The sequence below is a fragment of the Pezoporus flaviventris genome, unplaced genomic scaffold (assembly GCF_033815535.1).
Source record: "Pezoporus flaviventris isolate CSIRO_AGI_PZ_B2104156 unplaced genomic scaffold, CSIRO_AGI_Pfla_v1 ptg000188l, whole genome shotgun sequence".
NCBI classification, from domain to species: domain Eukaryota; kingdom Metazoa; phylum Chordata; class Aves; order Psittaciformes; family Psittacidae; genus Pezoporus; species Pezoporus flaviventris.
This window is the reverse complement of record NW_026892736.1, coordinates 975,605-1,263,962: the sequence shown is the minus strand read 5'-3', so window position 1 is coordinate 1,263,962 and position 288,358 is coordinate 975,605. Positions and strand designations below refer to the sequence as shown.

Sequence of the window (288,358 nt, the reverse complement as noted above, 5' to 3'; positions counted from 1 at the left end):
ACCAAGGCTGGGGTGATGCACCAGCCAGTGGGAGCATGGGGAGAGGGAGGGTAGATATCATACATGTAAAAAATGGAAAGAGCAGGTTTGGAAATGCTGCTTTCTTGCTTTCCTTAGAATAGAATCATAGAATAGTTAGGGTTGGAAAGGACCTTAAGATCATCCAGTTCCGACACCCTGCCGTGGGCAGGGACACCTCACACTAAAAGGCTTGATTTCCTGTTTCCCTGCTTCCCTTCCTTCCTGCTTCCCTTCCTTCCTGCTTCCCTTCCTTCCTCCTTCCCTTCCTTCTTGCTTCCCTTGTTTCTTGCTTCCCTTCCTTCTTGCTTCCCTTCCTTCCTGTTTCCCTTCCTTCCTGCTTCCCTTCCTTCTTGCTTCCCTTCCTTCCTGCTTCCCTTCCTTTCTCCTTCCCTTCTTTCTGCTTCCCTTCCTTCTTGCTTCCCTTCTTTCTTGCTTCCCTTCCTTCCTGCTTCCCTTCCTTTCTGCTTCCCTTCTTTCTTGCTTCCCTTCCTTTCTGCTTCCCTTCCTTTCTGCTTCCCTTCTTTCTTGCTTCCCTTCCTTTCTGCTTCCCTTCCTTTCTGCTTCCCTTTTTTCTTGCTTCCCTTCCTTTCTGTTTCCCTTCCTTCCTGCTTCCCTTCCTTCTTGCTTCCCTTCTTTCTTGCTTCCCTTCCTTCTTGCTTCCCTTCCTTCTTGCTTCCCTTCCTTCCTGCTTCCCTTCCTTCCTGCTTCCCTTCTTTCTTGCTTTCCCTCTTTCTTGCTTCCCTTCCTTCTTGCTTCCCTTCCTTCCTGCTTCCCTTCCTTCCTGCTTCCCTTCTTTCTTGCTTTCCCTCTTTCTTGCTTCCCTTCCTTCTTGCTTCCCTTCCTTCCTGCTTCCCTTCCTTCCTGCTTCCCTTCTTTCTTGCTTTCCCTCTTTCTTGCTTCCCTTCCTTCTTGCTTCCCTTCTTACTTTTACGTTTCTCTTGCACTTTTGCTCTTTGTCTCTCACTTTGTTCCTCTCTCCCCTCCCTTCCCCTCTTCCAGGAGAAAACTGTGGGAAAGAGAACGACGAGGAACATCCAGAAAACACAAACATGTAACTGCTTCTCACCGTCCCTGGCCAAGTGTCTCTGATGTGTGTGAGCTGGTTTTGCTCACTCCCCTGGATGATCATGGAGAGCAGGTGCCAAGGACCAACATTCTATAAGCAGTAGTGAAAAGGGGTTTAGGGTCCAAAGGCCACCGGGTTGGAGGAGTTGTAGTGTGGGGGAAACCCCAGAGGTCCCCACAGCTCAGCACATCAGTGATTTCATCAAGTCCACCTGCCTGGACCTGTCTCATCAACCATAAATGTGGAAACACTGCTGAGGACCACCTCATCCTCCCTCCCCGCTGCGCCTGCAGCCCCTCCAGCAGCGCAGGCGTTTCCCTCTGCTCATGCATTCCCTTTTACCCTGCTGAATTTTTCTTCATTAAATCAGCCTTTGGGAGCAAAACCAAACACAACATCCTGACACGGCAGCCCATCACTCCTCGGGAACGCACTTACCACAGGCAGCCCCGGCTGCTCTGCTTTCCCCATTAGCATCGGAGCTGCTGAAGACATCCTCCTCCAGTTTCTATAACATGCAAATCCCAGTCCCCCACTGCTCCCTCCGCTTCACTCACCCCTCAGGCAAACAGCTTGGCTGGAAAAATGATCCAAGACACAGAGATCCTGGAGCTGTGGTAGCCCTCAAGGGACCACTCCTCTGCTCCTGACCTGGACTCCCATGCCTCATGTAGCATCTTAGGGAGGGAACCCCACACAAGTGATGGAGGAAAGGCAAGAGGCTGAGGGGATGCAGATGTGAATCCCCCCATGCTTCCACTTTGCACTTGCTTTCTTAATCAAATTCCAGGAGTGTTTAGAGACCACCACCGAGATCAAAGCCTTGTTAGGCTGAAAAAATAGGCAGATCCTACCCCTCAGAAAATGCTGAACTGAGCTGGGAAAAGGATAGAGGAAGGGGGCTTCAGGGACAAACTCTCTGGTCCTGCTTTTATAGGCTGGGGTACAGCCAGAATTGCATCTCCCATCCCTTCTTGTGAATCATCATCCCTGGTTCCTCCGAAGGCATGTGTCAAATTTGCTGGCAAAATAGGAGGTGACAGAAAGAGATTTAGAAGATGTGGCATGGAGAAACCATATCTGTTGCTCTTTCTCTGCTGCTTGCCCTGATAAGATTTTGCTGGATGCTTTCAAGGCTTGGGCTTGAATTGGTTTCTGTGTTTTAATGTGTGGAGCTGCGAGAGTCAATGCGTCAGACAGTGCTATAAGGAGAGCATCAGCTGCTAGCAGAGTCACCATGAAGGGTGGTGGAGCTGTGATGAATAGGTGACGTCCCCAGACCTGAAACAGGCTGGAAATGGGTCTGATGGAAGCACAAACCTCCCAAAGACTATTTTGTGCAGCATCCTGTGTTGTTACAGGCCTTTTCTAAGATGTTTTGTCTTCCCCATAGATTTACAGAGTCCTTTTTTTCTGCTCCTCCTTTTTCCCATCTCAACGTTACTTTCTCATCACAGCCTAACGGAGACCCCAAAGGGAAACAGCTCAACTAATAAACACTTGACCACTTGCCATGGGTTGGCTAATTCACCCACAAAAAGCCTTTTTGGTATATCCAGAATGGGCCAGAACAGATATCTACGCAGCATTTTGGTTCAGAGTGCTTAGAATAAAAGAGATGTAAATACTGATAAATGATTTGCTTCATTTTTTCCTTCTCTCTCACAAAGAAGAAAATAAATGGCATAGACTCAATTTCTGTAATATTCTGTTTTCACCTGTAAGAAGAAAATTTTCAAGCTTAGGTGCCAAAAGCAGGAAAATTAAATCTCTGTTTAGACAGTTAAATAAGAGGCTCAGTTTTCAAAGGTACCAATACCCTGTATGCCTAATTGCTAGCAGAAGAGGCTGAAACCTTTACTTTTAAAAGGATATTTTCCAACTCCATAAAAAAACCACTTCTTTACTTGCAAAGCAATTTCACAGAAAATGTCCATTAGGGAATGAGGAACAAAAGTCCACTGAGAAACAGCATCCGTGTTGTTTCCTTATAGAGTTCAACAGCTGGTGCTAGGCAACTCAGATGGATTCAGTAGCAACAGAATTACAGTGATAAAGGTCCCATGCTCAGCTCTTCTTCCATTCCTCTGAACTGAAGGGTTGAATCCAAACTACTGCCAGTGGAAATTATGGGATTCTCAATGTTGATCTCCTATGAGAAGATGACCTGCTGAGTGGATGAGGGAAACACTATGGATGTTATCTACCTAGAGACCATTTCCCACAGTATTCTCCTGGAGAAACTGATTGCTTGTGGCTTGGATGGGTGTTCTCTGGGTAAAAACTGGCTGCAAGGTTGAGCTCAAAGAGCGATGGTGAATGGAGTTTTGTGGGTCCTCTTCTTGAGCTTAGTGCGTCCCTACCTGCTCCATGTGTTGAAAGTACAAATCCATTATTATACAGCCTTTGTTATACGGGTGTTTGATTTAGTCCTCAGCACAGACAGGGAGCTTTCTAAGCAGATGGGAATGTCATCAAAGTAGGAGCTTCAGGATTTGACCTTGACCAAATCGTGAGAGATCTTGGATTACATCAAGCAGTAAGAACTTCCTATCATTTCTCCTCAAAATGCCAAGACCCTAGATGGACACTGGTGGAAGATTAGATGCTCTTAGATAACTTAATGGGCGGTGGAATGGCTATGAGTGTCAGAAAACAGATTAAATACGACCCAAAAGTGTCATGAACTGAAAAACAGCCTGGTGCTGAAATGAAGAATAACGTGGTTTGGAGAAGAGCTGTCATCTAAAGATGGGTGAATTTCATCCTCGTGTGCTTCTGAGAAAGCTCTGACACATGTTAGCAAAGCCATGTGGGAAATGCAGCATCAACCCTCCATGCCAGTGGATAAAGAGAGGACTTTGGTCCCCAAGGGCTGTCCATCACCTTTGAGGCTATTCCACCAGATTTGCTCAAAGAAAAACAAGCTTGGAAGGCAAAGGCATAGACTTTACAAGAAGGCCTCCGACCACAGGGAAAAGGATTCTTTGCCCCAGGTGCTATTTTGTTCTATTTAGAATCACAGAATAGTTAGGGTTGGAAAGGACCTTAAGATCATCCAGTTCCAACCCCACTGCCATGGGCAGGGACACCTCACACTAAACCATGGCACCCAAGGCTCTGTCAAACCTGGCCTTGAACACTGCCAGGGATGGAGCATTCACAGCTTCCCTGGGCAACCCATTCCAGTGCCTCACCAGTAAAGAACTTCTGCCCTATATCCAATCTAAACTTCCCCTGTTTAAGTCTGAACCCATTACCCCTTGTCCTGTCACTACAGTCCCTAATGAAGAGTCCCTCCCCACCATCCCTATAGGCCCCCTTCAGATACTGGAAGCTGCTTTGAGGTCTCCACGCAGCCTTCTCTTCTCCAGGCTGAACAGCCCCAACTTCCTCAGCCTGTCTTCATACAGGAGGTGCTCCAGCCCCTGATCATCCTCGTGGCCTCCTCTGGACTTGTTCCAACAGTTCCATGTCCTTTTTATGTTGAGGACCCCAGAACTGCACACAATGCTCCAGGTGAGGTCTCACAAGAGCAGAGCAGAGGGGCAGGATCACCTCCTTCGACCTGCTGGTCATGCTCATGCTGACTCCGAGTGGACACCCTCAATGTGTGTGATGTCACACACATGCTGAAGAAGAGAAATTCCTTTCTCCAAAAGGAGGGGTAGCTGGATCAAGGCACCAAATCCACTTTGCAGGGTGAAAGTTATTGAGGCAGCTGCTGTTTCTGGATATGCAAACAAATTGGCATTGGTATATAGCTGGTTTCATAGCACTGTGGTTGTTCTCTAGTATCTGGTCCCTAATAACCTCATGGGATGAACCATAGGTCATTTGGTGCAGTGAACATTGAAGGGGCTAAGGTGGCATTCAGGACATATGAATGATGTTTGCCATCAGAGACCCTCTTGCACTACACAAGGCAGTGACAGCGTAGCTCAGTTATTAAACATGGTCACCTTGATAATGCATCAAGACACTGGCTATTAGATGTTTAGCAATGAGCACAATATCCTCATGCTCTGAAGAAAAGGAGGAGGGGAGGAAAGCCTTTCAGCCATAAAAATGTCAATCTCTGGTTTACTTCAAAAAAACACTAAAGCAATGAGCTGAAAACGGGAAATCCAGAAAGCTCCTTCAATAAATGTCAGTACTTTTAAATTAGGACAAAGGAATTAGAAAAATGGAGGCTTATGTTTAATTCACTTGAAAGCAAATTAAAGGGTTCGTCTTAGGGATGAAAGAGAAAATTAGGTTATTTTTTTTCTCTCGGAGAGTTACCAAGGCTACTGCAGCCCAGAGGAAGCCACAGTTCAGCACACAGCTTTGGAGAGCTGCTATTGACAGGGCTGTTTGCACATCTTAAGTGGATTTAGGAGAAGTGGCTCCATCTCGGAAGCTGGACCAGACACTGTGTCACATCCCAGCAGGGGCAGCACTCGGCTGGGTCTAACCCAGGCATTTTTCCCACTATGGGGATGAAGCCTCCAGCTGCAGGTTATTTGAGTTTCGAGATACTCATGTGCCAGTCAAAGTCACCTTCTGACCCATAGTGTGGTACCTCCAGCATTTTCACATGGGCTAAATACCTGCTTTTAATCAAATACACCAAAATGTGCCCCTCAGTCTATATGTGTGGGTTCATTACCCATTTATACTGCCATGGCTCAAGCTGGGAGTGATTTAACAGAAGAAACAGGTTTATCAAGTGCTCTGCTTAAGGAAACCTTTATTTTCAGGTTCTGAGTTTACATTTTGTACTATTTCATCCTGTTTCTGCTCATTCTCAAGGTCTTCTTTTATTCAGCTCCTCCTACATTTCAGGGAGGTTTCTCAGCTTTGTTCCACCAAAAAGCTTCATTAGCACTTCTTTTCCACCTTAGGGTCCAAAATTGCTATAGGAAACCTTAAACAATTCAATTGCAAGAGGGACCCAGGAGATGCTCCACTACTAGATGAGCTCCCCAGACCAGCACTGTTCAATATCACTTCTCCATTAGCCACTACCTTACTTTTGGCCTTGTTCCCTCATCAAAAGCTGTGTTTTCTTGCTAGAGTAACAAGGTTACCCCATGGCACTGCATCAATTTTCCATTTAAAATCCAAAGAAAGGAGGTTTTCTTTCTCATGTCCATTTATCTGTTCCTAAACAAATGCATTTTATCCAGGAAAATACCAGGTTTGCATGCTGTGATCTCTTGGCCATTCCCCACGTCTTCAGTTCCCCATTCCCCTCATATTGTTATAAAGCCCAGTGAAGCTTTGAGCAGAGATTTGCATCTCTGATGTCTCTTGGATTACTTCTGTCTTTCTGATGTAAGCACTGCTTTTGCTGGTCCCCAGTCCAGAGGCTGCCCCTTGACTGGATAGTTTCTGGTTTGCATCCTTGTCTCCAAATACAAGTTTGCACATGTTGATCTGTGGAGCTATGGTGATGGAGAGTATGCAGTCCTTCTGATATGATGTTTTGGGGATTGGAGCTTCCCTGTAGTTCCCATTTCTCAATGCATTTCCTTTCTCAGTGCACCTTGCTTTTGCCACCCTCTTCAACAGTTCATCTTAACTGAAAGCAAAGGTGAAATCCTTATTGTTTCCCAAGGGATACCTACATTATGACAAGACATACAACTGGATATCAGCCATAATCTCTTCCTTCATTTCACTGTATAATGTATGCCCATCTTCTCTGTTTTCTTTTCAGTGTATCTTATGAATAGATATACGAAGAGTACAGGCAGGTTTGGGGTCACTACAACACCCAGATTCCTTTTCCCCTTTGTTTGCCTCCACATAACTACAAACCATGGAAGATGAACCCTGCTGTATCCCACCTAAGGGATGGCTGCGGTCCAGCAAAGTGAGGAGTGTGATGTGCTGCATTTATTGATGGTGTAACTCTGCAAGGTAATGTGGTCCTCCAACTGACCTGGCTGGGAGCTCAAGCTTCCCAAGATCTCAGGCTTCCCAGGATTTCACCAAAGGAACAGAGTTCCTAAAACCTTCAAGGATTCCCAAAGTCTTTGCATTTTCCTGGGAAGCCAAACCTACTAAACTAAGCAATGAGTTTGGACACCCTACAGGTGCTGAGACACTCTGGAGTCCTTGGAATGGAACAATGAATGTCTTCCGAGAGAGGTTTCACAGCAGCCACAATTAATTGCTTTGGGTGGTTTTGTTTGTTCCTTATTTGCTCCTAAATGGTAGCAAGAAACTCTCCTTCCCTCGTGGCAGCCTGATTTAATAGGTTTGTAGGACATTATCCCAGAAGTTCAGCAACCAGAGTCCATAACAACACATCTGCAAGCAATAAAGAGGAGCAAACCCCCTAAACTAGCAAAACCCAGATATGTTTCCAATTCACAGCCCTTACAATCTCACAAACAGCTGATAAGCCAGAACCTAGACCCTCCCCCTGCCCTCTCCTTAAAGCCAGCACCAACACCACCTGATTAAGAAGGGGATGTAGAGAATGCAAGTTGGTGGTCAAGCACAGCAGGTAAGGATGAACATCACAGCAGCTCTTCCAGCTCAGGACAAGGTTATAGGATCACAGAATCATAGAAGAATAGTTAGGCTTGGAAAGGACCTTTAGATCATCCAGTTCCAACCCCCTGCCATGGGCAGGGACACCTCACACTAAACCATGGCACCCAAGGCTCTGTCCCACCTGGCCTTGAGCACTGCCAGGGATGGAGCATTCACAACCTCCCTGGGCAACCCATTCCAGTGCCTCACCACCCTCACAGGAAAGAATTTCCTCCTTAGATCCAATCTAAACTTCCCCTGTTTCAGTTTGAACCCGTTACCCCTTGTCCTGTCACTACAGTCCCTAATGAAGAGTCCTTCCCCAGCATCCTTCAGATACTGGAAGGCTGCTATGAGGTCTCCATGCAGCCTTAGGTTAATCTGTTTCTGACAGTGGCCAGTATTGGTAAGAAGACAATAATAATGGGAATAGCTTGGGCCAAAACCTTTACAAAATACTCCCTTAACCTCCAAACTTGCAGCTCTGGGAGCTCCTGAGCTACAGGTAAGGTTTCTGTACTTAATGTACCCTGACTGGAAAAAGGTTACTCCTTACTTGCTACTGGAGTCCTTACTGTGAAGTAATCTGGTTTAGTTTTTTGGAGCTATGTTAGCTTCTAACACTTACAAAGTCCTATGTGAAGGCAGCAACACACCAAAGATCCACTTTTTGCAATCAGTTTTGGATCTGTTTCCTTTTACTTCAATTTCTTGGCCCTCACTCTGGTATGAGATGAGGCAGAAGACAGATGATGGCCATCCACCTTGTCCAAATAGATCTGTACTCTCTACCACCTGCATCTTCTCCAGGCTGAAGAGAAGATGTAATCAAGCTAAAGTTACTCTTTAGAGCTACAGAAGCTGATCCACATCTTAGATCCTGTGGTATAGATGAAGCAGGGGAGAACAACCTCTCACCTGGCTCTGCAGGTTGAAATGGCTTTTGAGGGGGGTGTTTGGAAAAGATCTAGCAGCTCCAAAATCCTAGTGGCAAGCGTGGTATTGACTTCCATTGAAAACTGCTCCCCCTGCTCCATGCTGTCATCAGGGAGGGCATCAAATGAGCATCCTACAGGTAGGTGTGTATGTACCAATAACCATCCTACTGCACCTCGTTTGGGTGACCTCCTCCTTTTCGCTCATATAGAATGAGTTTTCCTGCCTTCACCTCTCTCTTTGATGCCCATCACTCCCTCCTCCTTCCTAGGGTTTTCCAACTGGATTTTCCTCCACTGGGTTTTCTTCCTGGGCTAGACAGCCAAATATTTCATGTGAAGGGGAGACAGTTTGTCCTTTTTCCTCCTGTTTGTGAACGTTCTCAGCACAGCAGGGAGTGTATTCCTGTTTTATTGCTTTGGTAAATATTCCTCTTTGCAATCAAACTTTTGCTTAGGACCCACATATTTTGAGCTTGACAGGCAAAACAGGATCCAGCTTGGGCACTCAGATTATTGCTGGAGTGAAGAAGGACTGGGTTTCTGCAATCATTTGGTTTATGCACAGCTGGTGTGAGGCTGGATGGGTTTCAGAAGTTTTGAGCAGTTACAACACAATCTTACCAACCATATCACCATCATCATCATCATCAGTGTTTTTTGAAGCCACATCAAGGAAGCTTGTAGGGCTGACCTGAAAGCGTGGTGTCTTTTTTTGACCTTTCTTGGTACGAATTTTGAGGTTTTCCAAATGGTTCCAAACAGTGAAGTCTAGAAATGTTTGGGGCAGGGAGTATTCTGGTGTTTCCCACTTTTGGAGGTCAAGATAGTCAGTGCATGGAGCTTCTATCCCACCTCTGCTGCCTGATGCATCCTCCCCATGTCTGCCTGGCTTTGTCTGCCCCCCCAGCAGCAGGTTTCCATAGATTCTTACTGTTCCCATCCTACTTTTCTAGACAGCTTCATGTCTCCTGACCAGCATTGATTTATCTTGTCTCGTGTGTTACAGCCCAAGAGCCCACCACCATTTCCATTAGAGGTGTTGTGAAGCAAGGGATGTTTGTGCATGAGTGCTGTCCATGGATGGAGGGATGCTTTGAATGGTCCTGACTGTTTTCCAGCTTCCCTGTGTTGCATGAATCCCTTAATCTCTCAGTCACCGCTTCACTGTTCATAAAAAGAGACAGCTACAGCTCTCTTGCCTTGTTTCTATGACTATTTTGGGATGAGGATACCATCTATTATCAAGGGAGTGTGCATGGTTGGGTCCTCCACAGCAGCCTTAAGGAAGACAAACCAACCTTGTGTTTCAGTTTCCATTGTAACCTGTTTCAGGCTCACAACTGGGTTTCTTTTAATCAGCATAGTGCATGTGCCTTCCCTGCCCAGTGATTTCTCCATGGACCTGCACGAACAATCCTTTCTTTCATTGCCTTTGCTGAATCTGTTGTCTGGGGCTCTGGGGAGCAGCTCATTGGGATAGGTCTAATATGAGCAACAATACTTTGATCAATACCTCGATTCATTTGTAAGGAAAGGTAGCAGGTAATTTCAGGAGAGGGGTGTGTATGTGTGTACAAGGAGTGGTTTTCTTCCTTAACTCTATTCATCTCAGCATCTACCCAGCAATTAGGAGAAAGACCAGATCCGATAAATAAAGCAGCAAGGAACAATGATCCCTCTTTCTTCATGGTATTTGCAGCATGTCTCTTCTGGGTGGCTTTTTCCAGTGCACGAGTCCTTCCCCTAAAGAAAAGGCAGGAAATGCCTCCCTGTTGGGATGGGTGGTAAGGGGTTGTCTATGCCTGGACTTTCGCCATCTCCCAACCCCCTGCTATTGTCTATTTTCATCAAACTTGGGATGAAGTGTTGCTTTCATCGCACTGATTCACTGATGACTTCCCCTTGTACGGAGGGGGAGGTTGTAGCTTGTCCTTAGCCCAAGAGGGGACAGCAAGGCTACTTTCACATTGCCTCCCCCAGCTCTACATGTGTGGGTGGAGGGGCTTGATGCTGCTTCACTGATTGGACCAAAAGGAATGTTTTCCTGCAGCTCAGACCTCACCAGGGGGACAAGACACAGTGCTAGGGAAAGCATCACAGAATCCCACATTGGTTTGTGTGGAAAGGGAGCTTAAAGCTCCCCCAGTTCCAACCCCTGCCACGGGCAGGGACCCCTTCCACTAGAGCAGCTTGCTCCAAGCCCCTGGGTCCAACCTGGCCTTGAACACTGCCAGGGATGGAGCAGCCACAGCTTCTCTAGGCACCCGGGGCCAGCGCCTCAGCACCCTCCCAGGGAAGAGCTTCTGCCTAAGAGCTCATCTCAGTCTCCCCTCGGGCAGGTTCAAGCCATTCCCCTTGGCCTGTCCCTACATCCCTTGTCCCAAGCCCCTCTCCAGCTTTCCTGCAGCCCCTTCAGGCACTGGAGCTGCTCTCAGGTCTCCCCTTCAGGAGTCTTCTCTTCTCCAGGCTGAACAAACCCAGCTCTCCCATCCCTGCTACCAGCACCCCTGTGGGAGGTGGGACACTGAGCCAAACCCATCCCTTCTTAATGAGTGGGGTGATGAGGCTTAGGTCAGCTGCTGTGGTCCAAGGGCATCAGAGCATCTCATTCCTGAGGGGAGGGCAAACGTTTTCCAAGGAAAATATTTTTATTTGCTTGTTAAAAAAGCCTACAAACCCTCCCATATGTTCCAGCACTATTCTTTTTCCTGGGCAAACAGCTCCTTCAAAAATAGAACACTAAAAAAGAATCTGCAAAATAATTAAAAATAATAATAAGCAGAAAAATCCAATAATTCCCCCAGTTTCCCAGCTGGATGTTTCAATTGCGTCTCATTGCCGTTGCAGTTGGAAATTTGCTTAAACACAATCGTACTCTTCTTAAGAAGTCAAAAATACCCCAGCTCCACAGTGATGCTTTTTTACTCCGAATGAGGTTTTCTTAACACTTTCTTTTCCTCCACTGAGTAGCTGAGGAAATGTTCCTTTGGGATGTGAATACAGTTGTTAAAGGCACTGATTTATTTACAGCTTTTCAATGCTGACAGAGGACTAGGAAACTTGCTAAAGGAGGAGCTCCAGCCTGGAACATGGAAGAAGCTTTCCAAAGGAGAGGAATGCCAAGGATCACACTTTCATTTTTCATTTTCCAAGAGGAAAAGGGAAATCAAAAGGAAAATCTCAAGTAGCGTTTTCTCCACTTCTTTATGCTAGACACAGAACACCTACATGTGGCCGGAGGAATGACTTCCCTTCTCTGCTTTGCTCATTGGAAACACAGATGTGCAATTCCTCCTTTTTTTCCTAGGAGAACTTGCAGGAGGATTAACGTGGTGATGCCACGAGGAAACCAAGTTAAGAACCCTGAACAGCTCCAGCACAAAAACCTTCCCGGGGCATTTAAATACCTGCTCAGCTGAAATCCCTGACCCAGCAGTTGGGAAAAGCTCTGGCTGCAGATGTTCAAAAGCATTGCCTGAGCTTTTGGCATGGAAAAAGTGCTCCAGTGCTGCTCTGAATCATTGGAGGAGCGTCTGTGTTAGGGAGATGGACAGGGAGGAAGGAGGGAAGGAAAGAGAGGAGAAAGGAAAAAGAAGGGATAGGCATTGAGAAGGGAAAAGCAAGGAAAAGAAGGGAATGGAAGGGAAGAAAGGGAAAGGAAGGAGAAGAGAAAGAGGGAAAATAAAGGAGAAGGGAGGGAAAGGAAAGGAGAAGAAAAGGAAAAGAGAAGAGAAGGAGGGAAAGGAAGGGAAAGATAAGACCTTTGGAAGGTCAAGCCTGCATTAGGAGGAGGACCAGAGGGGCAGTGTTTACAGAGTACTGCCTTGGGAATGAGGCTTCTTCCTCTGTCGGTCAGTTAATTACTGGGTGAACCTGAAGCCATCACTCCACATTTTGTGTCTCAGCTACTCCATGCATGAAATGGAGGTAGTGGAAAACGATGCTCACTCATCATAAAGATTAAGGAGCCAGGCTCTGCTGCTTGGCTTCCTCAGTGTGGGTCACATGTTGGGACATGGAGATGGCGGGGGGGAGATGCTGGGGGGTGAGAGAAGCACCAGGGGACCACAGTGAAGGGTCTCTTGCAGGAGCAGGATAGGGTCAGGGCACCGTGGAGAAGGAGGTGTGGGGACATGGATGGAGGTTTATGGACCTGAATTTACAGAGGTGTTTTCTTGGAGGAGCTTTGGAAGGTGAACGTGTTATAGGGGATTAATGGAAGGTGTCATGGGAGGACGTGGCCCAAGACTTCAGGGCTGGGTCTCTGCCAGCAAACAGTCAAGACCAGGACACAGGTCCTAAGGGGATGGGGCTGTCGGAGGCTGCAAAGAGATGAGGGTTTGGGGGTGTGGGATGTGCTGCCACCCTCCAGGAGGTCACCGGGTGCTGAAGAAGACATCGCGGGGCTCGAAGGGACCATGCCCCGGGAGTACCTGGGGGGCTCCAACACAGCGGTCTAGGACCTGCTCCGGGTTGGAGGAGGCTCCACATCCCCTCCTCGCCCCGGGGAGGCGGGGAGGAGCGGGGCCGGGCTGCCAGGCCCCTCCCCACGGGGCCGGGGCGAAGCGGCGGCAGCCCGGGGAAGGCGGCGAGGGCTGCGGACAGAAGTTTGCTGCTGAAAGAGAGGGGAGAATTAATTATTTAATAAGAATAATACAACTGAACCTTCGAGGAAGCGCCCGCCCCCTCCCCATCCTTCTTCATCCCTGCGGGGATGCGGCGGCGCTCGGCCGGCGGCAGCCCGCGGTACCCAGCCCGGCTGCGGGCATGACCCGGGTCCGGAGCGGGGCTGGGCCGGCCGCGGTGTGAGCGATCGCCCCGGGGGCCGGGCTGGGGCGGCGGGGACGCCTCTCGCCCTGCCCAGCCTCCGCGCATCCTCCGCGGTGCCGAGCCGAGCCGAGCCGGGCCGGTGGGTCCGAGCCGTGCCGAGTGAGTCGGTGTGATCCGCGCCGTGCCGAGCGGTAGGATGAGGGGCATCTTCTACTTCTGCACGCTGATCCTCCTGGGTGAGTAGCACGGAGGGGAGAACTTTCTGCTGGGGGTTGTTTCGGATACCCCCGGCCGGGGAAGGGGGCTTCCCTCTTCATCCCCCTTGGAGCAGTGTCAAGCCCCCGGGGCAGCATCGCCCATCTCTCTGCTGTGGACCGAAGCGCTGGGATGTTTCATATTGTCACTCCGGATAGTCCTGTTTGTCGTGGAAATGGATAAATGTGTCCCGGGAATTGAGGCTGGGGCAAGAGGAACGCGGAGGGGTTGTGTTAGGGGGCACGGACACGGAATTTGCACAGAACCGGGAGCCCCACGGTGGTGATGGAGATGGAATATGTCGGGGTTTTGGGCTTTGGGTTACGGGGTTGGCAGCCCCTGCTCCGTGCTGCGCTGTGCAGCGTCGTGCACAGTGTCCGGAGCACCGACCTGACCCCAGTCTGTGTCTGTGTGTGTGTGCTATGAGGTTCCTGCTGCAGATTTCTTCTTGTCCTCCCCCCAAAATGGGCTTTTTTATTGCATCGGAGCGAGGGGTCCAGGACCCCCGATGTCCTCCCTATCCCTTCAAGGGCTCCAAGACAGCCTTCCTCCATTCTCGTGGCTGGGAGATGCTGTTCCCCGTGGGGTGCTGCCATATCCGAGCATATGTGGTCTGCAGCACCCTTGCTTTGAGCATCCCGCTCGTATCCTGCTTCTCCTCAGCTCGGAGCGGACGGTTCTCCCGCTTGCAATTCCCAGGGCTTCCTTATCGGTTTGCGGCTGCAGCCCGGCTGGGAGCCGTCTCTTTTGCCTGGTTGTAACCCCGACGGCTCCCTTAGGGTATTATTTTCCCCTTTCCCTGTGCTTCTTGGAGGTAGCAAACCCAGAACGACTTTGTGCTGAAATAAACCAGGGAAAGCAGTGGGCAGGCAAAGGGGAGGATGCGCCCGTCCTCTTCGGTGATAAGGTCTTGGGACGTATTGAAGTGGCTGGGACATCCCGGGCCGCTTCCTCCGCCCCATGAGCATCCCTGCTGGGAGCCCACCTCCTTGGGAAGACCCCGGCAAGATTCTTCCCTCGGTGGGGAAAGCTTTGTCAAGGCTCCAGGTAACCCCTCTTGCCGGCTCTGCCTGTCACTAGATGTCAGCATCAGCAACTCTTGCAAGTCCCAAAGGCGGGTGTTGTGTGTGTGTGTGTGTGTGTGTGTTGTGATTTCGATCCCTCCAGAGGGACCATCTCCAGTCAGGGAGTGCTTTGCTCCAGGATGCTTTTGCAGCCAACGTGCCCCATGCTGGGATGGCTGCTGCCTGGCCAGGTCTGGAGCTGTGCCTTGGGCTGGGGAAGGTCCCAGCATCCCTCAGAGCTGGAGATTTTTCCTGCTCACGGGGCTTTTGGGTGGGAGCCCAGGTCTCTGCAGGACCCATTTTCCAAGTGGTTCAGATTGACTGCCTCACTGATTGACTGCCTGATTGACTGCCTGCTGCACTGATTGATTTTCTCTAGAGAAAGCGGACTTAAAGAGCAAATGGGCAGCTCTCCATTGTCAGCAATGCAATTGGGATTAGTGGGCAGGTGTTAAGGATACACTCATCACTAGAGCCAGAGTAAAGCCGTCAGCTGGTATTCACCCTTTGGCCTTCTGATCCTTGGGTATCCAAAAGGACCTTTTCATCTCTGAACTGGCATTTGATCCCCACAGGCTCAGCACCCTCTCAGCAGATGCCATTCAGTGCCCTCAGCCTGCTCCCTAGGTGTTTTCTAGATGTCTGTGTTATGGATGGGTGAGGGCTGCTCATTTAGATGTGCCTGAGGAGATCCCCTGCAGGGACTGGGGGTGCTGGGCTGGAGATGACAACCTCTGCAGCTGCAGACGTGGCAATTCCCAGCTTCTCCATCACTGGCTGCACAGCAGAGTGAGAGCCTTGCTTTGTGTGTGTGTCCCCTGCCATTTTTGGGATGATCCTGGCTGGATAAGGCAAGGCTTGGAGAAATCAGGGCTCTCCAAGATGAGATTAGGCAGCATCGCCATCATCCAGCCTGGATGGAGAGCTCCTGCTGCCACTTCATACCCAGCAAACTGGGTGGTACAGGGTGACCCAGCCCAGGCAACATCCATAGTTGAACACAACAGCCACTTTTCATGTAGACCAGGTCCCTGGCTTGTCCCACCAGCAGCCACAGGAGTGTCAGCAGCAAGGACAGAACAGAGTCACACAGCTGGGGACAGGGACATGGCTTTGGGGAAGTTCATAGTAGCGTCCTCTGATATTTGCTTGCATGTGTGGTATTGGGTAGAAATCCCACCCAGAGGACAGTGGTGAGGCATCCAGGAAGACTCGATGGAAAATCAGTGCTCTGGAAAGCACTTCTATGATGAAATACAAAGAATATAATGAATTTTACAAGGACACTGTGTTCCACCTGCAACCAAAGCTTTGCCCATCCCTCATGCAGCTTTCAGAGGACACATCAGTCCCTGCACTAACATCATAATAATGAAAGGATGAGAATGAAAATCTGGGCTTGAGTTTAAGCAGCAGTGAAGTCCCCAGTGGGACCAAGAGTCATTTCTGGACCATTGCAATGGAGAGCAGGATCCCAAAATGACATCTGGGCTGTCTCCTGCTGACAACTGCTGCCTTTACCTGGCAGGTTTTACTGCGCTCCGTCGTTAGCATAATTCCTGGCATATGTTTCCCACAGGCTCTTCACAGATGCAATCAAACCCAAGGGATCGTCTGGCGGATTTTCACCTGGTTTTTGGGAACTCGCATTCCAAGGGGGAGAGCAAGGAAAAAAAAACCTCTCTTGAAAAACGCATCTGTGTGCATGAGAGAGGGAAACGCTCCTTAAATTAGCGCCTTTGTCAGTTCTGACAGGAGCAATCCGTTACGTGCATCAATAAGAGTGGGATATTTCTGTCTCTCCGTATTGGTGTGGAGGAGAAATAAAACCTCTCCCTTAACAGGCTGCCCTCAAACACTGTGCAAATCCCTCTGCACGGATGTCGCTGCATCCAGAAAGTCGTTTTTCCAGAGCTCTGGAGCCTTAAATAGTAATTACTGCTGGGTAAAAATTAGTACTAGTTAAGAGGAATCATTATGACGAATTACTGTGGATGGGGTTTTATTTTGCTTTTGGAGACAGAAATGTCTTCTCTGCTCTCTCAGCAATTTTCACAGATGACTTCTATTGTGCCTGCAATTCCCCTCATTGTTTTCACACAAGACTTGTTCGTTTTTATAACTTTCCACTCGGTCATTTTCAAGCAGGGCTTTTAATGTCGCTCAACTTTCCCACCTTCCGATCAAAATCCTCTCCTACCCATGAGTTCTTTTTCCTTCCATTGGCCTTTATATTCCTTTGGCTTCCTTAGAATAAATGACCTCTTTCTTCTCAACCCCGAAGTGGGAAAGGACAGATTCAAAGGCAGTTCTCCTGCTAAAACAGCGTTTTCAGAAGGACACAATTCACTGAAAAAAGAAAAAGGAACCCAACTATAAAAAGCTTGTTCCTGTCAATCTTCAGTTCAGAACAGCTCCCTTGTTTCAAGTGCATCTGTCAAAGTCCCCTCTGGCAACACCCACTGGCAGTGAACTTCAAGCCTGGATGGACTGATGGTGGGAGCCTCGTGATAGCGGATGCAGGAGTAGGGCTGGGGAGGCATTTCCATCACCTTGTGTGGTCTGCCTTCATCTCTTTGGGTATCACGGCTTTAAAGGTTCAAATATGGGCATGTTGGGGATGGAGTCCTGGTGAAAGCTGAGTGGAAAACAGTGGCTGAGAGGATGAGTTTGAAGAGGTGGATGGGATGTGGAGCTCTGGATGGGAAGTAGAGCCATGGATGAGCATTAGGTCCTGGAGATGGAAAAGGAGGAAGAAAGAAGTTGGGTGGGTAATCGTGTCCTGGAGGGTGTTGTGGTGTTCAAGGTGATGGAGGACAAGGACCCAGGAGAGCAGGGAAGGTTTCCAGAAGGTGAAGCCACCATTTGTCCTGAGTAAGGAGAACCTGGGACTGCCATAGGGTAGAAAAATGGGTGTGCAGGAAGGATAAGTATCTTCTAAGGTCACATCACATTAAAATCACCCACAACTCCTCCAGGATTTGGGTCTAATAACAAGTGATGTCACAGCTGACTATTGGTAAGCTGTAGTGAGCTTGATAGGTGTTAAGAAAGGTTGAATATGCCCAGGCATCCCCCTGCACCTTACTGGAGCTGAGGTGGTAAGAAGCTCTACTCTAGCTCAGATCTACCTTAACGGACCCCCAGAGATAGAGACCAAATCTCTCTGGGATGCTGGTCCACTGCTTGACTGCCCCCATGGGGGGAAAACAAGTGCTTCCCTGTATCCCATTGGATAAGATATATATTCCCCAGCTCTAAAGTGCCCTGGCCATACCCTTGGATCTCATCTTGTCACCTGCCTCCATGCAAATCTCTCTTCTTCCTTCACAGGTAGCTCCCCAGGCGTTCCTCCTTCTGTCCAAAGCCATCTGGAAAGCAACTTTGCCTGAAAGATACAGTAAAAATAGTTGTGCTGTGGTTTTGATTTATTGAATCCAACTGGAAAACCCTGTCTGCAATACCTGCCCTCACTGAGTGCTTTGACAGAGCTATTAGCAGCACTCCCCACGCTACTGCTGACATATGGGCTGGGGTGTTGTTTGCACACACACAAGTGCAGGCATCTGGCTTCAAGTTCACGGGTCCAGTTTATTGAGGAGAAAGGACTGGGGCAGTTTTTCTGGTGTTTCTTCCAAAAGCAGGATCAAATGGCTCATCTTTCATACATCGCCAGGCTAAGCCATCTATTCTTTGTGCCCAAGGGATGGCAGTTCACTTTGGGATGGGATTTTAAACAGGTCCAGATGTTACAGGGCTGTGAGTTCAGACCTGAGAAACTGGTGAGTTTGGCTTTCCTCCTCTCTTCCCCTTACTTGTACAATGAAAATAAAGGCCAAGCACATAAGCTGAGTCAAGACTCAGCTTTAACGTTCCTGTCTGAACTGCAGGTCTTTAGCTGTAAGTGCTCCTTGCTCTATGGATGGAGGCATCATACACGTGATTCAGATCTCATCTAGTGGAAGGAGTCCCTGCTCATTACAGGGGGGTTGGACTAGGTGACCTTTGAAGGTCCCTTCCAACCAGACTGTTCTATGGTTCTATGATCTCTCCTGCCTTAAGGGAGTTTAGCCGCTAAACCCATCAGGAGCAGAGGTACCCATGAGAAGTGCTTGTTTCTCCAGACAGGCAGCAACAGGAGCGTTTTTGGGAGTCTCTGTCTGTGTGATTTGATGTCTCTGGAGGCTCAGAGCTCAACTAGACCCAACAAATGCTCCGGCCAGGTCTTGGGAGGGCTCCAGGGTGCCTTCAAAGATGGCAAGTTGAACATAATCTCTGCAAAACAATCAGGCTTCGCTTCAAGCCTTGCATCAAACGGGGCCTGCTGATGTCTCTGCAGCAGCCACCTGGGAAATCCCATCATTCTTGATTAATCAGAGCAAAGGAAACACAGGGCAGCTACAGCCTCGTGGGAAGGCAGCCTTCACTTGCATGACAGCTGTGCAGCTTTTGGAGCAAACCTGGTGTCTGGGCCGCTCGTACAGGGTTCATGTGGTCCTGGCCGTGAGGATTTTTCATAAGCACTCAAATCAATCATAAAGGGGTTTGGATTTCTCAATCCATCTTCTTTTACAGCCTTTATTGAATGCTTTGCTCTATCGTTTTTAACTCCTGCTGCCTATACTGAACCCTCCATAAGTATCAGCTCCATCATGCTTAGGACTTGAATTTCTTCCTGTCCAGTGCTCATCTGCATCACCCATAACTAGCGTCCAGGTCCTACAAACTGGCTCCCAAGGTGTTGTCTGGAGATGCAATGATTTGGCTTGCAGCCGACCTGGCCCCTTCAGACTTCTCCCAAAGGAAAAACCAGGAGGAAACTCATAGCTTCTCAGAGCTACCTGTCTCTGTGACTTCGGATAAACAAGCCTTAATAACACACTAGCTATTTCTTCTGAGATTATAACTGCCATGCATGTGAAGATAAATGCATCTCCCATGACAGCCTTCCCAGCAATATCTCTTAGATATTGTACAGCCGACTCGGTTACCTGCAGCCTGGAAATAGGGAGCAGATGTCTCCTGTAGCACCAGGCATTTTCCCCTTTGTTGCTGTCTGTGTTCTCTTTTGATGTTCAGCATGTACAGCAGAAGGCACCTTAAAAAGATGTCACGAGGCACAGGGCAACATAAATCCATGCACACTGAATCTTCTGTAACACAGGCTGCAGGTTCGGATGGTGTGTTTGCTATCTGCTAATGGAGAGGAGAGCAAACCAGCACACTGAATTATGAGACAGGGCTTGGAATTAATCAAAGCTGTTTGACCTGTTTGTGTAAAGCCCCAGACAAGGCTGAGTGGCCTAAGTGTTTCCTCTGCATGGTGAGGCATTGCACTCCTCCTTGCCGGGGTTAGTTGATTTGACACAAGAGTTAGAGCAATTTCATGTAGATCTCTTCTTTCTTCTTCCCTTTTTTGCCCCTTCCAATCTGTTTTGTTTCTTTCTCTTGGTAAGAGAACATAACCCAGAGAGGCAGCTTGAGGCCTTGGTCACAGCCACATCATCTTTCAGAGAAAGAGCATGGGCAGAGGCATCTCAGCTGAGCTTTCCTTCCAGTGTGGGGGGGAAAAAGGGGTTCATGGTGCTCACAGCCTATAAATATACTCAAGGTAATGCAAGGGCACTGTTCTCCACCTCACAAAGAGCTGAAGTGAGAAGGAACCTGAGCTGTGTGTTAGGAATAAAAGCTTTGATTTTCAACCAGGACAATATCTGATTACTTAAAAGAAGGGAGAAGAGCAGGTTTCCCTTTGGGAAGATGATGGGATCGCCTGGGGGCTTGTCAGGGTTTTTAGGTTTTAGTAAAACCTGAAGCCATAAGCTATGCTGCCCCAAGGAATTCCTGAATGGTGGTTGGGTGCCCCGTTCCAGAGAATTTAATGAAGTCATAAACACTTTGGGTTGGAAGGGACCTTAAAGCTCATCTGGTTTCAACTCCCTGCCACAGGCAGGGACACCTTCCACTAGAGCGGGTTGCTCCAAGCCCCATCCAACCTGGTGTTGGTTTTCTCTATTCCATAAGAATGAGCATGTTTTTATGATGATTTAGGATGTTAATTGCAGGGAAAAATCTGAGACCCAGATGAGGAACTTCCTCTAGGATCCAGACTTAGGAAGCTCTCCCTGTGTTTTGGGGAAAAGATCAGGAGCTGCATTAAACTAGACTTCTCTGTCCGGGCCAGAAGGTATGGGAAGAGAATAGAAAGGAAGGTCTTCAGCTAATTCTGGTCTGGATATGGGAAGCAAAGGAGAGGCTGGATGGAAGACGCAGATGAAACTTAATAGGGAATCCAGGATCTGGGAGTAGGAAAAGTGTAGGATTGTGAAGGTCTCAGAGCCATTCTGAAGCTGGGGAAGCCCTAAGGGTTGGATTCCCCCGTTTGCAAAAGGTGATGCGAGTCTCCTCAGGCAAAGTGCGTATGAAGTGAGAGCTCAGGGACCCATCCATCAGTGTGGAGGCACATGCTCCAGGTCCGGCAGCTTCGGAGTTACCACCCTCCTGGGACTAATGCAAGGAAATTTATCTCCTTCTCCTGCTATGGCTTCATTCTTCCTCCCTACAGATGCAGCCAGACCAATCCTTAATGTGGGCTGGAAAGCCTGTTAGAAATTAAGTACTTGACTAGAGGGGAGCCAGATCTCTGGCTGAGTTTGTTATATGTTATCACATTACCAATAAGTTTTAATTAGAATCTGAAGGAGTAGAGCAAAAACTAAAATGAACAAATAAACCCTTAATTAACGAAAAGAAATCCCATGACCTCCCCCAGAAGTGCTTAACCTGCAGGTTGAATGCTGTGCAAAGGGGAGGAATTAGGGCATCTCTTTCTGGGTGTCTCTCAGGTTGTGGAAAATGATGCACACTCACTGCATCATCCTGTAACATAAGGCTGTTTTTAAGGTAAGGAAGTGATGGTGAGGCAGAACCAGGTGAGAGTGCAGAGTCTGATCTGAGATAGTTGTGTTTGTGGGAAGCAGCTGACTACAAGCTGGGATCAGAGTTTCTCATCAGTGTATCGGGAGCAGTGTGACTTTTAGCAGTACCCGCTGTGCACGTAATCTATTCAGCTCTTATTTTGCTGGGCAAGAAACTGAATTCAAGTGCAGTAGCTGACTAATCTGCTCTGAAAATCTCCCCATATCCCCAACATGGGGATCAGGGATCCTGCTTTGTGCCGGGATTAGTGCTGTGGGCTGCTAAAGAGAAAGGGTTGAATTCAGCGGTGTGGCACAGAGATGGGAGCAGCCGTGGGGTGCAGAAAAGAAAAGCCTCTGGTAGGAGAGGAGGCTGGAAAACAGCAACTCATTCTGCCAGAAAAATACTGGTCTTTTGGTACAATTTGGCTCCTGAACAACAGTGACAAATCAGGAATAGTAAATATTGCAATAAAAGATAGCGAGAGGGAAATAAAAGGCTCATTGAGGATAATTTCAGGGAAAGGAAAATGAGGACTAAAATAAAGCCCCAGATGTTTCTGTTCTGTTTTACCTGCTTTTATTGAGAAATCAGAAAACGGTCTTCCTGGAGGGAAGCTGGACAGGAAAAGAAATGGACCCGGTTTCCCACTCCCCATACACTAGAGAGGTCCCAGCAGGCTGCAGGAGATGGATTTCACCCCACTTGGTTTTCCCCTGGTATTCTCAACTTTAAATCAGGGGAGAGAGGCTGACAGGTCCAGAGGGACATTTGCCCCCTCTACAGATTGCTGTTATGGCCAAGGACTACAAAACAAATCAAGGTGGCAGTTTTAGGCCTTTCCTACATTTTGCTTGAAGCTCAGTAAGATGAACCCATCTAAGACACCAAGGTTTCTTAGCCTACAAGCGATGGAAGGAGCAGTCAGGGAGCCCTCCTTTCAGTTTCAAAGCCAATTAAAATGAAAAGAAAGATGAAGAATGTAGTGTTAAAACATTGCTGAACGTTTTGTTTTTCGACTTACAGCTCCCAAATTTTCCCAGAGAAAACATTTTCCCATGGTAAAAATGGAAAGAAAGAAATCCAATGGGGAATTTCCAACTGTTTCACAGACCTGATGCTGGCTCCAGTTGCAGTGATGATTGGGAACACCTGGAGCTGGTGACACTGTTGGGGGTCATGGGGGCCACTCATAAATCACACAGTGCCCAGGAGCCTTTGGGGGTGTTTGAATCTGGTGGTCACATCTATTAGAATCCCTGAACTGGTTTTGGCCATGGCCAACTACCCATCTTCTGGATGTTGATAGCCCATCCCCAGTTGTTTTGCAAGTGGTTGCTGTGTTTTGAAGGGGAGGAGAGTTTAATAGCATAAATGAGGCAGTTCTGGGTCACTGGGACCAGAACCTTGAGTTTCTTTAGTTAACTAAGTACAAAACCCACCCTTTCCCTTTCAGATGTTGTCGACAAACGTGTTTCATCTTAATCTCTTTCACCGCCCTGCATTCATCTTGCTTTTTTGCTGCTTCCAGCTCAGAAGGCAGAGCACGAACAATGACATGAGATAACACAAAATAACTGATAACACTGGCTAATTTGTTCAGGAAGAGATAAATCCCCCCTGTTCCCAATGCACTCAGGTGTGTGCAAGCCCTGTTTGCGCAGACCCAACAAGAGGCCAGGGATGTGCATACGCAAAACGAGTCCATCAGAAGTTTCTTGCAGAGCCTGTGTAATGGCTGTATCAGCTTTGAAAGTGTCCCCTCCAACAGGCAAAGCCTTTCTTGCCTTGCCATCACAGTTAGCATGACCTCGTGAAAGATAAGACACATGAGAGAAGTCTGAGGAAGCTTGATTTATCTCGAGTTGAAAAGGGAAGAAAGACACAGGAGAGAACACGATCACACTCTATAAATACCTTCAAGGTAAGAGTGCAAGGGAAGGAAGAGGATTAGTCACACTTCTGTAAGACAGGGAGGGGAGGAGAGAGAGCAACAGCATGAGGCAAAGAAAGAAAAAGTTTTAAGTATTAGGAGCAAAATGTTCAAGCTATTTTTCTGTCTCATTTTTATTGGAAAAAAGGAATTGAAGGTCTTGGTTTGGGCTTGAGGCTTAATGAAGTCCTTCTTCAGGAGAGTTGTGGGTCATGTGCATGAGGATTAAATGATGCATCCATGTGTAGGATCTGCAGGTCCTGGGTAAATCGTGAGCTAAATAAAGGGCCCATGTAGCCTCCACAGCAGCATCAGTGTCACAAGACACAGGGTTACCAAGCTTCCTGGTGCACTTGGAGTTGAGGGTTGGCCGAAGTTGTTTCACTCCCCCCTTTTCCCTGCACTCCGTATATCCCACACTGATGTGGAAGGTACCGTGGAGAGATGGTGCTGCTCAACCAAGGGTCCTAATGGTAGAGCTGCGAGGTGGCTCAATGATGGATGATGAGTCTGGGTCAGCCAAGAGGCTTGGCTGGCCCTGGGCTCTGCCTGTTGGTAATAGGTGATGAGGTTTCTCTTCTCTTTAGTAAAATAGCCTTGAACTTGGTGCCTTAGACCTCACCTCACCCTTTCCACCTCCCAGATCATAAACCCATACAACCATAGAATAGTTTGGGTTGGAAGGGACATTAAAGATCATCTAGTTCCAGCCCTGCTGCCATGGGCAGGGACATCTTCCACTAGACCAGGTTGCACTCAAGACATGAGGCCTCCTGCCCTCAGACTTGGCCCCATCCTCCCTGGGAATGGAGGTGAGGAAGGCAGGAGCTTTGATGCAGCCACCCTGAGGGATTAGCTCCAAGTCAGGCCTGGACAATCATTGTTATTGTCACCTTCTATCATGCTGGGACTCAAAAGTAAACCTTTTCCCAAAACTGTGGGTAGCTGCTGCCAAGATGCAGCAAGTGCCAAGAACTCTTTCTTCTCATAACAAATCTACTATCCAAATATAGGTGTCCCTGGAGGAAACCCTTCAGGCTGGTAGGAATGAATGTGTTGATTCAAGTAAAGGTAAACAAGCTGTTCTTCATCTGTGGTTTCCAGAGAAAATGGATCTCGTGTATGTGTGTCCTTCTGTCTGACCTGCATGACTTTTGAGTCCCCTGGCCAGGTTACATAGGTTTGATAGAAGCCTTTGAAGATGTTTAGATCCCATAGGTTGACGTGAAATTGGCTGTGGAAAAGGGAATGAGCATTTAGTTTTGTTAAGACTTACTGAAGTTCATAGCAGAAAAGGTGCCTGTGGAAGGAGATGTAGAAATCCAGGCTTCTTTCATAGCTTTTTCCTAGCTAAGCAGTAAAGTGTCTGATGCAGATCAGTGTAGAGCTAAAGAAGCATCTTCCTAGGACCACAAAAGCAGTCCATGAAACTTGCACGTCCAGGGAGAAAAGGTAAAGTGAGAACTTTATGTGGGTTCAGAACTGCTCTGAAGATAGAAGCAGCTGAGTATGGTACTGTGGATGTTAATCATTGCAATGTAATATGGCTATGGACACTAATGCAACGTGCCACCTCTCAGGTGATGCCTGGGACATTGGTCCTGTGCCATCCGCACCTTCCAAGGAAGGCTATGTATTCCAGAGGGATATCTGTGGAAATCTGTAGGAACTTCCCAAGGTCGTTTTCACCTTGAACATGCCAGGGATGTAGGAAAATTGCTCCCAGGGCATTGGATAACTGATGGTGATGAAGGGAAGTGGGTAAAGCATAGGCTGGTATTCAGAGGGTCCATAGGGCCAGAGCCTCCCAAGATGAAGTTCACACTGTTGGACAAAGCATGGACAACAGGGAATGCCTGGTTATAGTAAGACTTTCATCAGCTTCAGTGTGTGCTGCAGCTCTGCTTACACCTCCTCTGCTGCTTGGCTCAGACGTGACACACAGCTCTCTCCATCTCTGTCATCTGATGTGTTGGGTGGCAAAGGTTAATGGCATGGCATGCAATGGTCGATAGCTGTCGACTACAATGGATATTGTGACAGCTTCCAGTGAGGAAGGGACAGGGATTAAGTGAATTGGCTGGTGCTGTCTCTGCTTCTGTGCATACGCTTTGTGTGTGCACCCATCTGAACCTCACTGTTTGTTCTTGCTGTCTCTTGTCCTGCTGCCCCACAAATTCAGGGGCTGGTCCAGAGGTGCAGAGCATCAAATCTGCCCATAGTATATTATCAGAGGTAAAATCACAAGGTAAAAGATGAGAAGGGAAAAAAGGTGGAAGAGAGGGAGGGGAGAAAATGTTCCTTCATGGTGCTTTTGTTTTCTAACAGTGTTGACATTATGTGGAGTAACCAAGTATAAAATCTGCCTATCGTTTGAGAGCTGGTGTGCAGAAAAGATGCTATTATCTGAGCCTTTTATGCCTCTTTACCCTGTCTGGATCAGAGGAGATAAATGCGTAGATAGGAGCTGAGGCTCCTATCTTTATATAAGCTGTCAGGTACCGCTACGTTATTTTATGCTGATTGTTATAGAAAGCCTCCACAAAGAGATATATGTTTCTATATTCCCCCCACGTTTCCTATTTTAATCTATAATTTAATAATAAAAGAGATGTATTTGCCTATATTATTTTTATTTGTAGTGTCAGTGCTTCTCTTTCACTCTTATTTTTTCATATAAACATTCACAGACACAAAGCACTTAAAATATGCACATAATCAATCTTCCCTGTTCTCATTTGGGTTCCCTTTTGACTATTATTGCAGTTCTACTTTAATTTACACACTAATTCAAAAACATCTTTGGTATAAAGCAGGTTCCCTGTGGGGATGGCAAACTGAGCACACACACATGAATGCATGGCCATAATTACATTCAAGCACGTTCCCACATCCACATGGCTCACAGGTCTAAAGTTAAGCACATATACACATGAAATGATGCAAAAGCCATATCTGTTGATGTCAAATAGTCAATAGTGCTGGGAAGAGAACAGATTGGCCAGAGATGTTTTAGATGCCCCATCCCTGGCAGTGTTCCAGGCCTTGTTGGATGGGGCTTGGAGCAACCTGGTCTAGTTGAAGATGTCCCTGCTTATTGCAAGAGGTTTGGATTTAGATGAGCTTTGAAGATCCCATCCAACCCTGTGATTCTATGATTCTGAGCATCCTTAATCCCTGTCCTATTGCTGTCCAACCTCGTTATCTATCATCTCACTGATACTGTTTTGGCTTCTCTTGACCAAACAGTACGTTGGCACACACAGGAGGTGTTGTAGACCCAGGATGAAGGTGTCTGTACTGGTGGAGGAAGGTTTAAGCATGTGGACACAGGCAAGACAGAATGTCCCTTTTGACCCCAGGGTCAAAGATTTTCTCCAGCCTTGTTTTTACATGGTAGTACAGTTAAAACTCAAGATGCCTTCAGAAGCATGGGGCTGACCTCAGTTTCCAAAGGAATGTTTCCCACCAGGAGTTAGCCATTTCTCAGCTATTCCTCAGTGCAATACGGATGCTTTGAGGCCAAGTTACAACTGGGTCAGCAGCCAACAGATGTGAATAGGAAATATATGGGGCACAGAGTTTTGCTAAAGTGAGTCCATTTTTGACCTCCTGATTCTTCACAAGCACTTTCAAGGACAGGGTCTTTCTCTTCCTTTCTTCTAGCTGTACTGGTTTTACCTGTGCATACCCCATGCAGCCAACTATCCAATAAGGCCAACAGTTGTAAAAGTGCCTGCTGGAAAAGCAAGTGATTGACATATCAAAGGATAGGGAGAACACTGATGCCCAAGACTGAAATGTGCGAGCCAGGAGGGACAATGGAGATGTCATTGTGAGTAACTAGCCGAAAGTGCTCCATTTCTCATCACAGAGCTTTCAGAGGTAAATCAATCACTTTGCTGTTACATCTGTTAACAGATGCTGGGGTTGACTTACCCATCAGGGCTTGGACAACGTTGAGATGCCTTTGTCATATTAGGACATTGAGCTTCCTGTAGGTTTTGGATAGAGTTAGGTACCTTAGGAGGAGGTATGTCATGAATGCCTATGGGTCTGGACCCAGCCATCTAACATACATTTAGATCTTGGGTGAGTTTGCTTGAGTTGAGCCCATAACCATGATTGCTCTGCAGCTTAGACTCTCTAAGGTTTGTGACCTTACCTGCTTGAGACATCAATGTAGATAGCAGACAAATTGCTCCAGACAACGCTGTAGGAACCACTGGTGGTTGAAGCAAGCAAAGGGCTTGTGAACTGTCTTTCTCTTGAGTTTAACAGACATTTCACCTCACTTCTTCCTGTGCAGAAATAGTCTTTCAATCATCTGAAGCCACTTAGAATCATCTCTGTTTTGGGAGGAAGTATCTGCCTTCTGCTTTGGCTTTATTTTGAGGCTTAAAAGAAGGTAATAGCCCTTCCTGTCCTCAGAATTTCCAATGGGCAGCACTTGGGAACAACAGTTTGATGGATTTGAGGCTGTAGTTGGGCTGGGCTGTGTCACCAGACTATATCTCCTAAGGTGCAGGATGAGTGCCTGGTGTGCAACTGTCCTGCTATGGAGAGAAGGGTAACTAAAGCTGTTTGAACTATTCCCAAGCAGCAGCTTGGCAGCATTTCAGCTTTTCAAAGTGACACAATTACTGGAAGTGGTTTCAGTCTTGATTATTTCCCTCTCATGGCAGAAAAACAATCTGTGCAAAACTGGGACAGTTTCTTTCCAAGTCTGTTGAAATTGTATCCAAAGGGAAAAGGAGGGAATCCCAATGTTGGCCCAACATCTTTTGCTACTACACATCTGAACCTTGTGCCATCTAGTACCCAATTCTGTCCGGCGTCTCCTCATAGGCCTGGCTGTAGAGCTACAGTACTACAGAACTACAGTAGGAGTTACAAGATAGGAATTACAAGCAGGAGTTTCAGTTTATCTAGTTTAAACCCAGCCCCTAATATCCAAGCCATAGGATTTCTTTAGGAAAAAAGAACGGCTGTATAAAGGATTCCTTCTGCTCCCATTAAAAAACTCACAAGAGGAAAAAATTACATGACAAAGCAACCAGGAGCCACTAATACAGACACCTCTATTGTAGTGATTTCATTTGGATTAATACGATTGTGTTTAAACCTCAGACCTGCTGTCAGGTCATCAGAGCTGCAGGTTGTTTCTTGACCTCCATCACATCTCACGGTGGCAGTAGGAAGGCTGTTATTGGAGATATACAGAACTCTGGATTCACAGAGAGACCATGAGCACAAAGACTGCCTGTTGATTCCTCCACACTGCGTTCAAAGCCAGGAGCAAAGTTTCTCTGCATCACAAAAGAGCCAAGTTGGAAAGGACCATTCTGACCTTTCCCTGCCAGTTCATAACTGGCCTTTAGATCGGAAAGATGCACAGACCATCTTTTCCAGCACATTTCCCAAAACCCGGGAAAACTGCAGTGCACACTATTAACACATGCTCCCTGTGCCTCCTGACATGTGGTGACTGTTCCTGCACATGCTGTGCATCCCCTGGGATATGAGCTCGGCCACATATACCCAACCATGCACACTGATGCTCCGTGTCCTCCAAGGACACAGCCATGATTCAAAGTGCAAGAGAGGCTTGAGAACAGACTGAATCAATTTCCCCCCTGGGGACCTTGCACCCATGTTGCCCACACTGCTGCCCAGAACCCAGTTGGAGCACAGCAATATCTACACATACATCTATGATCCAGCTCAGCTGGAGCACAGCAATATCTACACATACATCTATGATCCAGCTCAGCTGGAGCACAGCAATATCTACACATACATCTATGATCCAGCTCAGTTGGAGCACAGCAATATCTACACATACGTCTATGATCCAGCTCAGTTGGAGCACAGCAGTATCTACATGGTTTTTTGGATGTCCTTTTCTGAGAGCAGGAGGTCATCTTTTGTGGTCCTGGTCCATCCAGCCCACTGATGGTTCTGCCTTCCAGAGAGGTCTATGTGGGAGTTGCTATTGGGACTGGCAGAATGGACAATGGGTAAGGGCTTAAGAGTAGTCTTAGTCCTACCAATACATGCTGAATTACATATATCTTTATTTATGGTTTTCTTCCTACACAGACAGGGAGAATATATTTGTTGTGGCTTCAGGTAGGAACTGAATCAAAAGCTTATGCAAAGGAATGACCCAGCTTGGTCTTACTAGAAGTCTTTGTTCTTCTCCAGCCCTGGCCACCTCCCTTGGCAGTTCATGACAACCAATTTCTACCTGTGGCCGTGTCACAGGCCATGAAAGGCTGCCCATCTCCCCAAAGCCTGCTACAGGAACCTCAGAGATCTGGTTTAATCAGCAGGTTTGCAGAGAAAATGAGATTTGTTTTTCCTGGCTGACTTCCACCAGCAGCAGCTCCATCTCTCCAAGGCACATCTCAATTAATTAATACAGTCAAACCTTATTAGAGACAATCGCTGGCCAGGAATTACCCAGTCCTGAGTTCTCTTTGCTTCTCTCCTTGTTGTTTCTCTCTGTTGCTTTCCTCCCCAGTGCCTTTCTCAACAACAAGGGGCAAAGCCTGATGTGAAGTGGGAGCTTCTTCAGTGTGCAGTGGAAGTTCAGCCCTTCTCTAGCCCAAAGCCCTGCTGCAGCTGAGGTTCCCAAGCAGATCTCAGAACAGCCTGGCCAGAAACCATGCAGCCAGCCCAGGCAGGTTACAGCATTTGGGGTCCCAGGGGCTCTTCTGTCACTGCAAACTTGGTGTTGGAGGAAGAGCAGTGAGCTTCTTCTGTGAGAAAAGTGAGAAAGTGACCCAGGAAGCCCCTGTGATGGGGGCTAAAAGCACTCCAGGCAGGTTGAGGTTTGACCTGAGAGCCTCTGAGTCTTCTAGGCAAGAGAGGTTGGAAGGAAGGAAGGCTGGATAGATGATAGAAAGATGGAAGGAAAGAAGGGAGGAAAGGAGAAAGGAAGAAGGAAGGAAAGAAGGAAAGACAAAAACTAAACCCAGTACATTCCAAACCAAAGCACACATCAGCACATGCAAAAGGTGTTTGGTTCTGTATCACCAGCCACAGCTGCTGCAGAATTCCTCACCTAGCTGTTTTGGCACTTTAGTAAATACTAAAGTGCAAGGAGGACAAAGGATAGTCCTTGGAAACAATACGTGATGCCGAGGGAGGAAGGGCTAGGGCAATGCCATGAAGATGAAGGTGGCAAGATCCCCTGCCTGCCCTGCCTGTGGTGAGAGCCTTCTTAAATGAAATCAAGCACTGGGGGTGGGGTTTGCTCCTCTACTTAGCAGGAAGATTCCGGGATACCCCAAGATGGATGCTCCATCCCTGGCAGTGTTCAAGGCCAGGTTGGACGGGGCTTGGAGCAAGCTGCTCTAGTGGAAGGTGTCCCTGCCCATGGCAGGGGGTTGGAACTGAATGTGCTTTGAGGTCTTTTCCAACCCAAATCATCCCGGGATTCTATGAAGACCAGGAGGGTCCCTTTACCTCAGCTCCCCCCCTACAGCTGTGTGAGCCATGGTCATGAGTTGGTGGTGTAACGATGTCCTGGCATGCAGCTTGCAAGAGCCCCAGAGCCTGGGAGATGGAGTTTTAGGTGACAGAGACATGGTTTGGAGGGTGGCCTGGGGTCCACAGAACAGCCATGTCCAAAACTAGGCTCTCAAAACAGTGGTGACAGAGCAGCAGAGACTGCTTTGTGTCTGCGGGTAAATGAGAGGCATTGTCCAGGGCTGTCAGAGCAGCACTTTTCATCAGCCTTGGATTATTATTACTTTCTTTTAACATGAATGCAAACACATCAACCTTTCTAGATGGCTTCATTAACCAGCCAGCACGTCACACAGAGCCTCACAACTCTTGTCAGGAACTGACGTCCCTGTCCCATGTTCATTGCAGGGGCTGAATTCCTCTAACTCCATCTCATGATGGAAAACAGGCTCAGGGTAGGATTGAAAACAAAGCTAATAGCAATTGTTCTTCCTCCTTACAGTCTCTAAATAACAGGGTAGATACCTGACAGCCACTGAAGCTTACATCCAGACTAACTCAATGCTGTATCACAGTGATACAAGCAAAAACTGAGTCTCATCCTGGGTTTTAGTGGATCTAAGTTGAAAAGCAGAGCAATGCCTTATCCTGTGTGTGTGGGGGAAGAAGAAATCTCTATCTATCTTCCTCATTTTGCTTCTTCTGATTGATTAAACAGGAGGGAAACAAGAAAAGAGCTGCAGGGTCGTTATTAAATCTGATCAAACTTCAATTGACTAAAACCAGAAAAATCCTTTTATTACATACAGGTCTTGATTTGCCTATTTTAATCAATGCATCAAGGTGTTTCTTTAAGCCTCAACACATGCCATTCCATTTCCCAGGAACCTTACCCCCCTTTTTCCCCAAAACATTGTCAAATAGAGGATGTGCATCACTTTACCATGTATCTCATGGTCGGACACCACTGCAAGCCTTACCTATGCCTGCTGCACTCTTTGTTGGGCTGCCCCAGTGTCTTGTTGTGTTCCTCCTTCTCAAGTCTGGCTTTGAGACTCAGCATTCCTCCGTCAAAGCTTCAGTTGCTAGAACCAGGTGCTTATGGGAGAATCTCATTTCTTTTCCCTGAACAGACATTCATCATGCACAGAGAGACATGTCAGAAAGCAAAACGTACAAGGCTCTGTCCTCCCATTCCTTCTGGGATGCAAACCCTTGTGCTGATCCCTTCCAAGGCATGTTCAGGCTGACCCTCTTTCTCCCACTGCATCTCTGCTGTCCTATAAGCAGACCCTTCTCCTCTCAGTCACGTACCATCGAGAGGTCTTTCCTTCGAAGCCCTCAGAAGAAGGGACAGCTCAATATATCTCCTAAATAAATGAAGCATGGAGAGGTGGTTTCTACACCTCTTTTGAGGTTGGGGAGCTCTTCAATAGACTGTAAGAAAACACAGTTGAAGAGGTAATTTGGAGGAAGGGAATATTGTGCTGCATTTCAAAATCAGTCAAGAAAAGCATGTGTAGAGGATTTCAACAGAAGGCACAACACATGGACTGGCTCAGAGATGTTGAGAGAGGATCAAAACCATTGCTTCAGATGTGAATGGAGAAGACTCTGTTGGCTGATGTGCAGGAAGGCGGTTTTAAGTATGTTTTAGCTGCAGTATGTTTAAAATGCTTGAGCTTTGATCCTCAAAGAAAGGAGCTGCAGGCTCCAAAGTCTTTGAGATTTCGTTTTAATCAAGGATAGGTACTCCAAAAACTACAGACTGAACTGGCAAGAGAAATGAAGGAAGTCTGAGGCGCTAATTAAAACACCACAGTCACTGTTTGGTTACTCATAGAGCCGTGAAAGCTGTTAGAAAGCTCAAACCAAGCTTTACATTTGATGATGCAGTGGTAATTTTGTAGCTGAAGCAACTTTGGCTGCACTGGCTTATTATCAGCCTCTGCAGAACCATACCTGTGAACCCTCCTGGTCCCTGGAGAGACAGAGGGCTATTGCTGGTGACCCTTTTCAAATCAAAGGTGCTCTTGCACAGAGGAGGTATCAGGGTGTCTGAAAGCAAAGGCATCTTTGGAGAGGTGCAGGGTACATGTTTACCGATGAATTTCCTCAGTGCAGTCGTGGGGAGCAGGGGAATGGGATTGCCAGCCTTTGAAAAGCAAGGCTGGGAGCTGTAAAACCAGCTGTGTATGGAAAAGCAAGCAGAAGTCAAGGAGGAAGAAAGAGCAGTCTCCTGAGGTTAAACTCTTTCAACTTGAACCAGGGCAACATTCAATACTTACAACTTTCAGCACTTACAACTTTCAACACTTACAACTTTCAATACTTAAAGGGGCTTATGAGAAAGATGGGGACAGGCTTTTTAGTAGGGCCTGTAGGGGAAAGGACAAGGATAATGGTTTTACATTGAAAGAGGGTAGATTCAGACTAGATATAATGAAGACATTTTTTACAATGAGGATGCTGAGGCGCTGGCACAGGGTGCCCATAGAGCTGGTAGATGCCCCATGCAGTGTTCGAGGCCAGGCTGGATGGGGCTATGAGCAATGTGATCAAGTGGAAGGTGTCCCTGCTCATTGCAGGGGAGTTCGGGCTACATGAACTTTAACATCCTGTCCAACCCAAACCATTCTATGATTATAAGCATCCTTAAGCCATGTCTTAGTGTTGCCTAATCTGGTTATTTATCAGGTCACTGGCATAGTTTTGGCTCCTCCTGACCCAACGGTGCGTCTATGAGTCTATGTTTCTGTAACATCCATTTGGTTGCACCAGGCTCTGGGGAAAGCAATCCCCTGGCAAGCTTCTGCAGCCAGGCTCGGAGAGGGCACCTGCAAGCAGATCCTGGTGGCTGCCATGAGGGCTATGGTGGCTGTTCATGAGGGCTACTCATGAAGGCTGTTCTCACCCTGCGGAGAAGGACTTGGGGGTGTTGGTCGATGAGAAAATGAACATGAGCCGGCTGCAGTGTGCGCTCACAGCCCAGAAAGCAACCGTATCCTGGGCTGCATCCAAAGGAGCGTGACCAGCAGGGCGAAGGAGGTGATCCTGCCCCTCTGCTCTGCTCTTGTGAGACCTCACCTGGAGCATTGTGTGCAGTTCTGGGGTCCTCAACATAAAAAGGACATGGAACTGTTGGAACAAGTCCAGAGGAGGCCGCGAGGATGATCAGGGGCTGGAGCACCTCCTGTATGAAGACAGGATGAGAAAGTTGGGGCTGTTCTGCCTGGAGAAGAGAAGGCTGCGTGGAGACCTCAGAGCAGCTTCCAGTATCTGAAGGGGGCTATAGGGATGGTGGGGATGGACTCTTCATTAGGGACTGTAGTGACAGGACAAGGGGTGACGGGTTAAAACTGAAACAGAGGAAGTTTAGATTGGATCTAAGGAAGAAGTTCTTTACTGTAAGTGCGGTGAGGCACTGGAATGGGTTGCCCAGGGAGGTTGTGAATGCTCCATCCCTGGCAGTGTTCAAGACCAGGTTGGACAGAGCCTTGGGTGCCATGGTTTAGTGTGAGGTGTCCCTGCCCACGGCAGGGGGGGTTGGAACTGGATGATCTTAAGCTCCTTTTCAACCCTAACTATTCTATGGTTCTATGATTCTATGATGAAGACAGCAAAATGCAGGTTCTGCTCACTAATCACCATGAGTTTACTTGGGGATAGGTGCTGTTTGCTTGTGGCTAAGCCCTACTTTGGGCTTTGAACTGGAGGAGAAACGGGCATTGGAAGGGTTGGCCACACTGTTGATGTGCCTGAGTGTGGAGGTGTTGACAGGGCTGTGGGGAGGAGCAGAGGAAGGTTTTACTGCTCCTCTCCAGTGCTCACACAGAGGTAAGAGCTCAGCCACAGTGTCTGCAGAAGCATTCAGCAAAGGTGATGCCAGGATGGGAAGAGAGGAGGAACACAACCCAGCACAAATTGGGGTGTTACAGAAAGTCTTTAATGCTTCCCAGCCCTCTTGCCACAAAATCCATGTACTGCTTGAACAGAACCTACAGAACCTGTTTTGGGACACCAATGCTCACGCTGCCTGTATAAGACCCTTCATTTTCATCAATCTGAAAGGAACCAAAGATTTTTTCCTTTTAGAACCATTTTTGGTTTAAATTTATTAATACTCAGGAGTGCTTCTGCTGTCACTATCACACTAAAGATGAATTACTCCAAATCAATTAAAATGACCATGTAGATTGTCAGCATAAAGTGTGATGAAGTCATGTTTTCCTTTAAAATACACGGCTCCTTCCCATCAAACAGCAGAGGAAACCCTGCACACTCCTAGCTCACCTGGTACAAACACCCGTGTGTGTTTGTAGAACTCTATTAATGCAGGATCCAAGGCAGGTGGCCTTTGGCTTTGTGGGTTTCATTTAGACCTCAATGTGCAAATACATCATTCTTTGGGTTTGGAATAGTTTGCAATACTCCTTGTATGACCCTATAATGCTTTACTTGAGAAATGCTGCCATGCAGAATTCCTTGCAAACTACTGCTGAAGGAGGTTTTTGTCTGCTCTGTAAGCAAAGATAGGGACTTTGGTTAGCAGAGGCAATCCATGAAAACCCAAGTGCTGTGTGTGCAAACTGAGTTATAATGATGGTTATAGTTATTCCAGGGCTGTAGTAGGAACAGCTACTCCCTCTGGGAGGTCTGGGTTTGAGCAGAGAAGCAAATGAGTTGAAAGCAGGGATTTTAAGCTCAGCAACTAAACTAAGTTGAAAACCCAAGTCAAGCTAATGCACAGCAGTTAACAGGCAAAAATGGGCATGGGCTGTGTGGACGCACGTGGCTCTTGGGGGACACCTCAGAGACCCCTCATCTTCCAACTATTTCTTAGCATCTGGGAAAGCACCACCTTCTTGGATTGAGAAAGTGAACTCTTCACACTCCTTTAATAGCACATAAATGCTGGGGAGAAGCCAGTGTTTTCAAGGTTATACCCAGAGGGCCTGTCAGATTGTATTTAATGCAGATTTTCTCAGCCATCCTGAGACTAGAAACTTAATGAAGTTTGAAAGGAAAAGGAACATCCCTAGGATTCAGCAAAAGGAAAACCCTTTTAAATACTGCTGGTCCCCCTGCACTGGGGAGCAGGGCAGTGAAGTCAGCAGCCACTGGTATTTCTGACCTCAGTGAACGCAGTGTATGGGGTGGGATGGGTGAAGGACTCTTATGGTTCCACAGTTAAGGGTTTGAATCTGATGTCTCCTGTGCCAGTGACTGCTCCCAGCTTTCTTTGGGGGTTGGAGTTTGCTCTCTAGGTTGTTTTCTTGTCTGTTTGTCCCCAGGTGTCCACTCCTGATGGGAAGCAGAGGCTGCCCTGGGCCAGTCCCTCCTCAAATCTAAAAGCAAGCAGCTAAAAAACCAGGATGTGTTTTACATATTTGCAATGTATTCCCTCATATTTGCACTCTAGCTTTCACTTCTTTTCATAGAATCATAGAATCATGGAGTGGTTTGGGTTAAAGGACCTTAAAGCTGATCCAGTTCCACCCCCCTGCCATGAGCAGAGAGAGCTTCCACAGGAGCAGCTTGCTCCAAGCCCCTGTGTCCAACCTGGCCTTGAACACTGCCAGGGATGGGTTCAGCCACAGCTTCTCTGGGCACCCTGTGCCAGCGCCTCAGCAGCCTCACAGGGAAGAATAAGATCTGATCTTAGGATGGAGGGAGTGACACTGAACATTTTACTCATGGTTACAGTCGTGATGTGGCCCAGGGCTGTTGTTATTTGGTCACTCCAAATATCTTGATTCTTTCCCCTCTAAGTGTGAATTTTTTCCAGGATTTTGCAGACAAGATCCAGTAGCCAGAGCCAAGCAATTAAATCATCCATCTCCTTTTCCCCCAACTTTTCCTCTTGTTTGCACTGGACAAGTCCGTTGGCATCACAAAATGTTATTTCCTTTTTCACATTTTCCACCATTTTTAGCTTGTTTAAAATCTCATAAGGAAGCTTTTTTACTCTCCACCACACAGTGTTTCAAACACCTGTCAGTGTCATATACGCATTACTTAAGAAGTCAGGGAACTTCCATCCTCCTGAACCTTTCAATAGGGGCAGCCTCGAGGCTGGCCAATTTTGAGTTTAGCTAACAGTGTGTTGTGTATCTGAAAGCGTCAGTGGTGTTGATGAGGCTGAGCACGCTTTCTGCCCATATACATACATATATATACTGGTCATATTCATCATATACATACATATTCTGATATAAAGTTCTGCTTTATACTTGTGTTTTTCCATGTCACGCAACCATGTTTGTCCTCGTTGGAGTCTCCTAAAGACCTTACTTTCACCTAGAAGTGAAGGACACTACTAGAAGATACCTCAGACTGCAAATCATAGAATCCTAGAATCATTAGGGCTGGAAAGGACCTTAAGAGCATCCATTCCAACCCCACTGCCATGGGCAGGGACACCTTATGCTAAATCATATCACCCAAGGCCTCATCCAACCTGGTCTTGAGCACTGCCAGGGATGGAGCATTCACAACCTCCCTGGGCAACCCATTCCAGTGCCTCACCACCCTCACAGGAAAGAATTTCCTCCTTATATCCAATCTAAACTTCCCCTGTTTCAGTTTGAACCCGTTACCCCTTGTCCTGTCACTACAGTCCCTAATGAAGAGTCCATCCCCACCATCCCTATAGCCCCCTTCAGACACTGGAAGCTGCTCTGAGGTCTCCACGCAGCCTTCTCTTCTCCAGGCTGAACAGCCCCAACTTTCTCAGCCTGTCTTCATACAGGAGGTGCTCCAGCCCCTGATCATCCTCGTGGCCTCCTCTGGACTTGTTCCAACAGTTCCATGTCCTTTTTATGTTGAGGACCCCAGAACTGCACACAATGCTCCAGGTGAGGTCTCACAAGAGCAGAGCAGAGGGGCAGGATCACCTCCTTCGCCCTGCTGGTCACGCTCCTTTTGATGCAGCCCAGGATACGGTTGGTTTCTGGTCTGTGAGCACACACTGCAGCCGGCTCATGTTCATTTTCTCATCAATCAACACCCCCAAGTCCTTCTCCTTGGGCTGCTCTGAATCTCTTCTCTGCCCAACCTGTAGCTGTGCCTGGGATTGCTCCACCCCTGGTGCAGGACCTTGCACTTGGCATGGTTATACTCCATGAGGTTGGCATCAGCCCACCTCACAAGCGTGTCCAGGTCCCTCTGGATGGCATTCCTTCCCTCCAGGGTATCAACCGAACCACACAGCTCGGTGTCATCGGCAAACTTGCTGAGGGCGCACTCAATCCCACTGTCCATGTCAGCGACAAAGATGTTGAACAAGACCGGTCCCAACACCGATCCCTGAGGGACACCACTCGTTACTGGTTTCCAGCCGGACACTGAGCCATTGACCACAACTCTTTGTGTGCGGCCATCCAGCCAGTTCTTTATCCACCGAGTGGTCCATCCATCAAATTGATGTCTCTCCAATTTAGAGACAAGGATGTCGTGTGGGACAGTGTCGAATGCTTTGCACAAGTCCAGGTGGATGACATCAACTGCTCTACCCCTGCCCATTAGTTCTGTAGCCCCATCATAGAAGGCCATCAAATTGGTCAGGCAGGAATTCCCCCTTAGTGAAGCCATGCTGGCTGTCACCAAGCACCTTGTTGATTTTCATGTGCCTTAGCATGCCTTCCAGGAGAATCTGCTCCAAGATGTTGCCAGGCACAGAGGTGAGACTGACTGCTCTGTAATTCCCTGGGTCATCCATTTCCCCCTTCTTGAAAATGGGGGTTATATTTCCCTTTTTCAAGTCATTGGGAACTTCACCTGACTGCCATGATTTCTCAAATATGATGGCCAGCGGCTCAGCAACTTCATTCACCAGCTCCTTCAGGACCCGCACATGGATTTCATCAGGACCCATGGACTTGTGAACATTCAGATTTTTAAGATGGTCTCGAACCAGTTCCTCTCCTACAGTGGGTGCAAGGTCTTCATTCTCACAGTCCCTGCATCTGCCTTCCAAGACTTGGGTGGTTTGGTCAGAGCCTTTGCCAGTGAAGACAGAGGCAACACCTATGGAGAGAGGGGCAGAGGCTCTATCAGTGTTCCTGCAACCGAAAACCCCTCTTTATTTAACCCCTACCCAGGAAGAAGGTTTGCAGGCTGGTAGGCATCCCTTTGGGTGGCACAGGACCGACAGAAGAGGGACATGGCTGAAATCCTGATGCAATAACAGGAACCCAGGGTAGAAGCTCCCTGCTGTGAATTTCAGCATAGAACATGGGTGAAAAGTGGGGATGGGATCCCCCTCCTCTGTGTTTAATTGATGCTGATCCTCTTTATTACTCTATGGACGATCACTTTCTAAATGTACTAAGGGTGCTGGCTCTTCTGGCACCCATGACATCATGCAGATACCAGGTAGACAGCCCAAGGGATTTCTCATGGCAGGACATTGTGGATGTGTACGTGGGTCTGTAGGGAAGCTGGAGAGGTTCCCCAAAGAGAAATCTGCTCAGAGTCAATGCAATGTGCAGAAACAACATTTAGTCAGGATGTCAGATATCGTGTAGGTGAGGCCCTTAGTGACACGGTTTATTGGTGGTCCTGACAGTGCTGGGGAGCAGTTGGACCTGATGACCTTGATGGTCTTTTTCAACCTTGTTGATTCTATGTTTCTATGTCCACATGATGAAGGCTGGAAAGGTTTCAGGGGGTAGCATCATGTGCTGATCCCATTTTTGCAGTCTTCCCCAGGCATTTTCTGTCGGTCACTGCATCCAGACCCCCTGGAGCAGATGATGGAGAAGAGGGGCTCGGTGATGCTGAGCATAAACCTGGTCTTGTGCCGCAACCTTACAGCATCTTCCCAGCTCGGCAGGCAGGGAAAGCAGATGGAGAGATGAACCCAGCAGGAGGAGAAAATGTTTTGAGAAGAGGGAGGAGGAAGGGAGAGGAAAAATACGAACAAGGGGGACGGTGTCAGCATATTAGAAGAAATCAGTGTTTGCCAAGATTTGTCCTTGGGAGTGTTCATGCCCAGGGTGCTTTCTGGTGCTAATCGAGCAGGTGACGGAAGGAAGATGATATAAGCCTCTCTCCCAGGGTAAGAAGAGATGTGATATCTTTGCCAAGTGAGGAGGGAATAAAAACACTGCTACCTGAAGCCCAAAGCAGCGTTAGCAGCATGGAGGCCTGAGTCAATAACTCAGGGCAGGAGGGATGGAGGGGCAGGTTTTACGAAGCTCATTTATATACCTGGAGTAAAAATGCTACTTACTCATTCTGGTCAAAGTTAAGGGAGGGCTTTTCACCCATCCCACTGGGGCAAAGCTGATGACTTGTCTCTGAATCCATCAGCTCCATGCTGTTCCCCTCTCACCCCGGGCTACACCAATGTGAACAGACCGGTCCTTGCTGGTCTGTCTCAGCTTTGTGCAAGGATGGAGGTCAAATGATGGAGGAATCTGACTTTGCAGCCACGCTAGAGTGGGAGATGACCCAGGACAGCATGATAGCACTGGGAAGGACTCCTAAAGCGTGTGCAGGATGGATGCGATGGTGCTTGAATGGCTGAGACTAGGGTGGATGTAAAGGGGTCTCTATGAACTTCTGTAGAGTTCTTTGGTTGGCCTTGGTTTAAATTTAGTCCCAGGGTATGCAAGATTAGTATTTAGTTCCTCAAAAAAGCTTTGTTAACCCATCTCTGAAGCCTTTGAAATCCAACAGGGAGCAAGTGCATCATGGCAGGTTACCCCTGGTTTCTTCTACAGTGTCCAAAGTAATTCCAAGTCTTGCAGGAGGTCAAAAGCACCAGCTCCTGCCCCCAAATAACTGATACTTTGTGGACCCAAACATCATCTGCATTTGCCAACTCAAACAGGGGAAATGGCAGCAGCTTCGCAGGACCCCAGCTTTGCTAGGCTGCCTCATGTAGTGCTTTATGTTTGACAAGTTTTCCTTTAGGGATTGAAGATGCAGGGAAGTAACCCATCTCAAGGTGACACCATGGACCTCAAACAGGTCCCACGGCTGAGACCCAGTTGTGAGATAACAGAATAAGGAAGGGTGAGAGGGAAAGCAGGCAAAGGAGGAGGTCTGGAAAGCCTAACTGAGCACAGAGAAGAGAAATAAAGCTTAGGTTTGTGAGTCTGGAGTTTGTGCTTGTGCAAAGAGCAGTAGTGCAGGACCTATGCACCCTTGGCAAGGGTGGGAGAAGGAGTGTGTGCTGTCCTGGGATTAATTTAACTCCTAGGAATGTGTTCCCAAGCAACCAGTCGATTTCCAATGTCCAGGGGATAAGAAAGGAGAAAAAGGGGAAGAGTCCAAACCTTAAATACACCCACTAAAGAGAATTGCAGTGATATAGAATCATAGGATGGTTTGGGTTGGAAAGCACCTCAAATCACCTAGTTCCAACCCCTGCTATATGTAACTAAGCAGGCGTATCTACACCCAAGCTCCCAGATTCCCAGCTAAATTCTTGGCCCTTCATCCCCCTATTTATGAAGGATCTCTGCTGATTCATGTCTGCTGAAGCTCTGGCTTGACACTTTTAAAAGGCCAGCGCTCCTTTAGAAGGTAATCAGCACCTCCAAAGGCTTTTCTTCCTCCTTTCCACCTTCCCACCAGGATAAAAGATTTCCCCGCATACTAATTGGCCAGAATGGAAATTGCACATGTTCTTCCCTAAGGTATGCACAGCCGAGCATCTGCGGGCTCAGCTGGGAAGTTCGATTTTATTCAGCCATTCAGCCCGGGTGCTCAATAAGAAATGCAAGCGTGACCCAAATCAAAGGGCAAAGGAAGGTAATATTGCTGCCAGCTAAACGGCTCCTTTTAATCTGGGCTCTGTCTCCCTCCTTCTGATGGGGGGGAATGGTGTTGTTATTAAAGTCAGATGAGAGGGAGAGGTGGGATCCTGGGTGTGCGGAGCTGGAGTGGTTTCAGGAGATAACATTTAATTTTCAGAGGCAGAAGCTGGAGCTTTGTTGTTGCAGAAGGTGTGTGGATGCGTCGGGGGAGTCTATGGAGAGCAGATGATGTTTAAACTTCACTCAGTATCAGTGCAGAGCGGTACGGGGCTGGATGTGTGTGGTCGGCCAGAGGCAGAGCAAGTGGAGAACAAGAGAGCTATTTATGTGGGATTTCAGCTGGTGTTTTGGTCTGAAAGCTTCTTTCCCTTATTGGGATGAGGTGGGAGCTCCTAATGATACAGTTCCTACATCCTGGGCTGCATCCAAAGGAGCGTGACCAGCAGGGCGAAGGAGGTGATCCTGCCCCTCTGCTCTCGTGAGACCTCACCTGGAGCATTGTGTGCAGTTCTGGGGTCCTCAACATAAAAAGGACATGGAACTGTTGGAACAAGTCCAGAGGAGGCCACGAGGATGCTCAGGGGCTGGAGCACCTCCTGTATGAAGACAGGCTGAGGAAGTTGGGGCTGTTCAGCCTGGAGAAGAGAAGGCTGCGTGGAGACCTCAGAGCAGCTTCCAGTATCTGAAGGGGGGCTATAGGGATGGTGGGGAGGGACTCTTCATTAGGGACTGCAGTGACAGGACAAGGGGTAATGGGTTCAAACTGAAACAGGGGAAGTTTAGATTGGATCTAAGGAGGAAATTCTTTCCTGTGAGGGTGGTGAGGCACTGGAATGGGTTGCCCAGGGAGGTTGTGAATGCTCCATCCCTGGCAGTGTTCAGGGCCAGGTTGGACAGAGCCTTGGGTGCCATGGTTTAGTGTGAGGTGTCCCTGCCCACGGCAGGGGGTTTGGAACTGGATGATCTTAAGGTCCTTTCCAACCCTAACTACTCTATGATTCTATGATCCTTTGTGGCATTCCAAGGCATCCAAAGGGCATGGAGCCATTCTGTATGGGTATGTGGATCCCGCCCAGTCTCTCCACTGGCTGCAATGGGAGCTGAGGAAGCTGCCAGCCCCCTTACTGTCTTATGGATCAACTCGGTGACATGGAGCTCTGTGCTCCGACCCCAAATTGGTTTAAGTCTCTTCTTGTTTGTGACGCTAGGATTTCCCTCCCCTGGTCCCTGTGGCTGGTGGTAGCTGGAAGGACCTTCTGCCGTGGATTAAATGCTCAAGGATGTTTGTGCAGTTAGCCAGTTTTGGATAACAGTTGGAGACATACAGTGCAATGCAAACCCAACTTTTCCAGGTGCAGCAGCCCAGATGTGTCCATGGACACCCAATAATCAGCCTAACTTGGAGAGGTGCTGACTTGCTTTTATTGAAGGCCAAGCTGGATGGGGTTTGGAGCAAGCTGCTCTAGTGGAAGGTGTCCCTGCCTGTGGCAGGAGGTTGGAACTGGATGAGCTTTAAGGTCCCTTCCCACCCAAACCGGTCTGGGATTCTATGATTCTATGGTTTTGAAGGAATAAGGATAATGTTTGGCACCTCTGACAGGCAGACCACTGTTATGCCTGGAGTAGTTGCAGGCAGCCATGTTTAGGAAGCCAGATATCCTGGAGTTACAAGAGAACCTGTGTAGCTCCTTCATGGAGCTACAAAGTCTGCTCAGAGCCTGCATTTTCCAGCCCAGTCTGGGTAATTCTCCATTCTCATTACAGATACTGCTATGGCACTGCACAGAATCATTGAGGTTGGAAAGGACCTCTGGAGATCATCTGGTCTAACCCCTATTCTCAAGCATGGTCACATAAAGCCAGTTGCCTGGGACCGTGTCCAGTTGGGTTTTGAGTATCTACAAGGATGGAGACTCCACAACCTCTTCAGTCACCCTCACAATATAAACCACTTGGTTTTCTGTTTAGTGGCAATTCCTGTGTTCCATTTCTTGCCCGTGGCCTCCATTCCTGTCACTGGGCACCACTGGGAAGAATCTGTGTCTGCCTTCCTTACTCCTCCCAACAGGTATCTATGTGAAGGCAGAGCTGCAGCCACAAAGCAGAGGCAGACTGGATCCAAGCTCAGCTGAACTTCTCAGGTCAGGAGTATGTGAAAACTTGGAGCTGGGGCTCAGGGGACTTTGGGCTGTCCCTTTTCTGCCACTGACTTTTTGTGTTCCATGGGGAAGCCACCTCACTCTATCAGGTTTATGCTTTTTCTTCATTAAAACCCCACAGAGATGGATGAATGGATCCTCCTTATTGTCTTAAAAAGGCTTTAGAGTACAGTAACTACCCTCAGTGCAAGGAATTCCACTTTTTAGCACTGAAGTGGACCAAAATGTCATCATCTTGATGAGAACTGAGTGTTTTCCTGTGTTCCAAAAAGCCTATTTTTTGTCTCAAGGTGCTCGTGTGGTGCTGGGAAAAGAAACTGTATGGAATATGAATATGTAAGTGTGTGTACATCATGACTGCTGAGGAAGAAAGAGGAAAAGCATCAGTCAGGCATGGGTTTGCCACTGAGCCTGCTCTTACAGTCACAGCTTAAAGATCCAACAGGAGTAAGTTCAGGCCCTCCTTTTGTAACTCACCCCCATGCAGCATCAGGAACATGGGGGTTTGGGCTATGCCCATATAACCCCAACTCAAACCTCTTTAAAGAGCTACTCCAAATGCCTGTTGGTGGTCAGAGAGAAGGAGCCAACAATGTTAGTGAGGGCAGGTGGGGATGGAGGGCGTGTTTGCTGGTGCTCAGCAGTCAGATGTTGGCACAGCTGTTTCCCTATCCTCAGCTTTATCTTAGTTGGGATTGCTCTGGGATTGCTGTGTGATGGGCACCAGAAAAGTCCCATGATCGCCTGCTGTTGGCTGAGGTCAAGGATTAGGTGTGAGTGGTCTGCAATTCTGAACCGTGGCTCAGAACACCCATGTCTTAATGTCAGCTTTCGAATCATCCTTTTTTTTGCTAGGATCAGGGCTTTCTGCCTTGGTCTTGAAGACCTCTGTGGCAGGGACCATATGCTTTAGAGAGGTGGTGACATGCAGGGGGACTTCACAGTCTCCTGTGCTACAAAAATGGCCATGGACCACTATTAGAGCCAGAGTGAAATAATAGAGAAGTAACTTGCCCTGAACTGTGCCAGGAGCCGGTTCCAGGAGTGGGAACAACCCTGAGGGATTCCCAGTTGCATTTGATGCTTATCAACATGCCAGCAGGCTTTTCAATGAGAAACTCAGCCTTAATCCTCACTATCTTGATGGACCTTTGTGTGTGTGGTAATCGCTGCCAACGATGCCAAACAGTCAGGAAAGTGTCTCCGAGCTTTAAGGGAGTGAGAATAAACCCCCACGCTTTCACATGAAGGTAGGGATGTGAGCTCCCAGAGCAGCCACTGGTGTGAGACAGTGAGAACCCTCTGGGTACCTGAGTGAGTAACATTCAGACATCTTCCTGCATTCATAAAATTGGGGTCAATAACACCATTACTGATTCTAACTATGGCAGCCCCATCTCCCAGAGTGTCAGCTGTAATAAAGGAGCTCCCCAAATGTCAGGCTGAACATAAAGGATATTAGAAGCCTAATGGAGCACATTCATACTCCTAATTGTGAGTAAAACATCAGCAAATGACTGAATACTTCGACAGGGTTGTTTAATAATTAGGCCAGGATGCAAGAGATGGGATTGAGCTTGCTGCTGAAAATGAGGCAGGGCTCATGATGAGGGGAATAAAGAAAGCCATTTCCAAAGGCAATTTGAGACGAAATATTGCTGGAAGAGGGCTGTAAAAAATGTCATGGGTATGGTCTCAGCATGCATAGTCAATGGGAGGGTGAGCTCGCTGCACTGATTGCCCAGGGAGGAGACTGCCAGAGCTAGATGTGGGTGAATAAGCAAAGTTTAAAGAGCAACTTTGTCGTGTTTGCTTCCATTTGGGTTTTTACATCAAAGACCTCATTTATCCTCTCCTCCAAGCAAAAGGCTACAAGAGGCAGAGCCATCCTGCTACCTGAGCAGTAATGAAAACCCAACGGCTTTGAGCTAGAAACATGAAAGACCTTCTTTGCGACCCTGCTTTGACTTTGACTCTGGAGGTCCTCCCCATCCCTTGGTTACTGCACTTCCCTGAATGATGCCATCCCTTCGTGTAACTGCCCTGAACTGGTGGCAAGATGGTTGGTGTTGTAGATACGGGAAGTATCTTCTCCTTTTCCTTCATGGGGATGTGGCACTTCGACCACCTCCTCTCACCACTGTGTAGGAGAGCCGTTACCATTGGTGACTCTTATACCAGACTACATCCATCAATGTCACCTTGATGGGAAGAGTGTGGACGTAAAGGGTGCAGCAGATCTACTCAGAGCAAAGAGGGGTGTGAAGATAGATATGGGGAGTACAATGAGTGAATTGAATACTGCTGTGATAGGGGTTGATGAATGCCTGTGACACATAGATAGGAGATCTTTGAGGAGATACCAGTGGATTTTAGGGTACTAGTTTCCAACCAGAGCAGTGTTGGCTGGATTTTGGGACAGGAGAACACATAGAATCATAGACTAGTTTGGGTTGGAAAGAACCTTCAGATCAACCAGTTCCAACCCTTGCCACAGGCAGGGACCCCTTCCACTAGAGCAGCTTGCTCCAAGCCCCATCCAATCTGGCCTTGAACACTGCCTGGGATGGAGCATTCACAGCTTCCTTGAACATCCTGTTCCAGGGCCTCACCACCCTCACAGTAAAGAACATAGAATCATAGAATCACAGAACGGTTCTTCTATAACATCCTTATATCCAACCTAAATCTCCCCTGTTTAAGTCTGAACCCAGATGAAATGATCTTCTCTTGCCTCCACCAGTTGTGCTTTACACCTCTCATGGCATTTTCAGCACAATCAGCAGAGAGTGATCACTGGCATCCCTGCCCTGTTCCAGCAGTAACTTATACTCTGCCTCCCTAAACCCCTGCTATCCTCTCAATTAGAAACAATTTTCTTTCTCACTTCATGACCCAAGCAGTCGCCTCGATTAGTGGTGCAATGTTGATTAAACAAGCCAGTCCTATAGATGGTTAGGAAGGAGTCCATAGGGATTCAAGCACTGATGGAATGCACAATATTAATAGAAATCAATCGAATTAATGGGTTAATTCCTTGCTAATACATAGGGCTGGAGGAGAAGTTAAGCTAATGAAAATGCATGTATTCCCTAAACCATTCCGTTTGCATCAAATGATTCATCCACCAGTGCTTCTTTCAAACATTATGATATTAAAAGCGCATTTACTAAGTGTGCATGACCAAGGGGAAGGGAGCACAAAGTTGCTTTCAGCAAGCTCTGCTTTATCAAATTCCCTGTGTAAGGCGCTCTCTCTGTACCTGTTGTTTTGCAGGTTGGCTGGGGAGCAGAGAAAATCAGGGATGTGTTGTGAAAAGGGGATTTTCCTTTGAAGCAAGCAGTTCTTCTCTAGTGATTGCAGGATAATTTGTCTAGATATATATTAAACATACCCTGGGCTAGCTAAAAGGGTGGTAAAGAGTGAGAAGCTGTAGCTATTCTGATGCCACACTAAACCTTGCCTTCTACTGGCTTTGTTTTGCTTGTGCTGGATAGACCCACCAAGCCCCAGCTCCTGGGTTTTTCCTTCTGCTGGTGCTGGTTTGTGACTGGAAATGGGTCTCAGTGGGACCACTAAAATGGGGTAATAATTGCAAATATCTGGGTCTGCAAAAACAAATGCACATTTTTAATATGCTTGGACATCAGTGGGCACCAGCCCTTGTCAAAGGTCAAGAGAGCCTGGAGAATATATGCAGGGGGATACGGTGTTGAGCAGCAGAGGAGATAATACACCTCTTGCATCCTTTTATAAGGGGCAAGAAGTCATGGGTTTAACACGAGGGAAGATCAGGAGTTAGAAAACACTTTCTGAGCACTGGCAAACAGAAACACAGGCGCTGCAGACATCATGGATGTCTGTAAAACATAGAATCAGAGCATGGTTTGGGTGGGAAGGAGCCTTAAAGCTCATTCAGTTCCAACCCCCTGCCACAGGCAGGGACACCTTCCACTAGAGCAGCTTGCTCCAAGCTCTTGTGTGCAACCTGGCCTTGAAGCCACAGCTTCTCTAACTCACTAACTGCACAGGGAAGAACTTCTGCCTTATATCCAACTTAAATCTTCCCTATTAAAGTTTGAACCCATCACCTCTTGTCCTGCAGCTACAGTCCCTGATGAAGAGTCCCTCTCCAGCATCCTTGCAGACCCCTTCAAACACTGGAAGCTGCTCTGAGGTCTCCACACAGCCTTCTCTTCTCCAGGCTGAACAGCCCCAACTTTCTCAGCCTGTTTCCATATGGGAGGTTCTCCAGCCCCTGATCATCCTCCTGGTCATGCACCACCAAAGAACATTACAACCGTGACCCTGTGTAGTCGGTGTGATAAAAGAGCCCTTTGTAGGCTTCATCCAAAGACCACCCGGGCAGCTTATGACTCACTTCAAAACCAAGGCAGGAGCTTGCTGTGGGGCAACCCGCCACTGTCCATGGGCAGCCTCAGCCTTAAAACAAGCCCCACTGAGCAGGCGGTTATTCTAACCGAGCAGAGCAGGTTGCAAACCCTTTGGAGTTTGTTTCCCCTCTGTGGGAAGTATTGACAAAACCAGAGGCAAGAAAAACGATCCAGGCAGCCCCCGAAGTCCTGGCAAAAGAGAAGATGCTTTTGGCTGAAAAGTAGGTGATTTGGATCATGCATCTGTACTGCGTGCTGGGTGATGAACTCCAGCTGCACAACCCAAAGCAGAGCTGAGCCAGACTGCGGGACTCACCATGGCCACTGCTCAGAGGCCACATTTGTCTTAGTTTGGGGACATTAGTTTTTCTTTTGATTTAAAGGCAAAACATATCTATCATCTTCTCCTTGTCGTTTCGCTTTGGGTAGGTGAAAAGAAGTATTTGATCCCACAGCAGTTTGGGAAACAGTGCTTGGAGAGATCGCTCCAAAGCTGGGAAAGGAAAACATTTCAACCAGCCAGACAAAAAGCTTTGTGGCAAACAAGCAGCAACAGCCACTGAGTTTCCCACGTTATAGCAAGGCTGATATGGAAACTGATGGTCATGCATGTCCCACCGCTGTTTCTGTGTCTCCTGAGCTGAAGGACTCCCTCTGCCAAAATCCCTGTGCTGCTCTTGTGTTTGAGTTTGTGCAGCGCGGGTGTGCTGATAAAAGAAGACACCTTTTAAGTGATGGGTAGTCCTTGGTCCCCAGGAATGCTGGAGCTGGTTGTTCTTGGCATCCCACTACCCCCACTTTTCCATAAACAACCATCTGAAGAAGTCTTGTTATCTCCAGAGTACTTTCACTCTCCATCAAAAGACGTCTCTTTTTTGGCCCTGGAATATCCCAATCCATGCTTAGGAAATAATTCAGTGGTCAGAGCTTCTGTCAATATGTGGATTAGCTTGGTTTAATGATAATAGATTTTATTTTAAACATTGTCATTTGGGACAACTTTAGGCCTTGCCCAAAGTAAAATGTAGTGAAAAGGTTTCTTCATTTGGGGGAGGGAAGGTTTAGCTAGATAATTTGAGGCAAAGCCTTCCTTTTTGATTTAAACAGGGTTTCTAACTAATTCTGCTTTGTAGAGTGATTCCAAAGCTAAGCCTGGGACTAACCCCCAAACTCACCGCTTGCTCTGTGCCACAAAAAACAAGATTTCTCCTAACAAGGGGGCTTTTATTGTCTCCGTGGGTAGCCCTGAGGCAGCGCCTTTCCCCAGCCACGCACATACAACGTCAATACAATATTTTCTTTAATTTACCAAAAGTGGCATTGATTTCCCACTTGATCTATCAGCCTTCTGGACCTGAGTGCCGCTGTGATTTTCACATAATGAGCTCTGTATTCAAAAGCACTTTGGTGATGTGGGAACCTCATTTCCAGAAGTGGTTTGCAATTTTATGAGCATGTCTCCCGGATTACAAGAGCAGGAGAAATGTCTCATTCCTGTGCCCACTGGTGTGCCTTGGCCCTGGCCCAAGGGTCCAGCACACAGCAGGCTCTACTTTGACCTATACTTTGGTATCCATAGGAAGGAAACCTGGACGCACAGCCTGGAAGGACTCAGGGAGCATGCAAGCCATGACTGCTCATCTCTGTGACTCTTCTCCTCTCTTGATGAAGTAGGAGCTAGCTAGCAGTGTAGAAGTGTATGCGTCTGTCTTCATTGGGGCTACCTTTAATGGTGGCTGCTGGGACTAGTCATGGGTGTGAGCAACCATGGTACAAATTCATTCCTGATGTGTGTGCACATCTGGAATTGTTCAAGGCTGGCTTGGACAGGGCTTGGAGCAAGCTGCTCTAGTGGAAGGTGTCCCTGCCCATGGCAGGGGTTGGAACTGGATGAGCTTTAAGGTCCCTTCCAACCTAAACCATTCTATGATTCTATGGAAACCTCTCCAGTATAAATGTTTGCATGCCCAGAAGAGGAAGCAGGGATAACGGGGCACATCAGCAAATTGTCCAGCTCATGAAACTTCCCTTTAATCTCACACTTTTACACACCACTGCCTTCACTGCAGAACTGACACCGCCAAAAATAAGACCAAGGCCTTTTCCTTGTCCACTAGAGGCACCTGTGATATTAGCAAAAACCCAGAGTCACCAGACTGAGCTCCACAGAATTACTGTGGCTTCAGTGTTGTGTAACTGTGATTAAAACCTCGTCCATACATTAATTCATATTTCACAGGCCTTTTTGTGGATGTTCCACACTGTGAGTCCGCTGGGGAAATCCCAGCTGCCTGTTCTAGATTCATGATCTGCTTTATTTTGCCATCTATTCAGCTTGTCACTGTGGCTACTCAGTCAAAGGACAGCGAAATTGTTGTGGCTTCCCCCCAGGCCGGTGTAAATCAGCGCAGCTTCAGTACAGTCATCTTTGTCAGCTGTGCCTCGGGTGTGCCAGCTTCTAACATGGTGAAATTGGGGATTTCTCCAGAGAGAATGGCATTGCAGCGAGCTGGGAATATGCAGAACAAGAGTAGTGCAAAATTCCCAGCTCGCAAAAGCAACCTAAAGAGGGACAGTCTGAAAAGGGGGTGAATGGGGAGGAATGGAGCTTGGTTCATGACTTAGAGCCAGTAGACAACCAAGTCTGAAACCAGTATCACTAAGTTTGTCTAGTTCAATACGTGGGCCCAACCATCAGCCTAGACTCAGGAGATATAGGAGGCTTGAGGGCATGCTTGATGGACCCAGATGAGCTCAACCCACCTCAAATCTGTTCCCATTATGTTTGTCCTTGACAAATACCCCACAAAAGCTTCAAGAAAACTGGAATTGGGTTAAAGTGTGAAGGTAGAAAGGCCAAGCAGTCAAAAGACAGATCCAAGGCTGTCTGTGCAATTTAACTCCTTTCCCCTGGTGTACATCCGTTCTGATATGGTCTTTAATTGCATGGTTAAAAATATTGATGCTGTTCTTGGACAAGATAACAATGTGTAGTGCGGAGGTACTGAGTAACTGAGGACCCAAATCCTCGTCACGGATACATAAGCGACGCAGATGCAATGAGCTTTTTCTTCGTCTGAATGCAGTGTCCAGGTTAACCAGGATGGGAGGGAAAACTCAATCCCTTATCACAGAATGATGACATTTTGGCAGGGAGAGGAGGCAGGGGCCATGGTGAATAGGCAATCCTGATGATCTGCTGAGAAGATGTGGTCTGCAGGACTCAAACCCTCCATGGACACAGAAATGAAAGCTCCGTGCTGGAGCCAAAACACTGGTGATGGGCCCCTTCCCATTGCCTGGAAAGTCAGATTTGGAGCCATTGGATCAGTGGATGAAAGAACTGCAGGAGTAATATGTTATTCTGCAAAGACCTTCCAGGGTCAGAGATTTTAAGGAATGCAGTTGTTGAGGAAGGGAAAGGAGTGGTGCAGTGATTCTGTTATCACAGTGTTTTCAGGAGGAGGAGAAATATTAAACCCCAAAGGGAAACCAGTAACAAGAGGCAGGGGAAGAAGTTGGGCCAGATACAACCCAAAGAACCACAAGAAGCATATTTTGGCAAGCAGGGTGATTAACTGATGGAGCAAACTACTCAGGATGATAACAGATTTCTTTCTCTCTTGAGGTCTTCTAACCAATGGGGGTTCTTCTCTGGAAAATACACTTGAGCCAAAGACAAATTATAAGGGCCATTCCCACTGTAAGTAGATGCAATCCTTTAGCCTGTGTAAAGGAGGAGGGCAGCTTTGACCTCCTGGTCTCTGAACTTGTGAATCATCTAGTCTTTTGGCTTTCTGAAGGACCCCTGCCTCGCTCATGCAGACAGCACTGAGGGATTTAATCAACTACTTGCTGACCACAGCAGAATGGTGATGCTCGTTCACCCCAGCTGTAAATGCAGGTCACGATAGAGAAACAGCCAAGCGCTTCAGACCTTTCCCCTCTTCCACCCATGGGTGGTTTTTGCTCTGAATAACCTTACACTGACCCACTTCTTGACTATGCATATTAGCTCTGTTCTGATCAACAACCACATCCGCCCTCTGTTCATCCAACACAAACCCTTTGTTCCTACAATCCCAACGCCTACCCTAATGTGCTGCCTCTCCTTGATCTCATTTACTCCGTAACAGCTGCTAACAGCTCGCTATGAGCCCACACAAGCAAGGGAGCTTGCACTCACACCAGCACCCTGGCAGTTCCCATCATCTGCCTTTCCTCCTCTGAGATGGTACCAACCTTCTTCAGTGGGCCTGGTCTGAAGACAGGCTCATGCCCATTCCCTCCTGGCTGTCATTTCTCCCTTGTGGTTTCTGTAGTTTCAAATGGGTGTAGAAGTCTTCTTTTCCCAAGGGCACTGAGGTCTCCATCCCATTTGATGGTTCCCAGCCTTCTTCTGCATCAGGTCCTTTCTGCTATAGAGCAGGGCGCCGCGGGGAAATAATGCAGGAGTTTAATTCTTCTTTGGGCACTGGGAACCTCAAGTTCATCACACAGCTGAAAAAACACTTTGAAGATGAAAAGCAGCCACTGCAGCCCTTTGCTTTATTGTTTATCTCTGCACACAGCCAGGAACGCTGGCCCCTGACTGCAAGAGCAATTGTGAACAGAAGTATGACTCTATAAGGTGAAAGGCAGCAGAGGAACTGGACTTGACTGGTAGTATTGTCCCTGGCCAGGTTCCGAGCAGCTCTGAATTACTTTTCATCATGTGATGGAGGAAGGGGGTCCTCACAGTCAGCTGCTGGCACAGTTCTGTGTTGACTGAGAACAACCTTAATGCACCATGTGGGGGGGGGAAAGGGTTATTGAAATAACAAATGCCATTCAAGGAGGGCTGCGATTAGCTGGACTTTATACAGACAGTTAGGAGGAAAGCTCAACTTTATTGCTTCTGGCTTTTTCAGCTGCCTCTGGTCTATTCAAACTCCATGACACTTAATATCAGATTAAACATTAAACTTCTCTGAAGTGGGAAACCAAAGTCAACAGGGAGCAGGGAAGAGACCTGACACACTGCTACCTACATTGATTAGGTGATAGAAAATGTGATTTTTCTTTAAAGGTCCTGTCGATTTAAGTGCTTGAAATCTAGTGATGTGCAATAGAGTTTCTAATAGTCCACATGTTCCTGGTAAACCTTCATAATCAATTTCCTTCATGCTGCTCTCTCGTATTATCCATCATAATCATCTTCCCCCAGCTCTCCTCAGCAAGTAATTCTAAATTTCAGGCTTGTTTGCAACCTGGTGACCTTACCCCCTGTCCCCAGTATGAAACCTATGAATAATCATGGGAAGTGTGTTATAAATAATTGCATGCGTATTGCAGCCAGTAATTAAATATTAGGATTCTCCTCCTGTGTGGATTTTCTCTTTGCCAGGGTAAGAGAAGCCTTTGAGCAAGACTCTAGACCTTTGTATGGATTAAGTTGTCCTGGATTGCAAGGTCATTCCTTGTGGCAAAATTCTTCTTTGCTTATTTGAGCTGAGGCTGAAAACTGGTTTCCAGGACAGAAAGAGGGAGGGCGTAAGGAGAAAGTTCAGCTGAATAACTCATTATTATTTAATTTCCCTCCTTCCCCTGGGATCTCCCGGAGGGATGGAACACGTAATTGCCATAAACGCAGGTCTAACGCAGGTGAAGACATAGTGATTTCAGGATGCTCTTTCCTTCCGCGGTGTTTCAGCAGTGCTGCTTTCCAGGGAACCTGGTGTTTACAGCCGATGACACCGCTGGCACTCTGCTCTGCTGTGAAAGCTCATCCCACCTTAAACAAGCCCTGGCTCTGGATGGTTTATTTAATCCCTGACACAAACCACAGGTCTTCTCTTTAATCAGCTCCTGCTTTCCTTGACAATGAAGTTAATGATCCCTGCTGTGTCCACATTTGACACCAGGGGCTTACGTTTTCACTATCATCTCTCTTTGTTTCAATGCACCTTCAGCGAACAGTTTGTTTCTATGTGACCAGGATTAAGCTCTAAGGGTTGTATCCCTCTGAATTAATACCAGTGTCTCCCTGCAGCTGGGTTGGTTGCCCTGCCTAATGTTCTGCTTGGTTTCCAGCTGCTGCTGTGTATATGTGCAGTCTTCCCATGCGACTGTGTCACATCTGCAGTCCCTTTCATGTCTCGGGTACCCGAGGGCATTTGGAACGGCACCAAGCACCTACAGATGGACAATCAGCTTCTCTAGTGGTACAGAAATACCTAGCTCAGATGGGGTCAACTAAATGAATGCTGATGATTTCCCATCTCTCTTCCTCTGTTCAACCTTTCTGTGACAAATAATCAAGTATTCACTTTTTATGCTGTATTTTCCATTTATTTTCTAACACACTGCCCTCATCCTTCATTATCTGCCCATTTCTTCCTGCCTCCTGCCCAATGCCTCAACTCAGCATCTCTAGGGGAAACCAATCTGTCATCTTGGGTTTGGAACAGCCCCAAGACATGGTCAACTTTTCTTCTCTCTTTCTTTCTTTCTCTCATATTGTTTCCAGTGTGTTCCCCTGTTCTGTGGCCTCCACATTGGTTTTATGCCTTTTATTGCTAACAGTTAGCTGGATGAAATACCTCTTTCACTCTCTCTTTTATAACACACATTTGGAAAGAGTTGCCAAGTCTGCTTAGATCTTGCAGTGCTGCTTCTTACTGCTCTGTGTAGCACTCAAAATATTACACAAGGTACAAACATGAGGCTTACATCGCTTCCAAAGGCAGATATTTAATGTGAGTTTGGTGATTAAAATAACACCTCTGGGTCTAACTTGCAGTCAGCCCCTGATGTTCTGGGCAATGTAGATACACATAGTAAGAAACACTCCTGTGTGTAAAGTTATATTGATGCATAGACTGGAGTTGTTTTGTGATTGTGTTTGTATATGGCTATGCCATCATGCTGGTTTGGGATGAGGAAGGGAGATTTCGGCTCCTTCTGTATTACTCATGACGTGTCCCAGCTTGTGAATCCTTGCATTTACAACCTCAATGTCCTTTTAATGTGGAGTTTTGTTTATTTCAGGATAACTTCTCATGGGTTTGTCTTTTTGCTCTTCCAACGCAGCCTGCCTTTTCCTTTCCATGACCTCCCACCCCATGCTTATTATCTGCCTCCCCCCATCAGCCTTGTTGGCTATGGGGTTAATCACAGCTAAGTGAGGCTCCCTGCTGTCTCCTGTAGTTGCTGAAGGCATGAAGTGTTTCCAGAGAGTAACTGAAAGCACTTGATTTAGCTTTCTCTTTGGATTGCATACCTCTTAATCAGCTCTATGTTGACTAACTCTCTGCGGTGATGCAATATATTTTACCTACATTTAAAATACATACTTACATATATGTAAATACATATATATATCTGCATACCTCAAATCCATCTGTCTTGCACCAATACTCATTTCTCTTCCTCTCTTCTTCAACTAGAAGCTTCTTCGTTTTTCCAACTTGGCTTTCTCCTCTAATCTCAGTTTCTGCCTTATTCATCCTCACTTATGCTTTAGGCTCTCGAACTCCAGCCTTCATATTTAATATCTGGTGTCAGAAGCAAAAAGAGGTTGGCATGAGAAGAAGGGATGATAGATAGATGCAATGACCTGGGCTGGTACAGACATGTACACAAATTTGTCTTTGAACCCAAGGTTGCCTGGAAAAGTGCCACTGGAGAACATATATTGGAACCCTGTGGCTTGGTAAAGTCAGGAGAAGGATCTCTGTTCTTTGATTTTAATCATCATTCATCTTCATAAAACTTCAGGGGGGTTTAGCTTTTGTTTGAATGAATTTTGTGACTTCCAGAGAAAACAGAGGCGGGGGAGTATAATTGAGAGCTTGTTTAGTGCCAAATTCATCTTAAAGCAAGGAATGCAAATCGCATAGCAAGTGTGGAATTATATATGATTAAAACTGCTTCAGCCCTTGCAAAGAAAAATAGAAAAGAGCCTTTATATTCACCAGTTAATCATGTTCAAAAAACCCCCAAACCCTAGATGGAACAAAAATGAACTTAATCACAGAAAAAGGGGTCACAGGTCCTGTTTAACATATGGGTTCTCTATCATAACAGTGCAGTGCAGACTGCAATGTCATTGAAGTGGTTTAAAGAGGTACATTAAGAAGAGAGTTCATTGATAAATGAACCTTTAAAACTGTGTGAGATTCTCTCTTTAGCAATGAATGCTCAAGGTCTGCACAGTTGTCTTGGACTGTCTTGCACGCTCTTGCGTTCTGCAGGCAGAGCTGGAAGGTTTTCAGTGCTTAGTTCTATGTAATGACGTATAGATAAGAGCGTGTTGGATCCACTGAAGGCATGATCCAAATAGTGTCCATTTTTTGCTAGCAATTGCTAGCCTGGCAGTGGTTCAAACTCAGCACCTTTTGAGGTGGAATTTCCTGATCCACGGAGCGCCAGAGATCAAACAAAGAGAATGTAATTTTCTCCTTGCTTCTCTCCAGTGAGAATGGTAATCTGAAAATGAACCCCGGACCCTGCTGAACCAACGACGTTAGCATGCTCTCAGGACTGTTTGATGCAGTGGGCATCACAGCTTCCTCACAGAGCTTGCTGAGCTTCATGTACGGAGTGGTCTGTCTTTGAAGGCATTGCACTTATCTTGCTATTGGCAGGAGTGGACAAGAGGATGCTACGTGCTCTGCCTTATGATCAAGCCTGCAGAGATGGTGTTGAGACAAAGGCGGGTGTGGAGTGAACAAATGGGACAGCAGTTTCCTTCAGCTCTCTGGCAGGGATGCAAAGGAGGAAACAGACCCTCAGTGGGTGCTGAAAAGTGCTTACCCCCCCCCAGCCACCTTTTTGCTGCTTTGGTAGTGGAGTTGTCAGCATTTGATTTTAGCCAGTGGATAGATAAGGAGATTCAGTAGCTGTGTTAGAGCCTGGTGAAGCAAGGAAGAGCTATTTGAGGAGTGCTGGCCAGATCTATTTGCTGGACAAAGCAGAGGCATTCATGTATCTGAAAGTTAAATACAATGGGAAAACATCCTACCACCTCTCCTGGGAACTGGATGTCCCTCGGTCAACCTGCCCAACGCTGGGCTCTCTACCATCCCCAGCAGAGCCCTGTGTTGAGCCAGTAGGCACCTACTTTCCCTATATTTCATTTCCAGGGTAATACAAATAGCTGAATTTCCCCATTACCATGCTCAGCACATGCCCAAATCTGTATTCACTCTCAAACAGCTTGTCTTTTGTGGGTTAGTGTTGCGGTTGCAGCTCTTCCCTGATGGGAGGGATTCCAAATACATTGCCTTTGCTTCCCAAGAATGTCCCTAAACACCAGCCTGCATAATCATCCTCAGAGGCAGAAATGATGCTTCTTATTTTCCCAACAGGCTTACAGGCTTCCTTCTTCTCTGCTTTGTTTTTACACACCTTCATGTTGAACACTCCAGTGAAGTCAGTGCTGATTAACATCAACTTAACTATGAGATGCCTTCTTCTGGGAGAGCCAGGCTTCACATGGACTTCATTCGCTTTTCATTTGTGTCTGATTCCAGTGTAACTCCTTTGATTTTGTGGCACTAACTCCCACTTTACAAGTCCACACCAGCCACAAGGTCTTCAGTGGACAGTGTCACATGTATGGAGAACGGGAAGGGACCGCATGGATAAAGCCCACTGTTCCAGCAGAGAAGGGAGGATGCAGGAGCTGCTTCTGACAGATGCTTCTGCAAATGATTCTACTGCTGGGGATTAAAGAGACCCTCTGGAATCTGTTCCACTTCTAAACTTCCATGTAATATTTTTCTTAATATCTAACTAAATCTCCCTTGCTGTGCATTTACTCAGAATTATTCTCATCTTCCATCCCACGATGGTGGAGGGTTATCTGTCACTGTCCTTCTGAACTGTCTTGTTTACGTATCCAATGCTCTGGTTTTGCTGCTTCAAAGCCTTCATTCTAAACTACACAAACACTATTCTTTCAGCCTTTCCTCAGCAAAACCACTTATAAATTTAATAGAATTCCTCTGGGATGTTGTCATCTTCTTTAGCACATTTTTCCCCCCAAAAAGTTGGACCCAAACTCCACTTAACTCCTCAATGGAGCTGAGAAGCGCAGGATAATTGCTTCTTGAGATAAATATGGACCACTCATGTCCCAGAACCTTGTGTTTTCTGGTTTGCATCCTGTTGCTTTTTCTTGCTCAGCCCATGGTCATGTCTCCCATGCTGTTGGCAAGCCACCCATTCCCTAGGGTCTGCTTTTCCCTCCTGTTCTTTTGCACCCACACCGCCCAGTACCACTTTTGCTTCAGTGTCATCCTGCTGATTGCAGACACTGCCTTTAGCAGACTAAGGTAACTTTGAGTTCCAGCCTGGTCCTGCACATTGCTTGTGACCCCCTCCTCATCTTCTGTCAGCCACAAATTACAGAAACCTATTCTCTATTCCATCATCCAAGTCATTATGTGAATATTTGTCGTGGTTTAAACCCAGTCAGGTAACTTGTTCACTCACTCCCAGTGAGTGGTGCCAAGCTGACAACAATCAAGGTCCGTGTTCGTCTCCCCCCCCCCTCCCTGCACCGGGGCTCTCCCTTTCCCCGCTCCCGGAGGAACGGGGAGGAGGATCGAGAGAGTGCAACTCCTACGGGTTGAGACAAGAACAGTCCAGCAACAAATCACCACCGCTACTATCAGCTAAAACAATGATAAGGGAAAATAACAAGGGAAGAGAATACGATACCACCGGCCAAGAAAACGAGTTCCACCCGGAAGCTCCTGTCCTTCCGGGTCACTCCCAGTTACCCCCCACCCCGGGCATGACGTGCTGTGGTATGGAATACCTCCCCGGCTAGCCCGGGTCAGGCGCCCCGTCTCTGCTTCCTCACAGCTTCCCCTCCTCCCTGGCAGAGCATGAGCCTCACAGAGTCCTTGGTCAGGGTAAACATCACTTAGCAACAACCGAAAACATCGGCTTCACCAACGCTGTTCTCAAAACTAGAAGTCAAAACACAGCACTGCACCAGTTAACACAAAGGAAAAAACATGACTGCTACTGCTGAACCCAGGACATTATCCACCCCTTATTCCATACCATTCACGTCGTGCTCAGATCCCACATTTTCAATACACCATCGCTCTCCCACATATATACATCCATATACATACAGACCAAGAGGAAAAAAAAATCATTTTCTTAGTGCATGGACCAATCCCTATAATGCTGCCGAGTCCATTCGGTCCATGATGTTCCAAGTTCATTCTCTGTTGGGATGATGGCTGGAGGGAAGTCAGGGCCAGTCGCTGGTGACCTGGAGACATCTAGTTGATGGGCTATAAAAGCATTACACAGCAGGCAACAGCATACAATTGAGTTCACTGGCTGTTTTCCCCTAAAATCAAATCCCCTTGAGGTATACATCGGACTTCCCCATCTTCCCGCATTACCCACCAAGTATATCCAGGTCCCTGAGCAAAAGCAATCCCACGAGTGGGTTTGCCTTTACCTGAAGCAGGAATAACCCAGACTGTCTTCCCCAGCAAATTCTTCATATGCACCACGGGAACTTTGTCCCCCTCTACAATATGTAAAAGTTCTGACTGGGCTGGGCCAGCCCTGTTGGCAGATCCTCTGGTGTTGACCAACCAGGTGGCCTTTGGTAAATGTGTATCCCAATGCTTGAAAGTTCCCCCACCCATCGCTCTCAGTGTAGTTTTTAACAGCCCATTGTACCGTTCGATTTTCCCAGAGGCTGGTGCATGGTAGGGGATGTGATATACCCACTCAATGCCATGCTCTTTGGCCCAAATATCTATAAGGTTATTCCGGAAATGAGTCCCATTGTCTGACTCAATTCTCTCTGGGGTGCCGTGTCGCCACAAAATCTGTTTCTCAAGGCCCAGGATGGTGTTCCGGGCAGTGGCATGGGGCACAGCGTATGTTTCCAGCCACCCGGTGGTTGCTTCCACCATGGTAAGCACATGGCGCTTGCCTTGGCGGGTTGGTGGCAGTGTGATATAGTCAATCTGCCAGGCCTCCCCATATTTATACTTCAACCATCGTCCTCCATACCAAAGAGGCTTTAACCGCTTGGCTTGTTTAATTGCAGCACATGTTTCACACTCATGAATAACCTGGACAATAGTGTCCATTGTTAAGTCCACCCCTCGGTCACGGGCCCATCTATATGTTGCATCTCTGCCCTGATGGCCTGAAGTGTCATGGGCCCACCGGGCCAAAAATAATTCACCTTTATGTTGCCAATCTAAGTCCATCTGAGCCACTTCAATCTTAGCCGCTTTATCCACTTGTTGGTTGTTCTGGTGTTCCTCAGTGGCCCGACTCTTGGGTACATGGGCATCTACATGACGTACCTTCACCACCAGGTTCTGCACCCGGGCAGCAATATCTTTCCACAGTGCAGCAGCCCAGATGGGTTTACCTCTGCGTTGCCAGTTGCTCTGCTTCCATTGCTTCAACCACCCCCACAGGGCATTTGCCACCATCCATGAGTCAGTATAGAGATAAAGTACTGGCCACTTTTCTCGTTCAGCAATGTCCAGGGCCAGCTGGATGGCTTTCACCTCGGCAAATTGACTCGATTCACCCTCTCCTTCAGCAGTTTCTGCAACTTGTCGTCCAGGACTCCATACAGCTGCCTTCCATCTCCGATGCTTTCCCACAATACGGCAAGAGCCATCAGTAAACAAGGCATACTGCTTTTCACTTTCTGACAGTTTATTATATGGTGGGGCCTCTTCAGCACGCACCACCTCCTCCTCTGGTGACATTCCGAAATCTTTGCCCTCTGGCCAGTCCATGATGACTTCTAGAATGCCTGGACGACTGGGATTTCCTATTCGAGTTCGTTGTGTAATTAGTGCAGCCCATTTACTCCATGTAGCATCAGTTGCATGATGTGTAGAGGAGACCCTGCCTTTGAACATCCAGCCCAGCACGGGCAGCCGGGGTGCCAGGAGGAGCTGTGCTTCAGTGCCAATCACTTCCGAAGCAGCTCGAACCCCTTCATACGCTGCCAGTATCTCTTTCTCAGTTGGGGTATAGCTGGCCTCAGATCCTTTGTATCCCCGACTCCAAAAGCCGAGGGGTCGACCTCGAGTCTCCCCTGGAGCTTTCTGCCAGAGGCTCCAGGTAGGACCGTTCTCCCCAGCTGCAGTGTACAGCACATTTTTTACATCTGGTCCGGTTCGGACTGGTCCAAGGGCTACTGCATGAACTATCTCGCGTTTAATTTGCTCAAAGGCTTGTTGCTGCTCAGGGCCCCATTTAAAATCATTCTTCTTCCGGGTCACATGATAGAGAGGGCTTACAATCGAACTGTAATTTGGGATGTGCATTCTCCAGAACCCCACTGCACCCAAGAAAGCTTGCGTTTCTTTCTTATTAGTTGGTGGAGACATTGCTGTTATCTTGTTGATCACATCTGTGGGGATCTGTCTACGTCCATCTTGCCATTTTATTCCCAAAAATTGAATCTCCTGTGCAGGTCCCTTGACCTTACTCCGTTTTATGGCAAAACCGGCTTTCAGCAGGATTTGGATTATTTTCCTCCCTTTCTCAAAGACTTCTTCCGCTGTATCGCCCCACACAATAATGTCATCAATGTATTGCAGGTGTTCTGGAGCTTGCCCCTGTTCCAGTGCAGTCTGGATCAGTCCATGGCAAATGGTAGGGCTGTGTTTCCACCCCTGGGGCAGTCAGTTCCAAGTGAACTGGACACCCCTCCAAGTAAAAGCAAACTGTGGCCTGCACTCTGCTGCCAAAGGAATAGAGAAAAATGCATTGGCAATATCAATCGTGGCATACCACTTGGCTGCTTTTGACTCTAGTTCATACTGAAGTTCTAGCATGTCCGGTACGGCAGCACTCAATGGTGGTGTGACTTCATTCAGGCCACGATAGTCTACTGTTAGTCTCCATTCTCCATTAGACTTTCGCACTGGCCATATGGGGCTATTGAAGGGTGAGCGGGTCCTGCTGATCACCCCCTGACTCTCCAGTCTACGGATCAGCTGATGGATGGGAATCAGGGAGTCTCGGTTGGTGCGATATTGCCGCCGGTGCACTGTTGTGGTCGCAATTGGCACTTGTTGTTCTTCAACTTTCAGCAACCCCACAGCAGAGGGATCTTCTGAGAGACCAGGCAAGGTGGACAGCTGCTCAATTTCCTCAGTCTCCAAAGCAGCAATACCAAAAGCCCACCGGTACCCTTTTGGGTCTTTGAAGTACCCTCTCTTGAGGTAGTCTATGCCGAGGATGCATGGAGCCTCTGGACCAGTCACAATAGGGTGCTTTTGCCACTCCCTCCCAGTCAGGCTGATTTCAGCCTCCAGCACAGTCAACTCTTGGGATCCTCCTGTTACTCCAGAAATATAGATGGGTTCCACCCCTTGACAGCTTGATGGCATCAGGGTACACTGTGCACCGGTATCTACTAGAGCCTTATACTTCTGTGGGACTGATGTGCCAGGCCATCTGATCCACACAGTCCAGTAAATCCGATTGTCCCCTACCTCCACCTGGCTGGAGGCAGGGCCCCTCTAATGGTCGTCACAGCATTGGACACTTAAGTCGTGTTGAAAGGGATTATTCTTCGTTATCACAGGAGCTGGAGTAAAATCAGCTCTTCCACTCCATCTGGGAAACTGCTCACCAGAAACTGAAGCCGTAGCTCTCATGGGACGATCAGTCTTGGCCCTTGCTCCCCTCTTCAGTTCACTCACCCGTTCCTCCAAAGCTGAAGTAGGTTTTCCATCCCACTTTGTCATGTCTTCTCCGTGATCCAGCAGGTAAAACCATAGGGTACCCCGTGGCGTATACCTTCTGTATCTCCTCTCTTGAACAATAGGACGTCTTTTGTTAATAGCTGAGACGCGTGTTGGTACACGTGAGGAGCTGGATAAATCAGATACATCGTCCCTCAATTTGTCGAGGTCCTGGGACAGTTTTTTCACAGCTGAGATGATGGAAGGAGTGAGATTGTCTTCGAACTCTCGGAGTTTATGAACCATTTCATCCACTGTTAGTGGTACTATGTCATTCCAGGTCACTGTTGCCAATGAATGGGCATATGATGACGGTGCATTCCGTGTAAGTTTTCGCCACATGGGTCGTGTACATTCAACTTCATCTGGATCTATAGGTGTATCCCCGTTATTCGGCTTGATGTGATAGATCATCTCTACGATGGCCGATTCCCTCAGAGACTGGATGCCTTTGTCTATAGTAGTCCACTTGGCCGAACGACTCGTAACATCGTCCTTGTACGGAAACCTTTCTTTCACAGCTGCCAAGAGCCTCCTCCAAAGGCTGAGGGACTTTTTCTCTCTTGCAATTGCTTTGTCAATTCCCCCTTCTCTAGCAAGTGAACCCAGCTGCTTGGCTTCTGTACCTTCTAGTTCGTGACCATCGGCCCCATTGTCCCAGCATCGGAGTAACCAGGTGATGATGTGCTCCCCTGGTTGACGGGTAAAATCTTTTCGCATATTCCGCAGCTCGGTTGAGGTCCGAGGTCGAGAAGTTACCTCTTCTTCTTCTTCTTCGTCATGTGAGGATGACTCCTGATCAGATTCTGGACCGGGTGGTGAATTCATTGGTTCTTCATCTCGCTTCACCCTTTTTGCCTCCTTTTTGCTTGTTCTCTTGCGTACAGGGGCAACTGATATTGGTACGAATTGGTCCTCTGGTTTGGCTGCAGTGATTATCACTGTGGTTTGAGTAGCGACTGTACTTGTTGCTGGGGGTGGTGTAGCTACCGTGCTTGGAGCTGGGGTAACCGCGCTGTCTGTTGCAGTTGAAGTTTGAGCAGCTGCTGTACTTGCCACTGGGGTAGCTGCGCAGTTCATTGCAGCCAAAGTTTGAGTAGCGACTGTCACTTTGCCCTCAAATCCGCCGACATTCTTTTCCTTTTGAAGGTGCTGGATAGTGTTGAACAAGGCCCTGTAAGCATAGGCCAAGCCCCAGCACGTTGCCGTGATTTGTCCATCTCTGGTATGGCCAGAATGACCACACACCTCATTTAAGTGTTTTACTAATTCTTCTGGATTTTGCAGTTGTTCGGTAGTGAAATTCCAAAATACTGGGGGGGCCCACTGACCTAGATACTTGCCCATACTATCCCACACACCCTGCCACTCATGGCTGTCCAGCCTCTGGGAAAATCTCTCGGTCCTCCTACATCGTCGTTTGACCCCAGACAAGACCCAAACCTGAATCTGCTTAACTCTTGAAATCAGTAGTGGGCAAAACACACTCTGTATGCGTGTTAGCATGGTGATTCCCATCACCATCAGCAAACAAGTCTCAAGAGCATTAAAAGGCCATTTAAAAAATTCGAAACTCTCAAATGTAAATGGTCTGGGGGGACGACTAGGAGGGTAAAAGGATGTCTCCTTCACAGGTTGAGCACCTGAGAAGGAGAAAAAAGATGTGTAATTGCTAAGCACCTCCATCATATACCTCCCAAAGTATAAAGGTGGTGACCACACTGGGAACATAAGCCAGATCAGTTTCATGATCAATGATTCTATTGTATTACAAGTCATTACCATAAAGTACAATGGGATAAAAACCTTAGCCCAAGCCCCACACTTGAAAAACACTAATACAGCCAATACCGGATGGACGTAAGATATGGTATACTGAAACTGTGAGATCAAGAGGAAAAACCTTGAGAGCCAATAAATCAGCATTGTGACGAGTGACTATCAATCCAGTCAGATCTGTTCTTATCTCAACCCCTCGTGCCCCACGTTGGGCGCCAAAAAGAACTGTCGTGGTTTAAACCCAGTCAGGTAACTTGTTCACTCACTCCCAGTGAGTGGTGCCAAGCTGACAACAATCAAGGTCCGTGTTCGTCTCCCCCCCCCCCCTCCCTGCACCGGGGCTCTCCCTTTCCCCGCTCCCGGAGGAACGGGGAGGAGGATCGAGAGAGTGCAACTCCTACGGGTTGAGACAAGAACAGTCCAGCAACAAATCACCACCGCTACTATCAGCTAAAACAATGATAAGGGAAAATAACAAGGGAAGAGAATACGATACCACCGGCCAAGAAAACGAGTTCCACCCGGAAGCTCCTGTCCTTCCGGGTCACTCCCAGTTACCCCCCACCCCGGGCATGACGTGCTGTGGTATGGAATACCTCCCCGGCTAGCCCGGGTCAGGCGCCCCGTCTCTGCTTCCTCACAGCTTCCCCTCCTCCCTGGCAGAGCATGAGCCTCACAGAGTCCTTGGTCAGGGTAAACATCACTTAGCAACAACCGAAAACATCGGCTTCACCAACGCTGTTCTCAAAACTAGAAGTCAAAACACAGCACTGCACCAGTTAACACAAAGGAAAAAACATGACTGCTACTGCTGAACCCAGGACAATATTGAACAGCACCAGACTCAGGACAGACTCCTGAAGACCTTCTTAGTCTGAAAATCTGCCTTTCCTACTCTTCTTGGAGCACAGTATTCATGAGCACACACTTTACCATGATTGCTCTGAGGCCATTCTTAAGAGCACATCATACGGAGCTGTGCCAAATAGCTTGGAAAGGTAAAATCATACCATGTTACCCCTTACTTTCCTGGCCAGCCTCATCCACATGATTGGTCTATAATTCATTTGGTTCCTTCTTCTGCTTCTTTAAAAAGGGATTTCTTTTTTGCCTTTGTTCGCTCCTTTGGGTTCTTATTCTTGGTGGGGATTGGGAAGATAAAGACGTTACTTTCCTACCATTTCTTGTCATTGATGTTCACGGGTGCCAGCAACCCCTGGGAGAACATATTTCTATATAAGTAGTTGTGTGGCATGAAGGGTGGTGGTGATCTAGAACAGTATTTGAAAGGGAAATCTCTTATTCTATGAAGAATGTGAAGGAACATGGCAAAAAGCAGCCTGGATGTTGTTCTGAAGGTCTTGGCCAAAATGGTCCTCAAAGTGCTTGACCTTCTTGGAACTGCTTCACCTACCACCTGTCTAGCCTTGCACAACAGCAGAAATTCAGGGTCTTACATTTCATTTTCTCAGAGAAGGAAAAGCCCATGACATGCATACCAGACACATTTCTGTTCCTGATTTATGAGTGTGCACCTGTCCATCAGTGGATCACTATCACTAACACCGTCTCTGCATCCTCAGCCTCACTCCATCAGCTGCTGCTTGGGTAACAGCTCCTCTGTAGGAACTGATTGCCATCAGAGACCAAAGCAGATGAAAAGCTTTCTCACTGCTTTCATTTTTTTCCCCAGTGTAAATCCTTTTTTTAGGTTTATGTCTTTAAAGATTCTGAAACACTGGATGGTATCGGGAGCAGGAAAGTGATACACAGCAAAGAAGTGTTGACCAGGAAAGAGAAGTGCTGGGATTATTTGGGGTTAAGTTAAGCTAAAACTTATCAACTGAAAAAGAACATTCATCAGCAGTGTGTGTGGGTGGATCACAGTCAAGAGAAGGGTGAGGTTCTGACTTGTCATAAAAGAAAGAATCTGGTTAAAAATAAGAAAAATAAAAGAAAGAATATGGTTAAAAATGAGAAAACAGGGAAAATAAAATAGCATTAAGATGTCTTTAATGGCACTGGTGAACAAGGCATAGGAATCTGTGCAGTCAGATCCAAATCACTCAGTGCTTCAGCCTCCAGAAATGCTTCTCTCTGTTCACAAGACACAAATTAAGGGAAGGATTTGGGCTATCTACTAACATTGGAAATAACTTTGAAAAGTAGAAGCCACTGCAATGTGCCAGCCCCCAGGAACAGCAGGAATGAAGGACAAGTCCCTTGGACTGAGATTAGATCCCAAAGAACTCAACAGGAATATCCAGAGACAATATTTTCCTTTGCCTGCCAAGGGAGATGTTTCCAATACAATGGCTGGAGATGTGTTTCCTTTTATGCTGTTAGCTGCTCCTCTTGTGTCCTTGCAAATTGCCCTGAGATGACATTGGAAGTCTGCATTTTCAATCCCCCTGAAGGGAGATACTGCTTGTACAGATTTTCCCCTAGGGCTTTAACTTGTTCCTAAGGCTTTTGACAGAAAAGTGCAAGAATTACTTAAAGGAAATGAGGGCATTGCAATACACATAGATAATATCCTCAAAGATTGAGGTGGGAACAGCAAAAGAGGAAGAAGGCAACAAAAGGTTGCAGAAATAGGTCAGGAAATGGGGCATGGCAAGAGAAGTCTAATTTAAAATGAGAAGCATGATCTATATGGGAGAAAGCATAACTGAAGTGACATATACACAGACTATGGCCAAAGCCGGGTGATTACAGAGATGCTGTTTTGACAGATAAGAAAGATTTGCAGAGGTTGGTTCCTGGAATAAAACAAGGTGGCAATTCTTCTTGATGGGTTGTAATGCATAAGGACTCAAAATGAAACAGAACTGTCAACCTGGGCTGGGAGTTTTGAAAGTCAAAGAAAGTAAGCACTTGAGTTCTGGCTAGAAGTCACCCAAAGATGCACTTCCTGGCCAGCAAATCCCTCTCTAAATGATTTAGGACACTGTGACAACACTCTTGTGCAGTTTGCAAGCTGTTGGCATTGGTTTTTAGAGATACTCTGGGAGAAACAGCATCTTAATGGCTTCTTGGCTTCCCAGGGAAGTGGTGGAATCACCGTCCCTTGGAAGTGTTCAGAAACCATGTAGATGAGGGCCTTAGTGACATGGTTCAGTGGTGGACATGGAATCATAGAATCATAAAAGAGTTAGGGTTGGAAAGGACCTTAAGATCATCCAGTTCCAACCCCCCTGCAATGGGCAGGGACACCTCACACTAAACCATGTCACCATCTCTTGGAGTAAGGGTTGGACTTGATGACCTTAAAGGTCCTTTCCAACCTTGTTGATGCTATGGTTTTATGATTTAATGTAGAGGGATGTCTTTGCTGCATGTTAAAGAAAAACACCCAGGTAGGGAAGATGGATTCCAACAAAAAAATGGGCCCTAAATTCCGTGTTTCCAAAGCAAAAAGCTCATTCACCTGCCAGAAAGCAGGAGGGTGCTTAGCTTTCCATGAAGCCTGAGTAGTGTGCAAGCCAGGAAAACGAGAGCTGAGAGCAGGCACAGTCCCTAGACTGTTTGAGGAGCCTGTTCTTGAAGACTATGTGGAGAACAACATAACACATGCAAATCTGTGGGAAGAGATTTCTCTCATCGCAAACGCAGTAGGGAATAAACTTCTGGAGGCCACAGCCAAAGACATGACATTGCAGAAAGCTATTAACAGTGTCACTGAAAGAAGGCTTGGGACTTAGATGTCAATTCAGATCGGAGCTTTCTGTAATTGATAGGATAGCACACAGATGCCGAAAGTTAGCAGTGCCAAAAAATACTACAGCCCTGAGGTATTCCATAGAATCTGTGAGGTCTTGAAGAATGTGTTGCAGTGGTCACAAATGGACACAGAGGAGAAGAAAAATGATAAGTGGATATGCACATGGAATGTGTCAATGGTTCTGCCTTAGAAAGAAAAGCCGGTGATGATGGGTCTGATACGGTGGGCCTGTTGGATTATCCAGGTACACTAAGAATGCATCATTAGAGACTCTTCTACTAAGGTATTTTGTAGGGAACAGTAAACCCTTGTTTGGCAGATATAGGCTTCTAGAAATACCATGTTTTAGATCATTCCATGCTTAACTGACAGGACTTGGCAAGATTTTGAGGAGTTAGTGAGCACCAGAATTCTGCAGTCAAATGATTCAAAGTAAAAGTGAAGTTAAGGGAGTTAAGAACATTTCATTATATATTTTTATATCTGTATAAAACCATTACAGGCTCTGAAAAAGATCGGTATCTCGCTCTGCTGGACTTAAGAACCTGCCTTTGAGGCACTGATTGTTGTTAGCTGGAACTTTGATCAGAAGGCTGAGAATTAGACTGTCTTGCTTAGTCAAATCTGGGCTGGGAAGCTGAGCTTATCTTGAGGCACAGATAGGTAGAGAGATATATAAAAATACAGGCACAAAATAGACTGATTGATGAGAAACTCAGTGTGTGGGAGGTGTCCCTGCCCATGGTAGGGGGTTGGAACTGGATGATCTTAAGGTCCTTTCCAACCCTAACCATTCTATGATTCTATGAGACTCAGTTGCTGCAGGCTCAGTGGCTGATGACCCCTGACTGCTGTTTTAGTGACAGCTGGACGTAAGCTGTGATGCGAGAACTTCTGTTTGCAAAACAGATGTAAAGGGACCACACTTAGGTTAATCGAGGAAATAGAGAGCAAGGAACGCATTCTCCAATCTCTAGGCTCAACATAGGCCTGAGAAGCATTTCTTTTCAATAAGTCTTCCTATTTATTCCTTAAATTTCCTGTATTTTCAATATAAATATTCCTATAAGGTGTGGATTGTTGAGGAAACCCGAACAGCACAGCACTAAGCTCTTTGGGGATCTCGCAGCTCAGTGACTATAGCTAAGGAGCATACACTTATCACTGCTCTGCTTGAGAAAGGAAAATGTAGTCATTAGCATTGGAGCCTGTACTAATGGTTGGAGCATGTAGCACTCTCTTTCCTCTAAAGACTGGAAAATTGGCCCTAAGGCAACTGATAATGAATTTGAGGGTGCTGAGGCGCTGGCACAGGGTGCCCAGAGAAGCTGTGGCTGCCCCATCCCTGGCAATGTTCAAGGGCAGGCTGGACACAGGGGCTTGGAGCAAGCTGCTCTAGTGGAAGGGGTCCCTGCCCGTGGCAGGGGTTGGAGCTGGAGGAGCTTTAAGTTCCCTTCCAATTCAAACCATTCTATCATTCTATGATCTGTTTGAAGGCACTGGATTCCCATTTAAAATTGCCCCTTTTCGCCACAGTTTAGGCTGGCCACATGCTTAAAAGCATCCTTTTTCCCCTTCAGTGGGGGATGGACTTCTAACTTTGGGGCTGCTGTATCCAGATCATGCTTAGAAAAAGACCTCGTCAAGACTGCTGCTTTCACCATTGCAATGAAGAGCTCTGATATGTCTCAGCCTTCTCAAGGACATCACAGAGGAAATGTCAGAGCCCTGGATGGCAAACAGAAGCCACCCATGTGTGAAGCATTACTGATGATTGCTCTCCTTTTCAGATCGGTTCACCCGAATGAGGCACCAATTGAAGGGATAATGACTCCTCTTTCAATGGCAGCTTTCATTCCAAGTATTTTGATATGCCAGTAAGAGTTGCTTTAAAATGCTAGCAATAAATACACATTCAAAGCAATACATTCAGTGCCTCCGCTGTAAAGTCCATGTATGTTGCCATCAGCTGTATTTTTGATGGAATAAATGCTAGGCAGGAACAATACTCACTGCATTTTCCACAGCCCTTCCTCCACACGCACACACACAGAGTCACTTGACCATGCACATACACACACACATTCTCTCTTCCCTGTTTTCTGGAGAGATCCCAATGAGGTTTTCCAGGAGATGCAGGTGACTTGTATGCTTCCCACTTTGCAGCCACGGTCAGTTACAGCACCTTGCTGTGCTATGCCTCTCCAAGAAAACACATAATGGATTCCTCTCTTAGGGACAGGATGCCCACAATGTCTTCTTGGGATCAGCCTAATAGGAATAGCAAAGATCATTCTGAATATAAGGGAACTTTGGTATTCTTATCGAGTCACCTTCCTTAGGATGTGCTTTCTAAAGTGTATGAAAGTCAAATACCAGACTTGAAGCCACAGGAAGTCATGCAATCAAAGCTCTTGCTCATCATCATCTTTTGGGTGAATAGGGGAATGTCTGAGCCTTGTCCAACACATAAGTTGATCTCTGGACTAGGAATATGAGATGTCAGAAAGGGGAAGAAGACAAGGTGGTATGATTGAATAGACCCAGCCAGAGTTAAACCCAAAAAGGACACATCTTGGGTCTAAATTTGCTTTGCTGTGCCTCAGAAGAGAATATTTAATTCTCTATCATGTGGCCAGGACATTTTAAATTCAAACTTAATTGGAGTTCATGGTCTTGTATATATTCACTTGAAGTATTTAAAGATCTCCTCTAGCACTTTAGACCTTACAGTCTTTAATGCAGTTGTCCTTACAGCTCTCTGATAAATGTGCTGTTATCTTCACAGACAAGGAGAGCATATCCAAAGACCCTCAGTTATCCCACCGCATACTCATTTTTTGGCACCTATGTTAAGATCCTAGTGATCACACGGCTCCTTTACTCCCATCTCCTGTTGGTGGTATAATTGGTTAGCACTGGGATGGGGGAAGCACCTCTGTTATAGCAGAAATCAGGGATTGAAGCCCCCCAGTACAAGATCAAGGTGTCCCCAAGTTTTGGCAAGCAATGAACATGACGTGGATCGTGTTCACTGCCAAAACTTGTGTCTTGTTTTATGATACGGGCTCAGAGTTCACATCTCAGAAGAGCATGTACCCAGTTTGAGACCTGATGGATGCTCACAAATTTCAAGCTCTCTTTCTGATCAAATGGATTAATCTTATTTGGAATAGATACAGAACTCTTTGCAACCAGATCATGCACTGAGTGCAATGGTCTGATTTGCATCTTCCTTTCTCATAAGGGTATTGTTGATAGCTGATCTTGGTGGTTGTTCTGGCTCAGTCAGTCCAGCAGGACAGGGCATTCCAGAGGCATCTTTAGAAAACAAAGGCTGAAGCCTTGTCAAAAAGGATGCGTTACTGCAGGAGAGTAATGATCTCTAGGGAGACTTCATCCCAAGTTATAGCGAGAGCTTTCATGAAGAATTCTTTTCTCCTTCGGGGTAATGGAGGCACGATGTAACTTCACTTGACCACAGACACCCAGAAGGCTCTGGATTTTCTTCCAACTTGAAAGTTTGCAAACACAATCCAACAACTAATGCCTCAGCAATGGTTTTTAGTATTTTCTTCCAGTCAGGCTCTAGTCATTGACTTGGTGGGGGTGAAATAAATCGCTTCATCTATTTGGGCTTCATCAGAGTCAGAGTGACACTTGCCTCCTTGGCAAATGGCTTAGAGAGAAGGGCTGCCAAAGACGAAGGGGAGATTATGGAGTTCATCTCATCAGATGTCTAAAACCCAGCTCACTGAGCCCTCTTTGGCTTGCCTTTAACACTTGCAGCCATGCCACTCCACTCTTTGCATTGGAAGTCCTCACAGGGCAGAGAACTGGACATCATCTGACTTGCTCAGATCCATCATGCTGAAGGGCAGGTAGGACAGTTTGTCTAATAAAATTAGGCAGGGGTCTTGACCCACGGGACATCTCAAGTTTTCAGGCTTCTCTGAAGACATCTAGGTGTCATGTATGATAAGCAGGATTGCAGATCAGAGGTATGGGGCTTCTTCTGGTTCTAATTCTATACAATGAGTAAATTATCTTCTATGTGGATCAGCTATTAGAGGAGAAGAAAACATGTAGTGAATGTTACTGTGTTTATTTGTAGTTCCCCAGTGCCTGTGAAGTCCTGCTTGAAGGCACTGAGCAAATACAGACATCAGATTGCTTATAACCTGAAAGCAAGGTGAGAAAGATCAGAGCTGTAGTTATGGTCAGGAAGCACATTTTCAATACCCACTCCAGACCTGCAGTATGTTGTTGGCCTGAACTCTCTAGTATTGCTTTGACACCCTCAGACATCACATTCCTGAGGTGTTCTCAGCAAATTCCACCACCCCAGTGCTGGCAGGGGAGAATCACTGGCAAAAAGAGATCAGTTTGCACCATGGGATCTCACTGTGTGGGTGTTATGTCTGTAAAACCATCTAAGTCCCCAGAGGACTGCGGGCAGTGGCAGCAGTGAGTAGTGTCATCCTCCTCACATGAGCTGCTGGTTTAATCCAGCAGAACAGTGAGCCAGCCCTCAAAGTGTCCATGGTATTGGAGCACTGAGCGTGCACTAAGCTCAGGGCAAGAAGGATGAAAGGGAAGGAAACCTTTTCTTGCCTAGAGAGCAGCATCCCAAAAGGTATCAACCTGGTGTAGTGGAAGGTGGCAGGGGATTGGAACTGGGTGAGCTTTAAGGTCCCTCCAACCCAAACCAGGCTGGGATTCTGAGTCAGTTGCTGGGCACTATGATATCAAGGTGATAACTGCGAGCTCTGGACAAGGTGTATGGGATCCCCTGGGAGGGCTGTTCTCAAGCAGGTTTGGGGGAAGAACCATTGATACAGCAAATGTGTTCACTCTGAAGCTATGTCAGAAACGAAGCTTGAGCTCTTTCCTTAGGTGAGTACTTGACTGTAAAATCATGACGTGAGAACGTAGTCTAAAAGAGGTTTAGCAGTGACCACCTGCAGTAGCCACCTGGCCCCATCCATGCATCACTGCTGGTTTATGGATAGTTGGGAAATACTAGGAATATTTCTTCCAGAATCTCTTTCCCATCATTTTTCACTCAGGACAACAGTGGGCAACAACTTGTTTCTGACAGCTCTGGGTAAGCTGAAAGGTTCTGGATATCAGGCAATTGCCTATCAGCAAGCACCAGCATCTGTCCTGCAGATTTAATGTGACCCAGCCTATAAGGGTTGCCCAATGATGGCCGTTTCTCCCAGCTGAACACAGAGGCATGGTCCGGTGCCCACCTCAGGCTTAGACCCTGTTTCTATAGGTGTCTGTCACATTAGTACAGGATACAAGTGCACTTTGCAATGTCCTTTCGCAGCCATTTACATGTGAGAGTGACTGGCATGAAGACATCCACCCTTGCAGGCAAAACAAGGCTTGTAGAGGGACAGCCCCTCACACACCATGACATGTTGGATGGGGTATGTTTGGTCAACAAAAGACCTCTGAAGTGGAGCAGGTACAGGAGGTGGCAGAGCAGAAGGGATCCCAGACCAGGGAGGATGCACGTGCACAGGAGATCCAGCCTGAGCACAAGGGCAGTGAAAGGCAGGAGCCTTCTGCATCATTCATTGTGCAAGATTTGACAGGCCTGATTTAGGATGAATTACGTAAAATGTGTCCAAATAACCTACAGCGGTTAGGTGATGCTTTGTTGGAGATTTTGGGTGGTTATTTCCCTCTTTGCAGCAAATACTATAAAAGCAAACACCAAATGTTCTGGAGTCAACAGCTCATCATGGAAATAACAGTGTTCATCATTCCCTAGGACTGTGTGTGAATCAGGGATGTCAAGGGCTTCAGACCTAATACACACAGAACTGGAGGGGAAGGGGATGCATCCCAGAGCACCAGGTCGAACAGCACCAAGAGAAACTGGTTCCTCCTTAAACACCCAAAGCACAAGTGTTGGTTGGATCAGGAAGGCAAAGTGATGGGGTCCTGTGCTGGTACTCTCCAGGCATTTTATTCACTCTTTCCAGACCACATGGGGGTCATCTTTAATGTGAGGGTGCTGAGGCGCTGGCACAGGGTGCCCAGAGAAGCTGTGGCTGCCCCATCCCTGGCAGTGTTCAAGGCCAGGTTGGACACAGGGGCTTGGAGCAAGCTGCTCTAGTGGAAGGTGTCCCTGCCCATGGCAGGGGTTGGAGCTGGAGGAGCTTTAAGGTCCCTTCCAACACAAACCATTCCTTGATCCTACGATTCTACCTTCATACTTCTGTACCCCAGCACAGCCGCCTTCCCTTGGTGCAGGAAATGGTCTCCTTGGAGGAGAGTCAGACCTCCTCATTAAACAAAATGCACTTTGAGATACCTGTGTAAGAACCGAGGGTCTGTTAAGAGACAGATTTTTCTCTTACGCCTGTGCATTAGGAGTAACTTCATGTAAGTGTCACTGAGGTAAGCAAGAGCAGAAACAGATGTGGAGCACAGCTACAAACAGGATGTGAAAATAAGCTCATTACTCCATCTGCCCACCGTAAACAGCGTGAAATTAGCAGCAAGCGAGGAATAAAAATGCAGACAAATAGCCTTTTAAAGAGAGCAGAGGGAGCTGGAAGGTCTGCTATTAGGAAAGCAGAGGCATTGAAAGCCCTTAACTACTCACAGACCAGTTCACACTCTGAGTCCCTGGTCAGTCAAGGGGTAAAGGTGGAGGAAAATCCCTCAGCAAGGGATAAGGTGCTATATGTTTGAAGGCAAAACCGGAAAGAACGCTCCCCCTTTAGGAGAGGAGACCTGATTTTGCTTCTGTCCCTGCCTGTTAGGAAGCACCATCTATTTCATAAGTCACAGAGATTTATTATCTTTTTCCCCCTAAGAGGCACTCTCTTAATGTTGCATAAAATTACTCTCAGAGGGGTAGTGTGCAGACGGAAACGTGGTGTTATGTTGTCTCAGTTGCAAAGACATCGCCAACAATAAAAGCCCTTGACTGATTTGGGTTTTAGGTGATGTGATTATGGAACGGGTCATTCGTGACGCTCCAAGTTGCTTCAGACACCTCTGGCATTAAGTCTGAATGGAGGTGTTTTATGCTTTGGGTTTAGGCTTTAAATATTCGCCCCTGGACTTTGTTCTATGGGGCAAGTCTCAGCTTGAGGATATATTTACTTAGAATTTCACAGGGAAATCTCTCAGATGGTCGATGTGCTTGATTCATTTAGAGTGGGATCCCAAAGTGGTTTACAGCTTTTACAGGCTGGCTGCGTTTATAACCATCCTGGGGAGTATCTTCCACAATTCATGGAGCAGAGAGGGGCAAGGAGGGTCATAATTTCTCTTTCAACCTACTTTTCTAGCAGCTGACATGACAGTGGCAAAGTCACCTCTTTAGAATGAAACCTGCCATGTGTTACCCTTGTCCAGAGGAGACCCTTTGGAGAAAGCCAGGGTAAAATAAGTCAAGGACTTGCTTTCTTTTCTCTATGGGTTCAGATATGTGCATGGAACATTCAGTGGTGTCTGAAAGCAGAGGCTGTGAGCAGCTCCAGTTCATTTTATGGATCTCAGTGAAATTGCAGAGACCAAATGATATTTCAAGGAAACTGGTTCCTTGCGTTCAGAGTTCTTCAAGATACGACAGCCCAAGGCAGAGTTTGTTACACGTTGGAAATAATTTTTCTCTCCACATTTGGCAGATCCAAACAAGCCTTGAGTGCTAAATAAACCAGGTCTATGAATAAATCAGGGGTAGAAGAACTCAAATTGGAGGTGATGTGAGATTGAAATAACTGAAAGCTCGAAGTTGGCCACAAGGCACTTCGAAATAGTCTGGAGTTTGATGAAAGGTTTTGCATTTGAGATGCTATTGGGATATTTCAGGAGGAAACCTCCTGGTGGGTTCACCCAAAGTCTGTAATAAACGTAATTGAAATATCTGAACTCCAGCTGCTGCCTTCTATTCTAATCAAGAGCAATAGAAGCAGCTCCTTCTTAGCAAACACCCTGTGACTGCTGAGGGATGGGGAATGGCCATACTGGGCTCAACGCCTTCCAACTAGGAAGGCAGCAGAGGCAGACACAGATATTAAGGGCAGGAGAGGTAGCAAGTGGAAATAGGGAAAAGGGCTTTATGGAAAAATCAATAGAGTCTTGGAGAAAAGGGAGATCTGATGAACCCCCAGAAATGGAAATCAGGGCCCCTGATTTTCTAATATTGTCCAATTTGGATCTCATGAGGAACAGATTCTGGAAAGGCTCAGAAACCAGAAGATGCCCCCAGCTTATCTACCCCATGAAGGGTGAGGTATCCTTACCCTTCTGGTTCCTATCCAAAGGGAAGACAAGTTAAGCTAGAGACAAGGAGTTCCTTTGAGAAGTGTTTGAGAAGTCCTCCTTCAAGGTCACGACAGCAGTTTCTGGTTTTATAGTACAGCAGAATCTGAAATTACATTATAGGCACAGGGACTGATTCTCTCCTTCCATAAACCAGGTTCCCTTCTTCATCACACCCCCAAGCCATGGTGCAGTCATGCCCCATCTATGTCAGCATGGTCCAGAGCATCACACCATCTAGGAGCGTGATTTGCCTTGCTCTGGTCCTCATCTCCTCTGGGTGCCACCATGCTCTACTGAGTACAGCTGAGCCCCTGGCATTGCCATTGCTGGGGTGGAACAATACAACCATGAGCCTCGGAATGAGAACATCCCCTGGAGTCAGTCTGGATGTGGCCAGCCTGCTTTAGAAAGGAAGCACGTTTAATAGCAGGGAATTGGTCTGCTCCAGGCCATGGGGACACAGCATCATTGAGCCCCGCTGAATTAATTTGTTGGTGTATGAGTAGCAATAATGTCTTCCTCCCATGCTTTCATCTCTCTTCTCAGTATGTGGAAGAGAGCGCTTTGTGTTTTTACAATAAACTCTGAAGAGAACTTAGAGAAGCTTGGAAAAAGCCAGGACAGAGCAGTGAGAACCCTGGGGAGGTGGTGACAGCAAACATGGGCCAACTGCTGGGACACATGTGAGATGACTCCATGTCAAATCACCCCACACAGAGCCATCCATAGCTGCAGTGAGGTGTAGGCAGGGTTAAGCCATGTCCAAGGGGGAAAGGCTGGGATCTCCATAGCATTTGGGATGCTGTCAACTTTGGAGGGCAAAACGAGGGAGAGCTGGGGGAGCAATGGGTTTGGAGAGCTTTTTGTGCACCAAGAAAGAGCAAGCACAGGAACTGGCCATGTTTCTGCCATATATAATCTGGCTTCCAGGTGACCTTGTCCAGGGTTTCTTTCTCAAATGAGGAAGAACCCGGTCTCCAGGAGAGAGGTGACCTCTCCTTCTGGGTCCTCAGCAGGATGCCACATTGCTACTGGTGGCCTATCTATATGAGAGAGAGGGTTGGGTTGAGGTGTTGAGTCTCAGGTTGTGTCTTGTCCCCTTAACATCCTTCCAACTTCCTTTTACCCACTCCTGTTCCTCTGCCATGCTGCTGTGCAGTGCTGCAACCAGTGCTCCCCATCCATGAGCAGGGGTGCTAAGACTGAGCATTTAAACCCTCCAGTTGACCTGCTGGGGAGGGATCTGCCCACTTACAGATCTTAAAAGCAAGGTCATTGCTTGTAGAGAGGATGATGGTTAGAGGGATTTCCATCTCTGCATATGAAGTTCTGGAGACCTCATAGCAGTCTTCCAGTATCTGAAGGGTGCCCACAGGGATGCGGAAGAGGGACTCTTCATCAGAGACTGCAGTGACAGGACAAGGGAGGATGAGTTTAAATTTAAACAGGGGAAGTGCAGGTCAGATATAAGAAGAAATTCTTTATAGTGAGGGTGCTGAGGCGCTGGCGCAGGGTGCCCAGAGAAGCTGTGGCTGCCCCATCCCTGGCAGTGTTCAAGGCCAGGTTGGACACAGGGGCTTGGAGCAAGCTGCTCCAGTGGAAGGGGTCCCTGCCCGTGGCAGGGGGTGGAACTGGATAGGATTTAAGGTCCTTTCCAAATGAAATCATGCTATGATTCTTAGATGGGCATCCCAGCCAGGTCATGGGAAACACAATTCTTTTCCCTCCTGAGGTTGCTCCACCACCCTTAAACCACTTGTCTGGTTTTGTTGCAGAAGGCATGGCGGAAGCTGTCAGCTCGAGCAGGGACTGCCTTCAAGCAGGCGAGTCCTGTACCAACGACCCCATCTGCAGTGCCAAATTCAGGACCCTCCGGCAATGCATTGCAGGCAATGGAGCCAACAAGCTGGGCCCCGATGCCAAGAACCAGTGCAGGAGCACCGTGACGGCCCTGCTCTCCAGCCAACTGTATGGCTGCAAGTGCAAGCGTGGCATGAAAAAGGAGAAGCACTGCTTGAGTGTCTACTGGAGCATCCACCACACGTTGATGGAAGGTCAGTCAAGCAGGGTGCTCATTTCTCGATGGTTTTCCTCAAAGGGAATTATTGCTAGGGCTTTCTACAGAGCTCCCCAAAAGTGGCCGCAAAGAAGGCCATCCCTGCAGCATCACATTCCCTCTCATGACCTACTGATCCCTATTGCTTTTGGGGAAAGCAATCCCTCCTTCCTCTGTTTTTTTAACCTGGCCTCTTTTCTATGGTGTTCCCAGTATACCTTGATGTCCTCTCCTGCAGAAATACATGCTATGTTTTCCATCTACCTATGTTAGCCAAGACCACTAAAGCCATGGATATAGTACACGAAGCATGGGCACTGAGCTAAAAAAACAGCATGAACTTAAAAAATATCACTCTCTTGGAGGCTTTCAAGTGCACCAATGTCTTTGGGTTAGTGAAGATTTGGGGCTGGTGACATCAGTTGGAATTTAAAGTGTTCCCAGAGCCAGTATTTAGTAAGTTTGGATTTTGATGGTTTTTAAGAGTTATCATAAAAGCACACCTCAGTGGCCATAACTCTTCCCTGTCAGGCTGGTGAGTATTTTATGCACCATGAAAATTAAAATGGGGAATAAAACAGAACCTTCCACCCATGGGCTGCGATATAGATTAATAAAACACTGCTGGCTGAACACTGAAGGGAAAGGTGCAGGGTGATAACACAGGCCAAAAGGCCAAGCAAAACGAAGAGGATGCAGGCTCTAATGCACAGGCTTTGCCAGAATAGAAACTGCTTGATCAAGTTCCCAGAAAGCTGTCAGGTGCTACAGCTTGGAGGGAGCAGAGCATGGGGCTACAAAGTGACTGGGGAAATAAGAAGCCTCAGCACCATCCAGGATCAAATCTTTCCCATAATTATATGCCTAGATATATAACTATGCTAGGAGAGTTTTGTTTGTGTTGAAGCAAATTCTTTACAAGGGACAGGCCAAGGGGAATGGCTTTAACCTGCAAGAGGGGAGACTGAGATGAGCTCTTAGGCAGAAGCTCTTCCCTGTGAGGGTGCTGAGGCACTGGCACAGGGTGCCCAGAGAAGCTGTGGCTGCCCCATCCCTGGCAGTGTTCAAGGCCAGGTTGGACACAGGGGCTTGGAGCAAGCTGCTCTAGTGGAAGGTGTTGGAGTTGGAGCTGGATGAGCTTTAAAGTCCCTTCCAAACCAAACCAGGCTGGGATCCTATCGTTCTATGAAGAGAAGCCTGGGGAAGAGGTGGGCTCTCCATTCATCAGAACAGGCCAACGTTCATGCTCTGAATCTTCGGACACACCTCATCTGCACCATGGCTGTGCGGGACAGTGGTGCCAGGAGGACTTTCAGGTCTGGGAAGAGCAGTGTGAGAACAGCAGGGAGTGCTGGGAGCAGGCAGGGGCCAGGTGTGGGTCTGCAGATGCAGGGTAGGAGATGCTGAATGGCCAGAATGGATGCACTTCCTGCCCAGCAGCCTGGGTCCTCCATCTAGAGAATGACTGTAAGAAAGCTGGTATCAGAGACTGCCCAGACTCTGCCCTACTTGTCCTCTGCTGCCATGTCCTGAGCCCCTCATCTTTTCAAGCTCAGAGCTCACTTGCAATGCAGATTCACACTCCCAACCCTTTGATTCCCTTACCTTAATTTCCCCAGGGAAATATACTTCAGAACAGCCCCAGGTTTCAGAGTCCTTACACATGTTTAATTGACTGAGAAAGGAAGCCAATCCACATGCTCCGTGTAGAGCTTTGTCTCTCAGACCTCCATACCCACGAGGCTGTAAAAAGCATCCTAGAAGCCCTCTTATAAAATCAATTGTGGAAGTGTGCGTTCAGGGAATTTGCAAAGCATACTATTTACTCAGCTTCTCTTGAGCGCGCCTGTGTTCAGCCACCTTCCCATTTGGAGACACAATAACACGATGACAACCCGATAACAATTCTCTGATAAGGTGCTATATCATCAGGACATAAAACTGCTACGCTGGAACATACAAATGGGCCCCTTTCCAGTCAGTAACGATGCAAGATATTTCAATGAAGGTGTAAAGCTGCCTTGTAAATGCACCTGTAGTAATTGCATGGGGCTCTGTACCCTGGGAGCTATTTCTTCCTGACCGCAGCTGGTGATCAGCATATGCCCGGAGCATGAGGTTTGATAGTCCTTTTATCCCAGCCAGTACATCTGCTGCTGCTGTCCATATCCATCTAAATGTCTAATAAAGGAAAAAATGATACTGAGTTGTTTGCCTCAATAATATTCTGTGGTATCCATCAGGGTGACGGGGCATTGCAGAACATTGAGCGCAGGAAAGGGAAGCACCAAGTGAATAAAACTAGCTTCCCAACAACTTAAAAATGAAGTTGCTGCGGGAGCTGTGGGTCATTAGCTCCATGCCAAGTAAGAAAGAGCTGCTGGTAAGGAGAAAGGAAGAGGTGTAATAAATAGGAAAGCATGTGCTGCTGCACATACAACCCTGTCCAGGTGAGGACCATTGACCCAGGGAGAAACACAGGGAATAGCGAGAATGGTGATGGAAACCCCATGTATATAGGGAGCTGGTGGTTTGAACCCTGCCCATGAGCCTGTACTACAGTTTGGTGTCCTCAGTGGCAAGCCCTATAAGGGGGCCCAAGACTTGAGTTATAGAGTTGCAACCCAGCAGTGCCCTGAAAAGCTTTCCAAAGCTGTGATGTACTTTTAAAAGCCAGTTATATCCTATTCCCCTCTCTAAGCATACGGCCACGCATCAGTTCCTGTGACTCTGAGCATCCATTTACTTATGGCCTTTAGGGCGCACCCCCTTGGACCCATCAAGCAAACCTGCACTGCAGATGTTGAATCTTGTACGTCCCAGACATCCCTCAGGAGCTCAGCTGCCTTCTCACCACCTTCTCTTCTCACCACAGGCATGAACGTACTGGAGAGTTCCCCTTACGAGCCATTCATCAGGGGCTTTGATTATGTCCGGCTGGCATCCATCACTGCAGGTAGGTGGTGGGAAGATGCTCTTCCATTCACTGGTTCACGCTGGGGGGAGCTGGCTGTGGGATCAAGTGCTACAGACAGGGTAGACCTTTGTGCTCTCTTATGGTCCATTCATACAGCATTGCATGGTTCAGGACTAGAAATCACTTTTCCAAGGAGCTGCTTATGATTCCTGGGTTAAACTCTTACATGTCCTAGGAAAAACACTTGTGATTTTCCTAATTTGGCTTTTCCACATCCATGCCGTGAATGGCTGGGATTGAGGAATGTGGTAGGAAGATCTTTTCTAATGAGCCATGATGATGGGTGGCCTGATTCTCCATAGCAGGTGGATGGCCTGTGTCATGCAGATGCCCTGCTGGGGTATCCTTAGGTATGAGAAGGTGTTTCCACATCATTCACAGGACCAAACTCTGCAGGCAAAAAGGTTGATAACCCGACTTGTGGGTTGATCCCAGCCACAGCCTCTAACCCCATGCCCTGAGGGCAACCTCAGGACTCAGACCCATGTTCTGCTCTGTGTCATGTAATCCACTTAACAATGTTAGCAGAGCTGCCCAACACCTTTTAACCCCCTTGAGGACACGAACCCCAGCTCAGCAGTTAAAAGGTCAGTGTGGTGGCTGTTAAGCCATCCATCACCAACATCACAGCTGCCACCACAATCACTGTCCGACTCTGCTTATGCACCACAGACATGGGGAAGCTTAACCAGCAGTGATTTTTCTTACCAAATAACCAATATGGGAGCACATAATGTTCTCGTGTGCCTCTGGCAGCGGTACCAAAACAGCAGCCCTGCTGCAGCTCACCCCAAATGTGCACCGGACTCCAGGGTGGCATCCGCAGATGGAGTGCACCCAAGCGAGTAAGGAGCAGCAGGTCCCTGCAGCCGATGGATGTCTGCAGTCCCTGAGATGGAGGGACACTTGTTAGGTGAAAATGCCCAGGAGCAAATTAACCCATCAGCCCTCAACAGTCTGAGCAGAGAGGGGAAAGGGGGTGCTCCTTGACCTCACGTTTTCTTATTGACTCCACTTGACTGATTTGAGAGTGGAAAGTGAAGCATACACAGAGCTGTTTGCAGGGTCATGCCCTTCTTTACCAGAGTTTTTTCCCCTTTGCTGAGAGTCCTACAGGGCTCTTCAGAGCACGGCAGAATCTATGGATGGGGATTTTTATGCATGGTTAACACATTGCAGGCTTTTAAAGCAGACTGAAACCGGTTGGGCAGCGAAGCACGAATGGGCCCAGAGCAGCAAGGGTATGTGCCAAAGGACTCAGCATCCATCTAGGGATGTGAAGTTTCTTGGTTTAACCTGGTTTTCCCCTACTTATACCCAACACCTCCAATAACATAATTTATGACCTACTAACCAGTGCCCAGATCATACAGTCAGCACTGCCAAAGAACCCCTTTTAAACCTCCCAAATACAAAAATTCCCGAGAGCTTATTGAAACATAAGACATCCTCATGACCATGTGTCAAGTCAGAGCAACAGATATTTTGAACCCAATTTTACATCAACAATATATATCAATTATTCAAGCTGTGCAAATGGAATTCTACCTCTCTGCTCTAATTGTAAAAACCATGCAAATGGAATTCTATCTCTCTGCTCTAATTGTAGCAGTGATTTAAAAAAGCACATCCTGTTATTGCGTGGGAAGAGGAGACAAACGAGTGTGTTCCTTGTGATTCATTAGCTGGATGGGTAATGAAACCCTTCCAAATAACTTTGTGCTGACAGCTCCCCTGTGTAAACTGGTTCTCTCACAATATTCACCCCTGGCCATATTAAAGGGAAGGAATTCTGTGGTGGGAACACACTAAGCAAGTTTCACCCGTCATAAAGTAACTTCAAAACTTGGGATGTGACTTCCAGCTCATTATATGCAGAGGGGACAACAGGAAGGGAAAAATAAGTGCTAGGATAAGGAGGATCTGCTAATAGCAGTGAAAATGAAGAAGGGCAGCCAGTTCTGAAGTGCTCAGAGAGACTGTCAATGTTATAACACTTGTTCAGCACTGGCTGGCTGATTTTAACTCCCAACCAAAGACAAGGCTTGACTCTGCATTGGAAATTTATCTTTCGGGGGATTTTTCCTCTCTGAAAAGTCCTTCTGTGCTGGGGACAAAGCCCTTCTAATGTGCTTCAGGTCATGGGCTTCATTCAGAGAGGTGAAAAATGGCTTCAAATTCCTTTTCCCTCTTATGCTTGGAGGATCTTCATCTTATCGGTCTGATCAGAGAGAGCCTGATGTCTCAATCGAGTCCTACCTGTAGCATTTCCCCTCCTATAAAACAGAGATCAACTCACTTTTGAAGGACCCCTAAAACCACTGTTAGACAAATACCTTTCCCTCTTACCTATTTCCCACATTTGTAGAGGAGGCTGTTGGCATATAAACTCATGAGAGATCTATTTGCTTACTGAAGACGGTGTGTTTCTCATCTGTCACTGTAGTTTTTGTTTCATTTCCCTGATTGTTCCCCTGATGCAAGTTTTCCTCCACCTTCCCTGCATCCCAATGGCACACCATTGCTCTCCCACCCAGGTTAACCTGGGGCTTCCTTTCCCCTCTTGTTCAAGAGGACGGAAACGCAGAGTGATCTTGTTGAAGCCAGTGATCCATCCATAGGGAGAGACCCACATGTGCTCACATGCAGGCAGCATCAAGGTCCCAGGGACATCACGTTGGATGGTAGCTCTGATTCCCATCCCAAAAGGCACTGTTGTGACTTAGGACATGGCCATACTGGGCAGGACTGGTTTGAATTGGGAAAACCAGTGCGCTGTTGTGATGCTTTGAGACCCAGACAGCTCTCACTTAGCTGGGCATGAACATAGCACAGCTGCTACCAAAGCCAGACTTGGCCTTACACAGGCCTGAAGAAACTCATTGTACAGCATATGGGTGCAAGTCTGGGGTGCAAGGGTTAACACCAACCACCCATGTATCATTGCCACTAACTCAGTGTTTGATCCTGAGCAGAGTCTGGGGAAAAAGGGGCCGTTAGAAGAGATCCCATCACATTGGTGAATCCAGTCATGGCCAGAAGCAGATGCACTTTCTAATGACTGCTGTCTTCCCAGGCCTCAAGTTGGTTAATTCATGTTGGGAAAGTGTTATGAGATAACCAGGGTACTGCAAGTCTTCATTTTATTACATCATAGAATCACAGAATGGTTTGGGTTGGAAAGGACCTTAAGGTTCATCCAGCTCCAACCCCCTGCCACGGGCAGGGACACCTTCCACTTGAGCAGGTTCCTCCAAGCCCCATCCAACCTGGCCTTGAACCCTTTCCAGGGATGGAGCATGTAAATATAGGAGCTTGGAGGAGCAGTCTCTGGGGTGTAAGCTTTGTTGTGTGGCCACGGAACCTCTTGGTAAAGGTGAGTAAGGAAAGTGGATTTGGTCCTGCCATGGCACAGTGAGCAAGTGTGGACCTCACCCTGGTCACTGCCTTCCTGAGCAGGCAATGGTCTCACCAAGGATGAGAGCAGGATGGGGATGAAGGTACCTGCACAGGGTGGTGCCGCTGGGTGGGGAGATGAGCACAAACCCCCCATCCCCATCTCCCACAGGCTCTGAGAACGAGGTGACCCAGGTGAACCGGTGCCTGGATGCCGCCAAAGCCTGCAACGTGGACGAGATGTGCCAGCGCCTGCGGACCGAGTACGTGTCCTTCTGCATCCGGCGCCTGGCGCGGGCTGACACCTGCAACCGCTCCAAGTGCCACAAGGCTCTGCGCAAGTTCTTCGACCGCGTGCCGCCGGAGTACACCCATGAGCTGCTCTTCTGCCCCTGCGAAGACACGGCCTGCGCCGAGCGCCGCCGGCAGACCATCGTTCCTGCCTGCTCCTACGAGTCCAAGGAGAAGCCCAACTGCCTGGCGCCTCTGGACTCCTGCCGGGAGAACTACGTCTGCAGGTAAAGCTCGCTTACACCGGGGTGGCCAACACAGAGAGCTGTGCCTTGGACAAGCCTTGGGTTCATCCACTGGTGACAGCCCAGAGCCAATGCACTCATCTAAAGGATGCTGACTGGAGGCACCCATCCCACCACAACCCATTGACTGATGGCCTGAGCGCCTCCTTCCCATGACCCATGTCCTTGTCTTACATTTCTATATAGAAAGTGCTAACAGACAGAAGAAGATTTGAGATGTTCGTGTTGGAGTTTTTTAGATCTTTTCTATGGGTTTTTGGCTTTTGTCCTAAAAAAGATGTAGTGTAGTGTAGTATACTGTAGCGTAGCGTAGTATATTGCAGTGTAGTGTAGTATAGTACAGTAGCAGTATAGTATAAGTATATAGTATATAGTTTATAGTACATATAGTACATATATATACTATATATATATACTATTTCCAGGTCTACTATGCTATGCTATGTTGCTATGCTATGCTGCTATGCTATGCCATCCCATTCCATCCAATACTAATACCATACTATGCCAATATATATTATATAGTACCTATATAGCATAGCATAGTAGACCTGGAAATAGTTCCAGGAAGGTACAAGCTAGGTGGGGATGTGATATGGGGTGCTTGCAGTCACTTTAACCAATCTGCCTCCCCACTGCCTATCTCCCCTAGTCCAGAGCATCCTGCAGGTGCACCCAAGCTATCCCGACAGCCACAGGCACTTGCAGATACCTTAAAAATCCATTTTTCTTCTTTTTTATTAGAAAACTTAATGATGTGCATAAAAACACTCCTTTCTGCTGCAAGGCTGCATGTTCTAGTGATCGTGATAGAGGTCTCAGCATCGCAGTTGTCACTCCACATCCACCATGTAGTATGTGGCCAGGGTGGCTTGCTTCTCTGTTTCCATTTAAACTGCATGCATGCACACATACACACACCCATCCCAATGTGCACACCCACAGGAATACCCCTTAAGTGTTTTTCCCTCAGCTGTATCATTTTCACCCCTCTATTTCTCCAAAGGTTTACCCATACAGCTCTCAGGAGCCCATCTGTCAGTAGGAGATGTAAGACTATAACAGAAGCCTTACTGCACTATGGTGGTCCCAGCCCAGCATCTTGTGTGCAGCTGTGGCCAGGAGCAGACACCTGAGGAAGAGCACAAGAGCAAGTGTAGGACACATGTCCCACTATTGTCCTAGTCTCTAATTAGAGGTGGGGTTTGGGACTTCCTGAGCCGAGCTTCCAGGAGCCATCTGCTACCAGCACATCATCTTTAAATATCTTTTCACAAAGGGAGGTGATAACAGCAGCATCCTCTTGGAAGTGTGGACTGATGTTCATATTCTCAACCCCAGGAATGTGGATGAAGGAGGACAACTGAGCTATACATCTGAAGCTCATCCTGAAAGATGCAAAGCCCCTGAGCCACACCAGCTTTCCCCCAGCTACCCAGGGAGTCCAAAATGGATGGGTACTGCCCTCTCCCTAACAAAACATCAGGCCCAGAGGGAATGAAGAGGTTTAAAGGGATTTCCAGGAGGGTGGGAACCATTTCCTGCAAGCAGCACAGCTGTTCATTATCTGGTTCCTTGGTCTCTGGATATATAATATATAATATATAACATCCTCTAAAGACACAACAGGAGCACGGGGTTGACGTGTGACCTGGTCAAAGCTAGTGGTGCAGAAACCACAAGGGAAGCCAGGCACAAATCATGGCACTTGAAAGGAAGAGAGTAAAATACCCCAGGGCTAACCCAGCCTGCACTGCTTAATCCTCCTGCAGCTTCTTCCCAGCTGTAACCCCTTGCGTGTCCCAGCTTGGAGGGATGGGGTCTAATAGTGTGAATGATACAAACCTGCAATCAGTACCTCCCTCCCCTAAATAATGCAGCAAAAATTGGGGCAGGAAGGGTTTGCCTGGCCATGGCTTAGGGGAAAAGGGTTGGTGTGGGGTAAACATGAGAACAAAGAAGAGTTAAAAGGGAGGAAAGTAGGGGGGAAAGAAGAGGGCAGGAAATACAAGTTGGAGTGCTGATACTGACCAGGAGCACTGGCAAAATGTCTGGAAAAGAGAGGTTTTCTGGGGGATCAACATGTTTGACATACTAGGTTCATAGTTCAAACCCTACAGGTTGTCATCTAAGGGCCCTATCTTCAAGTGCTGGCAATGCTAGTGCTTGCTCGGGTTTCCTAAGCAGCTCGAAATCCATGTGAGGTGCCTTCTTGCCTGGCCACAGGATGCTTGTTTAGATGGATCTGGACCTTCAGCATGTCCTGTGTCCTACCTGAAAGCCTCATGTGAATGACTCAGATATCCCACAGTGTCAATTTAAAGTCATTCCCCTTGGCCTGTCCCTACATCCCTTGTCCCAAGCCCCTCTCCAGCTTTCCTGCAGCCCCTTTAGGCACTGGAGCTGCTCTCAGGTCTCCCCTTCAGGAGCCTTCTGTTCTCCAGGCTGCCCCAGCCCAGCTCTCTCAGCCTGGCTCCAGAGCAGAGCTGCTCCAGCCCTCGCAGCATCTTTGCAGTCCATTACTTGCAGCCCCATAGGGACCCTGCAAAACATTCACTACAACACCTACTTGTGTCTCACCTCAAAGGGATAAAACCTACTTCTGGGTTTGTTGGAGTGAGGCGGGGCAGGAGAGTATAAAATGATATTCATTCAACCCAGTTTAGTAACACCTACAGCAGCAAAGGACTTTGCAAATGTGTCCCCTTCTGTAAACACCACCAGTGTGCCACTATGTGCCTTCTAGCCCCGGACAGATGTGCTGATATGTCCCTTTTGCTCTCTTGCTCCATCAGGTCTCGCTACGCAGAGTTCCAGTTTAATTGCCAGCCATCACTGCAGACTGCGAGCGGCTGCCGGAGGGAGAGCTACGCTGCCTGTCTGCTGGCCTATACGGGGATCATAGGTAGGAGCTGTGCCCTGCAGCTGGTTCCCTCTCTAGGTGGGAAATACCATAGAATCCCAGCCTGGTTTGGGTTTGAAGGGACCTTAAAGCTCCTCCAGCTCCAACCCCTTCCACTAGAGCAGCTTGCTCCAAGCCCCTGTGTCCAACCTGGCCTTGAACACTGCCAGGGATGGGGCAGCCACAGTTTCTCTGGGCACCCTGTGCCTCAGCACCCTCCCAGGGAAGAGCTTCTTCCAAATGTCTTACCTAAATCTCCCCTTTCAGCTTAAAGCCATGAAAACGGGGCAATTTAGGATAGCTGCAGCATACGGATAAAAACCATGCTGCAAAATCCCAGCTTCTCTCTCAGGTGGAAACAGATGGGCCATCCCAGGGTGTCTGCCCTGCGAGGGGTTCCCTGATGCCATCACTAGTGATGCCACTGGAAATCACCATCCGCTGCCATCTTGCTGTCTTCAGAGGCTGTCAGATTGGGTTTTCAGATACTCCAGAGACCCAGCTGGTAGCAGTTAGCACATACAGTGTCCCAAAAGAAGTGCCAATGACCATTGGACTTGGTCCATCCTGACGGATGGGACAGATTGTCAGCTATTCAGGTCAAGATTTCATTCTGGTTTAATCCTTCTTTTGTTTTCCCTGACCATTCTCGAGCTTGATTTTGGCTCTTCTATTGACAACATGGAAACCTTTATGCACATTCACATATGGTTTTTGAATGTCATTAGGGAACCTGAGATCCCCGGAGCTGCCCATTCCTTGGGCCAAAAGCACTTTTTAATTGACTGAAGGCTCTGCTGGTGGTGGGGTGAACAGAAGGGTTGTGACTGACCCTTTTCTCCTCCCGGGGACCCCAACAAAGCAGCACGTGGGGAAACCATCGTCCCTTATGATGTACCAGCCTTGCCGTAACACTTCTCCGTCCTTCCCGGCAGGCAGCCCCATCACACCCAACTACATTGACAACTCCACTTCCAGCATAGCTCCCTGGTGCACGTGCAACGCCAGTGGCAACCGGCAGGAAGAGTGTGAGAGCTTCCTGCATCTCTTCACCGACAACATTTGTCTCCGTGAGTATCACCCCTGGTACATCGCTGCTCCTGCAGCGTCACCTGCAAGCTGGTCAGGCTGCTTGTGCTGAGAACATGAACGATAGAACCCCAGCCTGGTTTGGGTTGAAGGGACCTCAAAGCTCATTCAGTTCCAACCCCTGCCACAGGCAGGGACACCTTCCACTAGAGCAGCTTGCTCCAAGCCCCTGTGTCCAACCTGGCCTTGAGCACTGCCAGGGATGGAGCATTCACAGCTTCCCTGGGCAACCCATTCCAGTGCCTCAGCACCCTTACAGTAAAGAACTTCTTCCTTATACCCAATCTAAACTTCCCCTGTTTCAGTTTGAACCCATTACCCCTTGTCCTGTCACTACAGTCCCTAATGAAGAGTCCCTCCCCAGCATCCCTATAGGCCCCCTTCAGACACTGGAAGCTGCTATGAGGTCTCCACGCAGCCTTCTCTTCTCCAGGCTGAACAGCCCCAACTTTCTCAGCCTGTCTTCATACAGGAGGTGCTCCAGCCCCCGATCATCCTCGTGTCCTCCTCTCGACTCCCTCCAATACTTCCATGTCCTTCTTTTGTTGGGAAGGATGAAAACGCCTTGGTCCTCAAGTTGATAGGTGTTCAGCTCCCTGTTCTTTCAACAAAGCAGCTCTTAAGACAAGGCATGCATTTGGCTGATGCAGCCAGAGGAGGGTGGAGAAGGGATATGTGCGCTTCTCCTTGGAAACATTGCCCTGACAAGACTTTTCTCCATCTCTTCCTCACACAAAGAAAACGCCATTCTGGCCTTTGGCAATGGGACCTACCTGAACGCAGCCATGGCCCCATCCATCCCCCCCACCACACAGATGTACAAGCAGGAGCAAAATGCCAACAGAGCCGTGGCCACCCTCAGAGAGAATATCTTCGACCACCTCCAGCCCACCAAGGTAGGAGAGGGCATGGCCCTAAGACCTGCTTGGCTGTGTCTATACCTCCTCCATGCCCTCCAGCCATCCTCAGCTCTGTCTTCCACCTGTATCATACCAGTTATGTGCAGACATTCACCTCCTGAAGTCCTTGATTCACCCTCTTCTTCATACCCTCACATATTCTTCCCCAACATCAAGCACAGGGCAACATGTTCGTATCCCTGACTCTGCCCTCCTGCCTGTTGGTCACCTTCTCTTTTCTTTTATAGATGCTACAGAGAGATATATTGAGTTTTGCTTATAAGTACTGGGACATCCATGGGCTTTTCAGGAGTGTAGAAGGGAGCCAGGACCACTCCACTCATTTGGCTCCTCACCTTCCTGCAGGGCTTCAGATAAGCATTTCAGCTGCCTGGGACACAGGTTCCTCCCTTGTTAGATGAGGATCCTGGAGGTCATAATGTAGAGGTTTAACTGCCTGAGGCTTGCAGATGAAATATTCTGGCCATCAGCAAATTGTTCATATCAAAATGATATGAAATTTAAATTATTTCAAACCAAATGACAGATGAATTTACTGACGGTGGCAGCAGTAGGCATTAAATACCTCATTTTTGAATAAAATCACACCGACCTTGGTTTGTCACCCACCAGAGTGATTTTCAGATTGAATTATTTCACTGTTGAATAATTACCAGTGACCCTGATTTGCTGAACCTTCAGGTAACAGAAGCTGTCAGGTAACTAGACTCCAAGGGCTGAGCATGGACCTTGTGCTGGGCTTAGTGGATCCCTTCAGACAGCTTCCACACACAGGGCTTTTGAATCCCATTCCCTGTTTCTTTTGCTGGGAAATCCCTCGATTCATGTCCCACCAGTCTGTTTTCATGGAGCGTAAAAATGTGGCATCAGCTTCCTTCCTTTGCTAATTTTCAGGGCATTGGTGGCCATGCGCAGCACAGGCAGACTTTCACCAGGTTATACGTATATCCGATACAAACATGTCTCTTCCCCTTTCCCTTCCCCTTTCCCTTCCCCTTTCCCTTCCCCTTCCCTTTCCTTCCTTCCCTTTCCTTCCTTCCTTCCTCCCTTCCTCTTCCATTTCCTCTTTCTCTTCCTCTTCCTCTTTTTCTTTCTCTTTCTCTTCTCTTTCTCTTTCTTTCTCTCTTTTTCTCTTTCTCTTTCTCTTCCTCTTCCTCTCTTTCTTTCTCTTTTTCTCCTTCTTTCTCTTCTCTTTTTCTTTCTCTCTTTCTCTTTCTCTTTCTCTTCCTCTTCCTCTTCCTCTCTTTCTTTCTCTTTTTCTCCTTCTCTTTCTCTTTCTTCTCTTTCTCTTTCTCTTTCTTTCTCTTTCTTTTTCTCTTCCTCTTCCTCTTCCTCTTTCTCTTTTCCATTCTCTTCCTTTTCCTCTTTCTCTTCATCTTTCTCTTTTTCTTTCTCTTCCTCTTCCTCTTTCTCTCTTTCTTTCTCTTTTTCTCCTTCTCTTTCTCTCTCTTTCTCTTTCTCTTTCTCTTTCTCTCTTTTTCTTCCTCTTCCTCTTCCTCTCTTTCTTTCTCTTTCTTTTTCTCCTTCTCTTTCTTCTCTTTCTCTTTCTTTCTCTTTCTTTTTTCTCTTCCTCTTCCTTTTCCTCTTTCTCTTTTCTGTTCTCTTCCTTTTCCTCTTTCTCTTCATCTTTCTCTCTTTCTTTCTCTTTTCCTCTCTTTTTCTCCTTCTCTTTTCCTCTCTTTCTCTTCCTCTTCCTCTTTTCCCCTTCCTCCTCCTCTTCCTTCTCCTTCTCTTCCTCTTTCAGGTGGCTGGAGAGGAGAGGCTCCTGCGGGGCTCCACTCGTCTGTCATCAGGGACCTCCAGCGCAGCAGCTCCCTCCCTCTGGGCAGCCTCTCCACTGCAGATGTGGCTTCTCCTGGCTCTCGCCGAGCTGAGCCTCTTTGCAATGTGAAGCAGGGCGGGCACACGCCAGGCACAGACTCGCTTTGTGTTGGTTTCTTTACAAAACAACCAGAAACTCGTTTGGGGAGAGGGGGTGGGAGGAGGGAGGGGATGGGAAGGAGACGTGAGCGTGTGGGCATCCCTTCCTCCTCCTCATCCGTCTGCCACTTGATTTGGTTTTATACAATCAGCATCGTCGACAGCCAGCTCATGCTTGGGCCTGGCCACCTTTCCACCCCATGGCTTGGTGGTCTCTCCAGCTCTCTGTGCATGGGGTTGGAGCCATGGACAATTAATTCCCTTGGAAAAGGTGAAGGAGAGAGTTGAGCCAAGAAATGAGATCTGCAAAGGAAATGCTTTTGCCTGCCCCAGCCAAGGGGGGAAAGACACTTGATGGATGAGCTGTCAGGAGGTTTCCTGTAGCCCTGACTCACACTGGGGGGCCCTTGACAGCACACGTCAAGCAACGTGGAGTTCAGACTGTCTCCAGGGTTGCTCAGGACACAAAGGGCATCCCAACTGGTTCAGACTGAAACCAGAGCACCAGCGTTGGTTGGTTCTGTTGACCAGAGAGGATCCTGAAGCACCGTTGGGTTGGACCAAGAAACCACACCAAGAACTGGCTTGAAACCATGGCCAGAGTGCAACCAGCATGCACCTCCAAGCTGTCACCTACCCCTTGGGCCCTCCTTTTTAGAGAAACATGTGTCATGTATTGGTGGTGTTCAGGAAGAAACACGTGTGTTGCGTTGCGTTCGCGGCTGGCTTCCCTCGCGCCCCAACCCTCGCATCGCTGCTCACTGGTCCTGTAAAGTGTCTGGGGGAGGTATTTTTCTGTCACATCCAAACAATCAGAGGCCAATGTTGTCCCACTCCGAGCTAACCTTTCTCCACGAGGGATGGATTCGTGAGCCCATGGGCAGGACTCGATGTGAGCCCAATGCAAACCAACCTGAGCATCCTCCAGTCCTGCCGAGACAGAGGTTCCTAAGTCAGGATTTTATTAGTTCTCCTAGGAAGAGATAGGATGGAAAAGGTTTGCCAGATAGCACCCAGGGGACGTAAATACCCAGCCAGTTTGTGAGAAGGCCAAGTCATGAATCATTTCATGGGTAGAGAGTGGATTTCTACAGTTCTCCTCCTTTCATTGCTGGCAGAGGCAATCACTTGTATCCAGGTTATCAGGTGAAGGACATTGCCTCTTGACAAGTCGTATTTACTAAGCGGAGAGGCCATTTAAGTAAAGGTTGATGAAGCAACCCATTCCACTGAGCTGCAGCCAGAGCCCAGCTGGAGGGTGAGGACAAGCATCCCCCTGGTCTCTCAGGGCACAGGGAGGCAGATACATGATTTTGGGCTACCTGAACACTGGGGTCTTCTGTCTAGGAGATGAGCTGAGGACCCCCAGTGCCTTCTTGCAGGGGTTAACCCCTCACGAGATCAAGCCAAGAAAGAAGATGGTAAGGAAGGGTGAGAAGGTTTTCCAGGATAAAAGCTTACCCAGGCTGACCACCATGGAAGGCACAGGAATAGCTTGAGATTTATCCAGAGTATTTGGGCCTGGACTTTGAAGGAGCCTGTTTATTCCTTGATTTGCATTCCTCAAGGAACATCATTAGTTCCTTAGCATTTGGATCCACAGAAAGGCTTAGAGCAGCTGATGCAGCAACATCCAGCACTTCTTATTCCCATTCGCTGCAGAACACTTTCCATCATTTATTGCTTCTGCTTTTGCTGAGAAACTGCAGCAGCTTTCTTGGGTTTTGGTCACTTGGTTTTGAACACTTGTGGATGTGTGAAACATGCCCAGAAATCCTTCTGGCTGCATCCTACCCAAAGTTCTGCTCCTCAACGTCCTATGGGCTGTAGGACCCGGTTGTCTTAATCCAGGGCTGTGCAAAGGAACCTCAGTTCCTAGATTCATGGAATTGTTTAGGTTGGAAAACACCTTTAAGATCACTGAGTCCAACAGTTGACCTGCCATGATCCAAGTCTTGTGCGCAGGGTGCCAAGTCACACTCTGAACTGAAACCTGGATGTGAGATCTCCGCTGCCAAGAGGCTCACCCAGAGCAGAAACGCAGGCAGGGAGGCAGTGCTGCAGGCAGGAGAGCCCCTCACTTCCCTTCCCAGTGCCATAGCCGTGCTCTGAGTGTGAACATCTCCCTTTTATCCAGGACATCAGTGTCCTCTGTTAGACCACGGAGCCATTTCTGCTCCAAGTGACACAACTACAAGCTGCAGCTCTGCAAAGCTGGTGTCTGCTGAGCCACAGGTGAGAAAGGGGTTAAACCCTGATGCTCAGCCCTTCAAAGGCAAGGAACTACCTCAACATCACGAGGTCATGCTGTGAATTGCCTTCTCCTGCCTCTTTCCTTCCAAGCCCTGTGGTCATGCCCTGCTCTTCTACACATCCATCTCCACCAGCCTTGAATGTCTCTGTGTAGGATGGGCATGAAGTGTCAGCTGCTTTCCAGGAGTACCCACTCAGAGCTCCACTCCTGTGCCTCTCGTAACTCACTGCTGGTGATGCTGAAATGACACTTGGCCATTTCCTTCTCCGACTGATTGGCACCCAGCAGAGACAGACTTCTTGAGGGTGGCCAGGATGACAACCCCACTTCAGGTCTCTCTTAGGACTGTGAAAAATACACGTGGGGAATCATACTCAGAGACTAGAGAGGATGGAGGAGACCTCCAGAGGTTACCTGGTCCATTACCATGTCCCACATCAGGACCAACGGTCTGTTGATGTTTTATGGCAGATTTATCTTAACTGATTTTTAACAATGTCAATGAAACACATCATCCTCATCATCATCTTCCCCTTAGGAAGACTCCTTAGGATATTAGTTGTCTCCAAGCATCACAGGCTAACGAGCCCCTCAGTTCCCATAGTGGTGTCTTCTCAAGCCCTCGGTTATGGTAGGATGGCAAACCAACAGCTAAAAGTGACAGCCAGCTGCCATGGATCGTATCAGAGCTATTGCATGAGAAACTCAAACCCCACAGCAGGGATCTACTGGGATCCCTGCACAAACTGTAGTGAGTTAATGTCAATAGGTGTCTGTGAGAGGGGTTTCCTCCTTATGCCCTTGGTTGAGGGACCTCAAATCATCTGTAGAGGTGAGGGTGTAGGTCTCAAAGTGTCCTCAGCCTTTGCCCCGTGCTGTGATTTGGACACAGCATCCTTCAAGCACTGTCTTAGGCCAAGTCCTGCACACTGGGCTCTGGGGATGCTCTGAGGTGAAGTAGGGCACAGAGTACTGAGCCTCTCATCCAGCAGGAAGGAGCCAGGGGGTTGGGATGGGCACTCACATCACACAGAATTAAAGCCAGCGATAATCCCCAAGCCTGCATGACTTTTTATGGGTCATTTCACCCCTTTTGCCACCATTTAACGTCAATTCCCCCTCCAGGCCCAGTCATGAATCACACTCTGTGACAGAAGGATGGCTTTCGAGCAGTCCCGTTGGAGGAAGGAAACCCGAGTACATTCCTCCCCATTTCAGACACGTGCGTGCACGGGTCCCTTCTTTTCCCTGGTGAAAAGTCAGTCATTTTCTGGGATGAAATTCCATCTCTGCTGAACCCTGTGACATGAACCACGGATCTTCATTTTGAAGTCTCCTGAGTCACCACCAACGTCAGAGCAGCTGCTCGTAAAGGCAAAGGATTGGGAAAGCCGAAAGAGAGGAAAGGACACAATACTTTTAGGGATTACTCCGTACCTGGGGACTTCCATAAGCACAAAGAAGAGTCACGTGGGACAAGTAATAAGAACCAAACCAGCCACCAGACTCTGGGTTTTTTTTGGCTGCTCAGCACCGTTCCCAATGGCTTGGCATCCCCAAAGCCCGTGGAATGTTGTGTGCGTGTACAAATACCACATCATCATCAAAGCCAGAGCATGAGCAGGGAGGGAGACACCGTGGTGGGGAGCTGGTTTCGGAGCAATAACCCCATGGGTACCAGGGTGATGCTGAAGGCTGCGTGTGTGTGTGTATACACATGCACATAGGGAGGGTGGTTGATGTCTGCCTGTACTACTGGGGTATAACTTGTACTTATCTCTTCTGTACATGTCAATATTCAAATATATCCATGAATAAAGCACACATGCATTTTCCTGAGCCCTTTGCTCCTGTCTGTGATGCTGGGATGTCCCTGTATGCATGTCCCGGTCTCATGCTGTAAGGGTAGCTGGAAGGAATAAGGGGATGTCCTGGGCTGGGTAGCAGAGCTGTGGGATTCAAATGCCCTGTGCTTGGCTAGAAACCCAGCTCTGATGCGATGCCTCCTGGCAATAAGGGGCAGCAGGGGAAAACCCAACTGTTCTCAGATGGACAGACATCAGTGCCACCTGGGAATGGGACATGGACCCTTGTGAGTCCTGGGGGTGCTGAGGCGCTGGCACAGGGTGCCCAGAGAAGCTGTGGCTGCCCCATCCCTGGCAGTGTTCAAGGCCAGGTTGGACACAGGGGCTTGGAGCAAGCTGCTCTAGTGGAAGGGGTCCCTGCCCGTGGCAGGGGTTGGAGCTGGAGGAGCTTTAAGGTCCCTTCTAACACAAACCAGTCTGGGGTTCTGTGTAGCAGGGATGGCAATAATTGCACCCACAATTAGGGGCACTTGGACCTCTAGTGCTGAGACACCATCATACGCCCTGGGTGGGTGGCAATAACTGGGGTGGCTGGTGCTGCATCCTCCTGCAGGGCGCAGGAGGAGGGAGCTGGAGGAGGAGGGAGGTGATGGTTGATGCCAGCTGGGGAGGCTTCTGCTCGTGCCATGCACATCTGTGAGTTATTTTTGGCAACTCAGAAAAACCCCATAAAATCACAGGCAAATTGATTAGAGGCAAATTGAATGTTTTCCTGCCAATTTTGGGTGGGGGGAAAAAAAAAGAATCTAGAAAGCAAATGTATATAAAATTTATATTAAAAAAAGCAATTGAAATTCAAGTTGTTTCCTAAACACAAAGTGAGCTCAAGGTCAAACCCAGCAACGTTGCACCCATGTTTGTCTCTATACCTGCATGAAGCACCTGATGGGGGCAAAGCCTGAGGGTTACGGCCAGCGCTGGGACCTCGTCAAAGCCAGTTCCTTCCCCACAGTTCTTGGGCTGTTTCGGTGGATGGGGTTTTGCTGACACAATGGAGAATTCCCTGGGAAATTCCAGCTGGTTGGACCTGGAATACGCTGTGGGAATGCTGCAGGTCTGATGGGTTTTCCCTGCTTCCTGGCAGGCGGCTGCTCAACCAAGGTCAGCACCCGGAAAGCTGCTGTGGGATGGTCCAGGGCCTGATGGAGAAGGGGTTGACAGCAGCTCATGGGTTGCAGGGGGGAACCTGGCCTTGAAGGAGACCTTGGGACTCTCATGGTTGTAGAGCCTGTCCTGGCTCCTGCAGGCCTTGTATGCTGGTTTGATGGACACAGGGCAAAGCTGGTTAGAGCATCCCTGCTCTGGGTCATCTCAACTGGATTTATGCAAGCCTGGCATCACCCTAAAGATAGGGTGAAGAGATTTTGGACCAGGAGCACCACCAATAGCTAAAGGGAGCTTTCCCTGACCCCCACTTCTATCACATCTCTGAGTATGGTTTTTGAGGGCGCTGCCTGTGCCCACAAGAAAACTGAGCCCCGCTCCCTCTTCCAACCAGACATCGTACAGGTGAGGTCCTCAGTGCCATGGGTTAGTGGTGGCCTTGGCTGTGCTGGCATAGGATTTGGGCTTGATGATCTTAAAGGTCTTTTCCAACCTGGTTGATTCTATGATTACCAGACAGGGACAAACACTGAAGCAAGAGCAGGTGAAGTGATTTACCCTAATTCCCACAGAAAACACCCCACAACCTGTGTAGCCCCAAGGATGGAGAAGAGCCCGGGGGTATCTGTCTGCAGACAGGACCTGATGGCGACCAACGACCCTCACCACACCACAACCACAGGCTCAGCACGAGGCAAACCCTGCAGCTGATGTCCAAGCGCTGTGAGGGGACGTTCGCAGCAGAAACAACAACTTCCCATCCGTTATCTCCATGCTCATGTGCTGGTAGGGCTGGATGCACCTCGTTTCGGTTGTTAAAACCTTCTCATTCCGTGCCAAGCACGGGAACAGTGGCTCTTTGCCGAAGGGAAGCGCTACGGAATCAGCTCCGACATCAAAAACGCTCAAAGCACTTTGGGTTTTCTTCATCTAAGGAGAAGTGGGAATGATTTCTGGTGGGAGCAGGGATCCCAGGGAACGTGACAATGGAATTCCTGCCAGGCCTGCTGCCGGAGGCACAGTGAGGCTGCAGGCTGCAAAGCTGAGCTGGTGAAACACTGAGGGGGCTGCCGGCGGTGGATGGGGAAACGTGGACACCAGGGTCATAGAATCATGGAATAGTTTGGGTTGGAAGGGAACTTCAAAGCTCATCCAGTCCAATCCCCCTGCAATGAGCAGGAGCACCTTCAGCTAAACCAATTAGATCCATGCTCTCCTTCAAGACCCCATCCCAGTGTGATCTGCTGTCACGGTCCAAACCTACCCACTAAACCTCTGCTTCCATATTAAATTCAGGGGATAGTGTGAGGACCAGGATGGATTAAATCCCCCCCGTCTCGTGGCATCACTGATCACCACTAATATGGGGTGAGACCAGAACCAGCCCCAGTCCTGCAGGCTATGGGCTTACGGAGCTGTGACCCCGGCTCCTTGCCAGCAGCAGGGAAATAAAGAGCAGTAAGTTGTTATCCTCCCTGTTAGAGCCAGAAGGGCCACAGGTGCTTTTGGCAGTGCAATATGGGCTCAATTCCTTGCAGATGTGGCTTCTGCGAGGGGCATGAGGTCTGAGTGGGGATTTAGCAACACAGAAAAGGGGAAGGAAGGGTCTGATTGTGCATCTCAGGGTGGTTTGAGCATTGAATGTTTGAACCATCAAGGCCAGGTTGGACACAGGGGCTTGGAGCAAGCTGCTCCGGTGGAAGGTGTCCCTGCCCGTGGAGCTTTAAGGTCCCCTCCAACACAAAGCATTCCATGATTCTGTGGCCTTGCTTTTGTCTGGGGGAAGATTTTATCACCCAAGAGTTATGCAAAACCTCACCTTGGGGCTCCTTGGGTAAAGAGAAGCAGCGCCCAGCCTCTGCTCCAGGCTTTCTGTTAAGAGTGGTTGGGTTAAATTGGTGGCTTTGTAAAAAGACTTAAAACTGCCTCCCCTCTTCCCATAAATAACTGATATTTAAGTCTTGTGGGAAGAAAAGCTGCACGGCAAATACTTTACTGGTTACTCACCCAACCACGTTCATCAGCGATGGGATGACAGCAAAGAGCATCATCCTGGATGCACACAGAGCCTTGGAGAGCCTCCACGCAACCTTCCATTCCTTCCCTGCAAACCTCATTCCTTTGCTGCAACACAAGAAGAAAACATCAGAGCAGAGATGGAACCTCTGCATCTCATCCCGCTGTCCAAAATGAGTTTACACCGGCTGTAACACCACTACCCCCTGCCCTCTTCATTTCAAGTCTGGACACACCACGCTGTGCTTGCAGGCTGGCATGCTGGGCTCGGCTCGGCAGCAACCGGGCTTCTGCATCCAAGTTTAACGCCATGGGATGAAGCAGCACAATGGTCCTTGGAGACGGCGGTGACTGAAACCTTCATGGCTCATAAAAGCCAGGTTCAACCCTGCTTCATCTCAGTGGTGCTTAATTCCAGAGCTGGAGAGAGCCATAAAAATAAATGGAGAACAACGGGTTGCGTCTCAGCAGGGATGCGCTTCGGGATGCCAGGGAGGGCTGCAGGCAGGGGTGGCAGAGGAGAGGTCACCTCCGGCATCACGCTCCAGCTTTCCTGTGTGTCTCAAACACCAGCTGGCACCAACAGGCGATAAGGAGGCAATATCATCAGTGAAGCTCTTTGGAGAGACAGGCTTCCGGGATGTCAGATTTCCCTCCCTGGGTTCCAAGGAAGGAGCAGTTTAGTGGGAAAACTCGTAGTGAGTGAGCTGAGATTGTGCATTTCTATTGGGTTTATTCAAACACTGAATGCAGAAGCCCTGAGCGCTGGGGCAGTGACACAGCAAACCAGATGAACACAGATTCATAGTCATGGGTGGGAAGGGACCTTAAAGCTCCTCCAGGTCCAACCCCTGCCACGGGCAGGGACCCCTTCCACTAGAGCAGCTTGCTCCAAGCCCCTGTGTCCAACCTGGCCTTGAACACTGCCAGGGATGGGGCAGCCACAGCTTCTCTGGGCACCCTGTGCCAGCGCCTCAGCACCCTCACAGGGAAGAGCTTCTGCCTAAGAGCTCATCTCAGTCTCCCCTCGGGCAGGTTCAAGCCATTCCCCTTGGCCTGTCCCTCCATCCCTTGTCCCAAGCCCCTCTCCAGCTTTCCTGCAGCCCCTTCAGGCACTGGAGCTGCTCTCAGGTCTCCCCTTCAGGAGCCTTCTCTTGTCCAGGCTGCCCCAGCCCAGCTCTCTCAGCCTGGCTCCAGAGCAGAGCTGCTCCAGCCCTCGCAGCATCTCCATGGCCTCCTCTGGCCTCGCTCCAACAGCTCCACGTCCCTCTTGTGCTGTATCCTGACAGCAAGGACTCACAACCCCAGCGCTGCCGAGGTCAGAGCATCCTTCCCTTTGCTTTAAGAAAGAACGAGAAGACAAAAACAGAGGAAACAGAAATTTAACCAGGTCATCTACTTTTTATTTCAGAGGAAAGATTTGCGTTATTTCCTTTGATTTATGTACACGGACTTCACATTTTTTGTATTTAAAATGCACAGACCTCCCAAGAATTTCCTCCTTCCTGCTTTAAATCGGCTGTTATTTTACAATACAAAAAAATTATACCAAAACCTGCAGTCCTAAATGTGTGTCTGCATAACACCCCCAATCCCCGGCCAGGAAATAGTTTACAATGCTTGCTCGTATTTACATGTGAATGCAAGAAACGCTGAATTATACATATTAACAAACTAAGCTCAACTCGGAACACAGATAAGAATCATCAATAATTACAGAACAAAGGGGAAATAATCCAGAATACAATTAATTCAAGGATTTTGGTGTAAAGAACAGTTACTGTGCACAAATCCGAGTCATAGAAAACTCTGTTTTTTATTCTTTTTTTTGTTGTTTTCTTAAAAAGAAAAAAAAGAAATGGGCTGACATTTGTTACACTCCACTATTCTTTATTTGTCTTCTTTCTTCTGGTGAGGTTTGTGGAACCAATGATAAATGGAGAGGAAATGCCTAAGGAATCATAGTACCTGGAAGACGCACACAAATAGAGCGTGTGTAGTGTTAGAATGAAGGAATAAACTGAACAAAACCTGCCCTGGCGCAGAAGCAGAAGAACCAGCCTCAGCACTGGGATCCCAGCAGGGGAAACTCATCCGATTTAAGCAGCCATCAACAGAAAAAGGGGGAATGTCAGTTAAATTGCCACCAAGATGCCCAAAACTGAGGTTCCGCCCTTCGCTCCTGCATCCCTGAGTGCTCGCGCATCTTCCAGCGGCACCTTCCCATGTCAAACACGCACAATTCCCTCTCCCAACCTGCAGCTCAGCTCAGGAGGCTCTGAAATCCCACCCCCATCCCTCCCCTGCCCCTATGGCATTCCCAAATGAAGAGAAAAAGCAGGAAAAGAAAAGCCATCTGCAGGTGATGCGGAGTTGGATGGATGAGGGTAAGAGTTGCTCCTGGCATGCAGGGTCTGTTCTTTGCTCACAAGCTCAGTGCTGCCAAATCCCTGTTTGCAGGGAAAGGGTTGGATGGACGCTCCATCCCCAACTTGGGTAGCATGGGAAAGGGAACACAGCTGCTGACACTGGGAGCAGTCAAGGATGGAGAATCAGCAGCATCTTTGCTGCACTGGGCTTTTGGTGGGTTATGGGAGAAGCTGAGGTTTAAGTGAAGGCATTTCATCAGAAGTTCTTTTCATCTTATTTAGTTCCTAGCAAGCTGAACTGCCATTTGAAAACCATACCATAAACCCAGTTTAATGATGTTTATGAGCAATATTTACCGTATAAACTACCCCATAGGAAGCGTGTATCTGCCAACGGGGGCCGTCATGCTTTTCTGGTACCATACCATCTCATTTTGGTACACTACACACTGTAACTTCATGCTAATCCCAGGCATTATCCCATCATGTAGAGCTTTATTTTGGCAATTCCAATACAGCACATTTTAAACCCAGGGAGGGTGGCAACAACTCAAAACTTGTGTCCCATAAATCTTCTTGCATCCAACATACTGACCCGCATTGGGGCAGAGCCACTGTCGCTGATGCTACAACAGGCCAGAGGGAATTCTGGGCTAAAGAAAAGGGAAAATGGTGAACAATGATGAAGTATGTGTTATTTGGAGCTTTCCACAAAAGAAAGGGCTACAGTATTTCCGAGGTTTTATGGGTTTTCTTTTGAAGGCTGCTTTCAATGAATAGAACTGGAGGGTTGAGACCTTGATGGCTGAATTTCAGGCAGTTATAAACGCTTGAGAAGAGTGATTCTGAACGGAAATCACTGGCACAATCTTAATGGTAGAGGCTCAAACTGCTGACTTAATTCTCCAAGTAATGACTCCTTTAAGTACATTTATTACTTGTCTTCAAGAGTTGGGGTTTTTTCTCCCCTTTTCAAACAGAAGAGCTGTATTTTGCTTCGCTTATACACTTAAGTGAACTGCATTTGAATACATAAAAGTCAAGTTATGCCTCCCTGTTTTATACTGCAAGATAGCGCGACTATAATTTGACGTTTCTTTAAAGCTCTGGGAAGTTATCTAATACTGATCAGATGAAGAAGTTATTAAGACAAACCTCATACATCATTTAAAATGCATCAAAAATACATTCAATAGGTTTTCTTCTGGTTTATGTACACTTTAAATCTTCCACTGCTCTGCACGCTACTGTATACGTTATGTACAAGTGCAAAACCGGTGTGTTATTTGTCATCTATTTACAGATTCTCCCATGAAATAAGGTTGTTCTTTCCCCCAGCACCACCTCCAAAAGAACTGAACCCACAAATCCTTCACTTCTCATACTGGCCTGGTGATAAAGCACCGGCAGGTCTCTTTCCCCCATCCATCCCACCTTTGTCTCTATTTTACCTTTCAAGTTGGGATGAAAACTGTTTGCAGCAGACACGTGTGAGAGTTCTCTTTCCCCCTCATCAGTATGGAGATGAGACGCAGAGCAGAGCTGCATCCTAAAGGAGCCGTTTCGTTTCCTTTATATAAATAAGTCTTGTTCCTCCATTTACATCATTTGGTTCTCCTAAACCAAAAAAGTTTGATCATTTCTTTGCTTCTCTTTCCACGATCTGACACTTGGTAGCTACAGTTCTGGGCACATTCCAGCATTAAGACCCAGCTCTCCAGGAGGGGGAAATCACCCACCAAACCCACATTTAAGTCTTTTTGTAATGTAAGAACACATCACCCCTCTAGGCCCATTGATCTGAAAGCTGTGTCTGTCCAGCAAAACCCAAGCAATGACTTTAAGCACTTGCTTAAGCGCTGTTCTACCTACGGAGACTTAAGCACAAAAGCTTGGGGTGGCAGATCTGCTCCCAAAGCAGCACTAGAGAAGCAAGAAGCCATCTCTGAACATGAGGATGTGCATCACGACATGTAAAGGAGTAACAGGGAAGGGATTTTAGTCCAGTATCATTTCTCTAGTTCAGGTTATCACTATACACACAGGGAGTTAGAAAATACTTTCAGGAGATGAATCTGTCTGAGGTAATCTGTGCATCAGTTAAAACTTCAATTGCCTAAACCCCTTCATCCTAAGAGACAAAGCTCACCCCTTCCCCTCCCATAAGTTCTTTTCCCCAGAGGGCATTTAAACTTCCAGTTTAGAAAAGGATGCATTTTATTTATATATATATCTATACACACACACACATATATATAAAAAAATGCATTTTTTTCCACAATATCTTCTTTTTCTGCAGTCCTCTTGTATTTGTTAAATGACACATTCAATCAGAACTGTAACCCACCACAGTCTTTAAACCAGCAGCCTTTTACCCCATCACTGCTGCCTGGACACGCACAACCATTCACATCTTTATTGCGATGCCGCCGCGCTCCAAAGAGCTTCTTCAAAATACATGGTTAAATAACCCCCAAACAAAGCAAAAATGAGTGCCTGATATGTGATTGATCACCAAAACATGCACACAAAATAAGATGCAGCTCCTTGGGTTTCATTCTGGGAAAGGATGCTACCTGGCCAGAAGATTCGAGAGCACTTTCCTTCGCTCCTCTCCATGGGTCCTCTCTTCATTTCATAAATACCTGATGTTCTCATCAGATATCATGACCTGAATGAAACCACATTTACTGCTATTGAGCAATAATTACAACCCCTCATTTGGCACCTTCCCTTAACATCTTCCTACCAGCTTCAGCATCACAACCTCGCGCGAGCTGGCTCCAGCACTGCGCCACATTCCGGAGTCAAGGGAGACGTTGGAGAGCAGCAGGCACAGACTGAGGTGTTAAGTCCAACCCTGAGGCTCAAAACACGAAACCCAACCCGTCAGACTACTTCAGATGGTTTGACACATCCCCTCAAAGCTAAGCCTTCTCTTTGCTGTTTGTAAGTGCCTTCCTTTCACCAACAAGCCACCTCCTTCAGCGTCCTAGAGCTCAACCCCAATGGGGAATATCAGTAACTGACCTTGTAGAACTCACACCCGTGGCCAAACGAAGCTTAAAGTGCTTTTTCACTTCATCCTCAAATGATCTGGCACCCAGAGACTTGCTTTTTACACCCTATAAGGAGACAGAGCAAATCTTACTGCTGAGGAGTGATGCCTGAGCCCTGGCACAGCTCAGCTCTCATCCAGAAGAATGGCAGGAGGGCAGAGGGAGGGAAAGAAAGGAAATGGGCAGAGAAAATGAGAAGAAATATAATGTATCTGGCCTGGAACACAAACTGCTTCTATTAAAAGCACTGGTGAAACCAGTTTTTGTATGAGATACAGAAACTCTCCCTCCAGATATTTCCAACTGGTTGACTAGTTTGGTGGTCAGGAAAATGCCATTTTCCCCTGACTGCACGTGATGTATTACAGAGAACACAGATTGCCTTGGGTGACTGTACCTATGTGTCTACACACGTATTTAAAAGGGATATAATGATGGCAAAAAGAAAGTTGTGTGGCAGTCTCCTCACTCCCTAGATCTGTTCAAGTCTAGGCACTTGTGTGTGGTGTACTCCAAGCAGGTTAAGACTGTAAACACTGAGTCCTTCCAAAGTGACATTCAGCTTCTCCAGGTATTGCACGTGGTCTGAGCAGCACGTGACATCAACCTTTAAACCATCCCAGCTTCTGCATTCCTCATGTTCTGGACCATGATGACTACAAAACTGCTGCATCTGGAAGAGAGTTCCACTTAAATAATGAGGGAACAGACATGTAATAGTAAATGAAAACAAAGGATGAAGATGCTTTGAAGATTAATAGTAGTGTTTATGTGTTGAGAGCTGACACCTGTAAACACTGCATCTTTTTCTTGTTGGACAGTTTGATAAATACAGGAACTACAAAGCACTTTCCATGTATAAACCTGAGTGTCATTCAGATTGGACTACTGTTCTATTTACACTGACCATGAATGGTGGCGACTGGATGTTACTGGACCTGCAATAAAATCATTTTACTTTAAACTGGAAGAAAACAAAGGAGCAATCTGAAGCCACGTGTCAGTAAAACTTAAGTGGAGCAGCTGTCAAATAAAGCCAACTATCACGTAGATGAGAGAAAAAGTTGGGTTCAAGGAAGTTGTCTTTCGTCTTCTAGTCTCTTGGGACACAACTTGGAAATCTTCCTCCTCCTCCTCCTAGGTATTACTTCTCCGTTTTGTTTAAAACCCTATGCAGTTTCTGATGTCCATGCATCAAATACAGGTTCCTGGCTGTGCAGGGGGCTGCTGTTTCCGATTTCGTATTGCACCCGATTTCTCTTTGTAGGCAATTGGCATCTGTTGTGAAATGTCCACCAGTGCACTGGCCACTGCAAGACCTGAGGCAACAAATGAAACAGGCACTGAATGAAACAGGCACAGGGATAAATCCTTCACCGCAGCCCAGGAAACCCCCAAGGGCACAAAATTAATATCATTTTCTGAGTTCATCTTAAAACCAGCAAACTAGAAAAGCATTTTGGCTTCAGAGATTAAACCTCTAGGCCAGGTTGATAGGGATGGGAGCAACCTGCTCTAGTTCAAGGCGCCCCTGCCTGTGGCAGGAGTATGCAACTGGATGAGCTTTAAGGCCCATTCCAACCCAAACCATTCTGGGATTCTATTCTGAAAGAAGCTTTTAAATACTGCATGTTTTATCCACGGCAATAAGAAGTATGGGCATTAATGAAACCCATCACAACGGAAGGGATGTCTTTTCCTCTGCACCAGTGGATGTGCTGGAATAAATCCTGCAAGCACAAGTGCATGGGGGTTTCGCTGTGCTGCTGCGCATCCATCATCTCTGCGACCTCCTCCTGGCAGATCCATTGACAAACCACTGCTGGCCACTGGGATTTAGCTCAATACAGTTCACAAACCAACCATTCCACCTCAAACCCAGCTAATGCTCTGCTCCAGTGCTCTCTAGGCATTGGAGAAACCCCAGTGAAAACTGCCCAGGAGATCATGACTCAGTGCCCTGACCTCAGGTTTGAGTGCAAAAGGGCTGAGGAAACCTTAAGCTAGAGGGAGAAAACTTCTTTATCCAGGGCTGCTAAGAGAAGAACATAGATGCTCCGAAAGGACTCGATGTCTCTCTACAGGGTTCATACTTAAACAGGGGAGATTTAAGTTGAAAATAAGGCAGAAGCTCTTCCCTGTGAGGGTGCTGAGGCGCTGGCACAGGGTGCCCAGAGAAGCTGTGGCTGCCCCATCCCTGGCAGTGTTCAAGGCCAGGTTGGACACAGGGGCTTGGAGCAAGCTGCTCTAGTGGAAGGGGTCCCTGCCGGTGACAGGGGTTGGAACTGGATGAGTTTTAAGGTCCCTTCTACCCAAACCATGCTGGGATTCTATGAATACCAAGCCAGCAGAGACAATGACATTCCTCACCTGACTGTCCTGGTGGTGGGATACCCCCAAGTCCTCGAGGCAACCTCACGAACACAGAGAGAACGGCTGCTTTGTTCCCAAAGCAGGGCTCCAGCGCGATTGGCTTTGGTACAGTCTGCAGCGAGGGAAGGGAGAGGAGAAAACAAACGTTACACAGCGTGTGACACCCTCCCTCTTCCCCCCGTGTTGTCTCTCTCAGATCGTACAAGCTTCAGGGCATGAACCGTGTTTTCTGTGCTTGGCAAATATCCAGCATGAAGCCTGCAAAGCTCAAAGCAGCGATAACAACAATCAGAACCCCAGCCATGGCAAAAAACACATTTACTTAACTATGAAAAAGTCAAGCACTGCACAGGGTTTGTATTTCTCCCTGAATTCGATAACGAAGCATCAGCTTATGCAAAACAACAGGATGGAGGGTTATCTTCATTGGAAGCCATCAGCACGTGTATCACAAATATATTCACGTCTGACCATTGTAATTTGGCCATTCAACTCCTACTTCCAGACTTTAGCTTCATGTAACACCTTCACAGCACTGTAAGGACTGACATAGAATCACAGAATAGTTAGGGTTGGAAAGGACCTTAAGATCATCCAGTTCCAACCCCCCTGCCATGGGCAGGGACACCTCACACTAAACCATGGCACCCAAGGCTCTGTCCAACCTGGCCTTGAACACTGCCAGGGATGGAGCATTCACAACCTCCCTGGGCAACCCATTCCAGTGCCTCACCACCCTCACAGTGAAGAATTTCCTCCTTATATAAAATCTAAACTTCCCCTGTTTCAGTTTGAACCCGTTACCCCTTGTCCTGTCACTACAGTCCCTAATGAAGAGTCCCTCCCCAGCATCCCTATAGGCCCCCTTCAGATACTGGAAGCTGCTCTGAGGTCTCCACGCAGCCTTCTCTTCTCCAGGCTGAACAGCCCCAACTTTCTCATCCTGTCTTCATACAGGAGGTGCTCCAGTCCCTGATCATCCTCGTGGCCTCCTCTGGACTTGTTCCAACAGTTCCATGTTCTTTTTACGTTGAGGACACCAGAACTGCACACAATACTCAAGACACAATATGCTGTAAAGAACATTTACCCCTAAACACCCTATTTCACTGTTGTTTGCTTCAAGCCACGTTCCCTCAGCTTTGTCTTTCATTTATGATCTTTCCTAAGCAGTTGTATTCATTTTCCAGTGGTCTCCCATACCACTCTGGACTATACTCTGAGGCAGCTGGTTGCTCTGGGAGCTGGAAGTGCTTTAGGAAGCCTACCGGACTGTACTGCCCTTTTAAAGCTGAAATCAGTAGGGTGGGTTTGTGACCCTGGCTCTGTATCTGGTTGCAATGCCCTAAGATGGACCACTCTTCACATGCTTTTCTGAAGCCTGTTTATCTCAAATACAAATATTTCACACTTACTTTACAAACATGGCCATGAAATGAAGTCTTCAGATAAGATATGAATTGAATGGGGCTTGGAGCAACCTGCTCTAGAGGAAGGTGTCCCTGCCCATGCCAGAGGGCTGGAACTGGGTGAGCATTAAGGTCCCTTCCAACCCAAACCAGTCTATGATTCTATAAGATACAATGGGCACCCTTTCTCCCACCCTGGAGGAGGAAGGGACTGTCTCCCTTGCTGACCCTCAGTGTCTTTGAACATCACCCTCCCTCTGTATTGTTATAAAGATTTGATTTCTATCATCAGCTAATGTCAGTATGTCACTAGAAAGACAAAATGCAACAGCAAAAGTCAAACTAGAATATGTTCTGCCTGAGCTGGGCCACGATCCCATACAGAATTACACACATTCTTGTTATATAGCACAAGACTAAGATGAGGATGCAAGACTATGCCTATGAGTATAGGTACAAGCAAATGCCTTCTTTTGTTCTACATAAGCAAAAAAAGCTGCGAAGCCCAGCTTTCAGCTGATTCACTCAATACTTTCTGATTCAGTAAATTCTCCCCTGGTATTAATGAAATAATTATTGCTTTTTCCATTAGGCACAAAATTGTTCTTCTGTACTTAAATGTTCAACAGAAACTCAATAGAATGCAAAGCACAGAAAACAGGAGTCAAACAACGCTATTCAATTACTGCTGCTCAATAAAAGAGAAAGAAAGAGATGACAGCAAGCAAAATGAAACTTAAAACTGTTTTCATATCTCATATCTGCTGTAATGATTGCAACAACAATTTGTATGTCTGTGCAAGGTGGATAAATACGTACTGCACAGGCTGTAATGATGTAAGCTGCTGTCTGCCTGCTTTATGACTGCAGTTTTCTTCACCTTCTCCCCAACAAAGGGATTAAACTCCAAACCATGCTTTTCCCACAAGGCACCCAAGCATAGCCTGGTGCTGCATCCCACAGGAGACTCAATAAGCAGAGGGAACAGGGAGAGCACAGGCAAGGGAACTGCAGAAGTACAGCCAAGGGACTCCTGGAGCAGGAGTGGAAGTGTGCACCAAGCACAATGTTTGGTTGCTTTTGGAGAGAGCCAAGTACTTTCCTTATGCCACTGCTGACAGAGCATTATTCCTGCTGAATCCCTGAGTGCTTGGGTGTTACAGTGAGGACTTGTGCTCACCCTCAGCACTGAGCAGAGCGAGCGGCAAGAACCAAGCGGAGGAAAAGGAGTGGGGGAAGAGGAGAATGAAGGAGCAACTGAACAAGCCACAAAGAATTTGCATTTTCTAAGACCTTTACATGTATTCACTTTTAATTACTATTGGATGAATGGCCATGGAGCTGCTGCGAGGGCTGGAGCAGCTCTGCTCTGGAGCCAGGCTGAGAGAGCTGGGCTGGGGCAGCCTGGACAAGAGAAGGCTCCTGAAGGGGAGACCTGAGAGCAGCTCCAGTGCCTAAAGGGGCTGCAGGAAAGCTGGAGAGGGGCTTGGGACAAGGGATGTAGGGACAGGCCAAGGGGAATGGCTTGAACCTGCCCGAGGGGAGACTGAGATGAGCTCTTAGGCAGAAGCTCTTCCCTGGGAGGGTGCTGAGGCGCTGGCACAGGGTGCCCAGAGAAGCTGTGGCTGCCCCATCCCTGGCAGTGTTCAAGGCCAGGTTGGACACAGGGGCTTGGAGCAAGCTGCTCTAGTGGAAGGGGTCCCTGCTCACTGCAGGAAGGTTGGCCTAGATGACTGTCAAAGTCCTTTCCAACCCAAACCATCCCATGACTCTGATTCTAATCAAAACACTTCTGCAACTCTGTTCTTTCCCCAACATACATTACTTACTGCAACTGTACTCCAACACGCTCTGCAATGGCCTGGGGATGCTCAGCAGCATGCTGATTGTCTTCCAGCCACTATGCAGAAACAGGAGAATGGAAAACCCTTCTCATGGTCACTAAATCCAGCCCTTCACTTACTCAGGTGACGGCACATACAAGTGCGATGCTCTGCTTCAAAAGCAGTTCTGCTTTCAGCCTGTGTCATCACCTCTGTGGGACCTTTCCATCGGCTCCTGGATCTCACAGCTCAGACACCAGAAATGTTTTTCTAACCTCTATTCTTTTCCACATACATTTATTCATCCACCTGATTCCTTCTGTGCCTTCAGCCTGTCCCTGGGCTATATCCTACTGCCCACCTTGGCCTTCATATGGCTCATCTGAATAAGCAACTCTGCATTTCTTCTCTGAACACAAATACTCCCTTCTCCAGCTCTCCCAGCCATCCCTCCACACCTCATTTGCTCCTCTGGACCGCGGGTGACCTGAGAAGTGTTTCAGGCTTTCACAAGGATGCTGTAACAGCATCAAACCCACCCTAGTTCTCCTGCACACCATGACATGGTATGGAATGGAAGTAGTTCATTATACAGCTCTCAGTCACAGAGCTGAAAGGATTTTGAGGTAATTTAGCTCATCCCTTAGCCCCAAGCAGGAACCTTTCTCCTCCTCTGCCCTTTCCAACTCACAAACCCTGAGTGTGCAGCAGAAACTCTCATTATAAGTCCCTATGGGCACGATCTTTCCCTTCCCATGTGATTTCTATTTCATTCCTCAAGGGCAGACGTCTTCCTCCTCTCTGCTCTCCTGATCCCAGTCTAAACCATAAGAAGCTTCTATGCAGGTGCCATTGGTGCTGGAAAGCCCCCCAGCCAGCCATCCCCCCAGCAAAAGACAGAGACGGTGGCCACCCCAATCCCTAAAATCCAGTGTTATTTCATGGGGGTGAGTCTGACCCTCATGCTGCAGTGATTTTTTAATCCATCTGATATTCCATGGTTAGTTGAGGGCAGAGGATGTACCTCTGAGCATCCTTCCCTCCCCTGTCAGAGCAGCTGAGCATTAGTAACACGTTGTTCAGCTCTCTCTGCATGTGGTACTCTATTTCCCATGCCTAGCAAGGAAGTATTCTTCCCATAACCATGCATCCAAAATCAGGCAGTTACAAGCTGAGCTGGGAGGAATTAAGCACAAGATCATCTTCCTGCAGCTCCTCTCGACCTTAAATCTCAGAGGGGAAAACGTGGTCCACCGTCCATCGATACCAGCCGCCTTCCTGACACAAGCTGCAGTTCCGAGCACCAAAACCCCAGCATAAAGAACCAAATCCTGCCAATTTGGTTTTGACAGCACCAGTTCAGGCACCTGCTTTTTGAACTGTGACTCATGCTGCATCTCGTCTCCAAAGCGTGCGCTCGCCAGGCCAAGTGACAAAGCGCAGCCTGATGAAATGACTCGCATGCGGAGTGACGGCAATGATGAATCGGAGGCAAGCAAGAGGTCAGCCCGGAGTGAAGGGCACACTGTGAGCTCTGCAAGACACAAAGCGACCCAGCAGAGCAGCCTGGGGACTGTATTCTGTAGGCAGGGAGGAAAACACGTGGGTAATTCAACCAGCGACTGAATGGTGACCACAGTGAGCTACGTGGCACGCTGGGGGCCAGGTTGGACTGGGCTTGGAGCAAGCTGCTCTAGTGGAAGGGGTCCTTGCCCGTGGCAGGGGTTGGAGCTGGAGGAGCTTTAAGGTCTCTTCCAACCCAAACCAGTGTGGGACTGCAGATCTCACTCACCGCTGGCCTTGCTCTAAGCCTGCTTGTGTCTTTACATGACCCACGTAGATCCCACCATGGCACAAAGCAGCTGAGGAGAAGCTGGCTGACTACATCAAGTTGACATTTTCATGCGGAGGCTTCAGAAGAGCTTTTGCCTCCTTTCCTTCCCCACCTCTGCAGTGTGCCTGCCTCTTGCGTGGTTTCTGAATGCTCTCACTGAAAGAGATCCAAGCTGCTATTCTGCAAGAAGGTTTGGGATTGGACTTGGGAACCAAGATCAGATCATTATAAACACTTGTGCTTCAGTCGGACAGGTGGCTTTTAATGGCCCACTTAGGGACAAGGAGAAAATCAAGTAGATTTCCAAACCTTGTAAGACCTTTCATGAGATGGTTAAAACCAGCCTCTGCCACAGACTTCTATTTAGAGTGTTTTGCTAAACCCATCGTTGAATTATAAAAGCAATTCCTTTTTATTGAAGGCTTCATGGCACAATAAAGTAGACGTTATTCAAACCTATGCAAATAAGGTGCATCCCTCAGACACTTGGCACACAGTGACTGCTTTGAGCGGTGCCTGAACAGCAGAGTCCCACACTGGGACTGAGGCACAGAGACGAGAGCAGAGCCCAGCTGCTGGAGTGATGGACAAAGAGCACAGTTAATGGGATAAGAGGATCTTGGCTTCAGTGGATTGGGTCAATCTGTATGAGGCAAACTGCCATCCGAGAGCCCATCGGAAAGGAGCCATGCCCTTCATAAAACACAGAGCACGCCTGCACCCGGCCAACTGCACAGCAGCAGCAAGAAATGTGGAGCCAGATCGTCTCCCTGCTGGCTGCAGCCAGGATGGAGGTCAATGAAGGGGATGCTGCACTGCCCTGGTTGTATCTGTGCTACGAAAAGGGAACTGCAGCTGGTCTGCCCATGACATACCGCCCCTAAAGGCTCTTTTTGTTCTCACAGAAGTATTGTGAGTGTGCTGGAGTGACAACTGAATGCAGCTCGTCATAGAATCCCAGGCTGGTTTGGGTTGGAAGGGACCTTAAAGCTCATCCAGGTGCCAACCCCTGCCACGGGCAAGGACCCCTTCCACTAGAGCAGCTTGCTCCAAGCCCCTGTGTCCAACCTGGCCTTGAACACTGCCAGGGATGGGGCAGCCACAGCTTCTCTGGGCACCCTGTGCCAGCGCCTCAGCACCCTCCCAGGGAAGAGCTTCTGCCTAAGAGCTCATCTCAGTCTCCCCTCTGGCAGGTTCAAGCCATTCCCCTTGGCCTGTCCCTACATCCCTTGTCCCAAGCCCCTCTCCAGCTTTCCTGCAGCCCCTTTAGGCACTGGAGCTGCTCTCAGGTCTCCCCTTCAGGAGCCTTCTCTTGTCCAGGCTGCCCCAGCCCAGCTCTCTCAGCCTGGCTCCAGAGCAGAGCTGCTCCAGCCCTCGCAGCATCTCCATGGCCTCCTCTGGCCTCACTCCAACAGCTCCACGTCCCTCTTGTGCTGCTGCCCCAGAGCTGGATCAGGACTGCAGGGGGGGTCTCCCCAGAGCACAGCAGAGGGGCAGGATCCCCTCCCTGAGCTGCTGCTCACAAACAGCCTCAACCTTCCTCCTGCAGTGGACTTGGATGGCTCCTCCACACCACCCACGCCGTGATCAGTGGAAACAGTGGGAAAAACCCTAACAACTAAGAATCAGAGGAGTGCAAATTTCAAACAAAGACCAAAAAAAAACCAGCAAAGACCTCTCAGCTCTCAGCCTCGTGCAGATCTGAGCACGCCTTACCGGGCAATGTGCACCCTGAGGAAGGTCCACTGCAGCATATGGCTTTTAACCGGGAAGCGCTACCTCATGTTTGGTGTTAGGCAGCGCTTGGAAGCAGTGAAGTTTCATCTTTTGGATGAAAACACAAAGCTCCTGCTATTTTACTAAGTGGTGACACAAGGCAGGGAATTCTGTTTTCAGCTGTTTTCCACTTTACTGTCCAAAACCAGCCCCAAAAAAGCCAGGTCACCCAAGCAATTCAAAGCGGTAAGAAACCTATTAGGTCATCTAAGTAGTCCAGCTTCTCCAGCAGGATTTCCTCCACAAAGAAGGGATTTCCAGGCCTTTGGGCTATTTCTAGGTGACCCAGGTGCAGAGTACACCACCAGTTCCCTTGGGAGACAATTTCACAGCCAAATGCTTTCCCCCATCAAGTTGGATTGCGCGATGTTCAACCTCCCCATCTCCCTTTTCTTTCATCTCATTGTTCCTATTTGCGCTGCTTATATTTGACAAATTCGAGAGGTTAATAACGTGCCACATAAAAACTAATGGGCAGAACAATAAATATTCTGTGTCATTTCAAAAACACAGCATCAATTTTGGGTAGGTCCCGGAATGCGCTGCCGGAATATTGCTTTTCAACATGTATTAACGAAGAAATACTGTAGAGAATATTTCTGTCCTCAACAAGAAAACATTATTTCTGTGGTTTGATCAAATAACCCGGACATGGTTTTCAATTTCCAGCAAGGAAATTAAAATAAAGGGAAAATCTTATGGTGGGAGAAGAGGAACGTTATTGAAACAGTTCAACTTTATTATTTGACTCCACTTCTTCAGGTGGTTTTTCACTCGGTAGCAAAAAGGGTCAAACTGCATTTGCAAGTTTCCAAATGGAGCCATTAAAAGCGGAGTGAACGTTGGTAAAATCAGTTACAAGCAATTTTCTATAAAGAAGAGAGTATTAAGCTTTAAAGAAATCATATTCTCAGGGTAATATGTACGTCCTCCAGGATCGAGAGGAATGAAATTTCAGCAATGATTTGCAGTAAATGAGTCCAGATTAGAAACGTACATTTACCTCCTCCCTGATAGCTACCATGGAAGTGACACAAGGGCTGGGGAATGAATTGCTCACAACTCAGCCGCAAACCCGCATAGGAGGAACTGAATCAACTGAGTAAAAATCATATGCAATGATTTCTTCATCTTCAATGAATTGTAACAGGCTCAAATTGAAAAGGCACACCCGAGCATCCCGAGCTCCCAATAACAGGGAGCACACACGCGAAGCAGCCTCCACGGGGCACCGAGTTTGCTCCCGCTGCGTTTAACAACTGCTTGCTGTTTAAAGCACCCTTTGTCAACCCAGCAAAATGGAAACACAAGCTCTGGGTGAAGGAAAAGATTCCTATTTCAAAAGCAGTCACCCTGAAATGACAGCATCTCGTGTCGCAGCTTGGAGCTCACGGAAACCAACGCTCGCCCTCCTGGCACAAATCCCTGCTGGTGCCCTGGGGAGGAGAAGGGATGGACAAGGCCATGGGTAGCAATATATATATATATATATATATCTAAACCTATATAGATAGATATATATATATGGCCAAGGGTGGGCTATTCATTTTGATTTTACATGGGTGAAGAGGCAGGGTTTTTCTGGTTCTATTCAACCACTTGGATGGGTTTTGCACTCGAAAAAGTATAAGCTAAAACCGCTACAAAACAGGACAGCTGGATGAAGATGGCAACCACAAGACACACAAAACAACTACTTGGCATCAAGGAATGCAAACAGGTCCCTGATAACGTTCTGGAGAAGCTGCTGGTGTTATTAGTACTTCAATCAGAGCAGATATTTGTTTGCACTAGAGGGAAAAAAAGAACTCAGAAAAACCTTCTCCTGTGCGAAGCTTTGCGCTCCATCCTCTCCCTCCAGCAAATTCCTCCTTATTGGCTAAAAAATCAGGGTCCTTCCTGCTGAAACAGTTACAGTCCTCAAATCTACAGCCAGTTAAATCTCAATTATCAGCCAAATAGTCCCTAAATACAAGGCTGGTTTAACAGATGCCTCCATTGATCTCGTGATAGCTCCCTCCCAAATATTTATATCCTGTACTGTATTATGGAAAAGCAAAAGTTTCCCCCCCTCCAAGTCCTTAATTTTGCAACAGAAATCAAAACAAGATACCCAGCACCAGTTAACTGGAAATAAGTCATTAGGTGAAGGGTTTATCAGGTGTTTTTGTGGTTGGTTTCTCAGCAGGGATCACAGCCAGGCTATGTGCAGTTGCAGCGCAGCACACTTAGCTGCCCAGATAACACTCCCTTCTTACTATGTTACTCCCTTCTTACTCCATCCAGCATGGGGTTCCTTCAAGAAGGATCATACGCTCTTCCATGGATTAGAAAGTGGGCCAGTATAAGGAGAATTAACACCAAATGTAAAGTACAAGCTGGAATGCCCCATCCCTGGCAGTGTTCAAGGCCAGGCTGGACGAAGCCTTGGGTGAGATGGTTTAGTGTGAGGTGTCCCTGCCTATGGCAGGGGGGTTGGAACTGGATGATCTTAAGGTCCTTTCCAACCCTAACTATTCTATGGTTCTATGTCAATGCAAGGAAAAGCTCCTAGAAGCAGTCAGTGCTAGAAACCCCAGAAATAATACATTAGAAATCAAACTGCATTCCAAAGGCAAGCTAACAACCCCAAGCAGCCTGCCTCAGACAGGTCAGGCGAAATGAAACCAGCCTTTCTGGCCTCAGAGGCTGCATGTGAACCATCTCCAGTAACTGCCACATCACATTAAGCTTATTCAGTTTATGGTTTCCCTCCTCAAATTCATTCCCTTTCCTCCAACCATTACCCTTTTGAGGAGAACGAATGATTCTCCTTTTCATCTTATTTATACCATCCTTAAAAAACCCTAATTTGCTCTCCACCCCCCTCTAATGCATCTTGATAGCCTGGGCATTTCTGCTTAAGACTATTTCTATATACCACAGCTCAACCCTGACAGCCTTTCCAACCTATCTGCTTGTATGAGGACCCCATGTCTCTCAGCTCAGTGGCACGGTGACTATGTGCTCACCATGCTTCCCCTAACCCAGCTCATTTTAAGTGAAGTGGGTTGGGAGGGGGGGGTCACAGAAGCTGGCCCATCAGTGAACTGATGGGCTAACAGCAGGTCAGTAACATGTGAAGAAAGGGGGGAAGGGAGTCATCAGAAGTGACAACCAAAACGGGCTAAAAGCTGTAAAAACATCACTTCCTTGGCCCTTTGCTGTTCTTCACTGAACTTCCCCATTAAGTGAAGTAACCCAACATAGAGCTACACGTAAACATGAAGTTGTGCTGTGGAAGCAGAGGATGCTTCATTCCAAATCACCCCTCACTGCAGTGGTACCCAAGAAGCTTCCCCAAACCCACTGCCCTATGGGACACGCCTTTAACTACTCATTTGCTTCTGCCCACGGCAGGGGGGTTGGAACTGGATGGTCTGTAAAGTCCCTTTCAACCCAATCCAGTCAGATCCCTCCTATTCCTCTGCTGGTCACAACTTCATTGCAACATAAAAGGAATTTAATAGGGGCTCAGATGCAAAACACAAGTAAACTGAAAATATCAATCCGTGGTATCCCTTGCCCCCTCCTAACTCAGCCCACCACTTCATCTCCGTGCTTCTTGAACAGATGGGATCTTCTGGCACTCTTTAAACCACTCAACAGCACTTTCTTCCCTAACAAAGCAAACAATTACTGGAGTAAGATGCTATTTCCCATCATTTTTTTCCCTGCTATTTTTAAGGAATCAGCCAGCCTGGTGAGCTGATGAAGGATTTGCAGTGCAGCTATTCTGCCCTCAGAAGCCTAACACAGCAGAATTTAATGCACGTTGGCACGAAGGCACAGAACATGCTAAATGAACTTCATGAGGAGTTTGCTCACTCAATCCTTCCCTCAAGAGCTGTGGACAGCCTGTCGATCACAGATGCAAAGATAATCACTTCTTAGCACTGGCTTCACACGTTGGATCCCTAAACACAGGGCAGCAAAGGCTGCTCTATGCGGCAGCTCTGCTAGGTGAACATCCACCTTGGTGGATGTTGTTTGTCAAATCCTATAAAGGCTTTCAAGGTATTTTTTTTTTCTTCCTTAAGGCTATTTTTTCTCTAATGCAACAATTTTCTTGTTAACCCTGGAGGTGTTTTGCTCAAGCTAAGCATTTGCTGTGCTATGCATGTGGTCCTCCCCAAGAATCTACAAGCATTAACTTTGTGCCAATACCAACTTCAAGATATCTGGAAATCAATGGCAGAATTATAAACTCAGAATCATAGAATCATTAGGGTTGAAAAGGACCTTAAGATCATCCAGGTCCAACCCCCCTGCCATGGGCAGGGACACCTCACACTAAACCATGGCACCCAAGGCTCTGTCCAACCTGGCCTTGAACACTGCCAGGGATGGAGCATTCACAGCTTCCCTGGGCAACCCATTCCAGTGCCTCACCACCCTCACAGGAAAGAACTTCTTCCTTATATCCAGTCTAAACTTCCCCTGTTTAACTTTTAACCCATCACCCCTTGTCCTATCACTACAGTCCCTAATGAAGAGTCCCTCCCCACCATCCCTATAGGCCCCCTTCAGATACTGGAAGCTGCTCTGAGGTCTCCACGCAGCCTTCTCTTCTCCAGGCTGAACAGCCCCAATGTTCTCAGCCTGTCCCCAAATTCTTTCTGGAAAGCTTCTTCTAAAAGTGGCTGCAGAGGACTACAGGACTCAGATTAAGCAGATAACAAGACCTAAAAAGACCTGAGTTACATTAATACCAGTTCAGACACTTGGATGAGGTCCAGATACCCAGGGACGTTAAATATAGACCACTGCAATATGCAGCACCTCCAAATACACAAAAGCTGCAGAGAAAAGCCAATGGATTTTGTAATAACTAAGCAAACTTAGCAGTAGATTTGCAATCCAATGGGTATTTGTTGAGTGGGAAATCAACCCAAGCAGCTAGTTACGTGTTGCCTAGCTGCAGTCTGTAATATGAATAGCCTCCCTGCAGGTAAATCACTTTCTATTACTTCTAAGTACCCCAGGAAAAATACTAATTGAAAACATGGTTCTAATACTGTCCAGCTGGAAAACATTAGCTTGGGATGAAACCAGTTTGACACTGGCTGCCAACTGGCCTTCCACAATGGAAAAGGAAATTAATCTCTTGCAGACAAGACGTCCCATTTTCCACTTCTCCTTTGTAGCCCTCAAATCAACTCGTTATTAACCAAAGGCTTTGATTCACATGAGGAAAGAAAAACACCAATGCAGTTATGATAACACAGGGCTGGATTTCTTGCTTTAAAATGAAGGCGCTCAGAGTTGGACACAGCGAATGGCAGAAGAACTGAAGAACAGCTTAGTCAGCAATGCAGCACCACTTCACTCTTTTCTTGCCTAATAACTGACAAAACACAAAGTAAAATGCACTGTTACAGTTCTGTCTCATCCCAGCCCATCTTTCTTCAGCTCCCTCCTGCTAAGACCCTTTTTCCCTATGCAGGTGCAAAAAGGATGAGGAGAAAACCCACAGCTGATCCCATGGATGTTGAGACTGCTTTTTCACTTCAATTTAAATGTATTTAGGTGCAGTATCCAAGAGGCCAGACTAAGAAGTGTCATTCCCCAAGCTGCTCACAGCCCCCATACTTCCTGAGCCTCCTCTCCCTGTGATTTCCACTTTGCTGAAACATTCCAGGCTTTTATTCATGCTTTTATCCTCTATCCAAGTTCTCCAAGATGGTAAAAAACTATATAAAGCACCCCCAAAATGTAGTGATTCTCCCTGCCATGGAGAAGCACCCTTGTTCTGCATTCACATCTTCCAGCAGATGAAGGTACCTGCTGGCACAAAAGCCCATGTCCATGTTCCGTATCTGGCTTCATGTAACTGCACAGGTTTTGTGCCATTTGCCTCAATCAGACCATCTCATTTATGCCTAAAGTTGACTGAGAAACATTTGTATGAGTTAACCAGCACAGAGGGCAATTAGCAATTGCTAACAGTTTCTGGGTCTAAAAGGGGACATATGTCCACAGTCTGACTTAGTATGCTTAAAACCAGCTTCTCCACCCCCTCTTGAGTAACCCAAGGAGGTCAGAGAAGTGAGATATGGAAGATGACAGACATGGGAAAGCAAGGAAAGTGAGTGAGAGAAAGAGGAAATCCTGGCTGTGGTGCTGCCTATGGAAGCACTTCAAAAGAGAAGAGTTCAACATTCCTATGATCACAAAAGTGATTGAGGAGATGACAAAACACAGAGGCATGGAGGAGAAATCAGGCCATAGAGCCCAAATGAAAAGGTAAAAAGCATTGCCAGCTGACCTAGAGGAGAAATTACACACTGATCCCAGTTTACTATCTCCTGTGCAGCTCTGAGTGCTGACAAACTTGTCAGAGAGACCAAAACGCTAGGGATGGCTTAGTCCTGTCCTGATCCGACTGAAGAGGTGCTCTTAGTTACCTTATTCCCAGAAAATGGGAAGAGGAGGAGGAAAGGGGCCCCAGACAAACAGACTGCAACCCAAACACATCAGCAGCCAGCCTCACCAACCCACCTCCAGCCTGATGGGAACCTCTATATGCATCCCACAGCTTCTCCAACGAAGCAACCAAAAAAAGGCTCATCCTGATTTGCTGAGGGACAATCCTATTTTACATGCATTTCAAATTCTTGGGGAGCTATTAATGGCTAATGACTCCCAGAGCCTACCAGCCTTGTAAGAGAAATTACAGCAGCTCACAAAAACCGAGTGATCTGGAGTCAAATGAAAGTCAATGGGGAGTAGAACTACTCAGAACCTCCAAGGAGAGGTCCCAGAGGCAGGTGAGCTTAGCTGCCCAGTCACTGAGTATCACAGAATCATAGAACAGGTAGGGTTGGAAAGGACCTTAAGATCATCCAGTTCCAACCCCCCTGCTATGGGCAGGGACACCTCACACTAAACCATGGCACCCAAGGCTCTGTCCAACCTGGTCTTTAACACTGCCAGGGATGGAGCATTCACAACCTCCCTGGGCAACCCATTCCAGTGCCTCACCACCCTCACAGGAAAGAATTTCCTCCTTAGATCCAATCTAAACTTCCCCTGTTTCAGTTTGAACCCATCACCCCTTGTCCTGTCGCTACAGTCCCTAATGAAGAGTCCCTCCCCAGCATCCCTATAGGCCCCCTTCAGAAGCTGCTCTGAGGTCTCCACGCAGCCTTCTCTTCTCCAGGCTGAACAGCCCCAACTTTATCCCAAATTACTCAGTACCTTTGTAAATGTAACTTCATTTCCACACTATGCTCCAAGTTTCACCTCTGCAAAACATGGGACAATTAATCCCTGACTTCAGAGAAAGGTAAGGGGGAGCTCAGGAATTTTTCAAGCTTGGGACTAAAGGTTTGGGTGGAACACAGTAAATAACCAGAACCAATAATGAAACTAGGAGAATATATCAAAAAGCTTTGTTCTTTACTGTAAGGGTGCTGAGGCACTGGAATGGGTTGCCCAGGGAGGTTGTGAATGCTCCATCCCTGGCGGTGTTCAAGGCCAGGTTGGACAGAGCCTTGGGTGCCATGGTTTAGTGTGAGGTGTCCCTGCCCATGGCAGGGGGTTGGAACTGGATGATCTTAAGGTCCTTTCCAACCCTAATGATTCTATGATTCTACGTAGTGCCCACCCAGAACATGGTTCAGGACATCAATCAGGTGGAAAAAGTATTACAACTTGCCATGAAATCCTATATTCTCACATAAATAAGGAAAAGCTATAGCTATCCAGGCATCCTTAATTGCGGCATTTCCTGATAAGAAGGCCAAGATTTAAATATCCCTACTCAGCAAACAGAAGTCCTGGGGTCAGACTGTTTTCATGTGCTTTGCAATAATTAAAATACACATTTTTTTTCAGTAGAAAAACAGATCTTGCTCCCTTGTCCCAGTAACAGAACATGAGAAACTTAGTGCCTGGACGAATGACTTCCAAAATACCTTAAGTCTAAATAAAATAAGATAAAACAGCTGTGTTAGGAGAGAAAATAATCAGTGTTCTCAGGTTCTTAACTTCTCCCTTTCATATACAAGCCTGCTAGTCAAAGCATCACATCAAAAAGATCTTTTAATTCATTAGTCTCCTTTTAAACAGGCTTTTCTTAAAACTATGAGTTCTAAGAACACGCCAGCCTGGTGCAAGACAGTGATTTCTCCCCACTCCTATTTGCACATCACAAGATGTATTTGAACTTCTATATGATATAATCGGAAATACGTTAGCTCTATTGTAGTACACAGACATGATTATATTCCTGTTTACTTTGAGATATCACAGAAAAATGGCTTTTATTTGCAGCACCTATAGCTATCTGTAGCCAAATGTTCTACTGAGTAAAGCTGCATCCTTCTCGATTACTAGGGATAAAAACTAACAAGGCAAACACAAAATCCATGCCCTACACCCAGGGTAACTTTAATCTAAACCAGCCCCCAAGTAGCAATCGCATTCCTGAAGGGATAAAAGCAAACCAAACCAGTATTTGCTGGCCTCCCCAAACTTACTGCTTCTTGCAGGTATGTAACAGAGGGTTTGGGATTATCGAGTTAACTAGAGTTGAAAAGAAGCATCCATGATTAACTATGAGGACCATCCTCAAGCACCAGCTCTCACCTTTATGCTTCCCCCAATGAGATCTGGCGGCTCTTCATCTGTTTCTAAGGCAACGTTGATGGAGGCGAAGGGGCGACTTGCCATCTGTTGCATCTCCCGGAGTAGTTGCTAATTTAATAAACAGAAAAATATTATTATCATCTTGTTCCAACACAGAGATGGAAAAAACCACCACATGTATCCAAGGGGGTTTACCCTGTACGAAGGGATACCAAGGAATATAAAGAAATAACCTCCCGGTGTTTTAACAGGCTTAAGGGTACAAAGAGAATGGTAAATATTCACATTACTACAATGGAATAGGTTACTGTGAGTAAAGCTACACAGCCTGAGCCTGACCCGTTTGTGATGGCAAACGCAGCAGCTTCACTGTCCACAAAGCAGTTATTTACTTTTTAAGCTGTGATACCCTGGCTGTTTGTTACCATCCAGCTGGGGCACGACAGGACTCCATAGGATTTGTGGGAACCACTGGAAAATGCAACTAGCAGCAGCATGGAACTGCTGTAAGACAGGATTTGATATTGTTTATAACAGCACTGGCAAAACGCTGTCAGGCTTCTATTGAATAATCATCACTTTTTTAGTGTTTGTTTCCTTCTGAATGCAGCAAATGGATCAAAGGGGAAGAACACGTCCTTGTTGCACTGTGTTTTATTAAAACAGAAAACCTTTCCCTGGGTAAATCTCTGCAGGCCTTTATGACATGAGGCATCCTTTTATTGTCCTCTTAAGCACTTTGAAGCATGATGATGCAGCTCCCTTTCCTGAACACATACAGAAAAAAGACATTTCCTACATGGCTGGGCTGCAAACAGCATTTCAGTTTTAGCTGAGCTGTGGCTATGCTTCTTTTTGGCTTTGGTGCCTAATCTCTAAGACTAAGAGCAAGCTACACAACCCAGAAGCGGGTGCAGAAGCCATAACCCTAATTCCCAGAAGCAACGGGTCTGATGTGACTCAGTGCCCCTGTTTAATAAGGGAAGAGGCATGCACTTTGTATAGGGTGGAAAAACCCAGCAGTCTTAAGTGCAGCAAATGCCTACTGAATCACTTGTTGTATGCAGCTTTACACACTTAGCATTCCTACTCAGCTGCAGCAATACTAGTTATACTCTATTTTTAAGCCAGATTGAGGCACCATCAAATGTCCTCCGTACTTGCCACCATCACCACCCACATTTCCCCATTAATTCTGGACAATTTGACATTCCAAGTCCTAACTGATCATTTAGAGCACTCAAACAGGGCTAAAGAAAGACAACAAAATGAATTGTGCCCCAAATAAACCCCATCCAGAACAGCAGAAGAGGACAGAGCAGATGGGCAAAAGGAAGACGATGCTACAAGACGTTGTCTATGCAGAAGAGCCCTGAGGAGATGGACTTGGGGGTGCTGGGTGAGGAGAAGCTCCCCATGACCCAGCAGCAGCTCAGGGAGGGGATCCTGCCCCTCTGCTGTGCTCTGGGGAGACCTTAGAGCAGCTCCAGTGCCTAAAGGGGCTGCAGGAAAGCTGGAGAGGGGCTTGGGACAAGGGATGTAGGGACAGGCCAAGGGGAATGGCTTGAACCTGCCAGAGGGGAGACTGAGATGAGCTCTTAGGCAGAAGCTCTTCCCTGGGAGGGTGCTGAGGCGCTGGCACAGGGTGCCCAGAGAAGCTGTGGCTGCCCCATCCCTGGCAGTGCTCAAGGCCAGGTTGGACACAGGGGCTTGGAGCAAGCTGCTCTAGTGGAAGGGGTCCCTGCCTGTGGCAGGGGTTGGAGCTGGAGGAGCTTTAAGCTCCCTTCCAACCCAAACCAGGCTGGGGTTCTATGATTCTATCCAGCCTGCAACTCGTTTGGACAATATGTATTACATCACCTTTCTCTTAAGCTCATTAACCTTCTACAGTCTTTTCTCTGCGAAGCCACCCTTTGGTTTTGGAGTGGTTTTAGTGTAGAAAACTGGAACACTGTCTCTTTAAGAAGCTTGGGATTCAGGCAATGTGGCAGGCAGGCACGACAAGGTCAATACAACTAAGCTTTGGGCGTATATAAGCCTCTATGCTTCTCAGATGGATCTCACACTAATAAAATATACAACAATTCACTGCCATAAAAGCCCTGTGGCAAAGTTTTCCTTCATTTCTGAAAGGGGAAAAAAAGAAAGGAAAACAGAAAATATTTAGGAGCAGATTGTAGATACTGTCACAAAGCAAAAACCCCAGCGAGCTGACACCAGCGGAGCCGTACTAAGCACTTGCAAGCAAACTTGTGGGTAACTCACACTCGGGTAAGAGAACACGAGGAGTTTTGGAATATTTAAAGCACACCAGCAGATTGCAGACGAAAGCAAGTGTGAAACAGATTGCTGGGTTGTTGTTTCTGCAATTGTCCCCTTCAGCTATCATAAAGCGCTTTGTTGAATGGCTATAAAATCAAAGAACAAGCTGTCCTGATGAAGATGTCCAAGAGACTTTGGAACTGAAAGCCATCAGTTCTTTGAAGGAAGCTTAGTTTACTCAAGGAAATGGGCAATTTGGCAACATGACTCCTACTGAAGTCAATAGTAGCTTCAAGATATAAACCCCAGAGCAGTGCTGTGAAGGCAGAGATGTGACACAACACCAGCAGTGGGAAAAGCAGTGCCGACAGCATCGTTACTGTCTCTGTGCTCTGAAGTGGCTGAGGAAAGGCATTGCGTTTGGGGCTGTTCCAGCTGAGCCTCACTAAAACAATGGCCAGACCAGGTAAGACAAAAGGTCCCAGCTACAATCAGAGCAGCAAATGCCTAAGGGAGCAACCTGTTCCCAACACCGGTTTATGGCGCAGCACAAGTGATGCTACTAAATTTGAACCCCCTCAAAATGAAGAAGAAATCTGAGAAGTCACTGTCCTGTAACCAGAATGACACTCTTTCCCCAATGCATGCACTGTGCATGTTTAACCCTAGAATCCCAGCATGGTTTGGGTTGGAAGGGACCTTGAAGCTCCTCCAGTTCCAACCCCTGCCACGGGCAGGGACCCCTTCCACTAGAGCAGCTTGCTCCAAGCCCCTGTGTCCAACCTGGCCTTGAACACTGCCAGGGATGGGGCAGCCACAGCTTCTCTGGGCACCCTGTGCCAGCGCCTCAGCACCCTCCCAGGGAAGAGCTTCTGCCTTGTATGTAACCTAACTCTCCCGTTTTAAGTCTGAACCCGTAACCTGTGCACGTGTACACCCTTCAGTGTTTTTTGGTACATTAAAATTTTAATTAAAAGAAGTTATTGTGTTGTGAGGGAGAAATGGTGGTGCTTCCCCAGCCGAGACATCGAGCACAGCATCGCGAATCAGCAGCCGTTAGCATCACGGTACCATGAAGCTGGCTCCCCCTCATTCTTAATGATTGGCTTTCTGAGATTTGATATAACGAACCTCAATGCTCTTTCAAGCAAAGCTTTGGTTTCTAGATCACACAATTAATAAGACAACCTGGGAATATTTTAAATCACTTAGGTCTGAAGAGGATTTAAAAGGCAAAACGTTTGACAGGCTTACAATAAAAACACATCAAAAAGCAGGAATTGGAGCCCCTGGCCTTTAATATTTAAGTAACTGCAAACTGAGAACCTGCAACTTTCATTTGCATTGATTTCCTTTTTTTCCTCCCACTATCACCAGCAAAACTCTGTTCAAAAAGAATCACAAGTGAAAGCAATCGCAGAGTGGGAAGTGTTGAAACAAAGCCTGAAGGCTTTGGTGCAACCACACTAAGAGAACCTGACAATAAACAACCTCAACAGTCCACAGCGGAAAAGAGCAGCGAGGTGGGGAGACAACCGATGTCACCCATCTCATTGTGCCAGGACCAGAGGTGCAGACGCGGGAGCAAACAGTGCAGAACTGCAATGTTTTATACCAGGGATTCTTTTAACTCATACCTGTTGAGTAATGGATAATCCAAAATGAATAGTGTGCTGCTGATGGGAGGAAAACCACCGGAGGAACTGAGGAAAACCTCTTCATGCAACAGCACAGGCTCTCACGTTAAAGAAAAACAGCTCTTCAGGTTACCAGGTTAATTGACTAATATAACCTATGCTGTGTTTTCTGACAAGAAAAGCCTGAACATTTTATTCATGCTAATAAAGCAGTCACCACTCTTTGTATAACCGTGCTGCTACCATCCATCTCAGCGATTGCCCCCTGCAGAGGCTCTTTTATGAGCACGGTACCTTTTGGGCTGGGGGTCTGGTATCTTCAGCCATGAAAGGGTGATGATTCTTCCAGAAGAAAGCCACACGTTTTGGATTTTATTTGCTCCTTATAAAGGATGGCTTTAAAAAAAACTAAGCTAAGCAAAACAGCTATCTACAGCTTGTAATGAACACAAGAGTGTACGTGAGTGTTTCATCTCGGTTTTCAATGGAGATGAGAAGGAAAAAGGCAGAAAGTCAAGGAGGAAGAAACCACGGGTGTGCTAAGTGAACAACGGGCACGGTGGAGCTTTCATTTTAAGGCAGAGTAAATGCAAAGCAAGCAGGACCCCACGAGAAAGGGAGCAGTTATGTCCAGCAGACAGGAGGTACAGCAGGAATAATGCTGGAGTGAGACCAGAGGAATCCATGGGGATTCTCCAAGGGCTGGAGCAGCTCTGCTCTGGAGCCAGGCTGAGAGAGCTGGGCTGGGGCAGCCTGGACAAGAGAAGGCTCCTGAAGGGGAGACCTGAGAGCAGCTCCAGTGCCTGAAGGGGCTGCAGGAAAGCTGGAGAGGGGCTTGGGACAAGGGATGTAGGGACAGGCCAAGGGGAATGGCTTTAACCTGCCCGAGGGGAGACTTGAGATGAGCTCTTAGGCAGAAGCTCTTCCCTGTGAGGGTACTGAGGCGCTGGCACAGGGTGCCCAGAGAAGCTGTGGCTGCCCCATCCCTGGCAGTGTTCAAGGCCAGGTTGGACCCAGGGGCTTGGAGCAAGCTGCTCTAGTGGAAGGGGTCCCTGCCCGTGGCAGGGGTTGGAGCTGGAGGAGCTTTAAGGTCCCTTCCAATGCAAACCTGGCTGGGATTCTATGAAAAAAAATCAAGCTTCACTCTTTTATGAACAAGCAAAATCCCTTCCTGTGTTCTCCATGCTCTCTACAGCCAACTTTAAGAGCCAGGAGACTGAAATCAGTTCTGTGTTTTGATCCACTACCCTGTCTGTATTGCAAAGATAAAGTGGCCAAAATAGGCCGGTTTAATTGGCCAAAACCCAGGGCCTTCACACTGTCACGAAAAGAGGGGAAAGATGGATAGAAAGATGAAGAAGACGAGGAAAGGATCACCCAAACCACAAATCATTTTAGGACATTTAGGAAAAATGAAATATTTTGGGGCAGAACCGAATACTTTTGATTTTCCTGTATCAAGGTGAAGTTTGCAGCTCTACCACACAGCGCTAAAGATTCTCCAACATGGATTCTGCAAGCCTGGTCATCCACGGTTAAACAGAGGGTGGTCCAGAAAGCAGAGATGTTTCCTTCTTCCTGACCAGTCTCTTACATAGCATTAGTTCTGCAAAGTTAGTTAGAGTGTCAATCCTCTTCTATGTTCCCTCCAAGGCACATAAAACACACAATCTAATTGAATACCTACAGGTCTCTCTGCACTCACCAAGCAAAGGGTAACAGAATTCTCTCAGCAAAGCTCTTTAGCTCTGACTTGGCCATTTACTGATAGCAAGGATTAACAGGGATTTGGCCGAGGTCAAAGGATGGAGAGCGCTCCTATCCTTCCAAAACACACTATGTAGAGTGGCTGCACTGATAGACAGGCAGTTTGAGCTTATTCCTCCACATCCTACGTTGTTTTAAAGGTTTCATTTGAATTCAGAAGGCGGCTCGTCCCATTTGTGCACAAATACGTATCTGTGTATGCACATCCACTACCAACTACCTATCTGCAGGCATGACTTAGAGAACCTGGTCTGCAGAACTTGTCCCATAGCTCTCCTGTAATGACATCTGCCCAAGCAGCACCTCAGAGGCTGCTGATGGCCAGCGTGGAAGGGGCCATCATCTCCTGGGGCTCCCAAAGGACTTTGGAGAAGGTGCCCGTCTTGGTGGCAGTGGCAATGGTGGGCAGATGGAGCTGGGTGCCTGGTGGGTGAGCAGGCATCGCTGTGCGTTAGTCCGAAGCAAAATACATATCCCAGGGTGGAAACCTTTGCTTTACATTACAGTGACCTTAAGGGAAAGAGGAGAAAAAAACGGAGCTTCCCAGAACACACAAAGGGACATCAGCAACGAAACAAAGAAGCTATAAATATTGCACAGAGACGAGCCACATTGTCTCAGAAATCAGTGATTTAAAGCATTTAGCCACAATTACATCAACTGCCATGTAAGTCAACAAACAAAGCATTTGCTCTGACGCTTCCATCATCACTGAAAGTGAAGTTGTTCAGCCCCTAGAGCCGTGCACATATTAACATTAGTTAATCAGTGCTGCAACTGACGTTGCAGGCTGTGTTGAAAGAGAGAGGAGGAGAGAATTAATGTTCAAATGCTTGTGAACAGGCATGCCCACACTTCAAAACCGTAACAAACCAGAAAGCAAAAGCTGCTGGGAAGTTGCCTCATGCTGAAATGACAGAAGAGATTTAATTCAGGGCTGATTAAGAGAAGTAAGTTAGTCATAGAATCATAGAATAGTTAGGGTTGGAGAGGACTTTAAGATCATCATAATCATGCCCAGTAGGAGGGCACAGAAAAACCTCACCTTTAATAAGAAGATATCATTTCTTTATAAAATGATCAGAAGTACAGGGCCCATGCAGACTAAAATATATACCAATAGCAGATAATTGCACAATAGCAGAGCACACCTTGGATTGACTAGAGCTCTTCTAGCCCGATTACACAACACTGCTTCTCTCCCTGATTTTCCCAAATGGCTAAATTAGATACCTGTACCACTGATTCCTATCATCAGACATGGATCTAGGAGTCTGAACCAACAGCATCAATATACATACAGGTGTGTGGGTTATTAAATGAGGTTGAACTCTGCTAAGGCTAGATCTGATGATAGCTGAGCTTCAGCATTGCAAATACTGGCCAACTGTTCAAGGCCAGGTTGGATGGGGCTCAGAGCATCCTGCTCTTGGGGAAGGTGCTGGAACTGGATGAGCTTTAAGGTCCCTTCCAATCCAAACCCCTCTATAGTTTTGGGGATATACTAAACCCAACTTAACTCTCTAACAGCAACACCACTAAAGACCATGTGAGAAGAGCTCAGCTGGGTACCAACACTGCGCATGAGATTGCCAACCTGCTATGATGGGGTCCTGCATGGACATATTAAAGCTACAAACAGTCAGCTGTAACTGCAAGTTCAACCAGAGATGAGCTCAATGAGGCACAGATGTCACAGCAGCCATGTTCAACCAGAAATGGGCCATTGAGTTCCCCCTAAGCTGGAATCTCTTGCCAACATTAATATTCTGGGAGGTTTTTCCTCTTCAGAGCATCTTGTTTCTGCCACAGTTTCCTTCACTTGGTGACCAAAGCCACACAGATCACTGCAGATGTTTCTTTACCTGGATAAAGTCGACAGGTACTATCAGGTGGTTCCCATTCATAGATTTTAAATTTAGGGACAGCAGAAAGTTATGACTATTTGATCTGACCTCCTGCATAGTATGAGCCACTGAATTCCACCATGCAACTGGCCTAGAAAAGATCCTTGTAAGAGCAATCAAATTCTGAGAGCCACGTTCCTACAAAAACCTGTTGACATTGCCACTCTTCCCATTAAGAAGAGGAGAAAACCAGAACAGCTTTTGATTTCCTACCCCCAGCTGCAGACATGGGGTGCTCTGCCTTTGGCTGATCGGTTAGAAGAACCTCAACCCATCATGAATCTTCTGTGGTTCCTCTTCACAGACATTAACTCACATCATCACATCTCTGTATGTCCCTCCTTGGATAAAATGAGTCACCTGTGATGCTTTAGTCTCTCACTTAACGTTCTAGACAGTGAATTAATCCCAGCCTGGTTTGTGTTGGAAGGGACCTTAAAGCTCCTCCAGCTCCAACCCCTGCCACGGGAAGGGACCCCTTCCACTAGAGCAGCTTGCTCCAAGCCCCTGTGTCCAACCTGGCCTTGAGCACTGCCAGGGATGGGGCAGCCACAGCTTCTCTGGGCACCCTGTGCCAGCGCCTCAGCACCCTCCCAGGGAAGAGCTTCTGCCTAAGAGCTCATCTCAGTCTCCCCTCGGGCAGGTTCAAGCCATTCCCCTTGGCCTGTCCCTACATCCCTTGTCCCAAGCCCCTCTCCAGCTTTCCTGCAGCCCCTTCAGGCACTGGAGCTGCTCTCAGGTCTCCCCTTCAGGAGCCTTCTCTTGTCCAGGCTGCCCCAGCCCAGCTCTCTCAGCCTGGCCCCAGAGCAGAGCTGCTCCAGCTCTCAGATCATCCTTCAGAGCTCAGTCTCTTGCAGTGCTGTTCTTTACCATCTGCAACACCCAAGACATCACTGAGACCGGAGTGGACACAGTACTCCAATAACTGGTTACTCATAACACTAACATTAGGCTCTTTTATTATTACTCTACTTATAAATGCAGGAACAGGGAAATGACGTAGGGTTATTAAACCACCACTGCCATCACCACTTCGGTCTGGTTTCCAGGAATAGGCATTCTGGGAAGTAAACTCCCCTTAACTGCTTAAAAAAACACATAAAGGCTTACGTTCCACCGTGCAATGACACAACTGAGTACACTAACCGTGTCATCTACCCCTCCTTCAAAGTTACCTGCTTGCCACGACTTCTCCATCCCCCAGTTCGTGTTTCCTCTACAAACTACACCACCACCAACTTAATGTTTCCTTCTCCCTCACAGACACTGAATGGCACTGTCACCTTTATCGAACAAGAAGGTCTACATGCCAAATGACTGCTGGGAGCTTGGAGAACACAGCAGCGTATTTCAGCACCAGCACATCTTGTTTCTTACAAGCCCTCCGAAGCACCACAGGCTGCTTGAATCTAGGGATGTTTGCAGCCTGACCTTGTCATGTTCCTGCATAAAGCTGATACCAGAGCCTTCCAAAACACCACTGTGGCCTCTAGAGAGAGAGGAAGATCCTGATTTACAGTTACAGTTGGAAAATATTCCAATCCGGAATCCTTTGCTTTGACAAAAGGTGCTCTAAATCACAGCCTAGGACAGAAGATTTGAGGTGAACGAAATACTAGCAGGTGAGAGCAGGAAGGGGAAGAAAATGAAGGCAGGGCAATAACACAGCACACATCCCTTGGAAAGTCTTTGCTGTCAACTGAACACAGCAATCTGCCTCCCTAAATGGTATTCAGTGCTCTCGGACGTTACAGAGGAGAAAGCCAGTGGAAAAGAAGCACTGCTACAGTTTGAATCCACTTGGGAGGGAAAAAGGTTTCAGCAATGAGGTCAGGAAGGAGAAGGATAATCCCTGCAGTAAATCAGTTCACAAACTCCATCCTGAATAAGCTGGGTAGTGCACAGAGTGAAAACATTCAGTCCTGGATAGTCTTGGCAAGAAGGGAGGCAAAATGAAGACAATTTTACGTATGTTAAAGGTGCAACTGAGGTCTAGACACCCAAATTTAGTTATTATAGAATCCCAGACTGGTTTGGGTTGGAAGGGAGCTTAAAGCTCCTCCAGCTCCAACCCCTGCCACGGGCAGGGACCCCTTCCACTAGAGCAGCTTGCTCCAAGCCCCTGTGTCCAACCTGGCCTTGAACACTGCCAGGGATGGGGCAGCCACAGCTTCTCTGGGCACCCTGTGCCAGCGCCTCAGCACCCTCCCAGGGAAGAGCTTCTGCCTAAGAGCTCATCTCAGTCTCCCCTCTGGCAGGTTAAAGCCATTCCCCCTTTTCCTACCACTTTGCTCCCCACATATCCCAGTGGGGCACGGCCATTCCTCATGCAATTACACTGGGTTGGCCATCACTACCCATGCTCCATTTGCTGGACATGTTAAGAGGAATTATTTCTTGCTCAAGTGGAGGAGATGGAGCCAACTGAGGGTGAAGAGAACAGAAGCTGGATGCTGGAATAAAACAGGACAGAAGATTCACGACAGCAGATGAGCATATTAAATTTCTAATGCCATTCTCGTATTTTGTGCGTTATACTCTATTACCACCCCGATACGTTTAACGTGTCATTTTCTAGGCACAAGATAGAAAGGTTTCCTATCCCTGCTTCCTAATGTCATTCACCTCTTCCTAAGCCTCCTATAAAAGCTGCCATTTGATTTCCATTTTCCCCTCTTTAAGATGTCTGAAGGTACTTAAACTTGGTGCTCACTGGAGAGGGAATAAACACACAATTTACAATCCCATCTCCTCCATGCCTGAAATGACACAAATTGTTCTCATTTTTACTTTGGGTCAAGCTTTATACTCTGCAAGGCCTGAACTTTTGCCCAGTGCTCCAAACTCATTTTCCTACAACTAGACATTTGCTACACACTGTTTGCACACCCAAAAGACCCTTTAGCCAGGAAGCTGGGGAGCATCAGCACTGATATGCGGTCAAAGAGGAACAGCTACAGAACTGAAAAGGGAAGGAAAAAAGGGAGAAACTTACGGAATCACAGAATGATTTGGGTTGGAAGGGACCTTAAATACATTGTACAGGATCCTGATGTAGGTTCTGGATTTAGCACGCTGCTTTCTCAGTCAGGAGTAATGCAAATTCGCTTTGAACCAGATGCTGCTGCTCTGTTCCATTAACCCAACACCCAAAGCCCAACTGTACGACTTCTCCCAGCAATACTGAATAATTCTGATTACCAGTCCTTTCAACACACTCCCTCTCCTGTCCTATACATATCTCAGATCTAGCTATCTACTTTTCACTCTGCACTGTGATAAGAAGTTAGGCGCTGCAGTGCTTATATTGGAAGCAGACGTGATTGATAGCTGGGAATTACTCACAGATTGTGTTATATTTTACTTACTTTGGGGTTAAGATTAAAGAATGAGCACAGAATTACCACAGCACAGCCCATGGGAGACAGGCAACTGTAACATGACTACTTCTAAAAATACAGCCCAAGACAGAGAAATACCTTCCTCCAAAGCTGCAAGCCTATATTCACTCAAAGGTTGATGCTGATGTCTGAATCCAGTGTCCTGCCACTGCTGCTTAATCCACCCAGTATCTAAACTGTAATGGGAGGACGTGGAGGAGGTGGTCTCCATCAAATGTGTCAGCAGTTTGTAGAGGAAAAGTTAGTGAATCATAGAATGGTTTGGGTTGGAAAGGACCTTAAGATCATCGAGTTCCAACCCCTGCCATGGGCAGGGAAGCAAAATCTGGTTTTCCCAGTCCAGCAAAATGGGATATAAGAGCCCTGTAAGCGTACTGGAGAAACCCAAAGAGAGAATCACCACCAAAGGAAGGGAGAATGGCAGATCTGAAACAGACCCACTTCAGGAACACCCTCAGAACAGAGGGAAGTTTTGGTACACCTCAAATTTGCAAGGCAATAAATTGCTACTAATCACTGAGCAACCTCCTCTAGTGTGAGGTGTCTCTGCCCATGGCAGGGGACTGGAACTGGAGGAGCTTTAAGGTCCCTCCCAATCCAAACCGCTCAGGGATTCTCTGATTAACTCCTAATGTTTAAAGAGAGCCTTGCTAGAATTTATTGAGAGTCTGCATAAAATATAAACCCTGCAAGCTATAAAATCTTCGTAGATTACACCAAAAAGCTGCAGAATTTTTGGGTGGACTTCTGTTTCTGCAGACAGACTTTATTCATGCATCTAATAATGGCATGGCAGAGATTTAAAATGGTTTCATAGAATCCCAGACTGGTTTAGACTGGAAAGGATCTCAAGATCTTCCAGCTCCTACCCCTGCCACGGGCAGGGACCCCTTCCACTAGAGCAGCTTGCTCCAAGCCCCTGTGTCCAACCTGGCCTTGAACACTGCCAGGGATGGGGCAGCCACAGCTTCTCTGGGCACCCTGTGCCAGCGCCTCAGCACCCTCCCAGGGAAGAGCTTCTGCCTAAGAGCTCAGCTCAGTCTCCCCTCTGGCAGGTTCAAGCCATTCCCCTTGGCCTGGCCCTACAGGCCCTTGTCCCAAGCCCCTCTCCACTCCCTTGAGCTGTACAGGTATCTCTAACAAACCAGGAATGGAATAGCAGAGATCTATGACCTACAAGATTGAGATGAGAAGAAGGAGCAAGACAAATAGCAGCAAAAGACAAGAATCTGGCAGGAAAAGGACACACCAATGAACTGCCCATCAAACAGACACAAGTATGAATGGGGTTTAAACTCAAACATAACAAGACGTTATGAGCACTCCAGCTTTTTTCCTTAAAACACAGATCCCACTGAAAGGAACTTAATTTATCAAGACATTTTTCATTTAGACCCTGCTAAAGTATTTTAACTGAGCCCCAAAGCGCTGTATTTACTTCTCAGTCTACATCCCTCATACATTCTTAGATAACATTTAACCCCAGGAGCCAACAGGGAATGCTACACTGACTCCAGCTTACTTGCTTGCCAAGAAAGTGAAAAGGAAAAAACCAGGCTCCCTAGTAAAAATTTACCTACCTTCAGAGAGTACAGGAAACCTCAAAGGCTTAAATCACTTCCAAGATGAAGGGTTATCTGCTTGAAAGCCACTGATTATATTATGCATTTGAGTTCACTAGTAAGAGCAAAAACATCCGAAGCAGAAAGAGGAAGAGTTATCAGGCATCGTCCTGCTCTATTAGAAGGAAGGAGATCCTCAGATTGAACACATTTATCCTATTCCCATTACTGCACTGGGAAGTACAACCAGAGACGAAGTTTGGAAGAGATGATGAAATGGGCACTTGCACTGAATTTCAGCACTGTAAAAATTAATCCCCAGAACAGTCTTGATCAATTACTACATATGGATAAACTACCCTTGACTAGAACAGTTACAGGGCTGGGTGTCTGCAGCATCATTCCAGCAGGGCAGATAGGAGGAAAATCTATGGGAATGGGCAGATTTCACCCTAAGGTCTAAAAGCAGGGGAGAAACACACCTCACTCCTTAGGAGATAACTGGTCTTGGAGGATGACCTCCTATGAAGAGAGGCTGAGAGAGCTGGGCTGGTTCAGCCTGGACAAGAGAAGGCTCCTGAAGGGGAGACCTGAGAGCAGCTCCAGTGCCTAAAGGGGCTGCAGGAAACCTGGAGAGGGGCTTGAGACAAGGGATGTAGGGACAGGCCAAGGGGAATGGCTTGAACCTGCCTGAGGGGAGACTGAGCTGAGCTCTTAGGCAGAAGCTCTTCCCTGGGAGGGTGCTGAGGCGCTGGCACAGGGTGCCCAGAGAAGCTGTGGCTGCCCCATCCCTGGCAGTGTTCAAGGGCAGGTTGGACACAGGGGCTTGGAGCAAGCTGCTCTAGTGGAAGGGGTCCCTGCCCATGGCAGGGGTTGGAGCTGGAAGAGCTTTAAGGTCCCTTCCAACCCAAACCAGGCTGGGATTCTTACTTAAATATGAGAGATAAGGACACAGTCTGTATACTATGCGGCAACAACATGTTGGCCATCCTATCCTGGTCAGCCCGAGTGCTTTAGGTCTAACAGGAAATTAGCTTCAACTGATAAGCAGGAAAAAAGAGCAGTAAAAAAACCCCACTAAATGCATCAGGGATAAACAAGGAGGAACCATACCTGTGGGGTGTAAAGCACGTATTATTTTATGTGCTGCAAACAGGAAGGAGCTCGGAAACTGGCATGGGATGAAGAGGAGAAATCTCTGGCACTAGAAGTCACCTTTTAGGCAGTACACAAAAGCTTTCCAAGTCCTGCGTGGCTTCTCCCACCTTTCTGTTCTGCTCCACGGGTAAAAACCACCCCAAACCACCCACCCAAACCATTTAGATAGGCTTTTAATCTGAAAAGGGGGATCAGCCTCTTTAAACAGATTGAAGCAGGGGCTAATGTGGGTCAGAGGCTCAGCACAGAAACCTCCTCTTTCGACACAGATGTAAAGAATCTCCTAAATTATAGTGGGGTTATATTTCTGCTACAAAAACACCTCAGTCTAGAAGCTGAGCTCTTGGAACTCAGGACACTCACCCCTATTTTTTTTGTGCTTCACAGAAACTGCAGCATCAGGATACTAAAATAGCATCATTTGTCACTGAGACTGCAATCGAACGTACACTATTATAAATCCCTAAACAGAAGCACTTATAGATTAGTGGAGCTTATCCTTAACTGAAGGTTAATGCTATGCATATGTGAATAAATACAACAGAGAACAACTATAAAAGAAGTCACTGAAAAGACAGCATTCAGTTTTGTCATTGCAACCTCTCTTCGCCGCGATGCCCAGCAACTCTGCTTGATCTTCCAAACCACAGCTGCCACCAGGAGCAAAGACAGGAAACAACTGCAAAGGGAAAAGAGAGAGAGAGTATCTTATTGGCTTTGTTCAGAACGTGACAGCAGCTGAAAAATCCGAGGAAATCAAAGAAACACACTGAAAGTTCATAGAATGCTTAGAGGTACTTGGCTAGAAGATAACACAGCAGAGAGGTTTACACGTTTCAGTGCCTGTGACACTGGGTGAGGACCGATGCGCATCTGTTTTATCAGGGAAGACTGTGGTTCCCAAGTTACCTGCTTGTAAGGACATCCACCAGTCTTCACCAGGAAATCAGACCAGTAAGGCGGAAAGATTTAATCGAATTGAAAGAGCCAGGATTTCCTATCTTGTCATTTAAAGTGAGAGAATAACCCCAAAAAGAAAAGCCTTGACAGAAGCAGAGAAAATTGATTATTTATTCTTCTCTACCCTAAGATAAAGTGTGTGGTAGTTGGGTTCTTCTTAACTGGCTGTTGCAGACTGTAAGCATTTCTTGCTTTCCCCAACTATACTCCTTTCCTTAAACTAAATAGAAGAAAAGGAGGAATAAATTCATCAACTTCTAAGGAAAGTGCAAAGATTTAACAAAGAAGCAGATTTAACTAAAAGCAGTCAAAATAATAACAATAATAAATAATAATAGCTGCTGACTCTATTGACAGATCTTAAGCTGAATGCTTAATGAGCAACTTCAAGGCACACAAGCTGTCTAAGATCAAAATCTTTCCTTTTGGATATCTGGACCCAACGGAAAGCCTCTCTTCTCAAGTATCACATTGATGGGTAAGAGAAAATGTCTCCAAACCTCCCTCCCCACTCTCAAGAGTATATTTAAAGACAGTGCTTAAAGGAAGATGAAAATACATAAATCATGTCCTAAGGTGCACTATTTACAGTGGCTGCTGGGTTCTGTATGCTACAACAGGGACTGCTACTGCGTGCCCCTCTCCCCGCCTCTGGGCATGGCTTGGTTCTCGCCATTCCAAGGCTTCCAATGGAGACCACAGCCGTGAAGGAAAGCCTGTAGTGGAAGATCCTGACCACTCAGCACTCCCTGCCTTTGACAAGAAACTCAGCTCTGCTTCCAAAACTCTGTCCCCCAAGCTCCTATTTCCAAACAACACCGTGGTTTCCACTGTGCTCTCCCACCCTACTCATACAAATATCCATGACTACAATGACCACAGAATCCCAGCCTGCTTTGGGTTGGAAGGGACCTTAAAGCTCATCCAGTTCCAGGGACCCCTTCCACTAGAGCAGCTTGCTCCAAGCCCCTGTGTCCAACCTGGCCTTGAACACTGCCAGGGATGGGGCAGCCACAGCTTCTCTGGGCACCCTGTGCCAGCGCCTCAGCACCCTCCCAGGGAAGAGCTTCTGCCTAAGAGCTCATCTCAGTCTCCCCTCGGGCAGGTTCAAGCCATTCCCCTTGGCCTGGCCCTACAGGCCCTTGTCCCAAGCCCCTCTCCAGGTTTCTTGTAGCCCTTTCAGTTCTGGGAAGACTGCTTCCCATTGGACATGAAGCCACTGCTGCACTGCTGACCAAAAACCCAGCTTATAATGATCAGTGCCATCAGTTCCCTGCTGGTCCCTCTCTTCCTAACATGTTTGCCTGCAAGGGCTGCACATTTTGGCCTTCAAGCATTACTTCAACAACTGGGAGTCCTACTCTACAGCAGCAAATCCTGTAGCATTGAGTAGGGCAAAGACTTGGAACCACGTATCATTAAAAACAGGACAGACAGCAGGAACCATGCCCTGAGATGCAAAAGGAGGAGAGCCCATTCCTCACTACATGTCATTATCCACAGCCTATATATTAAGAAAGCTGCATGTGATCGGGCACTGAACACTCAAGGGGAACATGACTGCAGTTCTCAGGCTTGGATATGCACAGAAATATGTTTTACTATCATGCAGTGGATGAGATTAAAATATTGGCACTTGTGTCACTTCAGCATTACAACGTCTGCACAGCTTTGAAAGACTCCTACAGTGCCTGCTTCTTTATGAATCTAAGCAGGATCATGGTGAGATTTTTTGGGGGCCTTTCTCATTTCAAGACATATGTATTCCAATCACTTCCCCCACATTTTCTCGACATATTAAAATCTGACATTATTTCACTGTAAAAGCCAGGCCATTTTTCTGCATGCAAAAAATAGTTTAGACAAGTATTGTTAGTGGCTTTTATTTTGCTGTTTCCTGGAATCACAGAACAGACCAAATCTGCTCTCTTGAAGTCCAGGGCAGCGAGCTCGATGTGCACCCTCCTCGCTGCCCTAAGTATAGAATCATAGAATTGTTAGGATTGGAAAGGACCTTAAGATCATCCAGTTCCAACCCCCTGCCATGGGCAGGGACACCTCACACTAAACCATGGCACCCAAGGCTCTGTCCAACCTGGCCTTGAACACTGCCAGGGATGGAGCATTCACAACCTCCCTGGGCAACCCATTCCAGTGCCTCACCACCCTCACAGGAAAGAATTTCCTCCTTAGATCCAATCTAAACTTCCCCTGTTTCAGTTTTAACCCATTACCCCTTGTCCTGTCACTGCAGTCCCTAATGAAGAGTCCCTCCCCACCATCCCTATAGGCCCCCTTCAGATACTGGAAGCTGCTCTGAGGTCTCCACGCAGCTTCTCTTCTCCAGGCTGAACAACCCCAACTTTCTCAGCCTGTCTTCATACAGGAGGTGCTCCAGCCCCTGATCATCCCCGTGGCCTCCTCTGGACTTGTTCCAACAGTTCCATGTCCTTTTCATGTATCCTGAACATCTCATTTCCTGGTCACTGATGGCCAGGCTGCCCTTGAGCTTCACATTCTTCACCAGTCCCTTCCTGCTGCTGAGAACAAGGTCCACATAGCACCTCCACTCCTTGGCTCCTCTATCACTTGTAGAAGGAAGCTACCACCAATGCATTCTAGGAACCTCTTGGATTGCTCATGTATTGGTGCATGCTTCAAGGTAGCTGAAGTCTCCCGTAAGGACCAGGGCTTGTGAACACAAGACTGCACCTACCTGCCTATAGCCTCATTCACTTGGTCTTCCTGGTCAGGCAAGCCTGCAGCAGACCTCACTATAATGTCCCCTGCCCTCCCTTTAATCCTGATTCTCAGTTGGCTCCTCATCCATCCCCATGCACTGCAGCTGGTCACTGACACAGAGGGTGACACCTCCTCCTTGTCTCTTCAGCCTGGTCCTCCCTGAAGAGCCTGCATCCTTCCATTTCAACGCTCCAACCACAGGAGCCATCCCACCACATCTCTGTGATGCCAGTAAGAACCCAGCCCTGCAGGCATGCACACAGTGTGCAAGGCCAGGCTGGACAGGGTCTTGAGCAACCTGGTCTAGGTGAAGGTGTTTGTGCCCATGGTAGGAGGGTGAGAACTGGATGAGCTTTAAGGTTCTTTCCGACCCAAATCATTCTATGATTTTATGATCTCTACCTCCTCTTATTTATTACCCACTCTACATATATTTGCACAGAGGCATTTAAGTTGGGCCCCAGTGAAGCCAGCTTTCTGGCTGGAGGGGCTGGAATTCCTTTGTGCTGCTCTTCAGGTGCTCTCCTGCTGACCTGTGATGTCTTTCCAGGCTTTAGGCATCTCTTGCTGGCAATGGCATCAAACTCATGGGAACGAGATGGATTGAGGCTCCCCTCCCTGCAACTTTTAATATAAAGCCCTCCTCATCAGGATGGCAAGCCTCTAACTGAAGATGCTCTTCCTCTTCTCTGACAGATGGACCCCATTAGGCCAGGTTCCTTAAAGACAGTTCCATGATCTAAGTAGTGAAACCCTTGGCTGTGACACAAGTCCTGTAACCCTTTATTGATTCACCAGATTCAACTGGCCCTTTGGACAGGAAGGCCTGATGAGAAAACTACCTGCACTCCAGAGTCCCTCAACCACCAACTCCCAGGGCTCTGTAATCCTGCTTGATACTCCTCAGACTGCTCCTGGCTATGACACTGGTGCCCACATGAAACAACAGCAGTGGATAATGTATGAGGTTTGGTCTGGTGGTGACTTCCCTCATATGACCCCCAGCTGGCAGCACACCTCTCTACAGAGTGCATCACATTGGGAAAGGTGCCACCCTTAAATAATAAAGCATATACATTAAATCTTTAATTGCTATTTTGGTAAAGAAGCTAGCATGCATTATTGATGATTAAGGACTTCAGAGAATCCCAGACTGGTTTGGGTTGGAAGAGACCTTAAAGCTCACCAGTTCCAACCCCTGTCACAGGCAGGGACACCTTCCAGTAGACCAGGCTGCTGAAAGTCCCATCCATCCTGGCCATACCTGTTCACACATTCAGCTTTCCCAAAGCTCTCTACTGCTGCATTAAGTAGGATAGCAGACTGTACCACCTGGGAACAGCATCTCTCCTGGACAAGGTCACGTCTGGACTAGATGGGTTCTCACTTAGGTCACAGATGAGCAGGCACAGGTGAATGATGGAGCAGCAAAATTCTGAGTGCCCACATTTGTCTTAGGACTCTGTCAGCTCCCCATGGCAAGAATGCCACCACGCTTGCTCAATGCCTTTGGTAAGCTTTTTTCCTCTTGTTTTAAGCTCCCTTTTGATCCAAGAAACCTAAAGTGCAGTGCTTGATCTATCCCTGAGGCCAAAAGAGGACAGTGCTCCCTGAAAAGCAAAAGTCCAAGATGTCTCCATGCAAAACCAACAGAGCTAAGATCATAAGGTAACTCTTCGGTCTGCTTTGGTTTCGGTATCATTTTAACATCATTACACAAATGGAGGGTGGAAACAAATCAAGATCTTCAAAGCATCACGGCAAAGCATTCCTGGCTCCTCATACATACATACATACAAAACATGAGCAGGAGTCCCCAGGACAGCCTGCCAAAGCTCAGTGCCTACAAGGCCACCATGTTCACCTCGTGACTCCAGTGAGAGCATCTATCTCAGGATAAAGCATTTCACATGCAGCTTACGGGCAGCAGCTACTGCCATGGCTTATCCAAGTCTACCTCCTCAATATCCCGTATTTGGGGAAAGGAGATGGAAGTCCAAAGAGATGGAGAGATGCTTCAACAATCTCCAGCACCTCTGTTATAAAGACCCATTTTACAGCGATTTGCCTTCAGGAGGAGCTTCTCAGGTGGTCAAGCACACAGATGAACCCGTGCTGTTACATCCCGTCACTGAGATCTCCACCTTTGTGTATGACATACGTGCTCCATTCATATTTATCTATCAGATAGCACCACCAACATGCACACCAAACTGCGGACACATGTCAAAACATGCTGAATCCCTATCAGGATGGCTCCTTTTTAGGACAAATGTGACCTCAGTGAGGTGTCCATCCCTGGGAGGGTGCTGAGGCGCTGGCACAGGGTGCCCAGAGAAGCTGTGGCTGCCCCATCCCTGGCAGTGTTCAAGGCCAGGCTGGACACAGGGGCTTGGAGCAAGCTGCTCTAGTGGAAGGGGTCCCTGCCCATGGCAGGGGTTGGAGCTGGAGGAGCTTTAAGGTCCCTTCCAACCCAGTCTGGGACTCTATGGTTTGAGTATGGTGCCTCCCTAAATACTCATTTACACTTAGTCCCCCGGAGAAGACAGCTGGAGTGAAACTAAGAGCATCACCTTTATCTTTATATTAAATATATCTTATATATAAATATATCTTTAAGTATTATTATATATCCTTATATTAAATCCCCTTTCCAAAATGCAACATTACATGAGATCGTACACGTCAGAACCTCACGGGTTTCTCTTTCCTGCCTCACTTCTGGCACCACAGCCAAGACTTCCTGAAGAAAGCACAGTCAGGAATTAACAATTAGGGACTAATAAAAACTCCTCCTAAACCACAGGACCCTGTATTGCAGAGGAACAGCACCATGCATCTTTGTACCGTCACAAGGAGGCAGCAAATACCCACAAAAGCCATAAAATCTCTAAGGAAACACATTTCCCCCCTGCACTACATCCCCTTGGCAGCAAAGAGGAATAAAATGCAGCACCCGCTTGGCTGGGCTTCAGTCCATCACCTACTGGAGGAGCCCTGGGGGTAGAGCGAAGTCAAGATGAATGTGCTGGGTTTACTCAGCCTAAACTCTCCTGAAATAAGGTATGAAGACTTGTCCTCACATCAGCAGCTTTAAAGAAGCTTATTTTTCCCCATACTTTCTCTTGGAAAGCAACTTGTGAATATGGAGCCAGTGGAAAGAAACTGCTGCATGCAATGAGAGCTGCCTTGGAAAACGATGTGGAGTGAAAGCCTACAGCTGGCAGAGCTCTGGTCAAACACCATGCTCTGTCCTTAACTGCCTCAGCAATCTCTGTGCCAGCTATGAATATGCACCCATTTCCAAATGGCTTTACAAAGAAACCTTCACTGCAGGACTTGCTTTACCTTCTCCTTCTGTTCCTTGCTCCTCCAAAAATAACAGCCTACCAAGAGCCTCCTTCATCCCTGCTGGTTCAAGTCCTCTTTCTGCACCTTCCTCTATCTCAAACATTGCTTCTCCTCAACACGTCTCTCTGAAAAGAAGGTAAAGGAGATGGAAATGGTCTTGGGATTGTAACATCCCAGTACATTCCTGCAAGCACGTATGGGCAAAACAGCACATCCAGTAGCTGTGCCTGAACTATCAGCTGTTGTATGCCCATGTTCCTACGGTCAGTGATGAGTCCCATTCGAGAGCAGTGCAATTTTTACAACAGAAAAAGAGGAAACCAGAAAACTCAGCCTTAAGAGAAGGCTGCGTGGAGACCTCAGAGCAACCTTCCAGTATTTGAAGGGGGCTACAAGGATGGTGGGGAGGAACCCTTCATCAGGGACTGTAGTGACAGGACAAGGGGTGATGAGTCAAAACTGAAAGAGGGGAGATACAGGTTAGATATAAGGAAGAAGTTCTTCCCTGTGAGGGTGATGAGGCACTGGAATGGGTTGCCCAGAGAAGCTGCGGCTGCCCCATCCCTGGAAGTGCTCAAGGCCAGGTTGGACATACTTGGAGCAACCTGGCCTGATGACCTTAAGGTCCCTTCCAACCCAAGCCATTCTGCAATTCTATGATTCAGTGAAACCAATTGGAAAGAAAAAGAGCTGCCTGCAGCCATCTAACACCCCTGGAGAGCTCTTCATCCCCTAACTCATCTTTTGGGTAAAAAAATAACTTTCATTGGTCTATACAAGTTATAAAGACTTATGCTCATGCAGCATAAATACTACAATATAGGGAGAAGTTCCATTTACATTTTATGGACCCTATTCTATTTGATAAATAGCCTAAGGAATTCTTAAATAATCTAAGAAATAATTAAGTCCAGTCAACAAGCTGCATGCTCATAAGTTATCTCCCCTCAGCTGGCCTCAACACGTCCATTAATCACGTCTAGTTGATAGACCTTCAGCTCTCTTTACACCACAGGGTATTCCCACCTCGGCCAAAACACTGAACTTCACCACCCTGTCTGGTTTTGCTCTAGACTCAAAGCTCTTTTTCATAGCAGGGAAGATATTTTCTCCACTCCAGGTATCCTTAGAGCTCTTCACACAACTGCTTTCCATTTCTAAAAGGCTGGAAAACTTCCTCAGCGCTTTGTGATGATGCATTCTCAGGAGGAGAGAAGGAAATCCATCTGGCGTATTAGGGCCCAATTATTAACCTCTCCTACAATGTTTATCAACATCCAAATTGCTAGCAAAAAAGGGCAGGTTTAAATGCCAAAATATACAGCAGCAGCAGTACTAATACTCTTTAACATATAGAGGTTACTTAATAATTTCAGAAAGCACTGCAATGATTACTAGAAACACATCCCAAATTATTTTGATGAATTGGGAGCTATTGAATGGCTATTTTGAAGTAAATTTTAATCTGCTGGAGAGCTACAGGACACATTTTTAAGTACTTGATGCATTAAAGCTCAAAATAACTGGTGTCTGTACATAAGGCAGGAGGAGCACGCATGGTTTGCCTTTACCAAACAGGTATGTGCAGCCAACAGCAAACCAACAGAACTGATTTACACATCTGACCTTATCCTGCTGCTGAAGACGGCACCAAGGTTTAACAAGCCACAACCCACCTTATTTATAGCAGGGGATGCTATTTTTCATTGTGTCTGTTTTAAGAAGCTACTTCTTGGCTAGCACAAACCATCTGACACTATGTAAAACAGTGGCAGCTTCCATAAACACATCAGTCTAACCAGAGGTCTTTTGGGAAAGCAGGTATTAGTATATTTGTCTGGGTTTGCTTTGTTTGGTCGGGTGTTTTAACTTGGCTTTGGTTTGCTTTTTCGGGTTTAGATTTGCACGTCCTTCTTGGGCACAACATCAGATAAAGGGAAGAAGTCATCTTGCAGGTATAGAAGATGGAGCTTTAAGCAAACACACCAAAAATCATGGGACACATGATGAAACTGGAATGGAAATCAGTGTTATTTTGACCTCTGCTTCCCCTATACTATTTTCAGGCAGGAAAACAAGCTCCTCCAAAGGCAGGGAAGTCTGAGCAGGCTGTAGCTATGAGTAGGACTGGGGACCAAGCATGGTGTTGGCCATGGTGATTCCCTCCATTCTTAGTTCTCCTCTTCTGTAGTCTCTCCACTAACCTGCTCATCTTGACAACGTAACTCATCAGAAACACCAACATGAATTAAAATCAGTGTAGAGCAATGTGGACACTATGTCTGGGAACCAAACTGCCCTTTGGTGTCTATCAGCTGCACTGATGAGAACAGCTTCCATGCAACACAGAGAAACCTAAATAAAGAGTGTCAAAGCTCTAAACTAAACCCCACCAAACAAGGGTTTAAAAACCCAAAGCGGTTTTATCACCCCCTAAACCACGATGTTGTCACAGGAGACTTCCAAGTCCAAAAGCATAAATAAGTGCAGACAACAGTGGGACTAAGGAATGGAGGAGAGACCAAACGGCCTCAGCGCTCTGGCCTGCAGGTGATCACTGTGGAGGACAAAGTAGAGAGTGATGAAGACAACATGGAACACAGGAGAGATGCTGCACCGTTAAACTTCTTTCTTGTTACATATAATGTGAAGATACTCCCAAGCTCTTCCTTTTCCTCCAAAAGGGCTTCAGACTGTACTTTAGACATTATGCACTAATGCCATTTGTGCTGCAGCAAAGAAAATACTTAATAAGCAAAAAAGAGTGAATAACATATCTGCAGCACAACTTTAGATCTGAATTATTGACACAGGTCATTCCCACTTATTGAAAACACCGGGTAAACGCTTACAGCCAGGAAAAACAATATCCAGCACATTAAACCATCTGCCTGACTTGCACAGAGACCAATACTGCTCTCTCATAAGTCATCTGAGGAACTAGGCCAAGTGTTTGCACCAAACTAAAATTACACTGTTCGATATTCGGACCTTAGGAGAGACACAAGATGTTTGATGTGATGAAAACACAAAACTGGCAACTTTTGTTCCATTCAGGAAACAGGCCCATTTCTCTAACCATCACTGTGAGACTAAGATGGAACTAGAGAAAGCCAGCGATGAGCACCCTCAGAAGGATGCCTGAAGAGGAGATATGAAAAAAAAGACATACAACAGTTGAGAAATGGGGTAAAACTATGCATATGAGGGCCCAGAAGTGCAGCAGAAGACATCAGAACTCCGCAGTAAATCAGTTAACAAAGCTTAGGATAAGATTCTAGAAAAGAATCAGATTCCAACTGGTTTGGGTTGGAAGGGACCTTAAAGCTCATCCAGTTCCAGGGACCCCTTCCACTAGAGCAGCTTGCTCCAAGCCCCTGTGTCCAACCTGGCCTTGAACACTGCCAGGGATGGGGCAGCCACAGCTTCTCTGGGCACCCTGTGTGTGCCAGCGCCTCAGCACCCTCCCAGGGAAGAGCTTCTGCCTAAGAGCTCATCTCAGTCTCCCCTTGGGCAGGTTCAAGCCATTCCCCTTGGCCTACTGCTACAGGCCCTACTAAAAAGTCTCTTGCCATCTTTCTTATAGATAGGTGTGGTGGCAGACATGGATTTTTTGAAGATAAGGAAGCACACATACTTACTAGAGATGGTCAAAATAGCTCAAATTATCTGCTGAAAAACAACACAAAACTCATCCCCAGAGAAATGACACAGAGATGATCCAAGGGCTGGGAAGCCTTTTGAGGAAAGGCTGAGAGAGCTGGGACTGTTCATCCTGGAGAAGAGAAGGCTCAGGGAGACCTTGTCACCATGTTCCAGTATTTAAAGGGTGGCTCAAAGAAGACGGAGACTCCCTTTGGACAAGGAGTCCCATGGGAAAGACAAGGGGTGATGGGTGCAAGTTACTGCTGGGGAGATTCCAACTGGACCCAAGAGGAAAATATTTGCCAGTGGGAGCAACCATCGGAATATTCTCCCCAGGGAAGTGGTGATTCCCCAGTGTTGGACACAGTTAAGATTGGGCTGGACAGGGTCCTGGAACATCTGGTCTAGGTGATGCTTTGCCTGGAAAGGTTGGATCAGATAACACTTGAGGCTCCTTCCAACCTGGGATTCTAGGAATATCTGTTAACCCAGGACATCTGTAAAGTAAAGAGCTATGTTATGAAAAGCAAAGAGGAGGAAACAGAAAAACCCAGCTTGCCTGCAATTCATCCAGCTCTGCAAACGTTAAGAACATCATTGCTCCTGCAGCTCCAATTACAGCGCAGTATTAATGACCCCATAACTGCACCGTTCTACCCAACCTTTATCCACTGACATTTTCACAGCTTGAAATAAAACGCTAACATGATGCAACGTAAGTACTGGTAACACACAGCCACATGCCCAGCTTTGTATTGAACACTGACTCCAGAAGGAGCTCCACAAGTAGAACAGCACCTCCAGACATAAGGAACACCCCACCTCTAACCCACAGTCGTCTGGCTCTTCATGAAATGGGAATCAAATCCAGCAGACCCGTTTCATCCTGCCCCACACTGACGTTGTTTAATGCATAGTCAGGTTTCTGGCTTCTCCATCACATTAGGTGCCCCACCACGTCCAGCCAATGCCTGAGATACCCCATAAACTCAGCAGTGCTGGAGTCTGGCAATCCAGCTTGGTTTGCAGTGCCCATTGGAAGGACTGACTTGACCTCAATCATCACCAGTGACACTGAAAACCTAACCCCCATGTTTTGCTACCTGGTTTCCCACAGCTCAAGGCACAGCTGTTTCTTCCAGCAGCATGGTGGAAGAGCACATTTAGGATGGGGTTACAACGGAGGATGTGGCCTCTAGAAGATGCAATGTGCCACAGCATCACCAGCACAGAAAAAAATCCCCTGAACTACCTGCAGAATGGCAAAATGAAGCCAGACCCTTGAACATGCCAACAGAAAGTCATTCTAAACATCCACTTTCCAGAACAAACTCTCTTTTTGTGTCCATCATGGTAAAACATGGAACAGGCTGCCCAGAGACGTTGTAGATACGGCATCCCTGGAGGTATCCAAGGCCAGGCTGGATGTGGTTCTGTGCAACCTGATCTAGTTGAAGACATCCCTGCTCATTGCAGGGGGGTTGGACTAGATGACCTTTGAAGGTCCCTTCCAACCCAAACTATTCTATGACTGTACTCCAAGTACTGATACTTATCTCAGTTTCCTGGTTAGAGGTAGCCTGTGCCCCAGAGGTGGTTTTACCAACTGTCTTTAGGCTTTGCAGGAAACATTTTCATTGCCTCTACTCCGTGTGTAAATGTTCAGCCAACTCCATCTCATTAACATCACAGGGGGCTATCAGATATTACTTATTTATGATCTAACTTGGATTCAAGTGTAATTACGAAAGGCACCCTGGAGCATTAAAAATGCCAGCGTTTCAATAGTCTCCCCTACAAATAGCAGAGATGGATCATGCTGTTCTAATATACTGCTTAATTAGTGAGTTGTAAAATAAAAGAGGAAAAGGAACTAAGCAGTAGCTACAGTTAAAGAATCAAAGCGCTTTTAATACATCATAAATGCTTCCTTGGAAAACACCAATAAACTCTCTTCTCCCAAATACACATTTCCTTATTCTTTTGGCATAGTAGGTTCTTAATACTGCAACATTACTTCTCAAGAAGCTCCATGGTAGCAGTGATGGAGGGAAGGAAAAGCACTGTTGACTACCTTCAGCCTGACTGACTGTTGGACACGTATTTTCAGCTGCATGTGCTCATCGGGATTTATAAATCACCTTTCTTCTGCTTCAAACTATGATTCTCTTCCAACAATGGAACTGGAGGAATCACTCTTACTGAAGAGTTTCAAACTCTCATAGGCAGGTGGATCTGGGTCTGGAAAGAACTATGGGAGATTTTTATAGTGTGGATTGATCTTATGCCTTCGAAAAGGAATTAAGGAACCAACTGCTTCCCCATTTGTTCTCCTTATAAGCAATTACCTGCCACCAAGATTTTTAGGGAAGACCTCGACTGTCATGGATTCAGCAGAACAAATGCTTAAGTCTGATCCAGGAGTGAGCATTTACACCGTATCAGTGGAAGCAAAGTGGTGATCCCAGCCTGTTGTTCACCTGGGACTGTACTAAAGCACATTCAACTCTGCAAAAGCTACATCCTAAAAACATAAAACTGATTTAACCCACTTGTCTGAAGGACCCATCTGAAGCTCCTTGCTTTACCTAAATTTAGCATGAAATCCCTGGAGGTGTTCAAGGCCAGGCTGGACAGAGCCTTGGGTGACACAGTCTAGTGTGAGGTGTCCCTGCCCATGACAGGGGGTTGGAAGTGGATGATTTTAAGGTCCTTTCCAACCCTAACTGTTCCATGATTCTATGGTACTATTCCCACTGCTCATTTTTAAATGGGCATCATATTGCCTCCCTTAACCACATTTTAAGATCTGGAGTACTGTTTACTCCATGTATATCCCTTTGAGGGACTTCTTATTGATCAAGTATTGGTTTATATATGTGGAGTATTAACAGTTCCTAAAATAGAGGCTAACACAGTAGATTTTGAAGCCTTAGAGCAATGTTCTGCTCTGCTTCAGGAGATATTTAACCTCTTTGTTAGGGCTATATGCTTTCTGAAGGCTGGAAGACAAACCAAGTATCGAAACTGAGTCTGTTGGTTCCAACTCCTGTGGAATCACCCATTTGCTTCACACCACAAATGAACTTCACCAAGCAGCAGAAGGACAGGAGGGTGTTTAGCTCCAACGCTGAAATGTATGCTTGTGTTTAACTTGACGTGCTCTCAGAGTCCAGCTGAAAACCAAAAGGTGCCACCTAAAGAGCCTGAAATCAACCCATGCTTAACTCTTTGCAAAATCACTTCCTTACTTTATGATTTGTGTCTAGTAACGTAGGAGTAGCTGCAGTTCCTCCAAGTCACACATTACTATGGTAGTAACTCAGGTGTCTTCTATAGCACTTTAGAAGTTCTCCATGTCAAAACGCCCTCCCCACCTCCAAACTCCCCTTCCTTGCATGCGCAGCACAAGATGCACAGATGGGCATCCAATTTTCTCAACATATTTCCTCATTAAATACTTTACACGGAGTGGAGATTGCCCTTTTCTGGGCTGTGATGCAAGCAGGATGCTTAAGTAAAAAAAACCCATAACCAAAGAAAACCAACCACCGCACTCGAACCCAAAGAGCCTTCCTGAAGAAGAAACATAAAGGAGAAGTACCTGAAGAATGTCACAAAGAACTGTACCAGGTCCATAAAGTTGCTGTGCTGCGAGAATGCAATCTGCAAGAGAAAAGCAAATGCTTTCAATTACTGAAAAAGGAAATTCATATTTCAGCTGCCTTGTTGCTGGGCTGGAAAATGACAATAAAACACACCTTTACTTCAGTCAGGTAACGTTTTTGTTAATTTGGGAATAGCACTGAAATACGCTGAGGGAAAAGAAAGCAAACTGTAAATTCCCATCATTTTGAAACCATATACCCAAGAAATGAGCCTACACAAGGAACACCTCTCCCTGCGACGTCCCAGGAATAACCTTCAGTGCACATTAACTACCATGGGGAACGCACTAGCTCAAAAAGTTAGAACACAGGAGTTTCATGAAGCTAGAAACAGAGCAGCTTTAATCGGTGTGCACACGGCAACCCAAAGTACAGCGTTACAAGTTCCACACACAGGCTCCCATTCAAGCAATATTCATACATTGAAATCTCCTTGAATAAGGAACTTACACTGAGAGCAGCAAAGAGGCATGAAACACAGAAGATAATAGATACTGTAAAAACAGCTATGGCATTCATCTTAACTCACTTTCCTCCAATCCACTCCAACTGCAAAGGAAAGGGGAAAACAACCGAGTATTTTGGATGAAAAAAAGAGGGAAGAAAGCGAACAGGAAATTGGGAGGTGGTCGGAGGCAAAGGGAAAGATTAGGGAGCCTGGTTGAAAATCACAAAGCCGAGGGGAGGCAAGCCAACAGAAAGCAATATTAGGAATCAGAAGTTCTTTCCAGGTACCTCCTATTTCCTCTGACTATCAATCTCAGCACCACAACAGGGCATTAACTCTTTCAGGAAGGAACTGAGCTGCTTTCAAAACCAAACTGAAAGCTGCACTTCCCAAAGTTTTCCATGGATATTGAACTCATTTAAGGCGTTATTCCTTGTTCTTTATTTCCTTAATAAACTGCATTGCACGGTACCATTAGCATAAACACAAACCCCCCCCTCCCAGCAACAGTCACATTCCAAAGCTGACAAATACATGCAAAAGGAGTCATTGCTTGGATTTCTCTTGCTCTAGAACACCTTTTCTTGTCGTACTTGCTTTAAATATCCACTGTCACTTGGCACAGAAGCTGCCCAAACCAATTTTCTTGTAAGCATAATGAAATGCTCTAAAGCCTGAAAGCTTTTTACAGCGCATAACTTCGGTTTCGCTGGAAAGCGAGCTCAAAACCTGCAGACCAGATGCTGGGGACCTCAGTTACTGCAGCCTACAAGAGACAAGAAAACACCCAGCTTCTTGCTGATCTTCTTCTTTATAAAGTGCTTCCCAATAGCTTTCCAATGAGAAACGGAGAGCACGATTTCACTTGGTGCTCTAAACCGCAGAGAGATGGGTTTATATTCACGGAACAATCCTGGTGCTTCTTTAAGGCAAAGGATTTCCTTCCTAAAATCACAGAATCATAAACTAGTTTGGAAAAGCCCTTTCACATCATCAAGTCCATCCGTTACCCCAGGACTGCCCAAGTCCACCAATACCACATCCAAAACCCCAAACATATGCTCAGCACAAACACGGCTTGAGAATAACGATGATGCTGACCAACTATAGAAGATGCATTTCAAAACAAGGACCTTATTATGTACCAACAGCTTACATTCAAAACTAAAAGACCTCATTAACAGGCCAGTTCTTTGAAGACAGCCAGACCAGTTTCTGTGATGGAAACCAAAGCCTGCTCCAAATTAGAAGAAGAAACAAGTATCTCCTCATTTCATTTGAAGAAAGGTTCTATGAAAGATTAATGAGGCTGAAATCTCATCTCTCAACTCACCAGAGAAGGGCTCCTCATTCTTTGATAATACAATTGTAGGAAACCAATAAAACAGAGAAGGAAAATGTGGGTTTCTTCACACAGAAGCACTATAAATGCTTTACCCATGCTGGTTCTTCTCCCTACCTGTTGGAGCTCTTCTCCTGCAAGGACCAACTGAGGATCTGTGCCTCATACATGGGTTAAAAAAGCAAGAGCCTAGGTTGGTTTCTGCAATTTACTTCTCACAAGCTGAAAACACTTTCTGCTATTAAACCTGACCAATCTGTGTCACAGGCAATTTAGTATCATAATTGTTAATGGCTTGCTTACTTAGAGCTTAATTTCCCCTAATATAATCTGTTCCTAGGACTTAATTAATTCAGTTACAGGGAAAGTTTGGTTGGAAATAGCTGTGAGAAGTAGAAGGTTCAGTTTGGATACAGGAAAAAGATGGCACAAATTCCTTTGCAGTATGGATTTTTAATTACGTTTAAATGACAGTAGGAGATTCATTTAGCCATCCTCCAATCAACTCCTTCTGTACCAAAGGAATAAGCAGTGTAAAAAGCAGGAAAACACCGTGTATCCCGTGCTGGGCACTGGGAGAGCCTCCACCAGGTCCTGAGCAGAACTTCAGCTCAGTTGCAGAAGCAAACTGCTACTTTCATAACATCCATGTCACAGAACCAGGGGATGCTTTGGGTTGGAAGGGACCTTAAAGCTCCTCCAGCTCCAACCCCTGCCACGGGCAGGGACCCCTTCCACTAGAGCAGCTTGCTCCAAGCCCCTGTGTCCAACCTGGCCTTGAACACTGCCAGGGATGGGGCAGCCACAGCTTCTCTGGGCACCCTGTGCCAGTGCCTCTGCACCTTCCTTCAAGGATGCTTTATACTACATTTTTAGGAATAAATGCAGCATCCCCAAGGAAGTGAGATGAACAAAACACCCCAAATTTAATTACATTAATTCCAGGGAATATTATAAAGCCAGTGTTTATCTGATCTGAAGAAGTACCTGCAAAAGCAAACCAGCCAACCACGCTTCTTTTAACGCCCCATCACTTGAAGCATGGCAGAAATCTGGCTGCTTTCTAGATGAACAGAAATCGCTGGCTATGGAGCGGAGAAAAGTGTAAAGTTCTGAGCTTTGTTTTCTTCATTATTTGATTAGCATAAAATACTGAGCCAAGGAGAAAATCTGGCTGCCTTTACACCTCAAAAGCGCCCTGGTTTTGTAATCAGCACGCACACATTTCAAAGGAGTTAACGGCCAAGTACTCGGCCACAAAATCTTCTGAGTAAAGGGAAAGCAATTTGAACCCAGCTGATGTTCCAGTAACAGTTGGTATTTCAAACTCCAAATGCTTCTGGAGTTAAAACTACAGCCTATGACTACTACCAGTTTTGACAAACAAATTAGGATGATTAAAGCCCAAGAGCTAGTTTGCATTAGTACCTGGGTTTGTGCTTCAAGAGAAAGGAAACCTGAGAATCATTCCAAGAGCACAATTCTGTACCCAAAATGGGTCCAGCTGACTCATACTCAAGTCCTTATTTTGAAACAAGTTCACTTGAAGCCTGGAAATGCAACCATAATGTTATTTAAGCCTCGGTTCTTTTGATTCCCACATGCTTTGAACTCATTAAGAAGTGCTTGAATTTCATATACCTCTAAGAAAAACTTACACCAACCCACTGAGAAATGCCGTAGAAATGTGGTTTTTCATTAAAGCAAGAAACAAATTTGAGTAACTCCTCCCACTTAGCTGTTATATATAATATATATTAGTAATGATATTATATATATGGGTATGTGTGTATATATATATATATATATCGCATCACAACACAACCCTTCCCACTCGTGCTGAAATCACAGAATAGTTAGGGTTGGAAAGGACCTTAACAGCATCCAGTTCCAACCTTCCTGCCATGGGCAGGGACACCTCACACTAAACCATGGCACCCAAGGCCTCGTCCAACCTGGCCTTGAACACTGCCAGGGATGGAGCATTCACAGCTTCCCTGGGCAACCCATTCCAGTGCCTCACCACCCTCACAGGAAAGAATTTCCTCCTTAGATCCAATCTAAACTTCCCCTGTTTAAGCTTTAACCTATCCCCCCTTGTCCTGTCACTACAGTCCCTAATGAAGAGTCCATCCCCAGCATCCCTATAGGCCCCCTTCAGATACTGGAAGCTGCTCTGAGGTCTCCACGCAGCCTTCTCTTCTCCAGGCTGAACAGCCCCAACTTTCTCAGCCTGTCTTCATACAGGAGGTGCTCCAGTCCCTGATCATCCTCGTGGCCTCCTCTGGACTTGTTCCAACAGTTCCATGTCCTTTTTATGTTGAGGACCCCAGAACTGCACACAATGCTCCAGGTGAGGTCTCACAACAGCAGAGCAGAGGGGCAGGATCACCTCCTTCGCCCTGCTGGTCACGCTCCTTTGGATGCAGCCCAGGACACGGTTGGTTTCTGGGCTGTGAGCACACACTGAAGCCGGCTCATGTTCATTTTCTCATCAACCAACACCCCCAAGTCCTTCTCCTTGGGCTGCTGTGAATCCCTTCTCTGCCCAACCTGTAGCTGTGCCTGGGATTGCTCCAACCCTGGTGCAGGACCTTGCACTTGGCATGGTTAAACTTCATAAGGTTGGCATCAGCCCACCTTACAAACGTGTCGAGGTCCCTCTGGATGGCATTCGTTCACTCCAGTGTTCCTATATGCATATATTGCACCACAACATAACTGTTCTCACTTGTGCTGGAAGTTTCTGTTATTTTAGAGAAATAAAAGCCCAACTAATAACCACAGCAGGGATGGGGTAAATCTCTCTCCAAACCTAAATAATTTCTACTACTCCACATAATATTCTAATATCATACATAGTATCAGTACTCCTAACCTAAACTTCTTAACTGAACTCCATTCGCAAGAATGGCATTTTCCTAACACATTTTGGTACATTTTGGGGATCTAAATGGTTGAGAGGACACAAATGAAGACAGAAAACACTGTTTTTACAACTTTTCTTTCCCTGCTAACAATTCAGGGGCATTTATATGCTGGTTTTTTTGCCTTTCTCAACAACTGTATTAAGTGACTCAGTATCAGTGCTGCCTTTCTTCTCAAACCCTACTTTGCATTAGGGATGAGGGAAAAGGGAAATTGGAAATGATATTTTCAAGAGGACACACTCTTAGAATAGAATTATGAAGGAGAGGAAAATGGAAGTCTAATTAAGTTATGAAACCAGAGAAGCACAACAGAGAAGGCACAACGTGAAGCAGGCTAGGGAGCTCGGTGCTTGCTGTGCGTTCAGGAGATATCAAAAGGTCCCTCCTGCTCCATCCATTAACCTCAGCTAGCAGGTGGGAGGATGCTACAGCACTTGTGTTTTGAATGTCTATAGGACCACAGCATGGAAAAGCACAGGAATTCAGGGATTTGAGGCTGTTTTGCTTTTGTATGAATACAGCCCCAATGACAAAGTTAATGAATGAAGAAGTAGCAGGTAATAGTGGAAGCCTGAGAGCTCCATGGGCTCTCAAAGAGACAAAGCCAACAGCCAAACAAGCTGCAGGTGACATGTACGTACATCTTCCTCTATTTCTTCCTCAGCATCTCCATTGCCTCTTCTTTTTTATCCATTTTTATGGTTAGAGGCAAGGATTCAATCTGACCTTGGAGAACACAGACAAGAGCAACAGGATGCTGTGGCCTGAATGCTGAGTGCCTGCACTGCTGTCGAAGGACCTGATGAAAAACAAATGGGTTTTAAGCATTCTTGAGCCATGCCAAAGTCATCAAAACATTCATTCTGCCCTCTGTGATAGTGATGGTGGTGAAAACTGCTCTTCTGCTCAAGAGAAACGTCGTTCCCTGCTTCAGGTCTCCTTTAAACACAAATACAACACGCTCTAGTAAAACACATAGCAGAGAACATGTGGTGCTCTTGGTGCTCACCACTCAGCAGGAGTTTCAAAGAACACTGAGCTAAGCCAGCAATCCAGCTCCACCACCTAAAAGGTGGTATCAGGTCTGCTACATGCTGCTGCTGTTTCATGTGTTCACCAATATGGCCTGGTTAGAGGGAGCTTTGAGCAAGCTGCTCTAGTGGAAGGTGTCCCTGCCCATGGGAGAAGGTTGGAACTGAATGAGCTTGAAGGTCCCTTCTAACCCAAACCATTCCTTGATTCTATGGGTTGCCCAGGGAGGTTGTGAATGCTCCATCCCTGGCGGTGCTCAAGGCCAGGTTGGACAGAGCCTTGGGTGCCATGGTTTAGTGTGAGGTGTCCCTGCCCATGGCAGGTGGGTTGGAGCTGGATGATCTTAAGGTCCTTTCCAACCCTAACTATTCTATGATTCAGAGGTGGGAGATCCTGGAGTGTTTCTAACACAGACCCACCCCTGATGGTGCAGGTGTGGACGTCAGAAGGAGCTGTGATGCTCAATTGCAAGTTGACAAATGTGAGTAAGGGATAACCATTCATAGCTGCAACACCAGCTGATCTGACAGCTAGAGGACCAGGAGACTTGGGTCATAGAAAGCATTTAAGTCTTAGACACAAATCCAGATCGAGCTGTCACTGCTTGCATTAAAAGAATTACTCATTGCTCATCAGGAGCTTAAAACCCAATCTGCATCCAAGCACACTCAACAGATTGCTGCTTTACGTTTCGCAGAAGATAAACTTCTGCCTACTCGGTGCAGCTGAAGGGCTTCACAGGCTCAGATTTACATTCTACAACAAGCCACAATAAAACCCCCACTAAAATTTGATTTTCACACCTACAACTACAAGCCGCGCTGCTCCTGCGCGAAGGACCAATGAAAGAGACAAACGACTTGCTCCTCGCTTGCTGCAATATGAACTAAGCCATTGAGCTTTATGACACAAACACTTGATCCTGTGCTGTCCCTTTTCAGCTAATTGGGGCAGTTGGCTCCGAAATGCCAATTATAAAAGCTTTGTCTCCCCATGTGAACCCTCAGGTTGCTCTGCAGAGCAAGGATGGGCATAGCTGTCTGTATATTACAAAGAGCGCTCGAGACCGAGTCCCCCATTTCTCTGCATCAAAAGAAACTGCTACACAAATATGACAAAGGGGAAGTATTGGTTCAAGAAACAGCCAGGGGTGGAAGAGTGATGCTCATCTAAATTTAAAGTGCACTAGCAAACAATGCTCTGGAAAGTCCCGTAATTGGAATAGCAATCTCAGCTCAGAGCCTGCACACCTACTCATTACAGTCACCCAGCACCAAAGGCCACAAGAAACATAAGGTAGGGCTGGAAAAAAATCAGTTCTGAGTGTCAGGCAAATACAGTAAAGCTAAAGATCATTCATTCCCATAGACCTCTGCAGCATCAAGGCCAGGCTGGATGGGGCTCGGAGCAAGCTGCTCTAGTGGAAGGTGTCTCTGCCTGTGGCAGGGAGTTGGAGCTGGAGGAGCTTTGAGGTCCCCTCCAACACAAAGAGGCCTGGGATTATATGATGGGAAAGGGTGCTGATAAACCTGGCTGCAGTGGGTTAAGAAGTACTGCCCCAGCTCTTCTCTCAACCAGGAGGTCAGCAGCCTCCAAGGAGGGTTAGAGAAGGAATTCACACTTATAATTCCGCCCCAGAAGTGCAAAGTGCAACTTCTCAGGCTGATCTACAAGATGGCGACTTTCTACCAGAGCCCTGTGTTTTGTGTTGCAGCAACGAGTCCATCCTTGCAGGTGACTCCATAGACACAGCGGCCAAAGTAAGGCTGAAGATGTAGGTATCAACTCCTAAAAGTACTTCAGCAAAAATCCCCATTGGCTTTGTAAAGCCTGGGAGAACATTCAGTGAAGAGGCAGAGGATGAGAGCAGGCGAGAGGATGAGGAGTAGATCCAACAACCTGAGATGGCCAAGTCACCATGAAAAACTCCATGAGGGCCCAGAGAAGCTGTGGCTGCCCCATCCCTGGCAGTGTTCAAAGCCAGGTTGGACACAGGGGCTTGGAGCAAGCTGCTCTAGTGGAAGGGGTCCCTGCCCATGGGAGAAGGCTGGAGCTGGATGAGCTTTAGGGTCCCTTCCATGGGGAAGATGACCTCTAAGGTGCACTTCAACTCCCCCAGGTTTTGGTGCTCCAAAGCAAAGAGCACAGTACTCAAAGAACTCTGCTTCATTTGTGTGCCTGCAAACAAGTGCACCAGTTACTCAGTTGTTTCAACTTGTTGTTGTTGAATCCTGGTGAATCTTCACATAATCACTCACGCTTACGCCTGAAGTTAAAAATAGTGCATTTCATGATAACGGCAATTAAGTTCAGACAAATTACTATCATCAACTGGAGACAGAAACTAACAACATTAATCACTTCTAGCAGTAAACAGCACCACAGATTTCAGTGAGGAAAGGAAAAATCTCCTTTGGGAGTATTTAAGGCTTTGGGAACAGAATCGAATGGTCAAGACTCCCCCAATCTCATATACTGCTGGTAGAAGAAAATCTGTGCTTACCCTTGGCCTCCCAAAACCCAAGCATTGGTGAGGCACCCGCAAGAATAACTTGGGAGTGCAAATATGATGCTTGAAATGCAGAAGGAAAAGGGTGTTATTGCCCCAGAGCTGGATCAGGACTGCAAGGGGGGTGATTGTCTCCCCACAACGTAGCAGAGGGAGAGAACCACTCCATGCCCTGCTGCTCACGCTCTGGGGGTGCAGCCCAGGATACAGTTATCACATGGCTTTTGCCCCTGAACAACTCACTTCCTAAGAGCTTCTTTTTTGTCCAAGAAGGGAATTCCTGGTGCTTACAAACTCTTCTCTGCACTTATCCATGAAGACTGACCCATAGGTGTGGTAGAAGTCACTTGAAAAGGGATTCTTGAAGCAACCTACATTGCCTTAATTCTGCGATACCTAAGCAACAGTACCTTTGCAAGCACAGCAGAGAAACTTCATGCCATTTCTATTATAACTGCTTAACTAGAGGGAAAACCCTCTTGGCTAAATGACCTTGCATAGTAAACGAAGTGCAGGTATGGAATTCACTCCTTTAAGAGGAATTCAGCTCAGAAAAACAATGCAATAAAATCCCTCATTTATAAAATAAATAAAAATGTACATTTTCCACTGCTTGGTTTAAAAGCAGCAGCTTCCAAAGGGAAAGACTCATTCAGAACGTGTATACAACATCAGCCCTTATACTGGACCTCAGATGCATTTGTGCTGTTTCAAGTCATCCCTACCTTGGCAGTAGGGACCCTGCGCCCATGTGTTGTCCTGAGCAACGGAAGGCTGCAGGAGGCTTGCAAGGGTGCATCTACCCAGGATGGGGACCTCAACACAAGCTCCAGCAGCAAAGCTGGGCTCACTCATAAAGCACAAAGCACTCAGCTTACGCCACAGAAAGAAGAGAAAAGGTTTTAATCTGCAGCTGAGGATAACATTTTGGTTACAGAGTGAGCTTTCTTGCCACTCCGAGAGGCTTTAAAGAGAAAAATGCTGATGTGTTCCTTCTTTTAGAGGGCTGTGGATTTATATGCAACTGCAAAAATAATTCTGGAGACAAGGCAGTTCTGAGCTACTTTGAAAAATACTGGTACAAATAAAAACGCCCAAACCAAACTAATGCCCTAACTAGACACAGCCAGAGAGCTGCGAGCATTAAAGCGAACCACTTTTCACAGATGCAAGTCCTCAAAGAAGAGGATGAAGAAGTCCCACAACACAAGAGGGATGTGGAGCTGTTGGAGTGAGGCCAGAGGAGGCCATGGAGCTGCTGCGAGGGCTGGAGCAGCTCTGCTCTGGAGCCAGGCTGAGAGAGCTGGGCTGGGGCAGTCTGGACAAGAGAAGGCTCCTGAAGGGGAGACCTGAGAGCAGCTCCAGTGCCTAAAGGGGCTGCAGGAAAGCTGGGGAGGGGCTTGGGACAAGGGATGTAGGGACAGGCCAAGGGGAATGGCTTGAACCTGCCCGAGGGGAGACTGAGATGAGCTCTTAGGCAGAAGCTCTTCCCTGGGAGGGTGCTGAGGCGCTGGCACAGGGTGCCCAGAGAAGCTGTGGCTGCCCCATCCCTGGCAGTGTTCAAGGCCAGGTTGGACACAGGGGCTTGGAGCAAGCTGCTCTAGTGGAAGGGGTCCCTGCCCGTGGCAGGGGTTGGACCTGGAGGAGCTTTAAGGCTGTTTGGAACACAAACTATTCTATAAAATACCTCCCTGAAGTATCAGATGTTGCTGTGTGGACGCATTTGTGAAGGATCCCGTTCCTTGGCTTCGCACCGAGCAGAGCTCTGACACCATCTGCATGCAGGAGAAGTTACGTTCGTCAGCATAGCAACTATTTCTGCAGAGCCTCCACATGGGAAACAGTAAAACCTCAGCACACAACAGCTCAAAGATTCCCTCAGAACCTGGAAGTCCAGCAAAAAGATGAGCTTTACAACCTACAACTATCTGTGTGCCAAAAGCTGAAAAGGATTAAAAGTTACTTTCCTAAAGAGCTTGCAATGGAAGTACACAAGAGGGAATCAAGAACAGAACGAAAAGCGAAGCAACAAATCCATTCTTTTTAGGCTGCAAACTAGCTGACAGATGGAAATGGGCCAAACCTTATGTCTTGCATCATTTCTGACCAGACAAAACACTAGGAGCACACGACAGACCGAGCTCAGTGCTGCAGGGGGTATTAGGGGAGAAAAGCTCTGCCTCCTTCGCCAAGGATGCTTTGATTTCTCAGGATCGTGTGTGATGACAGATTAAAAATGTTTATCAATCTGTATGACAAAAGGCTTTGCAATGCACCAGCTGCAGGAGGCTCTACAGCAACTCAAAGTACTTTATATCCTTAATAAAATAAAGGAGTAAAGTAAGTACATATATTTATATACGCTGCGTATACAAACTATATATACAGTTCAAGGTAAAATAAGTATAGATTCATATAAATTACCAAATAAAAATACCTTTTAGTGACAATATTTCTCACATTACTGAGCAATACAGAAGCCACACGCTATTTCCAACCTGCTGTTGCATTACTATGTGCAGTGATGTGACACTAATAAAAAGTAAAAACCAAAGCCAAAATTACTTTCAAACTACCTATTTGGAGGGAGAAAAAAAATAAGATAAAAGAAGCAAAGACAGGCACAATAATTTAAAGTTTAACTCATTTTAGCATTTTTTAAATGTGAATGCTCCAGGGAGACCTCAGAGCAGCTCCAGGGCCTAAAGGGGCTGCAGGAAAGCTGGAGAGGGGTTTGGGACAGGGGATGTAGGGACACAAAAAGGGGAATGGCTTGAACCTGCCAGAGGGGAGACTGAGATGAGCTCTTAGGCAGAAGCTCTTCCCTTCCAACCCAAACCATTCCATGATTCTATGTACTAGTATACTTATGAAATTAAGATGCTGAGAGCTTTAATGAACATCCATAAGCAGCAGCACTGGGAGCTTGATCCGTGTTTCCGTCATAATACCAGAGGAATACCATGAGGTTCTTTGAAAGGTAACTTGATGCTGTGGAGCACCGCGTCTGAGCTCATGCAAGGACTGATCAAAGGGCTGCCTCATTCTGCAGCCTCAGCTTTGAGAGAGCTCTGAAGTCAGAAATCACAGCCTGGGCTGTTTTACTCATCAAGGTTTTATTTGTTGAGAGCTGCAGCCATGAATTTATGCTAAGGAAATCTTAATATGAAAAACAACACTGCTGGGTAGGGAAAAATGATCAATCTACATATATAAGCTCTCATGGTGGCATTAAGAAAGGAGAGGTAGTTACTATCTACCACTAAGCTCTTTCTAGAACATCTATTCCACCATTGTGTCCTGAGAAACTTCCCAGTAAAGAACTGAACTGACAAATCAATCTATTCTGATGTATTCCAATCCCCATAGCCAAAAGAGTCATGTAGCTTAAAGATAGTTTGGGGCCAGGTATAGGAACCAGGATGGTGCTAGTCCTGCACACAAAACAGACTGTTTTAACAAATAACTATAGATGACACTCATAATTAAGGGGTAAAAAGAAAGAAGAAACCAATTTACGGGAAAATAACCCACCAAACACCTGCAGGGATTTATTATAGAGGGCTGCGATTGCACTAAACCCCTGATGCCAGCTCTCCATGCTGGTTGCCCAGGCTGCTGCGAGCAAGATTTGCCAATATGGTTAAAGAAAACATCATGGAATAATAGGAAGTCAGGAAAACTATGGGAGAGAAAAAGGAGTTTTAGTGACATTCCAGGAATGGCTTGTTTTGAACAAGAGCAGACCCGCAGAGCCATCTGAGGGCTGTTATTCCAGCGCTGGTGGCTCTCTCTTCATGTCTCTTGGTTAAACAAGCCTGAGGCTTTTTGGTTTTCTCACCCAGGATACATTCCCCCCTCCATGATTTACCCAGGCTTTATCTACTGTTGCATTTGAGCCTGCTGGTTTCTTCTCCTTTATTAGCAGCGTGCTTTTCTCCTCTTCATTAACTCTGCTTACTATTCTTTGACTCTTTAAATAAGCTTTGGTATAAAAGGAAATATATCCAGCCCTTCGGATAGCTGTAAAAGCTTCCCAGCCATGGCTCGTTTTCTCAACTACATCTGAACCTCAGCTTTACATCTACATTCAGCCAGCAACAGGCTGTATTTTCAAGAGCTATACAGCACCAAAGCACAGCAAGGGCAAGCAGCCAGCACACCATCACCCCCGGCCTCACCCAGGAGATATCACCTGCCTAATGTGGACTTTGCTTCCATAGAACATTAATTCGGAAGTGTTTTGATAGCGTGCTTCCCAGCCCTGCATCTTAAAAGGGCAGAAAGAAAGATCCTTAAAAATAGGACAATCCATACATATCTTATGCTCATATCTGAAAAAACAAAACAAACAACCCATCTGAAGAAATCCTCCTGGTATTATTAAATCTGGATCTCAGTCTGTGTCTCTGCTCTCCTCTACCTTCTCTTATTTATGCAGCTGATGCTTTCCAACAGCCGCATGAGGAGACTTCCAAAGCTGCATGAAGGTGTTATAGCATACCTGGCAAACGATACGCAAGTTACTGCAGTTCATCCATGTATAGCACAAGTTGTAGACATAAACCCCCAAGATTTCAAAGGGTAAAAGGATAAAAAACCAATGCAACAACACAACGCTCCAGAACTGAGGCCAGAGGAGGCCATGGAGATGCTGCGAGGGCTGGAGCAGCTCTGCTCTGGAGCCAGGCTGAGAGAGCTGGGCTGGGGCAGCCTGGACAAGAGAAGGCTCCTGAAGGGGAGACCTGAGAGCAGCTCCAGTGCCTGAAGGGGCTGCAGGAAAGCTGGAGAGGGGCTTGGGACAAGGGATGTAGGGACAGGCCAAGGGGAATGGCTTGAACCTGCCCGAGGGGAGACTGAGATGAGCTCTTAGGCAGAAGCTCTTCCCTGTGAGGGTGCTGAGGCGCTGGCACAGGGTGCCCAGAGAAGCTGTGGCTGCCCCATCCCTGGCAGTGCTCAAGGCCAGGTTGGACACAGGGGCTTGGAGCAAGCTGCTCTAGTGGAAGGGGTCCCTGCCCGTGGCAGGGGTTGGAGCTGGAGGAGCTTTAAGCTCCCTTCAACCCAAACCACTTTGGGATTCTATGAAAGTTTAGTGCGAGCCATTTTTAAGACTGCTGAAGCCACCATGTCCAGTGAAAAGCCCTGAAGTTAACGACCCATCCTGCACAGGGTTAAATGCTTTTGGGAGAAACCCTCTGTTTTAAGGATTTTAAGAAGCTGCTTGCAAAAATACTACTTCTATATGAAAAGGAACAACTTCTAAAAGGGGAAAAATGTCACCGGTTGATGCCAAAAATAAGGCGGCGGGAGCGGATAAAAAGGAAGCAGCTGTTTCATGGTTTAAAGCACCATTTAACTGTTGTGTTTTAAATCTTTCCCTCCCCGGCAGAAGATGTCAGTTTGCCGGCTCTGGAAAAAAAAAAAACCAGCATGTAATTGCATGTCTCCAAAAAAGTAATTACATCCAACAGCACATTTCATCAGATTAACAAATTGATTTACGTTCCATTGTTGGGCTTCAAGCAAAGCCCTCACCGCAGCGAGCGGGCTGCGGCGGAAGGGGCTCAAAAGCACCTGCAGTTACAGCTAAATAAAGGCAAGGGACATCATTAGCAAACAACTTTGGCATTCCACTGCTTTCCCGAAGCAAAGGAAAAAGAACAGGTTTGGAACAGAAGGGGCCCAGAGAGCTGAGGATGATTTTATCTCCGCACCTACATCTATTCCTCATTAACGGTGCATGAGGCACGCTGAGGACCTGGCAGGAATGCTAGCGGGATCCCCAGCCTCAGTATGGTTTCAAGCCTACATAATTATTTTATCAAAGCAATCACTACCTATCTATATGTATTTTATTCTCTTTGGCCAACAACAAAGATACTTTTTCCTTCCCTTTGCCCTTACTGAGAGCTTTCACTCCATTAACCCATAGCTTTTGATTACAGAATGACATTAACTCAGAGGAAGGCTGGACACCTCCATGGGTCATATCTGCTCCTTAGGGATATTTATGCCCTGTATCAAATACACAGCGCTTCCTCCAGAGACAAATCAGGGGATTAGAGTCAGTTACAGACCCTGCTTTTTAACTGCGGTTCGGTTTCTTCTCTCCATCTTATTATGTGCATTATCAAAGCCTTTTCATTAGGCCGTAAACCCCACTGAGGTAACCCTAGAGAGCAGCACTGCTGGTGCTATTCATGTCACCTCAAAGAGGTTGAAAGCTGAATACAAAAGGAAGGTGGGAGCATGGGGTGTGACATTCCTCCAGTTCTGTTTCTGAGTCTTCCTCGTCTGGCAGGAGCTAAGGGTACCCTAACACCTTCCTTGGCTGTAGCAAAGTGCCATCCATCATTTAACTCTGCAAGAAAACAAATGCTTCCTGAACCACATTAAACACCGAATGGCAAGTAAAATGAAAGCTTAATTGAAACTGGTATTAAGATTGGTGCTAATGGAGACCACCTGCTTTACGGGTAACAGAGCCAAGAAAAATAGAAGGATAGGGGAAAGAGTGTCAGGAGGAGAAATTCAAATCCAAAACTGCTTTAAGGAAGGAGATCTCCTCTGAAAAATGAGAACTTGGAAGATGTCGCTATCTGCACACCGCTGGACACATGAACCATGTAACATTAAGATAATGATGCTAAGGACTAAGAGCTTTGAGGACCGTGAAGTCTTTTCAGGAATGGAATTCCTGGCACTTGAGAAAATATTGGCTACTCTTTCCCACTTAAAAAGCCACGTTCAGCATAAGAGAAAATGAACCTGCTTTAATCAGCCAGACAGCTATTCCTGAGAAGAACCTAGCTTATAATTCATCTCCCCTTTGAAATCCAGCTGACACCAGCAGCATATGGCTCCACGTGAACGCTGCCTACATACTAACACAGGGAATACGTACTGGCTTAAGGAAAAGACACATTTACAGTGTCACTGCCAGCTCTGCAAAGCCAAACAGATGCAGAGAATCTGCTCTCTTACATTCCTACATAGACGTTCAGCATACCATTGTAAACCAGTGGGAACAGCAATACAGGTCAAAGGAGCCCATTAGAGAAAGTAACACAGACCCAGAGCAAACTCAAAATGAGAGGCAGAGGAGGAGTCTTTTGATGTATGGGAATAAGCAGAGCTTAGGATGTTCCCTTAATCTAACAACTAAGGAAAGAAGAAAAGGTCTTAAAACTGTATCAAAATTAGCAGTCACAGGCATAATACACAAAGCACTCAAAGCCAAGAAAGTGCCATTGCTGGAAGCTTTATCCAGAGCCGAGTTGCACTCCCACATCTATTTGAGATCTTATTAAATCACAGCAGTGCAGCTCTTAACTGGAGCATTAAAATGCACATTTCAGCTTCCCAGCTTGGATGGAGTCATCCTGGCAATGTCTGTTGCCAGAACAACAGCAACATAAGGCAGTGACGGGAGGGACCCAAAGGCAGGTAGCTTGTTATAGAGTACATCATCCAAGAGGTTTGCATCCAGTGGTTCACATCACATTCCTCACACACAGCACTGTGTGCACACACAGGATAGTGATGGTCACCTGGAGCAGCTTCAAAAGCATGAAAGGCTGATTTAAGGATGGAACAATTGAGGTTCTCCTCAGTTTCCAGGTCACCTGTTTGGTATGGTTTCTGTGCTTGAACTTCTGGCAGCTCCTTGGAAGCAGCGATCAAGTTAAGGGAGATGGATTGCTTCCACCTTTCACTTCACCATTCACAGTTTCAGCAGAGGAACAAGGCAGCAATTCAACACGTGGGGTGGGATCATAAATATTTCCCTATGGCAGCAGACAGTGTCTTTTGAAACATTGAGAGGAATGATGATAAGACATGTAAATGCTCCATCCCTGGCAGTGTTCTAGGCCAGGATGGACACAGGGGCTTGGAGCAAGCTGCTCTAGTGGAAGGGGTCCCTGCCCGTGGCAGGGGGTTGGAAATGGAGGAGCTTCAAGGTCCCTTCCAGCCCAAACCAATCTATAATTCTATGATATGATTCTATGAATTAAGCTATCCACAGTGCATTAACTTCCTGTGTAGAAGGGAATTAAGCTTTAGAAGAGACTATACAGACCCACAGTCCTGAAATAAATCAACTGGAGGAACCCAGGAAATAGCTTCAGCAGCCCATGCAAAACTTTGAGAAACTACAAACTGTAGGCAGCAGAGGCAATTTTAGCTGTTCTTCTACTACAGCATTTATGAAATCAGAGTGGAAGGAAACAATTTAAGTGACTTGGAAATTTTCCACTGATTATCAAACACTCACGTCCTTCAACAGTATAAGCTGCCTAGTGGTGTTGCAGTGCTCCACCAAGCAGCATGTGCAGAGATGTTACGTAGTCATGGTGATGATACAAGGGCCTACAGGGACAGGACAAGCAGGAATGGCTTAAATGGAAAGAAGGCAGATTGAGATGAGCTCTTAGGCAGAAGCTCTTCCCTGGGAGGGTGCTGAGGCGCTGGCACAGGGTGCCCAGAGAAGCTGTGGCTGCCCCATCCCTGGCAGTGTTCAAGGCCAGGTTCGGTCACAGGGGCTTGGAGCAAGCTGCTCTAGTGGAAGGGGTCCCTGCCCGTGGTGGGAGTCAGAACTGGATGAGTTTTAAGCTCCCTTCCAGCCCAAACCAGTCTGGGATCCTGTAATGAGTTGTCAAGCAAAGACTATGTAGTGACTATAGGAGGAGATTTTACAAATGGTGTCTTTTGTATGCAAAAGGCTGCAAAATCCATTTGCTTCTTTTTGTTCCTTGAAGCATTTGGCTCATAATTAAGGTTTAAGCACACTGAAATTAAAATACTTCAACCAATGTGAGGGAAAGAGTGGAGGCAATTCACAGTTAATGACACAATTACAAACTGTGGTTTTCCCTTAATCAACTCCTAGGCGACTTCCAGACACTCAGAAAGGAGAGATCAATGCAAAAGGACTTCCTAGTGAGGGCTCTGGATCTGGGAGAAAGATCTAAAATCAAATGGGACAGAATGTTAATGCGAACAATAGCTTGGGAATGAAACAAGACAAGAACACAGACTTATATTCAGTGAGTGGTAGGAAACACCAGCAGCAGTAAGCTGTGATGGAGCAGAAAGCATACAGGCATTAAAAGGGGTTGAAGTTTGCTATATTAGCAACTCTGATTTTCACCCTCTGCATTCAGGAGAGGGACTCACCCACTGGAAGCAGCTCCAGGTAAATACACACCACTTTAAATGTTATTAAGAACTGCTGACATGTGCACCACTATTAAAGAGAGGTTCAAATTCTCACCATTAACTACTTGTCAGCTCCAGAAGGGATGATTCACCTTTGGGTGAGCTGATTTGTGGGGATTGAAATCCATGGAAATGAATCCTCTGGGAGTTTCTGCATTTAATTTCCTTGCTCTTGGTGTAATATTGTAGAGCTGGTTATTTGTGTTCCATAGCTCCTTTGTAATCCAAGATATATTATGAACAAATTACAGAGCAAACTTGCAGTGAAGATTAAGAAAACAGAAAAAATAGTGGGGGAAATAGATAATACCAGATTTACATGAGTACAGAAAAAACATCAACCACAACAGCATCCACTAATGTCCTGTTCTAATGGGTGCACTCGCAGCTGGGTAGCAGATGAGGAATATTTAGGGCAGTTCTTTCCAAGGAAAAGAGACATAAGTGAAGAGCTGGAGTTTGCACGATGCTTATAAAGGCTCTGTGGCTGTTCCAGACCCAGTCTGGCAGCAGGGAGGAGCTGCAAAGCAGAGAATGGCGATACTGAGATGCTCTCAACCATTCCTTACCTGGATTTTCACGAGAGCTCGGCAAGCAAAGGTTGCAAGGGAACTCCGCAGCGCAACTTTCATCCCTTGAATCCACTCGGCCAGGAGGCGTTAGGAAGCAGATCGCTGTGTTTAAAGGCTTGCTGCATTTTGCAGCTGCAGTTCTTTTACAAAATCATCGTTTCAAGTCATTAAAGGCAGCAGGGAAAGACATCTTAAACCAGTGCACTTAACAACACCCCAACCGAAGTGGTTTTGAAGAGAGGTGGAGCAAGAGGGGGGGGAAAAGCCAGCATTCAGCATTGGCAGGGACACAGCTATCTCTAACACAAAAGAGCATTTATACTCTCCAAGTCCACACTTTAACAGGCAAGAAGAGAAGGAAAGAGAGACAGATTTCCATCAAGGACTTGAGAATTAAGTTCCTAATGCTTAAAATTACACAGTGTAGATTCAGCGCTCTGCAGTAAAGCCTGTTCATTCCTGAAGTTCTCTGTTGCAAGGTTTTGTGTAGACACAAATCCTTCTGTTTAGCTACACCTACTGTTCCTAAACTGAAAATAAGCCAGGATAAGAGTGTGTAGGTATGATGACTGCTTATTATACTATTCAAACAAAGAAACCCCCAAACTACCCATTGGACACGCATAGGAACAGCCTAAATACATGCATAAGCTACAAGGTGATGCACACACACACGGAGGGAGTATTTTTCAGCAGTCTGGCAGTAGCAGAGTTGCACTGCCTTCATCCTATTTCTTATATTAAAACCACTCCTGTTTTCCAAAGGGAACTTGAAACATGTTGGGTAGCTGCAAGAAGTTTGATGGTGTAACCGCAGCGAACAAACCTGGGGGAGACCTTCTCTGAGATAAGAAAAACAGTTTGCATCCTGGCCACAGTGCAACATGGAGCTTTAATTAATGCCTCAGCTTGCCCTGAGGGACTAAACCCAACTGCACTGGAACTTTTGTGCAGTGAAATAAGGGACGGTAACTCAGAAGAAGAGGGGACAAGGGGATGCTGCGAGGGCTGGAGCAGCTCTGCTCTGGAGCCAGGCTGAGAGAGCTGGGCTGGGGCAGCCTGGACAAGAGAAGGCTCCTCAGTGGGAGAGCTGAGAGCAGCTCCAGTGCCTAAAGGGGCTGCAGGAAAGCTGGAGAGGGGCTTGGGACAAGGGATGTAGGGACAGGCCAAGGGGAATGGCTTTAACCTGCCAGAGGGGAGACTGAGATGAGCTCTTAGGCAGAAGCTCTTCCCTGGGAGGGTGCTGAGGCGCTGGCACAGGGTGCCCAGGGAAGCTGTGGCTGCCCCATCCCTGGCAGTGTTCAAGGGCAGGTTGGACACAGGGGCTTGGAGCAAGCTGCTCTAGTGGAAGGGGTCCCTGCCCGTGGCAGGGGTTGGAGCTGGAGGAGCTTTAAGGTCCCTTCTAACACAAACCAGGCTGGGGTTCTATGAGTATGGAAAAGTTCTGAGTAAAAACTATTCCTGAGAAGAAAGGAGCAGTTCTGCTGGTGTGAGATGAGTGCTGAAGGAGCAGTCATGGGAAGCAGAGAGGTCAAGAAGGAAGAAGTCACTTTATGGCTTTCTTTTAAATCTTGTGGTGAACCCCAGCCAAGGACTGATGGCTGGGAAGTCTTTTTCTCCCCAAAATCCATACCATGATTTATCTTCTATTTTATCTCACTGAAGATAAACTTCTACAGAGAGCCAGGACTTTACAAGAAAGGAAGAAAAATATAGGGAAAGCAAATCTGAAGGAGGTACAGCAAGGACAGGCAGGGACACAGATGCAATTCAGGGCAATTGAGGGCAGCTCAATCCACCACAGAAGATTGCACAAGACCTGAAAGGACACAGTGCATCCTGGAGACAAATCATACCTTTGTATTGACTTTTCTCCAGTCCTTCCTCTCTGCAACCATTACTTTTCATAATCCATCTCCTGCTCATCAACTGCTTTGAAAAACTGATAAGGATGGTGAAGAGGGAGAAGAAACTGGAGTTAAAGCAGAACTTCGGGGTGGTGTGAGAAGGGTAGTGTCTAACTGTATTGCACAGCATCTTGGCATCCAGTGTGGAAAAGCTTTCATGTGGCATCAAATCTGATAGTGCTGTTACACCCAGTGGTGAATGGACTCAAAGTACAGTGTGATACCAGTCAAAAGCAGATCAGCACTGGCAGTGCCACACCTGGAGCACTGGGTCCAGTTCTGCACTCCCCAGTACAAGAGAGACATGGACAGAGAGCTTCCAACAAAGGGCCACAGAGATGATTCAGGGGCTGGAGCATCTCTGCTATAAGGAAAGGCTGGGAGAAATGGGACTGGTTAGTCTGGAGCAGAGGTCTCAATGTGTATAAACCCCAGAAGGGAGGGTGCAAAAAAGACCTTTCAGGCTCCTTCCAGGGGAGCCCAGTGAGAGGACAAGGGGTGATGGGCACAAACTGAGCACAACAGAAGGTCTCTTTGACCATAAGAACACCTGTACAATGACTGGTCCTATATGTGCCTATCCGTGACAAGCATCTCAATGAAGATGACCCTGCTCATTGCAAGGGGGTTGGACTAAAAGATCTTTGGAAGTCCTTTCCAACCCAAACTATACTATGATTCTATGAGGAAACACTTGTTTTACTACAAGCATGATCAAACACTGGCATAGGTTGCCCAGGGAGGTTGTGGAGCCTCCATCCTTGAAAATACTCAAAAGCTGCATGCTCATGGCTCTGGGCAACTCGCTTTAGGTGCCCTGTTTGAGCAGGAGTTTGCATCAGATGACCTCCAGAGGTCCCTTCCAACCTCAGCCACGCTGGGATTCTGTGAAGGCCATCATGCTGTTTGTCAAATTAAGGAATACAAAGTCACAGAACCACAGAACAGTTTGGGTTGGAAGGGACCTTCAAAGCTCATCAGGGAAACCTTCCATCAGATCAGAACCACTGGTTTTATCTCATGCTCAAACACTGCTGGGTTGCTGTGAGAAAGAAGGGATGAATGCTGTGTTGAGCGATGATTGTGCGTCCAGCAGAAGAAGGTATGGGTGGGCTTCCTGAAGAAGGATAACAAAGCCATAGCAAAGTAACAAAACTATTACTGCAAACAGAAGGAAGGACTGAGACAACACCTATCAGTATTTGTAGACAGATGACAGAACATTAGTGCGAGAAAACAAGTTTCTTAGCTATGAAATGAAAAGCAAACTACTAGAAATCAAAAGGAGCACCTATTCCTGGATGCTGTACCACTGCCAGGCTTCTTCACTAAAAGGGTCTCAACCAGTAAGAACTGATGCTATTTTAGGCCGTGTTTTGGCAAGTAACAAGGGCATTAAGAAGAGCTGGTGCTACAAAATTACCTTGGATTGAGTGCACACAGGCACATTCATTAAATTAAGGATAAAATGAGGTAAGTGTTGTAAGAGAATCAAAGTTCACTCTTTAACTATGAGAAATTAAATAAGACAGTAAAAACAAGTGGACTGAGGAGGTAAGGAATATGAAAGCAGCCATCTAAGTACTTCTCTCAGGTCAAAGATGCAAAACTATTTGAATGCTGTATCCTCAGAACTAACCTTAAAAAGGACATCAGGAACAAGTGAAGAGCCTACTTATTATGGAGAGGAAAGGATTCATTAGCAACGCCTTAGAATCCAGCAAGTAGTACAGGGAGAAAATAAGAACTGCCAAATGTCAGGCTGGGCTAGACCCCAGCAAAGGATAAACAAAATAGCATGAGATGTTTCAGCCACACAAGCAAAGGAGACCAGTAAGGGAAGGGGAAGAGGGCATGCTCTGAGGATAGGCAGGAGATTCAAACCAGTCAGCTGCATCCCTAAAGCTAATTTAGAGCTTTCATTAAGGACAAGGATACTGAACATAGGTGCAAGGCAAAGCATTGAACAGGAAGGAGGTTATAAGAAGACACACAACCAAGGTGGAGACAGAACTTAGATGTCTCTATGTGTTTGAAGCACTCCAAATGGCATGTGAAATAACACCTCTGATAGCAAGACTGTTAAAGGAATCTACCAGCTGAGTATGGCCCTATGGAACACTTAAAGCTTGTATTTAGCAGAGGAAGGAGAATCTAGATACCCATGCTTCCAAAGACTCAACATTATGTAAAGCTTCAGGGTAAGTTTTGAATAAAAGAACTGAAATAGTAAATGAAAGACCAAAGCCATCAAGCAATAGAGCTGACAACAATGATCTGTGCCATACCAGCCCAGTATTTTCTGTCTGTAATAAGAATTAATTGTATAGACGTAAGCGGTACAGCTGAGCTACTCAAGTTTTATTATAAATATCCATACATTGGGAATTCCTGGGCAAGATGAAGGTGGTAAAGATTATTTCAAGAATCATAGGACTTAAAGAGGATAGAAGTTAGTTCATTTGGACAGTCTTTTGCTGATATATCCATTAACTACACAGACCCAAAAAGAAAGAGTGCTAACATCACAATCTGCTGATGAAGTTGAAGGGGTCCATCAATCAAAATATGGAAAAGAACCACAAGAAAGAACACCCAGATGATCTTCAGCACTGCTGATATTGTCCAGTAACACCAGGGAGATAACGTTTTTCAGTTTACCTCTGCTCTGGAGCCAGGCTGAGAGAGCTGGGCTGGGGCAGCCTGGACAAGAGAAGGCTCCTCAAGGGGAGACCTGAGAGCAGCTCCAGTGCCTGAAGGGGCTGCAGGAAAGCTGGAGAGGGGCTTGGGACAAGGGATGTAGGGACAGGCCAAGGGGAATGGCTTGAACCTGCCCGAGGGGAGACTGAGAATAGCTCTTAGGCAGAAGCTCTTCCCTGGGAGGGTGCTGAGGTGCTGGCACAGGGTGCCCAGAGAAGCTGTGGCTGCCCCATCCCTGGCAGTGTTCAAGGCCAGGTTGGACACAGGGGCTTGGAGCAAGCTGCTCTAGTGGAAGGGGTCCCTGCCCGTGGCACGGATTGAAACTGGAGGAGCTTTAAGCTCCCTTCCAACCCAAACCAGGCTGGGATTCTAGGATGCTCTTAGGGACTGAGGAGAACGTTCGCTACCAAGACTGGAAGCTCATCATCTGGAAACAGAGGATGTGAAAGAACAAGGTGTATTAAGTCCATAAGAAAATGAATAAGGACTATTAAATATTGCAGCCATGAGAATGAGCAAAACAAAATAGTTCTACTACAACACAAAATAGACACAGTAAGGTCTATAAGAACGCAGAGATACCACTGTGCAAAGCAGCAGCAAGACCTGATCTCCATGACCTTACACATGGCTGACCAAAGCTATACAAGAGAGATTAATACAAGTGAGTGCAGTGGAAAAACAACTGAAGCAACTGAACCTGAATATCCTGTTACACAGGATGAGATGAAGAGGGTTTGTCTTCCTCAAGCCAACAAACACTAAAGGCTGAGAGAGGATATGACCTGTCCAAATTCATCCAGGGAAGCGGGAGACAAACAAGACGATGGAGAGGACGTTTAAGCTCAGTGACAACACTGACACAGGAAAAGCTAGCAGAAATTCATTCTCAGTACAGGTGGGGTGGAGGCTGCAATAAACACAAGAGAGCTTAAGGACTTCAGGGACAGGAGGCAGCACTGCTCTTAAACACCTACAAAGTCCAAACACACAGTTCTGCATCAAGAAATAGCAAACAGATAAATCAGGGGCAGGTACAGTACAGCACTGCTTATGGAAAGTAAACTATCAGCCAACAGAACCTCTATGTTACATAAAATATGCCTTTTTTCTGACCCCTGTGATTACCAGTTGGATGAAAGAGAAGCCTGACTATTCAAATAAACCATTAAGTGAATCACAGTGCCCAGCTTTGTACACAAAATGTTACTTTCTCTATTGGAAGCAGTACTTAAATGGAAACGATGAGGCACAGTACTCACTGCTTGAGTACCCAGTGATATAAAGGTTTTTATCTTGCAGCTCTTGCAAACTATGAGGATCTGACAATGAGCTAAGACTTTACCAATGCTCAAGTAAAAACTCTCCAGCTGGAAGATAACTGCCAATCTTATAAGTGATATTCCAAAGTACCAAAATGTCTCCCTAAGTCTGCTTATCAAATGGACCAAGAAACAAGACACAGTTTATCAGTGCTTAAACCACAACGTCATGCAGCACAAGTATTCAGGAAATGCCTTGCAAAATATCATTACAAAGGTCTTTTTTCCAGGAGGACCTCATTTCCTTGCTCAATATTACGATGTGCATTATCCTTGTTGGAAGTGACCCCTATGGTGAGATCGTGTGACTGAGAGGTCTGAAGTATCAAGGAAATGACTGTGAAGTTATCATCTTTCATAGATTAATTGGTTGAATAAGGGTGAAGTTGGAAGAATTTGGTCCCCACTTTTGACTAGGCTACTTAAAAAGGAAGAATCCAAACACACGGAGTCTCACTTGAGTCTCTGTTCCAGACCGAGAAGTACTTTTGCCTTTCAAAGGGCCCCTGTATCACTGAGTATACTATGGGTTGACACTTGAGTTAGCCCAGAGCAAGAAGGTGGCTGAGGTTTCTCTGAATTATTAGCTGCTGCAGCAGCTGCAGAGTCTCTGTGATTGCACTCTGTGATCTATGAGTGCTTTCATGATCCACCAAGCTTCATCAGCACCAGCCTTATCATCACAGTCAGCCTGACACCTCAAGCAATGTGTGGGTTAACGGACTGCACTGAATTAAGGGAAAGAATGAGCTTCATCTCATTCCTGCAGGTACCACCAGTCTTGGGCAGCACAAGGAGAGAGGGGATGGCCCTTGAGCTGTGGCTTTTGAGAACAAGATGTTAAAAAGAGACACTAAGAACATCTCTGTTTCCTCATTCCAGGCTTGGGTTTTGGCTGTATGACTCTGTCTTCTTCAACATCAATATCTGCACATTTAATGTCAGAGACCCTGTTAGAACACAGCCCTGTTAGTCAGTGAGCATCCTACTTCATTTCATTTAGATCCACTGGTGTTGCGGTTTAACCCCAGTTGCCAACCAAGCCCCTTGCAGCCTATCACTCATTCCTCCCCCGGTGGGATGAGGAGAAAATGGGAAGGTAAAAGTGAGACAACTTTTGGGTTGAGATAAAGACAATTTAACAGGTAAAGCAAAAGCTGTACACAAGCAAAGCAAAACAAGGAGTTCATTCAGCACTTCCCATCACAGGCAGGAGTTCAGCCATCCCCAGGACAGCAGGAATCCATCACAGGTAACAGTGACTTGCAAAGACAAATGCCATTGCTCCAAATCATAGAATCACAGAATAGTTAGGGTTGGAAAGGACCTTAAGAGCATCCAGTTCCAACCCCCCTGCCATGGGCAGGGACACCTCACACTAAACCATGGCACCCAAGGCTCTGTCCAACCTGGCCTTGAACACCACCAGGGATGGAGCATTCACAACCTCCCTGGGCAACCCATTCCAGTGCCTCACCACCCTCACAGGAAAGAATTTCCTCCTTAGATCCAATCTAAACTTCCCCTGTTTCAGTTTGAACCCGTTACCCCTTGTCCTGTCACTACATTCCCTAATGAAGAGTCCCTCCCCAGCATCCCTATAGGCCCCCTTCAGATACTGGAAGCTGCTCTGAGGTCTCCACGCAGCCTTCTCTTCTCCAGGCTGAACAGCCCCAACTTCCTCAGCCTGTCTTCATACAGGAGGTGCTCCAGTCCCTGATCATCCTCGTGGCCTCCTCTGGACTTGTTCCAACAGTTCCATGTCCTTTTTATGTTGAGGACACCAGAACTGCACACAATGCTCCAGGTGAGGTCAAATATGACCCCTTCCTCCTTCTTCCTCCAGCTTTACATGCTGAGTGCGATGCCATCCAGTTTAGAATATCCCTTGTGTCACAGCTGCGTCCCTCCCCAACTCCTTATGCCTCCCCCAGCCTCCTCACTGGTGGGGTGAGGAGCAGAAAAGGCCTTGACCCTCTGTAAGCACTGCTCAACAGGAACAAAACCATCCCTGAGTTATCAACACTGTTCCCAGCACAAATCCACAACACAGCCCCATAACCAGCTACTGGGAAGAAAACTAACTCCCCCCTCCAGTGAAACACGGCCCAGTGGGGCTGAGGCAACACCAGAAGGCAACACAACATTAGATGAGAACACAACATCAGAGGACGACACATTTTGCTCTTAATCAGGAACACGAACCCCTCTGTCTGCTGCAGGACTGTACTGAGAGCTTGGACCACAAAGAACAAAGCAAACTGCCCGGAGAGAAACCAAAACACACTTCCAAGTGATGACACACACAGTAACAGCTCCTACCTGGATTTTTATCGGCCAGGTGAAGTTGCTGACGTAGACGAAGAAAGTGATGTTGGGATTGTTGCGGAAATCAAACTTCTCATTGGAGAAGCTGTCCTTGTATTCCTTTATATTGGTTCTTGAAACAACTGGCATCTCCTCCCCAGCCTGCGTGCCAGCTGTTTCAAACGTTAGAAAGCACGAGAAGATGTTTCAAGGCGTATTTTAAATGACAAGCAAAAAGGCAAATCATCCCCGATTCTAATGGCATAAAATCAATTATTCATCTGAACACGGCTATTCTAAACTACTGTCATAGAATAGTTAGGGTTGGGAAGGACCTTAAGATCACCCAGTTCCAACCCCCCTGCCATGCCAGTGGGTGGGGGTGCAGGGACACCTCACACTAAACCATCTCACCCAAGGCTTTGTCCAACCTGGCCTTGAACACTGCCAGGGATGGAGCATTCACAGCTTCCCTGGGCAACCCATTCCAGTGCCTCACCACCCTCACAGGAAAGAATTTCCTCCTTAGATCCAATCTAAACTTCCCCTGTTTCAGTTTGAACCCGTTACCCCTTGTGCTATCACTACAGTCCCCAATGAAGAGTCCCTCCCCAGCATCCCTATAGGCCCCCTTCAGATACTGGAACGCTGCTATGAGGTCTCCACAATTGACACTGTATATGCCAACCTACTGCATTACTAAAAATCAATTTGGCACCTTTGATGTTTCCAAAATGCACTATTAATCCGGAAAACATAGTTATTTTTAACAGTCTACCTTTGCCTCCAGGCCCAACATTTAAGAACTAAACAAGAAGTTCACAGGTTAAAAACCAAAACTGTTTCCCCAATTAAATCTGTTTTTCTCAGAAACTGATAACTGAAACAAGCTACCAAGCAACTAGGATCGTGCTCATTTTACCTGCAAAACTCGTGGACCAAGTGATGTTGAGGTTGAAGTTTTTAGATGCATTGATAAACATGTCCAGGTCTCTGTTTTGCTAGGGAGGGAAGAAAAAGAAACCCCATTTTCAGGATAAGCGATTTCACTGTTTCCTCACGAATCTTCAGTGAAAAATAAAATAATCTTGGAATTGGTTACTTTGGTACATGAAGTAAAGACATTAAGCAAAAAGCTATTTACATTTTCTGAAAGAAGTATTCTCCTCCCCAAGGAAAGCATAATAAAAGATAGGACAAGTCACGTGTATGGAATATGAATTGAGACACAAAGTATGGGGTGAATAAGCAAAACTGGAGTAGCTCAGAAGTTCTAACAACTGTAAAGAATCAATTGTGGTTCCTTGTGAAATTCTACCGTGAAGATTTGAATCTGTATGGCCAAACCAAGGTCAAAAGGTTCTTGCTTTGTGGGACTGGACACACATGCACATCACCAGACCAAAGCTGAAGACTTGCAGAGCTGTAACGATTCATCACCTCCGTGGCCAAGAGAGGGCAAAAATACACCCAAAGGATGAAGTTTAAAGGGAAAGTAGAGAATTTACCTCTTCAGGTGTTGCTACAAAGTTGATTGCTGTGTAATAGCGATCGTCCTCTTGAGAAAGGCTGAAGGTGAACTGATAGTCAATGAGGAGAGTATCTGTAAGGAAGGTATGGAGAGAATTATCCCGTATCTTGGAATAAACCAAAGTACATTGCATCATGCAATGCAAGGCATGATGCTGCTGGAGTGCTTCACGCACTGGGAGCACAACCAGGAGTCACCACACTGCTACAAATGACTCCAACACAAAAGGGACAAAGATTTAAGTTAAGCCTAGAGGGGGAAAAGAGGCAACTTAGATTTTCCAAGCAAGAGCGACCAGCCTTAACCTAAATGAACATTCATACCAATACATTGTAAAAAGCATAAGCATGCCAAGACATTTACTATTTCCTTACTACAATACCTCTATGTTCTAAGGGAATACTAGAACAATGAAATAGATGTGTAATCCCTGCTTGGAGGGGACAAAGTTCCACACATTAGACGTCTCTATACACCACTGGACTTCACAGGGGTGATTTCTACAGAGCAGCAGCTTGATAATAGACCAAGCTACCATCCTACTCCAAATCACATCATCCTCAGGCATGCCAGGACCACTTTCTGGTCTATTCCCTCCCATACTCATGTCTGCCTCAGGCTGGGGTATCACCTCTCTGTCAACCAACAGTGCAGAGCCAGTCTGAGGATACATCCACCAGTCCCAGCATCCTTCTATTAAAACACACTTGTAGGACTTGGACGTATTCCCAAAGCCTTGCAGAGATTCCAAGCAATAATACATATGAAGCTATACACTAGGTGTTATTTTTCTCTTATTGCCTCCTGGAGATTCCTTGTTGGATAGACACAAGCTGGATGACCTGACACACACCACATTCTACCTAAAACATCTATGAGCACTAATGAATTTTCAAGGAAGAAAACCAAGTGAGGTTATAACATGAGGTTGTTCCTGTAAGAGTTGTCATGCTCTGCCTCTTTCCCCCTTTTTGCCCACTTTATCCCCACTGGCAGCAATGAATTTGGTCATGGACAGAGTCTTGGGTGACATGGTCTAGTGTGAGGCATCCCTGCCCGTGGCAGGGGGTTGGCACTGGATGATCTTAAGGTCCTTTCCAACCCAACCCATTCTATGATTCTATGGTTCCTCCAATGAGACTGTTGTGAGAAGCCATCAGAGCACTTGTTTGGCTGTGGAAGGGGAATTCAAACCTGCTAAAGAAAGCATGAAGATAATTCGCGTTGCACAAACCCACTATTTGAGACTTGCATCTTTAAGTCATTTAAGATCTGTGTGTGCCAGTGAGCTGATTGCTAATATTTGCAAATAGAAGCTGGAGAGTTTCCATTTAGTAATCTGAATCTTGGCAAAGGATCTTCTGGAGCTGCACAAGAATCCAACTGTTCATTTCAGAGGAAACGTGGCAAGTTTGAAACCTTACCCACGCTACCACGGACCAGGATGTTAACCAACACTACTTTGCACTTACAGAAGCTCTGAAGACGTGCTTTGGGTTGGAGTTCTTAGCTATGCATTTTAGTGTTATTCTCCAGAAGACCAGCTTTCATTTCAAAGCCATATGAAAAACATTCACCAGTTTGTTCTTACAGATCCAATCATCACACAAACCTTATCAAGAGAAGTATTTTCAGTCTCTAAACAATACTGTTGTGAAAACTGAAGGTTTTTAAACTAGTTTTCAATCCTCCCCTTAATCCCCTGTATTTTAAACAGGGGCCGAGGCAACCAAAACTAGTTTCAAATGAGGTATTTTAAACTTCAAACACATTTTATATCAGAGAAATAAAATCCCAAGAGTACTCACAGTAACACGTTCCTTTAAGTGGATTTCCCTGATATCTGTTTTCAACTTCACACCTAAAAAGAACATGTATTTTTAATAAATGGATTTTTTCACTCTACTTCTATCTATTCCCAGCCACTACAAACCAGAAAACACCACCCAGGCATAAAACAGTATGCAATTAAAAGGAATAGATGAATTCTGGAGCTATACTAGACTGCTCCAGTTCATGATCACGACCATGGTCCTAGACCAGAAATTCCATGGTCAAAACTAGTTATGCAGCAAGAATTAGATCTAAAATCCTGGCTATTAACCTTTGCATCACTTGGAATGTATGTACCACATGGTTCAGTGTGTGGTATGCCTGCCCATGGCAGGGGGGTTGGAACTGGATGATTTTAAGGTCCTTTCCAACCTAACCCATTCTATGATTCACAATTAGCTCTTCACAATGCATGGAACTGGATTAAACACTCAGAACCTAAAGTCTCCATTTACATTTATGGCTATTCCAGGATCTGGTCCTAGAAACGCTTACTCATGTGAACAAGCCTTTAAAAATAAACCTGGCAATGAAATTATTTGGAATGAAATTATTTCCACTAACATTACACTAAAAGCGTCTCTGTTCTGTTACAGGGAACCCTCCAGCACATTTGTTGCTCTCAAACTGCTCAATTAAAATGCTAGAACGTCAAATTCTTATTTCAGGTATATTTACACTCCCCCAGAACAGCAACAGAGTGCACAGACCATAAAAATCTAACAATTAGATGGATAAAGTGAAGTGAAGCAAGGCCAGAGGAGGCCAAGGGGATGCTGCGAGGGCTGGAGCAGCTCTGCTCTGGAGCCAGGCTGAGAGAGCTGGGCTGGGGCAGCCTGGACAAGAGAAGGCTCCTCAAGGGGAGACCTGAGAGCAGCTCCAGTGCCTAAAGGGGCTGCAGGAAAGCTGGAGAGGGGCTTGGGACAAGGGATGTAGGGACAGGCCAAGGGGAATGGCTTGAACCTGCCCGAGGGGAGACTGAGATGAGCTCTTAGGCAGAAGCTCTTCCCTGTGAGGGTGCTGAGGTGCTGGCACAGGGTGCCCAGAGAAGCTGTGGCTGCCCCATCCCTGGCAGTGTTCAAGGCCAGGTTGGACACAGGGGCTTGGAGCAAGCTGCTCTAGTGGAAGGGGTCCCTGCCCGTGGCAGGGGTTGGAGGTGCATGAGCTTTAAGGTCTCTTCCAGACCAAACCAGTCTATCATTCTATGTCTGTAGGACTGGTGGCATTATCTTTTCACCCCATCCCTTCTGCATGACATTCCTCGGTGAAATGTTCTTAAAAATGGAAATCTTCAGGAAATCATTTCGCTCATGTCATGCCCCTGGGGGAAGCACGGCCGGCTGCACCATCAATGGAGTTAGTCAACTGTCAGCAGGAAGAGAGCAGCAGATACATCACAAATACAATGATTAAAAAATGCAGGGGTTCTACGCCAGTATGTGCACAGCCTTTTGATTTCAAATAAGAAAGTGAAATGAACTCACAGTTGACACTCATCTCCTTTTATTCCCTTTGTGGTGCAGAAACATTTCCCTGTATTTGTGTTGCAGACGGACGCGTGGCCATTGCACTTGCAAGCTGTTGAGCAGAGGGAGAAAAAGATGCAATGTTGAATGAAGCAAAAGACACTGATTCCATAGCAATTAAGTCCTTTAGTTGCCAAACTGAGAGACGTCAACAACTGAAGTGGATATGAAAACCCATTTGGTGCTATTTGGTTTCTTTGTGATGCAGAAGGCAGCTAGAAATAGAACCATGCGTCAAAACGGAGTGAGTGCAGGCTCCAGGACTGATGTTTTGCATGAAATCATGATCAGACTGTGTTTTTAGCCTCAGAATTTACTTCACTTCCACTCTTGTTGTTAGACAGTACAAAGTTCTGTTACAGTTCTGGTGTCCCCAACATAAAAAGGACATGGAACTGTTGGAACAAGTCCAGAGGAGGCCACGAGGATGATCAGGGACTGGAGCACCTCCTGTATGAAGACAGGCTGAGGAAGTTGGGGCTGTTCAGCCTGGAGAAGAGAAGCTGCGTGGAGACCTCATAGCAGCTTCCAGTATCTGAAGGGGGCCTATAGGGATGCTGGGGAGGGACTCTTCATTAGGGACTGTAGTGACAGGACAAGGGGTTATGGGTTCAAACTTAAACAGGGGAAGTTTAGATTGGATCTAAGGAGGAAATTCTTTACTGTGAGGGTGCTGAGGCACTGGAATGGGTTGCCCAGGGAGGTTGTGAATGCTCCATCCCTGGCAGTGTTCAAGGCCAGGTTGGACGAGGCCTTGGGTGATATGATTTAGCGTGAGGTGTCCCTGCTCATGGCAGGGGGGTTGGAACTGGATCATCTTAAGGTCCTTTCCAACAATATTCTGTGATTCTATGATTCTATATAACACCTTTTCTCAGAAGATGGATGCCTTTTAGACGTTGTTCTACCAACAGACTGGAAGATGCATTCATCTGAGCTCCACATGGGAGAGCGTACAATATAAGAAGGGAAAAAGTGCAGAAAGAGAAGATCCTTCATTTGGTGTCCCTGAGCTTGCTGGAAATAGCATGCTTCAAAGGCTGCCAAACCTCCTTGTTATGAAGACATATGCCTTCTCATTAAGAAGACACGAGCCACTCAATGTACCAGCAGATTCTTAGACATGAAGCACCCATCCTGAATACCCTTGCCAACCTTGAAGCTTATTTTATGAACCCGTTTGATGTCTTCTTTATATTGGCATGTAATGGAAGCTCTATTGTACCAGGGCCACTTAATTGTGCTTCTCAGATGTGGATGAGTGGTTTCCTAGCAGCAACACGGAACAAAATAGGAAGAAGCATAAAGGCCTATTGTGGGAACAAGTAGATTGAAGGGAGATTTGACAAAATAATTGTATTCTGTGAAGCAAACACAATTCTCATTAGTAGCACTTCAAAAAGAATAACCCTTCATACTACTGAGGATGCTCTGTACTTCCTTCCTTACGCTCCGCAAAAGGTAAGCGAGGTGAAACCTGACCAACAGTCAACATTAACACACAGCACAACTAGGAGAAATCTTGAACTCCACCATGTTTAGATGCAGACCACACCATCTCGAGCACTAACATTAATGCTTCTTCACCCTGTGATAACCACACGCTTATCAAGGAGAACGAACACTCCGAGATCTCTACTTCAAACAGAGTCTGTTTATTCATGTGTTTTCCTAGGAGCCCTGGAACTGGAGATCATTGACTAAACGACTCGAATATGCCCAAAGAGAAATCTTCCCACAGCTTTTCAAACAGCTATGGAGTTTGGAAACAAACTACGGACAAGAGGTACTAGATACTGGACTCCATGAATGAGTATTTCTCTCCAGAGTCTGATGCCAGAGCAGAAAGCCGAAGTTACTGGAAACAACTTTTTGACTGGCCTAGAAGTATGCTGGAGAGGGACCTTCATCAGGGACTGCAGGAGCAGGACAAGGGGTGATGGGTTCAAACTTACACAGGGGAAGTTCAGGTTAGATATAAGTTCAGGTTATATATAAGGCAGAAGTTCCTCCCTGGGAGGTGCTGAGGTGCTGGCACAGGGTGCCCAGAGAAGCTGTGGCTGCCCCATCCCTGGCAGTGTTCAAGGCCAGGCTGCACACAGGGGCTTGGAGCAAGCTGCTCTAGTGGAAGGGGTCCCTGCCCGTGGTAGGGGTTGGGACTGAATGATCTTAAGGTCCTTTCCAACCCAAACCATTCTATGATCCTGTAACTGCGAAGCACGGTCTGACAATGAACCACCTCACACTGAGTCTCTTTCCACCTTCTTCCCAAGCCATGGGCCAAGATCTCATTCTAAGATGTTCACAGGGATCACTGCTCCTCTTCCTCCAGTCATAATGGTCTATCTTCCTAAGAGCACCCACATCACCCACCTGACCAACCCTATTTGTTCACTCTAAGTGCTTTGACCATCCTCTAAGGCCAACCTGGCAGCAGGGAGCAGGCAGGACCACAGCACTATAGCTCATCACGGGCCACCAGCACACACTCCACAGAGGCATTCAGAAGCGCCGCCGCCGCAGCAATCTGATTTCAGGCATAATAGTGCCTTCCCTTCTCTTGCAAATAACTTCCTTATCTACCCCTAACATATGTGCCTGTGAAACTTTAATCAGAAGAATTCTAAATCCTGAATGCAGAGAAAGCCCCTTGCAGCTATTTTTACATTTGATGTGCTGCATTTCCTGCCCTTCCTGATTAACACTCCTCTCCGCTGGTCACTACCTAAAAGCAACTGCTGAGGAGTGATTTACCTCCCGTTTAGTTATTATCTGCCCAGCTCTGCAAACACCAATGCCCATGATGATATGCAACCAATTCCTTCAGAGAAATAACTGCAGCTTATCAAAATGTTTTCAACACAAGGGATACAGCAGCATTCACCTGGTGGCACAGAGCAGAAGGAAAAAGCAACTTATTCCATCCACTCTTCTTATTCCTCCCCTGGCTTCCAAACCCCAGGACCACTACTTTCAGCTCTGCATGGCCTAACCTGGAAGGGCGGCTGCTATCCTAACAGTGTCACTCAGACTCCTCATGGAATGGGGAATACCAAACACTAACACTCTTCCCAGTGCTGGAAATGGATGCCATTTTGAGGATGTTCTTCTTGAGGATGGGGTTTTTGAGGATGTTTAGGGCTGACCTACAAGAGAGCAGTTCAGCTGAGCACCTGGGAGTGTTGATGGATGACAGTAACTATGAGCAGGAGTGTGCCCTTGAGCCAGGAGAGACAAGAGCATCCTGGGGTGCATGGGGAGGAGTGTGGCAGTAGGTCAAGGGAGGTGATTCCTCCCCCTCTACTCAACCCAGTCGAGGCCACACCTGGAAGGAATACTGTGTCCCAGTTTGGGCTCCTCAGTACAAGAAATACAAGGAGCTACTAGAGAGTGCCCAACGGAGGCCACAAGGCTGAGCAAGGGTCTGGATCATCTTTATTATGAGAGATTGTGGGAGCTGGGTCTGTTTAGTCTAGAAAAGAGCAGACTGAGAGAGCATCTCATTCACACAGATCAATATCTCAAAGGTGTGTGCCAGGAGGATGGTGACCGGCTCTTTTCAGCAGCGCCCAGTTACAGGATGAGGAGCAATGGCCATAAAACACAAGAAGTTTCACCTCAACAGGAGGAAGAACTATACATTGAGGGTGACAGAGCCCTGGCACAGGCTGTGGAGCCTCCCTAACTGGAGACATTCAAACCCCACCATGGACACGTTCTATGTAGGCTGCTTTAGGTGGCCCTGCCTTGGCAGGGGGTTGGAGCAGATGATCTCCAAGAGGTACCTTCCAACCCTCACGATGCTGTCATTCTGTGACATTTAAGGTCCCCATGCTGCTGGGGCCACTGGGCTGATGCTACAGATCTACACCTCGAAGTACAAGGACTCACACAAGGCACTCAGTGTACAAACACACGGATGCTTGTGCATCAGGGTGGAGGGTACCAACAACCATCTCCAGCACAGTGACCGTGGGCTCTGAAAACAGCGCAACACACAACAGTGGACACAGAATACACAAAAAGAGTGGAATCAGCACACCATTAATGGGAAAGGAAGGAGGGACCCATGGCTTGGAGGAGGGAAAAAGCTGGAGTTGGCTCTGTCGCCCATCAGCCATTCCTTATGTGAGGAATTGTCCTTTGGAAACCTTCTCATCAAGGAAAATACGCAGCAGTGGCTCTGGCTGCATCAGACAGATGGTTTCCTCTTGCTTTCCCTCTTCCAACCCACGTCAGTCTTTCTGCCCAGCTTCCTGTTTTCCTCACTCTTTCACCTTCACAGTAAATACCATTAAATCACAGCAAATTAAAACCCTGGGCCCAAAGCACTTGAGAGCAAAGCACTTTTGACATGAGCTACTGGTTTCATCAGATAACGAATGAATGCTGTTCCACAGTCTCTCAACACATTTTCTAATTTCTTTTTCAGGCAGCTGGATGACTTTAGTCTATCATTCATTATCTCTACAATAAACTGGTTTTGGACAATCCTCATGCGAAAGAGTCCAAAGGAACTTACTCTCAATTTCCATCTACATAGGAAAGCAACAAATATCACAAGGCACGTTGCGATCCAGTGATTAAACCTGAATGCTCTGAGTAGAATTGTGTCTCTTCTCAGGCCAACTCAGCCTCAATTTATTCACTCCTGCACTTCAAATTATCTTCACACAAAATGAGTTTACATATATCAGTGGTATTTAATCTTGCAGATAATGCTCTGGAATAAAGTGTCAGAGATGCACCTTCTTTACAGTGGTGTTGTTGTGCTGCCTGCTGTAATTTCATATCCCAACTACTGCAACACCCTTTCCTCTAAGCAAAGCAGCCTCATCCCTGTCTGTGATCTTTTCACCTCCCACCTCCTCAAAAGCATCCATGTGAAGGTTCTTCATTGCCTCATTTGCCACCAACATGCTCTTGCTTTAGGAAACAGGATGTTCATGCTCCAGCTACTGACTCTCATCTTCATCCAAAAGCTCAATGGAATTTCATGTATCTCCAAGTATTTTCTACTGGATTGTCTCCACACTTGGAAGGAGCAACTCAAAGTCTTCAATGTCCCCTCATTGATTGAGTTCCCTTATTTCTTCTGGGATGCCTAAAAAACTTCTGCACTCTTTTATGTGGAAGTATTGATATCACTCTGACAGTGAACGATGTTACTGCGGTTCTACCTTTCCCATCACTCTATCTAGCCAGGGAGGAGGAGGTTGAGGGTTACATGGGGAGGAAGCAGCAGAGCTGCTTTGGGGATATCTCCAGAACGTGAGATTGAAATGATCCTGGAGGTCCTACTCAAGCAGCACTGATTTACAGCAATGTCCTGGACTAAAAGAGGTCTTTTACAAGGGCATATAAGGACAGAACAAGGGCAAATGGCTCTAACCTTGCCAAAGGAGAGATTGAAATGAGCTCTAAGGCAGAAGTTCTTCCCTGTGAGGGTGCTGAGGCGCTGGCACAGGGTGCCCAGAGAAGCTGTGTCTGCCCCATCCCTGGCAGTGTTCAAGGCCAGGTCGGACCCAAGGGCTTGGAGCAAGCTGCTCTAGTGGAAGGGGTCCCTGCTCACTGCAGGAAGGTTGGACCTGGATGAGCTTTAAGCTCCCTTCAACCCAAACCAGGCTGGGATTCTATGAATTATATCACTCCACCTAACTAAGCCCATTAAAGCTCTTCAGAGTAAGAAGCACCTTCCCATACATCTGTCCATCACCTATCACAGCTGGATTCTGGTTTACAACTCACCTCTCCATGCTACAACTACAAAATTCACAGTAATTCAGAATAATGCTGCAAGGTTCAAGAGCAAAACTCCCAATCCTTCATGCTCATTTCTCAGTATTTACCTGCATTGCTCCCTCAAGAAAGACTTTTTCCCTGCTTCTTAACTGGATCTTGCACAATCACAAGAAGTTCTTCATGCCAAAGAGCCCCACAGCACTTGACAAACTTAAAATGCAATTTTAACAAGGGTTCACCTAATCCTCAACTGAAATCCAGCCAACTCCTCCGTGCAATATGGCAAGCCTTTTATGCAGAGACAATTACAGCAATAAGCACACAACACATTAACCAAATGTAATAGAAGGTGGGATTTAGATAAGCAGAAATTTGTTCAAGACATTGGGATTAACAGTGTTTCTTTTCAAAATGAGGCTGTCAACCAGTAAAAATCACATGTTTTGCACTGTGGTCATCTCAAGTTTACGAAGGACAGTAAAAAACCATCTTTATCTCACGCAATGAAAGTCAAGGAGAATTTCATGAAGCAGTTTGCCTGTCTTTCATTTGAAGAAATAAGGATTGTGCCTTGCTTGCAGGAAAGACATCACGTATTATCAGGGTATAATTTTGGTTAAGATAGCAGAGGAATGAGTAAAGAGACGAAACACCAAAGACTTCAGTGCAGGAAGGTTTAAGGCATGACTTACGCTGACATGTTCCTCCGTTAGTAGGATCACCGTAGTAGCCTGAGATACAAGTTTCACAGTGTTTGCCAGTCGTCAGATTTTCACACTTCTCACAGATGCTTTCATTGACACACTTACTGTGCCCGTTACACTGGCAGGCTGCAGGAAAGAGGAAAGGATGAGTATCTGTGCTCAAACATAGTGCTTTGTCTAGATCCTCAGAGCTCTGTGCTCTGCAGAGCCTGAACGAAACCATTTCTGCACCTTCCAAAGAGGTTCTTGCAGTCTTGCTAGAGACCCATGAACTCAGAAAGGTGTGTGTTGGAAACAGGGAAGGTAAAGCAATCTATGGAAAACTGAACTCCAAAACATTATGTGCATACTGGAAAGACACGATGGGAAGCAGCTGCTGGGACAGATTTACAAAGAGGAATGGGGAAGAAAGGGTTTAGCAGCAGTCCATGTAATTTCATTCCACATGTTTGGTGTCAAAAGTGTTATTCCAGAATCCCCCTGAGCACTACTAACAGCTAAATCACCCTTCAGACAAAGAATTGCCTTGTTTTCCAACAACCCTAAGCCAAATAAGCAAACTAAAGTTAAAACTCAGTAAAGGTTTGTAGGGAAAGGCAAAATTTCACTGCAGTAATGCATAGTGAGTCCTCATTCATCTCCCCTGAAGACACTTGCCTAACTCCTCTCACCTCAAAATGTGTTATTTCTTCTTTGTCTTCCAAGCTCTTTTCGTCCCTCCATGAACAGGAGGGAACACAGACAACACAACAGCCTGAAACAGTCACTCCCCTCGCATTTAATTGTTGCCATGGCTGAACTGTTTAAACAATTAAACATTGCTCATTTACCTGGACACTGAATAAAGGACCAATTATAGCTGCTCTCCACAGGACACATGCTGACATTGAGGACGGGCTCCAAGCTATGTTTCCCCGTTGAGGATGGGGTTGGCATCTTCACTGGACCCCTGTAGGAGCCTTCGATGCACTTCCCTTTGCCTGTGTTGCTCGGATCCGTGCACCAGCCGCAGCCAGGCTGCTCCAGGCAGTGAGCACATGTGCAGTAACCTGAGCAGTTTTCAGCTATAAAGACAAAATCAAACATCAAATTGTGGCATAAATCACTGCCCCAAAACACAGGCAAGAATGGGCACAGAAACCCTTTGATGTCCTTTCTGACATTAAACATTTATGTCACCCAATTGGTAAACACTTATTCTGATATTCACAGTAACACATACATCAGAATCACAGAATGATTTGGGTTGGAAGGAACCTTGAAGATCATCCAGTTTCAATGCTCTAGTTGAACACTGCCAGGGATGGGGCAGCCACAGCTTCTCTGGGCACCCTGTGCCAGTGCCTCAGCACCCTCACAGGGAAGAGCTTCTGCCTAAGATCTAATGCAAATCTCCCCTCTGTCAGTTTAAGGACATTCCTCCTTGTCTGAGCCTCACATGCCTGAATGAGTATATACAGATATACTCATATATATATATATGCACACACACTCATTGAATGAATATATATATATTCATTCATATCAGCATATTTGGTATGGCTGCCCCATCCCTGGCAGTGTTCAAGACCAGGTTGGACACAGGGGCTTGGAGCAAGCTGCTCTAGTGGAAGGGGTCCCTGCCCATGGCAGAGGGTTGGAGATGGATGTTATCAAACAACATGATACACACATAAAGGTTTTTTCTAACCACTGCACACCACCCACTGAAACCAGAGGTTAATGCTCCCAGCTACAAAAGAGCTCTGATGTACAACACATCAGATGATACAATCAGCCATCTGGAAGCAAAGGCTAAAAACCAGTTTGTTTACCTGCTATGAGTCTCCTCTTACCAGAGGTTTTAATATCCCATGCTACTATTGAAAGTATTTATTGAGTTAAAACGCATGGAATACAAATACAGAATCAAATCTGCCTTAGGATGCCCAGAGTGCCACATGCAGATCCCTAGGCCCAGCAATCAACACTATCAAGGAAAAGCCATCCCCACCCTTCCACCATTCCCTTCTCAAATGGGATTGTATTTCAGTGGTGACAAACTCTTACCATGTAGAAAAGTTTCTCTATTCCTTTCCCCATCCCATCTTAGAAAAAATATTTCACATTCCTGGTGTTCCACCTTGATGTTTCATAGAATCATAGAATAGTTAGGGTTGGAAAGGATCTTAAGATCATCCAGTTCCAACTTCCTGCCATGGGCAGGGACTCCTCACACTAAACCATGGCGCTCAAGGCTCTGTCCAACCTGGCCTTGAACAATGCCAGGGATGGAGCATTCACAACCTCCCTGGGCAACCCATTCCAGTGCCTCACCACCCTCACAGGAAAGAATTTCCTCCTTAGATCCAATCTAAACTTCCCCTGTTTTAAGTTTTAACTCGTTACCCCTTGTCCTGTCACTACAGTCCCTAATGAAAAGTCCCTCCCCACCATCCCTATAGCCCCCCTTCAGATACTGGAAGCTGCTATGAGGTCTCCACGCAGCTTCTCTTCTCCAGCCTGAACAGCCCCAACTTCCTCAGCCTGTCTTCATACAGGAGGTGCTCCAGTCCCTGATCATCCTCGTGGCCTCCTCTGGACTTGTTCCAACAGTTCCATGTCCTTTTTATGTTGAGGACCCCAGAACTGCACACAATGCTCCAGGTGAGGTCTCACAAGAGCAGAGCAGAGGGGCAGGATCACCTCCTTTGACCTGCTGGTCACGCTCCTTTGGATGCAGCCCAGGATATGGTTGGTTTCTGGGCTGCGAGCGCACACTGCCAGCTAAATAAAGAGTAATGTTTAAATAAACAGTATTTGCCTTTAAGACAAAAAGTAGTAGAAAACCATAGTAGAAAACCATTGTTTTCCATTATTTCAGCCTACTGAAATAACGCATCTCCTTCCTCCAGCTCCTGACCTTTGGCAATATGGGAAATTCCCACTCTCATGTGTGACTCTTACCTGAAACTGATTTCCTGGATTTGGCAACACTTTTGAGCTTATTCTCATCAGCTTCCAAAAGTTCCTGGAGCAAATACAGCATCTCCAACTGCCCAACTTCCCTCCTGGGAATCATACGCGCTCCTCTCCCTATGCTATCCAGACACTCCTGGCTTTCCCACCTCTCCTGCCCACTCACAGCTCCTAAAGAACTCAAAGAGAAATTACTTCTAAAGCTCTTCATAAATGTCTAGGCTATTTCACCCAAGTTTGAAAGCAAAATCCAAGGTTCCAAAGCACCATCAATCTCGGACACTTTGCTCACACCAACCTGAAGGGTAAAAAGGAAATGATTCATTTAAATTAAGTTAGAAATTCCTACTTTGGGCTGTATGTGGACAATACTTCAGAATAAATCAGTCCTGTAAACCCTAACCTGGATTTGACAGTCTAATATTAAATTACATGGCTCCATATGTGAATAAAAGAGACGCAGAAGAGCTACAAAAGCAATTAATCACATGGAATTATGCAACAATTAATTTGAAGGATGGGAATTCAAATAATGACACAAGTACATCATGTAAAACAAAAAGTGGAGGTTTCATCATCTCACATGAAAGCCTTCACTACGTGCCACTGAGTTTAACTGACGGTTCCTGTCACTGGGACGTAATTCCATTTAATGCTTTACATGATGCAGGACGGAGTTGGACACGTGGAGCTCCTGGGGTCAGGCACTTGTCACCTTTGTCCAGTGGATTTTCCCTGTGTCTGAGGGGCAGTTTGATGACTTTCGCTACCACCCTCAGCAGGTTTAATGACAACACCGAGCTGTGCGGTGCAGTCAGCACACTGGAGGGAAGGGATTGAATCAAGAAAGACCTGGACAGGCTGGAGACGTGGGACTGTGCAAACCTCATGGAGCTCAACAAGGCCAAGTGGAAAGTACTAGGTGAGGGCAATCCCAAGCACAACTCTAGGCTGGAAAAGAATGCATAGAGAGAATCCATGAGGAGAAGGACTTGGGGGTGCTGGGTGAGGAGAAGCTCCCCATGACCCAGCTTTAGTGTGTGCTTGAGCACAGAACCCTGCTGTGGTCGGCTGCACCCCCAGAGCATGAGCAGCAGGTCAGGGGAGCAACAGGCCAAGGGGAATGGCTTGAACCTGCCCGAGGGGAGACTGAGATGAGCTCTTAGGCAGAAGCTCTTCCGGGGGAGGGTGCTGAGGCGCTGGCACAGGGTGCCCAGAGAAGCTGTGGCTGCCCCATCCCTGGCAGTGTTCAAGGCCAGGTTGGACACAGGGGCTTGGAGCAAGCTGCTCTAGTGGAAGGGGTCCCTGCCAGTGGCAGGGGTTGGAACTGGATGAACTTCCAACCCAACAGTCCCTTCCAACCCAAACCATTCTATGACATGCCAGTAGACACACAACTCCATCCCCCCCACTGAGACACAGAAGCAATTACTCACGTGGACAACTGCTCATGGTGTACCACTCCATGCACTGCCCATAGGGGAAGGAGGCCACGTAAGCGTTGGAGTCCACGCACTGTTTCATGTTGCTGCACCACATGCACTCGGAGCTGCCGCTCGTGCACTCCCCGCACATGGTCCGCAGGGCGCAGGGCGTGCGGCACTGCTTGGCGCTGTGGTTAGCTGCAGGAGACACACACAAGAGTCAGCTCTCCCCCACAAAGAAACAGGCAACAAGCCCCAGGATGGAAAGGCAGAAGATAAAAAGCCTTGACTAATATTGGGGATGAAAAATAGTTCGGTACCATAGATCTGAAACACTTCCTCTGGGATGCAGTGATGCTGGATGGAGCTGGAGATAGCTTTTCAACAGTGAATATTAGAGATGCACTATGTAATGCAACAAATTTCCCTCTTTACGTATCCTCCAAGTGTTAACACCTTTCCAAGGTGGGCAGGAAACAACTTAAATGGGGTATGAATGTGGTCTTAATCTGTCTGCAGGTGTGTAAATGGTCTCCTTAGCTATCCTCTCAACCGAAGTGCTGGGAAGGAATCCCACTTTTTATGCGAGCACACTGGGACGTGTTCTAAGTTATTTGATCAGTTCCACACGTAAAATGAGCACTGAAAGCAGCTCTAACGCAGGAGTTTCTGCTGTGAGCCAATGCTTTATCAACCATTTCAAGTGGCTGTCCTCACACCATAAAACACAAGTTAAAGCTTAAACGAATTCACAGTGCTGCAAGTCAAAATATACAAGGCTTTGAGGTCAGGTTCCACATCCATGATCTGCATCCTGCTCTTCCACAGAGCATGATTTAAAGTGGTGGCTGATTACATGGAATTGTAGAAATTCCATGCAATCAGCCAGCTTTCTTAGAACCTAAAGAGGTATTCAGAACTAATCAGCTATGATGGAGAGGTAACAGACCAAGCCCTTGGAAAAGAGAGGTGGTTCCAATGACACTTGAAGGCTTCTCCCCAAAGCACAGGGGTTCTTTGTCAAAGTTCTCACATTTCCAAAGTGTTTTTCCCAGTTCATTTCAAAGTTTGGTAAAATCCTCCTCTGGCTACGGAGCAAGGGAGGGAAGAAAGGGGAGTTCAGCTGGAAAGTAGCTTTGATTTATTTCATTTATAAATGGGAGATTGCTCCATGCTATAATTAACCTAAATGTCACATTCAGGTATGCAATTTAGATAAAAATAATTAAACTCTAATGTACGTGGAGCAGTTTATAGCTAACAGTGTAAAATTAAGATCTCCAATTCCTGCATGAAATACCTACACAAGACACTTTGCCAGAACCACTTTTCTTTGGCAATGTCACAGAAAATGAGAATCAGCCAAGTTGGAAAAGACCTTTAAGATGATCAAGTCCAACTGTTCCCCAGCACTGCCAAGGCCACCACTAACCTATGGCACTGAGGCCTTGTCTATACGATGTGTGAGCACTTCCAGGGACGGTGACTGCAGCCCTGTTCCAATGCCTGAGCACCCTCTGGGGCAGGAATTGTTCCTCAGCTCCATCTAAACCTGCCCTGGGGCAGCTTGAGGCCGGTTCCTCTTGTCCCATCCCTTGTTCCTTGGGAGCAGAGCCCAGCCCCTCCTGGCTCCATCCTCCTGTCAGGCACTTGTAGGGAGCCATCAGGTCCCCCCTGAGCCTTCTCCACACTGAACCCCCCAGGTCCCTCAGCCCTTCCCCATCACACTTGTGCTTCATGCCCTGCACCAGCTCCGTTGCCTTTCTCTGGACCCATCATGATGCAGCCAGTCTTAAACTAATGAAAGGGATCCTATTTACTCTCTACAGGACATATAAACACTTATCAGCTCCCCTGCTCCCATGAGACACACAAGTTGGATCTCATCACCTGGCCTCTCGCAGACACTGCCATTGACCTCATTGATGCATGTTGCAGCCTTCAGGCCCTCATTGGAAAGCTCAGCTAAATAACCACAAAAGCCAGCATCGCTTGGTTCACTGGGGAGCCACTTGAGGAGGCTGTTGGTGAAGGGGGACATGTCTTCCCAGCACCAATAAGACACGTTGATCTTCCTCAGGCCAACCCATGGAGTCAAAGTTTTGGGCTAGAAATAAAGGAAAACAGCAGATTTAATGCTCAGTTTTATTACCTTGGGTATGAAAAGAAAATACACATCACCATATAATGCCCATAACAACTTTGCCAGGTTAGGTATTGCAAAAACAGACGAGGGAAGTAGCTGTTTCCCAGCGCTACCAGAATTAAATGTCAGAGACAGTGAAATCCTGCAGGAAACACCACTGGTTCTTTTCCTAACTAAATTTCTTATCATCTGAACCAAGAGGAGAGCAAATCAAACCTTCACACTGGCTGACATTAACTGCAAGTTTCATTGCTCTTTATATGCTTGTGACTCCTATAAATGGCTAGAGATAGCAAAAGAAACTCGGGAGCTACAGTTTGACATGGGGAAGAAAACTAGCTATCCCCTGTACAATTTAAATGATACAATCTAGTTACTCTACAGTGTGACTGGGAGACCTCTGCTTTTTAACAGCGTGTATATATGGATGGGTGGAGAGACAGAGCAGGGCAAATCTGAATTTGTGTTGCTGGTAATAAAATTCTCCATATGAAGAACTCATAACACAGCTATTTCTACTGGCAATTTCTTTTTTAGCATGCTTATATTGGGGAAAGGATGCTTAACTCTTTCGATACAGGATCCCAGACTGGTTTGGATTGGAAGGGACCTTAAAGCTCCTCCAGCTCCAACCCCTGCCACAGGCAGGGACCCCTTCCACTAGAGCAGCTTGCTCCAAGCCCCTGTGTCCAACCTGGCCTTGAACACTGCCAGGGATGGGGCAGCCACAGCTTCTCTGGGCACCCTGTGCCAGCGCCTCAGCACCCTCCCAGGGAAGAGCTTCTGCCTAAGAGCTCATCTCAGTCTCCCCTCGGGCAGGTTCAAGCCATTCCCCTTGTCCTGTCCCTACAGGCCCTTGTCCCAAGCCCCTCTCCAGGTTTCCTGCAGCCCCTTTAGGCGCCGGTGTTATTACCTATATTACAGATACTATTCCAAAACACCTATACACAGCTTATTTAAAGGAGCAACTGCAAACCACAGCCTCCCCCTAGAACAGTCACAACGTGCCACGGAGTGGCACAAGTTCACGTACCAGACACAGGCTGGATGTTAGCAAAGGCATTTTCCCACATTACAAACATTCCTTACTGATATCCACTAAAAAGAACTTACAGTCTCTTCAGATTTCCAAGGCTCTCTTTTTAAAGGACACTACAGAAGAAAAAAAGCTGTAGACCATCAGCTTTTTTCTCCCCCATGTACGGGTTCAAACACTATTAGGTGAGGGCTGCCATGTGTCTTTAGGGATTTACACTGCACTTAACAACTGGCATACCCAGAAACACCTGGAGCTGTTTGAACCACACACTTTTACTGCATCCCAGGTTTGACTTCCCCTCTTTACAAAAGATTTAACAAACAATCTTGCTTGAATTGCACCTTACTTTTTTTATGGCTAAATTGAAACCCCTCTAACACCCCCTAATTGTGGAAATGCCACTTTAAAATCACAAAGAGAATCAAAGCAGGGAATGTTTTCATTTCAACAGGGGAATATTGCTCTTTAGTATTCAAGTACATTCTGTGGAAAGCAGCAATGCTACTGCCTCCAGCCTCATTTTTCATTGGATCATAGAATCACAGAATGATCTGGGCTTGGAAGGGAGCTTAAAGCTCCTTCAGTTCCAACCCCTGCCATGGGCAGGGACCCCTTCCACTAGAGCAGCTTGCTCCAAGCCCCTGTGTCCAACCTGCCCTTGAACACTGCCAGGGATGGGGCAGCCACAGCTTCTCTGTGCTCACCACTCTCGTAGTAAAGAATTCCTTCCTACTGCCCAGTCTTTCCCAATATAAAGTTCTCCCTGTCTGCCAGCCCTGCCCACAGCATCCTTGGGACCCATGAGGAGTTAGCCTGATGTGCTGTGAAGCTTCAGCAGCTCTGCAGCCTAACCCAGGCTTTCAGTAAAACCACCCAGCATCGTTCGTTAGGGCTTTAGCATCAGCTACACAACCTGCCCTGAAAACCTCCAAACTGGTTTAAATGGATTAAAACCTAAACAGGGGAAGTTTAGGTTGGATATAAGGAGGAAATTCTTTACTGTAAGGGTGGTGAGGCACTGGAATGGGTTCCCCAGGGAAGCTGTGAATGCTCCATCCCTGGCAGTGTTCAAGGCCAGGTTGGACAGAGCCTTGGGTGCCATGGTTTAGTGTGAGGTGTCCCTGCCCATGGCAGGGGGGTTGGAACTGGGTGATCTTAAGGTCCTTTCCAACCCGAACTATTCTATGATTCTATAAACTTCTGCTGGGGATGAGGAATTATATAAGCATTTATTTTCTTGATGCATAAAGAGGAACAGATTCCAACTCGTTTCTCACCGGCTCCGACAGAAAAGCCCCTGCCACTAAAGCAAAGCTAACCAACTCTAAAGAAGCCAACATTTTACACAGGTCCCTTTCTAAGCAGAATAAACAACTTCAAATGCTTTACATGAAGCACCTCTGGTGCCCCAAAGGGACCTTTATTTATCAACTGTTATGTACAAGTCACGAGAGGAGCCCTGCCGCAGTCGTGTATCGCCACAAGAGACGCATGTGTGTGTGCAATTCCATTGCAGATGCGATACCTTTGAGGCACAGTGTGTGTTTGTATTTATCGTCCCCATTTACATTCTCTACAATTTCAGTTCAAAAGCACCCAGAGGGGATGCTGAATTTCAAAAGGAAGAGCAGTCCCTTTGCACTGAAGAGGTATGTCTATTCCGCACTGAGCACACAATACCACAGCAAGGACTTCTCCACAGTCGGAGCTTAATTACTCAGGGGACACAAAAGAGAAGCACTCACCGAAGACTGCATCTTCTGCAGCTCCTTGAGAACAAATTCCACCTTCTTCTGCGTTGTGAGCGAAGCCAGCAAAGCACCGTTGGATCTGCAGGACAGTTTGGCGTGGTCATAGGTCTCCTTTGCGTTTGTGATTTTCAAGCAGGAGTTGCCAACCAAATGCCAGTTTGTTCCACAGATGTTTTCTAGAGGGGACGATAAGAGATGCAAGTGACCTTCACGACATATAAAGCAACCCTTCCACCACAATAAAACCTCCAGCCCCATCCCATGAGCATGACTTATTGGCGTGCTCACAAGTATCTATGTGGGATAATCCCGGAGGAAAAGGAAAGCTGTTTAGGGGAGCTGAAGGGCGACATCAGCACTTAAGTTATGTGCAGTAGGTGGTCAAAGCACTCGTTTCAACATCAAATAGTAAAACCACTGTAGAAGAGCAAGCAGAGGAAAGCAAATGAGTATTCTGCTGATGGTTTAAAGCCACTTATTCAACCACAGTTATTAGGATACCAAGCAACAGAAGAGGGTTGATGGGCTAATCCTGCCGACAGCTTCCAACTTGCAGGATTAATCCCTGTTTCATATTGAGCACAGCCATCCCTGCTACTAAAGAACTCCTTATGCTTTGGGGTTAATTATTTCCCTTGCAGAAAACCTGATGGACATATTCAGTGTGAATTTCTGCAAAGCTGATGTCTAGCTCCAACATCTTGGTTTAGATTTAACAGATTGAAAAGCTCTCAAGTGTCAGTTTCTCAGATGGGCTTTTTACACCTATGATCAAGTCACCCCCTTTTCTACAACAAATTAAACAGACCAAGCTCTTTATCTCATTAAAAGACGGTTTTCTCACTCTCATGGCTCTCCTGAGAGACTGGGGAGGGTGAAGAGTGGATGGAGCAGCCCTGAGGAGAAGGACTTGGGGGTGTTGGGTGATGAGAAGCTCCCCATGACCCAGCTTCAGTGAGCGCTTGAGCCCAGAACCCCTCTGTGTGCTGGGTGCACCCCCAGAGCGTGAGCAGCAGCTCAGGGAGGGGATCCTGCCCCTCTGCTGTGCTCTGGGGAGACCCCCCCTGCAGCCCTGATCCAGCTCTGGGGCAGCAGCACAAGAGGGACGTGGAGCTGTTGGAGCGAGGCCAGAGGAGGCCATGGAGATGCTGCGAGGGCTGGAGCAGCTCTGCTCTGGAGCCAGGCTGAGAGAGCTGGGCTGGGGCAGCCTGGACAAGAGAAGGCTCCTGAAGGGGAGACCTGAGAGCAGCTCCAGTGCCTGAAGGGGCTGCAGGAAAGCTGGAGAGGGGCTTGGGACAAGGGCCTGGAGGGACAGGACAAGGGGAATGGCTTGAACCTGCCAGAGGGGAGACTGAGATGAGCTCTTAGGCAGAAGCTCTTCCCTGGGAGGGTGCTGAGGCGCTGGCACAGGGTGCCCAGAGAAGCTGTGGCTGCCCCATCCCTGGCAGTGTTCAAGGCCAGGTTGGACACAGGGGCTTGGAGCAAGCTGCTCTAGTGAAGGTGTCCCTGCCCGTGGCAGGGGCTAGAGCTGGAGGTGCTTTAAGGTCCCTTCCAACACAAATCAGGCTGGGATTCTGTGATTCTCCGAAGTCTCTTCATTTTTTCACTCTTCCAGACTAGCACACATCAGACGCACCAGAGTTACCAGGGGAAGAGACTTTCCATGCCCATTAAAAGGTCCTGTTTGGTTTGGGTTTTCCCCATTCTTTATTAACTCCAAACGTTAATCACTGAAGATGCTACATTTATTTCCCAGCCACCGGGGAAAGAAGAAAAAGACTTACTACAGGGGGACTAATACTCTACTCCTACAATCTCCCACTGGAAACACTCTAATAAGAGAACTTTCCTTATACACTTTAGCTGTTACTCAGCTAATTCGTCCAGTATGTGCCATTATGCCTTTGCACAAGTCTACTTGCTAAAATTAAATAGCATGCATTATTAAATCTAATATCTTGCAGAAGCCTATTATATCAACAGTCCCACTTTCATCAAAATGAAAAGAGAGAGATGAAATACAGCCTTATAATTATACAAATGATCATACTCCTCTTCAGACAATTGGGACTGAAAAATATTCCATCAGGCTTGACTGGAAATAAAGTTTCATATTAAAGCTGATATGACTGAACAACATTATTTACTCCACCTTAGCACTAAATATTATGCATTTGAGGGGTAAAAAACCAAAAAATAATAGTAAAAAGCCCCAGAGCTTTTGGACTGGGTGAATTTGGGTTTTTTTTCTTATAGAAATACAACCGGTACCTACCTGGTAAAGCGATGCACTCCTGATTCCTAGGTTCCCACTGGCAGTTTTGATCCATGGCACAGCTTTTACAACTTGTCTTTTTGTTACAGTAATAGGCAGGGTTATCCTTTGGACAATTGTCATAGACAGTAATAGGAACCTACAAGAAACAGCACAGATGAGGCTTTTTCCCATCCAAACAATGCCAGTTTATAACAGCCATCCTTACTACACTAAACTTCACAGTTCAGACCTACAAAGCAATCCACGTATTCAAAAGCTGTGACACTGGGCATAGCCTGTGCTCTGTATCCAAGGTATTCCCCCACACCACCATTACACATTATCCTTACCAGAGCTTCTACAAAAGGGTTAAGTTTTTCCTTAAGGAATACTCTACTAATAACAAACCCAACTAAGGTGCCTTAGTGATAACCACACCAGCATGAAACCTCCACTTCTTCCCCTACCCATGGCCATCCTCCCAACATAAGGGGAAGAGTCCCACCAAAAGCCTTTGAACCAACTCAAAACCAGTTTAGAGCTAGAAATAACAACACAAGGTTCATAATACTGACAGATGGACATTTGCTATTTCAAATTCATTTAAACTACAGAAGACTTAGAGAGACTTTACCTGCTCCTCTGTGCAGTTGTTCTGTATTGAGACGCACTGGTCAGTGCACCACTGGCAGTTGTTTGTATTGGCTGTACAGCTATAGCAGTCTGTAATCTGATCACATTTTTCACTGTCTACAGCTATTAAAGAAAAAAACCTGCATGACCAAAAACAGGCATTTCCTGACAGAGCTCTAAGAACTTGATTACATACAGCAAAAGATACAACCAAACAGTAGCGCCTGTGGACTTTCCGTTATCAGCTACTTGGTAAATCAGATGCTCTCATGTGATTGAGCTGATAGAAAAGCACATTCATTTGCAGCATCAATCCGTTTTAGTGCCTGAGGAGCAGTAAAACACCACCACAAAAAGCACCAAGGTATGTAAGCGTGTTCAATCAATGCCCATGCAAATGATGCCAGAAGACAATCCACAAGGAAAGGGAACATCTCCCACCATGCTGCAGCGAGCCTGGCCTTCAATTACATGCGAAGCCTGAACTTTCCACTTCATCTTATCTTTCCAATGGCTTATTGCCTGTGTATTGTGAAAATCTGCTGTACATTGAGAGCACATCAAAGCAATGTCTTTACATCAATTTCTATTAAATAATTAAAGGCTGCCATCTATTCCGGAATCAAGGTTCGTATAATTCAATTCGAAGCAAGGAATGCACCAGGATAAAGCATTGAGAAGTTACCTAGAAATTATCATAAGGAGAGCACAGGAATTGCACCTTAAAACCAAGGCTTTTTCTGTATGCCCTTATCTTATAGTACCGTAGAAGGAAAAATAAAGTAACTTTTTAAAACACTATTCCTGCTGTCTGTCTTGAGGAGCATGGGATAACGCTGCAGGACCCAAATCATCCTCCCTTGCCCCATGGTGCCCAGCGATGAATTGCTGCCTCTCACAAGGCCAGTTCATGGAGCAATGGTCCAAGCTTGATTCCTGACTGATGATATCTGTTTAGGATGGGAAAGTAAGTACAAGCAGTATGGGAGGAAACAAATCCAATGAGCAAGCAGCTTCAGGAGGAGTGAGAGATGGAAACATCCACATCCCTGCAGGCACTTGGTCAGAGGAAGGTTTCCCAGGGTATGTATGGAAGCACAACCCCATCATCTTACACTTGGTCTGATAATGGCATACAACCAATACAGGGCAGACTTTGGGAAAGAAAAGGACCCTACATGCCTTTTGGAAAGAGAAACGTGGCACATACCTGGCTTGGGAGGACAGTCTTCAAAGACCTTTTGCTGCTGCTTTATGGATGCCATTTCCCAGGGGATGCAGTGAGGGGGGACTCGGACCCACACACATCTGACACCACGACCTGTTCTCACACAGGCTGTTTCGTTGTCAAAAGCTTCACATTTCTCAGGTGTGTACTTCAGGATGTCACTCAGCAGGAGGCTGTTGAAGCCTCCAAACACGTACATGGTGCTAGACAAAACAAAAGGGTAAAAACTCACATCTGTGTTTGTAGATCACGCACTGCTCCCGGTCAATGCCATCCAAGGTGTGAGCAAAGTGGTTTACAACACTCCAGAATGTATAAATCCAAATAAACAGCTCATGGTTAAGGAAGACACTAAAGGAAAGGTCAGGTGAGTTCCACTGTTTCAGAGAACCTACAAAGTCTCAACACAAGGGCGCTGCAATAGAGTTGAACCTACGTGAGGTCACGAACCAACGCTCCCCATCAGGCAAAGCTCTGAGTGGCCCCTCATCAACGTGACTGTACACAAAATGCTGTGGGAATGCATTTTCTCCGGCAGAGAACAGTGGCAAGACAGGGAGGAAGGCTAAAGATGAGGGAGATGGTTTCACACCACTGAACCAGCGTGCAGAAACTGTGACAGAACTACTCAGTGTTGCCACATCTCCCTACGCCGCTGTGACAGAAGCGGTTATTTTCATGGCTCTTAGACACAGAGCAAAGAGTCACTGTGTCAACCAAAAGAAAAACCAAAACACCACCAAACCCCAAAACCAAACAGTACTTAGGGGAGGGGGAAGATGGGGGGGTTTAAGCCTTCTTTAGTATTTCAACTGCTTCAGGCAAAACATCAAATGTCATTAGTTACCCAAAAATGCCACCCAAAAAGCCTCTGTGCATCCACGTTTGTAAAATGCACATTTAAAACAGAGTGAAGAAGAGCCAGTGTAACTGAAAAGAAAGGGTTTGGTTGAATAATAAGTATTTATTAATATGATTTTCATCCTATTTCTGGATGAAAAGAACTGATGCAAAGGCTTAGCTGTCCTTCATGGAAGTAAACGCATGGCTGGTATTCAGTACATCGAAACAAGCAGGTAGTGAGTGAGCTTTCAGAAGCAAAAAGAGTATCTAGAAGCAAGCCCTCTTTTCCAAGGCAGTGACAGTTATCTGCCTGGCTTAAACTGAGCTTTAAATAATGTTAGTGATTTACAGAAAGTATCCTCAAAGGATAAAGGAATCAGAACGAAAGACTCCTACGAAATATCACTCCTCAAGCTTGGTTCCACAGACTCAAACACAATAACAGATGTTCGGCTGAAAGCACAGATATTATTACAGTGATGTAATGCTCAACAAGAGAAATCTCACCTATCATTTCACCTAAATACTGTACCTCACATGAATGTAAAGAATCACACAGGATAAGTTACATAAAGTGAAATAGGGACAGATTTAGAAAGCCTATGGGAAGACAAAAGTTTTCAGTGCAGCTAATATAGAAATCTGAAATAAATGAAATCAATTATAAATAAAATTATAAGATAAATAAGGAATAGAAATATGGAAAAACCCACAGATTTTAGAAAGAACTGAGCTGAAACAATTTAGTCAATTGAAGAAGGGCTGACAGGAACAGGTAGGTACTAAAGACACAAGAGTGAAGATCTGGGAGCTTTGAGAGGTTTGCAACAGATCCAGTCTCAGTGTTAGTGATCGACATGCATACATTTACTGTGGTATGAGAAATGCCAACAGCTCACAGCTTGTTTGCAACCTTACCTGTTGTACAGCACAGCAGAATGTCCAAACCTGTTCACATCGTGGTGGAGACCTGGGCGAGGAAGGACATGCCACCGATCACATGCTAGGATGAAATAAAAGCTCATGTCAGAATAGTTTCTCACTATAAGTCATGATTCAACTTATGTAGCACATTTCTTCCTGAAATGATCCCAAAATACTCAGGATCTTCTGCACTTGGGTCACGACAACCCCATGGAACACTCCAGGCTTGGGGAAGAGCGGCTGGAAAGCTGCTCATGGAAAAGGACCTGGGGGTGTTGGTCAACAATGGCTGAACATGAGCACCTTGTGCCCAAGTACCCAAGAAGCCCCCAGCATCCTGGCCTGGATCAGCACCAGTGCAGCAGCAGGCCCAGGGCAGGGACTGTGCCCCTGCACTGGGCACTGGTGAGGCTGCACCTTGAGGGACACATTGAGGTGCTGGAGCGGGGCCAGAGAAGGGCACTGGAGCTGGTGCAGGGCCTGGAGCACAAGGGTGATGGGGAAGGGCTGAGGGACCTGGGGGGTTCAGTGTGGAGAAGAGAAGGCTCAGGGGGGACCTGATGGCTCCCTACAAGTGCCTGACAGGAGGATGGAGCCAGGAGGGGCTGGGCTCTGCTCCCAAGGAACAAGGGATGGGACAAGAGGAACCGGCCTCAAGCTGCCCCAGGGCAGGTTTAGATGGAGCTGAGGAACAATTCCTGCCCCAGAGGGTGCTCAGGCATTGGAACAGGCTGCCCAGGGCAGGGCTGCAGGCACCGTCCCTGCAAGTGCTCACACAGCGTGGAGACGAGGCCTCAGTGCCATGGGGCAGTGGTGGCCTTGGCAGTGCTGGGAATGGTTGGACTGGATGAGCTTAAAGGGCTTAACCAACCAATGATTCTACAATTCTACTTTAATACCTATAGAGAAACCATTCCACCCACCACCAAAATGCAGATCTTGAGTGCATCAGTATACAGAAGCTCTGCGTTATGTTCCTTCGCAAGGCAGAATGCTCAGTCCTCACCCCAGCTGCCACAGTGTGACAAAAAGGGATGGATGCAATGGCTCTGCTCCATCATCTAAACCCCTCACCAAAGGGAAGTTCCAGGGCACTGTGTTGAAGGGGTTATTAGCTTTTTGGCAATCACGTGTAATCAAACAGCACTGACTTGAGCTGCTTTTTCTTCATTACTAGTGGGATTTTTCACTGTGTAACAAGTTCAGGTTGTATCTGTTGCTATGTGATTTATTTGCAGTTTTGCCCCAAACCAGCATCACCGAGAACAGAGACTTATCTGGTTTATTTTTTTTCTTTTTTTTCCATTGCAATTATGTTCCTAGAGGGCAGAGATCCATGTTTTTCAAAATATTCTTCACTCGTCATAGCTTTAGGATTTGTGGTTGTTTTTCTCTTTTAACATAATGTGAGATTATTCCACCCTTTTTCTATTAGCATAACATTTCTAAGCTCTGCTTCATTTTTGACTTGGTTTCTCAGGTAATTTCTTCCTTTAGGCAGCAAGGCAAAAGAAACAACCTAAGAAACATATAAGGCACTGAGCAATCAAAGGAACAAAAGCAGGAGAAGTCAGTTCAACTCCGATCTCTTTGGGGCAGTGTATGGGATCACCTTGGCAGCCAGTACCCCAGAGGCATTGTATGCAATTTATGTAATTATAATAGAAAAGTCAGTCTGCTGTAAAGATCTGCAGAGCCCTCAAAAGATTCTTTAATAGAATTACGGAATCCCAGACTGGTTTAGGTTGGAAAGGACCTTAAGATCATCCAGTTCCAACCCCCCTACCATGGGCAGGGAAGCCTCATGTTAGACCGTGTCACCCAAGGCTCCATCCAACCTGGCCTTGAACACTGCCAGGCATGGAGCATTTACCACTACTTCTGACAACCCATTCCAGTGCCTCACCACGCTCACAGGGAAGAACTTCTTCCTTACCTCCAACCTGAACTTCCCCTGTTTCAGTTTGAACCCATCACCCCTTGTCTATCGCTGCAATCCACGACGAAGAGATAAATAGAAGATGAAACTGCTGTGCCATGGACTGAACCTCCAAAATAAAGAGCCCCCAAACCCAAACTAGTACATAGAGAGGGCAATGAAAAACAGCCTCCTTCATTTTAGGGCCTATAGGGATGCTGGGGAGGGACTCTTCATTAGGGACTGTAGTGATAGAACAAGGGGTAACGGGTTAAAACTTAAATGGGAAGTTTAGACTGGATATAAGGAAGAAGTTCTTTCCTGTGAGGGTGGTGAGGCACTGGAATGGGTTGCCCAGGGAAGCTGTGAATGCTCCATCCCTGGCAGTGTTCAAGGCCAGGTTGGACAGAGCCTTGGGTGCCATGGTTTAGTGTGAGGTGTCCCTGCCCATGGCAGGGGGGTTGGAACTGGATGATCTTAAGGTCCTTTCCAACCCTAACTGTTCTATGATTCTATTTATGTCCCAGTTTAATCAGGTAAAACAATTGACCTCAACCCCTGATCCAGCAGAAACTTCTGTTCAAGAGGGCTGATAAATAAAGACAATAGAACCCAGCTGGCTGGATTTAATGCAAATTGTGATGTTGAACTTCATTCTTAGCATCATTTGAGCCTTTCTCAAAGAGTTAAACTGGGCCCAGCATCACTCCTGAGACAAACCTGCCTGGTTCCAATTCTTAACAAGAGACCTAAGCAAAATTGGACAGCAATTTGCAATTTTATATCCCTCAAGTTGTTGAGTTATGTGAGGCCAAGAAACATATTTTTCTGGATTAATAGAAGGCCTGGAATGTTTTGCTTTCTAAGCTTCTTCCCCATCTTTAACTAAAGCTCAAGCATAGGAAAAAATGAGTAAGTCTGAAAGTACAAAGAATCCTCTCCTTCCTGACTAAAGGGTTAAGCCAAGCCTAAACCTTACAATGCCCAGGATTTATTAAATATGCTGTTCAAACAGAACACATCTGCTATGGAAACATCCAGTTTGTCATCACAACTGAATTTTTGATGGGGTAAATAGAAAAGTTTTAATTTCCCTCCTGTGGGGAGAACAGATCATTATACAAGTATGGCCACTACATGAATATTTCATGCTGAGGTTGAAAAGAGAAAACAACATAAAGTAAAAACTTGTTTAGAAATAAGAAAGAATGGTTATTTAACCCACAGAAACTGCATTTTGAAGTTATCTTAACATTCTGCCTGTGAAGTACAGAGTCACAGCCTGGTTTGGGTTGGAAGGGACCTTAAAGCTCCTCCAGCTCCAACCCCTGCCACGGGCAGGGACACCTTCACTAGAGCAGCTTGCTCCAAGCCCCTGTGTCCAGCCTGGCCTTGAACACTGCCAGGGATGGGGCAGCCACAGCTTCTCTGGGCACCCTGGGCCAGTGCCTCAGCACCCTCCCAGGGAAGAGCTTCTGCCTAAGAGCTCATCTCAGTCTCCCCTCTGGCAGGTTCAAGCCATTCCCCTTGGCCTGTCCCTCCATCCCTTGTCCCAAGCCCCTCTCCAGCTTTCCTGCAGCCCCTTCAGGCACTGGAGCTGCTCTCAGGTCTCCCCTTCAGGAGCCTTCTCTTGTCCAGGCTGCCCCAGCCCAGCTCTCTCAGCCTGGCTCCAGAGCAGAGCTGCTCCAGCCCTCGCAGCATCTCCATGGCCTCCTCTGGCCTCGCTCCAACAGCTCCACATCCATGCTCCAGAGCAGGACGCAGGACTGCAGCGCACACGGCTGGGTAAAGGGGAGCTTCTCTTCCACCTTCTTTTACATAATTTCATTTCTTTTTTTCTTCTTCTTCAATGCACCTTCTCTGAACTCCAAATTCATAAATAAATGCTGCCCTCTTCTGGCTTTTCAAACTCACTGAACCCAATCCAAATAAAATCCAATCGTTTGGCTTTATTGTTTAAGAGCACTTATGGGGATATTTGTGCTTATAAAACAAATGGACATTACAAACAGCACAGCCAAACGAGTCAGCCAGGCTGCAGTTAAAACGAGAGCGTGCACTGTACATGTGGAGTTTCAGCAGGGTCCAGTGCTTGCAACTGTCCTAACAGCCTGCACTTTTGATAAATCATTGACTAAAACACACTTAAAAGCATCAGGATAGCTTTATGGCTGAGACGGTAGAACAATATGCTTACCATTTAAGAAATAACTTTTAATGCCCAAGGTTGGGTTTGAACATTTGACCAAGCAACTGCTGCTGCATTTGCCTAGAAATCACTGCACCAGCTCGTAGGCTTGGTAATGGGCAGCGAGGTAAATGAGCCTCTCCTCATTTCACATTCTTCTGCAGCACTCTTAGTAGCATTTGGTATAATCTACCCAGCATGGAAATGAGTCCATGGCAGCTCTTTCTGTCCATCCAAGATGCTCTGTATTTATGATGATCATTTTTGTGACAACTTACCAATGTCGTATGCCATGAAATCTGAAGAGAAGCACTTTGCACCGTGGCTCATGGAGGTGTCGTTGTGCGTGTTCCCCCCAAACACCAGCATGGTTCCACTCACTATCACAGCCGTGTGCAAGTAGCGGAAAAATCTGCTGTCTTTAAGAATAGTCCTTCAAAAATAAAGAGTATATGTATTAATAACACTGATTGGGAGCTGGAAAAGACAGGACCATCCATACCTCCAAGTTGAAGCAGGTTTAGGGGATCAAAAAGGAGCGTGGCGGCAGTATTCAACAACTTCGTTTCCATGCTGTTTAATTCCTCCTGTAATTTCATTCTCTCACCTTCCCACCTGCTTGCCAATTGCTAGGAGAAACACATGGAGGAAAGCCGCTTTCCAAAGCTATGGAGCTGAAATTCATGGATTCCTTCCCCAGGCATTGCCAAGTTTTCACACTAACTGGGGTTTTGAGCATGATCAGCTAAACCTGCTGATACAGGCACTGCCTGGGAACAGTCCAGTAATTTCATAGCAAGCATGAAATACTCATAGTAAATATTAAATAGTCAAACAAATGTCATAGCAACTGTACTTGTAGAGCAACCTAAAGAATCCTTTCAAACTGGGCATCATCTGCTGATCAGAACTAAAATAAAGGACGTGGAACTGTTGGAACAAGTTCAGAGGAGGCCACGAGGATGATCAGGGGCTGGAGCACCTCCTGTATGAAGACAGGCTGAGAAAGTTGGGGCTGTTCAGCCTGGAGAAGAGAAGGCTGCGTGGAGACCTCAGAGCAGCTTCCAGTGTCTGAAGGGGCCTATAGGGATGCTGGGGAGGGACTCTTCATTAGGGACTGTAGTGACAGGACAAGGGGTAACGGGTTCAAACTGAAACAGGGGAAGTTTAGATTGGATATAAGGAAGAAGTTCTTTCCTGTTAGGGTGGTGAGGCACTGGAATGGGTTGCCCAGGGAGGTTGTGAATGCTCCATCCCTGGTGGTGTTCAAGGCCAGGTTGGGCAGAGCCTTGGGTGCCATGGTTTAGTGTGAGGTGTCCCTGCCCATGGCAGGGGGGTTGGAACTGGATGATCTTAAGGTCCTTTCCAACCCTACCTGTTCTATGGTTCTATGATTCTATGATTTTAAGGAAACCTGTGCAGTTGCTGACAAGCTCAATATCTGCAAAACTCAAGGCCTCATCCATGCCTAAATCATGGGGAGCATTAATCAAACTTGCTGCTCAACATCACCTTTAGTCAGCTTGATTAATGGCACTGAATACAGAGGGTCACCCTTTGTGGAATTCCTCTACTGCGTTGAGAGGGTGGGATTGCAGGTAAATCCTGTTGTGGGCACATCCATACCATCATAGAACATACAATAGCTAGGTTGGAAAGGACCTTCAAGCTCCTCCAGCTCCAACCCCTGCCACGGGCAGGGACCCCTTCCACTAGAGCAGCTTGCTCCAAGCCCCTGTGTCCAACCTGGCCTTGAACACTGCCAGGGATGGGGCAGCCACAGCTTCTCTGGGCACCCTGTGCCAGCGCCTCAGCACCCTCATGAGACTGACAAAATAAAGGAAGTTGATGCTGCAGTGGTTTGGGAGAATACTGTCACATTTGTGATAATTTTCTGCCTATTCAGCCAGATTTGCCTGCTCATGGCTGAAGCAGAGGACTGAATGAACCACAGAAGGAAGCACAGCTATTACTGGATGTACAACGGAGCAGGAAGGAAGGGTTCTGGCAATTAGTCACTAGTTACCTTCCTCATTGTATGGACTCCCAGTTGTTGCAGAAGTAGAGGCTATTTTTAAGTCTCACAGAAGAGATACAGTCACTCTAATTTACATGGGTAAATGTTCAATATACAGTTCCAATGCTCAAAATTCAGTCTCCTTTTTGTCAGGAACATTGAAAAACAACTTTCCAAATGGAGGAAAATGTATTTCACCTCCACAGCTCACAGTTGTGAAGTTTTGCTGGGGGTTTTTAATAAAACTCACCTTTGGGCAGAAATAAATCACTGAAGACTTCAGCTGAAGAAATGAACATTTCAAGCAGTTACAGAGCCAGGAGAAAATGGGATTATAATAGAAATTCTGTTGCAGATTTAACTGTGGAATGAATTATCACTCACTTGACTGCAGTAGCCACACTGATCTGCACACTCTGTACTGCTGACAAGAAAATCCCAGCCAATGGTTTCTCTTTTCATCTTTAATACAACAATAGATTAAAATGGATTTCTTGGCTCATTCACAGCCTTGATTATATGCGATTACATGATTCCCTATTCATAAAGGGACATAACAATCACAGAGAGAAGAGCACAGTATGTATCTTGAATGCAGATAACTGTACTACTGCAACCTTATCCAATACCCCATCCTCTTGTCCATGACAAACACAGCCGATGAGCGGTATACAGGAAGGAGAACTACTTACCACATACGGGTATCAACTTCATATTTGTACAAGTCATCTGCTAGCCTGTATTTGTTGGCACTGAATGCTTTGTAACCTCCATGGATATAAATGGATCTTGTATGTGCGTCATAAACACTACTGTGACCATACCCTCCTTGCACCAAAGCTCCACTCGTCTGTAAAATGCTCCATGTATTTGTGGCTGAGAAATGAAAAAGGTGATAGAACTTGATTAATTCATGCCCATTAATAAGAACTTACCAACAAATCTCACATTGGAACAAACTGGGTTTTCTCTTGACTCAGATCTAGACACTGTCTCTATCACTTCATACCCAGAAATATCCTCCTTCAAGGAGTTTGTTGTCAAGAACTATTGTCAAGTATCTTTAATGAGAGCAGAAATATCTCTTCTGCAGTCATTTATTACATTCTTTTCAGACAAGCTAAGTAAAAATGAGAGGAAAAAATGCAGAAATAATACACTGCATTGCAATGACATGAAAATGGCTTGATTTGGAATAGTACCCAGGAGCACTTTCATTTTATATCTATATATATATATAAAGCCAGGCAGCACTGAAGACAAGTATGACTGTGAAGAACACAGCAGTTAAAAACTAATGTGTGATTAATGGTCCTATATCTCACTCACTAAAATAACATTGGTTTGAAGCACTCCAGACATAATATAATGGCAACTGAAACAAAAATGTCAAATTACATATCAAATCTCTTGAGCGAGTGCAGAATGAAAACCTCACGCAGGCTTCCCAACTCCAGCAAAGATCAGGCACACAAAAGGCAAAGGAATTAGATAGTCTCCAAGGTCACATATGGGAAAACCAAATCACTGCCCCGCACACATCCTGGTTTTCTGTAGAGGAGGAGAACTCACTCAAGTGGACAAGAGTGGACTCCAGTAGAACCTCTTGATCAGGATGACCAAAGGACAGGTAACAGGTCCAATGGGCAGGCAGGGCCACTGTTTCCGGCAATAACCAATACATTCCTGTTGGGAATGTCCTGTGCTTAACTATGTTCTCTTGCAAGGAGAGCAAGGGACATGCCTCCAGAGTGACACTGCAGAGCAGCTAAGTTAGGCACAAGCTCAGTTCACCTGGAGAGCTTCCTACACTTCTCCACTGGCAATACCAGAAACCTTTGGACCCTAAAATCAGCGCCTCAGCACCCTCACAGGGAAGAGCTGCCTAAGATCTCATCTCAGTCTCCCCTCTGTCAGTTTAAAGCCATTCCCCCTTGTCCTACCAGTACATGCCCTCTCTAGGTAAAACAATCTAAAAGTCTAAATCCTTCAGACATAAACCACTGACCAAGTCAAGACTGACTCTGGATCCAGCTGTACCTCTCCGAGAAGCTGTTAAGAACACAAGGGGGTCCTTCCTGAACCTCATGTCTCAACAGGAGCTGAGCTGCATATTTACTTCCCATTGAATCTTGTTAAATGACTCAAACTTGGTTAAATCACTGTTTTATACCAATCAACATCTCCCTACTTATCCCTTATGAGAGAAGAGAGACTCCACCCATGACAGGGCCCCACTCACTCAGGTTGTACTCCTGGACGTTGCTGATATACCCATAAAGAGGGCAGTGCCCAAAGATGACGAGCATGACCGCGCTGTCGCCTGGCCCGGTGACGATGTGAGCCGAGTGGCCAACCACCGCGTACTGCTCCTTGGCTTGCGGTGTCACCTGAGCCCAGGTCTGGGTGGGAATGTGGAACACCCACAGCTGGCTGCTCACGTTCCCCGTCGCATCTATTTTTCCACCATACATGTAGATATCGTCCTGAAAGAGTAGAGTTAACACTGAAAACGAAGGCAGGGAGTTTGGCATTAAGGGAACAGCTCAACTTGCTAATACACACGTAATAAAGTTGCGATACTTTATCGTCTCTCAGCGTCAGTTTTTCTCCTCTCTCGAAGAGAAACATACCTCCTTCACAGTCACGTTCTATATGAAAGCACCCACCACTGCCAGGGTTTGTACTCGAGTCTGCAATGTCAATACCTAAAACATACGCAACTCACCCAACATCAAGGTATGGAGAGGAAAGAAAGGTGTGTGGGGCAGGACTGGCCTTCAGGTAACAGACAGAAAAGCAATGGTGGGAAAAGCCCTTTAAGCTCACCCAGTCCAACCATTCCCAGCAGTGCCAAGGCCACCACTGCCCCATGGCACTGAGGCCTCGTCTCCACGCTGTGTGAACACTTGCAGGGACGGTGCCTGCAGCCCTGCCCTGGGCAGCCTGTTCCAATGCCTGAGCACCCTCTGGGGCAGGAATTGTTCCTCAGCTCCATCTAAACCTGCCCTGGGGCAGCTTGAGGCCGGTTCCTCTTGTCCCATCCCTTGTTCCTTGGGAGCAGAGCCCAGCCCCTCCTGGCTCCATCCTCCTGTAGGGAGCCATCAGGTAGGGACTTGTAGGGAGCCATCAGGTCCCCCCTGAGCCTTCTCTTCTCCACACTGAACCCCCCAGGTCCCTCAGCCCTTCCCCATCACACTTGTGCTCCAGGCCTTGCACCAGCTCCGCTGCCCTTCTCTGGCCCCGCTCCAGCACCTCAATGTCTCTCCTGTAGCGAGGGGCCCAGAGCTGAGCACAGGATTCGAGGTGCAGCCTCACCAGTGCCCAGTGCAGGGCACAATCACTGCCCTAGCCCTGCTGCTGCACTGGTGCTGATACAGGCTATATAGTGGAGCCTGGAGTATAATTCAGCTATCAAAAGCAGGGAAGATGTGCCTACTTTGGAGTGAGCTGACTTGCTCTTTGGATTTCACTACCTGTCCTGACTAGGTCTGTTTTCACTACAATGGAGCTTCAGAGGCTCCCAAAGGCACTCGAAGTTAGCACCTGAAATCAGTCTGAAGCCCTCCCACATCCTGCATATGCAAACAGAAGACAGCTGATAAGAAAGGCAGTTAGGATGGAAATGCCTGTGTATGCAACATTAAAAGTACTTTGTCTTCCAAGTCCAAGTTAATGTGCTGACAAAAAATGAGCACCCTTTGCAAAGAAGAGAGCCAGGATAGTTAGACAGGGTTCTATTAAACATCCTGTAAAAGCCAGGTTCCCAAACTCTATCCAGTTTCCTTTCTGGGGTTCTCCAGGCATCTCAGAATCCACCACGAATCCACCAAAGCGTTTAGTGGACCATTGTCTCCCTGTGGACAAGGTGGCAACCCTGGAAAAGGAAACTCTCTATTCTGGCTGCTGCTGCTTGGGAAATTCCTGGGAACTATTGCCCATCATTGCTGATAAACCACTCATCATACCCTACTTCTGAACAGTTATAGGGAGATTGTGCATCAAGCCCTCGCAGGTAGGGATTTCCATCCTCCCAGGCTGCTCAAGTGTTCTGTTTGTGAGCAGCGCTGCCTGGAGTTGTTTCAAGTGTTTCTGATTATGCTCTCCATAGGCTTGCAGTGTGATGAGCTGATTAACATTTCAAAACCAAAGGTCACTAAAGGATTAGCTCATTTCCTTCTCAAAGACCTTGCCGTCCTGCTCTCACATGGCCTGCACCCACAGCAAGGCACGCAGGTGAGAAATGAGGTGAGAAACAGGCGAACCCAGTTGTTGTTTCAGATGCTGGAAGGACACATTCATGGGTCTAATGCAGAAGCAGAGCAGGCTCCAAAACTCTTTAATTCACCAGCTCTGCTTTGGTACCTTGAACAAGGGAGCTCATGAACACATTTATGTGGCCTACACAAAAGGCAGATGGGGAACCAGGTGAACTCCAGCCATCAGGCATGTCTTGTAAGCACAGACAGCAAGGAAAGATTGCACTCACTGACCTCAGGCAGCCTTAATATCTCTGAGCAAAGGGCAAACAAGCCACACACAGCAAAAAGCATTACAGAATTCCACTGACACCAGCACAAGGATTCCCTGGAGTACAAGTAAGCATAGGGCCAATCATGGACAAGCCTTTGAATGAGAAATGCTTCTCCCAAAGCAAAACTGTTTTGTTCAAAGGGGTGGGCAGAAGAAGGGAAAATCCAGCTGGGAAGTGAGGCTGCAGCACTGAACTTACCTCATGCAATGCCAGGGAATGACCGTATCTCATCTCTACTGAGTTCACAGTGTTGGCCAGTGGGAGCCACTCTTCAGAAATCAGATCATACCTGCATAATACAAACTGAATTCATCTTCTGAGAGAATGACTGCTTGTGGGAATGCTAATGCATTGTCTATCAAAGCTATGACTTAACTTACACCACATGGTCCACCCAGAACAGCAGAACAACTTTACACTAAGCTCAGATAAGTTCCAACTACTCGATTAAATAAAAGCTGCCCCGGTTTAAAAGGCACTTTTTAATGATGCCTTTGTCATTCAAGTGTTATTTTTCCTGTGAACTTGAAACAAGATAAACCCCTCTGCCCTGAAAATGGCCTGTGGCTGTTGAGATAAAAGCATGAACTATGCTCACCAGGCTGACAGCCTTAGAAGATAAAATCGCCTCTGAGAGAGCATTCAATGAAGCCACAGGGTACATACTGAAAACTCAGGCATGACTTTGAAACAGTAAATTGTGGATGTAAGCAGCAACTAAGGGTGCATTGTGCATGTAATTCTATAACTAAGGGTGCATTTTCAGCTCCTCTTTAACTTCCCCTACAGGAACTATAATCTCTGGACCCAAGTACAGGACACAGAGCTGATGCTTAGGCCCATGAAAGTGAGGTGTGCAGGTAACCTTGATAAAGAAAATCCAGCTTTTACCTAAATCTGCCCAAATCCCATCAAGCACAAGAGGAAACTGAAATGTTTGGGGTGGCTTTTTTTTTTTCTATTTGGGTTGTTTGCTTTTATATTTAATGAGGGATTTCCATTTGTTATCTCAGTTACTGTTAAATCTCTTAATTGCATAAATGTCATCATCCCAAATGTCACTCCCTGTTTGGCATCCCAACCATTACAGGTAAACACCCATAGCAATCAGTATGCATTAATTAAGGAACCAAGCACTCTGAATGATATAATACAAAGAAGGCCTAATAACACTGAAGCAGACCTACCCTCTTGGAATACAAGGCCAGATATAGTTGAGGAGCCAGCCTAGAAATCCACAGTGAACAGTTAAATGCTGTCAGAAGCCGATGAATCACAGATTCACTGAACATCAGGAACCTCATACCTTTCCTTTTCCAAAATTAGCACCCTTCAGCAACGTTTTCCCACACCTCAATCATGAATCCAAGTTTTTATTAGGGCTGTTTTCCCCTGGGGACGAAGCGCAGGCTAAAGCACAGCACGTCAGATGGCATCAGCTAAAAATAATCCTCATATCTGAGTTCCTCTACTTAGACTTTATTATCTAGGTTTATACTCACGCTAAAACCTTCTGAGAGTCAGAATGATTGAAGACATAGCCTCCAACAATCCACATTTTATTGTTGTGGATGACTGTTTTGTGGGATGCTCGAGGAAGTTTGGGAAGAGAATATTCCTCCCGGGTCCAAAAGGACTGGTTTGCAGGAACAGGGATTGAACAGCCAGGACCTGGCAAAAGAAGGTTTTAAAATTAGGTTGATTCCTTTCCAAAGCCTGTATTTAGCTAAAGGTCAATACCCTGCACCAGGGGTGACAAACAGGTAATAGAGCTCAGCTCTCCCCTCCTGTGATTGCATTGGGTGGGATGAATGATGCATTACCCCTTCCCCCTCCACACTAATTGGGTATCTTCAGCACTTTCCTGCCTACCACGTGCCCACCACAAAAGCCACAACGCAGCTTGCAAAAGCTACAGAAGAGCTGATCAGCAGCATGCTGTAAAATCCCAAGGGTCTATAACTATCTTCCCCTCTTTTCATTCCTCTCCATCCCAGTCATGAATTGCTCACTTCTTTTTTTTCTGTATTTCTGCTGCTTTTAAAACCATCTTCCTCCCTGCCAGGCAGTTCCCTGTGACCTGTCCATGCTGTCCGCGAACAACCAGGCTCCAGAAAAGCATCAGGAGGCACTACACTGCATAAAAGGAAGGCCACCAGAAATGCCTGCGAGGGCTGGAGCAGCTCTGCTCCGGAGCCAGGCTGAGAGAGCTGGGCTGGGGCAGCCTGGACAAGAGAAGGCTCCTGAAGGGGAGACCTGAGAGCAGCTCCAGTGCCTGAAGGGACAGCGGGAAAGCTGGGGAGGGGCTTGGGACAAGGGATGTAGGGACAGCCCAAGGGGAATGGCTTGAACCTGCCAGAGGGGAGACTGAGATGAGCTCTTAGGCAGAAGCTCTTCCCTGGGAGGGTGCTGAGGCGCTGGCACAGGGTGCCCAGAGAAGCTGTGGCTGCCCCATCCCTGGCAGTGTTCAAGGGCAGGTTGGACACAGGGGCTTGGAGCAAGCTGCTCCAGTGGAAGGGGTCCCTGCCCATGGCAGGGGTTGGAGCTGGAGGAGCTTTAAGGTTCCTTCCAGCACAAACCATTCTATGATCTTCCCACCACCTGCTCTTTTATAAAGCTCCATCTGATTCATCACATCCACATTTCTTTTCTATCCTAAAGGCTCTCAATTACTATTCCCACCTCATTTATTCCTTAACACTTCTGGATGCCTCTGGCTGTTTCTTTACCCCCTTCCATGTTCTGTGATACCCTCCAGCCTTTCAGTTTTCCAAGGCTGGCAAAGAGATGAGCTCTAAGAACCTTTCATCCCAAACTAGTCTGTGATTCTATGATAAGGGGATGTGGTCTTCCAGCTGAGTACAAGCCCTGAAGTACACTCGTGGCTGGTTTTACATCCAAGAGGCAGACGGGCTAACCTCAGTACTGGGTGCATTCTCTTCAGGATGCTCATTTTGGTAACCTGGATTCTTTCCACAGTGCCTAACACACTGCCAGTTTCTGCAGCACAGCTCAGTGGTGGTAGGAGGTGCTGTCAGTGCTGAAGCTGACTGCGTTTCATGTAAGGCTAATTCATGCACATCAGTCTATCTTTGCAAAGGGAATACACAAGTTTGGTCCAAACCGTTGCTAAGATAGGGCTGACCAGCACAGCTGACACGAAAAGGCATTTTGTGTGTTCAAACAGGTTAAGGCTGGTACCAGGCTCAAACCTGCTTTAGGTACGTAGGAACAAGGTTTAAAGCTTTTATCCGATGCCTGCACACAACAGGTTGGTACTTTGAAAAGTACCAACCTGTAATAGTTGCTTTTAAAAGCACCAACCTATAAAATAGTTGCTTTTAAAAGCACTTAATATAAATCAAGTATGATCTTTTGGTATAAAAACAGAGATACTCTGCTTTTAGCTAAAATGCTAATATATGTCCAGCAGAACGCTCCAACACTCCCAGCTAACCTGGAAGAGCATAGAAAAGGCATCAAACATTGATCAGGAGACTCACCTTGCCAGCCTGCAGAGCACAGACATGCCTTGGTGTCATTGAAGTTGCAGTATCCTCTCTCGGGTGCCCCACAGTCATCTGTGCAGTAGGGGATATCACAGGCTTCTCCCTTCCAGTATTTGGCACATTCACATTCCAGAGCATTGCTGCTGGTATTGAGCTTGCACTCCCCTCGGCCCGAGCAATTATTGGGACACATATTGAAACTGCAGACATCAGGGAAAGGAGCTCTGTCAGTAATGAAACAGATTCCCAAGCTGTTCCTCTTATTAATGAGTACAATATAGAAGTTACTACAGCTGCCTGTTAACGTACAAACCCACAAGAGCTCCTCATCTAGAACCTGAGGTCATGGACCTGCAGGGGTTTGTTGCCTACCATCTATAGGGATACTCACTTAATGAGTTAAACTTATAATTACTCTGAACCAAGTATCAGAATTCCTAGCCACTGATGATGCAAATGAATTGCCTTAAAACACCCAACAGCAAGTGAGGGGTTTAATCAGTGCACAAGGCTTTTGTGGTGTCTATGCAATTTATACTTAAACTACTCACAATTAGGTGCTATTCTGGGATCAGCTTAGCAAGGGAACACACTCGAGATGAATCCCGAGCCAAAGATGGGCCTGTTTTGCATCATTTCTAATTATACAGTATCTGTAATGTAGCTGGGCAACACCAGACACATCCTTGGTGAAGATCCAAATTCAGAGATCCTGCTCATTTCTAAATGCCAGGTCTTGACAGGGCATGAATCAGCATAACTCGCAATATCCTCACTGTCATGCGACAAGTGGAATCACCGGCTCCAAGACCCTAATTTCACTAGTGCTTGTTGAGTACATATGTCCAGTACTAACTAGAAAGACTGCTAAATCTCAGGAAGAACAACAAGGCCAAAATCAAGGTCCTTCAAGTGGGTGGGGGCAAGCCCAAGGACAGACACAGGATGGGCAAAGAATGGATGGAGCAGCCCTGAGAAGAAGGACTTGGGGGTGTTGGGGGAAGAGCAGCTCCCCATGACCCAGCTTCAGTGAGCGCTTGAGCCCAGAACCCCCCCGTGTGCTGGGTGCACCCCCAGAGCGTGAGCAGCAGCTCAGGGAGGGGATCCTGCCCCTCTGCTGTGCTCTGGGGAGACCCCCCCTGCAGTCCTGATCCAGCTCTGGGGCAGCAGCACAAGAGGGACGTGGAGCTGTTGGAGCGAGGCCAGAGGAGGCCATGGAGATGCTGCGAGGGCTGGAGCAGCTCTGCTCTGGAGCCAGGCTGAGAGAGCTGGGCTGGGGCAGCCTGGACAAGAGAAGGCTCCTCAAGGGGAGACCTTAGAGCAGCTCCAGTGCCTGAAGGGGCTGCAGGAAAGCTGGAGAGGGGCTTGGGACAAGGGATGTAGGGACAGGCCAAGGGGAATGGCTTGAACCTGCCAGAGGGGAGACTGAGATGAGCTCTTAGGCAGAAGCTCTTCCCTGGGAGGGTGCTGAGGCGCTGGCACAGGGTGCCCAGAGAAGCTGTGGCTGCCCCATCCCTGGCAGTGTTCAGGGCCAGGTTGGACACAGGGGCTTGGAGCAAGCTGCTCTAGTGGAAGGGGTCCCTGTCCATCGCAGGGGTTGGAGCTGGAGGAGCTTTAAGGTCCCTTCCAACCCGAACCAGTCTGTGACTCTCTGAAAGTGAAAAGGAACAGATACACCCTTTTATCTACTGCCTGCAGAAGTATCAGCAAACCTTATGACCAGAACACATAGGACATAACCCCTCCAAAAAAAGCCCAAACAACCCAGTACTTGTAGATTATCTGAAATAATCAATGAGGTGAAGAGTTAACAAAGTAAAATAATATCTTAAAAGAACTTATACCAGCACGTTATTCCCTAAGAGACCATCTCCCTTGCACCGTATCGGTGCAATACAGACAATGGGCAGTAGATGGTGACATGGTTTATGGGATCAACCAGACTTTGACTGCTACAGCGCCAGCGGCTGCTCCAAGTAACCTGTGAAGGCTCATTTCCTTCGGGAGCTCTGGAGGGGTGCTGGATACCCCACATTTTCGAAAGGCTAAGAATCCACCGTATATTCATGTGCTTAACAAGGATGAAAGCACCAAGACGGGTATACAAAACCCTCATCTGAAGGAGAACATTCAATTTTTGCACAATGTCCATTGTGACCAAGGATTTCTCTGTGAAACAGAGATGAGAACGTCTGCAATTTACACCCAAATTCGCATCTCCCACAGCAGCACAAGCACGATCTGGGCTTTGAATTTTTTGTTCCTACATATAGATGGATCCTCACCAGAAGCAGGACATCCTATCTCTGTTAGGATGTCCACACTGGGATCATTTAATTCCAAACAAGACTTTTCCAAAAGCAGTCCATGAATTAGGGAATATCCTAGAATAATTTATAAAAGCTTAACAATAAGCATTAAATACATATTAAGAATCCATGTCTCCCTTGGAGGCATGGGTTCCCTGCCCATGGCAGGGGGGTTGGAAGTGGATGATCTTAAGGTCCTTTCCAACCCCAACTATTCTATGCTTCTAAACAAAAGAATCTGCCTGTAACATTTAATATATGAAGCAAAGACCATAGGAAAAAAGAAGCCAGAGTAAGTGATTCAATACAAGGGCTGAATTAGAAAATACATCCCAAAGAAAACTGCTTGAGCATCCTCAACAGCAGGCACAGTCCAGTGCCTCAGAAAGTTGGGGCTGTTCAGCCTGGAGAAGAGAAGGCTGCATGGAGACCTCAGAGCAGCTTCCAGTATCTGAAGGGGGCCTATAGGGATGGTGGGGATGGACTCTTCATTAGGGACTGTAGTGACAGGACAAAGGGTGATGGGTTCAAACTGAAACAGGGGAAGTTTAGATTGGATATAAGGAAGAAGTTCTTTCCTGTGAGGGTGGTGAGGCACTGGAATGGGTTGCCCAGGGAGGTTGTGAATGCTCCATCCCTGGCAGGGTTCAAGACCAGGCTGGACAAAGCCTTGGGTGCCATGGTTTAGTGTGAGGGGTCCCTGCCCATGGCAGGGGGGTTGGAACTGGATGATCTTAAGGTCCTTTCCAACCCTAACTATTCTACGGTTCTAAGTGAAACATGTGCCTAGGCAAAGGTGTGTTTGTGCAGAAGTATCTATGCAGAATGCATAAGAACACCCACGTGCACAATATAAATCAATTCTGGTTGACTGAATGCAACAAACACAGCTAATAACATGAAATAAATAACATGAAGCCTTTCAGAGCAAACATTTGCCCACGCTTACAATTGACAACTGAAGGTAATGTCGAGCACATTACAGTTATTAGCTGCTGCAAGGCTATAATAAAGATACGAATATAAGCATAAATATCTACTCATAATAACATGCTTCAGTGGCAATTGCTTTATTTCAGGACAGAACTAAGAAAAGAGGAACCCTCCTTTTACTCAACCTGCAGCATCACTTTGAAGCGGGACTACTTACTTATATGTGATGTTAAACCCTGTTAAATTATAAGCAGCATCACTGAAGAAGTGCAGAAGAGCATATCCAGAAGTAGCTACAACTTCTGGTACCGTTTCATTGCTCTCTTTCTCAGGAACAATAAGACCACTGGAAAAGAAGAAAAAGAAAACAACGTTAGAAGGGAGATGAAAGGGAGCAAAGCAACAACAGTAAATGCATCAGTATTAATAAACCAGTTTAAACTGAAGGTATTTAAGTGCATTTGTAGTAAAATGCATCTGAGTAATCAGCATTTTCATAGAGCAGTGTTATCAGATTGGTTTTCTTTAACAGAACTCCTTAAGTACTCCGATACCTGGCCAATGGGAACGTGGATAGCCAACCAACCCTCAGAACAACCCCAGTCTCAAAGGTATAAGAACCCTCAAGACCATCTCAAGAAGATAAAGCCACATTCTTTAGGGACCTGTTTATGAAGTCCTCTTGCTTGGTTTAATTATCTGCACTACAACAGCCATGTCACTGACCAAGGAATGCAGACAAATCAGGATGTAGAGGCTATCAAGGCTATCATTCCTTCCGGAAGAATAATGGCTGCAGAGAGAAATGTAAGTAGAAAACCCTGAAGTAATCAACATGGCTCTTCTGAAAGATAAATGTGGATTCAAAGTATTCCATCCCTGGAATTACTGAAGGCAAGGCCAGACAGGGCTCTAGCAACTGCTCTAGTGGAAGGTGTCCCTGCCCATAGCAGGGGGTTGGAGCTGGATGAACTTTAAGATCCCTTCCAAACCAAACCATGCTGTGATTCCATCATCTTCCCACCACCCGCTCTTTTATAAAGCTCCATCTGACTCACCACATCCACATTTCTTTCCTATCCTAAAGGCTGTCACACTCTATTCCCACCTCACTCATTGCTTCACGCTTCTGGATGCCTCTGGCTGTTTCTTTACATCCTTCCATGTTCTGTGAGATCCTCCAGTCTTTTAGTTCTCCAGGGCTGGCAGAGAGAAGCAAGGATGCTGGGAAAGACTACTTACAGTATTTGAGACTGGACACAGTATAGACCTATATAATGCTCACAGAGACTGAATGCCTCCTGAATAGAGTAACTACTACCTATTTACCTATTGTAGCAAATAGTTTGTATATGAAAAGGAATGTTTATCCCTCTTAACAGAAGCCTGACAACAAAAGAAAGCAGCCCATTCTTCCCTCATACAAAAGACATAAGAGCAGGCATAAATTTGAAGTCTATTGAATTTATATTCTTAAGAGCCTTTACCTAAGCAAAGAACGTTGTTTACCACCAGCTAGTCATATCAGCTCTCATTCCCTCATACAGAAGCATCTTTCCTCAGCCTCAGCCCTACTTGCAGAGGCGAAGTTGAAGCTTTTTGACAAACAGGGGAACCTTCAAATCCCAGAGAGGAGCATTTCATGCAGAGAACCAAAGGCAGCATCAGAAAGGCCTGGGAAAGCTGCCAAGCCTGGTTTTGTGCCCTGTGACTTGTGAATATCCGAGGGTACCACTGACTAAAAACCAACGATGTAAAGAATTTCCCCCCCTGAAAAGAACTTACTTTTCCTCTTCTTACATCTATTCAGAACCGAAAGCAAATGCAGTTGAGGACAGGATAAATGAGTTTCCATTCCCAAAGAAAACACTCACAGCTCTCCACAGCAGCCCATTCATATCGCCTGCAAAGTGCTCTTTTGTGACCTGAATTTTGCTGTTCAAATGCAATAGAAGACAGTGCTGCACTCGAAGAATAACAGACACTCAGTGATCCTTTCTAAAAGCTTTTGCTATAAAAGTTAGGATCATAGAATAGATCACAGAATACACCATAGAATCCCAGCCTGGTTTGGGTTGGAAGGGACCTTAAAGCTCCTCCAGCTCCAACCCCTGCCACGGGCAGCGACCCCTTCCACTAGAGCAGCTTGCTCCAAGCCCCTGTGTCCAACCTGGCCTTGAACACTGCCAGGGATGGGGCAGCCACAGCTTCTCTGGGCACCCTGTGCCAGTGCCTCAGCACTCTCACAAGGAAGAACTTCTTCATATCCAACCTAAATCTCCCCTGTTTCAGTTTGAACCCATCACCCCTTGTCCTGTCGCTACAGTCCCTCATGAAGGGCTGAAGCTGGGGATGTTTGCACCCAGACTGACAGATGAAGGTGTTACCTATGTCTGGGTAAGGCTGCAAACAGCCCTTTCTGCACAACAAATCTTACTGCAGACAAAAAGAAATCCTTTATTTTACCAACATGCCCTAAAAACAGAGTAACCTGATGCCATGTTTTGGCCAAACAACTCCAGCACATTTGCTGACATGCAGCTCAATAAGTATTTCCTTGTGAGAAAACCAGTTGCTTATTTCCTCTTGCAGATCTCAAGGATATGGGGTTAAGAGGTAAAATTCACTGCCTTTTGCTCCACGTGTAAAAGCCTACTTCATAGACTTGTGATGTGAAGATCATCTCTCCCAAAAGACCATCTCCTGCAACACTAAAGGACAAAAGGGCTAAGAAACTTCTTCTCTTTGCTATTTGGTTCATAGTCTCCCTTTGTAATGCAAACTGTAGATTGTGTCTGCCACAGGAAAACAGACAACTGAACACAATTGAGGGTAAGGCAAAGTGCAGCTCGGGGACAGGAGAAAATTCCTTTGTTCTGGTTTATTCTTCTCCAGTCTTATTCTTGCAGCACTTACCACGGATATTACAGGGCAATCTAGGAAGGCCCTGGAGAGGGGAAAATAACAACAGCAAAGAATAAAAGTCCAGAGTGAACAGCGGTAGCGAGAGAAGACAAAAATCCCTCCCAATAACCTTTCCTAATAAAGGGAATAGCCCTGGACAGTTTGTTTTCTCTTACAGATCTTGACTTGGGATCTGTTTCAGTTGAAGGCAGGTACCACCATAGCAGATGCTCTCACCACATCCCCCACTTGCTCCTTTCTTTCCCATCTTCTCCTGATGATACACACGTAAATACGCTAAAGAGGGTGTTATCCCACTAAAGAGGATGTTATCCCACCTCCACCAGTTCAAACCAGCTGGAGATTGTAATTTCTTTCAGACAAAGCCAGGAGGGAACACAACACAACCGCAGTCAGGTCCTTGAAAGGCTGAACCTTGAAACCTGTGAATAAATCAGTGTGTGCACGGCAGCCTTTTGAATAAACCAGCACAAGCAGACTTGATGTGATCTGCCATGAAGAAAAGCCCAGACAGAATCAGAATGATCGAGGATTATGCAAAACTTCCTTTAGTGTACAACCCAGAAGGTCTCAGAGCCTCGGCTGGCCAAGAGCAGCCTATTGCACAATGTCCCGCTTCGGTTTCTTTTCATGAGGTTTCCAAACATTTCACAACCATCACTACTCCAAAGCAAATAAATACTCCTACTCAGTTAAGCCGTCTAATGACGTTACTTAGTACACACTGAAAGGCAAGCCTCTGCTTTGCCATGAAACAACTCCTGTTTAACGTGCGCTGGATTTGCAGTCTGTGGCCCAGTGAGACACAGCATCCAGGAGAACCAACTTCTCCGTCACCAGGCATAAACCACTTACTTTGCTCTCTCCCCTACACCACAGAAAAATGGCCATTATTTAAAGCAAAGAGCACCTCCTCTATTATTTTTCCTTCATTTGCTATGCAAGCAGCATGGTGATGGTGCATTCATCGTTTTCTCCCGAGACACAACCTGCCAGAGCGACAGAGATCAAAAGCATCAGAAGCTCTGCTGAGAAGAAAACAGCCACAAAGGAAGAAGATGCGAGGCATGAAAGGAAAGGATGAAAATACAGCGTATGGATCAGAGAACAGGGTGGATTGGAAGGGACCTTCAAAGGTCACCTAGTCCAACCCCTCTGCAATGAGCAGGGGTATCTTCAACTAGATCAGATGGCATGGATCATGGAGAGGTGAAAGGATAAAGGTGATACTGAAAAATCGCTATTTTCAATCTACCAAAACACAATGTTAAGCGATGCTCTTCCCCTAATTTTTCAAGACTTCGATCCATCTGGCCACACACATAAGCCAAATGACACCGTTTCTCCCTAATTAAAACAGTTCCTGCATCTCACCTAATACACACAACGACAGGAGTGAAAATAAACAAGCCAAAAATAGGAATGACAAGAGACTACAAGTAAATCAGTGCCAAAAAATCAGAAAGGGAGGGCGAAAATAAGGAGACCTCAAATCTATTCTCTTACAGGAAAAACTCCAATACTTTTGCAGCAAAATGACTCCCAGACTTTAAGGACACAAAGCAATCACCTCTGTACCTGGCCACCTCACAGAGCGGATCTTGCCGGAACATGTGCAATGGACATGGACGATAAGGATGCGATTGGTGACAGCCAACATGGCTTCACTAAGGGTAAATCATGACTGACAGATTTGGTGGCCTTTACAGTGGGGTTACATTGGTGGATAAGGGAAGAGTGACTGGTATCTACCTGCACTTGGGCAAACCATCTGACTCTGCCCCCAGTGACATCCCTGACATCCCAAACATCTCTAAACTGGCGAGGCAGGAATTTGACGGATGGACCACTCAGTGGGTAAGGAATTAGCTGAATGGTCACACTCAAAGAGTTGCAGTCAAAGGCTCCATGCCCAAGACGAGACCAGTGACGAGTGGTGTTCCTCAGGGGTTGGTGTTGGGACCGGCGCTGTTCAACATCTTTGCCAGCAAGATGGACAATGGGATCGAGACCCTCAGCAAGTTTGCCAACACCACTACACTGTGTGGTGAGGTCCATGAACTGGATGGGATCCAGAGGGACCTGGACAGGCTGGAGAGGTGGGACTGTGTGAACATCATGCAGTTTAACCAGACCAAGTGCAAGGTCCTGTCCCTAGATGGAGCAGTCCCAGTGAGGAGGACTTGGGGATGGGTGGCTGACCTTGTGGAGCAGGTCCAGAGGAGGCCACGGAGATGCTGCGAGGGCTGGAGCAGCTCTGCTCTGGAGCCAGGCTGAGAGAGCTGGGCTGGGGCAGCCTGGACAAGAGAAGGCTCCTGAAGGGGAGACCTGAGAGCAGCTCCAGTGCCTGAAGGGGCTGCAGGAAAGCTGGAGAGGGGCTTGGGACAAGGGCCTGGGGGGCCAGGCCAAGGGGAATGGCTTGAACCTGCCAGAGGGGAGACTGAGATGAGCTCTTAGGAAGCAGTTCTCGCACCCTTTTTGCCATTACAGTGAAGAAGTACTTTAAAAGTCAAAAAGTTATTTTAGTTCCTAGTGCTGGCGAGACAGACCATGCTACCGGCAACGGTGCAAATCCTTTTCCTTTATTAAACCTAAAGACTGTTCTCATTCAATACCCATGCAGCTTGGTACAGGATACCTGAATTAAAGAAAACAAACTCAGAGTCTTCAAAAACAGCTTAAAAGAATCAAGCAAGTGAAGAACTGAAGAAACTTTCTGCTCTAAACTTACTTGATGCGCCTTGATTTAAGTCAGAGGATTTATCTTTTCAAACCCCTAAAATAGCATCTCTCGTGCTCCACCCTGTCAAATTGATTTGGTGGTTCTGAAGGGGATTACAGGTTTAGAGAACAAAAGCAAATCTGATACAATGCATTTATATTTGTCTAAGAAATCTGGCTTTCTACCACAAAGACACTTTGATTAATCAATCCCCATGCAATCCAAGGATCAGCTGGCTTACGGAGTAAATGTGAACAAGGGAACGTCACCCAGCAGGTACATCTCTAGCAAAATCCCAAATGCATTTGCTCCTCACCTTATACCAATCCCTCCTTTCATTCAATATTCCAGAAGTTATTGGAGATACAAAGAAAACAAACAGAGCAAAATGATAAATATGTAGAGGACAGGCTGCTCCATGACCTGTGTGATCATGATGACTACTGCAACACAATCCAGCACAGGGTTTTAATGTCATATAGAATCACAAAAGTAGTCTGGGTTGGAAGGGACCCTAAAGCTCCTCCAGCTCCAACCCCTGCCACGGGCAAGGACCCCTTCCACTAGAGCAGGTCCCTGTGTCCAACCTGGCCTTGAACACTGCCAGGGATGGGGCAGCCACAGCTTCTCTGGGCACCCTGTGCCAGCGCCTCAGCACCCTCACAGGGAAGAGCTTCTGCCTAAGAGCTCATCTCAGTCTCCCCTCTTTCAGCCTGAAGCCTAACCAGGCAACCCAAACCATTCTATGATTATGAGGGTAGCCAAGCATTGGGCACTGGTCCAAAGGATCAATGAGATCTCCCATCCTTCAGAGAAATTCCCCACCTGACTGGGCAAAGTCTTGAGCCTGACCCTACACTGAAGCTGACTTCAAATGAAGGATCAGACCAGGGTCCCTTCCAACTCAGACACTTTCTTCACCTAGACTCAAATTTGGGTGGACAAGTGTCCACTTGTAACTAATGAAAGGAAGGCAAGCTGCTCCTGTTTTTCTGAGGGTACAAGAGGCACCACCAGCAAGCAGCCATGGGGCAGTCACTGCAATCCATCAGCACTGTCACCAGGACATCCATCTGCCAACCTGAACTGTCCATTTGGCAACCAGGACCATCCATTTGGCCACCGGGCCCTTCTATCTGGCATTGGACAACAATCACGAGGTGCTCCTGAGCTGCTTCACCCCCAGTGTCAACGGATGAGCCATGGCCAAAGGTCTTGCACAAGAAGGATTGCTTCTACAGAGGAAATCACGCCCAACTGACCAGCACAAAGTGAAACTAAAGGTGCAAAAGCAGCTCCAGTCAATGTTTAACATGGAATCGGGTTAAAAACAAAAACACCAAAGATCACAGATGATGAGTGCAGGTCATCCGCATCAGATTGCTTCATTCTGTGCAGGAGAACACGCTGGATTTTCCACTTCCTCCCCATTATTTCAGTGCATTTTTGACGCAGCACATTTACCCACCCTCGTGTTGCCTTTAATGACAAATATAAACCAGCAAAGATTATTTTTAACCAAGCCTGATAGAAAACCCTTTAATAGCAAAAAAAGCTTCATGTACAGGCCCAGACTGCCCTGGGGGCACTCAGACTACCAGGAGTTTAGTAAACAGCTTATACAGACACTTGCACTGTGTAAATGTTTGCATTATGCAAAGATGTAGCACAGGCATAAATTGATAAAACCCATTTAAGGTTTCTCCATAGTCCAGTGCCGAGGAATTCCAAGATTATCTCAGAGTCAGGGTAAACACCATATTGTGTTTTGCACACAAGTGAGCATCAGAAGGTCAAGAATACAAGATGAGAGCAGGGAAGGAAGCGAGGGCTTGGGAATGTGCTGTTATAAGCCAGGGAGGTAACAAAGACTGAGCTTTAGAGGGAGGAATTTACAGTGTTTTTCAACAAATAAAGTGTCCAACTGCACAAAGCTCAGCCTTGCAAATCCCCTGGCACGGAGCATAAACAGGGAAGAGCGCAATGTGATTATGGTTAATGCTAAAATCTATTATAAGCAAAGAAAAGAGCTAAAATATGAAGACTGCTCTTGAAAAATTCTTCTGCATTTCTTTTTCTGTCAGAGAAAGCTATTTTCAAACAGAGGATTTTTTGCACTTCATCCCAATAAGAAGCTTCTGCTATTTCATAGAATGTTTTGGGTTGGAAAGGACCTTAAGATCATCCAGTTCCAAATCCCTGCCATGGGCAGGGATGCCTCACACTGGAACGCGTTGCTCAAGGCTCTGTTGCTGCACTTGGTTTACTGAACAGTATCGTCCTGTATGAAGACAGGCTGAGAGAGTTGGGGCTGTTCAGCCTGGAGAAGAGAAGGCTGCGTGGAGACCTCAGAGCAGCCTTCCAGTATCTGAAGGGGGGCTATAGGGATGCTGGGGAGGGACTCTTCATTAGGGACTGTAGTGGCAGGACAAGGGGTAACGGGTTAAAACCTAAACAGGGGAAGTTTAGATTGGATCTAAGGAGGAAATTCTTTACTGTGAGGGTGCTGAGGCACTGGAATGGGTTGCCCAGGGAAGCTGTGAATGCTCCATCCCTGGTGATGTTCAGGGCCAGGTTGGACAGAGCCTTGGGTGCCATGGTATAGTGTGAGGTGTCCCTGCCCATGGCAAGGGGGTTGGAACTGGATGATCTTAAGGTCCTTTCCAACCCTAACTATTCTATGGTTCTATGAACAGCACAGCTCATGACTAATGAGATGAAATTCTAATGTCATCTAAGGAAGCAATTAAACAACTAAGTGACATCTTTTCCTACCTCAAAAATATCATTGTATTAAGCTTGTCCTCAGGCAGAGGATTTCCTAATGATTTACTGATGACTTTAAAGCCCGAACCATAATTGTTAATGCTGTGAAATACTCATAACCTCAGCTTCAAAAGCCTATTCATTTTTGGGAAACACACAAGAAACTATAGGCACAAATCACCAGTATTTCACCTTTTCAACAGCGTATTGAAAATGAGCTTGAGAAGAGCAAAATGACTATGACTCAAAGGATGACATTTCTTCCTCTTGCCACATATCAATTCAGTGCATGATAGCAGGATTGTACTTCCAGGGTTTTGGAGTTCTTTAGAGGAAAGAAGGTTTCCCCTTCTTCAGATGTGGTGAGAATAAGATAATAACTCATTTGTGTGTCCTGTTTTGACTTCAGTTAGGCTGAAGGTTTACAGGAAGCATTCTCTCAAGACAAAACAACTCTGAATTTTCAGTTGAAGACAGGGAAAAACACATGATGTTTTTCATATTTTCATCAACTTTTTGTTCCTTTGCTGCTCTCTTCTCATGGAGATTACAAGGGTTTTTTAGCACAAACATGAAGTATTTTTAGAAGTTCATTTCACAAAAGAAAGGAAGCACAGCAGAAGGTTAATTCTGGAAACAGTTACTCAGTCACTTGGAACAAGCGGAGTCCGAAGGGAAACATTAGTTTTTCCATACACAACTTGGGATTAGTTTCTCTAATTTCAGCTAAAAGAACAGAAAACGTAAGAGGGTGCTTGGCACTGCAAGAGTGAAGTACATAAAGGCACAGGTACAAAGAGGATTCATCGTATCGACCACTGACCAGCATCCACAAATGGGCCTCTCACCACAGACAGACAAGCCTAACCCCAGGCACCCATCTTTTATAGTACCTTTTTAAACATATAATATATTTTATATTTTTAGCAGGTTGCCTGACCCATCACTGCTGTTTCTGAATATGTTCCAAAGAGTTCAGAAACGTAAAGTTTAAGGTACATAAGATGAAGACAGGCTGAGAGAGCTGGGCTTGGTCAGCCTCGAGAAGAGAAGGCTCCTCAAGGGGAGACCTTAGAGCAGCTCCAGTGCCTAAAGGGGCTGCAGGAAACCTGGAGAGGGGCTTGGGACAAGGGCCTGTAGGGACAGGCCAAGGGGAATGGCTTTAACCTGCCAGGGGAGACGTGTACATCTGCAACATTGATTAATTGGCTTTTGCCTTCTGTCAGCATTGACATACAATGAGTTAACCTTAAGTCGTGTTCAAACCTGACACATGGGGCAGCTTTCTACTTGAGAAGCAGCCTGCATACCAAAGCATCTCAAGCTCTACCAGATGACAATAATTTTTTGTCTCTCAGATAATCAGGATTTGGAAATGAAAACATAATACTTTACATGCTACAGTGTAGTAACATGATTTGTTCATTGTAGAAGCAAAAACAACCCCTTAATTGTTGATGCTGATGACGACTGCACAAAAGGACACTTGCTCTATGTGCTGTCTTAGCAGTATTATATATTTAGATTACTGGAACATATTTAGACTGCTGGAAGCCACATTTGTTTCAGGCTCCAAACTGAAGAAATATCATTGCATCAAGTCAGATTCTTACCAAGAGGAACTTACCTAAAAGCTGCCAGTAAGGGAGCGTAAATTGAGTCTCCATCATACACATACAAGTGGTCCCAACTGCACTCTGTGGCAAAGTGATTGAATCGAAGCCTGAGGATTGTGTTTGGCCTGTAAAAACACAATGAACAAAAGGGTTGTAATTAACCTCTTGACACATGTGACGAAGTCCCTCCAACAGACTTCTGTGGTGTGAAGCTCTGCTTTAAACAAGACTAAAACCGAGGGACTTGGTGTAACTGTAGGTGCATCAGACATGCGGCTTTCTTTATTTGGGTGCATGCTCCCATGGGATTAAGCAACATGTTCTTCACGGCCAGAAAACCTGTGTCCTTAAACTTGCTCTTCAGTTCTGCTGATGGGGACAAGCACTGCTCTTCACCAGTGCCGACTCTCTTAATGTCAAGGCTTTGCAGGGGCAAGGAAGGAAATCCTACATGTACATTACACATGAAGACTCACAGCCACCACCAGGGAACTCACCAGAGTTTAAAGCTCTTTTCTGCAGATTGATGTGATTACGATGGCCTGAGATTATTTATTTGCCCAGAAGCTGGAAGAAATCCTTCTTTTATTACTTGTGCAGTACAACAGCTCTCCCGAGGGAAGCCCCTCCAAACTGAAACCAGAAACATACCTCAGTGGATGCTAACCTACGATATTATCTGTCTTGCTCTCCATCTTCTGGGAGCACGAATAAACAGGGCGAAAGAATGCAGAGGAGACCCCATCTTCCACAGGATGGAAGGCCCTGGAGCTTTAACTTTAGCCAAAAAGAAGGGTTTTGGTTGTTACATGGACTGTCGGCAGGCACTACCCACACGCTGCCCCTCATTCTTGACAGATCTAATGAGGTGGCCTGGCTTTCTTTTGGAGATGAGTTACAAAAACTACCAGGACCAGTTGAAAATGGAATGAGTTGAAAGTCCTCGGAAAAAGCCAGGCAACCTTCCCGATGAATGCAGCTGGCCCAGCACACCCCAATGTTAACACCACCCTTCAAGAGGCATCTACAGGGCTTGGAGCAAGCTGCTCTAGTGGAAGGTGTCCCTGCCCATGGCCAGGGGTTGGAACTGGATGAGCTTTAAGGTCCCTTCCAACACAAACCACGCTGTGATTTTAGGATCTACTCTGCAGACCCACTAAGTCAAGAGAAGACCATCTGGATGCCTGATCTCCCAAGATGCATCAGCAGGAAAAAGGCTTTAGTTCCTTGATCTCAGGATGAAAACACTAGTTCAGACACCAAAGCTTATCAGCATTTCTTTCACTCCACACATAAAAGATGCCCGCTAAGCCACAACCAAGTTTAGACACTATTAGTTTCATGGCTAATGAGCAAAGAAACATCTAAAGAGAATCACACAGAAGCCATGGCAGATACCTAATTTAGAGCTTAGCACAAGGAGGATGAAAATAACACTAGCATTGTGCTTCGACCCAGAGATAAAAGGGGAGTGACTCTATAGAGCCTTGCTTTTTCTACCCACAGCTGGGGCTGTTGAAAGGGTAGATGTGATTAGGAGCTCTTCAACAGCATTTGCCCTCAGGTTCAGATGAAATCCTTGGTCATCCTAATCAAATAAATGAATAATGTGTCAGCCTGCCATAGAGTCCCCCCTTCCCACAGAAGGGGAATCCTTTAGGGAGTTATTCTGCAAAGAGAGTCTTTTTTGATAGGCACAATGATCTACCCCAGACCTATGGAAAGAGAGCAGCAGGCATAACTCAAGGATAACGTCTTGCTTAAAGGAAAGCTATAAAGAGGACTCATCGTTTCAAAAGGGAGCAGCTATGAAATTGTAGGGGGGGGTGCTGCTAAAGTAATGCTCTGACAGTTGAAGAGCAGAAAGAAACACTGAATCAATAAAATCTTCAGGGCAAGAACCGAAAGAGATTCTCTTTGCTACAGCTAACAACTCATTATCAGACAGCACTCATCTGCAGGATGGCAAGGTGCATGGCTGCAGGTTCTGCCTCAGAAGGGATCCTCAGGCTGGAGGGATCTCACCTGCCCTAACTCATGCTGCTGGGGGAAAATGACAAGGACACAGCACAGAAGAATCAAGAACGGAGCAAGAGTGAATACAGCAAGGAACACATGGCTTATTTCACATCTGGATTTATCCAGTGTCTCCAATGCATGGTTGGGTCATACATTTACTTGCTAACCCCAGAAGCCCTCCACATCCTGGCACGCTAGCAACAGGGTGAGGGCACCCAGCAGAATTTAACAGCTCTGCAGATGTTGTTTTCCAAGTCCAGCTCTCTCTGGGAATTTCACTTTTGGCAGACAGCTTGGGCTGTCTTCCCAAGGGTGCATATTGCAGCTGCTTGAATCGGTGCGATTATCTCCTTTCTGTTTACCACCATCCTCTCACAGCAGGCAACAACCAACCAGGAAAAGGACACCGACTTCAATGCCTGGCTATGAATGAGGGAGGACCGTTTTTGCCCACCTCTTCACAGCAAGTAAGCTCTCACTTCAGAGCCCACAAAGTGATAGCTCTCTAGGAAGCTCCTCAGTAGAGCAAAGAAAGGCTGAAGGAACAGTTATGGTGACATTATCGGGGACACATGAGCAGCACTTCACTTCTGATAAAAACATGAGTCAGGTTATCCTTTAGAAGTTCTGAGGGTTAAGCTGGCTGGACTGGAAGTGCTGAGGCTGGCTTGGCTGCAACAGCATTCCTGCAAAACCTACTTTAATTACTTGTAATTCCAAACTGGTTGCAGATGTATTTTTATTACCTACAAAAATGAAGAGGTGTTGCATCTAACTTTTGATCTTAACCACATTAAAGAACTGGGCTCCTTATTTAGTTAATAGTGAGTGGTAGGCTCCTGGTTTCAGTGTTCTGGATGGTGCTCTGGAACAGCTTAGCCCTCACCTTTGAGTATCTCGGGAGCTTAGGCATTTAAATTACTCATCCAAAATAAATGTCTGAAGCAGATGAAGTGAATGCCAAGTTCCTTTTGCTCATCAAACCTCCCAAACACACAGAGAAGACTAAGGAAAAGTCTACTCTGGGCTTTAAATAAGTTCTCATCCACCAAGAGAGCTGGGCTTGGTCAGCCTGGACAAGAGAAGGCTCCTGAAGGGGAGACCTTGGAGCAGCTCCAGTGCCTAAAGGGGCTGCAGGAAAGCTGGAGAGGGGCTTGGGACAAGGGATGTAGGGACAGGCCAAAGGGAATGGCTTGAACCTGCCCGAGGGGAGACTGAGATGAGCTCTTAGGCAGAAGCTCTTCCCTGTGAGGGTGCTGAGGCGCTGGCACAGGGTGCCCAGAGAAGCTGTGGCTGCCCCATCCCTGGCAGTGTTCAAGGCCACGTTGGACACAGGGGCTTGGAGCAAGCTGCTCTAGTGGAAGGGGTCCCTGCCTGTGGCAGGGGTTGGAGCTGGAGAAGCTTTAAGGTCCCTTCCAACACAAACCAGGCTTAGGACTCTATGGTTTTAAGATGCCAGGAGACTTCAGCTTACAGGCATTCAACTGCAAGTCCATGCTCTCACATGAGTAGTTCCGATCCACAAAGTGCTCTACTTACAGATTCAGGGAACAGCATGGAATGTAACTCAATACACAGCTGTTATCACACAGCATCATAACTGACCATGCAAAGACTGAGAAACTGAACAAAGTGGTTTCACAGTCCTGGCATCAGACCGCACCTATGAAAAATGTATTTTGACAAGTCAGATGCTCTGAACAGCTGCACCATCAATCAGAAGACAGTCACAGAATCATAGAACAGTTAAGGTTGGAAAGGACCTTAAGAGCATCCAGTTCCAACCCCCCTGCCATGGGCAGGGACACCTCACACTAAACCATGGTACCCAAGGCTCTGCCCAACCTGGCCTTGAACACTGCCAGGGATGGAGCATTCACAACTTCCCTGGGCAACCCATTCCAGTGCCTCACCACTCTTACAGTAAAGAATTTCCTCCTTATATCCAATCTAAACTTCCCCTGTTTCAGTTTGAACCCGTTACCCCTTGTCCTGTCACTACAGTCCCTAATGAAGAGTCCCTCCCCAGCATCCCTATAGATCCCCTTCAGACACTGGAAGGCTGCTATGAGGGTATGCACTAAATACGTTACTCCTAAAATTCTCTGCAAGAAATCACTAGAAGGAAGATAAGGATCAAACACAGGAAAAGGAGGAAATGAGGGGAAGAGGTCTGAGTGTCTTCTGCAGTTTAGGGAGCCTTTGCAAAACAGGTCAGTGGTACCTCTCAAGTCCTCATGGCCCAGAGAATAAATAAGCATCTGAAGTGCATCATACAGAAACTGATTCTCCATGAATAAGAGGCTTCCGTTTGCTCTATTTTTTAACATACTGCCAAAGAGTCCCATTCATGTTGAAGCCCAAGATCTGAACGGCCTGATACAGTAACAGTTAAATGAATCACGATTCTTCATTTATTTACACAAATGCCTGGATTTTCACGTTCCACATGGAGTTCCAACTTGAGGAGTATTTTACACAGCAAATCTGTAATTCAGAAGTCGCTTTGGTGGTCTCAGTTGCACAATAAACCAACTTACTTACCAGGACTGACTAAATGCTCTTCTATCTATAGCTTTAAGGATAGCAGAAAAGAATCACAAGATCTAAAATTAGTCAATGCAGATAAACCTCACCTAAAAATTACAACAAGCAACACTAAGCCCCAGGTTTACTACACTCACCTTCCTTCAATGAGCCACGTGCATTTTGTTTTGTATTTGTAATTCCCAGGCCCATCCGTGACATACCCTGAAGGTCCAGTGAGTCTGCAACGAAAAACCAAAGACAAGCATTAGCCTCCAGCAGGACGAAGCATTCATGAAGGATTTCCTAAGTTCAGGAGATCCACCATAAAGGTTTTGGTTACTTCAGAGCCACTACAAACAAACCAATAGCACAACACAACACAGTTGAGCAACTGGACTTCTCCTGTTAAACTCTGTACATGCTTTCTGATGACAGTTGAGAGGTGATGGTTTCTCCACCAGACCAATGGTATAGTTTCAAATCCATATCTATGTAGACATCACATAACCAGAAAGTTGAAGTGCCTAACAGAAAAGCTAAAATTATTCCTATATCATATATATTCCTTATTCCTTTATACAAATACAATTCTTGCATGAGGCTGGGATGAAGTCCACGGTGCAACCTCTCACCCATTGGCTACTTGGCTCTTCACAAAGTTCCTTGATGACCTCCCGACCAAAAGACTGATCCCCATAACCCTTTAGTGCAAATTAAGACCTTCATTCCTCAAGTACCAAGAGCTGCATCACTCAGGACATCAGAGCACGGCAGCCACCACCTTCAGAAGCATGTTCCCATCCCCATGTCATCCCACACTAAGTGACTGAAGTCCTAGAGCTGAGTGGTCCCCACTGCCAGGACAGTGCCAGCACAACCCTATGAAACCACTTCCCCTCTGCAGCTCTAAGTAGGTGGTGACAACTTGACTACAGCAAAAGACTGTGGAGGAGGATGTAAAAGCAGAAAGTACAGTTTGTATCAGTCATCCCAGGACACTCGGTGACCTGCACCACTTAAAACCATTAAAAATTAAGGTGCCACTGAAAGAGAGAAGGGAACAAAGCCAACAAAGGACTCAGTTCTCTCAACAACAGCAAAACACCATGCAAAATCTATAGAACTGCACTGTCTGGCCACTGAATGCAGGGCTGTCCAAACAGAAGCAGCAAACCCATAGGTCAGAAGGGTGTTCTAATGAAGAGTTCCCAGCACATCCCAGAACTATGCTCAACCCTTTGTTGTGGTACCAAGGAAATGGATATTCAGGCTCGGCACTTGGAATGCTCATCACTTGTAATGACAATGAATTAGGGACATAGGAAAGAGCGAGTGAAGCCACACAAACTCTGCTTTCATGTTTCCATTACTCCTGCTCTCCAAACCTGACAACCAAACACATCCACACCACTGAGGTTAACAATGCACTGGCTGCAGCTGCAACTTCTCCTCTCCATAGATTTGAATGAGGTATATGTTCTGCAAAGTTCTCCAAAGGCCAGGTTGGACACAGGGGCTTGGAGCAAGCTGCTCTAGTGGAAGGGGTCCCTGCCCGTGACAGAGGTTGGAACTGGATGAGGTTTAAGGTCCCTTCCAACACAAACCACTCTGGGATTCTGTGCTCATAGACAACAGAGATGACAATCACACTTCATCAAGGCTGAAGGAGAAGGATCTAGCAGGAGTCTGAAGTACCGGATATATCGCTGGGCTCCAAAAGAACAGGCACTGAGGTTCTGCATCTATTACCTTCACACAGAGACTGGTAGGAAAATGCACGGGCAGAAGACAAAGCCAAGAGCCAGATCACTGAGATACACGCTCCCATCTCATACACGAGTCAAAATATTCCAGATTGGCCTCAACAAATAGCTGAAGTATAGCAGAACCAGTTGAAAATAAGCTACCAGAGCAGGATGACCTCAAACGGAAGTGGTATTTGCAGATGCCCAACCACTATGGTCTGGCAGAGCCAATACTGGCACCTGAAGCAGGACTGGCACCTGAACCTAGGGAGGTTATAAACTCCATCATCATAGAATCATAGAATCAAAGGATAGTTAGGGTTGGAAAGGACCTTAAGAGCATCCAGTTCCATCCCCACTGCCATGGGCAGGGACACCTCACACTAAACCATGGCACCCAAGGCTCTGTCCAACCTGGTCTTGAACACTGCCAGGGATGGAGCATTCACAACCTCCCTGGGCAACCCATTCCAGTGCCTCACCACCCTCACAGGAAAGAATTTCCTCCTTAGATCCAATCTAAACTTCCCCTGTTTCAGTTTGAACCCGTTACCCCTTGTCCTGTCACTACAGTCCCTAATGAAGAGTCCCTCCCCACCATCCCTACAGGCCCCCTTCAGATACTGGAAGCTGCTCTGAGGTCTCCACGCAGCCTTCTCTTCTCCAGGCTGAACAGCCCCAACTTTCTCAGCCTGTCTTCATACAGGAGGTGCTCCAGTCCCTGATCATCCTCGTGGCCTCCTCTGGACTTGTTCCAACAGTTCCATGTCCTTTTTATGTTGAGGACCCCAGAACTGCACACAATGCTCCAGGTGAGGTTTCACAAGAGCAAAGCAGAGGGGCAGGATCACCTTCTTAACCAGTACATCAGTCCTACTTGCAACACACTCGTAGCAAAACAAAACCACTGCAAAATCATATTTGGCAGAAAAGAGAAGGAAACAAGATCAGAAGGTTCCACACCCCATATCCTGGAATCTTTTGCTGTGTCTTTTCCGAGTGATCTGTTAATGTCATCCTGTAATCTTTCTGAAATAGCTGGACTGAGTCAAAATGATTTTCCAGAACCTTTTCCATAAAGCACTTTGAAGGTTCATCTCTCATCCAAATTAACAAGGCAAAACCCACAGATCTGGACAAGCCCCTTCCCCTTCATATTCATTTCCTGTAACACTTTTCAACCTCAGACACTCAGTGTAATACTTTCAAAAGGCAGGTATTGAATATATGGATATTTAAAGCTTTGAAAATCCACATTTCTTATTTCCTGAGCAGGAATTTGCAAATCCAGATGCCAATTCTAAGCTGTACACAATAACATATGGACTTTTTAATCTATAAATTCACCCCTTGGATAATAACACCTGTGGAAAAGGAAGGAATGGATCTGTATCAACGCTTCGGTACTGACAGCATAAAGAAACTCTGGAAAGCTGAGCAAGTCTCACAAGCTCAAAATGAGCTTACGCAGCCCTCACAGAGCCTCTGCTCAGAAAACCCTTGGAACAATCTTCTCTGGAAGCTATTATTAAACCATTCACCACAGGAATGCTATCAAGAGTGACAGGAACAAAAAGTACAGTAATCTTGTTAATACTATAGCCACAGCTATGACATATCTTGGGAAAAAAAAAGGAGCATTTCAACATCAGCATCATTTAATCACATTGAGGTATTTTTACAAGGAACATAAGGACTTTAGACAGTGGTGTGTAAGGTCTCCCCTTTAACCTGCCCGAGGGGAGACTGAGATGAGCTCTTAGGCAGAAGCTCTTCCCTGGGAGTGTGCTGAGGCGCTGGCACAGGGTGCCCAGAGAAGCTGTGGCTGCCCCATCCCTGGCAGTGTTCAAGGCCAGGTTGGACACGGGAGCTTGGAGCAAGCTGCTCTAGTGGAAGGGGTCCCTGCCCATGGCAGGGGCTGGAACTGGATGAGCTTTAAGGTCCCTTCCAACCCAAACCAGTCTGGGATCCTATGAGTCTATGATAGCTCAGCAATATAAACATAAACCATGGCATTTAGCTTTAAAACGATAACTAAACCCAAGTATTTAGCGAATACCGTATCAGAGAAGTTCATCTGAAAGTATCTCAAATTCTTTACTAAGCTTTAGAAACTGCTGCCATTACGAACAAATGAAGAGTACTAAAATAGTAACAATAATAATCAGAGTTGACATGTCTGAAAGCAAAAGCAACTGGTATTAAGCTCTTACCCACATACTGCCTGGTATGAGGAGGGCATCAGCAGAACCATGTTACTCTATGAACAGCCTCCAACAGACGTGCTCCAAGAAAGACAGAAATAAACACAAAGCACTAAAAGTAAACTGAAGCTTTCAGATAGAAGACAGAATGCAGAAGGAATTCTGTCTTTACATTCAATAGGGAAAGCTAAACCAATGTCCCAGCTCTAGTAAAAAAGCAAACTCCTTGTTCTTTCCAGCTCAGTCCTGGTTGGGCTCTACGTGACACCAGCACTGGTGGGCACTGATAACCAGAACACATCCTAGACAACGTTTTGGCTTTGTCCATATTCAAAGGCTCAGGAAGGGAATAAACAAGTAACTCAAGGAGCGAAAACACTCCAGGACTGAAGCACTTCAGCACAGGACACTCTCCTAACATACCTGGGGCTATATGTAAGTGAGACCTCACCTGGAGCATTGTGTGCAGTTCTGGGGTCCTCAACATAAAAAGGACATGGAACTGTTGGAACAAGTCCAGAGGAGGCCATGAGGATGATCAGGGGCTGGAGCACCTCCTGTATGAAGACAGGCTGAGAAAGTTGGGGCTGTTCAGCCTGGAGAAGAGAAGGCTGCATGGAGACCTCAGAGCAGCTTCAGTGTCTGAAGGGGGCCTGTAGGGATGGTGGGGAGGGACTCTTCATTAGGGACTGTAGTGACAGGACAAGGGGTAACGGGTTCAAACTGAAACAGGGGAAGTTTAGATTGGATATAAGGAAGAAGTTCTTTCCTGTGAGGGTGGTGAGGCACTGGAATGGGTTGCTCAGGGAGGTTGTGAATGCTCCATCCCTGGCAGTGTTCAAGGCCAGGTTGGGCAGAGCCTTGGGTGCCATGGTTTAGTGTGAGGTGTCCCTGCCCATGGCAGGGGGGTTGGAACTGGATGCTCTTAAGGTCCTTTCCAACCCTAACTAGTCTATGATTCTATAATACTCTCACGACACACACTAGAAGACTCGTACCTCTAGGTAAGACATCACGAACACCACAAAGCTCTGAAGTCTTTTGCCCTCCTAAATGCCTTCAGCATATTTATTATATCACAGAATCACAGAATAGTTAGGGTTGGAAAGGACATTAAGATCATTCCATTCCAGCCCCCCTACCACAGGCAGGGACACCTCACACTAAACCATGTCACCCAAGGCTCTGTCCAACCTGGTCTTGAACACTGCCAGGGATGGAGCATTAAGAACTTCATCACTCAGATGCAAGAATTAGACACAAGGAAGTGTGGAGAAATATCAATTCCTATTTGTCTTTGTTAGCTAGTAGTACGTGATGCTTCTCTACTAGAAGCACTTATGTACTACTTGGGTGTTCCAGCTCTTACTCTACAAGGTGCAGGTGCTACACCCTAAGAAAACAAAAAGCAAGGTGCTTTAAGAGTTTCCTGTTGCATAAACACCCATACACACAGGTGGGGAAACCTACACAAAGCCTAAGGAATGATTTAGCACCTACAAAGCCACAATATTACCTTCAAAACCTCCAGGTGTAAAAACAACTGCAAGGATCTGTTTATAAAACTACAGATTTAAAATCACATACATAGCCTCATGTGCATACACACACTACTTAAGGCTTGTGTCAAACTGTACCAGGTGGAAACAGTGTTCTGTAGAGCTGGGTGTGAATTTTGCACTGATTTTCACATGGGCTGCAATACTTACAGGGGAAAAAAGGGATTTGAGAGCTGAATTGAAAGGGCTTCCACCCTGAGTGCCACCTGGTTCAGTATCTTGTAAGACAAAGGCAAAAGGGAAGCAAGGAAAAGGATGGAGATCACAAAAGAGAGCTTCAAAGAGAGGCACGGTATGTAAAAGAGTTCAGTGCGTTCAGCTCCTCCCTGCTAGTTCTGGAATCCCTGACAAGCATAACGTTAACACAAGAAAACAGGATACAAACAATGGCATCTTCCTGGGTAGAAAGCCAGATGTGATACTGGAAAAGAACAGATAAATCCATGTTTTCATACAGCCCAAGTAATAATAGAAACAAGCATTTCTCAAATACAAATTAACACACAGCAACAAAGCTCCTACAGAGACCTGAAATTCACAACTAGGCAAAGACTCAAAGCTGCTCTCTAATTACCATCTAATGAATCCAAAGTGATTCCTCTTGTTAACAGCCGAGTACAAAAAGTCACTAAGTTGAGAATAAATTATAACGTGGGATAAAATCATTCCACAGCACTCCTGTCCAAAGCACTGCAACAGTGGAGGTACGTGATGGCAATGGGGTGCTGCATAAATTTATGTTCCCTGGAGGAGATGGGATGGAGCAGCCCTGAGGAGGACTTGGGGGTGCTGGGTGATGAGAAGCTCCCCATGACCCAGCTTCAGTGAGCGCTTGAGCCCAGAACCCCTCCGTGTGCTGGGTGCACCCCCAGAGCGTGAGCAGCAGCTCAGGGAGGGGATCCTGCCCCTCTGCTGCGCTCTGGGGAGACCCCCCCTGCAGCCCTGATCCAGCTCTGGGGCAGCAGCACAAGAGGGACGTGGAGCTGTTGGAGCGAGGCCAGAGGAGGCCATGGAGATGCTGCGAGGGCTGGAGCAGCTCTGCTCTGGAGCCAGGCTGAGAGAGCTGGGCTGGGGCAGCCTGGACAAGAGAAGGCTCCTCAAGGGGAGACCTGAGAGCAGCTCCAGTGCCTGAAGGGGCTGCAGGAAAGCTGGAGAGGGGCTTGGGACAAGGGATGTAGGGACAGGCCAAGGGGAATGGCTTGAACCTGCCCGAGGGGAGACTGAGATGAGCTCTTAGGCAGAAGCTCTTCCCTGGGAGGGTGCTGAGGCGCTGGCACAGGGTGCCCAGAGAAGCTGTGGCTGCCCCATCCCTGGCAGTGTTCGAGGCCAGGTTGGACACAGGGGCTTGGAGCAAGCTGCTCTAGTGGAAGGGGTCCCTGCCCGTGGCAGGGGTTGGAGCTGGAGGAGCTTTGAGCTCCCTTCCAACCCAAACCATGCTGGGATTCGGTGAAGAGGTAAACTGCAGACTGGCTTTTGTTCATTACCCAGAAAAGGCACGCTGGCTTGTTTGGTTTACATAACACATTAAACCTTAACCTCTAAGAGGTCACCGATGGGTCTCAAGATTGCTTCGCATTGCACTCACTAAAACTGCAGTGACACTGACAACAGCACAGAAGAATTATCAGCAGATTGTCTGGAGAGTCTCAGCACAGCTTTTCCACCCATAAAAACCACACAAAAAAACAAACCCCAAACCCAGTTCTCATCCTAATTTTGAACTTGCTAAATCTAGACACTGATGCAAACAATGAGTTTTCCTCCTCTCCCCCCTTTCCTTCCCAAGTGTTGCTTCGCTGCCTCTGCCTCGAGCACACCACAATTAAAAGCCATTGTTTCGGGTAAATCTGAAGTTGAAGCCAATAAAGAAAGGGTTGTTACAGCCTATTACCAGAACAATGGCATTCCAGCCTCAATTGATTAACAATTTAGCTTTGTTCATTTGCTCTCTAAACGCCTGAGGTTGAAGGATAGATATATCCTTCTAGGGTTTGCTATAAGCAAATGCCCTCATTTATAGGCAGGGAAGGGTGTTCAGCAACAATAGGGGATGAGAGAAGCAGATGAATATGCAGCTACTTGATAAGTTTTGAATGTGTAACAGCTAAATCCTCTCTTCTGCCACACCGTGGGCACAGCTGGGAAGAGAAATCCATTATGTCCCAGGTCTCACACTGATGAAGGTAATGGTATTAGCGCAAAATCAGTTACTCCTCCATGTTGCCATCACATCGGTTTCTGCATCACCTTAAAGACTGCTCTACCCTGTGATTTCCAAAACTATGGGGTAAGACCTTCTGGATGGTGCACATCTCCATCTCCAAGAAGCCCAGCTCATCTCCTCATCCTTGGGTAATGGTGGCTTGACACAGGATCTGAAGAAAGGTCCCAACTTCAATGGGAACGCTCCTCAACAGCTCCAAAAAGCACTCAAGCACTTTGCAAGCTCAAGCAGATGAAGCTGACTCTACTAGTGAGCTATAACTCCAGCCCATCTAAACACTCAAGTTGGAAAGCACGAGCTCAACATTCCCACAGTAGTGCCACAGTCCTTAACAGAAAGGTACACAGGCACGAAATTCCCAGAAAGCCTGATGGCTTTGCAAGCAAAAAGCATCTTCAACCATTCTCACAGCAAGATGCTGCTATTCCAGTGCTCACAAACCATCCTCTGCATTGCCTTCATCATGGTTTTCCTCCCAGAGAGGAGCAGGTATCTCAAGGTCACTCCACACTACACCAATCTCAACATGGCACAAGGTCAGAGAGGAGGGACAATCACTCCCTATGCTCACTATGTGCTGTTTTCATCCCACTTCCCATGGTAGAGTTAAATTGATGCTATGGAGCTGCCTTGCTTTAAGAAAAACAGATGACTGACACAGTTTGAAATGGGAAACACGATTTCTCCAAAGGAAGAGATTAGTTTGTCCTTCTGTGTGAGATATGTAAAAATATGGAAAGTGATTTCCTGGCTGCTGATCAGAGATAAGGGCAGAGCCTGGAAAACCCTTCGAGCTCTGACAAAGGATGCTGAGAGAAACTGCAGCAGGTGAAACACTGCAGCAGGTATCAGCACAGCCTCTCCTCTCTGACTCACAACCTGCAGCACTGGTGCTCACAAACCTGCTAAATCCCTCTTGGTTCCTCAAAGACAGGCCTTAATCTGACAAGCTGCTGTGCTCCAGAGAAGAATGAACAACCATGGACAGGCTGAGAGAGATCAGAAGGAACAAACGCAGCATTTGTTCCTACAGTCTTAAAAAACATAGAACCATGGAATGGTTTGGGTTGGAAGGGACCTTTAAGCTCCTGCAGCTCCAGCCCCTGCCACGGGCAAGGACCCCTTCCACGGGCAGGGACCCCTTCCACTAGAGCAGCTTGCTCCAAGCCCCTGTGTCCAACCTGGCCTTGAACACTGCCAGGGATGGGGCAGCCACAGCTTCTCTGGGCACCCTGTGCCAGCGCCTCAGCACCCTCCCAGGGAAGAGCTTCTGCCTAAGAGCTCAGCTCAGTCTCCCCTCTGGCAGGTTCAAGCCATTCCCCTTGGCCTGTCCCTACATCCCTTGTCCCAAGCCCCTCTCCAGCTTTCCTGCAGCCCCTTCAGGCACTGGAGCTGCTCTCAGGTCTCCCCTTGAGGAGCCTTCTCTTGTCCAGGCTGCCCCAGCCCAGCTCTCTCAGCCTGGCTCCAGAGCAGAGCTGCTCCAGCCCTCGCAGCATCTCCATGGCCTCCTCTGGCCTCGCTCCAACAGCTCCACGTCCCTCTTGTGCTGCTGCCCCAGAGCTGGATCAGGACTGCAGGGGGGGTCTCCCCAGAGCGCAGCAGAGGGGCAGGATCCCCTCCCTGAGCTGCTGCTCACGCTCTGGGGGTGCAGCCCAGCACACGGGGGGGAGCTCTGGGCTGTGAGTGCTCACTGATGGGTCACAGTTGGCTTTCAATAACTAAATCACTAGTAAGTCAAAACGCTAAATCCCATCATTTTCAAACATTGCTCCTCTCCAGTCGGCCACCAGCATCTCCATCATGCCCCCAGTCCTGACACACTGTCCAGCTCCTGCTCTTCTGCTATCGCCACCAGTGAATGCCACCAAAGTCATCTCTTTGGTGATGGTCTGGCTGGTCCCTCTGCCATTATACTACCAGAGCTGCCAGTAGCTTTCAGCATCATTAACAGCACCAATCTTGAAATGCTTCCTCCACCTTGGCTTAAGTACTCTTGAGCCACACCTGAGCTCCTCCCAGTTGTTTAGTTGTTCCTTTAACATCCTGCTTGCCAGACCAGCTCTTCTGCTGGGGAAGGAGAGGAATATAAAAGACATTTAATCTAAAAACACACTTCAAATGCTCTTTATGGAAGACCTTTATCTCTTCCCCTGTACACCAGTGAATTATATCCAGGGCGAAATCATTGAACAAGGCACCGAACTGACCCAACCTCAATACTCAGACAACAGAAACAATGAAGGAAAAGGTGTTCTCCCTCCTCCAAAACCATGCCCTCATGTCAGAGGACATGGAAACAATGAGAAACTACTGGATCCCCAAACCAATGAGCATTTCACCCGTTTTACAAGCACTAGTTAAAGACACTGCCTTGTAACAACACCCACGTTCGGACACGTCAGAAACGCACTGGAGCTCCACCTAATGCTCTTGCCTCGGAGTTTCTCCACCTATTATATCAAACTGGAAATATATATCCATGTCTATCCTCCCATTTCTCTATTTCCAGCCCCATCTCTGGAGTAGCAAAGCAGCTCTGTTCACCCCAGATGCTTAGCTCTTCCTCTGTCGAACCAAACATCCAAGCTGAAATGTAAATGTAGATTACTGTGTACCTTGACTACTGCAAATTCTTGCCCCCAATCACATTTATGGAGGAAAATAAAGAAGGAAAGATACTATAAATATCATTACACTGCAGGAGCATCTTCTTCACGCAACCTGTTTTTAAGTGCAGGTTTTGGTGGCTTTGCTCTACTCCATTTCATTGCTCTGCCTCCATACTGCAACAGCTCCACTCTTGATCATCAGCCTGTTTGTATCTTCAAAACACCCTTCCCACTGCCACTATTATAAGCAGAAACGTTATCATGACAAAAGGCCACTTCGTGATGTCCCTTCGAAGCCCACCTTTACCCAACAACCATACAGGAGACAACGGCCATGCAGATGGTGCACGCTACAACAGTTGTCTGTTCAGCTGATCTAACAGTTGCACTCTGCTTTCCCCATCTGTTCACAAATCCCTTTAATGCATCTTGCCCTAGTTCTCTGAAATCAAGATAATTTAGTTGCAAGTGTTTTTAATGCCTGAAGAAACTCGACTTTCATCTTTCACTGGTGGTTCTGAAATGCTCCTGGAGTTTATAGCAGTAAGCTGTGTGCTTCACGCCTGGCAGAAGAAGACAACAGTGCAGAGCAGAAGCAAATAAAGCTCACACATGATTGAATCCCAGACTGGTTTGTGTTGGAAGGGACCTTAAAGCTCCTCCAGCTCCAACCCCTGCCACGGGCAGGGACCCCTTCCACTAGAGCAGCTTGCTCCAAGCCCCTGTGTCCAACCTGGCCTTGAACACTGCCAGGGATGGGGCAGCCACAGCTTCCCTGGGCACCCTGGGCCAGCGCCTCAGCACCCTCACAGGGAAGAGCTTCTGCCTAAGAGCTCATCTCAGTCTCCCCTCTGGCAGGTTCAAGCCATTCCCCTTGTCCTACAGTCCCTCTCCAAGTGTCTTGTAGCCCCCCTTAGGTGAACTTACATAAAGTCAGATAGTAACTTTGGCTGGGAGGTTAGAGCCTATTAAACCATTTAACTCTGCAGCAGAAAAAGGAATACAGCAACCCCTTCATTCCTTGCACACAATGAATCCTTATAACCTGTGTCCAGAAGCCTTTGCAAACAGTCTTACACCATACACCCCACACAGCATCCCCCAAAACACAACACCCTGCAAGATGAAAGTAAGGAGAAAGCACGTTATTGCGATCAAAGAAAATCATCAAGGGCTAATGAACAACGATCTGCAGAACCAAACAGGTACCACCGAGGTGCACCACTGGGAGATCAACAGAAATTCATGGCATTGGGTGATCCAGCCTGACTACAGGTAATATGCAAGACACACACCATGTCTTGGACCAGAGAAGCTGCGGCTGCCCCATCCCTGGCAGTGTTCAAGGCCAGGTTGGACACAGGGGCTTGGAGCAAGCAGCTCCAGTGGAAGGTGCCCCTGACCACAGCAGGGGCTGGAACTGGATGAGCTTTAAAGATCCCTTGCAACATAAATCAGTCTGGGATTCTGTTTCACGATGCACTTCTGATTCTATCAGTTTGACTCCCTTTCTCCAGCAGTCAACATCGTTCCATTCCTTATTCTGCCCTCCCTCCTGTTTCAGAAGTTAATTGTGATGCGCCATTGGTTGCAAAGAGCACACGAGGTTGGTTGGATGATTTTTCAGCACTTTGTCAAAATTAGAAACATTCAATTAGTCAAAAACTTATCTTAAGTACATGCACGAGGATTTCAGTTGCAATTCACCTCATCTGTGTACCTTGGAAATAAGGCATCGGAATTCCAGCTTTAAAAGCACGCACACTCGGAATTGACAGACACGTCAATATTCTCCTCCAGCTGAAGAGCACTTCAGTCTGACAAGCTTTGAAGTCACCAGTCCCGCATTTAAACACAGGCAAAAGTGTTCACTGGTGGGACGTGCGTTGTATTGCAAATGAAATCACAGCATCCCAGAGTGGTTTGGGTTGGAAGAGACCTTAAAGCTTATCCAGTTCCAACCCTTGTCACAGGTAGGGACACCTTCCACTAGAGCAGCTTGCTCCAAGCCCCATCCCATCTGGGCATTCAACCTGGAAATGGGGCTGAGCTGTTGACTTCACCTTCCATCCAACAGGAATCAGAAATAAATGGAATACAAGGCCATCCCCATGGAGCAGATGACCATTGTCCTACTGCAGTTTGCCAAGACACATATGAAAACACCAACTCCCTACCAGAAAAATCAACTCAGCAGCAGCAATCCCTTCCCCTTTCCAAAGCTTCCCAATCCTTCCTAACCGCTCCACCCCAAAATACTCAATTTAAACCCTCAAGAAGCATGTTTAAACTCAGTTTTAACTGCACATGTACCCCCCTCCATCACTGCTGATTTCCAGGCCAGATGCAGAGCACAGTACCTGGTAGTAACATTTACAGAAGAGCTCAAGCAAAGATCAGCCAGTTTTGCAGCAAGAAAAGGAAAATGAAAGTATTAAGACATCCTATAAATAAATACCACGGCCTGACCCACTTTCCTAACAGGGATAGAAATAATTCCTTTTATTTCCTGCCTGACATCCACAAATTTCTAAGCTACTACGGATCCCTGTTACCTGCTGGGGAGATTGTTCCCTAAGAAAAAATAACTTGGCAAACAGCTCGACGTGAAGGTTAACTTCCATTTGGTGCTGACCTGAAAACACAGGATTCTGACGTAGATCCTCAGGTGTAGATCACTAAAATAGTAAAAGTACGTCCCAAGATGAAGACAGGGCTTTGTGAACCTACCCAATGACAATCTCAAATGGTTTAAAGCAGGTTTCTGGCTGAAGTGACACAGAGAAGGTCATGAAAAGAGCTGGGAATCGACAGTCAAATAGGAATCACAGAATCACAGAATAGTTAGGGTTGGAAAGGACCTTAAGAGCATCCAGTCCCAACCACCCTGCCATGGGCAGGGACACCTCACACTAAACCATGGCACCCAACGCTTCATCCAACCTGGTCTTGAACACTGCCAGGGATGGCGCATTCACAACCTCCCTGGGCAACCCATTCCAGTGCCTCAGCACCCTCACAGGAAAGAATTTCCTCCTTAGATCCAATCTAAACTTCCCCTGTTTCAGTTTGAACCCGTTACCCCTTGTCCTATCACTACAGTCCCTAATGAAGAGTCCCTCTCCACCATCCCTACAGGCCCCCTTCAGATACTGGAAGGCTGCTATAAGGTCTCCACGCAGCTTCTCTTCTCCAGCCTGAACAGCCCCAACTTCCTCAGCCTATCTTCATACAGGAGGTGCTCCAGTCCCTGATCATCCTCGTGGCCTCCTCTGGACTTGTTCCAACAGTTCCATGTCCTTTTTATGTTGAGGACCCCAGAACTGCACACAATGCTCCAGGTGAGGTCTCACAAGAGCAGAGCAGAGGGGCAGGATCACCTCCTTAAACCTCATGGAATCACAGAATGCTTTGGATTGAAGGGACCTTAAAGCTCACCCAGTTCCAACCCCCTGGCATGGGCAGGGACAACTTCCACTATAGCAGGCTGCTCCAAGACTCATCCAACCCTGAACACTGACAGGGATGGAGCAGCCACTTAAGACTGCCAATATCCAGAAGCAAAAAAGATGGGAACAGAAAGCTTCTCATTTCCACACCAAGACTGGAGCAAAATTATAACCACCTTTCCTAAACACAAAGTGTTTATGAAACACTCCCTTCCTTACGTTCTCCCTTACATTCTCCCTTTCCCTCACACTCCCATCCCTGGCAGTGTTCAAGGCCAGGTTGGACACAGGGGCTTGGAGCAAGCTGCTCTAGTGGAAGGTGTCCCTGCCTGTGGCAGGGGCTGGAGCTGGAGGAGCTTTAAGGTCCCTTCCAACCCAAACCCTCTGTGATTTTCCAGTTCAAGCAGCTGTTCTATCCCAGGGCCTGTTGCGCTTCATTCTTAATCCCAAGGAGAAAAAAGAATGATTTGCAACCCCTTGAAGAAAAGCACAAGTGGTATTTTCCCCAAATGACTCACTTTTAATGAAAGCGATTTCACACCAAGGAGAAAAGAAGGAGCTAAATATTGAACACTTGAAGTATTTCATTAAGGCAGATGTACACAGCTTCCTTGAGAAGTCCCTTTTAAGTAGAACAAAACTCAAAGATAAAGGATAATTCAGATGACTCAAACTTAGGCAGGTCTCCATTTAGATACTAAAAAAGCAGATATTGTCTGGCTACATGTTCTCACTTCTCTTGGCTTCTGCTGCAGCAGTGTGCTGGGCTCATGACTCCATGCATCACCAAACTCACTCACCCTGCTGCCAAATAGGTCACATACCAATGTGAAACAAGCTGGTATTCAGACAGTAAACAAGGGCGAAAGGGAAAGAAAGGCAAGAGTAGATTGTATTTTAAGGCTCCTCAGGAATCAATCTGCTATCAAAATGCGACTCTACCACACCTATAAGTTTACATCAACCTCTATGTTCAACTCGACACCAGAAATACTGATGCTGAAGATCAGCCTGATAAAGCTGTATGTCTGGTGAGCATAAAACCTCACTCTATACAAACCCTCTGGTGGCTGTTACCAGTTAAATGGCTGGTTAAATTCATCTGGAAGAGTCAACAAATTTCATCAACCCCATGAACGCTCTGCAGATCCCTCATTTTGTTACTGCTGTAAGGAAACACAGCTTTTGATGGGATGCTGTTCACAGCTATGAGGTGGCAAAACATGTGTGCCCCTTTCCACCCAAACATGCAGCCAGTGCCCTGGCTTAGCAAAAGGAGAAAAGGACAGACCTTAATCCCAGACTGGTTTGGGTTGAAGGGACCTTAAAGCTCACCCAGCTCCAACCCCTGCCATGAGCAGGGACCCCTTCCACTAGAGCAGCTTGCTCCAAGCCCCTGTGTCCAACCTGGCCTTGAACACTGCCAGGGATGGGGCAGCCACAGCTTCTCTGGGCACCCTGTGCCAGCGCCTCAGCACCCTCCCAGGGAAGAGCTTCTGCCTAAGAGCTCATCTCAGTCTCCCCTCGGGCAGGTTCAAGCCATTCCCCTTGGCCTGTCCCTACATCCCTTGTCCCAAGCCCCTCTCCAGCTTTCCTGCAGCCCCTTCAGGCACTGGAGCTGCTCTCAGGTCTCCCTTTGAGGAGCCTTCTCTTGTCCAGGCTGCCCCAGCCCAGCTCTCTCAGCCTGGCTCCAGAGCAGAGCTGCTCCAGCCCTCACTACATCTCCATGGCCTCCTCTGCATTTGCTCCAACAGCTCCACGTCCCTCTTGTGTTGGGGACAGAGATTTAGTTAAATCATCTTAATCCCTTAAATGAAAACTTCCTATTGCTGCCACCGAGCCATTTAACCACACTCAGCTCACTCCACCGTCTCGCCTAAGCTTTTCCACCAGCTTTTTGCAAGCATGAGGTAAACCCACGCCACTCAAACCACCACAATGCTTATTTAAGAGCCTGAAAAATAAAGCCAATGTGAAAGCCATCCAGTGACAAGAGCTCTGAGCTCATGGAAGCAAAGATTTGGAGTGATTTTTAAGTACCAGAGCACGTTTGTCTGCCTTGCTGTGACCAGCAAGTGTAAACCCCTTAGGAAAAGCAGTGCTTTTAGCCACTATAAACTGCTCTGCTTTATTAAGCGCTTCTGCAAGATAGATTTTACAATGCATGTAAGGTATTTCCTAACCCACAAAGACACATTCTTTGCTATTACAACGCCAAGCCTCGATTCCTTACTGCGATGGAGGAGGCAGCAAGAAATCTGACTATAAAAACATAATTCTGGCAAGGAATGAACTTTTAAAGTGCATTTGAATCCAGCAAATACCATGAGAAACCACTAGATTTTCGGAATAAACATGGAAAATTTGGAAACAACAAACTCATTGGCACATAATACAGAATTTATGGGGTGTGTCAACGCAGCCTTAGCAACAGACTCACTACAACATCTGTATAATCCAAGATCTTTATATAATAAGTAGCTCTGAAGTGCTTGTCTATGAAACAGCACAGCAGGGCAGGGAAGGTGACAACCTAAAGCCTGCTGATTGCTCTGCTGCGGAGGTGGATGTGCATACATGGATTGGGCTTCTTATCCCTCTTCCCTTGTAATGAGGCAATGTCTTATATATAGCTCTCCTGATAACCGCTCCAGAGCAAAGAAACCCTCCCTTAAATACAAACAATCAACATAAAACCCTACCTACAAACCAACAAATCCAACAGGCAAAGTACTGACCCAACAGTGGCATCAATCCAGAACCTAACACCACCATGGGCACCCTTCGAGCCACCCAACAAAGAGCCAAACTCCCCAAGGGAAGGCGTAGCGGCAAAAATCACTGCTTCCGACTCCACATCTACCATGTGCACCTTCCCTGTTGCCTCTGAAATGACTCGGAAAGGAGTTATTCTTGGACAGCAGCAGGAAAAAAACGAAATTCCATCTGCTCCCAACAGATTTATAACAAGAAAAACAACGACAGTGGCTCAACACGACTTAGAGTTGTGAAGTAACCCCTCACTTCACTACCAAGCTGAGCAGGATTTACAGGCCAGCTCTCAACTAACCGCCTCGAAACAAACATCTCACCTGCCTATGTAGGATTCAGGCATCACAAGTTCTTCCCAGTAACATCCACAGGAAAAGCATCTTTGCACCGACAAGGAATTCTGCACAAAATGTTGCTCTGTTCACATGAGTGTCTTAAAAAAAATAAGACAGGGCTGCATCCAAAGGAGCGTGACCAGCAGGGCGAAGGAGGTGATCCTGCCCCTCTGCTCTGCTCTCGTGAGACCTCACCTGGAGCATTGTGTGCAGTTCTGGTGTCCTCAACATAAAAAGGACATGGAACTGTTGGAACAAGTCCAGAGGAGGCCACGAGGATGATCAGGGACTGGAGCACCTCCTGTATGAAGACAGGCTGAGAAAGTTGGGGCTGTTCAGCCTGGAGAAGAGAAGGCTGCGTGGAGACCTCAGAGCAGCTTCCAGTATCTGAAGGGGGCCTGTAGGGATGCTGGGGAGGGACTCTTCATTAGGGACTGTAGTGACAGGACAAGGGGTAACGGGTTCAAACTGAAACAGGGGAAGTTTAGATTGGATCTAAGGAGGAAATTCTTTCCTGTGAGGGTGGTGAGGCACTGGAATGGGTTGCCCAGGGAAGCTGTGAATGCTCCATCCCTGGCAGTGTTCAAGGCCAGGTTGGACAGAGCCTTGGGTGCCATGGTTTAGTGTGAGGTGTCCCTGCCCATGGCAGGGGGGTTGGAACTGGATGATCTTAAGGTCCTTTCCAACCCTAACTATTCTATGATTCTACCTATGATTTTGCCTCATTCCAGTTTCCCAGCTACCTTCTTACATTTTCATTTTGTTATCTCTTTTTGTAACTGAGATGTCTTAAAATGTCTTAACAAGAAATTAGGAGAGGGGCTTTGACCTACAGCGACAAGACAAGGGGAATGGCTTGAACCTGCCAGAGGGGAGACTGAGATGAGCTCTTAGGCAGAAGCTCTTCCCTGGGAGGGTGCTGAGGCGCTGGCACAGGGTGCCCAGAGAAGCTGTGGCTGCCCCATCCCTGGCAGTGTTCAAGGCCAGGTTGGACACAGGGGCTTGGAGCAAGCTGCTCTAGTGGAAGGGGTCCCTGCCTGTGGCAGGGGTTGGGACTGGAGGAGCTTTGAGGCCCCTTCCAACACAAACCAGGCTGGGATTCTATGATTATTTATAAGAGAAACACCAAACAGCTCCTGCAAACACCCTTAAGCCCTGTAAGAGAAGTTCATTCCTGCCTTAAAACTGCTGAAACTAAGACGAGACACTTCAATGTACCCTACCAGGAAGCATCAGAACCACTTAAGCAGAGTTCTCCGGCACAGAAAGCACTAACCCACTTCACATTGAGTGCTTCCCTCTGGCACTCTCAAACACTGCCGCATTGTCTGCCCAGCCATGCTATGCCTTCATGGGTAGGATATGAAGGTGATGTGGCTTGTGTATTTATAAGGGTGTTTTCCTCTTCCCTGGCCCAAAGCAGCTCTCTGCCTTGTTGCTGGGCCAATGGATGCACCCAGACACAGCACTGAGGTGCCTTACTATTCATTTCTGCTATTTAACACAGTAAATACCAAACTTCCAGCTATTCAAAAGAGGCAATTTCAAGCTGAATGACTGCCAGACCTAACCACAGACGTATCAATGCATCATAAGGTATGTACCTTCCTTTCATCGCCTGTGCTTTAAATCAATCTGTCAGAGATAATTTACAGAACAAGGAGTGAGACGATCGTCGTAGTAAGTTCCTCTTTGACACATGGAAAATACAAAGGTATCAGTCACTGCGTAACAGTTTTGAGGATGCATATTGTTCTTAGGCTTAAATTATCTTTGCAAAGGTATAAAGAAAAACTCCATTTCAGTTTAAAGGCAGCTAGGCACGTTTAATAGACTTGCAACCACTTCTGCCACGGTGAAGAAGTTTCATAGTGGAGAGGTTTCATTGTGGACTCCAAACCCTGCATTTAACTATGGGCTTCAAAAGTTTCACATGCAGTGATTTTAAAGACCAAACAACCATAAAGATAGAATCATAAAATCACAGAACAGTTAGGGTTGGAAAGGACCTTAAGATCATCCAGTTCCAACCCCCCTGCTATGGGCAGGGACACCTCACACTAAACCATGGCACCCAAGGCTCTGTCCAACCTGGCCTAGAACACTGCCAGGGATGGAGCATTCACAGCTTCCCTGGGCAACCCATTCCAGTGCCTCAGCCCACTTATAGTAAAGAATTTCCTCCTTAGATCCAATCTAAACTTACTCTAAGTTTGAACCCGTTACCCCTTGTCCTGTCACTACAGTCCCTAATGAAGAGTCCCTCCCCAGCATCCCTATAGGCCCCCTTCAGATACTGGAAGGCTGCTATGAGGTCTCCACGCAGCCTTCTCTTCTCCAGGCTGAACAGCCCCCGCCTTTCTCAGCCTATGGCTGATGATGAAGATGATGGCTGCATAATGTTTCCTCAGAAACCTTAAAACTGACATGTCCAGAGCCATTCCAAGCACCCCAAGCATCAGGACCACACAGCACTTGATTGGGTAAGGATCCCATCGCCCAGATCATGGCAGAGCCCTTTTATACTCAAATACACTGAGCTGCAATCTCAAAAGGCAAACACAGTCCACAGGAAAGCAGAGGGAAAGGTGGTGCCCAGCTCCCAGGAGCTTTATTAACTGGGATGAGCTCAAGGATGAAGGAAAGCAATCACAGCAGACCACCACAACGCCAAGCAAGATGATGCTGGAGACCCAATTTGGTTTTCACTTCATCCTGGCTGCAGGAACAGATGTGCTCTGGCCCACAAGAGCTCTGCAGTGCTATTTTGGGCTTTTGCATTTCATTATTTAATTTATTTATTAAAGTCCCAGTTGGGAAAAGGGAGACAAACTTGCCCAAAGCATGTGGGTTTTATTTAGATTAAGCCAGGCTGTTCAAACTGGCTCCTAGTCAAATTGTTCCACTAATTAGACCCCCTATTTTAGAGTGGAAGCATTCAGCTAGATGGCTTTAAGATGACAGAGGGAAGACTGAGATGAGCTCTGAGGCAGAAGCGCTTCCCTGGGAGGGTGCTGAGGCGCTGGCACAGGGTGCCCAGAGAAGCTGTGGCTGCCCCATCCCTGGCAGTGTTCAAGGCCAGGTTGGACACAGGGGCTTGGAGCAAGCTGCTCTAGTGGAAGGGGTCCCTGCCTGTGGCAGGGGTTGGAACTGGATGGGCTTTAAGGTCCCTTCCAACCCAAACCACTTTGGGATTGTGTGTATGTTAAAGACAGAAAAAGAACAAACTGATAAATACTGAACACTCAGCATCTTTAAGAGCTGGGCCATTCCTTTATAAGCTTAACTTGAGCCATCCATGTCCTGCTACACGTGGTCAACAGTTTTAACACCAAATTCAGAAGCGTTTCATGGACAGCAAACATGTGAAATCCTTGAAAGCAGACAGTGCTCTTTGGCCAAAGACAATTATTAAACCAACCCATCCAATGACAGCACCTTGCACAACAGCCCCTTTAACATCAGAGAGCAAACACACCAGTTTGGCAGAGTTCACACAACATTTGCGAGCTAAACGTTGCTGTTGCTTCGAAACCCAAGTGTATTTAGCTAGTATTTGCATGACAGGTTTACTACCACGGTGAGACAGGGGATTTCACACTGTTAATGTTGGCTGGCTTAATAATCAATAAATAATTGGCACATGGAGAGTGGGCAGTAGGAATCACAGCTGATGTATTCATTAGCCATTTGGCTCACCACTGCCCTTTCCCTGTGATCCCCACCGCTCTATACTGACCTGAAATACAGGCACTTTCCCATGGCTCTTTGTCCTCTTCTCTCTGGAGGCACAATTATTTCTCCATGAGCAGCACTGTGGCTTCTCAGCAAGCAAATAGTGCTCTGCCAGCCGAGTTCTGATACTCCTAAACCTCCTCCAGCCACTCATTTGCTGCAGAGCAGTTAGCATCCTGCCTGTCCTCATCACATCAGCTGCATCGGCACAGGGTACCCAGAGAAGATGTGGCTGCCCCATCCCTGGCAGTGTTCAAGGCCAGGTTGGACACAGGGGCTTGGAACAAGCTGCTCTAGTGGAAGGTGTCCCTGCCTGTGGCAGGGGTTGGAAATGGATGAGGTCCCTTCCAACACAAACCACGCTGTAATACTATGGTTCTATGTTTTACTGGAATACTACATAAGAACTGTAACACAGACCTGTTGTTGCGCAATTTCCATCCTCCCTCACCAATAATGTAACCTCCCACATCAGATTTTATTTGGATTTTCCAAATTGTTAAAAGCTAAAACAGCTGAAATTAATGTTCAACCCTATGGGCACTTAAACACATCAACTTCATCACCTGAACGGTGACTACATGCACTATTGAATCCATCACAAAAGGGACAAAACCAGGGAGAAAATTACCAGCAGAAAACTGGAAACATAAAACCTTGACCTGAAATAAAAGCCCAAATATTGCAAACAACTAAATGACTGCCTGAAAATTAGATTTCTATATAGAAGGGCACCTGATACCTGTTGTGAAGTCCCCATAAAGCTCAGCTCGCTCCAACAGTGGGTTTGGGGTTAACTTCAGCTGTGGATGGAAAGCATGGGGTGGGAACACACAGCCCGCCAGAGGTTCACATTGGCAAACAATGCCGAGAGATAGAATCATAGAATCGAATCATAGAATAGTTAGGGTTGGAAAGGACCTTAAGATCATCCAGTTCCAACCCCCCTGCCACGGGCAGGGACACCTCACACTAAACCATGGCACCCAAGGCTCTGTCCAACCTGGCCTTGAACACTGCCAGGGATGGAGCATTCACAACCTCCCTGGGCAACCCATTCCAGTGCCTCACCACCCTCACAGGAAAGAATTTCCTCCTTAGATCCAATCTAAACTTCCCCTGTTTCAGTTTGAACCCGTTATCCCTTGTCCTGTCACTACAGTCCCTAATGAAAAGTCCCTCCCCACCATCCCTATAGGCCCCCTTCAGATACTGGAAGGCTGCTATGAGGTCTCCACGCAGCCTTCTCTTCTCCAGCCTGAACAGCCCCAACTTCCTCAGCCTGTCTTCATACAGGAGGTGCTCCAGTCCCTGATCATCCTCGTGGCCTCCTCTGGACTTGTTCCAACAGTTCCATGTCCTTTTTATGTTGAGGACCCCAGAACTGCACACAATGCTCCAGGTGAGGTCTCACAAGAGCAGAGCAGAGGGGCAGGATCACCTCCTTGGACCTGCTGGTCACGTTCCTTTGGATGCAGCCCAGGATACGGTTGCTTTCTGGGCTGTGAGCGCACACTGCAGCCGGCTCATGTTCATTTTCTCATCAACCAACACCCCCAAGTCCTTCTCCTTGGGCTGCTCTGAATCTCTTCTCTGCCCAGCCTGTAGCTGTGCCTGGGACTGCTCTGACAAAGATAATACAAACACATTATTTGGCTTTAATTGTTCCCATTCGAGGCTGTTGTTCTATATTCAGAGTGTTACAAGTTTTTATATAACAACCCACACGGTTATATTTTAATGTAGAAATACTTTTTCCATTTGGGAAAATCCTGACAACAGTAACAGAGAACAGAGAACCTGTATCTGTTCCATCTAAGCTGTGAGCTGGAGAGCAACATGTGGGGAAAATAAGGACTTAGACAACAGTAAGTTTTAAAAGAGAAGACTGCACGAGAAAACGCTCTGCAATCACTGGCATCCATTTGTGACATGTCTGAGTGGATGGTGCTGGGTTGTGCAGCCAGCGATGAGCAAGACCAGAGTGACTGGTGCTGAAGTGATTCATAAACTCTCTGGATTAAACAACAGCACTTGTTTCAAAGAATACAAAAATCAATATTTGTTCCGTTTTTTCCAAATCTCGGGACAAGTGACACATGTTTGGCAAAGTGCATCTTCAGTAACTGAAATAATAGTTTCTATTTAGAATCCCAGCCTGGTTTGTGTTGGAAGGGACCTTAAAGCTCCTCCAGCTCCAACCCGTGCCACGGGCAGGGACCCCTTCCACTAGAGCAGCTTGCTCCAAGCCCCTGTGTCCAACCTGGCCTTGAACACTGCCAGGGATGGGGCAGCCACAGCTTCTCTGGGCACCCTGTGCCAGCGCCTCAGCACCCTCCCAGGGAAGAGCTTCTGCCTAAGAGCTCATCTCAGTCTCCCCTCGGGCAGGTTCAAGCCATTCCCCTTGGCCTGGCCCTACAGGCCCTTGTCCCAAGCCCCTCTCCAGCTTTCCTGCAGCCCCTTTAGGCACTGGAGCTGCTCTAAGGTCTCCCTAGAGCCTTAGAGCACTCATGAAGCATTGCTGAATGAACACCACCTATTTCTTAGGCTCAAGCATTGCTGAGTGAACAACCCTTATTTCTTATGCTGATAACAAACAGCTGCAGGCAAAAGCATTTACTAATCAATAGACATAAAGAACTTAAGCATAAATTACAACCAGACCCCCTAAAAATAAGAGCAGAAGAATCCTCTTTGTTAACTGGTGATTAAAAGGAAATACATCTGAGCAGCAGTTGATGATATTACCCAGGGGATGCTCTTCCCATTGCTTTGAACCATAACATCATTTTCCCTCCCCCTTCCTCCTTGCCTTTTTATTGTGTCTTTGGAAATGCATCATGCTGACAAATAACAACCATTCAAAGACCAATTACTGTTCCTGGGTCTTTTTTTTTATATCTCCATTCTAACAGGTTTTCTGCAAATCACTGCATTGCACAGCCCTGTTTCATGCCCATTCTGTCACTTTATTCACCTTGATTTTCCAGGCTGTGATCCCTCTATCCAGGCTCCCCTATGATGTCATAAATGATGTCATCAGTGCACATCTGTGTGCTCTACCCAGTTCATCAATGAAAGTAGATTCCAGCTTCAACTTCTTGTCAGGAAATACTTCCCTTTAAATTCCAATCACAGAATCCTGGAATCCCAGGTCAGAAGCCACCTCAAGGACCAGCTGGTCCAACCCTTCCAGGCAACGCATCACCTACACCAGATGGCCCAGTACCCTGTCCAGCCCACTCCTAACAATGTCCAGCACTGGGAAGTCACCATTTCCCTGAGGAGATTATTCCAATGGGTGACTGCTCTCATTGGGAAACATTTTCCTCCTCTGTCTAGTTGGAATCTCCCCAGCAGTAACTTGTGCCCATCACCCCTCATGTTTTCTATGGGATTCCTTGTCCAAAGGGAGTCTCCATCTTCTTTGTAGCCACCCTTTAACTATTGGAACACAGTGACAAGGTCTCCCTGAGCCTTCTCTTCTCCAGGCTGAACAGTCCCAGCTCTCTCAGCCTTTCCTCTCATGCTTCCCAGCCCTTGGATCATCTTTGTGGCCCTTTCTGGACCCCCTCCAGCCCATCCACGGCTTTTTTGTACAGTGGGGACCAAACTGAACCCAACACTGCAGAGGTGGCCTGACCAGCACTGAGCAGAGTGGGACAATGACACCTTTATCTCTGCTGGTGATGCCCTCGTTGATGTTCTGCAGCACCCTGCTTGCTTTCTTTGCCACAGCCACTCTGGTCACTCCTGCTGAGCTTGCATCCAGGACCCACAGGTCCCTTTCCAGAACTGCTCCCAGCCAGGCAGATCTCAGCCTGGGCTGCACTTGTCCTTACCCAGGGTCAAGACCTGGACTTGTCCTTATTGACCAAGTATAATGTTTCTTCCACCTGTTTAACACCTTATCCACTGCTGCCCTTCAATATCTATCACTGCAGAAGGAGCCCGATTAATTTTACGTCAATAGAAATAGAAGATAAACTTGCTTATCAGCTTCTTCTATTTTTCCTGGCTGCCACACCAAAGGGGAGAAGTTCCCCATACGTCACACAGTGTCATGCATTTCAATAATCCTCCAGGTGCCACTGAATCAAATGGGCTTTCAAAGTCCAGAGAGCAATTCTGTTACAGATGCCTTCAGTCTCAAGGCTTAAAGAACATCACCCCACACATGTATTATTAGCACTCCTGCAAAAGACATATTTTGTTTAAAATAGCATAGAATCATAGAATGGTTTGGGTTGGAAAGGACCTTGAGATCATCCAGTCCCAACCCCCCTGCCATGGGCAGGGACACCTTCCACTAGGGCAGGTTGCTCCAAGCCCCATCCAACCTGGCCTTGAACACCGCCAGGGATGGAGCATTCACAACCTCCCTGGCAACCCATTCCAGTGCCTCACCACCCTCACAGGAAAGAATTTCTTCCTTCTATCCAATCTAAACTTCCCCTGTTTCAGTTTGAGCCCGTTACCCCTTGTCCTGTCACTACAGTCCCTAATGAAGAGTCCCTCCCCAGCATCCCTATAGGCCCCCTTCAGATACTGGAAGCTGCTCTGAGGTCTCCACGCAGCCTTCTCTTCTCCAGCCTGAACAGCCCCAACTTTCTCAGCCTATCTTCATACAGGAGGTGCTCCAGCCCCTGATCATCCTTGTGGCCTCCTCTGGACTTGTTCCAACAGTTCCATGTCCTTTTTATGTTGAGGACCCCAGAACTGCACACAGTGCTCCACGTGAGGTCTCATGAGAGCACAGTAGAGGGGCAGGATCACCTCCTTCGACCTGCTGGTCACGTTCCTTTGGATGCAGCCCTTGCAAATTATCCAGTCATCTCTGTCCATCTCCACTCATTCCTGCCTTTAGCGTGCTTGAAAGCCTCATCTGCTCTCAAGGTCAGATTGACAGGTCCGTAGATACACAGATCATCTTTCCCACAACTACTCCCTTCTAACAGACACCCGCATCACTACTCCGCAGTCCAAAGACTCAACTAATGTTACTTTCAATGACCAGCTCTTCGCCCCCACTATTATTAAAACTGCTCTTAAAAGGCTATGAGTACCCAAAGGCACAATTCCATTATAATTACATAGCAGAAAGACGTTTTAAAGTGAAATAAGGACATAAAGGATATAACACAACTTCTGAAAACCTAACCAAAGCATCAATATAAGAAGAGTAGCAATGAAAAAGGCACAAAATCGGATTTGAAGCAGAGAACGTGAATCCCGTCGGTACAAATAATCATAAAGGAAGTACAACATGGACTATTTTAGGGGGAACACAATCCAATGTTATGACTAGGACTCCTACATACTCCCTCCGTACAAATAAGTAATATGATATGTATCCATATGTACCACGTTCCCATTTCCAGCACTCGGGATGAGCCCTGCAGTTTAACAGTCAGAGCCTGTCTTCTCCAGAACACTGGTGTGGAAAACAGCTCTCTCAGACCAGCTTCAGATTGACATCTCAGACTCTGATTTGCATCAGAAGCCTGACAACAGCCCAGCCTCAGTCTACAAGGGCTGCAAAGTACCTGCTTGTACTGAATCAATTAGGCATCAATGCAGTTAATCGGTTCATAAATCAATGCTGTAACTCCAGCCTCCATTAATTCACTTGCAGAGGGCAGTGTGCCACAGGTTTCTGAAGTGAGCCATCACTGAAAACACAGGGAGGTCAAGGTGCAAACCACGACTTGGGGAATAAAAAGATCAAAATGAAAATACATCCCAGACTAAGCGATGCACAGTGATTTCCCTTCCCCAGTTTCAATCCTGTTGCAACTTGTTGCCATGAGTTTGCACTCACTGGTTTCATACAATCCCAGCCTGGTTTGGGTTGGAAGGGACCTTAAAGCTCCTCCAGCTCCAACCCCTGCCACGGGCAGGGACCCCTTCCACTGGAGCAGCTTGCTCCAAGCCCCTGTGTCCAACCTGGCCTTGAACACTGCCAGGGATGGGGCAGCCACAGCTTCTCTGGGCACCCTGTGCCAGCGCCTCAGCACCCTCCCAGGGAAGAGCTTCTGCCTCAGAGCTCATCTCAGTCTCCCCTCTGGCAGGTTAAAGCCATTCCCCTTTTCCTGTCCCTCCAGGCCCTTGTCCCAAGCCCCCCTCCAGCTTTCCTGCAGCCCCTTTAGGCACTGGAGCTGCTCTAAGGTCTCCCCTTAAAGCCGTGCTTCATCTGCGCACACTGAGCTCCTGCAGATAAAGTAAGGCTGAAGAGGCATATTGACATCACTGAGCTTCAGTCACATAAATGCTCAGTGCCTCTTTTAGCACGGTCACCTCCCATGCATTCCATAGCCAGTGTTCCTCAAAAGGCAACTGAACCACATTTTACTTCATGTTTAGATCTCAATCAAGATCTAATTTCAAAATACAGAAGTCTGGGTTTAGTTCATGTGCAAGTGCATGTCTCAAACGACATCAGAGCCAGCAAGTGTGCCGTTAAGATACTTCACTGTCTAATCAGTAAGACCTTTGCTAACAAGATGATAGGATGAGAAGATACATGATATACTTCACATTATATACACCAAAACTATTCTGCACAACTGCTTCATGCTGCTGACCTGGTCTTCTCACCTCCTTAGCTCCTTCACTTAAACACAATACAATATACTAAATAACATCCAGTGCCTGTACACTAGGTATTTTAATTCATACCTAAGGTACCTACAAGTGCTTTACACATAACAGGCACAGAGGTAACTGCAAAAGAACATCCCAACAATTAAAATTAGGGACTTATCACTCCTGCATTTTCACTCCACACAGAACACAAAAGAAATCAGAGGCAAAATTGCCCTGTTTGTTTTTAAAGACTTTACCTATATATTTCCTCACAGCAGCCTTCCAGTATCTGAAGGGGGCCTATAGGGATGGTGGGGAGGGACTCTTCATTAGGGACTGTAGTTACAGGACAAGGGGTAACAGCTTAAAACTGAAACAGGGGAAGTTTAGATTGGATCTAAGGAGGAAATTCTTTCCTGTGAGGGTGCTGAGGCACTGGAATGGGTTGCCCAGGGAGGTTGTGAATGCTCCATCCCTGGCGGTGTTCAAGGCCAGGTTGGACAGAGCCTTGGGTGCCATGGTTTAGTGTGAGGTGTCCCTGCCCATGGCAGGGGGTTGGAACTGGATGATCTTAGGGTCCTTTCCAACCCAAACTATTCTATGACTCTTTTACAGAGCCAATAATGAACGTGCACGACCAAGGGAAAAAGCTTAGAAAAAGACCTGTAACTACAAAGTGATTCCCACTCCAAGCCATTAGCAGAAAGCAGAACCTCTGTCAGGATGCCAGGGAGTCACTGAAGAGAAAGATATATGTGTATGTGTGTATATACTTAACCCCACTAAAATTACAGCTATAAGGGTTTTTAGATTTAATTGGAGATGAAAGGGAAAGAAAGCATCTTGTGCCAATCACAGTCCTGACCTGCTGTTAATCTTTAGCCCATCACAAGCCCATCAACCGCCCAGACTCCCAACAGGCTCCCAACACTCAGTCTGTTTGTGAGGCACAGCACCTTGTACTACTCTTACCACATGTGTGAATTAGGAGAACCCAAAAATTCAACATAATACTTTTTAGCCTCAAAAGGAGGGTTTTTCTCTTATTCAGATATGACAAAGATACCAGAGGAACTTCACAGTGGTTTACATCCTCCAGTACCGATAGTGGCCTTCATCAATCAGCTACTGGAGAGGGGCTTGGGACAAGGGCCTGTAGGGCCAGGCCAAGGGGAATGGCTTGAACCTGCCAGAGGGGAGACTGAGATGAGCTCTTAGGCAGAAGCTCTTCCCTGGGAGGGTGCTGAGGCGCTGGCACAGGGTGCCCAGAGAAGCTGTGGCTGCCCCATCCCTGGCAGTGTTCAAGGCCAGGTTGGACACAGGGGCTTGGAGCAAGCTGCTCTAGTGGAAGGGGTCCCTGCCCGTGGCAGGGGTTGGAGCTGGAGGAGCTTTAAGGTCCCTTCCAACACAAACCAGGCGGGACTCCATGATTCTACTCCCGTTGTGTCTACAGCATCCTGTAACCTCCCTGCTCCTGAACAGTGAGATTTCCTTCAGTGAATGACAGTCGTTCACTTATTTATTCCCCTTGCTGCAGAAAAGCAAAACAGCCCAAAGAGGTGCCATGAAGTACTCAAACTTCTGCAAATTTGCTGATGTCCATGGCTCCATCATAACTTTTAAATCGATAGAAGATGTATAAGAAAATAAAGTGTAAACAGAAATCAATAGACACTTACATAGTTGTGTCCTACAGAATTACTTCTTCAAATCTACAGGTAAAAGCAAGGAATCCCTTTCCAATAGCCATCTTCTCCTGTTTTTCAGCCTCAACAGAGGCTCTTTTCAGATAAAGGTACAGAACCAGGGTCTACAGAGAAGGGTATCTCAGAACCACAGATGGTTTGGGTTGGAAGGGACCTTAAAGCTCCTCCAGTTCCAACCCCTACCATGGACAGGGACCCCTTCCACTAGAGCAGCTTGCTCCAAGCCCCTGTGTCCAACCTGGCCTTGAACACTGCCAGGGATGGGGCAGCCACAGCTTCTCTGGGCACCCGGGGCCAGCGCCTCAGCACCCTCACCATAAAGAACTTCTTCTTTACATCTAACCTGAACTTTCCCCGTTTCAGTCCCCATCACCCCTTGTCCTATCACTGCAGTCCCTGATGAAGAGTCCCTCTCTGAAGGGGAATCTCACTCCGTACCACTGTTTCCAAACCACAGCTTGGATCTGCAGAACAACAGGGGCAGAGCATCCTTCCCTCCTCCTCACACTTGGTGTAAAGAGTTCTCAAACCCTTCTTTAGAAGATTAGAGAAACCCAGCTCCTGACTCCAAGGCTGCATAAAGCCTGCACACAGACTGCATCAGCATCAGCAGCAGTGCACCTCCTGCAAGATCTCACCAGCTTTGGTGAGCCTTAGGGAAAAATATAGCTTCATGTATACGGTTTTTAGGGTGAGCCACTATAACTTCACATCTGCACTGATGTTTCATCATGTTTCTGTTCTAGCTGCCTTGTAATGAGGAAAGATCAGTGGGTTTTAGGAGGCCGGGAGCACAGCAAAAGGATGCGTTCCTCAGCACAACGTCTCATCTCATGCCTCCTCACATACATACAACTCTTGTATTGGAAACAAGCAAAAACAAGGCTCTAAAGATACCTGACGCCTTGACCAGCTTTCATCAGATAAGATGATTTTCTCAAAGTGACTTATTTTGCTTGTAATTCCACATGACAAATTCCTGGGAACACTGAAAGGGGGGAATTAAGATCACATTTGAACTTCATCACTTTAACACACAGTATCCTTTTTCATATGGCGCAGTGAAGATGATTTAGGCATATTTACAGTCACATTAATGACATTTCTTCTATAGGACAGTGGAATTCTCAGAATAGACAAGCTGGATACCACTTGACACACGAAACTGCCTTTCAAAATGCTTTTAAACCTCAAATTTCCTACTTAAAGAACATCACCATCAGGACATCTTTAAAGCATCTAACTTGTCCTTATTTCATGTATGAGGAAACCAAACCAAGAAGATTAGATGGTGAACCATACTTCTGTTTGATTCCTCAAGTTATGTGGTCGTTTACACTCAAGGGAATCATGCACAATAAATGTGACAGTTTCACCCCAAACACCTTCAAAGTAAAACACAAATGAACTGATATGGTGGGCCTTGGAATCTGGCAGAACTAAGGATTGGGGGGGAAGCACCACTGGCTGTGACACCATCCTTGTCTTTCGGAGGAGATGCTCCCATAACTTACAGTAATATAATATCCAAGTATCTTTGCTTGAAAAAGACTTTATCTGGGCACCCTGTGAGGGTGCTGAGGCGCTGGCACAGGGTGCCCAGAGAAGCTGTGGCTGCCCCATCCCTGGGAGTGTTCAAGGCCAGGTTGGACACAGGGGCTTGGAGCAAGCTGCTCTAGTGGAAGGTGTCCCTGCCTGTGGAAGGGGGTTTGGAACTGGATGAGCTTTAAGGTCCCTTCCAACCCAAACCATTCTGTGACTCTCTATGATTCTGTGAAACATGGACAACGAAGAAAAGCTGCTCTCTATATTCAAGCTACCAGAACACATCACACCTCCTTCCCAGCTGGTATTACACAAGGGGAACCCTCATTTTCTTCTCCAGAAGCCTACCCACAGCAACCAAAGCCCTGCAGAGCTTTCAATTTGAGCAGTCATAAAATCACAGAATCCCAGCCTGGTTTGTGTTGGAAGGGACCTTAAAGCCCATCCAGCCCCAACCCCTGCCATGGGCAGGGACCCCTTCCACTAGAGCAGCTTGCTCCAAGCCCCTGTGTCCAACCTGGCCTTGAGCACTGCCAGGGATGGGGCAGCCACAGCTTCTCTGGGCACCCTGTGCCAGCGCCTCAGCACCCTGCTTAAGAGCTCATCTCAGTCTCCCCTCGGGCAGCTTAAAGCCATTCCCCTTGGCCTGGCCCTGCAGACCCTTGTCCAAAGCCCCTCTCCAACTTAACAAAACCAACCAGCGTGCCAACGTTGGGCAGTGTTGCATTCATTCACTCATTCATTCCCTTCACCTTTTCAGGACTTGCATTCTCTTACCCCCTTTCTATTCTTCCTTAGGTGCCATTGGAAACATTACAGGCTATAAAGTCACATCTATTTCAGCTGTATCACACATTCCCATTTTCCATCAGCAATCCAACTGCCCATCCTTTCACATGCAAACACCAAACCCGCAGAGAAATTATCACACCATTTGCCTTAGGGAATCACGCACACATTGAGATATCTGCTGCCCCAGAAATCAACAAGAGTTCAGGTTACTGAGAATAGCTGCAAATGATCCAAGAATTACTATTTTAACGTTGGTTTACAGAGCTCCAAGTTTTCTTCGGGCTCGCCATAGAAATTTAGGTAAAACAATCTTCTTTAAGGTCTTTTTTACCCTAAATGATTCCATGATTCTAAGTTAATATCAGCAATATCCACTGGTAAAAATATATATAGATAACTTCCGGCAACATTCTATGGATGTTTTAGGAAGCATGTGCATAGGCGGGAAGTCAAGTTCTGTTTCTGACTCTGAACCACTTCAACACCTCCTCAAAATGATTCATTCTCCCAAAGTTGAACAAGGGCACAGTTAAACACCCATTCCCATTCCCAAAATGAAAACCACTCACTTGAACGCACGGATGCAACCTGTGCTTGTGAGAAACAGGCACCAAGTGACCCAGATTTAAAGATGTGCCTGTTACGTGTCTGAATGGAATAAATCAATCACATAACAAAAGGGCACTAACATACTGTCAAGCAAGCAGGCAGTACCTATAAATAAATGCATATGGAAATAGTGTATCATAGCACCACAGAATCCTGGAATTCCAGGCTGGATGGACCTCAAGGACCAGCTGGTCCAACCTTTCCAGGCAAAGCAGCACCTACACTAGATGCCCCAGCACTCTGTGCAGCCCAGTCTTAAGTGTCCAACACTGGGGAACCAACACTTCCCTGGAGAGATTATTCCAGAGGCTGCTTGTTCTCATTGGGAAACCTTTTCCTCTTGTGTGCAGTTGGAATCTCCCCAGCAGTAACCTGTGCCCATCAGCCCTCATCTTCCCCATGGGACTCCTTGTCAAAAAGGAGTCCCCATACTCTTTGCAGCCAGCTTTCAAACACTGGACCATGGTGACAAGGTCTCCCTGAGCCTTCTCTTCTCCAGGCTGAACAGTCCCAGCTCTCTCAACCTTTCCTCACACACTTCCCAGCCCTTGGATCATCGTTGTGACCCTTTCCGGACCCTCTCCAGCCCATCCACACCTTTTATGTGCAGCTGGGACCAAAAGCAAACAGAGTGCATTGTACAACAGTAAATCCAGTTCCAAATTTTTCAACAAAGCTAAAAGCCACTGCCCAAATATGCCTGTTCCTAAACTCCATTTGAAAAATAATGAAAGAATCACAGAACCATCAGTGCCCTCAAAAGTAATTATTTCCTGGTATATTATTTGGAATATAAAAGCGAAGGGGATCCTGCCCCTCTGCTGTGCTCTGGGGAGACCCCCCCTGCAGTCCTGATCCAGCTCTGGGGCAGCAGCACAAGAGGGACGTGGAGCTGTTGGAGCGAGGCCACAGGAGGCCATGGAGATGCTGCGAGGGCTGGAGCAGCTCTGCTCTGGAGTCAGGCTGAGAGAGCTGGGCTGGGGCAGCCTGGACAAGAGAAGGCTCCTGAAGGGGAGACCTGAGAGCAGCTCCAGTGCCTGAAGGGGGTGCAGGAAAGCTGGAGAGGGGCTTGGGACAAGGGCCTGGAGGGACAGGCCAAGGGGAATGGCTTGAACCTGCCAGAGGGGAGACTGAGCTGAGCTCTTAGGCAGAAGCTCTTCCCTGGGAGGGTGCTGAGGCGCTGGCACAGGGTGCCCAGAGAAGCTGTGGCTGCCCCATCCCTGGCAGTGTTCAAGGCCAGGTTGGACACAGGGGCTTGGAGCAAGCTGCTCCAGTGGAAGGGGTCCCTGCCCGTGGCAGGGGTTGGAGCTGGAGGAGCTTTAAGGTCCCTTCCAACACAAACCAGGCTGGGATTCCATGAATCTAATACTTCTCTTCCAGCAGAACAGCAATCTCAATGTCTCTTGCAGTCTGGATACAGTGGAATACTTCTTCCATAAGTACAGAATTAGTTGATGGGAAATAACACCGAAGTTTTCCCCGATTTAACTCCTCTTACTGCAGACTTGCACAGTCAGCACTTCAGTCCTAGGCTACTCTGCATCTCAGGTCTTGCAATGGCTAGGAGTTTTATCTCTTGGCACTCCTTTGCTAATTCCACACCAGATCCAAGACTGTAACAAAGGCAACCATCGGAGATGCTAACCTCTGGCATCGCTATAAACTTCACATGACGCTCTCCACTCTGCGTTCATAAGGTATCAGTGGTGTAAATGAATCATTAAAGAGGCAGATGCTGCACGTTGCTACAAAATAAAACCTTCCCAAAACCATGATGAAAAGTTTATTTCAGAAGAACTCAACCATGCTCTCAATCGTAGCAAGCAATGAAATCCACAAACTGCACTCGGGGTGAACATCAATCATGGGGTTTTCTCCAGATAAAGCAATTACATGCAAAATATCTGGCAGCAGCGCCACAATAGCAACACTTTGAGCATTATAACACGGTGAAAGGAGGAATATAATGACACATGCACAAAGAAATGGGGGGGGGAAATACCCCACTCAATCCACAGCTCTACATTATACCAACAGCAACTCAAAGCTAAATCCACTGGAGGTGTAAATTTTTTCCCTCGTAGCAATACTAATGACTGCAAAACAGCAGGGATGGAAACTACTACAGCTTTAGAAGCAGAGTCATTGAGGACACAGTTATTCTTTGCCTTCACAACGCAAGAATATTCAATCCAAACTCCAATTTCTGAATGGCAAAAATAGTTTTCACCTTCTGCATGCGAGTTCATGGAAGGTGTTTACAACACGATGCTAATCCATCTCCTTATACCCCGAGTAGACAAGCACCGCCCTGGAGATGGGTATGAACTCTTCACGCAGGACAAACGCTGACTAATAAGAAGGTCTTCAAAAGGGTGTTTGCCTAAAGTAGCCTTCCTTAGTTTGTGTCCTTTTGCACTACAGAAACCAGCAAATTAAAAACACAGGATGGGAAATGGAAAGAGAAGAAAAATGATAGAAAAGCTGGGATTTTCACAGCTGCGTTACACCCCCTGCAATAGTCTCTGCGGTGGCACTGGCTAATGGTAAGAGATATTACAGCTAATTTTCACCCCAACAGGACATATAACACAAAGCATCAACCCCTGTTTGAATGGTTTGGACATGCAAGAAGCACACCCGAGATGTGTGGTGTACAGCAATGCTGTTTCTTCTGCAACCATGAGCTCAGCACACATGCCAGGGGAAAAAAGGGAATTTACACATTGGAAAAGCCTTGGTTCAAGCACTCAGATGGCCTCCATTAGCATAATCACCCTTAAAGCAGCCTAATCCTGCTCCTGCATTGTCAGAGAACTGAGAATTCTCAATCTGATGCTGCTGCAAGAAACCTGTTTTACCAAACTAAGCCACAAGCAGTACCAGGAACCTTCACAACATCCTGCAGTGTCCTGAACGTGCTTCTTACAGTGTGATTTAGAGATCAGCTGCTCTTCTTTAGCATGAAAACCACTCAGCCAACCAGTAACACATATAAATTCTTCTCCACCTATGCTCTGCTGAGACACCCCCCCCTGCAGTCCTGATCCAGCTCTGGGGCAGCAGCACAAGAGGGACGTGGAGCTGTTGGAGCGAGGCCACAGGAGGCCATGGAGATGTAGTGAGGGCTGGAGCAGCTCTGCTCTGGAGCCAGGCTGAGAGAGCTGGGCTGGGGCAGCCTGGACAAGAGAAGGCTCCTCAAGGGGAGACCTGAGAGCAGCTCCAGTGCCTAAAGGGGCTGCAGGAAAGCTGGGGAGGGGCTTGGGACAAGGGATGTAGGGACAGGCCAAGGGGAATGGCTTGAACCTGCCCGAGGGGAGACTGAGATGAGCTCTTAGGCAGAAGCTCTTCCCTGGGAGGGTGCTGAGGTGCTGGCACAGGGTGCCCAGAGAAGTTGTGGCTGCCCCATCCCTGGCAGTGTTCAAGGCCAGGTTGGACACAGGGGCTTGGAGCAAGCTGCTCTAGTGGAAGGGGTCCCTGGAACTGGATGAGCTTTAAGGCCCCTTCCAACACAAACCTCTCTGGGATTCTATGATTTTTCATCATGCATGATGCACCAAGGCCGTTATCAGCCCAAAACACAGAGTCCATTTTCTTTAACAGATTATTCTAAGAATTCCCCCCACTGCTCCAATGTACCAGTTTTAGCCTATCAGATTTGCACATGAAGGCTGCTCTATGTGCAATTACAATCTCTTACCAACCCTAATGATTTCACAACGCCATAATCAGGACAGAGCCCATCTGGTTTGCGCATTCCAAGGATTTCAGGTTCCACAAACCAAATCCATGCTCTGTTATCACCAGCACATCCACTGAAACCCTCGCAACAACCTGCATCTCTATCAGATAAATATTTATTGGAAGCAAAGGGAGGGAAGGGCATTATTACAGCCTCAAGTAAACTCCAAAGGAACTCCATGTGCATCAGCCACAAACAAAGCAAGGGAACAAAAGCAGGAAACAAAAAGCAAACATCATTACTGCTCCAGTCTTTCAGTGCCTAAATGAGCATTTGATTCAAAGCCATGCACACAGCAAATTACCATCTCTGTTCCATGCTGTAAAATTGATTATCAAATTTTCCAGCCCTGCTTTAAGGCTCTGCAGTGGTTACAGTGGCAGATGTTGGCACGTGGCTATACAAGAACAAAGTACTGCAATGAAACTGCCACGGTCCTTCTTAGGGTGAATTCCAGCTTGTAGCAACTCAAAGCTCCACCAAAACCATTTCACCTCCCAAATCACATCATTCTCCGTCCCATCTTCTGCATTTTTTACTCTATTTTGCACTACACTTTAGAAGATGTGATTGAAGAGCCCCTTAAAGAGCTACGTGCTGGGCACATTTGGGTGCAGGAGGAAAAAGCAAAGCTCTCCCAGATCAAGAAGCTAATTCCAAGCGCTGTGCTTGGAACTTCAAACGGGTAAAAAAAATCCTTCAAGGAAACTGGCTGTTTAAGAAAAGGGCACCCAAGGGTATCATAAATTAATGCAATAATACAACAGCTTGGTCAGCAGCAGCATTATCTCAATATATAGAGGATTTTCAGCATGCCTCTCCATAGACCCTTACGTTAGGCACAGTAAGCTCATGGTTTTAAAGGCGATTGCTCATGAAGGCTTCAGAGGAACAAGCCAGGAAAGTGAAAACTGTCACATGCATTCTAAATGTTATTTAACTTTACCAGGAAGCACGATAAAAGCATGGCTGGTCCGAGCTCTTTGGAATGCTGCAGAAGAAAAAGCCAGCTCTGAGAGCACAGAGCTAACCTCAGTCCTGCCTTGATATCTGAATCAGAGTTATTTGCTTTAAATGTAAATTGACTAAGATGGCAACAAACACCCAGCTGGACATGAGCTGTGTGCTGGGCTGCACCCCCAGAGCGTGAGCAGCAGCTCAGGGAGGGGATCCTGCCCCTCTGCTGTGCTCTGGGGAGAACCCGCTGCAGTCCTGATCCAGCTCTGGGGCAGCAGCACAAGAGGGATGTGGAGCTGTTGGAGCAAGGCCAGAGGAGGCCATGGAGATGCTGCGAGGGCTGGAGCAGCTCTGCTCTGGAGCCAGGCTGAGAGAGCTGGGCTGGGGCAGCCTGGACAAGAGAAGGCTCCTGAAGGGGAGACCTGAGAGCAGCTCCAGCGCCTGAAGGGGCTGCAGGAAAGCTGGAGAGGGGCTTGGGACAAGGGATGTAGGGACAGGCCAAGGGGAATGGCTTGAACCTGCCAGAGGGGAGACTGAGATGAGCTCTTAGGCAGAAGCTCTTCCCTGGGAGGGTGCTGAGGTGCTGGCACAGGGTGCCCAGAGAAGCTGTGGCTGCCCCATCCCTGGCAGTGTTCAAGGCCAGGTTGGACACAGGGGCTTGGAGCAAGCTGCTCTAGTGGAAGGGGTCCCTGCCCGTGGCAGGGGTTGGAGCTGGAGGAGCTTTGAGCTCCCTTCCAACCCAAACCACTCTGTGATGCTATGATTATTTTAGATCCATAATGAAAGAAGCAACTGAGACTCTGAAATAAAGGAAAAATCTAGAGCAGTGTCTGACAACCTCGAAGCTGACTCAGGCAGCTGCTCCCCAGAATTCAAACAGTCATAGAGAAACAAGATAGAAATCTCTTATATTGACCACTGCAGAAAAGGAGGCGCTTACAATGAAGTCTGAAGCATTGGTCTGAGGCAGTGCTGTGTTCCTGGAACTGCCAGGGACAGCAGTGTTATCCCCTACCTGGCACTACTCCTGGAGGTCCCAGTGCTCAGCAGGAAAACAGCAGCTGGATGCTACTCACTCCTCTCCCCCACAGGTTAAAACCACGAGCAGCTCATTAATTCCAGTAACTGAATGCTGAAGACATTTGATGTGCATGAAGCAGAGATGACAGGAAGGACCTAGCGCTGCATTATCTTACTGTTCTGAGTTTACCACTATATATACCACTCCTTGCTATAAAGCAGGCTGAAAAAATCATGGTAAGAAGTGAGCTTCTTGCAAACATTCACAAAGCCTCATGCAATTCAAATATTGATGCTGGCTGTTCGGTGCAAGGCGAGAAGTGTCGAACAGAGCAGATATTTCAACAATGGTGAATTATTTCACAGGGATTTTTTGTTCTTAAAATGGCCCTAATAAAACATCACTGTCCAGTAAATCAGCCAGAGAAACAATAAAACAGTGGGAACTCACAAGAAATATTAGCCATGAGTTTCTCTGTCAATGAACAGGCCATTTAAATACATATATAGATATATAGAAACAGCGATGTTAGACAGATATAAAAGCACACACCTAGCAAGATTATAAATCCAGAGCTGGAAACAATGCTTCCAAGAACTAAATGAAAGCACATAAAAGATTCTTTTTTCCCCCCAATGTATTGTTTTAAATTGATAATGCTTAAGTATTTCCTACTTGAATGGCTTATTCTTTTAGTACCAGCGCATAACATTTGAGCGAGCCCTTCACACAGCAACATGGAAGGGAAAAATCATTTTAAAGCATGATAAAGTGCTAATGAAAAGAGAGAAACAGAATGGGGCATCAGGCACAAACGCAGCACTCGAATCTAATTTGAGCACCTAAACTGATTTGGTTCAAACTGCCAACATCCTTAGGATATATTCTGTAGTCTCCTGGCTTCCCCAAAGCCTTAAACTGCCTCAAGTAGCTTTGCAAAGACAAGGGGTTTGTATATACCACCCTTGGACCAAAAGCTCCCATTTACTGAAGAATTGCAACTGTGACAGCTCCTTGCCAGCAACTCTCTCAAGTTCTGATTTACCCAAATCTTCCAGAGATAAAATTCCTCTTCACTGTAATATTCTTCGGCCAAGGACACTTTATTACCACCAACTCTTTACTAATGTTCAATCAGCAGCCCATAACTGCCTCCATTAAATTAATAAAAAGACAGTTGAAAAGACACACTCATCTTTTTTTTTCCTCCCCTTCCAACTGTCACGTTGCATTTTAAGCACTGCTTTGCATTTTCTATCTCCCACCTCAAAAAAAAAACCCGCAAAAGTATTACCATGAAAGGACAAGGAGTGATGTTACACATCAGAAACAGCTCTCTGAAATCATTTGTGGTTTATTATCATAGAATCATAGAATGGGTTGGAAGGGATCATTAAGCTCACTCAGTTCCAACCCCTTGCCATGGGCAGGGACACCTTCCACTAGACCAGGTTGCTCCAAGCCCCATCCAACCAGGCCTTGCACATGTTTTCAGCTACAATCACACATCAAATTGCCATTTCTATGCCTAAATACACAATCCACACACAATTAATGGTCCAGAAGCCAAGCACTAGCCTGCATTTGTGAACACAATCTCTGACCAGGAATTCTACGTAAAATAGTGGTCATTTCTTAAGCTGTGCTTTACCTCCCCCAGCAGCCTTTGTCTGCCTGCGGATGAGGCAGATGGCTGAAAGAATCCAATTCAAGCAAGACAAGAGGTTGTGTCACTGAGCTACGGAAAGCACCCCGAAGAGCCTGTGGTCTGCAAGCTTGCGGCACCCTTTTGACTGCACAACACCCAACGCTGGCAAGTCCACTCTCCAGTCTGGTGCTCCTGAGCTCTCCCTGCTTGGAAACGTTATCTCCAGCGTGCTGCTGCAGCTCTGTGACTGGGAGATTTCTCACCCCTCCCAGCAGACAGCCTCGCAGCAGCAGTTCTCTCCTCTTCCAGCTTGAAGCCACTGACCTGCAGCAGACTCCAGCCTGCACAGAAGCCTGCTGGAGGTTTGTGCAGAAATAGAAAACACAAGCGCATCAGGCACGTCCCCTATTTTCTACTTCAGCTTCCTTTAAAACCAAGATCTTCACCTTTAAAGAACTCGGGTGGCTGGCTGCACACCTTCAACACAAGAAAATCGCCTCGAGTCTTTCCTAACTCAATCTTCCACCCCCTCGAGAGCATCACTGAGCTGTGCAGAGGTCAATGCTTTCTCAGAAGCCATTCCTACCACCACAAACGCTCACGTGCAGGTACACTTCTGCTCTGCCCTTTCCTTTGTAAGAAGCCTCAGCACACCACAGAGCTTAAAAACACCCTACACATCCACATAAGAACAGCACACTATCTCCCTTTTGTAGTTGGGATGAACCAAGGAAGAAAACGGCCCACCCCAGGTTTGTTACCAATATCTCTGACTGCAGTCTAAATAAACAGGCTTTCCCAATGGAGAAGGCAAGTAGAATGTTAGTGGAGACACGATGATGTTAGTGGAGACACAGAGCTACGATGCTCATTCTTCACTGTTAACACTGGACGAGGTGCAGGATTAGTAGGTCAGTGAAGCACAAGCTGCATCATCACAACCTCAGTGCTCAACGTAAATAAAGTCAAGGCCACAAATCGAGTCATCATACACATCTAGATCAGGACAGGAAGATTACCATGCCAAAACTTAATTACATCTCTCAGGCAAGCAGATAAGCATGTGGAACATACCACACTTACTAAACACTTTTTCACCTGCCCTTCTACTTCCCTTTTGCATCTAATAACACTTAAAGCCAAGCTCTTTATAACCAAGCACCAAAAGAACAACCCTCCAGTGCTGTCTTGACAAGAAACAGAATAAACTCGCGTGAAAGTTGTGGCTGCAGAGCTCTGAACAGTGTTAAGCACACTTGTTTGCACTTCTGGGAGCTCCAAGTTTAAAAACAGCTCCCTAATAAATAAATAAACAGCTAAGTAAAACCCCTAGAGAGAAAAACATGCATTATGTTTTCAGTTACATTTTAGACCATTATTATATGTGACAAACAAACAAGAAGCCTTAGGACAACAGATACAAAGCTAAAAAGAAAAGGCCTTTAGCAATACATATAGACCTATTTTTCTTTTACTCAGCAGCACCAGCTTTACCATTCAGACAAGAAATCTCTGCCTATATTCAAATCTAGTCTCTTTTAAATGCCCAACAGCCCAAACCGCTTGTGGAATGTAACAGGTAACTGGCTGTCTCACAATGCTCTCCATCAACTAGAAGCAAATTCTTATCATGACGGTGACAAAAAGCACATTAAAACACATTTGACTCCCAGGGCTTGCTTAGCCTGGCATCATTTCCACACAGAACCCCTCTCAAATTAGCTGCTCACACACAAATCTCCAGCCTGTCAAATAAATACTGATAAGTAAATCGAAACCTCAACTCCTAAAGCACACAAAGTGGTTTTCCTCCAGGAGTTCAGCTTATAGAGGCAGCATTTGTTCCCCCAGATGTACAGGCAGCGTCGCTGAAGGGTGGTTGGTACTTTCCATAAGAAGCTCCCTAAGAAAGCAATCACTACCTAGAATACTCAGCCTTTTTCCATTTCCTTCTTTGCCAAGAACCAGCCCTGCACAGGGAATTTACCTAATGCACACAAACACACTGGCTCTCTGGCTGCCACAGCTGATAAAAGCAAAGCAAGCAACCATCTTACAGAACCCCCTTCCACTGAAAACCTGAGCTTTCAGTGCATTTCCACAGCCTATTCCCCTGAACATTTCCAATGCCTCATCCTATGGGATAGGCTTCAGGCACACAACCCAACTAAGCATCCCATCACCACCTAAACCGGCCCTGTCCCTGCAAGCAAGGAGCTTTCCAGGATCAGAGAGCCCAGAGATCCCCTTTCTCCAGTGCAAAGGGGCCTCACATCACCCCTGTCCTGTTTGATCCCCTCCAGCTGCCCAGTTCTATCCTTGTCCTCCAGCAAACCTGGGACTTTCCCTCCACCAACCTGTTATTCCCACTGTCCCTCCACAGGAGCCAGCACACACTCCTCTCCCCACACGCCAGATGTCCTCTTTAAGATGCTGCTTCTCTCCCCACATCTACCTCTCCCAAACCTGCCCTTACCCAAAACCAACACCTACTTAAGCTATCTGCAAAGATGAGCTTGCTTAAACCCCCCTAACACTCCTGTTGCCTACACCCAGCCATAGCACCTGCTTGCATGCCCTTCCTCTCCCACCTCAACTGCTCCCTGACAGACCCACTTCCCATCCCCACGTCTGTCTTTCTCCCTTATCCGGCCCCACACCCCCACTGTCCTCCACTAAGAGCACCCACTCCTCACTGCTCCCATCTGCAACCATCTCCATGCACAAAACCAGTACTCACTCATGGAATGGTTTGTGCTGGAAGGGACCTTAAAGCTTCTCCAGTTCCAACCCCTCTCATGGGCAGGGACCCCTTCCACTAGAGCAGCTTGCTCCAAGCCGCTGTGTCCAACCTGGCCTTGAACACTGCCAGGGATGGGGCATGGGGCATTCATCCACCATCCTTCATCCATTTCATACATTCCCCAAACCTAACCCTGCTGCCTCAAATACATCCCCCTACCCCATCCCCTCCCCTCCTACATTCTCTCCAGACCTACTGCAACGCAAACCCAGTTACTCACAATCAGAGCCCCTCATCTCCAGGCTCAGCCCTGCACAGTCCATCTCGCCCAGCTCCCCACCCACCCCATGCCAACACAGCCACAGCCCCTTCAACTCCCAGCTGCTCCCTGTTACCTCTCTGCAACCCCAGACCCCAAACCGTCCCCTCAAATACCTCTTTCGGGTGCAAACAACTTGTACTCACCAACGACACTCACATCCCGTTGCTCCCAGACCTCCCCCATGCAGCCCCATCCCCTGCCCACCCCACACCCGACCTTGGGCACTCCCAGCCCATCGCTCCCATCACCCTCTGTCACCCCTCAAACCTGCTCCCTCACAGCCACATGCTCCGATTCTGTCCCCAAATCCCTGTTGTCTCCTCCTCAGCCCTTTACACCCCCAATCCCCGGCCCAGCCCCGCACACCCGCAACCCTCTTTGCCCTCAGACTTGCCCCTTGGCAGCCTCAAACAGGGACGTTGGCAGCGCTGCTGCCCTCCCCATGCACCTTCATCCTCACCGCGGGCCGCACCCCCCTACACCCATGGCCCCGCTGCCCTCACAGGAGGGGCTCAAACAGGACACGGGGGTGATGCGTGGACCCCAAATCCACCTCCCCTTTCCCCCTAAGTGCCCCTTGGGGCAGCTGTAACCCGGGCCACCAATCCCCTCCTCCTCCTACCCAGCCCCTAACACCCGCCCCCCCCCACCGCTCCCTGCCCGTCGCACGCCCCATATTGGCCCCACACATCCCCGCGCCCCACAGCCGCGTCCCCACCGCCTCCGAGGCCCCCTCACCTGAAGCGTCCCCCGCAGTGCTGGCACTGGTCGCCCACCCAGCCGGGCTGGCACTCGCACTGCCCGCTGGCCGGCTGGCACCGCCCGCCGTTGGCGCACGGCTTGTCGCATTCCTTCGCCGCCGCCGCCACCTCCTCAGCGGCGGCAGCAGCGGCGGCAGCAGCGGGCCCCAAGCCCGGCAGCGCCGGCATCATCACCACCACCACCATCACCACCAAGAGCAGCGCCAGCAGCCGCGGCGGCGGCGGCCGCCTCCCGCCCCGCCAGCCCGGGCCCCGCCGCGCCATCTGCTGCCCCCGCCGCCGGCTCGGGAAGGGGCGGGCGGGGGGCGGCGGGACAACGCGGAGCATCCGCCGCGGAGCCTCCCGGGACGGTGGCCGGCGAGGGAGGGGGGGGGGGGGGGGGAAACCGCCGCGTCTACGGTGGCCGATAAGGGGAGGGAGGGAGGGAGGGGCGGTGCCGCCGGGCCGCGGACGGTGACGTCACGCGCACGCAGGCCGCCGGCGGCGCGGTTGCCGCTCGCCCCCGCTGTCGCGACAGGCGAGTGGGGTGGGGAGAGCGGCCCCACGGAGGGCAGGTCTGCGGTGGGGGGGCATAGAGGTAGGCGCTGCCCCCATGGCACTGGGGTGGTGACTGGTGGCGGCCCCTCGGGGCTCGGGCTAAGCGGCAGTGTTGTTTAATGGCTTTATTGACGGTGTGGATGAGGGGATCGAGGGCACCCCGAGGGGGTTTGGGGATGACTCTAAGTAGGGTGGGAGCGTTGAAGGACGGTGGGATGTGGGCAGGGTGGATCCAGGGGCCAGGGTCAGCTGTATGAGGGGCAACAAGGCAAACAACAGCCTGCACCTGGGACGCAGCAGCCCCATGCAGTGCTCCAGGCGTGGGGAATGGCGGCTGGGAACTGCTCACGGTAAAGGACTTGGATTGATGGAGCTGAACGTGAGCAGCTTGTGCCCAGGCAGCCAGGAAGCCCCCAGCATCCTGGCCTGGATCAGCACCAGTGCGGCAGCAGGGCCAGGGCAGGGATTGTGCCCCTGTGCTGGGCACTGGTGAGGCTGCACCTCAAATCCTGTGTTCATTTCACTGCAAGAGAGACATTGAGGTGCTGGAGCAGGGCAGCTTTACTGCCAGATAACTAAAATAGAATCCCAGAGTGGTTTCTGTTGGAAGGGACCTTAAAGCTCCTCCAGCTCCAACCCCTGCCACGGGCAGGGACCCCTTCCACTCGAGCAGCTTGCTCCAAGCCCCTGTGTCCAACCTGGCCTTGAACACTGCCAGGGATGGGGCAGCCACAGCTTCTCTGGGCACCCTGTGCCAGCGCCTCAGCACCCTCCCAGGGAAGAGCTGCTTCTTTATCTCCAGCCTGACCTTCCCCTGTTTCAGTTTAACATAATCAGATCTGTGCAGTGGTTGATGGGTGTTTTTTGTCAAGCAAACTTCAGCTCTCTTAAATAAAGAGTTTTGAAAGCTCATCCAGCAGGAAGGGAGAGTTCTCACACCGTGGCAAGCCAACAGTCAAGCTAATAGAGTATTCATCAGCTGCTGTGGCCAACCTCGAATACTTGAGAGAAGACTAACATCCGCGCGTGTTGCGCAATAGAAGAAATCCTTCCCTGACCTTGTTAGTGAGCACACTGAGCCCTGTCGCTGTCTGCATGAAACATTAACTGTGGGAGATCATTACTGTGAAATTAAGCTGAATCTGTTCAATTTTAACGTGCAAAGAATGTTCAAAAACACTTCTTTTTGCTGCTTTTATTAGCAGGAAACTGCCTGACCTAACAGTACGCTTTGGAAGGGGAGGAGTTAGGGTTAGCCCAGAGTGCAGGCCAGGCTATTTTGGTTTCAGAAAACAGAAATGCTTCATAATAGACATACTCCAATGGTTAGAACACCCTTTCCTGGCAAGAGGCACAGCAGGACAATGGTGTTTTGCAAACCACACATAGCGAGGGGATTGCACTGAGGGATGGCCTAGTCCTGGGTATCACAACTAAAGATGTCATCAGAGCAGCACTTAAGTGTCTTTTTGCACGTGAGATCAACAACTAATCAAGGAAACATTTCCTTAGGCATGGATGTTGGACAAGAGGAGGTACCACCAGCGCTGAATCCTTTTTGGAGTGAGGAGCTATGCTCACTCCTGTTCACTCTTCCTGCCAGACTTTTATGGCCCATCGTTGTACATGCAATTGAGTGCGTATTTACTCAGCACATACTTGCTCAGTATTATATACTGCCCTCTTCATATGGGCAATGACAGGATAGCCAGAGATGCTAATTAACAAATGGGCCTCTGGGCTGAAATTATGTCCTTGTTAAGAAGACTCCCATTGATATTAATAAGGTCAGAACATCATTGCTGATGGCTGAGTCACGGCTGAGCTGGATATCGCTGAGCGTGTAAACAATGGAGCTGCCCTGGGAAGCTGGTTGCTTGGTCTGTTTATCTGTGCCATGCAAAATGAGCCAAGATATGACAATATCTGGGGTCAAAAACCTCTTGAAGCCATAGCCGTCAGGCTGCGTTATACGTGTTTTTTACCTTCTGTTGGGATGAGCTGCTTCACAGGAACCTTTAACTCCAGAAATAACTCCCTTCCCCAGGGTCTGGAAGCAGCTATATCAAATTAGCTCCTAACCCAGCACTGCCAGTTTTAATGTTCCTTACCCAACCTGCTGATTCCACCCACTGCAACCTCTGCCCACGTTCCCAAATCCACAGATCTGCCGGATGATCCTAAGGTCCTTTCCAACCTGAAGTGTTCTATGAGTCTGTGACTGTGTTGAATATCCTTCCAGCTGCCCTGCTTATATTCAGATGGAATGGGGCAAGCTGGCACTAGCACTGTGTCCTTGCTGGCTATCCAAAACATCCTCCTTGCTCTACCACCAGCAGGAGAAAGGAGGATATCCTATTATCCACCACTGAAATCATCCCTCACCCCCCATCAGGAATTCTTCACCTTCCCAGGCTGAATAAAACAGCAAGAAAGGAACCCCTGCTACTGTAAAAAGCACCTTACATGCATAGAACTAAAACCCTTCTCCTTAAATGCAACTTCAAGCCAAGATGACTCAAAATAAAACCCCATTTTCCCCACAGCTCCTCTTCTCTCAGTGCTTCACCCCTGCAGTGCCAGTGAGTCGGAGCAGGATCAGGCCAGCTCAAAGTATATTCACCTGAGATGCTTGTTTGCTGTCTGGGAGGTGTGCGAGCCAACCCTACACTTAACAACTGCACGTGATCCTCCTTCTAAACACTGCCTGGGTTATATGAAGGGCTTGTTTCATGGTGGTTTTCCGCTCTCCAGAATTCAGGCTTCCTGAAAAACTCACCCTTGTGTTCCTTAGGTGTCTGTGCTCATGTCCCAGACCCCACACTGCCACAAGTCCTCCTTCTCTCATGCAAATCAGGAGCTTTTCCACCAGCTCCCCAGCTGATACGAGTGTAGAACAGCAGCAGTAAGCACAGAAACCCTCTATTTTCTATCCACCCACCTGGAAATCCTGCCGGGAGCGTGTTTGACAACACACATCCAATTATTAAGCACATTTAGGCTTACACTCAGAGTTTGCTGAGGGTTGAGTTTGACCTCTCTTTTTTTCCTTCATTTAGATATGGACGTAATTACCAAAGGTCCTTCGAAAACGCACTTAATAAGGGATGAAATATAGTAACTGAAGTGCTTCCAGGAACAAAGGTCTGATAGATTTGCAGGCACAGTAATGATGAATAGCTGACAAATCCCTGCATCTGCACAGCTGCTTTAGATCTTTCGTTCTTAGGGTCAGGTGAAACTGATGATAAAACTTTATTGAACTGCAGAAAATAGGAGAGAAAAGGAAGAACGTTGCTCCCTTCCAAAGCTGTTGTGGAAACAGAACAGTTAGTGATGGTTACAGTTAGCAGTGGTTGTTGAGATGGTATCAACCCCATATGGATGTGGGTTGTATCACTTGTCTCTATGCAGAGCCCTCTAAGAGCTCTAGTGATTACAAATGTGAGGCCCTTGGGTTTATATCTAATTCAAAAGAAACAGCATTTCTTACTGTACAAGTCTGCAGCACCACAAAGGCTGCAGGATCAATGCAGGTTCAGCAAAAGCATCGCAGGAGCACGGTTACTCGCAGTGTATCTGCTTTGCTGTTTTTTTCTTGTAGGTTTTCTATTTTCAGGTGATGTCTTCAAAGAGCTTTATGGAAAGATCTGACCCACATATCTCCTTCTGATTTCAGTGGGAAGATGTGCAGGCTCTGAAGACCAGCATCTGATTGCCTCAAGTTGGGTAACTATGAGAACAGAGCATGTTTGGACAAATGTCAATTTGTACAGACTAGGGACTGAAATTAGGTCCAAACCTGCAAAGTATGGCTCCCAGCCCGCAGCCAGAATCCCTGTAAAGCCACTCCTCTGAAATCCCGGTGGATTTTGAGGTAACCTCCAGCTTCATAAAGAAAATCAAAGTATTGTGTAAAGTGTAAGGAGGAAAAAGGGGGGGAAACGTCAAAAGAAAGTAAGTTGTGCTTCTTGGGAAGAGAAAAACCACTTCAGCATGCCATCTTGATGGGTATTGTTTGAACACCACCGCAGAATGGTAAATCTGCTGCAGAACAAAAAGCCAACTGCACTTTTAAACTCTGGTGTTTATGAAAATAAAGGCTTTGTTTGCAAGCGGAGCCTAATTGTCCAGTTCCAGCCTGCTCTTTGGGAAGAGCGTGCTGAATGCATCAGCCCTTTCTTTGGAAGAACAGAGCAAAGTCCCAAGCGTAGCAAGCAATTGAAAGATCATTGACCAACAATAGCAAGCGAGATGCAGTCTGGAGAGAGCCTAGATGCGGTAAAAATAGCTCTGGCTTCCCTCCTTCCTCCCAAAACCGACCCCAGCAAGAGGATAACGGAAAGCATTCAGAGCCGCCACCAAAGCCTGGTCTAATGTGACCCTCTGCGCTTCAGCTGGAGCGAAGGGGCTGAAAAGAGAGGAGCTGCTGTCATTGTGTGGGGTATTCTTGGGAGGAATAAAGGGAGGCGAGGGAGTTTTGTGTGTTCAAAACAAAAACCTGAATACAACAGCAAAGACAGGCTGTGTATTGTGAGGGGCCATGCCAGACACGCCGTATTTCTCGCCGAGAAGCATCTCTGCTATGTCTGACCTCAGTGACACTCTGTTGTGACATTAGGGCTTGCAGAGCAGCTGGTGACCGTAGTGGCTTGGTACAGTGAGAGCCGTGGCAGCGTTGATGGGTGCCAGACTGACACCCTGCTCGTAACACCGTCCCAAGGGTGCATCTCAGACAAGCAGATGGTACGGGGTATTTGAGGAGGTCTTGCCTCCCATAGAGAGATCAGATTGGTGAGGAAGAGAGGAAGGGAAGGAGGTGATGTTGCATTCATGCCTCTCGATCCTTTCCTCTTTCCCAGCTCATTTCATAGACTCACAGAATCCCGGAGAGGTTTGTGTTGGAAGGGACCTTAAATCCCATCCAGCTCCAACGCCTGCCACGGGCAGGGACCCCTTCCACTAGAGCAGCTTGCTCCAAGCCCCTGTGTCCAACCTGGCCTTGAACACTGCCAGGGATGGGGCAGCCACAGCTTCTCTGGGCACCCTGTGCCAGCGCCTCAGCACCCTCCCAGGGAAGAGCTTCTGCCTAAGAGCTCATCTCAGTCTCCCCTCTGGCAGGTTCAAGCCATTCCCCTTGGCCTGTCCCTCCAGGCCCTTGTCCCAAGCCCCTCTCCAGCTTTCCTGCAGCCCCTTCAGGCACTGGAGCTGCTCTCAGGTCTCCCCTTGAGGAGCCTTCTCTTGTCCAGGCTGCCCCAGCCCAGCTCTCTCAGCCTGGCTCCAGAGCAGAGCTGCTCCAGCCCTCTCAGCATCTCCATGGCCTCCTCTGGCCTCGCTCCAACAGCTCCACATCCCTCTTGTGCTGCTGCCCCAGAGCTGGATCAGGACTGCAGGGGGGGTCTCCCCAGAGTGCAGCGGGGGGGGAGATTTGCAGTGGCTCTTACAAGCGCCATCACTTGCTTGACTTTGCCCTTTCTAGGAGTCAAGCAGTGCTGCCCGACCCTGGGTGACACTGCTAAAAGGAAACGCAATCTCTCCCCTTGACATGAAGCCTGGCTCTGGCTGACTCACGTACCCAGGATGGAAACACCTTCCCTAATCCGCCCCTGGCACCACCGTCTCCATGGCAGTTTTCACTGCCCGTGAACTGGAGTCACCCCAACAGAGGGATTACGGAGAGGTCAGGCACCGCTCCAGGGATGGAGGTGCCTTTCAGGCTGTGTGCAGACAGACCCTGTGCAGTACCCAACCTCTGCTGGGTGCAGTTCCACCAGCGGGCAGTAATTACCTAGGGATTAAAGCATAATAAGTACACCCGTAGAACACCAGTTAGCTTTACTTCTGTCCCTTAGTTCTGCTACCTTTTCTTTCTCTTTAACCCTCTGTGTCACACATTATGTTGACTTCTTCCAGCTCTTGGGAAGGACAACTGAATCTTATTCACTGTCTGGGAAAAGATTCAGATTGGGTATTAGGGAAAGCTCTTCCCTGGGAGGGTGCTGAGGCGCTGGCACAGGGTGCCCAGAGAAGCTGTGGCTGCCCCATCCCTGGCAGTGTTCAAGGCCAGGTTGGACACAGGGGCTTGGAGCAAGCTGCTCCAGTGGAAGGGGTCCCTGCCCGTGGCAGGGGTTGGAGCTGGAGGAGCTTTAAGGTCCCTTCCAACCCAAACCACGCTGGGATTCTGTGATTCTATGAAATTAGGCTGGGTTAAACCAACTTAACAATTGTCTGGGGACTGTGTTTCGCTGTTGTTCAGCCACCTCGGGCTAATTTGGTTTCATCAAACAGAGTTCCTCTGGGATTCGAAGCTTTGCATTCGCACCAAGTTTATTAAACTACAACTTTACCCAACCTTTTACACCTGGACTAGTAATTAAGAGGGTGAATGGTGGGGCTGACTTCCATGGGAGTGGCTGGATGTGCAGTTAACCTTGTGCCTGCAGCTTAACGAGAGTGAAACTTCCCCATGGGCTTGCTCATGCCCTGGTGAAACACCACAGGAGGAACCTGGCCTCGAGATTACATCAACACGTTTTGCTTCCTCCTATCGTGACAGGCCAAACCACTGAGGAGTTACTGGTTTTAAACTGGAACCAGTTCTCCCAATGCCTTCTGCACCTCAGGGCAAGATAGTTGTGCAGAGTGTGATTGGGATAATAAAGCCCTGGATAATAACAGCATTTGAACAGGTATTTTGCATGGACAGCACTAGGGAATAGGAAATGCCTGAAAGAAGGGGATGCACAATTACTTAAAGAGCACAGATACAGGGATAAATTTCCTTGTGGATGGAGAAAGCAAATGTGGAAACACAGAAAAATTGTGTAAGAAGAAATCTCTTTGTCCAACCCTCTCCCTTTCTTGCAGGCAGCTCAGACCACCTCGAATCCCTCTTCAGGGCTTGCAAATAAATGGCTAGTCACCACCTCTGACCACTAAAGCAAGATTAATGGCTTCACGCTACGTAACTCCAATACAGCCACAGATACCTACATCTTATTGGGCTTAACAAAGAATTAAACCAAGTTTAGGAACAAAAGAAACTTGGAAGGAGGGATGCTTGCTCCTCACATGTTTAAATCAGTGTGACTCTGACCAGGGCATGGTTCTGGGGGAGGCATGGGGAGGAGGAGTAAACTGCTTGGAGTAGCCTTAAGTCATTGCAAAACCAAGGGTCTGAGGATAGAGGGGTCATGTGGGAAGGTGAAAAGAAAACAGATGGGAGTGTAGGGGTCTGTTTTGTGTAGGGTTTATGATGGTTCATGGAGATGGAAGCAGGAGAGACCATTAGATCATCGTGGCTCGCTTCCTGCATCCACAGCTCTTTGCCCCCATCCTGTTGCCCCTGCCCAAGGTGTGAATTATATTCCCATTCCATCTGCAGCCCCAGAGGGGCTCCCAGCTCTGGGCTCCCCAGTGCTGCTGTAAAAGCTCAGCTCTGTGGCACAATTTGGGGTGATTAGCACTGCAATTTGAGCCCTGTGCAGCTGCTCAAGGAAGTCTGGCTCAAGAAACACATTGCTCTGGAATCCCTTGGGCTTCCTGGGAGGAAACAGTGTCTCATTATAATCCAGAAAGGTCTGAGGGGCTGGGTTTGGTTTCATTATTTTCCCCAGTTTAAATTAATAGTCCTAAAATGTAAAATGTGTTGTGGTTTATAACAGAAATGTAAAAAGGCCTTTGGTCTTCCACTGCTTTGAGTTCTTCTCATCATCTTTATTATGTGAGTGCTCAGCCTGAGCAGGAGGAAAGATGGGGGGCAAGGAATGAGACAAAACTGCCCCCATTCAGCACATCACCTGTTGCACATCGCTGCACTGGGATGCTGCAGGGATGCTCCACCAGCCAAGGGAGCAGACTTGAAGGTGGATTCTGGCCATTATGTTCTCCCTGCTGTGCAAGTGCAGATTGAAGACTATTGGGAGGCAAAGAGAAAGCTGCCAAAATAGGGTTTGTTGGTTTGGAAAGAGCAGAACCATCTTGTGCAGCAGCTGTTTGCTGAAGGATTGACTCTGCATGCACAAAGGTGGCTGCTGCTGCGGTTATGTTTGAGAGTGGAGATGGAAAGCAGAGGGGGCTCTTCAGCAACAAGATTCTCCCAAGAGGTATCTTTATGGCGTTATTGTGTGTTTTTAGTAACAACACTGGATAGAGGCGCTATCTGGGGACCTGTGAGTCAGCTTATGTTTGGTACTGGGAGATAAATGTGCTGTTTAAGCACACAGAATAATTCCCATCTCGAAGGAACAGCTTTGAGACTCAGGAAATCGATAGGACCAGCGTGTCTGCTAACGGCAGCGTGCAGAGGTCAGCGTTAAGAAGTCATTGTGGTTAAGCCCTGAACAGTAAGGGAGAGCCAGGAAAATGCATTCCTTGGCTGAACATTGTTCTAGGGATGAGTAGGCAGTGTTGGCCTTTGTGAAGCCATGGAGACTCCAGCCCGCAAGTGCTGCATCAGCTCCAGGTTATTTGATAGCTTTTCAATAGCTCTGCCTCTGTCTCAAAGGGCTGGACTCACCTCAGCCGGCCTCAGACATTGACAGCGCAGATGGCTCCATCCGAGCTGGTCCCAGAGCTTTGCTCTGCAGCCAGCAGGGAACTGGAGATGTCTCAGCATGGGATTTGCTTGAGCTGCTTTGCAGGGATGTCTCTGTTGCAGCCCTGTGGCATGTAATGTCTCCTGGGACGGCGGGGGTTGTCCAGACATGCCTGGATCCCTCTCACAGTCATCTGCA

General features: G+C 47.0%; 2 protein-coding genes across 2 annotated transcripts; one reads left to right on the top strand and one right to left on the bottom strand.

The window, feature by feature from the left end:
* Window positions 1-13,099: 13,099 nt before the first annotated feature.
* GFRA4 (GDNF family receptor alpha 4) lies at window positions 13,100-93,335 on the top strand. Its single transcript, XM_061441006.1, has 8 exons — window positions 13,100-13,559; window positions 78,618-78,896; window positions 81,774-81,854; window positions 85,444-85,789; window positions 88,603-88,712; window positions 89,645-89,779; window positions 90,537-90,694; window positions 92,463-93,335. The coding sequence occupies exons 1-8, from the start codon at window positions 13,520-13,522 to the stop codon at window positions 92,607-92,609; spliced, it is 1,296 nt and encodes a 431-aa protein (XP_061296990.1). The 5' UTR covers window positions 13,100-13,519; the 3' UTR covers window positions 92,610-93,335.
* Window positions 93,336-106,051: 12,716 nt separating this feature from the next.
* Window positions 106,052-279,447, bottom strand: ATRN (attractin). The gene is made up of 29 exons (XM_061440957.1): window positions 279,064-279,447; window positions 236,179-236,262; window positions 231,487-231,600; window positions 221,664-221,792; window positions 218,199-218,404; window positions 216,198-216,366; window positions 214,894-214,984; window positions 212,404-212,647; window positions 210,854-211,037; window positions 208,423-208,577; window positions 204,033-204,117; window positions 202,254-202,474; window positions 201,045-201,166; window positions 200,429-200,567; window positions 198,148-198,329; window positions 195,108-195,324; window positions 193,230-193,415; window positions 189,666-189,899; window positions 188,824-188,961; window positions 182,348-182,441; window positions 180,839-180,891; window positions 179,008-179,102; window positions 178,422-178,500; window positions 177,515-177,672; window positions 151,148-151,209; window positions 137,446-137,524; window positions 123,152-123,259; window positions 107,676-107,790; window positions 106,052-106,624 (listed from the first exon to the last, which is right to left on the bottom strand). The coding sequence occupies exons 1-29, from the start codon at window positions 279,411-279,413 to the stop codon at window positions 106,500-106,502; spliced, it is 4,218 nt and encodes a 1,405-aa protein (XP_061296941.1). The 5' UTR covers window positions 279,414-279,447; the 3' UTR covers window positions 106,052-106,499.
* Between the last annotated feature and the right edge of the window lie 8,911 nt (window positions 279,448-288,358).

Bases quoted from the DNA above. Each gene is read 5' to 3' on its own strand.
- GFRA4 (XM_061441006.1), top strand. From the start codon at position 13,520: ATGAGGGGCATCTTCTACTTCTGCACGCTGATCCTCCTGG. The intron at 13,560-78,617 runs GTGAGTAGCACG...GTTTTGTTGCAG, and splicing joins CTGCACGCTGATCCTCCTGG to AAGGCATGGCGGAAGCTGTC. The intron at 85,790-88,602 runs GTAAAGCTCGCT...TTGCTCCATCAG, and splicing joins CGGGAGAACTACGTCTGCAG to GTCTCGCTACGCAGAGTTCC.
- ATRN (XM_061440957.1), bottom strand. From the start codon at position 279,413: ATGCTCCGCGTTGTCCCGCCGCCCCCCGCCCGCCCCTTCCCGAGCCGG. The intron at 202,475-204,032 runs GTAAGGTTGCAA...TGTTTTGTCTAG, and splicing joins TCTGCTGTGCTGTACAACAG to CACCATGTACGTGTTTGGAG. The intron at 188,962-189,665 runs GTAAATGAGCAA...TCTTTCCTGCAG, and splicing joins GTCCTTTATTCAGTGTCCAG to CCTGCCAGTGTAACGGGCAC.